This window comes from Budorcas taxicolor, chromosome 17, assembly GCF_023091745.1.
Source record: "Budorcas taxicolor isolate Tak-1 chromosome 17, Takin1.1, whole genome shotgun sequence".
Classification (NCBI taxonomy): Eukaryota; Metazoa; Chordata; class Mammalia; order Artiodactyla; family Bovidae; genus Budorcas; species Budorcas taxicolor.
In genome coordinates this window covers 14,672,429-14,960,786 of record NC_068926.1, presented here as the reverse complement: position 1 = coordinate 14,960,786, position 288,358 = coordinate 14,672,429, and the positions used below count along the sequence as shown (strand labels likewise).

At 40.4% G+C, this 288,358-nt stretch overlaps 3 protein-coding genes across 3 annotated transcripts in view; 2 read left to right on the top strand and 1 right to left on the bottom strand.

Annotated features, from left to right (window-relative positions):
* Positions 1-84,285, top strand: part of GAB1 (GRB2 associated binding protein 1) — a 127,659-nt gene extending 43,374 nt beyond the window's left edge. The window contains exons 2-12 of the mRNA XM_052654615.1: positions 47,136-47,430; positions 58,077-58,302; positions 58,657-58,737; positions 62,623-63,224; positions 64,638-64,723; positions 64,914-65,217; positions 74,117-74,206; positions 75,926-76,019; positions 77,293-77,416; positions 80,517-80,639; positions 82,339-84,285. Coding sequence (XP_052510575.1) covers positions 47,136-47,430; positions 58,077-58,302; positions 58,657-58,737; positions 62,623-63,224; positions 64,638-64,723; positions 64,914-65,217; positions 74,117-74,206; positions 75,926-76,019; positions 77,293-77,416; positions 80,517-80,639; positions 82,339-82,497 — 2,184 coding nt within the window. The 3' untranslated portion in view covers positions 82,498-84,285. The remainder of the gene's footprint in view (positions 1-47,135; positions 47,431-58,076; positions 58,303-58,656; positions 58,738-62,622; positions 63,225-64,637; positions 64,724-64,913; positions 65,218-74,116; positions 74,207-75,925; positions 76,020-77,292; positions 77,417-80,516; positions 80,640-82,338) is intronic.
* A 32,509-nt stretch (positions 84,286-116,794) lies between these two features.
* On the top strand, positions 116,795-152,321 carry SMARCA5 (SWI/SNF related, matrix associated, actin dependent regulator of chromatin, subfamily a, member 5). Its single transcript, XM_052654313.1, has 24 exons — positions 116,795-117,208; positions 121,021-121,095; positions 124,477-124,643; positions 126,678-126,778; positions 128,494-128,594; positions 129,366-129,545; positions 130,828-130,983; positions 131,082-131,213; positions 132,938-133,006; positions 135,730-135,839; positions 137,537-137,763; positions 139,318-139,439; positions 139,518-139,670; positions 140,891-141,023; positions 143,950-144,098; positions 144,290-144,409; positions 145,204-145,314; positions 145,654-145,767; positions 145,949-146,071; positions 146,822-146,954; positions 147,927-148,045; positions 148,458-148,670; positions 150,189-150,296; positions 151,063-152,321. Exons 1-24 carry the CDS (start codon positions 117,032-117,034, stop codon positions 151,126-151,128), a joined length of 3,159 nt encoding a protein of 1,052 aa, XP_052510273.1. The 5' UTR covers positions 116,795-117,031; the 3' UTR covers positions 151,129-152,321.
* A 4,101-nt stretch (positions 152,322-156,422) lies between these two features.
* On the bottom strand, positions 156,423-258,153 carry FREM3 (FRAS1 related extracellular matrix 3). The gene is made up of 8 exons (XM_052655072.1): positions 252,978-258,153; positions 251,345-251,434; positions 203,074-203,220; positions 196,038-196,268; positions 192,834-192,959; positions 175,538-175,789; positions 163,255-163,404; positions 156,423-156,664 (listed from the first exon to the last, which is right to left on the bottom strand). Exons 1-8 carry the CDS (start codon positions 258,151-258,153, stop codon positions 156,423-156,425), a joined length of 6,414 nt encoding a protein of 2,137 aa, XP_052511032.1.
* Positions 258,154-288,358: the final 30,205 nt, after the last annotated feature.

The following is a 288,358-nucleotide window of genomic DNA, read 5'->3' as shown; positions in this document are numbered from 1 at the left end:
TAGTCAAGGCTATGGTTTTTCCAGTAGTCATGTATGGATGTGAGAGTTGGACTGTGAAGAAGGCTGAGTGCTGAAGAATTGATGCTTTTGAAGTGTGGTGTTGGAGAAGACTCTTGAGAGTCCCTTGGACTGCAAGGAGACCCAACCAGTCCATTCTGAAGGGGATCAACCCTGGAATTTCTTTGGAATGAATGATGCTAAAGCTGAAACTTCAGTACTTTGGCCACCTCATGACTCACTGGAAAAGACTCTGATGCTGGGAGGGATTGGGGGCAGGAGGAGAAGGGGACGACCGAGGATGAGATGGCTGGATGGCATCACTGACTCGATGGACGTGAGTCTGAGTGAACTCTGGGAGTTGGTGATGGACTGGGAGGCCTGGCGTGCTGCGATTCATGGGGTCGCAAAGAGTCGGACACGACTGAGCGACTGAACTGAACAGATTATGAAAGTGTATCTTCTTTCAAGCAACTCATAAGAAAACATACGCTTATGGAAATAGATAAGAAAGCTGAATAAAGATTCATATCACAGAAAATTGAAAGGCTAGCACCACTCAAAAAAGAACTTAAAGTATGTATGGAATATTTTTTAGATTAAAAAACGAGTAGAGCACACCCACTAGAATATGCCTGGATTGCTGGCACAGCCCTGTGAAGCTGCATAGGATTCGTATTAGACCGTTTTAAGTGCATATATATGAAAAGAAGCAGAAGAATATTTAAAGTAATAGTAATTGGGCTTTTCCATAAAGTGAATTGCTTTTAGATCTAGATAAGCTAGACAGTGGTCTCCCCCAGGAGCTATTTCCACTGTAGGTTAAGTTGTGTTTTGTAAGGGTATTTTCTATCTTACTGAGAATTCTCACAGAAAGGCAAGAACACTGAATTAAGTGTTAACTGCTGTGGTTATTTTAAGACTCATCTCAATAACCAAGAGGGTTCAGTTCTCACACTTTGTACCTTTTGACTACAAACAGCTTTAAAGAGGTTTATGTTGTACTTCATCAAAAATTACAGAGGATCGGCCGACTGAGACGCTTGGGGACTGAAATTGGGCAATTCGGAGTTTCTCATGCGTGTAAGCTGCCTTTTGTTTCGCTCCCTATCATTCTTAGTCTGTCTTTTTCAAGATTCTGCTGGAAGGACTCTCCTGAGTGAGGGCAGAAGAGAAGTGGCAGGACCCTGGAGCATGGGTCCACACGTTCCCTCCTATCTGAGGTAGGGTGAAATACGACTGACTGACTCAACTTTTGGTTGAGAGTATCATGTTTAGATTCCACCTGGTTGCACTTTCTTGTGGTTTCAGTTTGGTTTAAGCATAATCCACATCTGAATCCACGCAGCAGAAACTTTTCTGAAAAACCGTGGATAAGTCCGTCTTTAAAGAATCAAAAGGCATCAGGAGAACCGGATAATGGAATTTATCCCAATGTTCTGGTTATCTGTGTCCTTGAATAGACCCAGTGGTCCCAACCCTATTCCGATGTATCTTTTCACATATGCTGGACTTACAAAAAATCTTCTTAAATCGGCACCTTGATTCTTCATGAGAGAACTTTCAACCATGTAATATGTTGGGTCGTTTGTTGAAAATTCAGCACTGGAAACTTACCCTTCTGCTTTTAGCATTTGAAATCCTTGGCAGGGAGACATTTTTCTCAGAACAGATCTTTTGAAGGGCTGTAAAGCAGTTCTCCTGGCAAGAAGTCCTTTCTGAACTTTTTGGATCATTATAATATTACGCTGATTTATCTAAAACGTGGATTCAGACTGTAGACTCCTGGCAGATACGCGCATGTCAGATGTCTTGGCACAGTTCTGGGGTAGAAGGGGACTTTCCCACTTCTTTATGTAATCCACACTGTCACATGTGGGAGTATTTGGTGAAATTTCTTCTGTTGTGCTGAAATTCTTAGCTTTTCATACCGGACATGATGCTCCATGAGAACAGGCTCTGTGTATGCCTGTATACATTTAAATGAAATGGAAAAGAAAAATTAAATCCAAGAAAATGCCTTTAGTTTGCAGGGGTGATTATTTTTAGGCTGTGTTCATATGCTCCAAAAGCTCTCTTTTATTTTAAGTCAGGTGACTGGAACTTGGCACAGAACTTCCCATAGAAACAATAGGTTAGTATGTGTGATGCTAAAGTTTCCAGACTAGCCCTCGAAGCTTAGTTAACCCATCATACGCTAACACCCTTTGCAGCAAAGGGATAGTGCTGTGCAGAGTATCAAAACACTGTTTAAATATAGAGCACAGACTTGTGGTTGTCAGGGAGAGGAGAGGTGGGGAAGCAAAGGATTGGGAGTTTGGGGATAACTGATGCAAACTCTTCTATATAGAATAGATAAACAGCAAAGTCCTAGTGTATAGCACAGGGAACTATATTCAGTAGTTTGTAATAAACCGTAATGGAAAGAAATATGGAAAAGTATATCGATGTATGTGTAACTCACTTTGCTTTAGAGCAGAAATTAACACAACTTTGTAGATCAGCTATACTTCAATAAGGTAAATTAAAAAAACGAATGCTGCTTAATGATTTTCAACCTCTAGCCTGTTTCAGTGCTAGACATTAGAACCGCAAAAAAAATTAATGCATAAGAATACATTTGTTTTCTCTTCAAAGGTGGATTTTGAGGAAAAGTAGTTCTAAAGAGACTTGGCAAGGTGAAAGAGCCCCAGGTGAACCTAAAGACCTTTTCCGTAGCAGTTTGAACCTCTTAGAGCAGTAAGTCAGCCTCTCGGACTTTCGGTTTATTCAATGTCGTGAAGTAGTTGTAGGGATCAGAAGCGATCAGAGTAGAAAGTGCCCAGGAAGGTGATTTGTAAACTGTAGAGTTCTGTTAACATACAGAGACACAATGTAAGTTCTGCTCTTCTTTCTTTAACTGTGAGAGTCCTGTGACCAGGCTGTTTCTTTTTCCTGACACCCTTGTATTGGTAGCAACACTCCTGATGTTTAATGACGAATGAGATCCCAGATAGCTCACAGACAGAATAAGTAGACATTCTTTTAATTTCTCTGGGAGACAATAGCATTTGCTTTCTGAGACAGTTAGTTGGAATTTCCTAAGTAGTCACTCTCTCATGCTGTCAGTTTTCCAGGCTCCAAACCGCTCCCGTTCTCTTCTTGTCTGAGTATGTCTTTCTTAATCACCTTCTCAAGTTTCAGGTTACAGAGCCGGGCTCCCACTCCAGGCTGGCCTCCCAGTGGCCCTGGCCTCTCTGTGACCCGTGCCTCTGGACTCAGACCAGCTCTGCAGTGTCGGCAGCCCCTGCAGCTGACCAGCTTGCGGGAGGGGCCCCCTTCTGCTCAAAGCTTCGCTGGACATCAAACAGGGGCGGCCTGTCCGGAGGGACCACAGCCTGGTGAATATATTTTTAATGGTACAAACCTGGTCCTAGACTCTGATGCTAGAGGTAAAACTCCAAGTGCTGTGGGCCTCATCCCCCACCCAGGAGCTTTTCTGGGGGAAGTGGTATTAGGAAAGGAAATGGGGGCTCAATGGCCCTTGCAAAGCCAGTCTTTCCTATCCCCCACCTCATTCACTGGGCCAGGTCAGGTGGGACTATTTGTAATGTGTAAAAGTCACAGTAGCCCACCAAAGAGGCACATTAAAAGGGGCTTAGTAAAATATTGTTATTCATGTCAAAGTTATAAATTTCAGACCTAAAGAGAATAACATTTAATGTTGGAAGCAGTCATAGAGATCAGGAGCAGAGAAACCTTGAGCTGGACAAGTAAACCGATGTATGAGTGTTTCATGGCTTCAGATCTTGAGCCCTTTCAAAGGATGTCCCTTCTGGGTCTCCCTGGGGAGGGAAGATCCCCTGGAGAAGGGCATGGCAACCCACTCCAGTACTCTTGCCTGGAAAATCCCATGGACCGAGGAGCCAGACAAGCTTCAGCCCATGGGGTCACAAAGAGTCGGACACAACTGACACAACTTATTAGCACACTCACACACCCTCTCTCTTCTCTGTGCAACATGTGCGCAGCTGTTCGCTGAAATCCCAGGATCTGCCTAACAGTCTATAAAGATCAGAAATGAAGTAGCAGGTAGCCTACCATACCACCTCTGATTCCCTTCTCCCACTGTAGACAGAATTACTACTATTTATTAAGCAAAACACTTTGTAGGAGCTGCAGAAACCGTGACACAGTTTCTGCCCTTTTAGAGCTTGCAATGCTATATTATCTCACATCATTAAGGGAGCCCATTCTGGACCGTGCAGCACCACTGAATTGGATATTAGTGTTTCTCCTACTGATTCTAGTGAAAATTTAGAAAAGATCATTTACTTCTTGGGCCTTAGTTTTCTTATCCATAAAGTGAGGATATCGAGATCTGAAGCCTTCATATCTGTACCTTTTGTGAGTCACAGTCTCCTGCAGCTTTTAATCATCAATCTTTTGATCCCTTTTATTCTTTTCATTTCAAGAAACTCTTAGCTAAGATATAGATCTTAATTTATATGCTGAGGTGTGATTGGCAACTTGAACTTTAGGGAACCACAGGCTGGAAAAAGTGGGGAAATGTATAATGGTCCATTTCTTCCATTTTAAGGCAGAATATAAAATAATTTGGATTGTTGTACACCTCATTAGTAAAATAGAATATGCCTGCTTTTGAATATTCAAAGATTTAGAGCAGCGGTTCCCTGCCTTTTGGGCACCAGGGACCAGTTTCGTGGAGGACATTTTTTTCCCATGGGTTGGGGGAGGGGACTGGTTTGCGGATGGTACAAGCACATTACATTTCTGGTGTACTTTATTTCTATTATTATGACATCAGCTCCACCTCAGATCATCAGGCATTAGATCCTGGAGGTTGGGAACCCCTGACTTAGAGAATGTAAAGAAGTTTTTGACTTTACAGAGGGATTTGATCACAGAATTCTTTTCCATAGCGAGTTCTTCCAGTGCGTTTAAAATGTAATATGATTGGCAGAGGTTATGTACACCAGAAATATCCAGTTCTGTACATTGATAATTCATTCTGCAGCAGTGCTGAGTATGTACACAGAAAATGTGCTTTCTGCTAATTAATTGGAATTTTCTGCAGTGTAAGAGGGTTTTATTTTTTGGTTGCTGTGTTGGACTTTTACTGCCCTTTTTTTCCCTTGGTGTTCCTCCTGATCATCCAGGCAGCATTCATTTGTGAAACAATTAGCTAAAATCAGGGAGTTCACCTGTGGCTGTTGGATGCATCCACCAGTTAAGGGATGAATCTGTGATTGAGGCAGGAGATGCCTTCTGTAGTGGTGGGAACACAGAGCAGGTAAAAACAGATTTAGGTTCAGATGCCAGCACTGCTTCTCACTAGCCTCATGCAGGATACTTAACCTCAGAATCTGATTTTCTTCTGTTCAGTGGGAATTACAATAACAATGCTGAGATCATAGGATATGTGTGTGCATGTGTGTGTGTGTGCTTAGTCGCTCAGTCCTGTCCAACTCTCTGCAACCCCACAGTCTGTAGCCCGCCAGGCTCCTCGGTCCATGGGATTCTCCAGGCAAGAATACTGGAGTGGGTTGCTGTTGCTTTCTCCTGGGGATCTTCCCAGCCCAGGGATCGAACCCTGGTCTCCTGAATTGCAGGCAGATCCTTTACCATCTGAGCCACTCATAGGATAGAAGAGAGCTTTCCTCTTTTCTGAAGGGGCTGACATAAAGTAGGGCCCTCTGTGGAAGGTAGCTCTCTGCCTTTCCCTTCCAGCCCCTGGAGCAGCCAGAAAGCAGCCGCACAATTGCAGCCTGTGGAGTAGCAGTGTCTTGAGAGCTCAGCGATCCCCAGTCTTTTTTGGCACCAGGGACTGGTTTCGTGGAAGACACAATTTTTCCACAGACCAGGGAGGGGGTGGATAGTTTCGGGATGACTCAAGCACTGTATGTTTATTGTGAACATTATTATTATTACATTAACTCCACCTCAGATCATCAGCCATTATTAGATCCCAGAGGCTGGGGATCCCTGGGTTAAGGTCCAGAGGGCTGGAGGCACCAGCAGGATTTAGCACAGGGTAGCCTGGTGTCATGGGTAAGTCATTGGCCAACCAGAGCCTAAGGGCCTGGGTTCAACCGTACTAGCACTGTGATCTTCGGGAACGTCACTCATCATTTCAGTGCCTCAGTTCGCAGATCTGTAAACTAAGGCTAGTAGCACTTCCGTCAGAGAAATCTCATGTGCTAATTTGTGTCCAGTGCACACAACAGTTTCTGGTACGTAACAAGTCCATGCAGTCTATTACATGAAAATCTTTTGTTGTTGTTCTTAGAGCGTCATGCAAACTTTAAAACCGTTGCATGAAATGACTGTAGGCTTTACAAAGAGACCAGATTGTTTTCCACCAAGGAGGATCAGGGCTTGGCCAACAATTAGCACAGCAGATAGATTCGCTCTTAGAAGTCTGCTCTGGTCTTTCATCTCTCTCCCCGCCTGTCCACTCTGTACAGCTTTTGTTATTAATGTGGAGCAGTTGAAGTCACTGACTTGGGTGCCAGCCAGGCCAGTGTTTCTGAGGGCGTATATTACTTTCCCGGGCTGGTCCTGAATAGGATAATGGATATAGAGGTACGGCGAAGCGGTCCTTCTAGGCACGAAAGGTGTGTTTGCCATCTTCTTCGTAACTGATGCTGATGGACCAGAATCTTATGTAGTATCTTAGTAATTTTTTTTTTTTTTCTCTTACCCTACAAACCTCTTATCTCTTCTTTTAGCGGTCATTTTACTTGTTTTCGATTTAGACAGACTAACGCTGATTTGCTGTTCATCTTTCTCCATTGTTGTTTTATGGTTGGAAATCTTCTCTTCAGTTTATTGAAGGCAGGTAAAATTTACCCATGAAGCTGTATATGTCTGGAGTGTGTATATATATAAATAGATGTGACCTTTGGGGACTGCTCACTCTATATTGTCTTTTTCTTTCTCTGTAAGTAATGTTGCCCTGTGGGGAAAATATTTGTTGAAATAGTGAGTGAAAGTGTGTTTTTCTCACATATCATGTTGCTTGAGAACACGCTTTTATTTTCTGTTCTGCTTTTGTGTTAGGGGCTTGGGAAACGATGTTTTTGTTGTTTTGGAAAGGCAATGGAATTTTATCAGACATTTTCCTGAGCCTCCCTACCTTCACTTTTCCTGAAATATTTCTCTCAAAGTCCTGTTTTCCTCTGTTAAGAGATTCCGTCATTTAAAAAGTACTGGAGCTTGTCAGCCTAGGCCTTTCTGGTGTTTCGTTGACTTTACGAAAGAAGAGACTGTTTGTCTGAGAAACAGCACTTGAGGGGTCATATGACCATTAGTGTGAAACTTGGGGCAATGGTTTGTTAGCTGGAGCCTTGACAGTCCTTTTTTTTTCTTTTCATATCTACAAACAAATGTGTGTCTCTGGGCCCTGATGGGCGTTGCAGCTAGGGGTGGGAGACAACATCCTCCAGGGTTAAACTTGATTCTGACTTTTGTTCCCTAATTGTGGGGGTTTTCTGTGGTTTCAGTAACTCCCATTGTGAAATAGAAACTGATCTCTAGTTGGTCTTAGCAGTGGCTAAGTTGTGACAGGCATGTCTTTCTTTTCAGTTTCACAGTTGTGTTTCTGCTGTTTGCTCAATCTGTAAAGCAGTACTAGGGAATTTGAATTCCTGGAGATATTTTTCTTCCATAATGATATGTCACAGGTGTCTGAGTGCTACGCACTGCCTACTGCATTTTTAATGTCAATTTAGTGGAGATAAAACGTGGATAATAGCTGTGGGTGTAACGAATCTGGTCCCTCTCCCCAGTGGCTTCCTGTCTCCATATGTTATGGTGCCCCTCTGATGTTTCTGAAATGTTTACTGTTACAGCACTGAGGTTTGGTCTTTCATATGGGAGTTTCTGAGATTTCTCTATATGGTTTGGGCATAAAATAGCTTGCATAAGCCATATTCTGCATCTTTTTACAGAATGCAGTGAAAGGAGAGAGCTTTGCTTTTAATGTCATGCTATTTATATAGTCCAACTCTTTTAAAAATATATTTTATGATATGTTGGAAAATCTTGAAAATGCTCAGATGACAATAAAAATTACTTACAATTTTACCACTCAGAGAAAAACTGCTATGAAAATATTGAGGTATTACTTCCAGACTAATTTTCTGTGCTTATTTATATGGATAGGTAGTTATTCTGCAAAATTGTCTGTAAACATTTTTGAAACCTGCTTTTTTTAAAAAAAAAAAAAAAAAGAACCTTAACAATATATGTAAGAACTTTTTTCACATCCCAAAAATATTCTTTGAAAATATGGTGTTAAATAGCTGCACAGTTTGTCTTCCATTGTAGTTTGGTTCTGAAAATACTTATTAAATAATGTGCCAAAGAAAAAAGTGCATTAAAAAAGTAATTGAGAACATGTTAATTTTGTGCTTTACTCAAGATAAACATTTCTGTAACAAAACATTTTCTTTATGTAGTTCTTGGTATAGTAACAACTAATTATAGTACTTAACTTTTGATTAGCCATCCATAGCTGATTAAACAAGTGAAGTTTTCTAAAAATGAACTTATTTTATTAAAAAAAAAAATCAGACTAGGGTCATCCCTAGCAGTCCAGTAGTTAAGACTCTACACTTCCATTGCAAGGGGCACAGGTTCGATCCCTGGTCAGGGAACTAAGATCTCACGTGTCACATGGCAAGACCAAAAAGAATAAAAAAAAAAAATTTTTGAAATAGTTCTTCCTTTTAAACTTGAAATAAGATTAAAATCTTTTTCACCTGAATTTCGGGTTCACCTAGTGTTGACTAGGCTGTAATTTGGGGGTGAACTTGACTTTCCCTGAGCCTCCTGGCTGCACAGAACCGGAAAGGCTGTGCAGGCAGGGAAACAGAGCCAGATGGTCCCCACGATGGATGCCAAGCCCCCAGCAGAGACAGCTGCTCCACCTAACCGCTCAGGGTCAACAGCAAACGTCGGCAGCCTTGCTCACCCTTTCCTGGAGAAAAGAGAAGCTCTTCCCCTCCTCTGGCATATTCTGAAAGGGCTTCATAGGCTCCCTTCAGCCTGGGGTAGCAGGTGTCGAGACAGTTAACTTCTAATGGGCAGTGAAGGAGGAGGTGGTGGCAGAGCTGAAGCCAAGTTTGGCAGCCCCTGTGGCTGTCTCATGAAATCCGCACTCTGACGTTCTCAAACTGTATTGGCGGAATCTGGGTAAGTCATGTAACCTTGTGTCCTTCTGGCATACTTGGGTTTTGGAGGGGAGTAGTGATGAAACCAAATGGAGCCATCAGTTACCAGATCTTCATGGCACTTTTCAGTTTGAGTACTGAAGCCTGTAGTCACAGAGCCATCTCTAAATATCACCCTGGACTTGACTACTATGACTTGTCCTGGACACGAGGGAGCTGCTGGTGGGAGCAAAAGAATGTGCCGGAGAATCATGTATCCCTGTTTATATATCTGTGCGGCTACTTAGGAGTAGTGTGGCTACAAGCATGTGTTGTAATCTCTTTGAGCCTCGTCTGTAAAGACTGATGAGAAGAATTGCTTTCAAGATAAGTGAGCATTGTATTTTGTAAGTGCATGGCCCAGAGTAAGCTTTTGCTCAGTATTGGTTCCCATGATGATGATAGATGCGTGCTTCGATGACTGATAGACTTGTTCCGAGTCATCCAACCACCGTGTGGGTTCTTGATTGATGATTGATCATTCAGTAGCCAAGCCTTGCTGAATACAGTCTCTTTGTGCACTGAGCTAAACTTGACTATGCAAAGCTGTATAAAGAGATGCCTCAAAATACAATGACTTCAGTTAAAAGATTGGGGGCTTTTTTCTTTCTCTATCTCGAAACAGTCCACATGGTCCTTCCTGGAGGACTGGCAGGGAACCTCAACAGACGGATTCCTTCCGTCTTGTTTCTCTGCCATTCTGTGGGAGTCCCCCTCTTCATAGTCAAGGTGACTCAGCCTGACCTCTTCAGCCCTTAGAAGGGACACGATATACATGTGGTACAGATCATTTTCACTCACACCCTAAACTGTCACGCCGCCACAGCTAACTGTAAGAGAGGCTGGAAAATGTCATCTTTAGCAAGCCAGACACCCTGTGGAAACTTCTGGTACTGTAGAACTGGCCAACAATGGCCTGAGCATCAAATCAGCCAGTTACCAGTAATTGTAAATAAAATTGTGTAGGCTTATGGGTACCGAAGGGGATGGTGGAGGGTACAGAGGAAAATTAGAAGTTTAGAATATACACTTATTGTTGTATATAGAATAGGTAAACAGCAAGGTCCTACTGGATAGGACAGAGAATTATATTCAATATCCTATTGTAACCTTTAATGGAAAAGAGTTTGAAAAAGAATATGTATACATATATGTATGTATGTATATATGTAAAAATTAATCACTTTATTGTATACTTGAAACTAATATAACATTGTATATACCTCAGTCTACCTAACTATACCTCAGTAAAAATCAATAAAAATTTGAAAACAAATTGTACAGGAACACAGCCACACCCATTCATTTATGAATTGTCAGCAACTGCTTTCATATTACCACGGAAGAGGTGAGGAGTTGTGAGAGAGATCTTAATTGCTTGCAAAGCCTGCTCCTGCTGCTACTGCTGCTAAGTCACTTCAGTCGTATCCGACTCTGTGCGACCCCAGAGACTGCAGCCCACCAGGCTCCGCCGTCCTTGGGATTCTCCAGACAAGAACACTGGAGTGGGTTACCATTTCCTTCTCCAGTGCATGAAAGTGAAAAGTGAAAAGTGAAAGTGGAGATGCTCCGTTGTATCCGACTCTTAGTGACCCCACGGACTGCAGCCCACCAGGCTCCTCCGTCCGTGGGATTTTCCAGGCGAGAGTACTGGAGTGGGGTGCCATTGCCTTCTCCAGCCTGTAAAGCCTAAAATATTTAAAAAATAATTTTGATCGTTTATTTTTGACCGTGCTGGGTCTTTGTTGATGTGCGGGCTTTTCTCTAGTTCTGGTGTGTGAGCTTCTCATTGCAGTGGCTTCTCTTGCTGCAGAGCTGGGCTCTAGGGCACTTGGCCTCAGTAGTAGTTGTGCATGGGTTAGTTGCTCTGCAGAAGGTGGGATCTTCCCAGACCAGGGATGGAACCTGCATTGGCAGGCAAATCCTTTACCACTTAGCCACTGAGGAAGCCCCAAGGCTAAAGTATTGACTACCTGGTGCTTTCCAGAGGTTTGCTGACCTCTCCTATAGCAAAGGGGGAGATGACTATTAGGGGAGCAATCTGCAGGCTCTGGTAAGCAGGTAAGTCACTGCCTTGGAGATGCAGAGTTAGGAGTTGAATCTTATGAAGACTGATGACCCTTGGGACAGTGGGTGGGTATGCAGGTAGTAGTTGAAGAAGCACTATTGGGAAAGCTATAAGGAGCCCGGTGAGAAGGAGCCTGGTGGAGGTGAAGGGGGTGAAGACAAGAGATGGCTTCCTGAAGTCAGCTTCCATCTTTAAAGCAGAGCCTCGTATCTCAAGTACCCCCTCTCCCTTCCCGCAGCCCACTCCTCTTTTTTTTTTTTCACTGCACCGTGCAGCATGTGGGATCTTAGTTCCTTGACCAGTGATTGACCCTGTGCCCCCTGCATTGGAAGGCAGAGTCTTAACCGCTCCTCTGTCTGCACTTGATGCTTGCTGCCTTCCCACTGCTGCCACCAGTGGCTCTTTTCCCAGTCTCTTCACTGGTTCCCCTGCACAGAACCTCAGCCTCCAAACTTCCAAGGGAACTCCTTTCAATGTGGTTTTCATGTTCCTCCCCTTGAAAGGACTTTGAGGGGGTATCACTAGCTACTCAGTACTGACCCAGCTCCTTGATTGGTCACTCCAGATCATTCCACTCTTTGGCCCTAGACCTGATTTCCTATCCTGTTTTCCTTACAGCCTTACACACACTCTAGTCTCCAGCCTCACAGAAATACCTTGTGCCCAGTCTGCACTTGGCCATCTCCATGAATTTGCTCCCGTTGTCGTCATCTTTTAAAAAATATTTAAATGTTTATTCATTTATTTGAGTCAGTTCTTAGTCGCAGCACTTGGGATCTTTGCTTTCAGCGTGTGGGATCCAGTGCCTCGACCAGGGATCCAGCCTGGGTCCCCTGCGTTGGGAGTGCAGTCTTAGCCACTGGGCCACCAGGGAAGTCCTGCTCCTGTTGTTTCCTCGGCCTCACGCTGTTGAAAGGCTGGCTTTGGGGATTGAGGCCATGGTACCGGGTAGGCATGTTCACAGCTGGGCAGATATAGGGGCTGTCTTCCTTTTGATGCTTTTCACACTTAAATTTCCTTTCCAGCTGGGCGCTGTCTCCCACCCTGAGGAGAAGCTCTCCCTCCTCTAATGCTTCTAGTGCTTCCATGATCTCTCCCAGCTCGGCGTTTGCTCCTTCCGTGCAGGATTAAGAGTCATCCTGTCTGTGTGTCTGGTCTCGCAGAAGCTGTCGGGTCTCTGAGCCAGTCAGTGGTCCAGTGATGCTCTTTACAAGTGAATGCCTCACACGAAAGAGAGCGCTGACTGACCTGGAGGAATTTAGGTGCAAATGAAAACAGGGCTGTAATAATTCCGTGGAACGTAAGTGCCACTTAAGATCTAACTCAGAGCAGTTTTTAAGCGAGTTCTTAGAGAAAGATCACTACACTGTGGAAGTGTTTTCTTCAGACCTGAAGTAGTATTTGAATGCATTTTGTTTGTTTTTTAAGCTGAGCCATGTGGCTTGAGGGATCTTAGTTCCCTGACCAGGAATCAAACCCTGGCCCTTGACAGTGAAAGCCGGAGTCCTAACCACTGGACCGCCAGAAACGTCCCGAGAGCTGATAACTGAAGCACATGTACAGACAGTGCTGATAGCCCCCTCTGATGGAGGCATGTTGGCAAGGATGGAAGGGAGGGGTCTTCCTTTCTTATAATCTATGCATTTTGCAATTCTTAAAGAATGAAACAACTTATTCTATAATTTTTGCTCAAGCTTAAGTTAGGATTAAAAAAACCACCTTCTATCTCCTAACTTGTCTTGTACTTACTATTCTGTGTCTAGAACCTGGCACAGTCATCAACAAACAGTAAATATTCAATACGTACATGTTGAAGGAATAGGTAAGTCGACTCTGGCACTTAATCATAAGAGCTTTCTGGAAGATGAAATGGATTCTAAAGCAAAATGATTTTTTCCAGAGGTGACATGGAAAGACAAAAGAGGCTTATCCTTCCAATACCCCTCCTTCCCTCACCCTGCCAACCTCCTCCAATACACACATCCCTGGCATGTCTCTTGGTTATAGGTTTAAAGGTTTGTTAGGAATGAAGGTGTGTGGCCTTATTATTACTGAAAGGAACACTCCAGTGTTGGGTAAGGGTTTCATGGCCCCTTTCGTAATAAGCAAGATAACTAAACATAGCCAAAGTGCATTCATTATGAATTTTTCCTTTGTAGGAGCACTGAGTGGAGGTACAGATCTGGGCTTTGTGGGTCAGATCCTAGAATTTTGGAAAGGAAGTAAAGTTTCAACTAGAAGCCTCTTTCAACTTGGCCTTCTGTCTGATTCTGTTGAAGTTTAGGGGGGGTTCAGTTCAGTTTAGTTGCTCAGTCATGTTTGACTCTTTGCAACCCCATGAACTGCAGCACGCCAGGTCTCCCTGTCCAGCACCAACTCCTGGAGTCTACCCAAACTCATGTCCATTGAGTCAGTGATGCCATCCAACCATCTCATCCTCTGTTGTCCCATTCTTCTCCTGCCCTCAATCTTACCCAGCATCAGGGTCTTTTCAAATGAGTCAGCCCTTCCCATCAGGTGGCCAAAGTATTGGAGTTTCAGCTTAAACATTAGTCCTTCCAAGCTAGCCTGGTGGCTCAGTCGGTAAAGCGTCTGTCTACAATGCGGGAGACCTGGGTTTGATCCCTGGGTGGGGAAGATTCCCTGGAGAAGGAAATGGCAACCCACTCCAGTACTCTTGCCTAGAATATCCCATGGACGGAGGAGCCTGGTGTCCATGGGGTCGCAAAGAGTCAGACATGACCGAGCAACTTCACTTTCACTTTCCAATGAACACCCAGGACTTACCTCCTTTAGGATAGACTGGTTGGATCTCCTTGCTGTCCAAGGGACTCTCAAGAGTCTTCTTCAACACCACAGTTCAAAAGCATCAATTCTTTGGCGCTCAGCTTTGGGGCGGGTGGGGGTGGGTTTCTACAAATTTTAATCTTCAACAGGCAATACATTAAGTATCAATGAGCACACCAAATATAATTGATACCCCTTCATTTTGAGATGATAATATGTCTGTTCTGGATATGTAAGAGATAACAGAGCAGAAAAATCTCAGAGTGAGATGATTTATAAAATGGTCTGTGGTGGACACTGTAGTGCAGTGGGTGGACGTTTGTGTTGAACAGACCTGTTGATCAGTGCGCCATGCTTTTGTGCTTGGAAGAAGTCACTTAGTCCTCTAAGTCTGTTTCTTCATCTGGAAACTGGGAACAGTGACTTTATTTACCTCAGAGGAAAATGTACTGCTATGTAGCAGTGTTGTGGCGATTGTGATAAAACCCATGCTGTTGGAACAGAGACCCCAAAATGCAGGGAATTAAAGAAGATACAACTTTACTTAGTGCATCCAGGCTTGCAAAGAAAGGCAGTCATGCTCCTTGCGAAATTGTTCTGCAAGACCCGGGTTCCTTCTTCCTTGTGACTCCCCCACATCATAGTGTCCATCTACATGGTCAGAGCAAGGTAATAGCACTTCTGTGTCCAAACTTGGGGGGAGGGGAAAGAGTGCGGAGGTGCCATGCCCATATCTTCAGGCCCAGCCCCAGAAAAGGTACACACCTCTGGGGTCACTCTCCCTTTGGGAGAATTAAGTCACCTGGCCACATCTGGCTGCCTGAGAGGCTGGAAGTGGAATTTCTAATGGGGTGGCATGGATCCAGACATTCATAATAGAAGGATGGGAAAACATACCTGGGGGAGCAGGGCTTAATCAATGCAACCATTATTTATTTATTGAAAAATAATTGGGTTGGCCAAAAATTTGTTCGGGTTTTCCTATACGATGTTAAAACCTGAAGGAACTTTATAACTTCTCAAAGAAGGGTTTCAATATCCTTGCTCTAGGGGAAGAGGAATGAAAAAGCTGTTGCAGCACTTAATTTGTGTGTCCCCTGAGAGGTCAGCCCTAATGGGATTCCCTGGTGGCCCAGTCGGTAAAGAATCCACCTGCAATGCAGGAATCAATCCCTGGGTGAGGAAGACGCCCTGGAGAAGGAAATGTCAACCCCTTCCAGTATTCTTGCTTGGGAAATCCCATGGACTGAGGAGCCTGACTGGTTTCAGTCCATGGGGTTGCCAAAGTTGGACACAACTTAGCAACTAAACCACCACCAAGAGGTTAGCTGCTTTTTGAAGGAAGGGATCCTTTAAACCACAAATCTAGGTGAGCCTAGAGGAAGAGTAGCAAGGGTGGGAAGAAAGATGCAGAAGGGGTAGAGATATGCTGAAAGGGAGGGAAGGCTTATTAGCTGTGCTCTTCTTGAAAGGCCCGCTCTGTAAATTAAACTTAACCCCTTAGCTTACTAGGCAAGGACAAAGGACAGTAGCTTCTAGAGAAACTTTTTCTAGGAGCAAGAAGTTATTTTAAAGCACAGAAAAGACAGAGAGAAGAGTTGCACAGAGAAGCCTTATTCATCTTGAGTTTTCTCTTTCAACGATATACTTTGTGTTCCTGTGTCCATGGGATTCTCCAGGCAAGAACAATGGAGTGGGTAGCCGTGCCCTTTTCCAGGGGATGTTCCCAATCCAGACCCGGGGATCAAACCCAGGTCTCCTCCACTACAGGCAGATTCTTTACCATCTGAGCCACCAGGGAAGGCCTTGTGCTATGTAAAGGAAAAAAATTACATAAATATTCTCTAAGGTTCTCTCTGACTTGTCACTATTGCCAAAGAAAAGACAAAGTTGAAATACAGGAGTTTCTGCATTTTAAAGAAAGTAATTCAAACAGATTCATCCGTACCATTTTCTAGATTCTACATGTATGCATTAATATGCGATATTCGTTTTTCTCTTTCTGACTTCACTCTGTATGACAGCCTCTCAGTCCACCCACATCTCTACATTGTAAAGCAACTATTTTGTTATTGTTTAGTCACTAAGTTGTATCTGACCCTTTTGCGATCCCAGGGACTATAGCCCATCAGGGTCCTCTGTCCATGGCATTTCCCAGGCAAGAATACTGGAACGGGTTGCCATTCCCTTCTCCATGGGGTCTTCCCGACCCAGGGACTGAACCTGTGTCTCAGATTCTTTGCCACTGAGCCACCTGGGATGCCTACTACGCTCCAATTTAAAAAAAAAAAAGAAAAAGGTTCTTAAGGGAAAAGAAATCAACTATTAAGTAAGCAACTTTTCTCAACAGAAGAAATGCATAGATTCTTGAAGACAGCCAAGTCAAGTTGGGAGTAAAGATCTCGTATTAGAGCAAATGTTTTTAAATGCTTAGAAAAATGATCTCCACGTTCTTTTATTCTTGTGCATTTAGCAGTTGTTAAGAAGCAGAAGGAATGAAATAATGGCACATGTCTCTCCATAATATTTTTAAAAACCTACAATTTTAGACTTGACAAATAACTTACTCTAGACTCTTTTGTACTCAAGTAATGCTCATATGTGAGTTGGCATTGGTTTTTGTTTTTATAAGTAACCCTTTGCCTAACCACTGAAAATAGCTGTGTTTATTTTAAGCTGATGGTCCAAAGTTGATAGCAAAGAAAGTAGAAGTGAGACTGTTTCTCAGTTTTTATTTTTCCCCCACCAACATGACAAAAACAAATAGACTTATAAAAACAAATAACAGCTTATATCCGGAACCAAATTTCATGTGTTTACTTCTAAGGAAGTAACTTTTCTGTGAGGTAGGATTTTGTAGATTGACCTGTTTGACCTGACTTGGAGAGTCAAAAAAAGGGCTTAAATTCTTAGTTTCTGATTTCATTTAGCAAAATGATTACTGACTGTTGAAATAGAGCTTTTGTTTTTTAATTAATTTATTTATTTCAATTGGAGGATAATTCCTTTACATTATTGTGGTGTTTTTTTGCCATACATCGACATGAATCAGTGCCCATGTGAACAAAAAAAAAAAAATAGAGCTTTTGTTTTTTAAAGGAAAATTAAGTTGTAGTGAAATATATGGAGCCTATAAATCTTATTACAAGAATTCTGAAATCTTAATTTCAGAATTAAGGGTGGTAGGTGGTGATGACATGTTAATATTTTATGTGAGTAGGATCTTGCCGGAGGCCCAGGAAGAATTCCGATAGATGAAGTTCAGATTCTCAACAATTTCCAAATTCCTCAGGGGTCTTGAGCTAGGAGTTAATTAGCTGCCCTTCTTTAGTCTCTGACATTGAAAATAATGAATATTTTGATAATTCAACAATGAACTAGGATGAAAGACTGTGAAAAAGAAGGCATTTCTTTAATATGCAGATGCCGGGGACTTCTTTGGAGGTCCAGTGGTTAAGACTCCACACTTACAACTCTGGGGGTGGGGGTTCAATCCCTGGTCAGGGAACGAAGAACTCAACATGCCATGTGCTATGGCCAAAAATAAACGCAGATGCTAATTGTTGGGTGTCAGGAAGCAGATTACAATAGTAGTTTTGTCCAACAGATAATGACAGGGATATCCAGAGTTTTCTACTTGTGAAATACTAGGTTGCTGAGGCTCACTTTAGATTTTTTTTTTTTTAGTGAGTTCCCATCAGTGATAACTGTACATTCATGTCCATAAGCTCTATGTCCTTCCATGTGTTCATAAACCCCCTACAATTCTTTGATTCTGATGTTTTTTACATTTTCTTTTTTTTCAAGTTGAACTATAGTTATACCATATTATGTAAGTTGTAAGTGTACAGTATAGTGACTCATAAGTTTTAAAGGGTATGCTCCATTTATAGTTATTATAAAATATTGGATATATTCCTTGCTTTGTACAGTATATTTTTGTAGCTTATTTTATACTCATAATTTGTGCTTCTTAATCCTATCCCATATATTGTCACTCCCCCTTCCCTCTCCCTACTGGTAACCACTAGTTTCTTCTCTGTGAATCTGCTTCTTTTTTCATATATTCACTAGTTCATTGTGTATAAGTGATATCATACAGTATTTTCCTTTCTCTGTCTGACTTATTTCTGTTAGCATGATACCCTCCAAATCCACCCGTGGTGCTGCACATGGCAAAATTCTATTCTTTTTTTAATGGATGAGTAGTATTTCATTGTATATACCACATCTGCTGTATCTATTCATCTGTTGATGGACAGTTTGCATTTTTATTTTTTCCTTTACTGTTTTACAGTCCATGGGGTTGAAAAGAGTTGGATATGACCGAGCGACCTAACACTTTCACTTTCGCTTACATCCCATCATCAGTAGCTACTGGACATTCATGGACTAAAGATTATGAACTACCTGTCTCAAACCTTTCACCTTTGCTTCTATCTAAATGTGTCTAAATGAAAAGTAGTGACTCATCTGAATTAATAAAGTCATATCCCGGGGGCCAGCAAACTCTAGCCTGTAGGTCTGATTGGCTTCTTAACATCTGTGTGTGTTAGACACTCCTTTGTGTCTGACTCTGTGCGACCTAATAGACTGGAGCCCGCCAATCTATTCCTCTCTTCATGGAATTCTCCAGGCAAGAATACTGGGGTGAGTTGCCACGTGCTTCTCCAGGGGATCTTCCCAACCCAGGGATGGAACCTGGGTCTCCTGCATTGCAGGTGGTTTCTCTCCTGTCTCAGCCACCAAAGAAGACTTTGACATTTTTTAAAAAATTATAAAGAAATAGTGAAAAGAAGTAGAATATGAGACAAAACCATGTGTAGCCTTCAGTGCCTAAAATATCTGCTATCTGACCCGTTACAGAAAAAGTTTGCTGCCTCCTGTATCATGTTAAGTGGTTAAGGTACAGACTCTGGGGTCAGGGGGACATTGGTTCAAACCCTGGCTTTACCATTTACAGCAAGTTAATTTCTCTGTGATGTGTTTTCTCTTCTATAAATGGGAATCATTACACTGCCAACCTTACAGGGTTGTGGTGAGAACTGTGTTGATGTTTAGTATTTAGTACAGTGCCTGGGGCTTCCCAAGTAGCTTGGCCATAAAGAAACTGCCTGCAACGCAGGAGACCTGGGTTCGATCCCTGGGTCAGGAAGATCCCCTGGGGAAGGGAATGGTAACCCACTGCAGGATACTTGCCTGGAGAATTGCATGGACAGAGGAGCTTGGAGGGCTACAGTTTATGGGGTCACTAAGAATTGAAAACATGACTGAGCAACTAACACATAGACACACACAGCCTAGTACTTTGTACCCAATAAATGTCAATGATTGTTATCACTGTTGTGGTGGGAACAGTCTTTGAGAGCTCACCTAGACTAGCCTTTGCTTTCACCTGGTGAACGAGCAAATTATCCTAGACCATTTTCAGCTTAAGACCCATTTTATTTGTAATAGTGCCGACCTAACTGAAAAAAGACATCAAGACAGACCCATGCTCAGATGTGAAAAAAAAAAAAGCTTAAAAGCATAAAAGGAAATAATAAAGATACCTTCTTTTTAGGTTCAGAAAAGAACATTAAACGTGACACTTTAAAACAAGGCAAACAGACTTTCTTCGACGTTACTTACGACAAGCACAAGAAGAGCTAAAGTGGAAATGCGAGCAATCAGAGAGAGTACGATGGTTAGAGAGAGAAAAAAGAGGGAGCAAGAACACACAAGGCTGTCAGCAGCAGAAGAGAAAGATTCTGTCAGAAGGAAGGCTGGCGGGCTTTCTTCTGGATGAGCAGTGTTCCTATGTCTTCTTCCCTTGGGAGCCCACCTTCCTTATTCTGTGCGTCCAGTTTAATTGCTCCCATTTGAAGGAAAGCCTGTTGCCTTGTGTTTGATCATCTTCCTCTGCAGAAATAAATTTTCAGCCTCAAGTCAAGGACTGTTTACAGAACACACATTGTATGTAAGGTACGCTCCCTCAGAAAACTTGTCACATATATATGCAAAATCATCATATTTTGTATATTTATTTATGAAGCCAAGTAGCTTTACTGCCTTTAGCCACTTGCCTTCATCACCGTCATTCTTATTCTTAACATTTGCTGGATTTCTGAATACTTTTCTTCATCCTCTAGTGCCCCTTGATTCACTCCCAAGTTGGGGAAGAACGAACTTAGTTACTTACAGAAAGTAGAAAGTGTTAAAAGAAACACAGAAAAAAAATGATTGAACTAAAACTCATTCTTTTTCCTTCCATTTTACTCAAGTTGTTTATTCTGTTTGTGGATACTGCAGCAGAGAGGTGAGTGGTCCAGGATTGCTATTTGATGATGTCAGGGGACTAGAGTAATGGCCTCGCACGGAGATAACCCAGTGAAGCCTTGCATTGATTATTACCTCATCTTATTAGCTGATGGAGAACTTTGAAAAGACAAGATAGCAGAGCTTTTCAAGAGTGCAGCTTCCAGGATCTGATCCTGAGAGCTTGATCATCATCACTGCCCGGTGGGACTGTATTAGGAATAGTGGTGGCTTCCTGTACTAAGCTACGTTTTATGGGAGAGCTATAATCACCTCCCGCCTCTCCTTCAGATTGTTCAGATAACGTTATCACTTTCAGATTGACTTTGCTTTTCCTTCCTAGCAGTTACAGAATAAAATCGGTCCTGCTCATTTACTTGGGTTTGTCTTCCTCTGCTAGAATTTACATTTGCTGAGGTAGGTGAAAATTTGTTTTTTTTTTTTTTTGTTGCTTTGGTTTTTTTGGCCAAGCCGCATGGCATGCATATGAAGGATCCTAGTTCCCTGATCAGGGATGAAACCTGTGCCTCCTGCCGTGGAAGTTCAGAGTCTTAACCCCTGCCCCACCAGGGAAGTCCCAGTTTTTGTTTTGTAAACTACTAAACATTTCTCCAGGAGCCAAAATAGTGGCACCTGAAGTTCAGTTCAGTTCAGTTCAGTCGCTCAGTCGTGTCCGACTCTTTGCAACCCCATGAATCGCAGGCCTCCCTGTTCATCACCATCTCACGGAGTTCACTCAGACTCCCGTCCATCGAGTCCGTGATGCCATCCAGCCATCTCATCTTCGGTCGTCCCCTTCTCCTCCTGCCCCCAATCCCTCCCAGCGTCAGAGTTTTTTCCAGTGAGTCAATTCTTCGCATGAGGTGGCCAAAGTACTGAAGTTTCAGCTTTAGCATCATTCCTTCCAAAGAAATCCCAGGGTTGATCTCCTTCAGAATGGACTGGTTGGATCTCCTTGCAGTCCAAGGGACTCTCAAGAGTCTTCTCCAACACCACAGTTCAAAAGCATCAATTCTTCGGGGCTCAGCTTTCCTCACAGTCCAACTCTCACATCCATACATGACCACAGGAAAAACCATAGCCTTGACTAGACAGACCTTAGTCGGCAAAGTAATGTCTCTGCTTTTGAATATGGTATCTAGGTTGGTCATAACTTTTCTTCCAAGGAGTAAGCGTCTTTTAATTTCATGGCTGCAGTCACCATCTGCAGTGATTCTGGAGCCCAAAAAAATAAAGTCTGACACTGTTTCCACTGTTTCCCCATCTATTTCCCATGAAGTGATGGGACCGGATGCCATGATCTTCGTTTTCTGAATGTTGAGCTTTAGGCCAACTTTTTCGCTCTCCTCTTTCACTTTCATCAAGAGGCTTTTTAGCTCCTCTTCACTTTCTGCCATAAGGGTGGTGTCATCTGCATATCTGAGGTTATTGATATTTCTTCCGGCAATCTTGATTCCAGCTTGTGTTTCTTCCAGTTCAGCATTTCTCATGATGTACTCTGCATAGAAGTTAAATAAGGAGGGTGACAATATGCAGCCTTGACGTACTCCTTTTCCTATTTGGAACCAGTTTGTTGTCCCATGTCCACTTCTAACTGTTGCTTCCTGACCTGCATATAGGTTTCTCAAGAGGCAGGTCAGGTGGTCTGGTATTCCCATCTCTTTCAGAATTTTCCACAGTTTATTGTGATCCACACCGTCAAAAGCTTTAGCATAGTCAATAAAGCAGAAATAGATGTTTTTCTGGAACTCTCTTGCTTTTTCCATGATCCAGCAGATGTTGGCAATTTGATCTCTGGTTCCTCTGCCTTTTCTAAAACCAGCTTGAACATCAGGGAATACACAGTTCACGTATTGCTGAAGCCTGGCTTGGAGGATTTTGAGCATTACTTTACTAGCATGTGAGATGAGTGCAATTGTGCAGTAGTTTGAGCATTCTTTGGCATTACCTTTCTTTGGGATTGGAATGAAAACTGACCTTTTCCAGTCCTGTGGCCACTGCTGAGTTTTCCAAATTTGCTGGCATATTGAGTGCAGCACTTTCACAGCATCATCTTTTAGGATTTGAAACAGCTCAGTTGGAATTCCATCACCTCCACTAGTTTTGTTCGTAGTGATGCTTTCTAAGGCCCACTTGACTTCACATTCCAAGATGTCTGGTTCTAGATTAGTGATCACATCATCATGACTATCTGGGTCGTGAAGATCTTTTTTGTGCAGTTCTTCTGTGTATTCTTGCCACCTCTTCTTAATATCTTCTGTTTCTGTTAGGTCCATACCATTTCTGTCCTTTATGGAGCCCATCTTTGCATGAAATGATCGCTTGGTATCTCTAATTTTCTTGAAGAGATCTCTAGTCTTTCCCAATCTGTTGTTTTCCCCTATTTCTTTGCATTGATCGCAGAAGAAGGCTTTTTTATCTCTTCTTGCTATTCTTGGGAACTCTGCATTCAGATGCTTATATCTTTCCTTTTCTCCTTTGCTTTTCGTATCTCTTCTCTTCACAGCTATTTGTAAGGCCTCCCCAGACAGCCATTTTGCTTTTCTGCATTTCTTTTCCATGGGGATGGTCTTGATCCCTGTCTCCTGCACAATGTCATGAACCTCCATCCATAGTTCATCAGGCACTCTATCTATCAGATCTAGGCCCTTAAATCTATTTCTCACTTCCTCTGTATAATCATAAGGGATTTGATTTAGGTCATCCCTGAATGGTCTAGCACCTGAAGTTGCTCAGTAAATATTTTTGGATGAGCGAATGAATGGATAGATTAAATAGTTATTTGTCATTTCCACTGAACTATCCTCCCCAGACACATGTAGGTTGTCAGCTAGTGTCATTCTAGCCGTTTTTGTGCTGAGAAGGATATTTTAAGAATACTTTAAATTTTGAATGAATTCTGTTTTAAACCCGTGAACAGTTGAGCACATAAAAGAAACAACATGAAATCCATGCTTTCATGGGTTAATAATATTGTAACAGCTTCAGTCTCTCAGTCATGTCCGGCTTTTGTGACCCCATGAACTGTAGCCCACCAGGCCCCTCTGTCCATGGGATTCTCCAGGCAAGAATACTGGAGTGGGTTGCCATTGCCTTCTCCAGGGGATCGTCCTGACCCAGGGATCAAACCCGGGTCTCCTGCATTGCAGGCAGTTTCTTTACTGTCTGAGCCGCCAGGGAAGCCCAAATAATATTGTAAATGGTAAAGTGTAAGATTGCTAGATACCCATGACTCAGGCAGTTAAAGCCTTTGCTGCTGCTAAGTCGCTTCAGTCGTGTCCAACTCTGTGTGACCCCATAGACGGCAGCCCACCAGGCTCCCCCGTCCCTGGGATTTTCCAGGCAAGAATACTGGAGTGGGCCGCCATTGCCTTTAGTTGTCACTAAAAATGTTTGAGAGGGGTTTTGAAATGCAGTTGTCCCTTGGTATCTGAGGGGAGGGGTTCGGGACCCACCTCGAATACCACAACCCATGGATGCTCCAGTTCTTTATATAAAATGGCTTATTGCACATCCTCCTATAGATATTTCTTGAACATTTATTTAGGTTTTGCCTGTGCTGTGTCCTCGTGGCTTTCCCCTGGGCTTGCTCTCGTTGCAGCAAGCAGCAGCTGCTCTTGTTTCGGAGCTTGGGCTTCTCGTTGCAGTGGCTTCTCTTACTGTGGAGCACAGGCTTCAGCAGTTGCAGCTCCAGGGCCCTGGAGTGCAGGCTCAGTAGTCGTGGCACACAGACTTAGCTGCCCCACACCGAGTGGAATCCCATCCAGGCATGGAACCCGTGTCCCCTGCATTGGCAGGCAGGTTCTTACCATGGCGCCACCAGGGAAGTCGCCTCCTATAGACTTTTAAATCATCTCTAGATTATCTGTGATACCTATTAGGATGTAGATGTTGTGTAAATAGTTGGAACTTTCTGGAGTTTCTTTTTTCCAAATATTTTTGATCCGAGATCAGTTGAGACTATGAATGAGCAACATACAGATATGGAGAGCAGACTTCATTGTTCCCTTTATCCGAAGAGAATAGCATAATAAGTACCAATATTTAAAACAGTGTTCTTTCCGATAGCAATTGATTATAGTGTTATTAACCACTATGCTCTGCTGCCATTTTTAAAAATCAATTAATTTAAACATTGTTTTTATTGAAATATAGCTGATTTACAGTGTTGTGTTCATTTCAGGTGTACAGCAAAGTGATCCAGTTGTACAAATGTGTGCATCTGTGTTCATTTTCAGATTTTTTTCCGTTATAGGTTATTATGAGATACCAAATATAGTTCCTTGTGCTATATACAGTAGGTCCTTTTTTAATCTGTTTTATACATAGTAGCATGTATCTGTTGGAGCAGGCAGTGGCACCCTACTCCAGCACTCTTGCCTGGAAAATCCCATGGATGGCGGAGCCTGGTGGGCTGCAGTCCATGGGGTCACTAAGAGTCGGACACGACTGAGCGACTTCCCTTTCACTTTTCACTTTTATGCATTGGAGAAGGAAATGGCAACCCACTCCAGTGTTCTTGCCTGGAGAATCCCAGGGACGGGGGAGCCTCATGGGCTGCCGTCTATGGGGTCGCACAGAGTCGGACACGACTGAAGCGACTTAGCAGCAGCAGCAGCAGCAGCAGCAGCATGTATCTGTTAATCTTAAACTTCCAAGCTACTCCTCCCCCGTGCTCATCCCCTCTTGGCCACCACCAGTCTGTTCTTAATGTCTGTAAATCTATTTCTGTTTTGTAGATAAGTTCATTTGTACCATATTTTAGATTTCACATACACGTGCTATCGTACCGTATTTGTCTTTCTTTTTCTGACTTCACTTAGTATGATGATTTCTAGGTTTACCCATGTTGCTGCAAATAACATTGGTTTTTGTGGCTAAGTAGTATTCCACTGGGAGAAGGCAGTGGCACCCCACTCCAGTGTTCTTGCCTGGAGAATCCCAGGGATGGGGGAGCCTGGTGGGCTACCGTCTGTGGTGTCGCACAGAGTCGGACACGACTGAAGAGACTCAGCAGCAGCAGCAGTATTTCATTGTGTATATGTGTGTGTACATATATATGCCACACCTTCTTTGTCCATTCATCTGTCAATGAACATTTCAGTTGCTTCCATGTCTTGGGTATTATAGAGTGTGCCACTGGGAACAATGGGATGCGTGCATCTTTTTTGCTGTCATCTTTTAAAGCATACCTTCCAGATACCCTTTCTTAGGGTTTGGCTGTAACAAAATGAGGAGTAAACCAAGAAGGAGGAAAGCATGGCCTGCAGGGCTTGGTGGACCCACCCTGGGAAAATACAGCGGGAAATCACAGAAGGAACCCCTGTTGAAGCAGAAGATCAGGGCAAGGGAGGACTCAAGTAGAGTGGACCTAGGAAAGGAGAGGGTTGATAAAGCAGGCATTACAGTGGGAGGCTTGGGAAAGGTTGATGATTGATTAAGGGAATTGATGAAGTAGAAAACAGAGACTCCATTAAACCTTAACCTGAGGAGCATTCTCCGTTGTATGGCCTGGGGCTAGTGACGCTGACCCTGCACAGGCCAAGAAGCCAGTGCAGTCCTAGTCCCAAGGGGCCGTGGGAAACAACATGTCCATGGTCATGAGAGTATAAATGCCCTTTATTGACTTTAAACTCTTAGAGTTAATCTTTATAGAGTTAAAAAAAAAAAAAACACCAGAAAATTAGATGGTTATAGGACAGAATGTGTGAGAGTTATGTGGATAGCAGATGAAAATTAGGCAGTGGGAGGTCATTGAGGAAAGATGGAGGAGGTGAATGAAAACAAATTGTTCCTAGAAAATTACACTCTGTGCCTGATAAACCACAACAGTGGCTTAGTATGTAGAGCAGAAACCATCTGGTGCTGTGGGTTGGGCATACATGAGGGTCCTGATACCCTTAGGGCTGGAGAGACAGGGGAGGAAATAATAAACACTCATTTAAAAAGCTGTGTATACCAGACCCCTGAGCCCTGAAACAATGAGGAGTAACCACCCAGGGGCTCTGTGCTCAGGAATTAGGTAAAGCTGGGAGAGAGGGGGATAAATACACTCGCTTCTTCCCCAGACACAGAGACAGGTAGAGAATGGGTCTGTGGTGAGGGGTTAAACCAGGAATAACCAACCCAGGGTAACCACCAAGAGAAGCCCAAACCAGGACTAGCTTCTCTTTAGAGTCTAGCTCAGGGTGAGGATGCCTGCAGTGGGATTTTAGTATTGTGTGTGATAAGCTCTTCTGTACAACTTGATGTTTGACCTTCTGCAGATATGAATTTACTAGAACATTTTAATATACATACCTTTATTCAGCGCCTGTCGTATCATCCGATGTGCTCGAAGCTTGGTGGACTGGAGAGACTCAGTCTCCTCTTAATTCCTTATTGTCTCCTTGGAGAGAGAAGATGCTAAACCAACCATCAAACAAAATAATCAGTATGATTACGAATTGTGATGAATGCTGTAAGTTTAATTTCATAGCACGCAGAAAGTTAGCGCTACTTGTATAGACTTAAGTCTTTAATAGAGATACTGCACTGATTTTTAAAATATAATTATTTGAGAATAGGAACATTTCTTTTCTTGAGTAGCTTGTTGAGCTCAAACGGCACGGTGCACATCAGATCTACAAACACAACAGCTGTCTCATTTTTTCCCTTGTTACTCATTTTAATGAATCACTTGAACAGACTTCAGAATGTTAAATTAGATATATAAGCATGCTTGAAGAATTATATCATAATATCATATTTCAAATTTAGTAGTGATATCATTGTCTAAATATAGTAAGTTTTAAGAAAGTCGGTTTTTTAGCTACTTTGCCCTCTATAAATAACGTGGTAGTAAAACAGCAGATAAAAATTAACCGAAGAATCCGCAACATCCAAGTATAGAGAGCTGGGGAAGTTCCCCCACATCCCTTCTCCCTGACATAGGAACCGTGATGCTTGGAGTAAATCTTTCTAGGGTCCTCAAAGGTGGAAATTGGCCGTTCCTTGCCTTTGTAGTAGAGATCTGAACAACAAGAAAGTCGGGAAGGCATTACGAGCACAGAGTTTTCCTCTGTGTTCTTGATACTTCCTGTTGCCGAGGGTTTGTCCAAAGGGAAAAGAGAAATGAACAGAGGAAGATGTGTGTCAGCTGTCTTCTCATTCCTCTCGCCCTTCATGGCATTCACAGCACAGCAGTCTGAGAACAGAAAAAAAAAATGTTACGTCTTGTGTTCCTCTGCCCTGAGCATTTGCTTATTAAAATAAACCTTGACTGCTCCGTCTCGCCTGATTTGGGCCTCTCTGTTTCCTCCATGAAAAAGCTGGTGAGGGTGTTTAAAGCTGATAACTGTGTCACATATAAGATACAGTCATAAATCACTGGAAATGAACTGTTTTTAGAACCTGCCAGAACCGTCATACTAATGCACTTCTACAAAGGGCGGTAAATATGATAATTAAGGGAACTGTTTATTTTAGTCCGTTTGTTCATCTCTGAATGTTTTTTGGTATGGGTCCTCTTATTTGATTGTTTCATACAACTCTGGGAGACAGATCTTACCAGTGCAGGAGTTTTTAATGTGCAAGTACTTACATACGGGAGAAAATCTAGTATCACATCTCTGGAGATCATTTTATTTAAAATAATCATAAGTTATTTAGCATTTTGATTCTTTCAGAAGTTAAGAAGTGGAACCACTGGGTCACTGAAGCCCCAAAATGCTTAAGACTTGTATCTCCCTTCAGGAGTGATTTTTGGATGTTTTGTTCGGTTAGTGAAGTTTGTATAACCCTGGCCGGTTGGCTTGCAGAGGTGTGTCGCCAGTCATAAGGAGTGGAGAGGTCACGTGACTCGTTGTTTATGTAAGTCAGTAGCAGTGTCTGTCATCTTACATATTTAAAGAACTGTACATGTTAGTGCGAAACTCGGGTATAAAATGGGCCGCCGGTTTGGAGGCGAGTCGGCTGCTGCAGCAGATGAGATCATAGACAAAACCCACACCCCTCTCCAGACAGAAAGATCCCCATGGAGATAAGCCTGCTTTCTGGGAGGAGTCACTCAGCCACGTCTGCCATCGCTGTTCAGCGCTTCTGTTTCACTTTACCTGTCCCTCGATTTGAAGTGCAGTGAAATGAATACAGAGCTTGCCAGAGGCATCTTTGTGGAAGTGATTCTGCTTTAGCCACTCGTGTCAAAGACACCTGAAAAACACCTGAGATTAAAGCAGGCTGACCACGTGAACCTAGAAACTAGCAGTTAGTAAATTGTCTTCTTAAAGATCCAGAAACCCATATGCCACCTGGATGCAATCTAGAGGTGCCAACTTTTCCTTAAAAGGTAGTGATGAAAGGTCCAAAGGTGCATAAGGAAATAGTGAACCTACCGAAGTTGATACAAGAGTTTTGTCTTTGGAGAAGTTAGCTTTCTGTCCTTGAGTAACTGATTCGTAGAAGTCCAAAGTAAGCTTGTTGTGCCTTGCACTTTGTTCTGTTCTGTTTTGGGTTTTGCTGATTTCTGTAGTGCCTGCCTTTCTTACGTTTTCTCTGCTCACGAGGACTCCACTAGGGGGCAGACAACAGAATGGAATACAAAGGAAACCTATTCAGGGCATTGCCTGTGCTACAATGTTATGGCCTGTGTTTGCTACACTTTCTGGATACCTTAGGGGAAGGTCTTTGTATTTTGTGTATTTCACGTAATAGCATCTATGTCATGCTTATAACTATATATTTAAAGTGTAAATGCTTATTCAGGCTTAATGACAGTTTCTCAGTTAATTCATTATCACAGTATATTTCTTTGGCTTTTCTCGCATGTTTCTGGCATCGAACCTCAAACCACTGATTATTATTTATGGATGACCATAAGGATGGTCCCTGTGAGGTTCACCTTATCCATGAATAGTCTTCTTCATTCATTCACTCAATGACCACTCGTTGGGTTCCTACTTTTGTCAAGCATTGTGTGGGTTAGGTTTTGAGACTAGAGCAGTGAAGAGTGAGTTCTTGGGAGGCTGCACATAACAAATCTTTATGTCCAATTGCTCCCTAAGCCATCTGGTGAAAGGACTAAGCTGAGAGGACAAAGAAGGGATTCTTCTTTTTTTTTCCTTTCAATTCTAATTTTTTAATAAAATTTTTAAAGGTGATACTTCACTTTCAGTTATTATAAAGTATTGATTATATTCCCCATGTTGTGCAGTACATCCTGGTAGCCTATTTTACAGCCAGTAGTTTGTACCTCCCACCCCTGTCCCCCCCCCCCCCCCCCCACCTCTGCAAGGAATTGTCCTCCTCCCCGCAAAGAATATGTGATGACTACAATGCTGGGTAGTTTTTATTTCTGATTACTCTTTCCCAACTGCTCCTAAAGATTAGAAAGCCATATGTGGTTGGTGTGGGGACCTCAGTGACAGGTCTAGCAGACTAGCTAAAGGTCTTGTTTTGGTTTTTTTTTTCTTTCTTTGTCTTTGCTCCACCAAGAATTAGATGTAGTTACCTGAAACTCATTAACCTCTGCCAGCCTAGGGTTACAGAATATTAATCTTTAAATGAAAACCTCGTTAATTTGTCTTTGCATGGTCAGTTATTGAACAAGATATAAAACCGGTGCTTTTGATTTTATTTTCTTTTTTTAAAGCTAGTCAGATTTTAACTAGAGATAACTTTTGTTGTTGTTGTTTAGTGGCTGTCGTGTCAGACGCTTTGCGACCCCATAGACTCTAGGCCACCAAGCTCCTCTGTCCATGGGATTCTCCAGGCAAGAATACTGCAGTAGGTCACCATCTCCCTCTCCAGGAGACCTCTCTACCCAGGGCTCAAACCCCGGGTCCCCTGCATTGGCGGGTGGATTCTTTACCACTGAGCCACCAGGGAAGCCCAGAGATAATTGGTTTCTCCTCGGTTTTGGACCAAACTATCCTCTGTTCATTGTAGATAATGTATAACTGGATCACCTAATCTTTTAATCTTAAGGTATTAACATTTATTCTGAGAATATCTTCAGTTTACAATGCCTAACGTTAAGTTGAAATACCAAAAAATCTTTTTTTCTGGAATAAATTCTTTTTCTGTTAGATTTAACAAATCATTCTATACAGAATGAGATTGCCATTATTGGTAAACAGATGCTGCCATTTCTTTCGAGAAGATAATACATGTTTGCTTTCACCATTATGTGCTTAGAGCATTAACTGCATACTGTACAAAATTGGACAAAGCCCAGTAGGACATCCTTTGAGTAATTAAATATCTTAATTGCTAGAGTCTATCTGGGATTCTGTGCTAAGGAAGCCCATGGTTAATAAATGTCCTGTGTTTTTATAGTCCTTAAGTGTGTTTTCTTTATCGGGTTTCAGAAAGCATTTCAGTGAGGACTTTACCTTTATTTCTGTAAATTCTAGCCTGATAAGCAATACCTGGAAAAATTAATGACTATTAGTGAATATTAGTGAAATATTATTGAATTAAAATTTAAACCCAAGAATTTTAAGCTTCTGAAAGTTAGAAGTGTGGCTCAGGAAACCAAAAACACATCATCTGTATTGTAAAAGTTAGCTGCTTAGCATTGACACGTATACACTACCGTGTATAAAATACATGGCTATTGAGAAGCTACTGTGTAGCACAGGGACCTCAGCTTGGTGCTCTGTGATGACCTAGAGGGGTACGGTGGTGGGGGGGAGGCACAAGAGGGAGGGGATATATGCATGCTTACAGCGCATTCACGCTTTTGTACAGCAGAAACCAATACAACATTGTAAAGCAATTATCCTCCCAATTTTTTTAAAAAAAAGTTAGCTACTTTGAAAGTATGTATATACATGGATAAAAATTAGATGAACATATGGAAAAATGTATTTTTGATGGTGGTAGGATTGTATATAATTTCCTCCAGTTTTTCAGTTGAATTTGTTGTTGATTGTAGTTTATCTTGTTAAAAAAATGCCTTGTACAACTTACACAGTTTTGTTCTGAAGAACACTTCTTTTGGATCTTGGATAGCCTCCAGAAATACGGATTCCTCATTTGAAGTTTATAGTATACTAGTATAGGGCTAAGTCTGCTGCTATAGGTTTTTCTTTTTCTTATTTCTTTAAGAGCTGATTTTTTAGAATTAAATGCAGAGGATAAAATCTAAACAAATTCTATCCAGCAATTAATAACAAAAAATAATTTTGCATAACTTAGACTGAATATTTTTTTTCTACACTAATAACATACTCCTTTGAATGTTTTATCGTCTTAGCGCACCCTTTCCCTCCTACCAGCAATCCCAGTTGATAAAGCATTGAGGGTTTTAGCTAGAAATGTCCCACTGTGTTTGAGCCAGAATGATTTCACTTTTTACGAACAGGACAAGAGTTAGAACTATTGCCTGTGGGAATTTCCTGGCGGTCCAGTGGTTAGGACTCTCCTTCCACTGCCAAGGACACAAGTTCGATCCCTGGTCTGGGAACTATTAATGAGATCCCACAAGCCATGTAGCGCAGCCAAAGAATTGTTGCCTTAATATGCCTACACTACGCATGGACCAAGTTGGGTGCAGGGGCTTTTACACATATGTACATATTCCATCTGACTTCCTGTCTACATGTATCTACTTCAGTAGCACCTACAGTCTTAGGTACAGGGCAGGGACTAGATCGGAGAGTGGATATACTGGGTGGAAAAATATAGACAGGATATCCTCTTGCAGAATTTCATGACAGGCTGATCCCACCACAAGGAGTTGGGGGTTTGTGGTCTTCTGAAGACCTCTAATTAAATGGAGGAAGCGATACTATTTTTTTTTTTTCCCTGCTTGTCCTCTCCCTTCCAGATCTACTCCACCTTCACTCTAGTTAAATACCACCAATTATATATTTAAAGTAAAAGCCTGAAATGTGGATTTCTGTGGCAGAGTGTGGGATGTCCCAGTGACGTCTCTGAAAACCCAGAGCCAATCCCTGTGCTTCGAACTCAAGGTTTATATTTAGAAAACAGTGTGGATCCTGTATTTTCACAATGTTGTAAACATGTTTGTGTGGCTATTTTTAGCTTCTGCAGACTTTAGTGAACTTCCAAGTTGGCAAGTCAGACTCAGTCAGTTGTCATCTGTTACCTCAGATGCCAGCACTTTGTGAATGACTGATTGTCTTGGGTTTCTAACATATTTAAAGCAGAGAAGTGTATAACTTATCTTGTGTCAACTGCATGTGATATGTCTATATGTATGATTATACACCTGCTCTTTTTTTTAAGCTTTTATGAACTGTATAGCTTCGGTAACAGTTTTTCTTGGAGTTTAGGATGAGTTGGATCCTGCCAAATGGGACCAGCAGAAATAGCTGATCTTTTTCTCTTTCCCCCAGCCCTTCTCTCCCAGTCCTCAGCACAAAATCATGTACATGTAAATCCTTCCCGTCGCTTTTCTCAGTCGTTCAGTCGTGTCCGAGTCTGCGACCCCAAGGACTGCAGGCACGACAAGCCTCCCTGTCCATCACCAATTCCTGGAGTTTACTCAAACTCATGTCCATTGAGTCAGTAATGCCATCCAACCATCTCATCCGCTGTCATCCCCTTCTCCTCCCACCCTCAGTCTTTCCCAGCATCAGGGTCTTTTCCAATGAGTCAGTTCTTTGCATCAGCTGGACAAAGTATTAGAGTTTCAGCTTCAGCATCAGTGCTAGCAATGAACACCCAGGACTGGACTGGTTGGATCTCCTTGCAGTCATTGGGACTCTCAAGAGTCTTCCCCAACACGACAGTTCAAAAGCATCAATTCTTCGGCACTCAGCTTTCTTTATAGTCCAACTCTCATATCCATACATGACTACTGGAAAAACCATAGCTTTGACTAGATGGACCTTTGTTGGCAAAGTAATGTCTCTGCTTTTTAATATGCTATCTAGGTTGGTCATAACTTTTCTTCCAAGGAGCCAGACCGTTTTAATTTCATGGCTGCAGTCACCATCTGCAGTGATTTTGGAGCCCCAAAAAATAAAGTCTGACACTGTTTCCACTGTTTCCCCATCTATTTACCATGAAGTGTTGGGACCAGATGCCATGATCTTCGTTTTCTGAATGTTGAGTTTTAAGCCAACTTTTTCCCTCTCCTCTTTCACTTTCATCAAGAGGCTCTTTAGTTCTTCTTCACTTTCTGCCATTAGGGTGGTGTCATCTGCATATCTCTGGTTATTGATATTTCTCCCGGCAATCTTGATTCCAGCTTGTGCTTCACCCCGTCCAGCGTTTCTCATGATGTACTCTGCATATGAGTTAAATAAGCAGGGTGACAGTATACAGCCTTGGCATACTCCTTTCCTGATTTGGAACCAGTCTGTTGTTCCATATCCAGTTCTAACTTTGTTCTTGACCTGCATACAGATTTCTCAGGAGGCAGGTCAGGTGGTCTGGTATTCCCTTCTCTTTCAGAATTTTCCACAGTTTGTTGTGATCAATAAAGGCTTTGGCATAGTCAATAAAGCAGAAGTAGATGTTTTTTCTGGAACTGTTTTGCTTTTTCAATGATCCAGTGGATGGTGGCAATTTGATCTCTGGTTCCTCTGCCTTTTTAAAATCCATCTTGAACATTTGGAAGTTCTCAGTTCAAGTACTGTTGAAGCCTAGCTTGGAGAGTTTTGAGCATTACTTGCTAGCATGTGAGATGAGTACAATTATACGGTAGTTTGAGCATTCTTTGGCATTGCCTTTCTTTTGGATTGGAATGAAAACTGACGTTTTCCAGTCCTGTGGCCACTGCTGAGTTTTCCAAATTTGCTGTCATATTGAGTGCAGCACTTTCACAGCATCATCTTTCAGAATTTGAAACAGCTCAACTGAAATTCCATCACCTCCACTAGCTTTGTTCGTGGTGATGCTTCCTAAGGCCCACTTGACTTCACATTCCAGGATGTCTGGCTCTAGGTGAGTGATCACACCATTGTGATTATCTGGGTCATGAAGATCTTTTTTGTATAGTTCTTCTGTGTATTCTTGCCACCTCTTCTTAATATCTTCTGCTTCTGTTAGGTCCATACCATTTCTGTCCTTTATCGAGCCCATCTTTGCATGAAATGTTCCCTTGGTATCTCTAATTTTCTTGAAGAGATCTCTAGTCTTTCCCTTTTTACTTCCTTTTTGTCAAAGGTTTTAAGACTTGGGTGGTATAGAGGGAGATGGAAAGTTGACAGAAAGAAAGCTGGGCTCTTTCGAGGGTCAAGACATCATAGAATGGACAAGATGGTGCTGATTAGTTGAAAAAGAGAGCTAAATGATCAACAGCTTTTCTTACAGGGTGAGATGACTATCTGGATGTCATGTGAATGAAATAGTGTTTTCCCCCCAAAGAGTCATGTCTTGCCGAAGGATAGTGCTCCCCTCTATCACGGCAGGGAGGCAGGGGGAGAGCATCACTGTCAGCCCTCGAGCTCAGTCCTCTACAGTCCCATCCAAGATCCTCTTCATTCATTATCTGTGGAGTAATTTTTGCCTCCTGTTTGGCCTTGTGCTTACTTCTCTTTGGGTGAGGTTCTTCTCCCTTGCCTCTTAAACTTAATGTGCTTTATAGTCAATGACTCCAGAATGCATAATTCATCTCTTTGGAAGTATGTCTTTCCAAGGAAGCCTTTCATTGCCACATATCTTTTGTTCCAGAAGCTTTAGATTGAGTTTCATGTTAAGAAGAAAATTATACAAAGCATTATTCTGGCTCATTCAAGATAAATGTAATTATGGAAATTGGAATTTTGTTTTGTACCACTTTATGCTTCTCCTCTATTTCTTAATGTGAAAGTGTTGTTTCTGAACTGTCATCCAAATAGCAGTGTTTTACTTTATCGTGAATTGTGAATGTTCAGTACAAAGCAGGGGAGAAAAGGAGAATGTTTTTGTATGTTTTGCTGGAAACTAAAAATGCTAGCTTTTTTCCAGAATTAATTATTAATTTTGAATTGAATAGCTAAACAAGAAAGAGTTTAGACACTTGTTGGGTCTATGGAAGATAATTTTTTTTTTAATTTCAAAGTGTTATTAATGTTATATATATTTTTTAAGTCACTATTTAAGCAAGCATGTTCTTTTCCCAAGAATAATATTAACAAAAACAACGCAGGGGACATGCATTTGTGGGGCCCAGGAAAATCAGGAAACATATTCACATAATTGTTAGCATCTCAGGCACAGCAGCCTACAGTAACATTTCACAATTTTAAACATTCATTGTGGGTTTTCTTATTTAGAACTGCAGCCTCTTTAGCAATTGGTATTGCCTCTTGCTCAAGTCGAAGAAATAGACTTTAAAGCAGCACTGTCCCATGATAGCAACTACACTCGTGTGGCTAAATTAAATGAACTGGAAAATCCACTCCTGAGTTGCACCAGACTCGTTTTAAGTTCTCTGTAGCTGCATGTGACCAGTAGCTGCTGTGATGGTCAACATAGCCATTTTCTTCACGGCAGAAAGTTCTGTTGGACAGCATTGCTCTAAAACTGCAGTTAGAATTTGTATCTGTGCTAGAAAATATGGTGACTTTCAGATGTGACATCAATTTCCTACCACTGAAACAACAAAATTTAAAGTTCTCACATCTTATTCTTCACTTAAACATGTCCATTTTTACTGTACTTCTTCATGGTACATGGCTTGTTGCCTTTATTCTTCTAATGATACTACATCCTGCCCTCAGAGACAGGGATGTCATTACGCACACACACCCCAAAGTTGAACATATAGGAGAATTAGTTGTATATATAATTGAATACACTAACATAAATGTTTTATAACTAAAATACGTAGACGTCTCAGTACTGTAGGGACTTGTCAGAAGTTGTGGTTCCTGGACTGTAGCACACTGGCATGGTTCCATATGGTTTCACATTGACTTAATCTTGATTAAGTAGTTTCACTTTTTGTTGACTGAACCTTGCAGAGGAGGAGATTTGACAGGATTTGTGGCTGAACTCTTACAGCAATAAGAAGACCCACTGTTGGTTTGGCGTAGGATTAATTTTCACAGAGACTGGGTTCGTAAAGAGCAGAGACAGCATTTTCACGGTGACCAGGAGACACTGATTCATTCATTCATTTGTTCAGGTAACCCTTGTCACACTTGTCTTTTAAGGCACCACATCCTTGCCTACTGTGCACTCTGCCAAGCACTTAGATGGAAGAGAAATGAAACAAGATCTTGGGTAGGAAACAGCTGTTCAAAGGACTTCACGGCAGTCAGGAGAAGCATACTCAAATAGAAATTTGCACAGGTGCTCTGGATAACCCTGGAGCAGTCAGCTTTACCTGGAGCAGGTGACAGAGCCAGAGACGGTATTGATAGACAGAAAGGAGTTGCAGTTTCCCTTCACAGCAGATTCCAGCTACTCCAAAATGGAAGAGATTAGTTCCTGGCCAAGCCCTCTCAGTGTCTGGAAATTTTTCAAACCATGGGGGAGGGGGATCTTTAAAATGCCATTCAAAGGCATCATTTTAATGACTGTGTCAGACTCCATAGAAACGTGTCTTAATTTATTTCCTCAATTTCCTACTGTCCCCAGTTTGCTTCCTGGTTTGCTTAGGACTGAGGAGTTTCCCGGGATATGGAATTTTGACTTGTAAAAATAGGGATGGTCCTGGGGAAACTGGGATGGTTGGTTACCCTACCTATTGTTGCGTATTTAGATTGTTTCAAATATTTGCTGATATAACCAACATTGTACTGAGTGCTTGGATGCCCTATGTATTTACCTGTCTTTTGCGTTATTGCCTTTAGTGAGATGCCTAGAGATGAAATGAATGGTTTGATGACTCTGGACATGTTTGAAACTCACAGCCCTTTATGGTACTTCTGCTGTTTTCAGCTAAATTGGGAGGAATCTGTCTGGACATTTATGCTACCTCTGCTTCCATGGGTTCTTAGGGAGATACACAAAAGACACACTTGCTCTGTGAGTAAGTAACTACAGCTGCCGTTCTAAATCTCCAGCCAACCTGGTGGCATAGGACTCCCAAATACCTTTCGTCTAGGCCAAAGGCAGGCTGAAGGCTGACTCCTGAAGTCGAGGTGGACTCCCTGACCCCACCGTCCTGTGATCCCACACTGATGTGAGCACACTCTTAGAGTGCTTGGTCACAGGAAGAGGGTGAGATGAATGAAACCCAAGGCAGGTGGTCTTTCTTTCCAGTACAGGTTCAAGCCTCCATCCAGCCACACAGGACGTTGCAAGCTTACCTTGTATCCGCTGTTAGCCAGTCTCTTGCCTCTTAGCCTCCTGCTCATCAGGATGAGGAAGCCTCGGAAACCCAGAGTTAGTGTGTCCCATAGCCCATACACTTGGAAATATGAGAGATGGACTAGTATTCACAAGTAAACATATATATTCAACCTGCCCCACCATGCTGTATTGAGAGGTAACCTACCTTCCTGTGGAATTTTACAAATGAATGTGCCTAGTTGGGGTCCAAAGTCTCATATCAAACTCCTCTTTGTAGTAAGAAGTATTAAAGGAAAGTCCTATTTCAAGCATTCTTATCATGTGGCCCAGGGGTCCTGTGAACCCCTGACACTGTGCGATATTATTTATGTGCCTTTTTTAAAGAAAAGGTTCTATTGCTTTTATAAGATTCACAGAGCGGTCTAACGATCCCAAAAGGTGTAAGAACTAGATTGTGTTTATAAAATATCAGGGAGTTTTGGTCATTGCTGTTTTGTTTATTCCTTTGATGGAGGGCTTCCACCAGAGTTTTGAGGTAGGCATCAGTTTAGCAATGATGTCAACGAGTAAGTGAGATGCACTTTCACTAATCATTTAAAATTCCCTGAAATTTCTTTCCAGCTACCATAGTGTTTGAGTTCTATATGATTTTTATTATTTTTGTTAGGTTTGCTATTATGAAACTGCTTTACGTCTAGCTGATTTGTTTTTGTCCAGACACTGTATATAAACCCCTATTTAAGAAGTTTGTGGCACAGTTGTTAGCTTACCTCTAGGCATTGTCTTGCATTATTTTTGGTGTATTCTTTTGTTTATATTACTAAGCTAAAGTTAGCACAGATAACACTAGGCTAGAAGATGGTGACAATAGTTTGAAAACAGGAAATTTTAGGCTTGTGTGTGTTTGGAACAGATGATCTTAATGACAGAGCCAATGGAGTGGAAACTTCCACCGAGCCTGTTTTTTCCTTATTTTGCTCTGTGAGAAAAGATGGTGCTTCCTGGAAAACAACTCAAGTATTTTAAAGCAAATGGTTTTCTTTTGTCCCTGCTTCTTGGCTAATTTGTTTTTCTTTATTTTATTTAGCCTAGTTGTATTATTATTATGGAAAGTTAATGTTTTTAATAGGAAAAGTAATTCCCAAAGTGCTTATTTTAGATATTTAAATATCTAAGTATATGACCATTTACAGACATGGTTTTTCAAATAAATTAAAATTGTAAGAATATTAAGACCACCAGACTTAGGGAGAAGAAATTTGTTTCTCTATTTTAAATGCTTCCAGCTTTCCTTTTTTTTTTTTTTAATTTAACCCTCTAAATTCCAGTTTTTAAAACAAAGTAGTTTTACTTTGTCTAAGCTGTTTCCTGACTAGGACTCAGTCTCTCCAGATGTATCCTGGAATTCTATATTTAAAAGAAAGGCTAAATTTATTCACTAGCTGCAGAATATGAAGAGGAATATGCATTTCCATACAGATGTAAGCTCTTTTGTCTCACATACATCATTCTTAGACTTTAAAATATTAATTAATAGGCATCCTTTTTTAGAGCATTTTGAAGCATAAGCTTTTAAAACATGTAATATTTTAAAAATTATAACAGTATTGAGTGGAAAGTCCTTGAAAAAAAATCAGACACAAAATCATATAAAAATATGAAACTGGTCTGACCCTCCCAACCCTATTCCTGGAATGACCGCAGTTAACACTTCCAGTGTGTCTCCTTCCAGACCTGCTCTCTAAACATAGTTTATACATATACACAATCATTTCAGACAAAGTGGAATCATACAATTCTGTAGCTTATTTTTTTTTTAAGTTTAACAATTATCTTGTGAGTATTTTTCATATATGTGCTTCGCAGGTGGCTCAGTGATAAAGAATTCGCCTGCAAGAGACGTAGGTTTGATCCCTGGGTTGGAAAGATCCTCTAGAAAAGGAAATGGCAGCCCATTCCAGTATTCTTGCCTGAAAAATCCCATGGACAGAGGAGCCTGAAAGGCTACATCCGTGGGGTCATGAGAGTTGGACAAAACTTAGCAACTGAGCATGCATGCATTTTTCAAATATACAGATTTGTCTCACTTTTAAAATGTTTTGCATCAATTTATTATTGTATCTGTATCTCGAAATTTATTTAACCATTATCCTGCTGGTGAAGTTTAGATTAAAACCTCCCTTATTACAAAATAGCATTTTCATTTAGTGAAACACCTATCTTTGTTAACATTTTACAGATGTCTAAGATTATACATAAGTTTTGAATTCACAGTTGTGACCTTCTTTCCTTAAATTTCAGTCATGAAATACCTTTTAAGAGATTTCAGAATAAGAAAGTTCCACTCTTTTTTTCCACCAATTTCCTAGGATAATAGCGGGTTAGTAAAATTACAGTGGTGATGTTTCGTGATGGAAGGGCGGTTGACTCAAGAATATAGAAAGTGCTATTCTTCAGCTTGTCCGGTCAAGGTCAAGTTGAGGATTCAGCAGCTATGACCTGTAGACCTGGATGGAGTCATTAGAGGTCTTTCTGAACCACCCAAAGGGAACACACTACCTAGGACCTGTGTGCTGGGAGCTCAGAGAAGTGGGAGCAGATCGGTTAGGTGCCTTAACTCAGAGTAAGCTGAGGAAAGCTGCAAAGAAGAGGTCTTAAGCTAACTCTTAAAGGCAGAGTAGGGTCGTTGGGTGAGAGAAAGAGGATGTGTTAGACTGAAAAGAGCAAAATGTGTGTGTTGGCTGGAGAGGCAGGGAGGGTAAATATTGTTTTGATCTATAATAAATATGGTTTGGTACACTGACCTGTGGAAGGGAGGTTGGGCTACCCTGATAACAACAGTGGCCTTCTTTTTTTCTCTCGCTGAGGTCTTTTGATTTAAGTTCACTGGCTCTCCGCAGCAGACACAAAAGAATTTAAGGAATGGTCTCAGCTTTCAAAGAAATGGATGTCAGGTTGGGAAAATAATTCATGAGTATTTGGAACATTTGGAAATGTACATAGAAAGATAACTGTAGCCCACCAGGCTCCTGTGTCCACGGGACTCTCCAGGCAAGCATACTGAAATGGGTTGCCATTTCCTCCTTTGGAGGATCTTTCTGACCCAGAGATCAAACTCAGGTCTCCTGCATTGCAGGCAGATTCTTTATCATCTGAGCCACCAGTGAAAATGACAAAGTAACAGATGGTTCTAAGCTGTCCATAGCCATGCAGAAGACTTTGGCCAAGACTCCTGAGAGCAGGTGTGGCAAGATAAGGGAAAGATTTGAACAGAACTTTGAAGAATGGTTAGGTTTCCAATAGTAGAAAGGAGTTCAAATATACTCTCCAGTGGGGTAAATACTGTGGACAAAAATGAGGAGAGAACGGATAAAGTGCTTTGGTAGCAGTAGAAGGCTTGAGAAGAGAAGGAATTAGATAAAATCGTAAAAGAACCTCTATACTTGTTTGTTTGCTTAATTCTCTTTTGAAAACCAGCCTAATTCTGTCTGAGCACATTTGAATCACCTGGTGAGCATTTTAAATGCCCTATGCTGAGACTTCACTTTTGGTGCAGTGGTTAAGACTTTACACTTCCAATGCAGAAGCTGTTAGTTCGATCCCTGGTCAGGGAACTAAGATCCCACATGCTGCATGGTGTGGCAAAAAAAAAAGAAAAGAAAAAAAGAAAACCTCTCATAGCTGTAGAGTTTTGAAACAGATGAATTTATGGTTTATGCACCTCTGTCTTTCCTGAATAATTCTTCTCAGCCCAGTTGCAAATGGGCTGGGAAGATTGCAGGCTGCCGTCTATGGGGTCCCACAGAGTCAGACACGACTGAAGCAACTTAGCAGCAGCAGCAGCAGTATCCCTATAATGCATAGAGAGTGTGAGAACTTCCATATTTTTACCCGTGTCTCCTTTGACATATTCAGCATTGCCTGAGCACCTCACTGGGACGTGGCTCCAGTCCTCAAGAAGCTCACTTGTAGGGATGTCAAACTCAGTAACTGGAAATGAGGGGGAAATGGAGAGCTTGGAAGGGGCCGTTCAGGGGTGGTTTCCCAAAGTCTGAGTTAAATCTGGGAATGGATTATGTGCTAAGGGCCAGAATGTATCAGGGCCAGAGGCAGTGCAGAAGTAGAGTGTTAAGGGACCTGCATGTATTTCCAGTGCAGTTGAAAGGCAGAGCCGCAAAAAGTGGAGCTGGAGAGATAGCAAAAGCTAGGAGAGCCCCGTAGGTACTTGCCAGAGAGAGTTTGGCTTATCCCGCAGGCAGTTACCGAATATAGGGGATAGGTAAAAGCAATGCAAATATTCTAAGCATTGTAGATACTTAGTTTCACCGTCTGATGTAAATATATGTCCATTGGGATCTGTGCACTCTCTGTGCTGTTCTCTTTTGATTTTCATATAGTAGCCAAATTTAATCTTGAAACCCTGAGATGGGACACTGTCATCAGACGATTATGCTTCAAAATGCAGACCTGCTGATGCAATCTTATTTTAACACATCATTTATTCAACTTCAGGTTGAACTGACTGTTGCAGGTAGGAAATGATAACAAAATAAATGTTTGCATAGCTCCCTCAACCACATCTGCTTGTTAGCCAGTGGGTGAAATGATGTTTCACATATATTTTGTTTAAAATGGCTTCGAGTGTTTCCTAAAAAAAAGTGTCCTTTTTTGTCCGTTACTGCAGTGTAGAATTGGTAAGGCAATGTACAGCTTTCTCCGGGGCTACCAAGGCAGCAAGGATAAAAATAGGGCAAACTTTAAGAATCCCAGATATTTTCAGATAACAAAGACTGATTTATGTGGACCCATTTTGTGCTCAGACAAAACATAGAGAAGCTTTTGTGCTGTGATTAGCAAGGGTGCTGATGTCAGTTCTCTTGTTGAGCGTCAAGCTTTATTCTGTGGCTAAATTGTGCTTTGTACCCTAATCCAGAGAACCTTTGTATCTGCCTTATTAAAGTGTGTAGTTTATGTAATTGCTTTTGTTTTCCAGTTTAATCTGTGCCAGATTCAATGAGAGTGACTCATTTTGTGACTGAGACAAACATTCACATTTGGACCGTGTTAAAAATAAATAAATAAGTGGCAGGTGCTGCTTGGCTAAATTCTGTGTTTTCATGTTGTAATTTCCTGCTGCAAGGGCTCATCTCTTAGATAATGTCTTCTCAGCCTCTGTAATCGCTAGCCCAGTCTGCCCGGTGCCTCGCGATTCACTGCTGCTCATTTCTTGGCTGTTTATTTTAGTTTCCAAGGGCCTTTTACATGTTAACAGTATCATTTCAAGAGGGAAACATAGAACTGGATGGGGCAGCTACAGTCAACCGGATGACCAAGAGTGCCACGTGAACTGTAGCAAAGGGGCGTATTGCATTGTTCTCTCTTTTTGCCATTTTCCCGGGGTGTTTTGTGCCTGTGTTTCGGCAAAGCTCAGGTGTGTCTACTTTATTATGTATGCATGCGGCGTTGCAGCTCCTTCTTTCAGGTGGAAGAGGTTTCAAAAGCATGCCTTTCCATTCAGGGTGGCCCATATATCTAATCTAATAGTCTGAAAATTGTGACGACTTCACCGTCTTACGGGAGTTCTGTTTATTGTATAAATATTTCTAAGTACTTGGCCCTGGGCTATGCATTGAGTATGTAATGGCGGATTAAATAGCCATGGTCACAGTCTACTCAGACTTTGCAGTCTGCTTGGGGAGTTAGATACTAAATAAAGAAATACAAAGAAAAATTGGATCACAGAATTATAAAAATCACTACACAGGTAAGTGATGAGGTCCGTAAAATTATGCCCTACTCCACACTGGGGAGTGATGGGTTGAGGGTGGCCAAGAAAGAGAAACCTAAAGGTCAAAGTCTGCACATTCAGGACTTAGGAAGCAGCATGTGCAAAGTCCCCGAGACAGGAGACAGTTTGACATCCTATAAATCATATGATTAGCAGGAGAAGAGACAGCTGAGTAAACTAAAGAGAAAAGAAAATGACTGTATTTAAGAATTTAGAGATGAACTATGCAAGCACAACAATATGGTAGCATTTAGTAGAGGGGCAGATAACCTTGCATACTGGCCTCCCTGGTGACTGGGATGGTAAAGAATCTGCTTGCAATGCGGGAGACCCAGGTTCGATCTTTGGATCGGGAAGATCTGGAGAAGAGAATGGCAACCCACTCCAGTGTTCTTGCCTGGAGAATTCCATGGACAGAGGAGTCCGTCGGGCTGCAGTCCATGAGTCGCAAAGATCTGGACACGACTGAGCAAATAAGACACAACCCTGCATACATCTTACAGCCTGAGAGCTGTGCTGAAGTATAGTATAGAAATTGATGCCTGTAATGTTTAGTTTGAGTCACTGGGGGATGCATGAATTATGTTCAATGAATTATGTAGTAAGGCATTTTAGAAAGATTTCCTTGCACCAACCACATTAAAGTTTTAAAAAGTCATTTCTGTATTTAAAGACAGAGCTTTCACCATCTGGAGAAATCACTTACAAAAAGATATGATTTCTTGATGGCCCTGGATAAGTGACATAGTGCTGTGTTTTCCTTTTTCTTTACTTGTCTCTTCCTTTTTAAAGCTTACTGCTTGATAAGGAGGTATCCATGAGGGCATGAGTTTTAGTAAGAGATGATATTTATTTATTTTGAAATAAATAGATTTATGAATGGATTTTTATAATTCAGAATCCAGTGCTAAATTCATGTGAATTTAACACTTTATTACTTTTCAGTATTATCTAAAGCATCTGTAGAACTCCAACACTGCCTTCTTCTGGACACTAATTGTTTGGTTTTAACTGGGCTGCAGTCAGACTGAGAAATTAATTCAAAATCTTGATGATAGGCTCTTCCCTGGTGGTTCAGTGGTTAAGAATCCAGCTTGCAATTCAGGGGACACAGGTTCAATTCCTGGGCAGAGAACTAATATCCCACATGCAACTCACCCTGTGCGCCACCCTAGAGAGTCTGTGCTCCGCAACTAAAGATCCTGCATGCCGCAGCTCAGACCCAGTGCAGCCAAATAAATACTTTTTAAAAATCTTGATTATATTAAAGAAGTACAGATATAATATTTTAGGTCTTTGTGATTTTTCTACTTGATCTGCTTACTAAAGGATTGCATAAGTTTTTCCATGAAGGAATGCCTGTCCATTGACAATTTGTTGCTATTGAGTCGCTAAGTCATGGGGTCCAACTCTTTTGCAACCACTTGAACTGTAGCCTGCCAGGCTCCTCTGTCTGTAGTTTTGCATATATTTTACTAGAGTTGCTGTATTCTCAAATATTTGCTTGTGTGACGAGTGTTTTCTTCATAGGCAGTAGATTCTTGGAGAGAAGAAATCATGAATTTATCATTTCTTCACACAAGTACCTAGCATGTCATTTATAGTATAATCAATAACTTATGGACTGATTATTTCATTGACTTAGTCCTTAATATATCTAAATTTTGGGGGGTGAATTCAATGTAAAGCATCTTTTAAAATGTTAAAACCTGAAGTTATCACCCTAGTTAATTCAGTTATCGGTACAGTTGTCCAAATGATTATACACCAAATGAACTGGTTTTTGCACCACTCCAGTCCCTTAATTTTCATTTTCTCTGCCTCAGAGAATTGTCACAGCTGTGACTCCATCAATGAACTACAAGTCAAAAGTAACTCGTGTCAGAATTTATTTAAAAAGGTGGTCATTATGGAGGCTGAGACTAAACATCTATTGGAGAAGTTTAAGTGGAATTTAGTTAGTCCTCCTCTCGGTTTACGTGTATTTTTCAGGATAAAACAAAGCAGTTTTTAGTGGATACTGTCATGCCTTTTGTGTTACAGATGCCAAGTTCTGCAAAAGAAAAAAAATAGAGAGACCCTATCATGTCACTACTAGTATTCCTTTCAGTGATTATAACTTTTGTTGATTTTTTTAAATAAAGGGATCTATATGTTAATGAAGAAACAGAAATAATATTTGGGGAAGGGGGATTGGCCTACGTTATAGTACCAACGTCATGAACATTCTTTGTCTGATTAGACTATTTGTGTGTGTGTGTGTGTGTGTGTGTGTGTGTGCGCGCATGTGTACTTGTGTGTACGCACTCAGTCGCTCAGTCCTGTCTGACTCTTTGCGACCCCATTTGGACTGCAGCTCACCAGGCTCCTCTGTCCATGGAATTTTCCAGGCAAGACTACTGTAGTGGGTGGCCATTTCCTTCTCCAAGGGATCTTCCTGACCCAGGGATCGAATCCGTGTCTCCTGTACTCTCAGGCATAGTCTTTGCTACTGCACCACCTGGGACGCCTGAGTAGACTGTCGGTAGAGCACCAGACTCGTATACTGCCCTGAAGAACATTTCTGAACACGCCCTAAGCATAAAGCTGTCAGTACCCGCACGTTATCACTGGAGGAGACATACTCGGTCTTGTTACACTTTTCCAGAACTAGGGGACTGAGATGCGACTGGTGCCCCATCACGCTCTCCAGATGGACAAAAGTGGACAATGTCCATGGAAGATTTGATTCCCTTGGGGTTCATAACTTGCCGTTTCTCAGTTCTTCTACTTCCTGGTGGTCTGACCCTATATGTTCAGTCTCGAGCAGAGAATGACTCTTAGTAGGTAACTTGAATCTCGCTAAAACAGGCCTCTTTTTGGTCTGACTGCCCACTCAGGAAGACCCTCACAGAAGAGTAAGGCTTCATTTCGTCTCTGGGCAGAGATGTTGAGTTTAAAAACTGATGAAGTCAACTCTTTCAGACAATTGATTCTGTTTTTTTTTTTAATTTGATCAATGTTGAGGTTAAAGAGGTTAATAGTGAAAGAATTTCTAGGCTTCTTTAGGTATAATATGAAAGTCCTTTGCCCTTTCTTTAACTGAGTTGTATATTTCTGCTGTTACCGCTGAGTTGTAGGAGTTCTGTGTATATTCTGGACATTAATGTCTTATCAGATATATGATTTGCAAGTATTTTCTCCCATCCTGTGAGTTGCATTTTCACCCTTTGATCATATCCTTCAAAATATAAAAGTTTTAAATTTCAATCCAGTTTATCTGTTTTTCTTTTTTTTTCTTATACACTTAGTGTCTATATTCAAGTAATCATTGTCAAATCTAACATTATGAAGCTTTCCCCTATGTGCTTTTCCAAGAGTTTTATAGTTTTAGCTCTTACATTTAGGTTTTTGATCTATTTTGAGTTCATCTCTGTATAATATAAGGTGAGGGTCTAATTTAATTCTTTTGCCAGGTGGATATCTGGCTTTTCCAGCACCATTTACTTTTTTATATTTAATGAAAACTAAATCTTCCTTGATTTGTTGACTTGATAGTACGTCAGTGTAAATGTCTTCTCATATCAATCAATGTCTTCTTATACTTTATCAGATGATAGAGAATAATAAGTGTGACTACACACACATTATTGAGTTAATTGAAGAGACACCCAGTAGACTTGGCAGGAATGGTAGATTATTCTATGAAAACAAAACAGCGTATGTGACTTTCTCTAGTCAGTGATCTTGTAAATTTGATTTGACAGATGTGCCTCTGAAAAACTTCTCTCAGCTTAACACTGGGTGAATATTTTTGTTTTGTTCCTAGGCATGGAAGAGGAGATGGTTTGTGTTACGCAGTGGCCGTTTAACTGGAGACCCAGATGTCTTGGAATATTACAAAAATGATCACGCCAAGAAGCCGATCCGTATTATTGATTTAAATTTATGTCAGCAAGTCGATGCTGGATTGACATTTAACAAAAAAGAGTTTGAAAACAGCTACATTTTTGATATCAACACCATTGACCGGATTTTCTACTTGGTAGCCGACAGCGAGGAGGAGATGAATAAGTGGGTTCGTTGTATTTGTGACATCTGTGGGTTTAATCCTACAGAAGAAGGTAAGTTCAGGATTTTGTGATGCACCCCGAGTTCTCCTTTATTACTGCATTTTAAAAGCCATTATAAAATTCATTGTTATTTCAGTTACACAATATATATTTTTTAATAGTAACAACATGTAGAAAAAGCACACCTGTCAATATCTAGAGAGAAACTTTATGTAAATTTTAGAAGGAAAGACTATCATTATGGGGCAACGTCTAAATAATGTCTTGAAGATGACAGGAAGGCATACTTACTTAGAAGTGTTTCCTGAGTTCCAGTATAAATACTAAGTTAAACCTTAACACTGCTGATACTTGATATCTCAGCCTATTAAAATAACATTTTCATGCAACTTAATTCTTTAGAAGTTTTTTAAATTGAAGTATAGTTGCTGTACAGTATTATATGTTACAGCTGTACAATATAATGATTCACAGTTTTTAAAGGATATACTCTGTATAAATAAAATATTAGCTATATACCATGTGTTGTACAGTATATCCTTATAGCTTTTTTTATACATAATAGTTTGAATCTCTTAACACCCTTTTCTTGAGGTTCCTTACCCACTAATTTCATCTCTGTGTCTGAGTCTGCTTCTTTCTTGTTATATTCACTAGTCTGTAACATTTTTTAAATGCCACATCTAAGTGATATCATAAAGTGTATTTTTTTGTCTGACTTATTTCATTTAACATAACACCCTCCAGGTCTATTTATGTTGTTGCAAGTGGCAACATGACTTTTTCATGACCGAGTAGTATTCCATTATAGATATTATACTGATGGTATATATTACAGTGTATCATATCATGTCATGATATAATACATACATTGTATTCCATTATATGTATATATACAAACACCATATCCTCTTTATCCATTCGTCTAATAATGGACACAGGACTTATTTTTAAACTATATTGGATTGTGGAGTTATGAAATAGCCAAGGTGATTATCAATACCTATGAAAAGAAAATTCAGAATCAGTCACAAAACATGATGAAAAAGAAAAAACATCTTAAGACAGATGCCCTATAAAGCATGTGGAGGAAGAAGGGACCTGAGTTTGGAAACAGAGGTAGTGAAGAAAAGCTTCTTAGAGAAGCCCAACTGTGAACTGTAGGCTTCTGAAGGAAGTAGTATTCTGTCTACGTGAATGAAAGGAGGGATGCAGAACCTGCAGGCTTAGGGGCTAGGGAAGGACACAGAGGTGGAATAGACTCCTCCATGGTTGGAGAAGAGGGCTGTGAATGATAGAGGCAAGGGAAGACTTTCTTAAGGATCTAATATTTGGGTGCCTGTCCTGGAAGAAACCATGGTTTTTCCAGAAGTCATGTACAGATATGACAATTGGACCATAAAGAAGGCTGAGTGCCAAAGAATTGTTGCTTTCAAACTGCGGTGTTGGAAAAGACTCTTGAGAGTCCCTTCAACAGCAGGGAGATCAAACCAGTCCATCCTAAAGGAAGTCAGCCTTGAATATTCATTGGAAGGACTGATGCTGAAGCTGAAACTCCAATACCTTGGTCACCGAATGTAAAGAGTCAAATCTTCGGAAAAGACCCTGATTCTGGGAACAACTGAGGGCAAGAGGAGAAGGGGGAGACAGAGGATGAGATGGTTGGATGGTATCACCAACTCAGTGGATGTGAGTTTGGGCAAACCCAGGAGACGGTGAAGGACAGGGAAGCCTGGAGTGCTGCAGTCCATGGGGTTGCAAAGAGTTGGGTGCGACTGAGCAACTGAACGACAACCTGGAAGGACTGAGTGATTAAAGACCTCAAGAAGTTTACAAGTGGAATTCCTCTTTGGGTGCTTTTATGTATTTTCCTTGTCTGCTTCTCTACTTCTCTTCTTTTTAAAACAAACACTAAGAACCCATGTAGGGGACTCCAGTACTAATTTAGGTTTGCAGAGTCAAAAAGTAGAAATAAAGGTGGCCCAAGGTCTTTGACCCTATTGTCTTCATGGTTATACTCACACTGACAAGTGTGCATTTCCAAATACATGTATTTCGGAGCACTGGAGATTTGGCGAGGGGTGGAAAAATTGTATTAACAATCAACATCAAGATTTGGACTGCAGTGAAACAGTCATCATCTCTAATTAGCTCAGGTCAGCACACTGGTTTCCTCTCTGGCCAGGCAGCCCCCAGGAGAAGGAGGCTTCTAGGACTGGGATTGGCCCAGTGGGGAGCGGGGGGGGACCCCTGCTGAGAGACTCCAGAATGCTCAAGGGATAACAGCACTGCACTGCGAAAGGGAAGGAGGTGACTGATTTAGACAGGAGGCTAATGACACAGAGCACTTCAACAGAGTTCTGCTGATTAAAAGCCTCAAGAAATGGTTCCGCATATGGAATTAAAGCTTTGGTTGTTTTTGTAAAGTTACTAAATATTGTTCCCAGTTCAAGTGGACCTGTGGGTATTATTTCTTAATCCAGTTAAGCTCCTTTCTTGCTTGCAGACGTGATCTATCGTTGAGTACAGTGGAGGATTTTGAAGTTGAAGTCACAAATGAGATGGCTCTTTTTTTTTAATTCAATGTATCTTTTATTCTTTAATTTTATTAAAAAATTTTTTTAAATTTTATATTGGAATACAGTTGATTAACAATGCTGCATTAGTTTGAGGCATGCAACAAAGTGATTCTGTTATATATATACATGTATCTATTCTTTTTCAAATTACTTTTTTGTATATATATCTTTAAAAAAATTTTATTTGAAGGATAATTGCTCTACAATATTGTGTTGGTTTCTGCCATACATCAGCATGAATCAGCCATGTGCTGTGCTGTGCTTAGTCACCCAGTCATGTCTGACTCTCTGCGCCCACCAGGCTCCTCTGTCCATGGGGATTCTCCAGGCAAGAGTGAGTTCTCCAGGCAACCCATGGAGTGGGTTGCCACGCCCTCCTCCAGGGGGGTCTTCCCAACCCAGGGATCGAACCCACGTCACCCACATTGCAGGCGGATTCTTTACCGTCTGAGCTACCAGGGAAGCATAAATCAGCCATAGGTATATATACATTTTTCCCCTCCCTCTAATCTCCCTCCCACCTCCCATCCCATCCCACCCCTCTTAAGTTGTCATGGAGCACTGGTTTGAGCTCCCTGAGTCATCCAGCACATTCCCACTGGCTATCTGTTTTACATACTGTAATGTGTATGTTTCCATGCTGTTCTCTCCATTCATCCCACCCTCTCCTTCCCTGCACTGTGACCACAAGAATATTCCATTGGTATATATGTACCACACTTCTTTATCCACTCATCTGTCAGTGGACAAGATGGCTCTCTTTTTAATGGTCAGTAATGATAATGATTTATTTAGACACCACATTTGTTGCACTGTATAATGGATTGTCAGCTAAAACAATTTAAGTATTTGTTATAGTCTTTGCCCCGATGTTGTTCTTTTACCTGCTTCCTTTTCAATTTAGAATTTGCTTGGGGGGGATATGAAGTCAGACTCCTGTTTCCATTGGTACAGATTCAGCTGATCTGAAGACTCCAGTCCATGTTCTTCTGTCTCTCTGTTTGCTTTCTTTATAATTCTCCTAGTTAACAAAGGATATTAGGTGCCCTCTTAGTACATTCTTCAGTCAAGGAACATGAGTGTGTAATTTTTTAGAAGCATTTTCATAGGGTGGTTAGAGTTGATCACCTCCCAGATGAGAATGTCTAATGCTCAGGTATCCCACATTAGTTTTACAAGTGTTAAGGCATAGAGTCTGGTTCATTTGTCCACCTTAGAATGGTTCTTATCATCTGGGAACTTGATGAACACCCACCCTGTCAGCTCTAGGAAGTAGGTAAATTTTGCCTGCTTGAGAAAACTGATTCATTAATCTACCCACTTATTTGAGTTTGCCAGGGATCTGCTAGGCTTTGGGCATTCATTCAACCAGTATGTGTTAGGTGACTAGTTAGGGAGACAGACAGATGAAGTATTACAGGCAGAGAACTGAGCATCTTATGAGAGAATATTCATACCCAGAATAATTCATTACAGTTGATAAATATTCTTGCCTAGAGAATCCCATAGACAGAGGAGCCTAGTGGGCTACAGTCCATAGGGTCACAGAGTTGGACACAACTGAAATGACTTAGCATGGCATGGCACAAGTTATACACGTGTGTGTGTGTATACATATGTTTATATTTACTTATATGTCATACCTCAGTATATATTAAAATATTAATATATAATCTATATTAGTATAGTTGGTATAATTAATATAATATATAATATAAAAGTATATGTGTATATTAAAGTGTGATACCATGAGTGTGTGTAAATACACTTCTTACCTTCACAGAGTTTACAGTAGTGCATGAATGCTAAATCAGTTCAGTTGTGTCCAACTCTTTGTGACTGCAAGGACTGTAGCCCACCAGGCTCCTCTGTCCATGGGATTTCCTAGGCAAGAATCTGGAGTGGGTTGCCATTCCCTACTGCAGGGGATCTTCCCAACCAGGGGATCAAACCCACATCTCTTAAGTCTCCTGCATTGGCAAGCAGGTTCTTTACCACTTGCACCATCTCAGAAGCCCAGTCTAGTAGTAGAGGGGCAAACACTAGGAAATAAAATGCAGGTTGATAGGTGCTCTGCTAAACGGGAAAAAAAGCATAGAGAGCAACTGATTTTGTCTCAGGAGGGCCAGGAAAACCCTAGGTAGTTTTAAATGGCTCTGTGACTATAACTGATACTGTACTGAGAGTTTAATTTTTGTCCTTAATGGAACAGTTTCAGTGGCATTAGTAGTCAAAATCAGTTACAGTGCCTGTTTTCACTTCGTAAACTTCCTAGTATAGGGAGGGGGAAATTTCAAAACTTGAAAGCCAGCTTTTCAGGTAGCAAAATTCAAATCCTTATAAAACAGATTAGAAGTATATCTGTCTTGAGTGAAGCTCTCAATTTGTGAACTTGTAATCTTCACAGTATCCGTGAAGTGAGAGGTCATAAGAAAAGGTCATAATCAAATTCAGTATGATTAATCAAATTTGATATATATATGCTGAGTTGGTTACCAAGAATAGCTATGCTAATCACAAATGATTTTTCTGTTCATTAAAGCAAGTCCCTAAGAGTTTCAATTTGCCAATACTTTTCGATTTTAGATCCTGAGCTATATCTGAATTCAGCTGTTTATTTTTTCAATTCTACAGTTTAGATATTTTACAAATTCATCTTGGCCAATCTCCCAAATAACCATAGTTAGAAATGTCTTCCTAGGCTGTGTCGGAGACTTGAGTTTCTTGGAATACATCAGTGAAAGACGAGGAGGCTTCATTGTATCCTATCAAGGATCCACACAATTAGTTTACTTTGCACCATAATTTTGGTTTTTGATGCACAGTAGCAAAACTGCAAAAAGGCTTTAAAGCCACCACTGTATTCCCCTGTTCATTTGTACTAGCTGACTTTACTAGATGCCTTTTTAAAAATTCTTCATCTTTAAAGATTCGTATCAGATTCTAAACTACAGAGAGCTGCTGTTGTCCTTTGTGATCACATTTATACAGTTGAGTATGACAAGGCAAATATCAAAATGTCTTTGTTCTTCCATTAAGTGTACTGCCTGCTTTATACTCTCATGCTTCCAGGTAGATCTCACCCCACTCACGAAATAAGAGGTGCTTTTGTCTTTACCTAGACCTGTCTCCTGAGCCCCGGGCTCTTCCCTTTCCAGACAGCCAAACTTGCTCCCACTCTTGGCTTAAAATTAATAACACAAAATGATTTTTCACTGTAACTAGTTTCAGTAGACGTGAAAAGAAATAGACTATGCTTGGCATTACAGTCTGAGAACATACCTGTCCCCGATCCCTAGGAGAATAACTAATTTTCCCCTGAAAACAAAAGGAAAGGGGAAAAATCTGACCTGTGTTTTGATTCCAGGAACCTCTCAAAATATCGTTACCATGTTATTTCCGCCGCCCCAGGTGACCACTGCTATTATTGAATACTCAGAATGCTGGCAGGCTGAATCTGTTTTTCAATTCTAGCTCATTGCACTGTGTGTGGTTCTTATGAATGCTTTTATTTAGTAGTCTGGAGACTTAGAAACTAATTTCTTTTGTTTTTCTTGGAAATGTGCAGTTTTATTTTTGTTTCTACACTGAGGTGGAAGCTATAAAATCTGCTAAACAAGTGCCAGGAAACTCAACCTTAGGGCTGAACACAGCTTGGCGCAAAGGCTCCTGGTGTCTCATTTCAGGTGCACATTTTAAAAATTGCCTCTTCATCAGTTGAGTTGCTTTTCTCAAATGCCTGGATAATACTGGCTTTAAAAAAAATAATGTGATTCTCTGATATTCCTCCTTTTAGAAAAGTAGATAAACTAATGTGTGAGGATATGCACCTACTCCCGTTTCTGCAAAGCACTGCTTCTTAATTGGGGAACTTAAATTTCCTTTTATTTACTCTTTTACTCAGCCATAACTTAATTATTGTGAAAAGTACAGTTCTAAAGTGTACAGTTCAATATAGTTTTATTTATCCATTCTGTATCTATATGTAGAAAGAGAAATCTGTGAAACCAGCCACTCAAACCAAGAAATGGAAAAAATCTAATCCCCCACAAGGTTTTCTCATGTGTCTTCCTTGTAAAAACACAGAAAAAAGTTCAAATGTAACCATTATTTTGCTTCTCTCACTATAGTTTTGCTTATGCTTGAAGTTTATACAAATAAAACCATTGAGCCTGACATTTTTCCAATAGTAAGTCTGTGAGATCCATCCATGTTCCATGTGGAGTTCTGCATCCTATGTAGCCCTCCACTGTGTGAATATATTGTGAATTATTTTATTACCACATGCTTGGGCCTCCCAGGTGGTGCTCGTAGGACCTGTCTGCGAATGCAGGAGACGGAAGAGACACGGATTTGATCCCTGGGTCGGGAAGATCTCCTGGAGGAGGGCATGGCAACCCACTCCAGTATTCTTGCCTGGAGAATCCCATGGATCCCATGTAGCCTGGCGGGGCTAGGGTCCACAGGGTTGCCAAGAGTCAGACACGAGTGAAGTGACTTAGCACGTATGCACCACTTGCTCAGGTAGGGTATGTCAGTAGTTACAAAATCAGAGGATCTTGTCGTGTCAGTTCTGTAACATTCTCCCTTACCAATAAGAAAGAGTGTCATTGCTTCCCTGGGCTTAAGCACATGTTCCATTTGGTTAAAAAATATATTTTGACTATTTCGAGGCATTATCTGGGCACCCCATCCCATCTTGTGTGAGGAACACTTACTTTAGAGCATTATGCTTTAAGAAACCATAATGTGCATAAAGGTAAAAAATCTGTGCATTAAGGTAGGGATCCTGTGACCCAATCTATTATTTGTGGTTCTCCTCAAGAACAATCTACTCCTGTTCACTGAAAACTTAACACTTAGCAGTCCTTATGAGCTTTCTAAGTAAAATTCAACTAAGAGGTTGCTACAGTAGCTTATTAGGCCTTTACTACATGCTAATGATTCTCTTCATGCCTTCTGAATTAAGAGACAGGAAATAATTTTACACACAAAAGCACACCCCATGCTGATGTTTGATTCCCAGAAACACGATACTGGTATTACTTAGAAAGATCAGTAAGTCAGAAACCCAAGTGAGGCAGAAAGTGATAAACACAGTCTGCTCAACTACTCATAGGGTCGAGTGGGGGGCCAATCCCATGTCTTCATAAGGTCAGAGAGAAGGTTCTTCTTTCAAACCAGTTGGTTAACTTTGGCTAGAAATCTTCTGTCATAGAATATCTAGACGCCACGCCATACTGGCATTGAAATATGCAGAGTTGAGTATATAGTCAAAATTACCATGAGTAAAATCATCCCAAACAGTAAACATTGAAGATGGTCCATTATCTGAGTCCCCAGTCATTAATGCTTTTTGGAATGATTGGGATTGCTGTTCACGGCTATTTGAAGGTCTTTTCTTCTGTGAGCTTGCTGGTGAACATGATGGAAGTTTCTGTCTAGTTCTTGCCACTTAGAAGTATACCCAAGTCTTTCCATATTGTGAACAATCCCCATCCCATTTTTTTCCTCCTTCCAGAAAATTGAGAGACTCTTGCATCATTCACAGGTGGCAGAAATGGAAGGCTAACAATGAAATAGTCCCATTGTGCTAATAAAAACAAGGCGAGACAAAACTGATTGCTTAGCCTGGTGACTGTTTTCCCACTTCAGATGAATCACTCAGTTCATTTAGTATGTAGCCATCCAGTGTAGTCTCTGCTATAGGAAAAGTGTGTCTACGAAAACAACCACCTGGAAAAGTTATCTTAGGAATTACAGTGGAAAACTAGAATTCATACTGTTTGATACAGTAATGTTTTGGCTGTTCGGTTTGATTTTGTTTGGTCAGAAGTAAACACTGAACTGGATTGTACAATTTCACCAAATCTCTGGCAGAAGAAAGAAGTATGTGAAATAGACTTGTAAACACACCCTTGAGGGTACATGGGATGCTGCAACTACTCTGTGATCTCTCTGCTTCTTTTCTGGCCTCAATGTTGTATGTATTTTTCTTAAGCTCTCTAAAGGGTAAATATTTTTCACAGTTCTCTGAAGTTGAACACTCCACGAGGATTTACTCTGAGTCACTGATAAATCTATGGCATTTTAAATCCCCTTGAATACATCTCTTTATATTTGTAACAGAATCAAAGCAGTAAAAATTTCATGAGGTTTGTTATAAACACTATTTATAACCAACATCAGACAAGATGAGGTTCGTATGAGTTCTCACGAAATTGTGGCATTATCTCATATAAATGTTGGAAAGTTTTATTTTTCCACCATCTTCTGTTCTGGCCTTTCATAAATAAGAAAGAATGAATGAATGAATTCCTACCATAAGTGAAAGTGAAAATCACTCAGTCATGTCTGACTCTGCGACCCCATGGACTGTAGCCCGCCAGGTTCCTCTATCCATGAGATTTCCTCTCAGGCAAGAATACTGAAGTGGGTTGCCATTTCCTTCTCCAGGAGATCTTCCCAACCCAGGGCTTAAACCCACATCTCCCGCATTGGCAGGTGGATTCTTTACCACTGAGCCACCTGGGAAGCCCAAAGATGGCAATGAGGTGAAGTAAAAGTCACTCAGTCACATCTGACTTTTTGTGACTCCATGGACTGTACAGTCCATGGAATTCTCCAGGCCAGAATACTGGAGTGGGTAGCCTTTCCCTTCTCCAGGGGATCTTCCCAACCCAGGGATCAAACCCAGGTCTCCCACATTGCAAGTGGATTCTTTACCAGCTGAGCCACAAGGAAAGCCCAAGAATACTGGGGTGGGTAGTCTATCCCTTCTCCAGCAGATCTTCCCAACCCAACAATTGAACAGGGTGTCCTGCATTGCAGGCGGATTCTTTACCAACTGAGCTATACGGGGTGAAAGATGCAATACTCGCATGTTATTATTCAGGCTTTACCATTAGGATATGAGCTTCTCTGCCTAGGAAGAAGAGTTTTGAAATGAGTTACTTAATCTTGGCTGTAGTGCATATGTGGATGTTAATGTTGAATACGTAAAGACCTCATCAAAAGCATGTGGACTTATTCTGTAGAATTCAGAGGAGAGCGAATGTGTAGCCCTTCCCTAGGGAATTGATAGACCAATGACCTGCCTGTTATTCTATTCTGTCGAACATTTTAAGTCTTCTTACCATGTTTTAGCATCTGTTCTAATATAAACAGATTTGTTTATTTGAATATGAGCATTTATCCTTTTTCCCTGGATATATAGCCTCGCATTGCTAACCAGACTAACAGAGTTTTTCTCCTGGGTCCTCAATAATTTCCACAGTTGTCAGTGAATACAGTAAGATTTTTTTTTCTAGGCTTTCCAGTTGTTTTCAAATTACTTATTACACAGTTTAGCTATTTTCATATGTCTTCTCAGAATGCAGTTAAGTGGTTAATAAATTACTACTTTCTCTGCTGACTGCTTTTGCATGAAAATACTACAGAAATCCAGTAAATGGAAAATAAGGCTATGAGCTGAGGGAAAAGCTGTTTCCTTAAATGTGAATCCTGGAACTAGACATATTTCTTCCTAGTCAGTTGAGAGGTACAAAGAAAAGAATGAACAGCAAAATAAACATGGGGAGAAGAGCTGGCCCTGGTATATACAGCATCACGTGCCTGTAGATCCCATATAATAAAGTGGGTCTCCTTAGAAGGCTGGCTTGACTTAGAAAGGTTGGCTTTGCCACTTGATTATCATGGGGAAAAAAATCTGCTGCTACTTGTGCTAACATCTCCGTTCCCAATAGCCTCAAAATCAAAAAGTCTTCAAAGCAATGTTAACTGTGGCTTTTTTTTTTTGGTGGCATATGGAATCTTAGCTTCCTGACCAGGCACCAGCAGTGAAAGCAAAGGGAATTCCCAACCATGGCTCTTCTTTTTGTTTTTTTTTTTTTTTAAGAGCATCTGGAAGAAAGAGCCCTATCTTCAGATCTCTTTTAATGAGAACCAATAGTTTTCTGTATCAGCATTACCACTTACATGGTACAAAGTTTAACTGACCTTGTCCTGGTTTATCCAGCTCCTCTGTGTTTAAACGATTTATCCCCAGACTTTCAATTAGCTGTGTTAAAGAACCCTTAAGATGGGATGGACAGTAATGGCCACACTTGGGTTTTGCAGATCCTGTGAAAGCACCTGGCAGCTCCTTACAGGCACCAGCCGATTTACCATTGGCGATAAGCACCGCACCACCGTCCTCCCAGGTGGGCGCCTCTGCTGCTGCTGCACCGCCTCCCTATCAGCTCATCAGCCTTCCACCACACCTGGAAACCCTTGGCATCCAGGAGGATCCTCAAGACTACCTCTTGCTAATCAACTGTCAAAGCAAGAAGCCTGAACCCACCAGGTAAACCACATGTGGCGCATGTGTGTGCATACACTCAGGCCTCTCACCTTGAAACTTTTTTAACCCTGATTTGAAGGCTTAAAAGAAACCATCTATAGAAGGTCATCTCTTAGGCTTACACTTCAGGGTGATGTTCCTCGGCTAATGATTTCTGATATTCAGGAGATTTTATTGAAGAAACACATTGTTGATCATTTTTTGGCAAAGAACACTCATGCCTTCATGGCTTTTTTTTTGGAAATCTGTCTCCTGGGTCTTAGTCTTTGTTACGGACTCACAGTGTTACTTGCTTAACAGATGTCACTGATTTATAAATGGTGATCTTGCTCCATTTCTTATGTGATTGTAAACCAGCCAAGGGTCATCTTTTGTTTCTGAAGAAGGAGAGGAATACCTACTGCTAGAAGATTTTGAAAGCAAAACGATTCCATTGCAGTGAGTGTGTTGTGGTTGCTTTGAATCTGTGTGAGAAATTAATCACACAGGTAAAATCCCAATACAGCAAATTCTATGGATTAAACAAATCAGATGTTACTGAAATTTGGCAAAATCAAATATATTGCTAAAAACGTTGAAACTTTCAAATCTTCACACCTGGCAATGAAGCAGAGCTTACCACATGCTTTGACTTAACAGATTTTTAAATAGAATGAAGTATATGGGTTTCAGTCCTTGACCCAAAGTATAAAACCTTTCCCCAAGCTCTTGGTTTCCCTGTCACCTTTTTTTTTTTTAATGCACCCCATTTTTTAAAGTCTTTATTGAATTTGTTACACTACTGTTTCTGTTTTGGTTTTTTGGCCGCTAGGCATGTGGGATCTTAGTTCCCTAACTAGGAATCGAACCTGCACTCCCTGAATTGGAAGGTAAAGTCCACCACTGGACCACCTTCCTTGGTCCCTCCCTATCATCTTTATCTCTGCTCCCAGACCCCTCTCTTCTTCTAAGCTAATTATATTTTAATTTGATTATTCTTCTCATTTGATGTTGATAACTGGACGGCTGGAAGTAATAATGAGAGTTGAGCCAGAAACAGATGAGCACGATGCCTGTGATACCATTAACAGCTGTATGACACCTAGTGATATTGTTGTTTTTCAGTCGCTAAGTCATGTCCAACTCTTTGCAACCCTATGAATGCATCATGCCAGGCTTCCCTGTCCTTCACTATCTCCCTGAGTTTGCTCAAACTCATAACCATTTGAATCAGTGACACCATCCAGCCATCTCATTCTCTGTCATGCCTTTCTCCTTTTGCCCTCAGTCTTTCCCAGAACTAGTAATATTGGGTATAGTTCTTGTCTTAATTTGCATTATTTAAGGAGGCTGCGAATTGCATTGAAATGTGATTTTTTTAAACATATTAGATTCCAGAATTATTTTTGTAACAAAAAAGATTTTTTTTTCATGTAGGAAATGACTCTTATTAGACCCTAGGATCATACAAACTCCTTGTTCAAAAATTTTTATATAGAATTTGTTAAGATCCATAGATTAGTTTCTGAGAACTGGGATAGCGGAAGAAGCCCACAGACCTTCCAAAGATACGTTTCTATATATTTGTTATAATGGGATTTTACCTGTAAAAGTTAAAAAAAAATTATAAATCATCACAAGTTAATAATATAAAATTCTAACTTGATTTTGCTTGTTTGCTGTGAGAATTTAAAATTATACACTCGCAACTTTGTTGCATATGCTACTAACTAAGATTTTATTTTAGGGAACTCCACAATTATTTTTCTGTATCTGCCTTTTTAAAAGCCAACAGCTAAGTGACAGTGTTCAGTACATTCTCTTTTATGTAGTGTCTTTCATCAATCTCACTGGTATCACGGCTTTCCTATTGTCACAGAAACTATGCTCAAAATCGTTACTCAGATAAATTTTGTATCTGTATTTTGCAAAAGTGACAGTCCAATAGCAAATATTTGTGAAGTATCCACTATGGGCTCACCGTTTTGTAGGTTCTATGAAGGTACAAACTAATGACATAAGATACAACCCCCTCAGGTGCAGTCACCTTCAGAGTTTCAAAGTAAAGCATGAAGGATCTTACAGATGAAGGCAAGATATGAGCATTGCCTTGAGAACTATGTTTGTCCTGCAAGACTGAGCTCAGACTTCTACTCCTCTAGGAGACCTTCCCCCAAACACCCAGGCAGGATGAAGTGTCTCTGGGTTTTCACAGCATCCCAGGCGTGCCTCCGTGTCTCCCAGAATCAGAAGTAACTTGCTAGTTGCATTTATTCTCCATTAAAGTCTAAACCAGTCAAGGACAGGGAACTTAGTACTCATTGCACTTCTAGCTTCCTCTTCACGTTTGAATTAAATGAAGTGCATATTTTAGACTATGGGTTAGAAATTCCTAGAAAGGACAGTGCATGCGTTTTCGAGATGGAGGGTGAGGCGCTTCATAGGAGGAGTAGGCTTTGGACCATACCTGGTTGCTGGCAGGAGACCGTCATTAGAAATTTATGTAAAAGTAGCCTAAGGGCAAGGGAAAGTGAAGATGAGAGCCAGCAGAGGAAGACAGTAAGGAAGAGCGCCTGCTTGGAGTACGGGGTCCATTGAGGAACCAGTAGGTCGTAAGATTGGACATACAAGGTGGAACCAGGCTATTGGTAATAGTAGCCTCAGTGCCAAGTAGAGTAGTTTATAGGCTTTTTGTAGTTCCCGTAGACTATAGGAACTCTTAACAGGATTTTCTCTGAATTAGATGAGTGACATGAAAACCAGTTTTGAAAATATTGATCTTCTAACAGTCTTGGTCCTGTGGATGGTACCATGGATATATTGGAAGAGGGAGAAACTAGAGGAAAGATGTTTACTGAGGAGGGTCCAGTGTTGGAGATTTCAGCAGAGACCCAGACGTGAGCTTGGGTGGTGTCAGTGGGAACAGAGAAGGGGAATAGATAACTTGGGTAGAAAGAAGGACTTTGTGCCCAAGCGATGGTGGTGATCAGAGGGAATGAATCAAAGCTGATGGGGTTCCGAGTTTAGACAATTCAGACAAAGACATTTCTTGTCAAAGCAAGTCAGAAGGGGCCACCGATTTGAGAAGTAAGTTGAGTTTGATTTGGTACACATGAGCAAGGGAACTCTGGGATAAGCAAGTGGAAATAAACTTGAACCGTTTGCAGACATGGGACTGAGAGTTTGGTGAGAAGATGGGAGTCGTTAGCGTTCAGCAGAGATGAAGTTACAGGAAAGGAGGATTTCTTAATGGTGTGTGCAGTAAAGACTTAGAGGATTATTTCCCGATAGCCACTTCTAGGTGAACAGATAGGAAGAAAGGGTTGATGAGTGAAACAAGGGCAAAATCAGTGAGGAAGAAGGAAAGTCAGGATACTGCAGTCAAGTTTCTGTGATACTGGGCAGGAGGGGAGAGTTTCAGTGAATAAATGCAATACCCAGTGCCAGATGTTACCAAGATGTCAGGAAGATATGCCCTTGAAAAGAACTATCACAAGTTACTCTTTTTTAAATACTGAGTTTAAGTTCCTCCAGGACTTTGAACGACACACATAGGTAGTTAAGGTATCTAGTTTAGCGTTAAGGAAGGACAAGCACTGTGGTATTGGTAGCTGCGTTTTGACTTACTCCCAAGTTTTGTGATACCACAAAATACAGAGACTGAAAATGCACCCAAAGTATAAAAGACACTCTAATGAAATTTCTCAAGGTGACTTATTGTTTGGAGTTGGCTAACCCCATGGCTTGTATTTTGATCCTTTGATCCCATGACATTGGCTAAATATCTGTTAGAGAAAATTAGTAGAAAGGAAGATATGCAGAGCCTATTGAGTTGACACCTTGTAGATCACACTGAATTCATTCAATACCAGGTCATCGTTAGATTTGACAACAGAGTGCCACAGGTGAGCTAAAGAGCTAAGGATCACCTTGATAAACTATTGGTATGAAGTTTTTGCATGCTCTTCAGAGGAAATGCTTTTCCCAGTGTCCTGTGCCTTAATCATTTACCTTCCTCCGAGTTTTGTACCTTTCTAATTCCATTGCTTCAGGAATTGTGGTTTCATGTGTGGAATTCATAGGTGGAGTTGAGGGTGTGGGCAGGTACAGAACAGGAATTAGGGAGAATGCTTTTGGTTTTGCGGTGGCAGTATTGTTATCTGGTGCATAATCGTTAAAAACTCAGGAACATTCGTGCTTCCAATCGGATGGATCACACACACCAAAAAATCGAATGAGAAAAAGCCATGGATTTTGATTGCTAAGCTAGAAGTATATTTACTAAAATGTAAGTCCTAGGTTTTCACCGTGTCTTCTTTTCTGTCATTAACCATTTTTATTTAGAACGCACGCTGATTCTGCAAAATCCACCTCTTCGGAAACCGACTGCAATGATAACGTCCCTTCTCATAAAAACCCCGCTTCCTCCCAGAGCAAACATGGAGTGAACGGCTTTTTCCAGCAGCACGTGATGTACGACTCTCCACCGTCTCGCGCTGCATCCCTCTCCGTAGACTCCAGCCTGTATAACCTGCCCCGCAGTTACTCCCACGACGTTTTACCAAAGGTGTCTCCATCAAGTACCGAAGCAGACGGAGAACTGTATGTTTTTAACACCCCATCTGGGACCTCGAGCGTGGAGCCTCAAATGAGGCATGTATCTATTAGTTATGACATTCCTCCAACACCTGGTAATACTTACCAGATACCACGAACATTTCCAGAAGGCGCCTTGGGGCAGACGTCAAAGCTAGACACTATTCCAGATATTCCTCCGCCTCGGCCACCGAAACCGCATCCGGCTCATGACCGATCTCCTGTGGACACGTGTACCATCACACGCACGGCCTCGGACACTGACAGCAGTTACTGTATCCCAACAGCAGGGCTGCCGCCCTCACGTAGCAATACCATTTCCACTGTGGATCTGAACAAATTGCGAAAAGGTCAGCACCGATTGGCTTCTCCCGGGTTAGAGATTAATGATGGAAAATCTCTCTCTCTCTTTTTTAAACATTTTCTCCTGCAGTACCCCCCACCCAAGATGTTTTATTTGTTTTACTTATTTATTTTTTAATTTTTTTGCTGCACTTTGCGGCAGGTGGGATCTTAGTTCCTCCACCAGGGGGTCGAACCTGTGGCCCATGCACTGGAATCCAGGAGCCTTAATCACTAGACCACCACAGTGGTCCCCAAAACCTCTTTTTGTTCTTGGAAGCAAAGTGTGATGTTAAAAGAGAGTCCCTTTTTCCTTCAGCGCTGCAGGTATCCACTGAGATACCAAAGGTGTCAGAGTCTCAGTAAATCCTGGGAAGTATGTGTGTTCGCCATGTGCCTCTATGCCTGATTTGCTGAAAGGGAAGAAGAGGAGTTTTACATCCCTGAAGAAGTATGGCCTTAGTAATACTTCAGGCTTCAGGAAGCCTGCAGCCCTCTTTCTCCCTTTCTCTGTATCCTGGGTGAGCAGACCCGTGGGGCAGAGGAACAGGAAATGGACCAGCCACAAAGCCTTGCCGGGTCATGCCCTTTCCTGTATTTGTGTCCTGGTACAGCCACTGCTGTGTTACATCTGTTTGGCTCTGTTTCCTTCCTTCCCAGATCAACAGTTTTTACACTGTGTCTGCCAGGTGGTACTCAGGGCTCTGTTCGTTTCCTTCCCAGATAACAGTTTTTACACTGTGTCTGCCAGGTGGTACTCAGTTCCAATCAAGTCATTCTGCTTTTTGTTTATTTGGTTTAATTTGTTTTTAAAGCTGTGACTCTTCTCTCCCCTTACCCCTAGTCATTTTACCAATTTCTGTACCGTTGAATCTGGGTTAGATTCTGAGGTTCTTAGAGATCTGAAAATTAAAAAAAAAAAAAGTTTAAAAGGCACAGACCCTAAAAACTATGTGCTGACACTTTTGGAGTTCGTGATAGAGTTATCCAGCTGTTTTAAAGAAGATGAAGATCTGATGTGTTGTGAATGGTGCTTGTACCAATACTTGTCTAGCCATTCAGTACCAATTTCTAACTTAGTCCTTGAAGTGGCTGTAATGTATCTTGAGGTAGTTATAAGTTAGTGAGATGTAACTTGGACCCAAGGGTGCAAAAGATGAGGAAGTAGAAGTATTTCTTTTTCCATCTTTAGATAACCTGTCTCAGTGTCATAATCAAATACCAGTACTGGTTAGCCTATAAGTGTCTGCATTTTCTAGTTATTTAATGTTTCAATTCAAGATACTTTTCTTTGAGCATCCTTTTTAAACTTTATGTGTGTGAAGCATGAATACATGAAAAGAGAGAGAGGAGGTCATGCCTGATTACCCTGAGAACTGGCAGAGATGGGGAGAAAATTGATAGTTTGTTCTCTGTTTTAGATGCTAGTTCTCAAGACTGCTATGATATTCCACGAACATTTCCAAGTGATAGATCTAGTTCACTCGAAGGCTTCCACAACCATTTTGTAAGTATAATTGACCTTGGCATCATCAAATGTATTTCATTGGCAAAATCTCTACACTTAGGCCCTGAGACTAAATGAGATCCTGAAATAAAAGTCCCTTCAGATCCACATGAATAGGCGTGACTTACAAATATGTTTTCCTGTTTGACAACAGTTCTTGCTTATTAAAAGAAATGTATGTGTGTTTTAGAAAATCAAAAACGTATTGACAGCGGGAAGTGTATCAAGTGAAGAACTGGATGAAAATTACGTGCCCATGAATCCCAACTCTCCACCACGACAACATTCCAGCAGTTTCACAGAACCAATTCAGGAAGCAAATTATGTTCCAATGACTCCAGGGACGTTTGACTTTTCTTCATTTGGAATGCAAGTGCCTCCTCCCGCTCACATGGGCTTCAGGTCCAGCCCCAAGACCCCTCCCAGAAGGCCAGTTCCTGTTGCAGACTGTGAACCACCCCCTGTGGATCGGAACCTCAAACCAGACAGAAAAGGTAAAGAGAGCATGGCATGGCAAAAGGACCAGGGGTCGCCAGTTTAGATCCACATTTAACTGTCATAAAATCCAAAACAGAATTTGGACTAGTAATTCAGAAGTATTTCACGTTACCTTAGTCATCCACTTGCTTTAGTGGTATTCCTTTTTAGAGATTAAGAATTGTTATGTACTATGTTGATGCTGTATGTTTTTAAGTCCCCTATCTCTAGAGAAGAGGTTACAAACGAAAACATTCACCAGGATTGGCACGCAGCGGTAGATAATTAGGAAAAACTGAAATGCCCTTGCCCCATCCAAATGGAATAATTAACCATTGCCTGGCGGCAGCCCTTTGTAAACTTGTGAAATTAATGTAGCTCCTAGAGGAAAATATTCTGATTATCAAAAGAAGTCCAAATTTGTGGGTTCTACTTATATTATCTTTTGATTTCTAAGCTGTACTAGCTAATTTAATTATTTGAAACAACAGAACAGTGCAGAAGATACCACACACTTTTACAAGCTAGATATGGTCTTTTCTTCCCTTTGGTAACCTCTTCTCCAGAGTATTTGATATCAAAGCAGACTTGAGATTATTAGTGCCCTTGACATCATTCTTTAAGAACAGCAAGGTTGCTTATACACTCTTTGTATTCTGTTCATATAACAACTTCTGAAAAATGATTCTGCCTTGGCTGGGGTGTAAGCAAATGCTTCTGGTCTATTCTTTTGTCCTGGGCTTCGTAAATAACATTAAATTCTAAGGTGGCATGGTTTGTCAAGAACTCGATGTAAAAGAAACTTCTCAGCCAAATTGGTCATATATACCCACGTTTTTAAATTTTGGATTCGAGTGGTTAAAACCGGCATGCTGCTGGTATGATTTCATCTTGGCAACCAAATAAGTTAGTATGTTGGCGGTGGGATGCAGGGCACCATCTCTGGGGCATCCAGCACATTTGAAAAGTCTCATGTGCTGTATGTAGATTTTTTAAAAGCATGTTAATGTTTGTGTAAACTTCTCATTAACCTGGCCTTGGATCTTCAATAGTTGTTCTAGTTAAGTTCCCGGTGTGGGGAACAGAGACCGAGAGTGGGATATGTCTTCAAGAGAATGAGCTTTATTTTGTTCGGCTGTTTAGTAAATGAACGGAGAAAGTGAGGGGAAGCTGCGACAGCGCTCGGCGGCTGTCGCTTTGTCCTGCCTTCCCTGCCTTTCTGTCCTCTGGAAGGTCTTTGATCCTCCTTGCTTCTCCCTCACATTCTTCCCTTCTTCCCTGTTTCCTTTGATGCTGCCCCGTGGCTGCTTTTTATGGGCCCTCACAGCTTCCACGTCCCCTGCAAATTGCCTTGTTCGTTATTGATTTACCAGCTCGCTCAGCCGCCGTCAGATGGGTCTCATTTGTCTGTCCACACTATGGATTGGAGGCCAGCCCACGTGCGGGCCGCCTTTGGGTCAAGTGCCCATCTTCGGTCAGACAGCTGGTCAGTCCGTCGGTCGTGTGCCACACCGCTGGCCATCCACACGGCCCTGGCAGCAGGGCCGTGATCCGGGCTGGCTGGTTTAGAAAGGGCATGAGCATCCCAGGCATTTTATGCGATGACTTCTTGTTTCTCTTGGTCTTCATTTGCTTTAAAATCTATTTAGACATCACTAGTCATTTTATTCTTTGCCTACAACAAACAAACATATGTTTGGGCATGGATAGATTTATAATTGCGCTCACAGATGGTGGAAGGATTAAGATGGAAGTGTTATGAACTCTGTGAAAGAGATCTTCATTTTAACGCTCAACTAATTCTTTTCTTGTTTTCCTCTAAGTTATTGCACATGAGCAGCAGATCGCTAGCTTTTGACACCAAGTGGAGCAGTTTTATATCCTGAGGTCCCTGCATAATTGTGGAGGCGGAGTGGTTTGGGTGAGGGCCAGAGCCGTGAGTCCTTTGGGTTTTGCTCCCCTCTGGCTCAGCAGAGCACAGCTTGAAAATTCCCAGTGTATTTCATGGTTCATGGTTCCATGTGATTAGCACAACGCAGAATCTGAAAAGATTCCTATTGATACGGAAAAGTTGCAGGATCATAGTGAAACATACGTAAAAACATACATTTTTAGTATCTAGGTCTAACAGAGTTCATGGACCCTGCATTATGGTGTATTTTATGTACAGAGCATAATAATATGGTATGTGTACTACACATCATATGTATTGTATGTATGCATAATTATACCTCCCTATGTAGGTAGTGAAAGTACTATATGTTCTAGTACATGAGAGATTATCCTAGTCCTCTGAACCAACCTGTGGTGACTCTACTATAGAACAGAACAAAGTAGATTCCTTAGTTACTTTTAAAGATTCTGTTTCGTCTTTAAAAAATGAGCTGAGGGACTTCCCTTGTGGCCCTGTGGTTAGTACACTGTGCTTTGACCGTTGAAGGCCTGAGTTCAATCTCTGGTAGGGGGACTAAGATCCCACAAGTTACATGGGACAGCAGGGAAAAAAAAAAAAGCTGAATTATTGAAAGACAATCCTGAGCTCATGGGTCAGATGACTGATTTGGCATCATTGCTTAGATACGAAATGAACTTAAAAAGCCCCCAGAATAAAATTTCCACATAGTTTTTGGCAAAGAAAATAAAAAAGAACAGGTTTAGCAAAACAGTAAAGAGGTTACTAAAGTCATAGTAATTTAAAAAAATAAGAAGTGTATTTTGGGTACCAGTTCCATCAGTCCCCAGCTGTGAGCCTTGGTCAAGTCCCTTGTCTCTTGGCCCTCGGGGACTTGGTTTCCTCATCTGTGAAATGGGGATAACAAATCTACCTTGCTTACCTCAAAAAGTTTCCATGATAATTAGCAAATGTGCATATGGTGTGCTAAGTTGCTTTGGTCATCTCTGACTCTGAGACCCCATGGACTGTAGTCTGCCAGGCTCCTCTGTCCATGGGATTCTCCAGGCAAGAATACTGGAGTGGATTGCCATGCCCTCCTCCAGGGGATCTCCCCATCCAGGAAAACTGTCCTGCATTGGCAGGAGGGTTCTTTACCACTAGTACCACCTGGAAATACTGCATGCAAATAGAAAAAAAAAAAATGTGTTTTGCTGTTCTTTAGCACTGGTCTACTTTTGAAAATTAATATGATATGAGAGGAAGCATGGGAAAGTATTTAATACTGCAGGGCACATGTTATCAACTCACTTTTTAGAAAGTTATAGCTATTTGAGAAAAACGTTTTAATATTCAAATCTTAGAGAAAAGTTTATCCTTAAAATCTTAAACTATAGAGATTTCCTTGGTGGTCCAGTGGTTAAGACTTGACTTTCCAACGCAGGAGTGTGGGTTCAATCCCTGGTTGGGAAACTAAGATTTCATCTGCCTCAGGACTAAAAAAGAAAATCAAAACAGAAGCAATATTGTAACAAATTCAATAAAGACTTTAAAATACTTTTTTTTAAAGTTAATTGGCATACATTTAAAAACAAAAAACTTAACCTATAAAACTGTCCTGAAATTTTTCTCACTGAGCATAGTATCTCATGAGTCTTTTAATTTCAGATTTTGTGACATCAGATATATGACTCAGTGTGTTATTCTAGTATCTCTTATTAACTAAACCTCGTAATAAGCAAACCTAGCTCTATAAAATATGGCTTCCTTAGTTTCGAAACTCAATATAACCAATTCAACACCCAGTATAACCAGTTTCTGTGATTGTGTTTTTGGGAAGGGTCTATAGTAGATGAGTGACATTCTAGTCTTGTTTATACCCCCAATTATAGATGTCAGCTGCTGTAATTAGTCATTAGCAGATGAGTTTTTCAAATACTTCCGAGTAATTGAAGCTGCAGAAATACATATGTTTTAAACACTTACATTTAATGTATTTTCATGGATCCTTTATCCATCACCCAACTGTAGTAGCTATATTTTCACCCATACTATTTCTGTCACGAGAATATTTGTTCTGAGCCATGCCTTATGTATATTAATAGAGGAGAAAAATCATCATTTACATGTATTGTATTAAATATCAGGAAAGCAGAGGAGTCATTGGAAATGCAAGACAAATTCTGTTTGGATTGCTTCAATTAAAACTTTCATATTTTAATGGAAAAGCAATTTTGTAAAGTTGGGGAAATTTCTGTGAAATATTGTGATTTCTCTGAAAGTAAGTCCTTACATAAACCTACCAGCTTTCACCCTTGCACTTCACTAGGCTCATTCAGTCTCTTTCTAACATGATATACTAATAGCAGCTGTTCAAGCCTCAGATATGCTGTCTTTTTATTTTGTTTCATTTGGCTTTGCCCATTTGTGGCTTTCTACAGCAGTTCCGACCACTAGTTGTTATCCTGGTTTTTCACAAAAGCGGTGTGAGGTTACTTCTGGTGATTCTGTACATAAGTTTGGTTAAAGTATCTTCTTGTCTGGCTGGATCTTCACTTTGGTGTAGGAAGCACCCAGAAGATGTATCATGTAGCTTCCCTAGGTAGATCCTTTTGGCACACTGGTATCTTAGATAAGAATATTTTTTCAAGGGAGCTTCTAAAACAGTTTTTTGAATGTTGTTAAAAATTAACATGCTTTTTAAAGGATGGTGTTTGTACTATAATACATATTTGAAAGATGGATAAATGAATGACACCAGTAAATATAAGCAAGTATTAAAGTTTGACTCAAGTCAGATTTGTGGATTGATGGTTCAGTTTAAAGGACATGAGTATAGAGGGCATATTTACAGCACAGCCTCTGCCTGTGGGCTTTTTTTCCTTTTCCTGACCTTCCATTATGGTCCCTCAGCAGGTAAACGCATCTCCATCTGCAATGCAGGAGACCCAAGTTCGATCCCTGGGTTGGGAAGATCCTCTGGAGGAGGAAATGGCAACCCACTCCAGTATTCTTGCCTGGGAAATCCCATGGACAGAGGAGCCTGGCAGGCTACAGTTCATGGGGTCCTGAAAGAGTCGGACACAACTGAGCAACTGATGCTCTCCAATATAATTACCACAATTACAGTCCCCTTTGTATAAGACCATTCAAACAAGCATAAAAGTTTTTCATTGTGCTACCTTGATTGCTTCTTGGAATTAACGGAGACTAATAATATTATGAATTAATTTTCTTCTTTCTTGGTATTTGAGATGCCTACTGGAAATAGTAGCATCATCTTTGAAACTTCAGATGGATGAGTAAACAGGCTAAGTTAAACCTATAATGATAGAGAAAATAAATTTTCCACTTTGAGTTGAATCTATGTAAGTAAGAAGAATACTTGAGTTTTCTCTGGAGTCCAGTGGTGAAGACTCTTTGCTCCCAATGCAAGGGACACAGGTTTGATCCTTGGTTGGGGAAACTAATAGCCTGCATACCCCACAGTACAATGAAAAAAAATTAATAAAAAGCAATTTAAAATAAAATAATGCTTAACCATGTGTGGACTTTTCAAAAACTATTGCATCTGCTTCTTTGAAGCTTGGCATCTTGTACAACTGACTGCCTTGATCATATTTGGAATGATGCACTTTTGAAACAGCATTCAGTTGCTTTTTGTTTTTTCCTCTTCCGAGACACACACAAAATTATAACACTGATCAGATTAAACACCACTATCAGATTAAGCTTTAAGAGATCAACAGTTCATCAAAACAGATTGAAGGGTCTCCCAGTGATAGAATATACCTTCGGATAGGTCTAAGGTCTTGAAGCGGAAGGAAGAAAAGGTAATTTAGAAGCTCCCAGTTTACTGGAGGAGGTAGAAAAGTAGACACATTATCGTAATTAGCACAGAAAGGCACTGTGGTTGAGGTAAGCTCTTGGCACTGTTAGCTCCCTCCTCTGAGGAAAGTCTGAGAGGATGAATGGCAATTAAACGATGATAGACGATCTTCTAGTTAGAATCAACAGCGTACCAGGGGGAACCCAGGACTGGCTTGGGTGGGAGGGAGGAAGTTAAGAATGCAGGAAGGAATGCCAAAGGCCTGGCAGGTGCTGGCTCCTGGTGGCTCTAACAGTCCATGCTAATGAGTTTGGGTTTTATTCTGAGAACGCAACTGAAAGGTTTTATGGAGGCAAGTAACATACTCAGATTAGCCTCTAGAAAGTTCATCTAAGATTTAAGGCTATGATAGGGGGAAATGGCATTTTTTTTTTTAATGTACAGTGTTATACAATCATACTGCTGCTTCAGCATCTTCTTTGAAGAGTGCTTTGCCAGGTTTTCAAAACCCAGGGTTCTAAAAGCCTTACTTTAGAGGTGATCAGACAGAAAGGCATTAACAAAAGTCCCTTTTGTGGTCCTCATTGCTGCCTCCAGTCAGGGACCTAGAGTGATTTTTTTAAAAGCTTGAAGGACACTTGAAGTATAGATGGAGGTCATTTAGCCATATGATCTGAGTTCATCATTTTCTGAAAAACAAACCAGGTAAGTAAATAAAGTGCACATTAAAAATGGAAGGAAGAGCTTCACACTTCAGATTTTGTCATTTTCTTGGCTGAATGAAAACCAACTATTGTCATTATAAATAGAAATTAAAATTGATATAGGGAGATAAGAGAGGAAGTGAAATCTGTAGTAACTCCTAAGAGATCTGCCTCAGCAAGTGAAGAGAGAGGAAGCAAAGCAGATGCATGGTGGGTTGGAGAAGCTAAATTCCATTTTTGAACATGTAATGTGAAAGCCTACAGAACCTCCATGTGGGGGTGGCTTTGTCAATATGCAAATAAGGAGGATCCTGGAGTAGATCTGAATCAGAGGTTAAGATTTATTTACCAAACTGTATTACCAGTGAGGGAGCCTGTCACATGATCCAGAGATTCACAGTCCTGGAGGAGATTGTTCTAATCTGTAAGGGTTACAGTGCAATGGGGATTTCACCAGTAGTCAGTACTGTTTGCTAAACAAAATGTGTCATGTCACTTTCTTTGTTCAAAACTAATCTAGCTGAAGCCCACTTCTAATTGCCTTGGATTTAAAGGCTGAGGCTCAGATGAGTTATTATTAACCCTCAGAATTTGAGAATAGTGTATCCTCAAAGTTGGTTCATTCTTTTGCCTTTACTTTAGTATTCTTATTTCTTACTCTTTATTTTTACTTTTCTTAAGTAATCAGAGAAACGTTCAAATAAATGTTTGCCTCCAGGCTGTAGAGGAGAGTACATATACTTTGGATTTTTCTCCTTTCTCTCCTCATAAATATTGGGTTGACCAAAAGGTTCATAACCTAAATGAACCTTTTGGCCAACCCAATCATATTGAGCCATCACTTGAGTATCACTTTCATTTTCATTTCAGTCTGCCTGCCAATGCAGGAGATGAGGGTTTAATCCCTGGGTCAGGAAGATCCCCTGGAGAAGGGAATGGCAACCCACTCCAGTATTCTTGCCTGGAAAATCCCATGGACAGAGGAGCCTGGTGGGCCAGAGTCTATGAGGTCACAAAGAGTGGAAGATGACTGAGAGACTAACACTTTAATTTCTGTCTGGAATGGAAATGTCTAATTGAGCCAGGCAATAAAAATACAAAGAAATGAAGCTACCAAAATGCCTAAGTGACTAGGTTAAATTCAGGACATTTTCACCTTTAGACATTTATCCTAAAATCAACCTGAATTGTTGCATGGAGTAGAAAATACACGTAAATTCTATAAATGCTCTGTAAAAAAAAAATTCACTTAATAAAGTATTCTTCTATGAAGACAACTAAAGAGTACCTTTGAGAGTACCTGTGAATTAGGGAATTTTCCTGTTTTATAAGCTAGAAAATCATATTTTCAAAAATTTGTAGATTTCGGTCAGTGAGGTGCTAGCTATCAGTGTTGAATCAGCAAACTAATTTTGCCATCTAATATAATAGGTGTCAGCTCAGTTTTGTAAATGCCAAGAAAAAAAGAGAATTTGGTGTCATTGAGAATAAAGTAGTTTAAATTCCTGATTGAAATGACATTGCTATCCCAGCATCTCCAGGCTTTCAGTGGGAAGAAGTATGAGCCCACTTGCTGGATGGTAAACCTGTACTTTTCACGAGGCTTTTCAGCAGTACTTGTACATGGCGGAGATTATGAGGGGGGAGGCAGGCCGGGGGTCAGGGAGATAGCGACTGAATTTATGCTCGCCAATTCTTACATTAAAACTTGGGAATTCGCTGGTGATCCAGTGGTTAGGCCTCTGTGTCCTCGCCACCAAGGGCATAGATCCAGTCCCTGGTTGGGGAACTGCAGGCTGCATGGTGCATGACCAAAAAACAAAACAAAATTCTCACATTAAATCAGGTAATCAGCGGTTCCGGAATCTAGACATCTAATCCTTATATAAGACGGCATCGCAGGGAGCCACTGAGTATCCAGGGGAAATGAACACTGGTCTTGGCTTTGACTTTGGATTTGCAGACATTGTAGCGTTGCTTTTCTAGAAGAGTGCTTTCAGGAGATGAAGGAGTAGTCAGCTTAAGGTTTTTAGAACACCTCCATCAAATTAAGAAAGTAGGCCTTGGTACTTTCATATGAGACACCAGACTTCAAAGAAAAGATGTACCTGCTGCCTCACTGTAGGGTTTTATCATTTTTTTTCTTCAATCCAGTTTTCTAAGACATGTTAGAAGAAAAACTAACATGGCACATATTTTTCCTCCATTCCTCCAAATAAAGATAACAACTAACCAGGTGGTTATGTCACTAAAACCCTACCGTCTTTTCCAGTTTGCTTATGACATTGTTGCATGCAGCTTTCTGGTTCCTGTGGTTTAAAGCATGAATGATATGCAGTAGGACTGAAATAGTCTGCACAAACAAGCTATGTTGATGCTTTTGAGATGTAATGTTTCTGCTCAGGGCTCTGTTGGTTTTTAACAGAATCCATTTTTTTTTTCCAATTAAAAAAATAACATTATATTAAGAGAGTCTTCTTTTTACCAATTAGGTCAAAGTCCTAAAATTTTAAGACCCAAACCCCATGGTTTAGAGCGAACTGATTCACAAACCATAGGTGACTTTGCTACAAGAAGAAAGGGTATGTACTTTAGCACCGCATGCTGGATGGGGTGTTGGGATTATTCTGTGATTTTTTTTTTTTTCCTTTAAAAGTAAAGAAGAGTCTTAAATTCTATTGCTGTTGGAAATAAAACTTACCAGCATATACTTTCTAAAGTGAATGCTTCCCATAATATACAATGAGTCTATTTGTTATGCCATTAACAGCAGCATGTTAAATATTTGATCATGTATGATGTTCAGTCTTGTCCTTTCACATTATTCTTTTAACCTTTTAGACATCAATACAGTGGTTTCTTTAAGCTTGTGAACTGCTTGTGAGTTCCAACCATCTCCTGTATTTATGTATAATGTATACATTCTGTTCTGAGACATTATAATCATTTCCATTGATTCACTATTTTATGCCATTACTTAGAATTTGACAGCTAAACTGCTATTTGTCTTTGGGCTTTAAAAAAGTGACACATCAGAGTTAAATGCTTTCAGTAAGCACAATATTCTGTACATGTCCATCTTAAGAGTATAGGTGAACAAAATTATTTTAACTCGAACTGAAATCAGTGTAGCCTTCAGAAAAACACATGGAATTTTTTTTGTGTTTGAGTTGACAAGAATACTTTGGCATAAGCCTCATTGAATCTACATAATCCTTTACAATGGCTACCTATTTTATAGTTTGAAGGTAATTATAACTTGGTGTTTCAAAGTACATACATATGGACAAAGACTGGAAGAGGGATACCAAGGAAAAAATGAAAATTTTTCTCTTTAGAGTGGTAGGATGAAATGTAACTATAAAATGTTTACCTAACATGTTTAAATAGTCTCCTAAATTATAGTGAATATTAACAGCTAATATTGTTGTAGTTCTTTTGCACATTTTCTGTATTCCTGGAATCTGAGTCTTACTTTGAGGGCAAAGAGCTCTGTGGTATATACTAGCAGAGTAGTTAATTCTTGCAGTAATTGATTGCAATAATGGGGTAAGTTAGTGAAGACCTCTTACAAATAAAGCTAATAAGAATATTAGCATTTATTTTTACTTAATTTAATAGAGGACATTGTTGGTTAAAAGAAGCTAAACATTTGAGGTAGTTAATTTTATGACCTTTCTCAGATCTGAGTTTGAGTATAAAGATGTAATTATTGTTTTGTTCTATTTGGTTCCAGACTGGACCCGAATTAATTTCAAAACTTTAATCATTGATTCCTTTTAAGTTTTTGGTTTTAGCAAAGTGTTAGGTTTATTGCTTTCGAAACATCATTTTGTATGTAAAGTTGCACAGCTCATGCTTCAGTGTGGATAATGAGGAACATTTTTACGTAGAAAATTAAACCTCTGTGTTTGACGATATAACATTAGTAGAAAAAATAAAATAAGGAAATAATGAAAATTATAAATCAAATAACTCTGAAGGAATTGTGCCACATTACTCTTTCTTCTTCTCATTAAGTTTATAGTCATAAAATATGTACTTCAATTAAGAAGCAACATGTAATAATAGAGCTTTATTTAGACTTTCAGTAAACAGTCAGGAAATTATCTAATTTAGCCTTTGTCGCTAATTTTTTTAGCTATGTAACCTTGGAGAAATCACATAATATCTGTGAACTTCTTTTCATGTGAAAACTAGCCAGTCCTAGGTGTACTCTGGCTATAGTAGAGGTGTAGAAAGAAGGTCATGTTTTCCAAATTTCTATGTACTAAAATCTCTTTTTCTCTCTCTTGTTTCAGTCAAGCCAGCACCTTTAGAAATAAAACCTTTGCCAGAATGGGAAGAATTACAAGCCCCAGTTAGATCTCCCATCACTAGGAGTTTTGCTCGAGAGTAAGTCTTTGTATAAAATACATAGCTCAATTGTTCTTTGTAATGGAAAGTACCTAAAACAGTGGTTCCCAGAGGATGGTCTGGGGAACCCCTCCCCTTTTGGGTTTCTGTGAAGTCAAAACTAGATGTCATTTGCTTCTCCACTCTCCTCTCATGCTTGTACACTGAAGTTTTCCAGAGGTGGCTAATACTGGCTGATACCATTGTGGCAGCTAAGAGAGCATGCCTTTGTGTATGCTTGTGTTTAATTTTTTTTCCATTATTTGTAATATGGTGAATGTCAATAGATATCACCCTATGAACAAAAGTTCCTTGGGGCTCTCAATAATTTTTTAAGAATGTGAAAGGTTCATGAGGCTAGAAATTTCTGAGAACTACTGATCTGGAAACTATGGTAGTTTCTTGTGAGAATTATTTAATAAAGATTCATTTAAATATATATGTGGAAATAAAAAGAATGTACACAGTTACAAACCTGTGTTGATGTGTTCATATTTTATACATATGAACAAGTTTTTTTTACAAATAAGAATTCTTAAATCTTCCTTTTTAAAGCTGTGACTTTCTATTTATCCCCCATATCACTAGCAATACTTTTTTTTCTTTCTTTTTTTTTTTTTTTCCCGCTCTGCACAAGGCTATTAAATGCCCAGAAACATCCCTTTATGGGGAGATGTGAGTTCAATCCCTGAGTTGGGAAGATCCCTTGAAGGAGGGCATGGCAACCCACTCCAGTATTCTTGCCCTAGAGAATCCCATGGACAGAGAAGCCTGGTGGGCCACAGTCCAGAGGGTCGCAAAGAGTGGGACATGGCTGAACCAACCTAGCAAGCACAGCATCCCTTGACAGAAGCAGACTTGCAGATGTAGAGAATAAACCAGTGGTTACCACACAGGGTGGGGGATTGCAGTAGGGAAAGGCAAGTAGGAGGTTCAAACTACTGGGTGTAACATAGGCTCAAGAATGTGTTGTACAACATGCAGAATATAGCCAATATTTTGTAATAACTATAAATGGAAAGTAACCTTTCAAAGTTTTTTTTTTAATATCTGTATAAGTTTCTCTTTAAATATCTGTTTACAAATAGCTATAAATACTAGATATGTGTTTGAATGTCTGCAATAAAGTGTACTATAGTAAATATGTATAGTAAATGATTACAAGCTTCAGTACTTCTGGGAAGAATATGCCCTCTCTCTTATTCTTGCTGTGGAAGCGAGCTGAGAAACTTGGGTCAGGCTGTGTGTTTGTGACTACCCTCTCTGCCCTCAGCTCCTCCAGGTTCCCCCTGTCTCCCCGGCCGGATTCTGTGCACAGCACAACTTCAAGCAGCGACTCACACGACAGTGAAGAGAATTATGTTCCCATGAACCCCAACCTATCCAGTGAAGACTCCGTAAGTAGCATCTTCTCTTAACATATCTCTTCCTCAGCAGCCCTTCTGAGTCGTTCGCGCTCAACCTTTCTTCCAGTTCATACACGTTACCCATCCACCTTTCTTTATTTACTCCAGGAAAAAGGACTTTTTTTTTTCTTTTGCTCTGTATGTATTTTAATTAATTCCATACTGGAGAGTGAGGAGTTTGAATAAGAAGTTAAGGAGAGTTTTTAAAATGCTTTTGAAAAACAGATCATAAAGTCTAAAACCAGTATCGGGTCAGAGGGTAATACTATATCTATAAAGTAGATATAAGTTAGATAAAGATGATAAAAAATTTTCCAGTTATATTTCTTTTCATATGTACTTGATGTTTGAAACCATTCAAGAAAATGCGTTATACTGGAAGCATTTTATAATGCATTTCTCCAGACTCAAATCAGGGTGCTCAGGATGCTTTGTGTATTCACAAAGATCTAAAATCGAGCATTCATGAAATGAACCCTTCATGTTCCTTAAGGGTTGAAAATTAAGTTACGAAATTCACTTAATTAAGCACCTGAAATTCAAGTTATGGTACCTCATTACTAATGACATATATATTATTTGTAACAGTAACAAGAATATGTTTAATACTTGTATGTATTTTTTTCAAGAATTTTAGAAAAACAAAGCACTACTATTTTTTCTCTTTTTTTGGCCGTGACACATGGCATGCGGGATCTTAGTTCCCTGACTAAGGAACCAAACGCTTGCTCCCTGCGGTGGAAGTGCAAAGTCTTAGCCACTGGATCACCAGGGAAGTCCCAACTATTTTTTTTTTCTTTTAATTCACAGAACACCTCATAATAACTCCTAGAATCTTAGGGTTTTTCTAACTCTTTTGGGAAAACACTGTGTTAAAAACTAGAAGGCAGACACAGGCTGTTCCCAGTTGAGATTAGATAGGGAGCAAACAGACTTTTTTGTCGAGACATAGATTTTAACAGTACTTCAGGATGAAAAAAATGCCAGTTCTATTAATCATTAGACAGAGCACAATTGAACTAGCAATCCTAAGAAATTCACTTTAGGAACAACTTACTTAGATTAAACGTGTACATCACATGAACTCAAGGGTTCTGTTCATAGCCTGCAGTGCTGTGAATAATTCTGTATATTTTCAGTTAGGGAAATTCCAGGTATGAGCTCTCATTGCATTTGAATACAAAATTTCACATACTCCCACACGCAGTCCAGCTTGGTTTTTTATATGAGCGTGAGATACGGAGTCATTTAGTGAAAAAGATTTCAGTCTTTCATGAATCAGATAAAGGCAGGGTTGGGGGGAAGAATAGCTATTTATACTAATGGAGCAGTAATATTTGCTTGTATTTTTTATGCCTTGTGTGTTACTGTCTGCTTTTTTAATGTTTTATTGGCAGTAGTTGATCAATTTGGTTTAAAAACCTACTCCTACAAATAGGTCCATCACATTCAGTAATGCAGATTGCCTACTGCATACACCTGCCGTGCGCAGTATGTGGTGTATACAGCAAACCGCACACACGCTGCACTTGAGTACATGCAGCCCAGACCATGTCCTGCTCCCTAGGCTGCGGGTCCTGGGGCAGAACTTTGTTGCCCCAGAAAGGAGCACCTTTTCCTGATTCATAAAAATGTTTCACACAGGCTGTCAGCAGCTCCATTTACAAGTGAGTGAATAAACTCCGTGTTTTCCTAGCAATCATCCTTTGCCTAAATCACGTTTTACTCTGTTTAACCCAAAAGAAATGGAGTAGCCGTATGAAAGAAGCAACAGAAGCAGATTTATGCAGCTTTCCAGTTGTGTTGTTCATTCAAACAAGTATAAAATTGTCAAGTCGATTACATCATTATGGTTTTCTTCAAAAGTATGAGCTAATGTGTGAACAATAGTGTCTGTGGTGGTAGAGGGTACAAGGTGAAAGCCCCTAGTAAGCATATCGCGTCACCTAGGAGAAGTCAGGAACCTTCTTAGTTAAGGTTAAAAGCAGCAAGGCCTGGGAACGAATCATTTATTGGAGCATGTTTGAAGACTGTCATAATCAGAGTAGAGGGTGTATGCAGGGATATTAATTCACATCATCCTTTCCTTTTTATTTAGCATTGATCGTCATGTTCCTAATAACCTATTTCTTTTCACTTTTCTGCCTCAGGCTTTTTTGTTTTTGTTCTTTACTGCTTCCTCTCTCTTCCTTTTTTCTTTTTCTTTTCTTAGACAGTAGTCCTTCTAGTACAGCCCCTGTTAGGGACAGAAAGATGTGGCCAAGAGAAGACAGAAACAAGTGGTAAAAACTCCAGATGGCTGGAAAACAGTCTTTGCCGATAGAGTCAGTATTCATAGCCTTTAGTTACCATAGTTTAGCCTGAAAGCCTTTAAATGTAGAACTTTAAGTGTGAGCTCAGGTCCTTCCCGCCATCTTGGTCAATCCCTAAAAACAAACAAAAAAAATTAATCAGAAAACGTGGATGGTAAGGATCCTATAGTTAAAGAGTGTAATTGAGTTCAGATAGCACTGAGATAGATATTCCAACTAACTATAGCTTGACGGCCCAGTCTTGGTCGGAACCAAGTTTTACTCTTCAGACTATTTTTAGCTCGCTTACCTAAGCTTTTTTAAATTTTATTTTGGGTTGCTGTTTTTACAGTTTATTTATGTTTGGCTGCACTGGGCCCTCGCTCTGCATGTGGGCTCTCCAGTTGCAGTGCATGGGCCTTCTCATCGTGGTGGCTTCTCTTGTGCAGCATGGGCTTCAGTAGCTGAGGTATGCAGGGCTCAGTAGTTGCAACACCCCGGCTTAATTGCCCCAGGGCATTTGGAATCCTCCCAGACCAGGGATTGAACCCACGTCCCCTGCATTGGCAGGCAGACTCCCAACCACCGGACCACCAGGGACGTCCCCAAGCTATGTTTTAATCAGTTTTTAAAATATTACTTATCTTTCCCCATCCTAAAATACTATTTTCTATGGAGATATTCCTTCAAGCTATATTCTCCTAAAATTAATATTTAGGCTTATAAAGATGGCAGAGAAGGTAAAGAACAGTATGTCTCATGAATGTTTGACCGTTCATTTTACCGTGTTGTACTTTCAGAATCTTTTTGGCAGTAATAGTCTTGATGGAGGAAACAGCCCAATGATCAAGCCCAAGGGAGACAAACAAGTGGAATACCTAGATCTAGATTTAGATTCTGGGAAATCCACACCACCACGTAAGGTAAGTAAAACCTCTTTCTATAAATGTACTTATCACAAATGAAACCTGAAGATCTGTCACGAGGGAACTCTGTTAGTATGTTTAATAAGTTTAGAAAAGTCTATTACTTAATGCCTTTTGATAAATCACAAACAACAGTTATGCAGATTAATTTATTTTTTCATGTCTAATGGCATGGAAGTTATATATTTTATACTGTTTTAGGGATTATCATTAAAATGTTTGCTTAGAAAATTCTGAAGTTCCACAGTTAATCATGGTCTTCACTCTATTTCCAGTGTTCAGTTCAGTTTAGTTCAGTTCAGTTCAGTCGCTCAGTCGTGTCCAACTCTTTGCGAGCCCATGAATCGCAGCACGCCAGGCCTCCCTGTCTATCACCAACTCCCGGAGTTCACTCAGACTCGCGTCCATCGAGTCCGTGATGCCATCCAGCCATCTCATCCTCTGTCATCCCCTTCTCCTCCTGCCCCCAATCCTTCCCAGCATCAGAGTCTTTTCAGATAAGTCAGTTCTTTGCATCAGGTGGCCAAAGTACTGGAATTTCAGCTTTAGCATCATTCCTTCCAAAGAAATCCCAGGGCTGATCTCCTTCAGAAAGGACTGGTTGGATCTCCTTGCAGTCCAAGGGACTCTCAGGAGTCTTCTCCAACACAACAGGTCAAAAGCATCAATTCTTTGGTGCTCTGCCTTCTTCACAGTCCAACTCTCACATCCATACATGACCACAGGAAAAACCATAGCCTTGACTAGATGGACCTCAGTCGGCAAAGTAATGTCTCTGCTTTTGAATATGCTATGTTGGTCATAACGTTTCTTCCAAGGAGTAAGCATCTTTTAATTTCATGGCTGCAATCACCATCTGCAGTGATTTTGGAGCCCAAAAAATAAAGTCTGACACTGTTCCCACTGTTCCCCCATCTATTTCCCACGGAGTGATGGGACTGGATGCCATGATCTTCGTTTTCTGAATGTTGAGCTTTAAGCCAACTTTTTCACTCTCCTCTTTTACTTTCATCAAGAGGCTTTTTAGTTCCTCTTCACTTTCTGCCATAAGGGTGGTATCATCTGCATATCTGAGGTGATTGATATTTCTTCCGGCAATCTTGATTCCAGCTTGTGTTTCTTCCAGTCCAGCATTTCTCATGATGTACTCTGAAGTTTACTTAAATTACTCCCTTACTGACTTTGTCCAAAAGTTTTAAGTTTTTTGTTGGTGTTGTTCTACTCACAAATTAGATGTTATTATTAGTTGTATTCTTATGATATCATGGAGGAGGAAATGGCAACCCACTCCAGTATCCTTACCCGGAGAATTCCAGGAACAGGGGACCCTCGGGGGCTACAGTCCATGGGGTCTCAGAGTCGGACATAGCGACTAACACACACACACATTCTTATTATACAGACACTGTTTATTTACACTTTCCTGCATTAGGAGCACAGAGTCTTAGCCACTGGATCACAAGGGAAGTGCCTAATTCTTAAATATAAGAATTCTAAAATTAGTGGAAAAGCAGAATACAGTTAGGATAGTGACAGTATCATTAAATTGCAGTCGTTTGTGTTATTTTTTGGTGAACCAGTAGAATTTTAGAAGTTACTCACAGTGTGTATGTGCTCATGTTTTAAGACTGGAGTTCACACAGAAGCACTCCTTCTTCTGCAGGAACTTATGGGATTTTTTTCCTTTGGTTTTTAGCAAAAGAGCAGCGGCTCAGGCAGCAGTGTAGCCGATGAAAGAGTGGACTATGTGGTGGTTGACCAACAGAAGACCCTCGCTCTAAAAAGCACCCGGGAAGCCTGGACCGATGGGAGGCAATCCACAGAGTCCGAAACACCAGCCAAGAATGTGAAATGAAAAGACTGCTTTAATGTGTCTGAACGAAAGAGGACTGAACTGTAAAGAGGAATCCTGCTTGACCCGAGATAACTTGACCATTCTACTCTAGGTAGATGCTCAACTAAGTAGAGTCAGAGTCGGAGGACCTTTTAGGCTTCATCAAGCTGTCAAGACTGTAAATGGTGCTTTGTGGTATCGGAACAATTCATCACATGTAAATAATGCGGGAAAATACTATTGTTTGGTTCCCAGAGAAACATTTGTTCTGTAGGTAACACACTAGTAGTATTACTGTATTTATGCACTTTTTCATTGGAAGCGTTGGTTTGGGTATTCCCAAATGGACCTTAACACGATTCTGTTGGAAATTCTTGTTTTTGCTCAAGAACGATGCTGAGTAAACTAAGCTACTTTCCCATTGAGAAATTGCCCTTTCACCTGCAGGATAACCACATGGCATGAGAAGTACATTCGCGGTCTGCCATTCTACCTGAAACTTCATGGGGTAATCGTTAGCTTAAAATACAAAGTAGAGTTGGACTCATCAATCAATGCCTTTCAAAGCGCTGAACATCGTGTCCATCCTGGTATCAGGACTTAGTTCTCTGGTTCGTGGACATTTTCAATGGTGGAACCTTGTTATATTTTGTTAATTACAGTGTTTTTGGTTCATTGAGTGAAGATTCTGCCGGGTGGGATCTTACACCTTGGAGAGAGTAAATAATGACACTATCGAGTAAGCATATAAATCACTGATGGCATGCAGTGAGGATGTGCTCTCCCACTTGTTACCATGTATGAAGATTTACATTATTTGCAAAGTGTAGGTTATACAGCTAATCAGGTACGTACCAGGCACTGATGTGCTAATACACTGATCAGGTTTATGCAACGAGCTTACGGTGTGTTCTTGTTAATCCTCTAACGTTGTTGGTTTCCAGTTTGGAATTAATGACACAGTTGATATTCACTGTTAGTTATAGCAACATACTGTGACTTTTAATTAGACAGTCCTGCAGATTTATTGCTCTAAGAATGAAATTCTGTCTTTTGACACCATAGTGCCCTTTCTATGGTTTTTTAAAAAACTTTACTTAATATTCTTCTTGGCCTTATCCTATTTAAATCCCTATGCAATTAATGTTTTATATCTGCGTTGTTTTTTTAAAATAGATGTTATATAAGTGATTCTCATATGTAGCACCTATTGCTTTTCCAGTAAAAAAAAAAAAATTAACAATTTTGTACTGTGATTTATATTCACTGCCCCAATTCAAGAAATAGTGGAGCCTTGCTATAATGTGAACTCTTATAGCCATGGACTTCTTCCAGCTAGATTTCTGAAACCACCAGAGGTATCATATAATTCTGTCTCACCCATAACATGGTCCTGTGACATGGATATCAAGACCACACAATATATATAGTGAGGCTATAATTTATCTGTCTTGGCTTTGCAATGTAATTTAGAAAGCAGATATAGTTGTTGGTTTGATTGGATTTTAAGTACGTTACATACAATCTCTTCTGTACTGATTTGAGACTTACTAACAGTTTTTGGAGGGGCATAGAGATCGGAGAGCCTACAGCCGAGTCACGTTCCCCTATCCCACTTCGGACCTCTAACTGTTGCCTGAGAACACAAATGTGCCCTGATTTCTGGCCTTTTAGCCACTGTATTGTGCCTGACTTATGTAGTGGGTTTACGTCCCCTCCAGGAACTAAAAAAACGTTCATAACAAGATGAATTGTAGACGAATAACATTTGATGCTTTTAAATGTTTGCTTACTTTTAAACAGAAACTAAACCCAGAACTGAATTTTGAGGTGGGTTTTTAAATAAAAAAGATTGTTTGAGTTTGGTGTGTGCAAGTTGTTTTATAATGAAACCACAAAATATAGTAAAAAAAATCATTGAAATGCTGCTGATCAAAACACACAACACAGTTTTTAGCGTGAGGATACTTGTGTTGGCGTGGAGGATAAACGTATTTTGAGACTTAGAACATAACAATAGAGATGTGACTAATTCAAAGTTAGAAATATTGTTTTAAATGTGACCTATCAGAAAAGCCTAAGGCAGTTATGAATTTTTTAGTGGAATTTCTCAATATCTTACAAGTTATCAGTTTTGAAGTCCCACAACACTAATTTGTAGAAATTTTCCCATTTGGCTGAGTAATTTAAGAATTGAAATGTACTAGGCAGTTTGTTAAAGTAATTCACATTGAACACTGGATTAACAAATTAAATGGAAAGAGAGTCTCTTATAGAGCAGTATCTCCCAAACATTTTTTAGTGCTAGAATCTTTTTTAAGTAAACTTTGTATAAGCCCAATACATAAAGCCTGAAAAGTCCATTTAATCAGTGTAACCATATTTGAATCCACATTTGTCTGCTTGTCTTAGTCCATTACTAAGAATCTAACATTGATTTCTAAGTAACACAAATGTGAAGTTGAGATTATAGTTGGTGAAGCCTCAGCTGCCAGTCAGTTTCTTTGCCTTGTTATTTGAGTACTATCAAGAGAATTTTGATTCATGCAAATATAAGTAAGTAAAATAATAGGGTTTAAACACACATTACAGGAGATTCTTTAACTAGAGATAGTTATAGTCGTAGGCCCAGTTTATACATAAAGTAAATTATCCTGGTAGTAGAAATTTATACATAAGCGTGGTACTACTACTCCAGTGTGGTATGTGGTAGAATTTTTAGTAGGTTTTTAAACTAGGCACTTTTATAAATACAAAATTTGAATCAAACATTTTTAATACCTATGTGTGTATACACATATATATGTAAATACACATATGTGAGCATGTGCAAGTTGTGTCTGACTCTTTGCAACCCCATGGACTGTAACCCCACCAGACTTCTCTGTCCATGGAATTTTCCAGGCAAGAATACTGGAGTGGGTTGCCATTTCCTTCTCCAGGGGATCTACCTGACCCAGGGATCAAACCCATGTCTCTTGTGCCTCCTGCATTGAAGGCAGATTCTTTACCGTTAAGCCATTGGGAAAACAGACGCCTTAAAACCCGTAATCACCTACAAGAAGCTGAGTTTTGGCCAGACATGTGTTGAACACCGCTTGTTAACCACGTAGCAGTTGAATTATAAATCAGAAGTCTTTTTCTACCATGTTTATGCTCTCTCCCTTCTAGTCTGTCTTTTGAAAAACTGTACAATTTTATGAAAGTTTGAATACCAGTGTGCAATGCCACTTTAAAAAATCAAAATTTGAACTTGAACAATTTAAGCTACTTAACCCACAGGAGCTATCAGTCAGTAAGCTATAAAAATGGTTTTTATCTACATGCTATTTTGATCTTTATTTTTCATCAATACTGTGAGCATCTTAGAGACTTCTATAAAGGTACTATGAGTGTGTGTATGTATATATAGCATTGTATTTAATCATAGACTAATTTGATACAGAAATACTGCCATGCTTATACATTAATGTCATAAGTCATAATTCCCCCTGAACTCTTTATATTTAATTCATGGGAGCTTATAATCTTCATATTCATAAATTGAGTCAAACTGGAAATTGAACCCCAGTGTTTGTTTTTCTACTAGTGGGAAGTTGCCTGCATTCCCCCTCTAGCAAAAACAGTATTTTTTATGTTTTGTTTAGCTATTAACTATTTTATGCCTATACACTATACCTTAGGCATAATGCTTAGAGATACTCGCAAACACTCTTAGTGCCTCTTTATTTGACCCATCAAAAGTATCAGTGTTAGTATTTCAAGTGAATTATCTTTTTTAAAATGCATTAGCCTTAAAAATTTTAGAAGCAACAATGTGGGCCAATCCTTTTTATTCCTATCTTTGGGTCATTGCAGTTGGTCTTAACCCTCCATTGTTAGCTAACAGTCAGCTTTTTATCAGGATTGACATAGCATGACCAAACCAACTGGATCAAGAGAGAGGGGGTCATACTCCAGAAAAACAATAACATCTGCTTTATGTAAATCTGTACATAATTTAAAATACAAACAACTGTGAGATGAAAAGCCATGGTGCAAATGAATATTTTAGACATCATGGACTTGCGATGATGAAAAATCACTTGTCAGGTTTTGAGATGACTGGTTTTAATCTGATAAATATGTTTATATATTACTGCAACTTGAAATAATTCATCCTCCATAGATTTATCTTTCTTTAGGTTCAGTATAATGTATATTATGAGTTTCAATAGTCTGTTTCATCAAGGGATTAACCTAGCTTTTTGCTTCCTTTACTAAAAAGACATGGCTTTGTGTGAGTTCTTGTAACCTAAATCGATTGTTGATAACCATCCCAAATTTCCACAGCAGAATCTTATGTATAAATTTATTTCTCCCTTCTTGCACATCTTCTTTTGTAAAGACCCAGTTGTAGATAATTTCTGCTACCAAATAAAACTTTTCAAACAATTTGGTTTCAAGACCTTAAATAGTTAATTTGGATACTGAGACTGTGAACCAATAAGGATGTGTAAATTTCTATTTTCAACCCTTCCTTAGAATCTTTATCTAAATCAGAAACACGATTCTCCTGTTAACTATGCTTCCCAGTTCTGCTTTTAGAGGGTCACTCATTTTCTACAATAAAGATCCCACTGACTGAATGAGTGTTAGTCACTAAGTCGTGTCCAACTCTTTGCAACCCCATGGACTGTAGCCCACCAGGCTCCTCTGTCCATGGAATTCTCCAGGCAAGAATACTGGAATGGGTTGCCATTTCCTTCTCCAGGGATCTTCTTTCCAACCCAGGGATCAAACTCAGGTCTCCTGCATTGCAGGAAATGTGGATTCTTTACCATCTGAGCCACCAGGGAAACCCCAAATATCCCACTAACCATGCCAAAATGTTACAGTCATGCTCTAAATAAATACAAAACCCCCCTGAGACTGTTGCCCATGCATATACCCTTTATTTCTTCATCTACTCTGTGCTAGCAGCACTTTTTTGAATAAAAAACTAGTAAGTAAGAACCTTTGGGTCAGGAAACACATTTCCAACATGCCTTGGAAAATTGTAACAGGATAGACTTTTCCATTTCTAGGAACATTTTCAGACACCTCCAGTGCTTTATTAGACCCCAAGAATTACCATAAGTTGTGGCATTTTGCAACTCTGACTATCATTAGATCATTTGGGAAGTTTGAGAGGATGAAATCATTTCTGAAATCATTCTTCCCCATCTGTCTGTCACCCTGTACATGGTGAAATCTCTGGATATTTGCATATACCTTCTTTGAGGGGAAAAGCTACTTCTCTGATACCAGTACATGTTTTGAATTAGAGTTTTGTTGGGAGAGTTTGCTGGAGAATAATTTGGCCATTCTGTGAATGCATGTTATTGCATATTTAAAAACTGAGTCAGTAGCAGAAGGCATTTTATTATCTCTAGTAGTGAGTCACATTCCCCTCTTAGATTCTGTTTCAATATTATACAAAGCTACTTATTAATAAACACCTATAGAAAATTAAGTTTCTGAAGTTTGTTCCTATAATTCATTAGACAGGATTTATTCCTACTAATCATGGTTGTGTTGGTGATTCACTCATGGCTCAGTGTGTCTCTGATTTTGTGTGTGATTTCCAGAGTATTTGGAGGACTCCATATGTGGTGGTACAGAAAACGAAGAAGTCAAATAAATGTTTTAAAAGCCTACTTTCTCAAGTAGGCTATCAAATGATTAATGTGTCAACTTGACTAAGCTGTGGTGCCCATGTGTTTGTTCAAACACTGGTATAGATGTTGCTGCAAAAATGCTGTGTAGATGTGTTTAATGTTACAATCAATTTAGGCAAAGCCCATCACCCTCCAGAGGGTGGGTGGGCCTCATCCAATTCGTTGAAGGCCTTCAAAGCAAAAACTGAAGTTTCCTACCAAAGAAGGAATTTTTGCCTCAAGACTGTAACGTAGAAATCCTGTGTGAATTTGCAGCCTGCTGATTTACTACCCTACGAATTTCAAACTTGCCACCTCACAATTGTTCCTTAGAATCTCTTGAGATGGACAGAGAGATAGACAAATCGATTATATTGGTTCTATCTCAGTAGTTAAATAGATACACGGATGGACAGATAGATAGATTCTTTCTCTGGAGACCCCTGTTAATTCATTATTCTGAGATATCTACATATTTATAGAGAGTGCAAGCAATGATTTTAAGGTTTAATTTGAAATGCAAGTTACAAACACAATTTGGATATGTTGACAATCTACTCCAAAAATGTTTTCTGAAATTAAAGTGTTGATGATTTTTGGATCGCAGCCATTCTGACTGGTGTGAAGTGGTACCTCATTGTGGTTTTGATTTGCATTTCTCTGATAATGAGTGATGTTGAGCATCTTTTCATGTGTTTGTTAGCCATCCGTATGTCTTCTTTGGAGATGTGTCTATTTAGTTCTTTGGCCCATTTTTTGATTGGGTCATTTATTTTTCTGGAATTGAGCTGCATAAGTTGCTTGTATATTTTTGAGATTAGTTGTTTGTCAGTTGCTTCATTTGCTATTATTTTCTCCCATTCAGAAGGCTGTCTTTTCACCTTGCTGATATTTTCCTTTGTTGTGCAGAAGCTTTTAATTTTAATTAGATCCCATTTGTTTATTTTTGCTTTTATTTCCAGAATTCTGGGGGGTGGATCATAGAGGATCCTGCTGTGATTTATGTCTGAGAGTGTTTTGCCTATGTTCTCCTCTAGGAGTTTTATAGTTTCTGGTCTTACATTTAGATCTTTAATCCATTTTGAGTTTATTTTTGTGTGTGGTGTTAGAAAGTGATCTAGTTTCATTCTTTTACAAGTGGTTGACCAGTTTTCCCAGCACCACTTGTTAAAGAGATTGTCTTTACTCCATTGTATATTCTTGCCTCCTTTGTCAAAGATAAGGTGTCCATATGTGTGTGGATTTATCTCTGGGCTTTCTATTTTGTTCCATTGATCTATATGTCTGTCTTTGTGCCAGTACCATACTGTTTTGATGACTGTGGCTTTGTAGTAGAGCCTGAAGTCAGGCAAGTTGATTCCTCCAGTTCCATTCTTCTTTCTCAAGATTGCTTTGGCAATTCGAGGTTTTTTGTATTTCCATACAAATCTTGAAATTATTTGTTCTAGTTCTGTGAAAAATATGGCTGGTAGCTTGATAGGGATTGCATTGAATTTGTAAATTGCTTTGGGTAGTATACTCATTTTCACTATATTGATTCTTCCGATCCATGAACATGGTATATTTCTCCATCTATTAGTGTCCTCTTTGATTTCTTTCATCAGTGTTTTATAGTTTTCTGTATATAGGTCTTTAGTTTCTTTGGGTAGATATATTCCTAAGTATTTTATTCTTTTCGTTGCAATGGTGAATGGAATTGTTTCCTTAATTGCTTTTTCTACTTTCTCATTATTGGTGTATAGGAATGCAAGGGATTTCTGTGTGTTGATTTTATATCCTGCAACTTTACTATATTCATTGATGAGCTCTAGTAATTTTCTGGTGGAGTCTTTAGGGTTTTCTATGTAGAGGATCATGTCATCTGCAAACAGTGAGAGTTTTACTTCTTCTTTTCCAATTTGGATTCCTTTTATTTCTTTTTCTGCTCTGATTGCTGTGGCCAAAACTTCCAGAACTATGTTGAATAGTAGCGGTGAAAGTGGACACCCTTGTCTTGTTCCTGACTTTAGGGGAAATGCTTTCAATTTTTCACCATTGAGGATAATGTTTGCTGTGGGTTTGTCATATATAGCTTTTATTATGTTGAGGTATGTTCCTTCTATTCCTGCTTTCTGGAGAGTTTTAATCATAAATGGATGTTGAATTTTGTCAAAGGCCTTCTCTGCATCTATTGAGATAATCATATGGTTTTTATTTTTCAGTTTGTTAATGTGGTGAATTACATTGATTGATTTGCGGATATTGAAGAATCCTTGCATCCCTGGGATAAAGCCCACTTGGTCATGGTGTATGATCTTTTTAATGTGTTGTTGGATTCTGATTGCTAGAATTTTGTTGAGGATTTTTGCATCTATGTTCATCAGTGATATTGGCCTGTAGTTTTCTTTTTTTGTGACATCTTTGTCAGGTTTTGGTATTAGAGTGATGGTGGCCTCATAGAATGAGTTTGGAAGTTTACCTTCCTCTGCAATTTTCTGGAAGAGTTTGAGTAGGATAGGTGTTAGCTCTTCTCGAAATTTTTGGTAGAATTCAGCTGTGAAGCCGTCTGGACCTGGGCTTTTGTTTCCTGGAAGATTTCTGATTACAGTTTCAATTTCCGTGCTTGTGATGGGTCTGTTAAGATTTTCTATTTCTTCCTGGTTCAGTTTTGGAAAATTGTACTTTTCTAAGAATTTGTCCATTTCTTCCATGTTGTCCATTTTATTGGCATACAACTGCTGATAGTAGTCTCTTATGATCCTTTGTATTTCTGTGTTGTCTGTTGTGATCTCTCCACTGCTGGGCATACACACCGAGGAAACCAGAATTGAAAGAGACACATGTACCCCAATGTTCATCGCAGCACTGTTTATAATAGCCAGGACATGGAAACAACCTAGATGTCCATCAGCAGATGAATGGATAAGAAAGCTGTGGTACATATACACAATGGAGTATTACTCAGCCGTTAAAAAGAATTCATTTGAATCAGTTCTGATGAGATGGACGAAACTGGAGCCGATTATACAGAGTGAAGTAAGCCAGAAAGAAAAACACCAATACAGTATACTAACACATATATACGGAATTTAGAAAGATGGCAATGACGACCCTGGATGCAAGACAGGAAAAAGACGCAGCTGTCTATAACGGACTTTTGGACTCAGAGGGAGAGGGAGAGGGTGGGATGATATGGGAGAATGGCATTCTATCATGTATACTATCATGTAAGAATTGAATCGCTAGTCTATGTCTGACGCAGGATACAGCATGCTTGGGGCTGGTGCATGGGGATGACCCACAGAGATGTTATGGGGAGGGAGGTGGGAGGGGGGTTCATGTTTGGGAACACATGTAAGAATTAAAGATTTTAAAATTAAAAAAAAATAATAATTAAAAAAAAAAAAAAAATAAAGTGTTGATGAATTTCTGAAGCCATTTACTTACAGTAAAACATATTTCCACTTCTGTGGACCATAATTTTTTTTTCTTTCAGGAATCATTATATCAGCATCCCCAGGGAGAGAGAACAGAATGCTAAGAGGAACAGAAAGATTACTGGACTCTTGTTGGGTGGTATACAGGATCCTATAATGAACACAAGTTCATTTGCTGCACTTTTTTGTAGTCTTGGCCCTTGTCACATGCTATGACTTTAATATGCTTGTTTAATTATTCTTGCTTTGAATTTCCCTTTTATATGTAGAACATAAACCCTATACACCTAAAAACCGTCTGAAAATTGCTTATTTCAATCTTTAAATCAATAACTTTGGAATTCAGACTAAGAAGTACTGTTTTTCCAGATTTTGATTCGACTGGATGAGGGCCTATTAAAAATTAAATCACTTCACCAGAGTAGCTGCTACTTGTGTAGCATTATGCTAGGTGCTGTGGGAGACACAGAAGAAATCTGCATCAGTCTTATCTGTACAAAGATATGTGTAAAATAAATGATATGGGATGGTAAATAGTTACTTCTGAAGTACCAACAGTGAGCTACTGAGGCAAAGACAGGTAAAATATAGTAGGTCAAAAGCTGCATAGAAGTGGAGATTGAGCCAAACTTTGGATGACTGGCAAGAAGGGAAAAGAAGGCATTCTCTACAAAGAAGAACAATATGGACAATTCACTTATCAGTTTAAAAAGAGAAGAAAAGAAGTAGAATGCGAAGAACTGTGTTGTGTATTAGATGTGTGTGTTCAGTCATGTCTGACTCTTTACGTCCCCATGGACTGTAGCCCATCAGGCTCCTCTGTCCGTGGGATTTTCCAGGCAAGAATACTGGAGCGGGTTGCCATGCCCTCCTCCAGGGCATCTTCTCTACCCAGGGATTGAACCCACCTCTCCAGTGTCTTTTGCACTGCAGGCAGATTCTTATACCACTGAGCCACCTGGGAAGCCCCTGTGTATTAGATACTGCTACTGCTAAGCCACTTCAGTCGTGTCCTACTCTTTGTGACCCCATAGACAGCAGCCCACCAGGCTCCCCCGTCCCTGGGATTCTCCAGGCAAGAACACTGGAGTGGGTTGCCATTTCCTTCTCCAATGCATGAAAGTGAAAAGTGAAAGTGAAGTCGTTCAGTCGTGTCGGACTCTTCATGACCCCATGGACTGCAGCCCACCAGGCTCCTCTGTCCATGGGATTTTCCAGGCAAGAGTACTGGAGTGGGGTGCCATTGCCTTCTCCAGTGTATTAGATGGAAGGTTATAAATATTGTGTTAATCATCTAATGCTATGTAATAAGCCAAAATTTAGTGGTTTAAAAAATCATCATCTTCATCCATTCTCACAGTTTTCCACGGTCAGAAGTTAAAGAGTATCTTGGCTTGGCAATTCTGTCTCAGTCTCCAGTAAAATGAAGTAGAATCAGTTGAGACTGCAGTACTCTTGAGATGAGGGATATGTTCCCAAGGAAGTTAAACCACATGGCTGGGAAGTGGCAGGAGGCCTGTGTCCTTCACATGGACTTCTTCCAGAGGTGCTTGAGTATCCTCATGGCATGGCTGCTGGCTCCACCCAAGCTAGTGATCCCGGAGACCCAGCAGAAGCTTCCATGCCTTTTGTGACCTAGCTTTGGAAGCCTCACACTGTCATGCGCTCTACTGGGCCATCTGGTCCACTCCCTACTCGTTGTGGGAGGAGACATATAAGGATGTGAATACCAGGAACGAGGGTTACTGGCAGAATCTTAGAGGCTAATTTTCACAGAGTTGAGTGTTAAGAGATGACGCCAAAAGGACCTTAAAGACCAAGGAACCCAAGTTTATCGAGAGTTAAGAACTTTAAGATGTTAGAACATCTTACTACTCTACTGGAAAGAGTAGGCCACAGGAAGTCAAGAAATAGCCCTGAACCTGCATCTGTGAGTTTAGCTGTGGGTCCTTGTAAATTACAAAGCTATTCAACAGATATTGAGACACTGTTTATTTTTTTACTATTTATTATTTATTTGTTTACTTGCACTGGGTCTTAGTTGCAGCATGTTGAATTCTTAGTTGCTGCATATGAACTCTTTAGTTACAGGATATGGGATCTAGTTCCCTGACCAGGAATCAAACCTGGGCCCCCGGCATTGGGAGCACAGAGTCTTAGCCACTGGACCAACAGGGAAGTCTTGAGACACTGTGTTTTATATTTACTCTTACTTAATCCCCATGACTCTGCCAAGTAGTCACATTATTCTCGCCAACCTTCAAGTTCCAGCATAAACAATTCCACAAGGCCTTCCCTCAACTCCCCCACCCAGAGATGCTCGCTCCTCCCTTTGAAAGGCTCAATACTGGTACGTCTCTTCCTTTTTTCATATTTGGCTTTTATGATGGGATATTAATTTGCTAGGGCTACAATCTCAAAGTACCACAGACGGGGGAGCTTGAATAATGGATTTATTTTTTCACAGTTCTGGAGGCTGGAAGTTCAAGGTCAAGGTGTAGGCAGATTTAGTTTCTTCTGAAGCTTCTTTCATTGGTTTGTAGATGGCTGCCATCTCACTTGGCCTTTTCCCTGGACACGGGAACCCTGGTGTCACATTCTATCATTACAAGGACACCAGCCATATTGAATGAGACCCCCATCTTTATGACTCATTTAACATTAACTTTTTCTTTAAAAGCCCCATCTCCAAAAACATATTCTTAGGTATGGGGGTTGAGTTTCAATATGAATTTGGGGACACAGTTCAGTTCAGTTCAGTTCAGTTCAGCCACTCAGTCGTGTCCGACTCTTTGCGACCCCATGAATCGCAGCATGCCAGGCCTCCCTGTCCATCACCAACTCCCGGAGTTCACTCAGACTCACGTCCATCGAGTCCGTGATGCCATCCAGCCATCTCATCCTCTGTTGTCCCCTTCTCCTCCTGCCCCCAATCCCTCCCAGCATCAAAGTCTTTTCCAATGAGTCAACTCTTCGCATGCGGTGGCCAAAGTACTGGAGTTTCAGCTTTAGCATCATTCCTTCCAAAGAAATCCCAGGGTTGATCTCCTTCAGAATAATTAGCTATGTTTAGCTCATCAACCTAGCTGCATGCACCTTAGAATAAAAACTATGTTTTATCAAATATCTGTCTCATCCATCACATCCCCAGCAAGAAAAGATGGTACACTCTGAGGAGTAACTGAAGAGAAGTGAATGAAGAAACGATTGCAAACCTGTGCATTGGGTGAAGGGAACCAACAAGGGGTGGTTAAAAACCCTTAGTGACAGTAAGACGCCATCACTGCTTTTAGATCAAAGGGGCAGATGGAAGGTGCTGCTGCTGACAATCCAGCAAGAGCTGTCCACCAGCAGACACTTGAGTCTTAGGTAGAAGGACACAACCACTCCCAAAAGCAGACCAGCAGTGAGGGAGTGAGGTTACCTCTCCTGTGACTTGCCAGTGGCTAAAAGCAACCAGCAGCCCCAGGAGATGTACAATGCACGGAGGTCATCTTCTCAGGGCAGATAGCAAGGCAGAGAAGGCTAAGAGCCAACAGAGGAAATCCTTCACAGTCTTCATATTTTCATGGTTTCATATTCACATATCAAACCATCAAAGAAATAAAGGGTCTGCGGAAGATTGGCTTGCTTAAGTGAAGTGAGTGGAGTCGCTCAGTCATGTCCGACTCTTCGCGACCCCGTGGACTGTAGCCTGCCAGGCTCCTCTGTCCATGGGATTCTCCAGGCAAGAATACTGGAGTGGGTTGCCATTTCCTTCCCCAGGGGATCTTCCCAACCCAGGGATCGAACCCAGGTCTCCTGCATTAGCAGGCAGATGCTTTATCCTCTGAGCCACCAGGGAAGGCCACTGGTTTCATATTCACATATCAAACCATCAAAGAAATAAAGGGTCTGCAGAAGATTGGCTTGCTTAAACACCTGATCAAAACTCTTTCTAGACAAAGGTCTGTATAGTCAGAGCTATAGCTTTTCCAGTAGTCATGTACATGTGACAGTTGGACCATTAAGGTCGAGCACCAAAGAATTGATACTTTCAAATTGTGGTGCTGGAGAAGACTCTTGGGTGTCCCTTGGACAGCATCTTAAAAGAAATCACCCCTGAATATTCATTGGAAGGACTGATGCTGAAGATGAAGCTCCAATACTTTGACCACCTGATGTGAAGGGCCAACTAATTGGAAAAGACCCTGATGCTGGGAAAGGTTGAGGGCAGGAGAAGGGGACGACAGAGGATGAGAGGGTTGGACGGCATCACTGACTCAACAGACATGAGTTTGAGCAAACTCCAGGAGACAGACAGTGAAGGGCAGGGAAGCCTGGCGTGCTGCAGTCCATGGAGTCGCAAAGAGTCAGACATGACTTAGGGACTGAACAACAACAACCTGTACTTCAGAAGGAGTAAAAATGAAAACTACATTTCCCAGACTTCCTTGCAGCTAGCGCTCTGCCCATCATCCACTTTCCACCAGTCACATTCCCTTGAATTCAGAAACAGTTGAACGGAGAGGGAGGCAGAACTCTGCAAAGCATCATTACTGTTAAATCTAGCCACTGATGTTTAGAAGATGAAGCAGTGTTCCTGATCCTGAGTTGACAGCTAAGATGGTGAATTCTGGGAGCCATCATCTGTGCAGCCATCCCTGCACCCTCATGGAACCATGGGCAAGTGATCCTGGAATCAGCCACTAGGGACATGGTTTCCTGAATCCAGATTTCTGATTGTTTCCAAGTCTGGCCCTTTGGTGGCATTGTCCTGAGAATCATTACTAAAGGTCATACACACCTACCAGTGATTGTAAATTCTTTATTTTCTATATTAAATCTTAACCATTTTGTTTAAAATTGCTAGAGTGGCTTACCTCTGTTGAAAATTACATTGGGGTCATCATCTGCCCCTTGCATTCTGGAATATTTTTCCTCGTCTCATATTGCAAAACTGTGTAATTAAAGAAAATTGAGGGGAAGGGGTAGGTGTAAGAGGAAAACACTCTCAAACTGTTACTTCCCTTTCTTTGCCTGCAAATGTGCAGCTGGATTCTGCTTTCTGCACTGACTGCTGTTATAAATATCTTCCCAGGTGTGAAACATGTATCTGATCTGTCATCTTTAAAGACTGCATAATATTGTTTTAAGTATTTTAAAATACTCCATGATAAGATCCAATTTGGATACAGGCGTGGGAAGTGAAACACTAGCCTATACTACTACTGGGAGCATAAATCGGTACAACTTTTTTGAAAGAGCAGTTTATTATTACAATTTTAATGTCTTGAAACTGCATTTAACCGTATAGCAACCATATAGTAACTGAATATCAAGGAATTAACCCTGAAGATTGGTAGCTCAGTGGTAAAGAATCTGCCTGCAATTCAAAAGACCGCCAGCAAAACCCAGGAGACATGGACTCAATCCTCGGGTCAGAAAGAACCCCTGGAGAAGGGAATGGCAACCCACTTCATTATTCTTGCCTGGGAAATCCCATGGACAGAGGAGCCTGGCGGGATACAGTTCATGGGGTCACAAGAGGTGGAGATGACTTGGTGACTAAACCACCAACAACAACCCTGAAGAATTAAACGTGCACAATAATTTATTTCCAAGGAGTTGGAAGTGTATCCAACAGTGGAAGGTTGGTTAAATTGTGCATACATATGTATGTAGTCATTTACAATATACAACAATAATCTTCAAGTGTGTTCCTCGATAAGAGAAACCTCTGAAATAAAAAGGAGTCCAAGTTTGTGAGATCCAGTGCCTTTTCACCTTGCTTTAATTAGGGTGCTTCTGTTTCCATGTTGGAAGATAAGTGTAAGATTCTGTTTGAAAAATAGTTTCTGCTACTGGAAAACATTCTAACCATTGTAATAAAAGAATATTTGATGTCATCAATGGTTTTTCAATATATACTGCTATGTAAAAATTGTCTACATAACTAAGCATAATATAAGCCTATGTTTGTATGTAACTAATAGGATTAAAACAGTCAGATATCCCTACAGATATTACAGAGATTGAAATAATAATTAAAAAGATATTATGGGCAACCTTAGGCAAATAAATCTGAAATTTTTATAAAATGAGCAAACTGCTATTCAAAAAAAACACTACAGCTGAGAAAAAAATTTTTGAATAGTCCTATATCAACTGAAATGAATTATCAACTAAAATGAATTTTATAGTTAAAAACCTTTTTTACAAAGAGAATTCTGGGCTCAGATAAAATCTCTAATAGATATTACCAAATATTTAAGAAAGAATGGCAATCCTACATGAGTTAAAGAATACAAGGTAATACACCACATTAGTAAACTAAAGGGGAAAATACACAGTCATTTTAACTAATGCAGAAAACCTGTTGATAATTTCAATATCTATGTTTAGTTTCATATATACTGAAAACAAAACTCCTAGTGACATGAAGTAAAAAAAAAAGTATTACCAAGAAAAGAATATCTATTTTCAAAATCCATCAGCAAACATGACACTTCATAAGGTGAAATATTGACAACTTTCTCCTTGAGACCTAAAACAAGATCAGTAAGTCCACTATTAGCATTTTCATTCATTACTGAACTAAGGGACCCTACCAGTGAGAAGTAGAGGATTTGAACAAAATAAAGAAAACTGTTATTATTCACAATGATATGATTGTGTGTGTAGAAAATTCAAGCAAATCTATAGATAAAAGATTGCTAGAGACAAAGTTAACAGGCAAAAATAAATCATATTTTTATGAACCCATGGCATATAATTTAAATACAAATTTTTAAAAGATGAAGATTATGACATATCAAAAACATCAAATACTTAGGAATATGTTTAAAATAGAATGTGCCAAACATTCTATTAAAACATATATTCTATATAAAACATTAATATATACTGTTGAATTCAGTTTTCCAAATATTTTGTTGAGGATTTTTGGATCTATGTTCACTGGTGATATTAGCCTCTATGTTTTGTTAGTCCCCAAACAAAGATGAAGACCTTTGTTGATGTATTCCTGGCACTCACAAGGCAGATTATTCATGCAATCATCTTGACTAGGAATGCACTGATCCTATGCCCTCAGTTCAGTTCAGTTCATTTCAGTTGCTCCTGGAGCTTACTCAAACTCATGTTCATTGAGCTGGTGATGCCATCCAACCATCTCATCCTCTGTCGTCCCCTTCTCCTGCCTTCAACCTTCAATCTTTCCCAGCATCAGGGTCTTTTCCAATGAGTCAGCTCTTTGCATCAGGTGGCAAAAGTATTGGAGATTCAGCTTCAGCATCAGTCTTTCCAATGAATATTCAGGTCTGATTTCCTTTAGGATGGACTGGTTGGATCTCCTTGCAGTCCAGGGGACTCTCAAGAGTCTTCTCCAACACCACAGTACAGAAGCATCAATTCTTCGGCGCTCAGCTTTCTTCACAGTCCAACTCTCACATCCATACATGACTACTGGAAAAACCATAGCTTTGACTAGATGGACCTTTTTGGTCTCTGCTTTTTAACATGCTGTCTAGGTTTGTCATAGCTTTTCTTCCAAGGAGGAAGGGTCTTTTAATTTCATGGCTGCAATCACCATCTGCAGTGATTTTGGAGCCCAAGAAAATAAAATCTGTCACTGTTTCCACTGTTTCCCCATCTATTCGCCATGAAGTGATGGGACCAGATGCCATGATCTTAGTTTTTTGAATGTTGAGTTTTAAACCAGCTTTTTCACTCTCCTCTATTGCTCTAGGTTAATTATAAAATTGTCACAATGGCCCTTTGGCAGTATGGAGTGCAGCTATGAATGCTTTGGGATCATTGTCCACCCAGTCCCAACCGGAAAGTAAGTTACCCTAGAATACACTGATCCATTGATTATATGGAACTGCCTGTCTCATTTTTTCAGTCTCAGGAGGTCTTCTCAGTTCAGTGGGCACTTTTCATTCCCTCTGTCTTCCAATGCATAACAACCACCACACCATATATAAACCTTGAATGGGGGGAAAAGGCTATATAAAACATTTTAGGCACAAATAGAAAACTAAGTGGGCTAGGAGCTAAGCAATATTGAAGAATTAGTCAATATTCTCAGGTGTAGTAATAGTATTATGGTACTGTAGTTGAAGTTGGATAACCTTCATCAAATATATGCATGTTGAAATACTTAAAGTGAGAGCATCTAAAAAAAAAATCCTGAAACAACTGAAAAAATTGCTCACAATATATACATTTTTAGAGAAACAGATTTAAATAAAGCAAAATATTAATAATTGTTGTCAAGAGAGTGAGTACTTTTTGCAATATTTTTTAACCTTTCTGTTGAAGACTTTGGTTGTAGAAAATTGAAAAATAATTGAAAAGATAATAGATATTTCCTGTAGAAAAAGAGATAGAGAGAAAGAAGAAAGGGAGAAAGAAAGAAAGGAAGGAAGGAAAGAAGGCAAGAAGGAAGAGAGAGATAACCGGATGGTAAGAATAAAACCTTAAGTTCACTGGAATATGTTTTTAAGTTATTAGTATGAATTAGCAATCTCTGAAAATACTTTTAAAATAATGTCTACAATTTGAATATATTCTTTACATCTCTTTTTAAAAATTAATATTTTAATCTGAATAAGAGCATAAAACAATCTTTCTTATGAATTATTTTTCTATATAATATTTTGAACAAAGAACACGATGACATAGTTCAAAACACAAAAAGCATACAATATTATGCACCAAAAAGTATTCCTTTCACCTTATTGTTTACCCAGATGTATACTCATAAGCAAATTCATCTATATTAATGGAACCAATAAATTTCAGTTGTTCTTAATGATACTCTGTTTTTCCCCTAAAAGATTATATTTGCATATTTCCAGCCGCTTGAGCATTTGTTATTTGGTGGACATCGCCCCCTTGTGCATAAAACTGAATCTGCAAGGCAAATCTAGACAGAGGAATAAATTTATAACTATTCTTCCACAGAATTACAATCATAAAAGTTCCTTGAAGTCATACAGTCTCTCATCACACTTTCAATTACTCGGTTATGACAAGCCCCCAAACACTAGCCCTTTTCTTGATGCTCTCAAGGAAGGTATCCCCACACTTGCCTTAGCAATCTCCTATGTACTTTGTACTTTTTGTCTCTAAAGAATTCTTACATCCATATTTTGTTTGATTAGAACAGGAGTTATTGCCCTCCTTTTCTACTGAGATATGATTCACATACCATTCACCTCACTCACTCATTTAAAGTGTACAACTCGATGGTTTTTAGTACATTCAGAATTGTCCAACTGTCATCACAATTTATTTTAGAACACTTTCATCACTCGAAAGAGAAACTTCTTACCTGTTAGCAGTCACTACCCATTTCCCCAACCCTACCCATAAACCCTAGGCAAGCACTGATCTATTTTGTCTCTGTAGAGACCCCTTTTCTAGGCATTTTAATATACATAGGACCATATAGTATGACGGGTGGTCGTCTGTGACCTTCTTTTTTCACTAGGCTTAGCATGTACAAGGTCCACCCAGGTTGTAGCATGTATCAGCATTTTCTTCCCTTTTACAGCTGAGTAATATTCTACTCAGCTACATTTAATTATCTATTCATCAGTTGATGGGCATTTGGATCATTTCCACTGTTGGACTGTTATGCATTATGTTGCTACAAACATTCCATTGTCCTCCTTTTACAGTTGCAAAAGTGGAAAATTTCTGAGCTGAGATGATCTCTCAAAGGCTTACAATAGGAGAAAAGGATTGTCCTGCTCTGGCCTTCTTTTTGTCCATCACCAACACTACTCCAACCATAGTACCAGCCATCGCATTTGAGAGCCTCTCTCACTCTCAATCTCCCCAACCTTCCCTGAATTCCTGTTACTAGCATCTCCAACCCCCAAATGATCGTTCCATCAGCTACCATCTCCCACCTCTTTCCTTTTGCCAAGCTTTTCCTCTGGTTCTGTAAAAAACTTTATCTCCACTTCATGCCCAATTTGCCTTGATGGGATGTGGGCTACCTTGAGAATATCATGTTCCCAGCTCTTTCAAATGGAACTATTTCCTGTCAGAGCCCCAGCCCTGGGAGCAGGAAGTAAGTTCCCTTCCTGGCCACCAGTGCTTCAGACAAGACTCCCTCCTCCTCCCAAATCTCTAGCAATTTAGTTTAAGAAACCAGTGTACTTGTTGCTACAATCTAGTGACTCCTGGTCACCCGTCTCATTCAGTGGTCATGCCATCTTGCCCTGCACCCTCACCCCGTAGATCACTATCTTCCCTTCTCTATTTTTTCAGGTCTCTGTGTGACTTTAATAGCCTTTGGAGCAGTACGTACAGAACACTAGCTTCTCTCAGCTCCTTGAACTCTAATGACCTTTTCCCTCCACCTCCTTCAGCCATCCAGTGCCAAGTTTCCACCCGAGGGCTTACGGAATCAGACCAATTTACCAAATGAACAATTGGCAGAATTGACTTAATTCTCGCTGCTATTAATAAAGTTTACAATCATGTGCCATATTGGATGGGGCAGATTGAATAGCCTTTAATGATTTCCTGTGACATTTTAGTTTTACTCAGCTTTAAGTCTGTTCTAACTCCCTGCTTTTGTAGCTGCAGGAAGACAGAGCAGAGAAAATATTGAGAAAAGTTGGAGAAGGGACTGGGCAGCCCATGAAGACTAAATGGCAGGGAGGTAGGGGGGCTGGGAAACAGACTCAGGAAGAGAAAGGTGCTGCTGACACGTTGTTTTATCAATGCACGTTCTGTGATATGTTTTGACTGTGAGGAATTCTTCTCAAACATTTTAAAACCCCTCAGTCTTTTCTCTCTACTCAATATACTAAATTCTCCTCTTTCGTTAGTCCATTGTCTTCTCTTCTGCTCCTGCGTTTTTTTCTCACCTGGCTCCTCTTAACTCTAGTTAGAACTCTATTCGGCCTATCTGTCTGGTGCCTTATTTTTGTTTGTTTGTTTTTGTACTGAAGTATAGTTTCTGTGGGCCTCCCAGATGACACTAGTGGTAAAGAACCCAACTGCCAATGCAGGAAACATAAGAGGCTCAGGTTCAATCCCTGGGTTGGGAAGATCTCCTGGAAGAAGGCATGGCAACCCATTCCAGTATTCTTGCCTGGAGAATCCCATGGACAGAGGAGCCTGGCGGGCTACAGTCCATAGAGTTACAAAGAATCGGAAATGACTGCAGCAATTTAGCAAGCACGCATAGTTTCTGTACAATATGGTGTACAGCATAGTGATTCATAATGTTTTAAGCTTATATTGTATTTATAGTTATCCTAAAATATTGGCTATATTCCCTGTGCAATACAGTATATCCTTGAAGCTGATTTATTTTATACATAATTGTGTCTCTTAATCCCTTCCCCCTATGTTGCATCTTTCTGCTTCTTTCACTTGTAACCACTGGTTTGTTCTCTATATCTGGGAATCTATTTCTTTTTCATTGCATTTGCTAGTTTATTGTATCTTTCTGATTCCACATATAAATGACATCATACAGAGTGTGTCTTATTCTGTCTGGCTTATTCCACTTAGCATAATACTCTATGGGTCTATCCATGTTGTTCCAAATGGCAAAATTTCATTCTTTTTTATAGCTGAGAAGTATTCCATTGTATATAGACATATATCAATCACATCTTCTTTATCCATTCATCTGTCGATGGACACCTAGGTTGCTTCCATATCTTGGCAACTGTGAATAACGCTACCATAAACATTGGGGGGCATGTATAATTTCAAATTGGTGTTTTTTTATGTCTTTCAGATATATACCCAGGAGTGGAATTACTGGGTCATATGGTAATTCTAATTTTAGTTTTTTGAGAAGCCTCCATACTGCTTTCTGCTGTGTTTGCACCAATTTACATTCCTAGCAACAGTGTACGAGGGTTTCCTTTTCTCCGCATCCTTACCAACATTTGGTATTTGTAGTCTTTTTGATGATGGCCATTCTGATGCGAGGTGCATCTCATTGTGATGGACAGTCTACTGAATGTGATAAAATCTGAGGGAGTGGATGAAAGATATATATAGGCTTCCCAGGTGGCTCAGTGGTAAAGAATCCGCCTGCCAATGTCGGAGACACAAAAGACTCAGGTTGGATACCTGGATTGGGAAGATGGACTGCAAAAGGAAGTGGTAACCCATGCCAGTATTCTCGCCTGGGAAATCCCATGGACAGAGGAGCCCGGCAGGCTACAGTACGTGGTCTCACAAAGAGTTGGACACGACGGCGCACACACACACACACATAAAGATGTATGGTAGGGAGGCCTCACAGTATAGATGTATACAGAATCCTGGAAATGGACGAATACCTGGGGAGAATGTGCAGTTAGAAAAGAGTTGATTGCATGACTAAGTCCAACAAGTAGAAATCAAGCGGAGGATAAGGAGTCAGCAAAGGAGACTGAGAAAGAATGGATAGGAAAGCGGGAAGGACACGGGGAGTTGGTAGTCTTATGAACACAGAATATTTCAGGGAAAAGGGAGGGATCACAAATGTGAACTCCTACTGAGAGGTATAAGAACAGAGAAACAGGCATTTGATTTGGTGCCATGAAAATCCTTGATAGACACAAGCACTTTCAGTACAGTGCTGGAGAGAGAGTGTGATTAGGGCAGTCCAGATGGTGCCGAAGTACAGACTTCAATCAGTATAACAGCCCTTTCAAGGAATGTTTCTATGAAAAGATTAAAAAAAATATGGAGGAGGGGTGTAATACCAAAGATATCAGAGAGGATAGTTGTGTGTGTGTGTGTGTTTTTAGAGTATCAGGCACTAACCCATGTTTACATGCTGGTGGCAAAGATCTAATAGAGTAGGAAAAAAAATTCTATGATACAGAGAAGAGAAGCTTTAACTGGGGACTTCCCTGGTGGTCCTGGAGGAGTAGCTAACACTCTTCCCAATGCAGGGGGCACAGGTTCAATCCCTGGTCAGGGAATTAGGTTCCACATGCCACAACCAAGAGTTTACAGGCTGCAACTAAAGATGCTTCGTGCTGCAGTGAAGATCAAGGATTCCAAGTGCCAAAACTAAGGCTCGGTGCAACCAAATAAATACATACTTTTTAAAAAAGGACTAACTGTAGGAGTAAACTCCTTGAAATGGATACAGATGGAATTCGGAGCCCAAGAAGACTTTAATAGGAACAGGAATACTTCACACAAACAGAAAACTATTCAAAATTTCTATCTGTCCTTTTGTCAGTTTGAGATTTCATATTTTTCTAGAAATTTGTCCTTTTCAAAAAAATTCAAATTCTTAGAAAAATGTGCATAATAGGGTTTTATTGTCTTTTAAATGCCAGGTGACTCTGTAGTAATGCTGTTTTTCATTCTCGTTATTTTACTGGGCTTTCCTTTTCTTGCTCGGCCTTTCCAGGGATTTGTCAATTTTATTAGTCTTTCCAAAGAGGCAGTTTTTGGCAATGCTGATACTTATTGTACATCTCTTTTCTCTTTCATTAATGTCTAATATTACTTTCAGTATATTCTTCCTTTCAGTATGAATTTAATTTGTTGAGTTTTTTTGTAATTTACAGAGATGAATACTTGGTGGATCATTGATTCTGGCTTTAGCTATTATTCTATAATTTTGGAATGTTGTATTTTTATTACCATTTAGTTCAAAATATTTTGTAATTTCCATTTTTACTTTTTCAGAGTTACACTGACTAGTTACTGAACATGAGAGACTGATAGTAATTTTTAAATTACTGATTTCTAGCTCAATTCCTGTATGATCAGAGAAAATGCTCTTGATTTCAAGTATTTGAAATTTATTAACACTTGCTTTATGACTCAGCATAGCCTCAAATTTGGCAAATGTGCTCCTGAAAAGAATGAGTACCTATCGTGGCAGGTGCAATTTTATACTTTTATTAATTAGATCAAGCTAGATATCAGTTTTACATCTATCCATACTGACATTTTTTGCTGCTTGTTGTATCAGTTTCTCAGAAAAGAATGTGGAATTTCCCACTTGATGATAGATTTCTCTAATTATTTTGCTTTGTGTATTTTGAGGCTTTGTCAATAGATGCATACAAAGAGAATTTTTATGTTTTCCTGCTAAATTGCTTCTTTCATCTCTATGAAGTATCCCTTTTTATTTCTAGTAATGCTTCTTGTTATTATAATGATAACAGTTTTCTCTGGGTAAGTATTTGCAAGGACTATCTTTTTCTATCTCTATTTTCAATCTTATAAGAATCCTTATTTTAACATGTGTCTCTAATAGTGGCATTTAGGCTAGTTATGTTGCATTATCCAATCTGACAATCTTTTCTTTCAGTTGGGCTATTAAGTCCCTTTCTTGATATCTCCCTTGGAGCTGAGTTGACATGCCCCCGGGGATATGCTTAGCTTTGAGTATTGCTCTTCTGAAACTGTATTTTCCATCTCCTCATTCCTGTGTTTGAATTTTTCCCTCACCAGAGAGCTGGGCACACAGGTTCCCTTTGTGTGTGTGTGTGTGTGTGTGTGTGTGTGTGTGTGTGTGGTGCTATGTAGCAGGCAGGACTCCGCCTAGAGCAAGTGATGGCTGTGAACTTCCGTGGTATAGTCAGCTCTGAACAAATAACTTGTTTGTTCTCATTTGTGTAGTCTTCCCTGCTTTCCACACTCATAATAAGCTACCAGCCTTGAACGATAGAGCTGCCTTTTACTCTGACGTAATTTGGTCTAACTTATCTGCCGTATCACACATTGGCTACACAATGTATAAACCACTTTACCTTCTATGTCTGTTTCTCTCTCTGCAGAATGGGAACAAGTATTACCCTTTCTCAAGGGCTAATGTGATCCCATGGACAGAGGAGGAGCCTGATGGGCTACAGTCTATAACTCAGCAACTAAACAACAACAATAACAGTGTGAGGGCCAAATAAGTAAACACTGTATTAATTAAACACTTGGACCAGCACTTGGCACAACACATGTAGCTAACAGATAAGCATTAGGTATCATCTTCATCAAAGTACAAACCTCCTTTCATCTAAATTTTACCCTCCTTTGAGTACCTGGGATCACTGTAAGTCCAAACTAAAGGTTCGAGAATAAGTTGATGTTTTATTTTTCTACACTGAAGATTGTGTGTTTGTGTGTACGTCTGTGCTCTGAGGAAAGATTACAGGCATGCTAAGTTGCTTTAGTTGTGTCCGACTTTGCGACCCTATGAACTGTAGCTCACCAGGCCCCTCTGTCCAAGGGATTCTCTGGGCAAGAATACTGGAGTGGGTTGCCATGCCCTCCTCCAGGGAATCTTCCCAACCCAGGGATTGAAACCCCATGTTTTTTGGGTCTCCTGCATTGGCAGGTGAATTTTTTACCACTAGCGCCAGCTGGGAAGCCCCACGTATGTGTATATTTGTGTGTATAAATTCATTTGAAATTAAGTAAAATTGGAAGATATATTTATTAAAAGTGTATCTTTCTCTTTCTAAAACATGTCATATATGTTCGTGGCCAATGCTAGGGAAGAAAAAGATGTTCTTTCTACCATCCGAAGTTCTCTGCCTGGGGCCCTACAATATTAGACTGACAAAAGCTTAACAAGAGAAAAATCAAACAGCTTATTAATGTGTTGTGTACATAATGCAGGAGAAACCTCAATGAAGAGTAATTCAAAGGGAGTGCTTAGAACTTGAGCTTCTGCAGTATCTTAACAAAAGAACAATACATTTCCTGAGAAGTGACAAGACAACGGACTAGCTTTTAGGCTTTCAGGGGCTGCAAAATGTAGGAAAGTAAATATATGCAGGGAAAGAATGGACTAGGATTTGTGTAGGTTCATTTTGGTGCTGACTTTCTGTTTTATTTTTTAAATTTTTACTGGAGCGTAGTTACTTTACAATGTTGTATTAGTACAGGAAAGTGAATCATCATGCGTATACATATTTCTCCTCTTTTTTGGATTTCCTTCCCATTTAGGTCACCACAGAGCCTTCCCTGTGCTACAGTAAGTTCTTGTTAGTTATATATTTTGTCAATATACGTAGTATCAATAGTGTGTATATGTTGCCTTTCTGTCTTCCTCCTAGCTATAAAACTTCCCAGGGAGGGGGAAGTCATGGCTTTCTTCATTTTCAGAAGTTTCTGCTTTTAGCTCTAGGAAGGCTTCTTTCTGTATCTGTTGGTTCTGATTCTCATTTGCCTCCAGCTCACAATAATAATCATGCCAAACCAGAATATTTTGGAGTGACAGCTACTGGTTCAACATCACGAAACTACCATGTGCTTCAAAGGTAGCCTCAGTGACTGCCCATCTAGGTCCACCTCCCTGACCCCCCGCTTATCACCCTCACCCCTCAAAACACCTCCAAACTACTCACCCCTGTGCTGCTGTGTACTCTTGCAGTCTGTCCAAGCAGGCATTGGTATTAGAATAGGAGCATTAGCATGCAGCATGCACTTATCTAACAGGAGACCGTGGCTTAAAAACTCCCCATCAGCCTGGCCGCCATCTTTCTTGGAGCTCTGCTGAAAACTGAGGGTCTTCCTTCCCAGTCCTCCATTCACAAGTGTTCACAAGTGTTCCCCCTTTCGTTCACAAGTGTTCCCGCTGCATCTCTGAAGGTACTCCCTGCCTGCTCCTGCTTTCCCCCTTTATCCTTAACAGGTGTTTCCACCCAGTAAACCTTTTGTACGTGTCTGCTGCTATAAGGACAGTACGTCAAGGCTGTATATTGTCACCCTGCTTATTTAACTTATATGCAGAGTACATCGTGAGAAATGCTGGACTGGAAGAAACACAAGCTGGAATCAAGATTGCTGGGAGAAATATCAATCACCTCAGATATGCAGATAATACCACTCTTATGGCAGAAAGTGAAGAAGGAACTAAAAAGCCTCTTGATGAAAGTGAAAGAAGAGAGTGAAAAAGTTGGCTTAAAGCTCAACATTCAGAAAACGAAGATCATGGCATCTGGTCCCATCACTTCATGGGAAACAGTGGAAACAGTGTCAGACTATTTTGGGGGGCTCCAAAATCACTGCAGATGGTGACTGCAGCCATGAAATTAAAAGACGCTTACTCCTTGGAAGGAAAGCTATGATCAACCTAGATAGCGTACTCAAAAGCAGAGACATTACTTTGACAACAAAGGTCCGTCTAGTCAAGGCTATGGTTTTTCCTGTGGTCATGTATGGATGTGAGAGTTGGACTGTGAAGAAGGCTGAGTGCCGAAGAATTGATGCTTTTGAACTGTGGTGTTGGAGAAGACTCTTGAGAGTCCCTTGCACTGCAAGGAGATCCAACCAGTCCATTCTGCAGGAGATCAACCCTGGGATTTCTTTGGAAGGAATGATGCTAAAGCTGAAACTCCAGTACTTTGGCCACCTCATGCGAAGAGTTGACTCATTGGAAAAGGCTCTGATGCTGGGAGGGATTGGGGGCAGGAGGAGAAGGGGACGACAGAGGATGAGATGGCTGGATGGCATCACTGACTGGATGGACGTGAATCTGAGTGAACTCCAGGAGTTGGTGATGGAGAGGGAGGCCTGGCGTGCTGTGATTCATGGGGTCGCAAAGAGTCGGACACAACTGAGCGGCTGAACTGAACTGACTGAACTTATGTAAATAAAATGCCAACCAGCTGGAAGATACAATTGCAATCACTGTTTCCACCTTAAGGTTCTGGGTTGGAATTGAAGTTGCATAAGATTTACCAGTTTCATAAAGGAAATAACAGCATCGTGAAAAAAAGCACATCATTGAGAGTTTAATCCAGAATTAAAATTTGGACTATTAATTAGCTGGGAGAGTAGCATTGACTTATACACAATACCATGTGTAAAATAAATAGTTAGTGGGAAACTGCTGTATAGCACAAGGAGCTCAATTCTATGCTCTGTGATGATCTAGAGGGGTGGGGTGGGGAGGTGGGGTGAGAGGGAGGCTCAGGAGGGAGAAGATATATGTATACATATAACTGTTACCTGTTTCTGTACATCAGAAATTAACACGACATTGTAAAGCAATTATCGTCCAATAATAAAAATTTTAAAATATATGCAAAAACATTCAGGCTATTTCCAAATATCAGTGGTTCATCAATTCAAAGTGCTGAAAGGACTATAGAAGAAAATTCCATGGTAAAAGAGTTCAGATTTTAAGTGTGCACCAAAAAGAGTGATGAAAATGACAAGCAGGAATGGCCTGCAAAGGTTAGAGAGTCTTACAAACTTCTTGTAAAGTCAAGGTCCCTGCTCCATAATTCCTGCTTCTCTTACAAAATAGTGAATGGATGCCCTCTTTGACTTCCCGCCTTCTCTCTAACGTCTGAATGTGAGACTTACATCATCTCCACTTCCTTCCTCTAGCTAGGCTCTGAAGTAGTCCATCTTCCCAGGACAGAACAAAAAGTGATGCTATTTTAAGAATGCAACTCAGTGGTCTCCTGACTGGTAACCAAGTGACAGGAATTCCCCCTCCCAAGCCCTCTGGGGCATTTACTGTGCACAGAAGATTACCTTCAACACTTGTGAAGAGCATCTATTTTGAGAGAGGTAGAAAGCTGATGAAGGAAGTTTTAGAATTGACAAGATACTAAGTTTATATCTGTTTTTATGAAGATCTCCTGGAGAAGCAAATTGCAACCTACTCCAGTATTCTTGCCTGGAAAATTCCATGGACAGAGGAGCCTGGCGTACTACAGTCCATGGGGTCACAAAGAGTCGGACATGACTGGGCACACGCACACACATACGCATACACATACCTAAAGAGCTCAGATATGAAATTAAAGCTCTCACAAAACATATTTCGAATACAATTTAGCTGAATGTACTTCAAATGCAATTGAGCTTAGAACTGATACCTTTGATGGAATTTAAACCGTGAATGAAAATTTAAAGAATCATAGTGCTTGAATGGGAACACGAGTAGATTTTTTTTTTAAATAAAAATCCTAATCTTCTGTGACGCATATAGACTGCAAACATATGCTGGAGATGCCAGTCAATGGTTTGCATCTCCAACCCTTCTTCTTAAGAGAACCTGCCTCTCATCCTGGCTCCTGCTCAAGAGGCAGACCTGGGTAACTATATTTGTATCTAGCAGCTGGACCCCTTTTCACACCTAATAGATCTGGAATGAGCATCTGATCTGAGCTGGGTTAGTCCATTTCCCAACACTAGGAATTTGAAATTGAAACACTAATAGTAAATCTATGAAGTACCACAATGCACAACCAACTGGAAACTGGGACAAACCAAATACATTGTACTTAGTCAAGAGCAGAGGAACCAAGAGAAAGTGGAGAAAGCCATTCTAGAGAGACATGCAGGAAAATGAATAAAAACATATCCCACAGTGGTTACCAGCAGGGACTTGAGTTGAATTCCAGCCAAAATGAATTATTATTCTGATTTTCAATAGAAGCTACTACATTTTACAGTATGTTAGCTTAAGGATAATTTACTTAGATAACTTAGTATCTTAGACTTGTAACAAACTGATTCCCAGATATTCCTTGGATACCTAAATCATTTCTAAGATATGACACTGAAACATTGATCACTAAGCATGATTTTCTGTGTATACCATTTCACTTTGTATTTTAAACGCTATAAAGAGATTATTTGTGTCTGTTAAATGAATATGCTTACTTTTGCCACTTTGCGAAGCCTTATAAAGGATGTGTGTGGCTGCAGAAAGTTGTGTTCTGTGTATTCATAAGCTCTGATAGTTTGCTAAAATGTAGATCATACAGTTCACAATGACTTACCCTTTAGTTTTCTGGAAAATAAAATTTCTTTGGTTAAAAGTTACGATTAAAGCAAATGCTTGGGATCACATACTTAGGAGCAATAGTTTCAGAGAAATACAACTGTGCACATGCTTTTGTTTTTTGAGGAAAATAGTTTTTTCCTAAAGCACCCATTCTCAGGGTTTTGGGTCTACGAGCTCCTTAGCACCACATTTCCACCAGCAACGTATGACTGATTCATTTTCTTGGTATGCTCACTGGCATTTGGTGTTGTCATTGTTTTCAATTTTAGCCATTCTGTTAGGTGTGAAGTAATACCTCATTGTGGTTTTAATTTGCACTTTTCTATGACTAATGCTTTTGAACAGCTTTAATGTGCTAATTTGCCGTCTGTATGCCTTCTTCAGAGAAATGTCTCTTCATTTATTTTTCCCATGTTTTCCACAGACTGCTTGCTTTTCTTCCTGTTGAACTTTGAGAGTTCTTTATGTATTCGATACTCATCGTTTGTTTGACATGTTTGTAAATATTTTTCTCCCACTCTGCAACTTGCCATCTCCTTGACAGTCTCTTACAGAGCAAAAGCTTTCAATTTTTTATTCAATTTATTAATTTTTCCTTCTACTGATCATGCGTTCGGTGTCAAAGATAAAGAACTCTATGCCCAACCCTAGATCCCTAGCATTTTCCCCTAAAATTTTTTAGTTTTCTGTTTTACATTAAGTCTACTATCTATTTTGAGTTAATTTTTGCACAAAGTGTGAGACTTAGGTCAAGGTTGCTTCTCCCCCCACCCCATGAAGATTTCTCCAGGACCATTTGTTGAAAAACCTCTGCACTGAGTCCACATGTTCATTGTTAATTTGTAGAAATAGTTGATTTTTGAATGCTTATTCTTTACCTTGAAAACTTTCAGAATCCACTTATTAGGCCTTTGGATTTTTCTGGCAGATTTCTTGCAATTTTCTACGTAGATAATCGTGTCACTGGCAAATGGAGAGTTTTATTTTTCCTTTCCAGCACTCACACAGGGGTGTGAGCAGGATCTTTGCCTGTTTCTGATCTTAGAGGAAAAACATTCAGTCTCACGAAGTATCATGTTGGGTTGTAGGTATTTCAGATGTTCTTTATCAAGTGGAGGAAGTCTCCCTATATACTTTTTTTTGTGTGTGTGAGTTTTTATTATGAAAAGATGTTGAAACTTTCTCAAATGCTTTTTCTGCATTGCTTGATATAATCAAGTGAGTTTTCTTCTCTACCCTGTTAATATGTCAGATAACATCAATTTTCAAATATTGAACTATTTTTTCATCTCTGGAATAAATTATATTTGCACAGTTCTTTTTACACATTGCATAATTGTATTCGTTAATATTTTGTTAAGGATATTTACATCTATATTCATTAAGATATTGGTCTTTCATTTTCTTTTATACAGTATCCTTGGTTTGGTACGAGGGTTACAGTAGCTTCGTAAAATGATTTGGGAAGTGCATCCTTTTCTATATTTTGGGAGGAGATTGTATAAAATTTCTGTAGAATTGTGTAGAAATATATGATAGAAATCACCAATGAAACCATCTGGGTTTGGATATTTCTTTTGGGGAGCTTTTAGGTTATGAATTTAATTTCCTAAATAGTTGTAACACTATTCAAATTATCTACTTCATATTGTCTGTTATTTTTCAAAAAAGTGGTATTTAATTTGTCAAATTTATGCTTGTAGCATTCCCTTTATCTTTTTGATGTTTTCAATGTAACCATGGGTTCTGTTTAATTCCTAATATTGATGATTTGTTTTCTTTGTTAGTTTTCCAAACATTTTGTCAATTTTATCCTGTCAAGAACCAGTTCCTTGTCTTATTTTGTCTAAGTTTTTCTGATTTTAATTTCAGTGATTTCTGTTCTTGCCTTTATTTTTTCCTTTCTTCTGCTTACTTTGAATTTATTTTGCTCTTCTTTTTCTAGGCTTCTGAAATGGAAGCTTAGATTTGAGACTATTCCCCTTTTATGAAAGTAAGCATTCAAGTAAGAAGGAAAAAAAATTTTTTTTTTACAAGGGAGGAAATGCACAGAGAACTTGAATTTTTAACTTGTTAATAGCAGGGGCGGAGGGGTGGGGGAAAGGCAATTTTAAATGATGGCATAAATACATGTACAAACACCAAGCAGACACAGAGTCACCCACTGATATGACCTGGTGACCAAACATGAGGGAGATGCATTGGAACTTTACTTAATACTTTTCTTTAATTGAAATCCCCTCATGTGGCAAATGACCTAAGTAAGAGAATTCTGAAAAAGATGTATATGTGATCATCGGTATCTAGTGTTGGAAACGCCCATTCTTAAGATACTCACAAACTCTATTGTTGTCATGTAGTAACCAGACTTACTTTCCTAGGCTTTCACAAAATAAAATGAGCATGGGATAAAGACAGGCTCAGCATATTCCTCCTGTGTTCTTGATAAACCTAATAAAATCCTTTTTGTTACCATTCAAGGCCAAAATGTTGAAAGAGTCCTAGCTCTTTGGCATCGTTTGTCCTCTGGCAAGTATCTGTTTGCTCCACTCTGTTCAGCACAGCACATACCGTTCTAGCACACTAAATCCAGTGGAGAGAATTTTCGGTGTAGACAACAGGTATTTGCATATTTGAGATAAACTATCATGACGTTACATTATAGTATTTATTTCTGGGAACATGTTTAAAGAAGTATTTCCTTCTAGTGTTTTCATGACACTATTTCCTTTACCCTCCTCCTTATTAAAAAAAAACACACAGTGGATGATCCTTCTCTGACCCTTAGGCTTATGATCCTTCAGTATCAGAATACCTAACACTTGAACCCAGAGCTCAGTATCTACCAGGCACTGTATTAAACACCCTGCATACTCGATCTCATTTAATTCTTATGACGTTATTATGTTATAATTAGGTTAATATAACTATTATCTTATGATTATTATAATTATTATAGTTCTTTCAACATTATTATAAGAATGTTATCCAAATATAAAATTTGAATAATATAATAAAAAGATGAGGAAAAGACTGACTTCAAAGAAGTTAAGTAATTTGCCTGAATTCACACAAATATTAAGTTCTCGTACCTACATGAAATTCCAGACTTGCCTGACTCTCCAACCTACTCTAACTACACTAATCTTATATAATGCTATCAATTTCAGAACCAGCTGGAAGTTTTAGCCCGTCAGCATTTGAAGAACAATAGACCTTTGTCCTTTGGCCACTAAATGGGCACTACTGTCTGCCACTCAGTTAATGTCCCTATAACCTCAGTTTTCAAACATTGTCTTTTCTGTAGTTCCTTGCTTCCTTCCTCCCTGCTCCTAGACCTTGCTCAAAATGTTTTTCTGTCCCTGTGGTTAGATTACTGGGTTCAAAAATTCTGTTTCCTCTTCCTCCTTTCTTTTAAGTATCTTTCCTCCGTAATTACCTCCACAGGATTCTCATACAGCTTTCATATGCTCACATGAGAAACTCACTCATAGTATAAATGTCTATGTTAAGAAAGACAGGTGTCCTTTTAGAGGTAATTTTATTGTTTGTCTTGCTACTTGTTTTTCTTAAATTATTGTCAGCCTTCAAGATTCATCTATTTACATATTCAGTATATTTTTAGGGTTTCTAAACCAAGATCCAAGATATTTACCTGTAGAGTGAAGAAATACTCTGAATATTAAATAAATGTTATATGCTTTCTTCTTAATGTCAATATTAAATATCTGTTCATAAGTATTTGTTCAGTGTCTGTATGTCAGTGTCTGTTACCCTAGACATTAACTTTTTACTTCCACATCATCTTTTTCTGGTAAAAGTGTTTTTTAAATATAAAAAATAAGTTTCTTGATATAGTAATACCCAGATTCACTTTAGAAAAAAATAAAAATACAAACTAAAAAGAATTAGGAAATATATACCAACAACAATCACTTTCAATACTTTTATGATTATCCTTCCAATGTTTCATTCATGTTTTTCAACTTAAGTTTTTTCAGTTAACACTATATAATAAACACTCTTCTGCATTAATGGTTGTTGAAGATAAATAATAGTTCACTGTGTGGGTGTACAACAGCTTTAAAATCACACTTTCTATGTTGGACTCACTACTGCTGGCTTTTTGTAGTAACAGGTGAAGACCACAACAAACATCATTTGTGTATTTTTCTGTTCATATATCCTTAGATGGTTCCTTATAGTCTCACAAACAGTATTTCTAATGGGCTGGGGGGCATTTTTCCAGATCTCAACTTAAAAATTATCATTTGATCAGTTAAAAGTTTACAGGCTATAGATTCAAAGGAGAGCTCTTGTTTGAAATTCAACATAATCAACAGTTTGCTCAAATCTTAACTCTTGAAAAGTGTGTCTCCGCCATTCAATACATACTGATAGAATACTGGATATGGGGATACAAAGATGAATAAGAGCCTGTGCAGGGCAGATAACAATTCACAGCAGTACGATTTTCTATTGAGTAGAACAGGATGTTCTTGATAATCTGCAGCAGATCCGTGCGCAAGACCCACAGGCTATGTTGAGGACAGTGGAAGGCGTAACCACTGGAGATTATTCGAAGTATTTCTTAAGGAGAAAGAAATGCACAGCAGTCTGTACATTTTAATATTTAGTGGTTGAGCAAAAGATACAGCCCATGGCCTCTCTTATCTACCTATTATCTATGACTCTTATCTATGACTCTCATTCACATGGTGATGGGCGGTTTGCTTATGTTTAGCATGTAAATTCAGAGAAAATATCGTTTAACTCTGTAAGAGAAGTAGAAGGAATTTAGAAATGATTCTTATAGCTAACGTGTAGACAAAAATATATTACACTAACGGGCCCTTTTGTTTAGACAACAAAACCTAAGAGACGTCAACTGGGATAACTAAACCATCTTCAAGACATTGGCGTCACACCTATGAGCGGCGGCAGCGAAAGTGTTAAGGCCTGCACAGGCCTCTATACTGCAGTAGGCGGCGCAAAACCTGGGCAAGCTTTCTGGGAGTGCCGCAGATCCCTGCCAAGCAGAGCAGACCAGGCGCCGGTGGACCGTGAGCCGTTAAGAACGCCTGGAAGACAGCGCTCGCGTCATGCCGGGAAGACGACGCACAAACCTACGTCTCCAATCTCTCCCTCGAGGCCCCGCCCATTCCTTACCCAAGAGCTCTCTGGGGCCTCGAAGGAGGCGTGGCCCAGGGCAAAGGGGAGAATGCGCATGCGCACTCGGAGCCCAGTCATGTAGCCAACTATCAATCTCGCGAGTGTTGATAGTCGGTGGCGTAGGTAGCAGACCTGAGTGCTGGCGAGATAGATGATATCTACCAGAGGAAGAAGGGGAGGCAGCTAAGCCAGTTCCCAGTCTCTGTCCCTCCTTTGCTTTCCTTTTTTTTCCCCTCAACCCTCCGCCCTCCTGTGAATCAGCCCTCCTTCCCTGACCTCAGTGACCCGAGTGGCCCCGCCCACTCTCGTCGACGTGATTCCCGCCGTGGGGTAAAGCGCCGGTCGAACCCGGAGCCCCGCGGAAGAGGAGGGCGACCAGAGGGGGAGGTTGCTGGGCCTGGTTTGGGCTCGTCGCCGAGCCGCGGCGCAGGGGGCTTTTGGGTAGTCCTCTCGCTTCTCCATCTGCTCGTTGCGACGCAGCCACCCAGGCCTAGGCCTCCTCCTCCTCCTCCCTGCCGGACCCGGCCTCTGGCAGCAGCGGGTGACGCAGACGGAACATCATGTCGTCCGCGGCCGACCCTCCGCCACCCCCGCCTCCCGAGAGCGCGCCTTCCAAGCCCGCAGCCTCGGCCGCCGGCAGCGGGAGCAACAGCAGCAACAAAGGCGGCCCCGAGGGCGTCGCAGCCCAGGCGGCTCCCTCCGTGGCCAGCGCCGGCCCCGCGGACTCGGAGATGGAGGTGAGGGCGGCTCGTGGTGTGGAAAGAGGGCAGGATGGGGAGGAGGAACTGGTTCCCTCGCCTCTGTACTAGTGATGAGACGCAGAGCCAAACTTCACCCCTTCGCACTCCAACTCGGCCTCAGACCGTTTGGGTCGGAAATGATGCTCTCACCCTTGCGCTTAAGCTATCCAGGCAACCTCAAGTGGATTTCTGGCACTTCACGTTTAAATTATTTGTCTCTTTGGCGAACCTTGCCAAATCCTCGAACGCTCTTATTAGACACATGTTCTTGATTACTGAGGCCGAGTGAGGATCTACCCTTTTTTTTTTTTTTTTTTTAAAGCTGGACTCCCATAATTCCCTCGCTCATCTCTGAATCTCGATTTTACTTTCCGCTAAACTTGGGGAGAGGGCGAGGGACATTTCCCTCTAGGTACGGGGGTAGACAGGCGGGGTGGGGAAGGCATTTAAAAGCAGCGCATCCGAGGACTTGGGCCTCCTTTTCTTCATCCCGTTCTTTGCGGGGGCGGTATCTGTTTCGCAGAAACAATGGCGAGGGCTGGATGGCCGAGGGCGCAGTGGGGATAAGCGGGGCACAGCTGCTCCCTCGGAGGGAGAGGAGGCTCCTCCCAGGCACTGTTCCGTGGGGAAGGGAAGCGACCAAGGCTGCAGCAGCTGTCTTGAACCCCCATTTCATTTTGTGGGGGGAGTGATGGATGGATGGATGAATGAATTAGTGAGGGGCGGTTAGTTGGCTTACAGACCAGCGCATCTCCTCTTTGGGGGCCTTGGCCTTATTTTGAAAATTGGTACCGTTCTCTATGGCTCCCTACCTTCTGGGCTGGGGCTAGTGGGTCAGGGAATGGTAACAGTACTGCGAGGGTGGAGAGATTGGGGAACTGCCAGGCGGGTCTTTTGGGTGTGCTCCAAGGTTTTGCGATGTCTGGGAACAAAGTGTTGCTTGCTCCTTCCAATTTTATTCTTGGCCTTCGATCTGTTTTGAGATATTTTATAGTCGCAACCCAGAGATTTCTGGAATTTTTCCATCCTTGGATAGATTGAGCAAAGGTAATACTCTGAAAGGGAATGTTGCTGCAGAATTAACACGATAAGGAAATGGTAGGGCAGTTTACCATAGAGCATTTGGCTCAGTAGTTTTATTTGGGTGCTGTACTAGGTCATAAGTCAGTTCAGTGGAGTCCTACTCTGTGTAACCAGCGGCCTTATCTAGGGTGAGGTAACGTGTTACTAGTTTTTGAAAGAACTTTAAAGGTAAGGGTGGGTTTTGGTGGAATAGGACCTCTGGTATTCTATAGCTTTCAGCGACTTGAAATTTGTTTTCAGTTCATGTCAGTGTTGCGTGTTTTCTTTTTCTTTAGGTTTTAAATGATTGTTTTGAATTGCTAGGGTTAACTTGGATTCCCGCTTCCTTGTTTAAGGGGGTTTGAAAGTTTGACACTGAAAGCAGTTGTGTTAAATACGCAGTTCTCAGGGCTTCCCAGGTGGCGCTAGCGGTAAAGAACCCGCCTGCCAGTGCAAGAGACAAAAGAGACGCGGGTTCGATCCCTGGGTTGGGAAGATCCCCTGGAGGGGAGGCATGGCAACCCACTCCAGTGTTCTTGCCTGAAGAATCCCATGGACGGAAGAGCCTGGCGCGCTACAAAGAGCCTGGCTAGGTGGCAGAGTCAGACAAAGCTGAAGCGACTGAGCACGCACCGCACTTCTTTGCAAATTGCTGTCCACTGTTGTCAGCCTCTCAAAAGAGGCTATCATTCGAATTTTGGAGTAGCAACCAAAGTCTCAGTCTCACTAGAAGTGTTAAGGAAATATCAGAAAGCGGAATAATTTAAAGCCTAAACTAAATGTTTTGCCTTTCAGTTGCTGTTTTTAAGGTAAAGTGGAATTAGAGTTTAACTATGAATAGTAATGTTGTAACAAGTACCGGCTGTCAGTAGTATTTTTGCCAGATGGGGAAATTGAGTCTTCTTCTAAGTAGAATCTGTGATAGAACCCACATCTGGCTCTGAAGCTGACCCTTCCCCGAATATCTTTCCCTGTCATATTTTTACCAAAAATGTGTTGTTTAGCAATTTCATTTATTGAAAAATGGCTTCATTATTTTTCCTCTTCTCAGGATAGTAACATCAGTGATTTTATCTTTTACCAGTCTTTTCACTGACTAGTTTTTGTTTTTTTTTTCTTCATATTATAGTATGGTTTTTTTTGTTTGTTTTTAAGCTGCATTTTTCCAAAATCATTTATTTTCTGACAAAGCCCACTTTCCTAGGAACATTAGTTAGCTTTCCTATGTATTAGGTTATTTTTTTTTTTGCTTGGTATTGGTAGGTCATGGGAGCAGTCACATTTTTTAATTAGTATGATCTTTTTGGCAACCTGAATGGGGCCTGTCTTGGTTCATTCTCATTTCTCGTACCTACCTGGACTGATAGGTAGGTACACTGTATACCAATAGCCATATGGCATTAAGAGTCCTAAACCCAAATCTTTTGCCTGTTTTAGTTAAGACTGTGAAAGAAATAATGACTGCTATTGGAAAGCACATCTTGACTCTGTTTAGGATATATTCGACTTTTCATGGTATCCCAGTACCATTTTGTGAATTATTCTAGGTAGGTGGCTTTGTCTCTTTTACTCTGGAGACCAGAGATTGTGATGAGCTTAAGGTTACACAAGTTCGTAAAGGCCTTAGCACTGAAGATAGACTTGAATTTGGGTCATTTGATCTCTTATATTAGTGCTGTTCCAGGCCCATCCCCTCAGCTTTTTAATCATAGGTAAGAGATCCAACCAGTCCATTCTGAAGGAGATCAGCAGTGGGATTTCTTTGGAAGGAATGATGCTAAAGCTGAAACTCCAGTACCTTGGCCACCTCATGGCGAAAAGTTGACTCACTGGAAAAGACTCTGATTCTGGGAGGGATTGGGGGCAGGAGGAGAAGGGGACGACAGAGGATAAGATGGCTGGATGGCATCACTGACTCGATGGACGTGAGTCTGAGTGAACTCCGGGAATTGGTGATGGATAGGGAGGCCTGGTGTGCTGCAATTCGTGGGTCGCAAAGAGTTGGACATGACTGAGCGACTGAACTGAACTTTGTTACAGTATGTAGCACCACACACAGATCACTACATCTTTAATGAAAATTGTACTTTTCACCAGCTGTTCTTGTGTTCTTTTAATGGATGAGCGAACTTTGCAGTGAAGTTGGTGGTGTTTTTTTGGTTTTTGTGACTTTCTGAATGTCAGGGTGAATAAATTTGTAAAAATAACACATTTATTATCAGTTGATTATCAATTGATTACCTTGATTATCAAGGAATCAAACTGCAGTTAAAGTATTCACTTTAGAGTGCATGATGAATTTTTTTAATGTTTTAGAAGATGGAAATCAGGGTGACTGTGTGACTTCCCAGGTGTACATTTGGGTAGTACTACAGCAGATACTGCAGTTTTATTAAAACAGAACATTTCCTTCACAGTTTATATTGTTCCATTTGGCTTTATAATTTTTGATTAGAAAACAAAACAAATTTGCTTTAAGTATTTTTGTTCTAGGATGTTGGAGATAATAACCTTGTGCTTTAATCTTGGCAGTGGGCATGAGGTTTATGTATTTGGGTTAAGTGAATTGTTATTATTGTCGTTTTTTGCATCAAGGTTTCCTATCAGATAGGACGGCAGCCATTTAGGTATCTAGGAAGTTCAGGACAGGAGTGTATTACTTTGAATGTGTTTTGGGCTGAAATCAGTGTAATAATGATATGTTGAGTATTCTTGAAGAACAAACCGTGGTTTTTCCCTCTTACCAGGAAGTATTTGACAATGCATCTCCTGGAAAGCAAAAAGAAATCCAAGAACCAGATCCCACCTATGAAGAAAAAATGGTATGTTCTAGGTATATGAATAGAGTCATAATAGCTTTTTATTAGGTGATTAAATTTACTAAAGTTGAGGCACAGATATCTAATTTAAATATGTGTACCATGGAGTACTGTAACTTTATCTTACTCTACTTACTTGATTAAAGCAAATGCAGATGTATTTCATGAATTCACGTAATATGTAAATCTGTGGATTATATTAATACTCCTTTTTAGATTTAGCATTGGGAGTGAGATGAGTCAAAGACCAGAGAAGTAACTATTCAAAATGTGTTTATTCTGCATCTGTCTAGCATTGTACTCTACTGTTTATAAAGCGAGTAATGCATGTATAATTTATAATAACATATACAATATATAATGAGCTTCCCAGGTGGTTCAGTGGGTAAAGAATCTATCTGCAATGCAGGAGACACAGATTCGATTGCTGGTTAGGGAACATCCTCTGGAAGAGAGCATGGCAACCCACTCCAGTGATCTTGCCTGGAGAATCTCATGGACAGAGGAGCCGACAGACCATAGGGTTGCGGAGTCTGACATGACTGAAGCAACTGAGCACGCTCTCATGCACATATGCATACAATATATAATACAAAAATATATAGTAATAGTATTTCTTGCCCAACAAAAGAGAATATGACTATTATACTTGCAAAAGATCCAGCTCACATTTCACATCCTCTTGGGAATCTTTATTTTACCATGAGTTAACCAGTACCTACAAAGAGCTTTGAATTTAAGTTTAGATTAAATAATAATGACTAACAGTGAATGAATAGTATGTACTGGCCCTTGTTCTGTGTGCTTTATATAGATTAAACTTAGGTAATTTTTTTTAAATCTTAAAAAGTTAAAGTGTAAGAATATCATCACTGCACAATGCAGTATCCTCCTTAAGAGTGGAAACAGTGTCTTAGTCTCTCTGTCTTCAGCATCCAGAATAGTATCTGGCACATAGAATACTGATTTTAACAAGTATTACGTTCCCCTTGTTCTTTGACTTTCTCATCAATATCAGCAAATATTTTTGAAATTTCTAAAATGGCTTCAAAGTCCTGAAAGTTTGCATATATGTATCTGTATACACATATATAATGTGCATAATGTATATTGTAATATGTAAAGTATAAGTGATGTATTACTCTATATGATTTCTATTATGCTTTGTATGTATAAATTTTGTGTACATCTGTAACTATCCTGTCACCTTTCTTTTCTGTCCCTCTTATTTGAAGAAAAGATGTTTTTCCATTTTTACTTTTCCCATTCATTCTTCTAAACCTTCACAACTTAGATTCTGTCATTAACACTATATTAGTGATTCTCTACTTGATCTTAGCCAAAAGGCTGAGAAGTGATGTACTAGTAACTTTAATGGACAATTCTTTGGCTTAGTTTTAGTTTCATTCTCCTTATTCATACTTGTATTTGACCCCATTGGCCACTCCACAAATTTTTTTCTTGCCTTGAGAGACCTTTTTGCTTTGATGATACCTTATTTATTTGATTATTCATTTGTCCTTCATTACATTTTGAATATTTGTTCTTGGACAGTTAGCCTTGTCACTGGTTTTCATCTGCCACTTTTAAATGAGTACTTCTGAATATTTATCTCTAGCTCAGATGCCTCCAATCATTGTATTTTCATTTGCTTGTTGAACATTTAAATCCCTTTGGTAAGTCTTATTTAGGAGTGTCCGAAGTTGAATTCATTATCTGTTTCCCACACAGTTATTTAGTGTTCTCTCAATGAATGAAAATTTTTCTTAATAAATACCCAAGCTGTTTATAACAGTGTGTCATAGTCTTGGCAGATTTAACTTCATAAATATTTTTTTTATCTTTTACCCGCCACTCTAGTTCATTATTCTTCTGTTGCATGAATTATTTCATTGGCATCTTCATTTGGCTCGTTTCTCATGATCTAGCTTCTTTCTGATCTGTGTTTTTGTAAAGTCTGTGTCACTGATCTGATTATATAATGGAGGTTTTCAGTGGTTCTTTACAATGCTTCTCATCTCCACAGCTCCCTTTATTGCAATTTTTTTCTCACTTCCTACAAATTTTTCAGTCTCCTGCTTTAATTTCCTTTTTCAAAATCATGACCTTGACAAGCAGTTTTCTTCTGAGCAGACTCCTTATTATCTGTTAGATCCTATTCATAGGTAAGTCTTAGAATACCTATGATCCTATTCATAGGTAAGTCAGTGAGAGAATCAGTGAGAGAATTTTGGAAATTATGAAATCTTCTGTAGAGCTTTGGTGAAGTTTATACTTCGTTCTTTAAGGTAGTAGTCTCAGACTTGACCTTGTAGAAGATAACAAAGATTTTGGATATTTCTGATCTAATGGATCGTGAACCACAGTTTGACATCTAGAACCATTAAAGGATCTTGAGCACTAGAGAGGTGTGGTCACCGTGTGCCTTCAGTGTCAAATTGGGCTTCAGTTTTACACTGATGTGATGTTTAGAAATTATGTTTTCATTTAAAAAGCACATTAGACTACCTCTGGTGTTTGCTAGGTAAAATGTTTTGTGATTCATTGTAAAGTTGACATTTTAAACATTTATGGGTAGAGATACTGAGTAACAGGCTTCTCTGTTTATTGAACTCTTGTCTTCTTGTTTCTGCTTATTTAAAATCAAAGTATTGATGTGTCTGTAAAAAATCTGTGGTCTAAAGGCTGTAGATTTCTATTGTTCATTTTTATAAGAACTTGGTTTCAAGGTCTTAAGTTTTTTTGGTCTGCTGTTCTTTTTGTGTGATAATAGGAAACACTCAAAGCCGCAGATGTTAGATATAAAAATAAGAAATGGTATTAAGAACTACATAGGGTTAATGAATATTTCATGAACTTAATAGATGTTTTTCAAGCCTGATGGCTTTTTAAAATTTGTCACAACATTTTTCCCTCTTCTGAATAAGTATACCTGTATTGCAGTGTCTTTATTTTTTTATTTGATATTTTTTCTTCAACTACATTCAAGTATCACTGACACACAGTAGTTTTATGTTTTTAATTCAGTGAGTTTTGGCAAATAGTTGAGGCCGTTTAGACACCGTACAGTCACAATGTAGAACAGTTCTGTCATCCCCCATACATTTGCTCCTGCTCTCATCCCTGACACTTCAGCTCCCCTTTCTGAGAAATCACTACTTAGAATTTCATATAGAAAATCACTGTTTGGAATTTGGATCGTATAGTGTGTAGTTGCATGCTTGCTTGCTTTCACATAGTATCATACTTTTGAATCTCATCTATGTTGTTGCATGTAGCAGGAGTTCCTTTTTATTGCTGAGATTGTTGTATGGAGATGTTGAAATTTTGATTTCTGAATTTGTATTGATACTTTGATAAAATGTGTTTTCATATTTCTTCCAGCAAACTGACCGGGCAAATAGGTTTGAGTATTTATTAAAGCAGACAGAACTGTTTGCACATTTCATTCAGCCTGCTGCTCAGAAGACTCCAACCTCACCTTTGAAGATGAAACCAGGGCGCCCACGAATAAAAAAGGATGAGAAACAGAACTTGCTATCAGTTGGCGAGTGAGTAATAGCTGATACTTAACAGCTGAACCAGACTTATTTTAGATAGTCTTCATTAGAAGCACAAAATCATTTTATTAAAAAAATAGTTATAGTGCTCTTACTTATTTGGCCCAGTTGGCTTGGCAGGATATAGCCATACATGTATAAATAAATAAAAATAGGCATAATGCTTTATTTTTATATAGATTGAGTAGGGAATTCAAATGTTACCTTCTCCTTGGAGTGGAAACAAACGCAAAGGTTAAGTGGCCTACTTAATATCATCTAGAAGGAATTAGAATAATCTGACTTTGAACTTAGATCTGACTTGGGGCATTCTCTAGTCTCCTAAACCACGTACGTGGATTGAGAGTACTGCTGTTATCTGAAGTCTGTGCTTGTTGATAGATAGTATGATGATTTATGTCATGGTAGTCTACTTAAAATTTTTGTTATAAACTTAGTTTCTTTATATAAAAGGAAATGTCAAGTTGTATGATGCCATTGTTAGGTGGTGGTGCAAAATTTGTAAAGTAATTCTTACATGTTGAATTCATAGATTCTTTCTTAGAATTTGTGCTGGTTGGATAACTTAAGATGTTTGGTGGTGGTTTAGTTGCTAAGTTGTGTCCTACTCTTGGGACCATATGAACTGTAGCCTGCCAGGCTCCTTTCTGCCCATGGGGTTTTCCAGGCAAGAATGCTGGAGTGGGTTGCCATTTCCTTCTCCAGGGGATCTTCCCAACCTAGGACTCGAACCTGGGTCTCCTGCATTGCAGGCGTATTCTTTACCAACTGAGCCATGAGGGAAGCCCTAACTAAGATGTTTGGTTAGTAATAATGAATTTAGGGCAACCTCGTTGCTTGAAAGTAACCATTAATTGAAGTAACAAAGCATATACCAACTTTTTCTTTAGTTTAACAACCATAATAATCAGTCATCTTGATAGTATATTATGAAGGAGATTTTATTTAAAAAAAAAAAGAGCAAAGTTAAGTTTCTCTCTTGGTTTATGGAGAGTAACTTGGGGTTGAGGGGTAGATTTTTGAATTAAGTTTTCGTAAGATTGGAATGCAGAGAAACACAAGAAGTAAACACATATGACCAGCAAGAAGGGACTTCCCGGGTAGTCCAGTGGCCAAGACTCCACACCCCTGGTGCAGAGGGCCTGGGGTCCACTCCTGGTCAGGAAACTAGATCCCATATGCCGCACTAAGAGTTTGCGTGCCACAGCAAAGATCAGAGATCCTACGTGCCACAGCCAAGATCCGGTTCGGCCAGATAAATATGAAAAAAAAAAACTACTAAAAAAAAAAGATCCTTGGATTTTTATTGCCTTCACTTTCATTTCTGAGGAATGTTTCTCTATCTGGGAAGGGTGATTATCTTTCCCACAAAGCATGTTGTTTTAATAGAAATCAAGCAATAATTTAGATACAGAGATCACAAGAGTGGAATATAATCTACTGTTTTCTAATTTAAATGAAAGTATTTGTTGAAAGTATACAGGTATAAGTGGAAACTTGAAAACTAGGGAGTAAGTAGTTTTACTAACCTGAGTCCTTTAGAGATTAAGAAATCTGGCAATATTATACCTACAAAAAATTAGTTTTTAAGAGACTGTATCTGACTCTGTTGGGATGTAAAATCTGGGCATGTATATTTAAAAAGCTTCAAGTAATTCTGATGAATCTCTAGTTAAAGAGTCATTGCCTTAAGCCCTAAGTCTCTGTTCTGCAAATTCTGCAGCTTTTGGTGAAAGTTGTAGTTTTTAAAATGTGATTTCTGGGGGAACTATTTTTGGGGTGGGAGCAAAACACTTCACATTAAAATATAAACTATGAGGTTTTTCTTACTGCATATTTCATTGAAATTAGATTATCACATTTATGTTTATCAGGTTCTGGTTAACCTAAGGTATTACTCTATAGTCTTAATTTACATGCCTCTTAAGATACTGTGAAATATTGGTCAGCCTCTTGACTACTATGTTGAAAGCTGGTAATTAAAGCCAAGACTCAAATCGCTTGATTTTATTTTACACTTGGCAGCTATCGACACCGAAGAACAGAGCAAGAAGAAGATGAAGAATTATTAACAGAAAGCTCCAAAGCAACCAATGTTTGCACTCGGTTTGAAGACTCTCCATCATGTATGTTATATATATTTAATTACTTAATCTTTAAAACATCCACTTATAGCCTTTGGTTAATGTTGGGGTTTTTCTTGGCTATAATTTATAAAGGGAATTTTAAGTAATCTTTGAAATTTATTGATTGTGAAATGAACTTCAGATACTTTTTTGGCTAGAAGTGATAGTATATCATTATGATAGTGATGCTGTATTTCAAAAGGGCATAAATCACCATTGTGCTTGATGTTTCCTGAATATATATGTAAAAATGGGAATGGAATTTGCCATATATTTGCCCTAGAGAAGAAAGATGTGTAGGAAAAGGTAGTTATTAAAGACTTTTTGTTACTCATCTCCTGATTTTGTCTTTGTTTTAAAGTTTATATATGGTTTTCCAAAAGAAAACATGGTTAACCAGGTTTAGGTTTTACTTATATATAATCTTGGGTTTCCCAAGTGGCATTAGTGGTAAAGAGTCTGCCTGCCAGTGCAAGAGACTGACCCATGGGTTCGATCCCTGGGTCAGGAGATCCCCTGGAGGAGGGCATGGCAACCACTCTGGTATTCTTGCCTGGAGAGTCCCATGGACAGAGGACAGTCCATGTAGCCGTGTCAGGCTACAGTCCGTGAAGTTGCAGAGTCAGATACAACTGAAGCGACGTAGCATGCTTGCATGTATAATCTTGATTGTCTGGTGGCACAGTTTTTTTTACTGAGCCCAGTAATTTTTTTTTCCCTGATCTTTCTCTTTCTCACTTGATGACAAGTTTGTATGATCATAGTGGTTGTGAGCAAAAGAAAAATTTATAGTAGTACAGGATTTATAATTTGGATTGGATGTTTTAATAATTAACTGTCATCTTGAACTCTTAGCAGACTAAACTTCAAGGAGGATAGGATCTGGTTAGAAATGCATTAGTCTGGTTAAAGTGTGTATCTCCAGATTTTTTTTTTCTTTTGTCTACAGAGTACCCAGTTTTCACTTCTTATTATGAAGCTAGAGGCCAGAGCCAGATTTGTGGTGCAGAGAGAAAGGAAATTTGAAGTATTTGAGTTGACTCTTTCTCACATTATTACAGTGTAACCAGTTTTCCTAGTGTTGACTAACATTTTGTCTCAGAGCAGTGTTTTCAAAAGGGATGGAATATAGAATATACATGTATTTTTTTTTAAGTTGGGTTATTTGTGATCCATATACTTAGTAATTATTCTGGGATGGGAAATGTAAACCCTGAAAGATACCATTTCTCTTTGCCAAAGTAAGGAAGGGTAAAGGAAAAACAATCTTTTATTAATAATTTTTATTTATTTCCCCTTTGTTAAGAGAAAAACACAGGCCCCAGCAAACCTCTGTTTTGGTCATCAGGGAAGGTGAAAACTCTTGGTTAGAAACACTTGCGCTGACATTGAGAAAGGAAATAGGCCGGAGAGTCTCTAGAACCGATACATGATAACATACGGACTGAGCGGCTGGAGGCCTCAGATGCCTTCCGCCATCCGTCGTGTTTCTTGTCTTCCATATCCGTCTGCTCCTTCTCCGCTCCACACCACAGCAGCTACCTTTCCTGACTTGGAACTTGCCACATTCCCGTTCTTAAAATCTAATGAAGAAGGCACAGTCAAAATAAACGTGTGTAGGCCCAAGTTAAATCTCTGAGTGTCAAATGAAGGAGGGGCTGCCCACCTGTATTCTTGTCTTTAAAATGTGCACGTCATTTTTCTTTTGTTCTTAGATGTCAAGTGGGGTAAACTGAGAGATTATCAAGTCCGAGGATTAAATTGGCTCATTTCTTTGTATGAGAATGGCATCAATGGTATCCTTGCAGATGAAATGGTATGTGTTTGATAGCTTTTGTAGAAGTCCATGTTTTATAATTTAAAACCTTGTATACCATTTAGATTTATAAAAGTTAAGACTTGTAAGATATAGTTTATTGATTATACTGTAGACTGTTAGCAAGCTAATCCTGTGTCAGACTAATAATTAGCTCACTTTAGTTGCCTAAGTGGAATCTATATCTATACTTCAATTGTGAGGAATTATTATCTATGAAGGTGTAATAAATTTAAAAATACTACGTTTTGAGAAGCATGTGTTTGGTTGACTTTTCTAATATGATTTGGCCATTTCCCCTCGCTCCCCCCACTTCTCTGAGACACAGGGGGGATTAGTTGGACATCATCAGTAAATATTTTCTCTGTGATGGCACCTTGTAGCGTTCTATCTTGTAAAACATTGTATCTTGTTTACTATTTACTAGTTATATAGTGAATGTTTTAAGTGTCTCTATAGCTACAGTGCTAAGACAATTGCTTGGAGAAAGTAATGGAGTCAGAAGAAATTGGTTCTGGTTCTAGCTCTGCTGGATGACCCTGGGAAAGCTTATATCTGAGCTTTGGGAGGTTGGTAATGGTACATCCTTCACAGACTGGTGAAGGTTAAATGCCGTAACACTTGTCCACTTGACACAGGTCAAGTTTCTGCTATTTGTTAGGTGTATATACAGCTTTTCTTTTAAATGTTTCTGTACCAGTCAGGAAATAATAAATACGGGAGTCTGTTTTGTTCCGTGTTTCATAGCGTTGTGGTTATTGTCTCTTTCAGGGCCTGGGAAAGACGCTTCAAACAATTTCTCTTCTTGGGTACATGAAACACTATCGAAACATTCCTGGTCCTCACATGGTTTTGGTGCCTAAGTCTACGTTACACAACTGGATGAGTGAATTCAAGAGATGGGTGCCAACACTTAGGTCTGTTTGTTTAATAGGCGATAAAGAACAGAGGGTAAGTTTCTCATATTTTGTTACATTGTTGATATTAAAAGAATTTGAATTTAGGTTTGGGGAAAGGGGATAACTAGAGGAGGGATAAAAGAAGAGAAAGGGTCCCAATAATAAGCCTGGTCTTCATAAATATTAGTAATTTGTAAGTGGAATATTATCTTGATGGCTAAGATTCATACTGGGGAGAAAGGAATTGTAGACTGTAGAAAGCTATAAGAATATAGTTTGTTCCGCCTGCTTTTAGGGGGTGGTTATAAAATTGAAGGCTTTATTCCCATTCTAGAGCAATTTCTTCATAATAATGTAAGTAGTAGAAATGTAAATAGTAACTTGACAAGTTGGTATCATATCTATCAAAATAAGTTAAAATATTGATCAGTTGACACATCCTTTTGGCGAGAGGAAATGGAAATAATGAGGGCTTCCCTAGTGGCACAGTGGTAAAGAATCTGCCTGTCTATGCAGGAGACATGGGTTGATCCTTGAGTCAGGAAGATGCCCTGGAGAAGGAAATGGCAACCCACTCCATATTCTTGCCTTGGAGATCCTGTGGACAGAGGAGCCTTGTGGGTTACAGTCCATGGAGTCACAAAATCAGGCAACTTAGCGACTAAAGTAGCACCACCAACAATGGAAATAATTGACACTATTAAGAATATAAAATTTGGATTAAAAAATGGACTCATACTGTATTGAAGGACTGTGTATTAAGTTTTGTTTTCCCTTCATTCCGCTATCAGTATGACTCTAGATTTCTTTTCTCCCTTTTTAGCTACTTCGGGTATTTTAAGTTTCAGAATCCTTACTATGCTTTGAAACCCAGTGGTTTAACCAGGCTTTGCTTTAGTTTCTTCACCTGTAAAATGAGAAAATTCATAGCAATGTCTTAAAAGATGTGTAAACTTAAAATGAATGAAAATGCTTACTGCAAACTAGTCCTTAGTCCTTATCTATGTTTATGTCAGAAAACTCTTTATCCTTTTCTAAACCTGTGTCCAAAAAATTTCAACACTTAGTGGAATTGTGGAAAGAAGACATTTTAAGAATTCGTCTATCAACTTTTGCACCAAATAATTTTGTCAGTTATTTATTACATGGCTGTGACATAGGATTAATGAAGTTACTTTGAGCTAGTTGTAGCTGCTTGTGTACTATAGGAAACTCTTAATTCTTTTTTAGTATTCCGCCCCCCCTCCCGCCCCCTGCCTATGCTCTTGTTATCAATAAATTTAATGTATAGTTTATTTCTGCATGATAGAATTTTTTTTTCTTTTGTTAAACAGGCTGCTTTTGTCAGAGACGTTTTGTTACCAGGAGAATGGGATGTATGTGTAACTTCTTATGAAATGCTTATTAAAGAGAAGTCTGTTTTCAAAAAATTTAACTGGAGGTACTTAGTTATTGATGAAGCTCACAGGATCAAAAATGAAAAATCCAAGGTAATTTGATATTTAGATTTGAAAATCATTTGTGCCTTCATTTAGAATTTGATCCATATGCAGACTATTCATTCTAATGATGAATTTGGTTCTTTCAGTTGTCAGAAATAGTGAGGGAATTCAAGACTACAAATCGACTATTATTAACTGGAACACCTCTTCAAAACAACTTGCATGAACTTTGGTCACTTCTTAATTTTTTGTTACCAGATGTCTTTAATTCAGCTGATGTAAGTACTTCTTACTATTTTCTGGTTGGAGTAGTTTTTTGATAATTAATATTTTTGTAATAGAACTGGCCTGCTTCAAGAAACATACGAACTTATATAGAAAGAGATGAGAATTTCGGTTACCAGAGGTGGGAACCAGGGGAGAAGCAGAACTGGATGAAGGCAGTTAAAGGGTGCAGAGTTTATTGTACTTTTTTACCTTCTACTTACAAGATTATTAAGTATTTAAGATGTGCAGCATGATAAATGTAACACTGCTGCATGTTGGATATGAAGATTGTTAAGAGTAAATAATGACTAAAAGTAAATAACAGTAAATCCTGAAGTTCTCTTAATATTTTTTCTGTTTATCAAAAATGGTATATCTGTATTAAATGATGGATGTTCTTTAAACATTGTCATTGCGCTGTACACTTCAAACCTCATCCAGAGCTGTCAGTTTATCTCGGTAAAACCAAAAAAATTAAAGGATTTGGCCTACCTTTTCGTACTGCTTGAGATAATCGTCACTTTTCACACTTTTAGGTAGTTAGCTGCCTGTAACCTACCAAGTTTCGTTTGCATCCTGAGAATTTACTTTTGTGCCTTTGATTTCAGTCTCATTTTTGAAGTCATGGCTTGTTTTCTCTGGAATGTCATAAATTCACATTCTTATTGGGTGGTCACGTTGGCGTGACACTGCTCTAGGTGGACTGCTTAAGTTCTTAAGGTGGTGCTCAGGTATTCCCCAAGGGAATCTGGGGACTTCTGTTGCCTGAGTTTTAAGTCCCCAGGATGGCCTCTTCCCAGGATGGCCTTCAAATTTGGTGAAGTCTGTCTAGCCATATTTTCTATGGTCTAACAAGCATAGAGACTAATCCTTACCTTTGATAGGTTATTTGTGGTGATAGAAATGGTTAATTAATTGAACTCTTGGTTGTATTTAGCAAAATGTACATTATGTCGACAGTCTATTCAATTAGTAATTTTGGTTTTCTGTCAGGCTCGACTTCATTTTTGAACCTTTGCTCCCATTTCTGGAGTGTGTGTGTGTGTGTGTGTGTGTGTGTGTGTGTGTGTGTGGCTTTGAAGAGCTTATTCAAATAAGTTCCCAAAAGGTGTTAATTTTGATTGGGTGTGTTGTGTAAGGATCATTTTAAGAGTAGATTTTATTATTTTTACATTTTAAAGTTTTTTTGAGAAGATTGTATTATTGAAAGGCAATTTAATCAGTGTCAGCTAGCTACTTTAGTTCTGTTTTTAATGCTTGAACAATAGAAGTGGGTGGGTCCACATGCACGGTGGTCTTAGCAAACCGTAAAGTGGTTTTAACTTAAGATTTTCTGAAACTGAAGCATATTTTTTTTTCAGGAATATTGATTTTCATATCTACAAAACTGTCTCCAATTATTTTCTGTTCACTTTGAAACTTGTCATCTTGGTGTTTAGGAAATACATGATTCTAAAATGAATTGCTAACAATAACACACATTAAAAGGAACTGAATGATTTTTGCAGTTCACAGTTCAAATATTAAAGTAATTTAGAAGTTGTTATATGCTATATAACCTAGCATAATAAGGTATTTGCAGTTACTATTATGGCTGTGAATTTGAGCGAACCGGGAGGTAGTGAAGGCCAGGAGGCTTGTGCTGCCAACCATGGGATCAAAAAGAGTTGGACATGCCTTAGCGACTGAACACACATAAAGGTAATCTTAATGTATTTTTTGTTTGTTAATCTAGGACTTCGATTCCTGGTTTGATACAAATAATTGCCTTGGGGATCAAAAGCTAGTTGAGAGGCTTCATATGGTAAGTGTTTTGGAGTAGGGTTAAAAAAGCATGTTTCTAATGGGAAAAATGATACAGATTAGTAGATTATTTTTCTGTTAACAAAAAGCACAGTGGCTTTAGAGTCATATCTGTTTGAATCTGCCCACTTTAGTACTTATTCTTATGATGCGAGGAGGTGGTAATGTATAGCAGTTTTAGTCTTAGAGCCTAGGGTGAAATTCTAACTTAGTGAATTAATTAATTAATCCCTTAGGGTTAACATACAGTGGGGGGAAGAAGAGTTGCCTAAGAACTTAAATATGAATAAGTTTTGGAAGCTTTAGTTCTGTTTACCTGCCCTAGGAGAATCTAACAGATTTGCTTCCGAACGGCTAAAGGTCCATCTGTTGTTCTTAAATCAATTGATTGTGTACAAGCAACTGCTAATAGTGCAGTGTGAGCAGAGTTGATGTTTTTGCTGTGAAATACAGCTTTGTTCCTTGCTGTGAAGATTCACAAGTGAAAGTTGGTAGGAAGATAGAAATTTCTCTAACAGACCCCAGGTTATAATACCCTGACCAGCCGGATAGAGCATGTAAGCATGACATACAAGGCCTTTCATGACCTAACTCAGGGTTTCTCAACTTGTGTTGACATGTTGGTGCAGTTTTTGGAGGATGGGGAAGGTGGTTCTCTTGTTCAGTAGCAGCATCCTGGACACTTCTGCTCACTCTGTGCCAGTAGTATGCCCTCATTTGTGACAGTCAGAAATGTTTCAAGGCCCTAGAAACATGTCCTGTGGGACAGAATCTCTCCTCCAAAGAGTTAATGTTTCTGTTAATAGTGTTCTCCAACTTCTGTCTCACTTCTTAGTCAAGCTTTACTTTGCTAAAATTGCTGACGCCACTGTCAGTTTTCTGTAACCACTGTGCTCATTTCAGTGTCTTTGCTTATCTTTTCTTCCACATCTAGTATTCTCTTTCTTGCCTTTATGAATAGTACTTCAGCCAAGACTCGGTGGCAATGTCACCTTCTCCATGAGTACCCAGGCCGAGGCCAGCCTAGAGACTCCTCTCTAGCCTGTCTTTAATAATCCAACATTCTAACATTGTGGGACTTTGCACAGGCTACTGAAATGACCCCCTTACGAACGCTTTCCCTCTGGATTGTAAGCACAAAGGCAGGATGTGTCTTACATTTACCTTTGTATCCCTAGCGTCATGCCTGGCTCAAAGTGCATATTCAATTAAGGGGAAAATTTTAAAAACTTTGGAGTGTTCAGATATTTGTATGTAAATTAATTTTAAGGTTCTCGAAAATTCTGTGTACTGAGATTGTATTTTGTACATATTTGAAGATAATGGTCTCCTAGACACCTTGTTTCATTTTAGATGGCGTTTAAGCATGTAAGCACTCAATTTAGATGTATTTGTTCAGAGGGTTGTGGGGTATGTATGTGGAGACTTTGCTTAATAAATAGATAGGTACATGTAGGTAAAGCATACTAAAGCACAACAGAATACCGGTTTTGGCATTTGTTTATTTTACTTAGCTAGCAGCATGAAGATGCTTCTCAAATCAGGGGGTACAGGTCCGGTAGCTGCCTCGCCACGCTGTCCTGAGATTCCCACCATAGCTCCTGTGTCTTGTAATGAAAGAGTGTGTTCACAATCATATGGTGTATTTGGGCATGAGAGAATTCTTTAAATGAGTTTTCTTTAGTTGCAAAAAATCCCACACCAAAGCCTAACTTGTGTATATTTTTAATACCCCCAAAATTTATGAGTTGGCTGAGTGAGTTCTTTGCTGGATTTACCCAGCTGCATGTACATGGATAGTTCTGGAAGAGGGCCAGGGGGGCTGAAGGTCCTCGCTCACATGGCTGGCAGTTGGTGCCAGCTTTTGGTTGGGCTCCACTAGCTTCCTTATGTGATGATATTCGAGTGTTGCTTATTGTTTTTCTCATCAACTTTTGTTGTTTGATCACATTTTTATAAGCTAGTGGTAAATAGAACAAAGGAAGGTAAAAATAAAAGGATATCTTTTGCTTTATAGCTGTCTTACAATTATTTTATGAAAATTAATTACCTATATACAATAGGGGTATGCCTCACAAATATAATATTGTGTAAAAAAAACAGATGTAAATTGGGCATATACTATGAGTCTTTGTATATAAATAAAGTTAAAAACCATCAAAACTGATGTATGATGTTAAAAACTGAATATTGCTTACCTTTGGAAAGGAAGGTGGGGGGATAGTGACTGGGAAGGTTACAGAAGGATTTATGGGATGTTATGTTTATCTAGAAGATGGTTACATGGCTATGTTTACTTGATTAAAATGTATTGAGCTATGTATTTACAGTGTGTATACTTTATATTTGTCTACTTCCATAAGAAAAAGATAAATTAGGGAACCGTAACCACGATGACATCATAATGTGGACATAGCCTTTTCTTAAGTAGTTTTAAATTTGAAAGGCAGTGAATGTTGAAAATATCATCTTTAAAATTTACTGTTGTTTTTTACACTTTATGACAAGTGTATCAAGTGTTTACTTATTATATTGAACAGTCATCTTAACATACTCTTTAGGAAGTCTGTAATAATAAATTATGTATTTGGAAGGGAGAAGTCCTAAGAATCTTTTGATATTCAAGAAGGCACATTTCTGTGTATTTAATGGACGCTTTTGAGATCCTGAAATATTACTTATGTTACCAATAAGGTCATCTCCATTTCTTTCTGCTCTTTTAAGGTTTTGCGTCCATTCCTCCTTCGTCGAATTAAGGCTGATGTTGAAAAGAGTTTACCTCCAAAGAAGGAAGTAAAAATCTATGTGGGTCTTAGCAAAATGCAAAGGGAATGGTATGTGTTTTGAGATGTTTTTGAAATAATTCTTAATTCTTCACTAACTTTCATTTGTATTTTGCTTTTGTACTTGTATTGTCAAGGAATTCAGTTTGCTGGTTTGCACTCAGCCTGAACAGTTTCCCAGATGTAGAACCTAGGACTTCCTAATCAAATTTATGATACAAAGTATTTGTTAAAGATGAAAGAATCAGCTTGGGAAGTTTAAGAATTCAAAAGTTGGCATTTAACAGAGATGGATATAAAGTCCTCTACATGGGTTTTTAAAAAAGAAACTGGTGGCTCAGACGTGAGACATGTGGTTAACCTGCTGGGTCATAAATACTGGCCCATGGGCTCATGCTAGTCCCTGATAAAGTCGGAGATGGTAGAGGTCTGAGAAAACTTAAGTGCGCTCTCCTATCTCAGAACGCTGTATTTATTTAGTTTATAAGTCCATTTTGAGCTGATGTTTTATTTTAGGCAAGATTAAAATGTCCTTTTGTGAAATTGCAGTAATGACACATGATAGCTATTTTAAAAGCCCCTAAATAGAACATACTAAGAAAGGTGAAAACCTTGTAAATTTCTGTTATTTTTGTTTTTTCTGTTTTCCTTTTTTAAAAGTTTTATGGGTGTATGAATCTTAGAAACTGCTGGCTTAAGTGTTCAGAGGAGGGAAATAATTAGCCACTCTGTTCTTACTGCATCTCAAGTATGTTCAGTTCAGTGCTCAGCATTGATAAGTATTATTTCAAGGGGCTGGAGTTGTTGGTAAAAGGACAGAAAAGATAAAAGTCAAAGAAATGGGCAAAAGGTAGCCCTTTCTAAATGTCCTCAAAAATTTTGAAAGGTCTTAATAGAGTAGCAAAGAGTTCGGCTTGTCTTATATGGCTCTAAAATACAGAATTAAGACATGAATCAGTGCTGAGGTAAAGCAAATTTTTTTTTAGTTTATAACCACATTGGTGAATTTTACATTAGAATTGTGCTGGAAAGGTCTGCCTTGAATATTTTGTGCCTACTAATTGGAGTTGTTAAGCATAGATGGCTTTGGTTATTTAAGTTGTTCCTCAGAGGATTCAGGGTCCTGAAACTTCGGTATTTGGAAAGATTACTCTTTCCTTTAGGATAATGTCTTAACTTTTTAGTGTATACAGTCAAGGCTTTTCATAATCCAACCTTAGCTTAACTACCCGCTTCTCTCCCCTCAGCCCATGTACTTTAACTTACATTTAAAGCTGTTGTATTAATTGTGTTTTCATCATCATGCCTATGCTCTCATAATTCTTGTTTCCTACCCAAATGCTGCCCTGGCCACATTGAATAGTAATGGAATAGTAGCATTTTTCTTTTGGGAAAATTATGTTTAAAACTGACTTTTAAAGTTTGGCTTTATTACTTAAAAATGTTGTATCAGTATAGTTTTGTTTCAGTTCATCCAAAGAAGGTGAATTTACTCTTTTGGGACTCTAAACCCAAGTGTTATAGGTGCACATTAGAACACTGAGGGTGGGGAAGGGGAAGGCAGTAAAGAGAAACAAGAAAAAAGAAGTTCGGGTGATACGCTTCTAAGCGCACATTAGAAGTTGATGGGTTGTTTCGTATGGGTATTCTGGGGTTGAGATGCGATTAAGTATATAAAATGGCAGGGACCCATCCAGGAACATTTGAGCCATCAACGTTTTTCTTTAAAATGTTTTTCTTTTCACTAGGTATACTCGGATATTAATGAAGGATATAGATATACTGAACTCTGCAGGGAAGATGGACAAAATGCGGCTGCTGAACATTCTGATGCAGTTGCGGAAATGCTGTAACCACCCCTATCTCTTTGATGGGGCTGAACCGGGTCCACCTTACACAACGGACATGCATCTGGTTACCAACAGTGGCAAAATGGTGGTGTTAGACAAACTGCTCCCTAAATTAAAAGAACAAGGTACCTCTGTTACTGGTATCAAACGGAGAAGTAGTGGAAACTTTTAAGATTCTGATGTTAAAGTGAGGGAGCTCCCCTGCATTGGCACTTTGTAAAGTTGAAGTTTGGGACATTGAAACACTCCTATCCATTAATCTGAGCCTCACACCCCACCCTGCCAACCTCCCAATTTTAAGCCTCAAATTTTTTAGAAAGCAAGCTGTAGTTAGGGCAGTCAAACTCACTGGATTTTGAGGGAAAATTCTCATTTTCTGTACACTCCTAGAAATACCATTTTTTTGGTTATAATATGCTAAGAGTGCCCTTCCCACTCATAGACAGTTCACAGAGCCTTTAATAGACAGTGGTGGTGTGTTCAGGCTGGTGGTCTTCAGTTATTTATGTGTATTTTTAATTTAATTAAACATTATATACATGGACCCAAAACAATTTTATTCATAATATGCTGACTTTTTGTATGAAAATGTGTGTGTGTACAGGTTTGTTTAAAGTACATGAGTGTAGAGCGAGTTTAGCATAAAGCCAGCTTCAGCAACTGTCAGCTAGTGGCAAAGCTTGTCTTCATCTGTACTGTTCCTATTTCCTCCTTTCAGACTCCTGAACCATATCCCAGATATCAAGGCATTTCATGAACAAATTATGCATTCTATAAAATGAAGTACACAGGCTTCAAATTTCTCCATTTGTGTTTCTCTGTATATTTTGATAAGAATGATAATAGTACCAGTAGATGACTCTGTTTTAGGATATTGACTGTTGAAAACATTGTTAGAGTTGTCAGTGAATTTGTTTTCTTTTTATACCTTTCTTGGGAAATGTATTTTCTAAAATGCTTTCCTTGAAAGTTGAATAATTGAAGAAACTTAAGTGTGCCGGGAAGGGTGGCAAGAACTTGCTAGGAGACTCCTGAGCATCCTTGCGCATTTAGGGCATGAGAACGTGGAACACGAGCAGAGTATCAGCTTCAGATTCTGAGACAAGGCAGTTTCATAATTATTTTCCAAAGTGATCCACTAGTCATCTTATATCCTACTGAAGGCATTGTGCAGCTGGCTAAAGAAATGGAAGAATTGGAAATTTGCATTGTGGCCTAAATGAAGGATGATGGTGCAGGTGTTAGGCACACCTGGATGGTCCTTCCATCTGGAGTGGGTCTTCAGAACTTGCGTAAAGTCAGGGTACTTGGTGTGTGTCAAGGGATGCCTGGGCCTTGTACAGGGAAGGGTGGTTGTAGTGGAGGGTTATTTTTAAGTATGTGGGATATAAAGATGTCTTTGGGATGGCAAGATTTCCCAGGCCAGAGGCAGATAGCCTTTCTTGTTTACCTTAGTGTGTTTTATAAATACTACCCTTTTAACTGTTTGTGCCTTGATGGGAAAAATGTGGGGAGTGACTGACTTAAATAATAAACAATGTGTAGTTTTATCCTTGTTAACTACATTACCTGGAATTAAGGGGTAATTGGTTAGTCTTGGTTTTGGTTAGTTGTAAATTTAAATAAATTTTTTTTTACTTCTGAAGCTTCTGACAATGGTCTGTTACATTTGCCAACAGGTTCACGAGTACTGATCTTCAGTCAGATGACCAGGGTATTGGATATTTTGGAAGATTATTGCATGTGGAGGAATTATGAGTACTGTAGGTTGGATGGACAGACACCCCATGATGAGAGACAAGTGAGTAAAAATCTGGGGAGGGGAGATTACAAAATTATCAGATAAAATACTTTTCTAACTTTTATTTTATGTCATTAGGAGTCCATCAATGCGTACAATGAACCAAACAGCACAAAGTTTGTTTTTATGTTAAGCACACGAGCTGGTGGTCTTGGCATCAATCTTGCTACTGCTGATGTTGTGATTTTGTATGACTCAGATTGGAATCCCCAAGTAGATCTTCAGGCTATGGTAAGAGATAACAGATACACTCTGTGCTTAATAGATGTTTCAGTTAAAGTGAGCTAATGGGCAGTCTACAAATGTCAGTGACTGAATCCAATAGAATTGTATTTTTTCTGACCTAATAGTTCACTGAGGGTGTTTTGCAGGTGATCATCCATCTAAATCAGGGTATTTCCATCTTATATCTGCCATGTCTTAGGACCTTAGAGTCCTGTTACATCCTTTCCATCAGGAGAGAAAACTGGGGATTGCCCAGGGAATTTTTCATGGGTCAGAACTGACAGTGTCCCCACTGTGATTGGCCGGCACTCAGTCACATAGTGTGACTTACTGCATAGGAGTGGGCAACTGATAGTGCAGTATTGTGTCCTGGGAGGCACGGTGAGCAGGTTTGGGGAGCTGCTAATGCCTGCCACACGTGATGTTTTAAAGTCTTAGGCCCATGCATCTTGAGTATCTTGGCCAGATCAAGAGAATCGTTCTTATGTTGAGAAAACTTACGGATCTATAGAGTAATAGAAAAACATAAAAGTTTGTACGTTGGTACTGCTAATAACTTAGCCTGTGGTGTTTATATCTCTTCTTGTTGGCAACTTTCATCCTGCGACTCTTTGTAAAGGTGGCTGGGAAAATTGATCAATTAGAAATAGGGATGCTTTATAAGAATGTGTTTTCTGAACTTAACAGAAGTGAAACAGAAAATGGAATTCAGATTAGTTTGACTTCTTATATGTAGTCGATTGGGTACTGTTTAGACTAGGATTTTTATATTGTTTGTGGAGTTTGTTTATATCACTTTTTCTCCCTAAATATAGTGAAAATTTAGATTTGATTTAGTAGAAAAACATTTTGAATTTAAACTTAAAAAAATATTTTAAAAATAGTTTCATTTTTATACTTAAAGATTATAATTTTGTCTGTGTGGTCTGAAGACATTATGTGTATTTTATTTCCATTAACCTAGTAAAATTAACATGGTAAGTTTCTCGCAGATTCAACATGTTCTATGCTTCTAGAAGGATTTCTTGTGAGATAACTGATTAATTTGATTGAAACTGAGACTTTAGGAACTGTTAATGAAATGTTAATGAATATGAATTCATCAGTGTTTTGTTTTATATTTTTAAAACCATCTTGTACTTGAGAATATTTTCGTTTCGTTTCTCAAGATACACATTCAAATGTCATTTATGTGAATTTTCAAAGTAACCTAGTTGTTTTCCTAGGACCGAGCACATAGAATTGGACAGACCAAGACAGTCAGAGTGTTCCGCTTCATAACCGATAACACTGTAGAAGAAAGAATAGTGGAGCGTGCCGAGATGAAGCTCAGACTGGATTCCATCGTCATCCAGCAGGGTGAGCCTTAGGACTTTAAACATTTACCAAGTTGAATTTATAACACTTTCCCCCTGGATATTCGAGTTTAAAATTATTTATTGAATAGCCAGAGATGCCAGGCATTGTTCTCAGTGCTGAGAATACAAAGGTGACTGAAACCAACCGGTGTTCTTGCTTTCAAGACGTTTATAACTGAGTGAGAGTGAGACACAGAATAAACGTTTATGTAAGGAGGACTAGAAGGTGAGAGTGAGATTTTATTTTGGATGAATGGAAGGGAACTTCAGGTTCTTGTGCCAGATAAGCTTTCAAGGAAGACATTTGTGTTTTCATGAAGCTTAAGATAGATCTTTCAGTGATGGGATATGTAAAATGAAAAAGTGAAAAAACAAACCCTCAACCTTTCACCCACGTTGGTGTCTTTCCCTCGCAAATTGTGTTGTGACCAAATCCATTTTCTCTGTCCCTGAAGCTACGAGGTTACTGTCGCGTTCTTGTGTTAGTCGCTCAGTCTTGTCCAGCTCTTTGCGACCCCATGGACTGTAACCCGCCAGGCCCTCTGCCCTTGCAGTCTCCAGGCGAGAATACTGGAGTGGGCAGCCTTCTCCAGGGGCTCTTCCCAACCTAGGGATCCGACCTGACTCTGCTGCGCTTTAGGCAGACTCTTTACTGTCTGAGCTACCAGGGAAGTCCAGATGGACTTTGTTGAAATTAGAAAATTCTGTACATCAGAACTTTTTTTTCTTTGGCCACGTAGTTTGTGGAGTCTCAGTTCCCTGACCAGGGACTGAGCCCAGGCCACAGAAGAGAAAGCCCAGAACCCTAACTCTGGGCCACCGGGGGGCTGTGTGTTCTCTACTGGTAGCTCTGTTTGTGTGTTTGGTTTCGTCAGCCAGGGTCTTAGGTGCTTTGTAAGGAAGGGAGTGTTACATTTCTTTGATATCCCTTAATGCGCCATCACTTCATGGCAGATAGGTGTGGAAACAGTGACAGACTTTATTTTCTTGGGCTCCAAAATTACTGCAGATGGTGACTACAGCCATGAATTTAAAAGACGCTTACTCCTTGGAAGAAAAGCAATGACAAACCTAGACAGCATGTTAAAAAGCAGAGACATTACTTTGCCAACAAAGGTCTGTCTAGTCAAAGCTATGGTTTTTCCAGTGGTCATGCGTGGATGTGCGAGTGAGAGTTGGACTATGTAAAGAAGGCTGAGCACCGAAGAATCGATGCTTTTGAACTGTGGTGTTGGAGAAGACTCTTGAGAGTCCCTTGGACTGCAAGGAGATCCAACCAGTCCGTTCCAAAGGAAATCAGTCCTGGATGTTCACTGGAAGGACTGATGGTAAAGCTGAAACTCCAGTACTTTGGCCACCTCATGTGAAGAGCTGACTCATTGGAAAAGCCCCCGATGCTGAGAAAGATGGAAGGCAGGAGGAGAAGGGGACAACAGAGGATGAGATGGTTGGATGGCATCAGCAACTCAATGGACATGAATTTGAGTAAACTCTGGGAATTAGTGATGGACAGAGAGGCCTGGCGTGCTGCAGTTGTTGGGGTCGCAAGAGTCGTACATGACTGAACTGAACTGAATTGAATGCCATCCATAGAGTTACCCATGTGTTGTATACATAAAGACAAAACATGATTGAATACTGTTAGTTATTTTTGTTAATAGTTGCTTAACAGGCTTATTTTGTACCAGGCGATGTGCTCAGTATTTAAATACAGAGTATGATCTTTAGTCTTCATGCCAGCTGGAGGTTGGCATCAGAGATAGAAGTGAGTTGCTTGTCTATCATGTATACAGCTAGGAAGTGACTCACCTAGGGTATCAAAAGCTGTATAAATTATTACAGTGAATGTTTAATTAGGAAAGTCTCTGGGGACTTCTGGGGCCTGCCAAACAGTGAAATTTCTCATGAGTGATGTAGTGGTCCTCACATTCATCCATGGTTTTAGAAAGACATCTGCCTTGTGGTTCTTGTTGGCAGTTATTTTCATCTCTGAAACACCTTTTTTTTTTTCTTTTTTTAAAGGTTAAAAAACTAATTCTTTTACAATAAGCTGAGAAAAACAGTCTTTTGACTTTGGGTTTTTCTAGGGCAAATTTTGGAACAAATTTGTGCTAGTAGCTTTGTTAATCCCATTTATAGACATACTAGTCAAACAGCAAGCCTTCGGTGTATGCCTCTGGGTTACGTTTGGTGTACTAAGGGGTATAATAAAAAATATGGGAATATATAGAAGTACTTACATCTGAAAAGTTCCTTTCCACCAACAGGAAAGTAATTCCTGTAAGCCTAAGAACATTTTTGTAGCATTGAGATAGCTTTAAAGAATCGTATTCTTTGTATTGAAGATGTGTCTTAACTTTGAAAGTCACGGGTATTTGATGGTGTATTCTGTGAGGGACCTAAAACCATGATACAAGGATTTAAGGTCCCAGAAAACAACTTGTATCTTTAATCCACTCGTTACAAGTTGGTTGAAGTAGAAAAATTGAAACACAAGTATATGTGAATAACTCTTGAAGTTTGGCAGTGTAAAAGTTTTTGTACTTCATTTTCTAAGTAGAAAAGGCTGATTTGGGATTATTAGTAATAATACTAATTAGTTTCTGCTTATCAGAAACTTCCTGTGTTTATAATACTCTCATCTAAGTTTTGGTAGTTTGATTTTCAAATATCCGAAATTACTGTTATTCTCACACGAGAATATATTTTATTGAGATGGTATTCAGTAGACTTTATTACGTAACATGTAAACTTTAAGAAATATGTTAAATATTAACTTAAAATTTGGCATTTTATGTAAAAGTGAAAATTATCAAATGTGAATAAACAGAAATGATTATTGTTTGAGGTAAAATTATGTGGGCTTATATCTAACATTTAAAATTCCAGAAGTTTAATTAATATTACATATCAACATCTTTTTTCAGGAAGACTTGTGGATCAGAATCTGAACAAAATTGGGAAAGATGAAATGCTTCAAATGATAAGGCATGGGGCAACACATGTATTTGCTTCAAAGGAGAGTGAGATTACTGATGAGGATATTGATGGTATTTTGGAAAGAGGTGCAAAGAAGGTGAGATGCAGATTAAATGATTATTTCTAGTATATAAAATACTTTAAACCAGAACTGAGGAAATAGCTATCTAAGTTACACTTTTACTTCCGAAGAAGTTATGTACTATAAAGTCCAGTTCGTTTTGACTATAGTTGTCGTGCTTTTATAGAATTCTCAAATCTAAAAAGATGTTTCTTTTGTTTCCTTAGACTGCAGAGATGAATGAAAAGCTCTCCAAGATGGGTGAAAGCTCACTTAGAAATTTTACAATGGATACAGAGTCGAGCGTTTATAACTTTGAAGGAGAAGATTATAGAGAAAAACAAAAGGTAATTTAGAAAGAGATTTTGGTTATTTTAAGACTTAATATTTTACTTGAAAATTGGAATTTAAGTCTTAGGTGTGATGCCTTATCTCAAACAGCAGTCATTTCTGTTTACTCACGTCTGAATTATTTTCATTTTTGTGTTAAATTTAATGCCAAATTTTCAGTTGGTAAATGCTGAAATGTTTTAAAATTTTATGTATACTGTTACAGTAAAGTATATTGTGTGCGGTGATTATAGTAATTAGGGATATTTGGAAATTAAAACTATTGCCAAAAGTAAAATTTGTCACAACATTATTAGATTTTTTTTTTTCCCTAAGCAGAATTGGCTATTAATAATTCAAGGGATGAACTTGCTAATTTCTAGATTGCTATTTCCTTCCTAATTAGTATTATATAGTGAAATTAGAAAATACCTGCAGGGCAGAAGGAAAATAATTCTACCTAATGATTTCCATTTTAACATTTAGACATTTATATCCTCTGAATTTTTTTTAGTCTAAATATTTATCTACATTTCTCTCCTAATTTTAGTTCTAGCATACCATCTGTAGCATTTCTTTTTTCACCCAATTATCATTAATTTGGTCAGGAAATAATTACTGAATGTTTTATGCTATTCACTAGACATCCTCTTGTGTGTTAATTGCATTAGTCCCTAGCCTCATATAGTCTATGGTGTTATGAATATCTGCATTTATAAATAAGTCATATTTATGTAACAGTAGGAGCCGCATTCATGTAAGATTTGTGGTTAATAAAAGTTGGTGATTTGAACTGTTTCCCATGGGCTAGATTGCATTCACAGAGTGGATTGAGCCTCCTAAACGAGAAAGAAAAGCCAACTATGCTGTCGATGCCTATTTCAGGGAAGCTCTTCGCGTCAGTGAACCTAAAGCACCCAAGGTGAGTTGACAGAGCACAAATATCTAAAAATATTGGAAATGCAAATCATTTTTCTTCTTATATTCTTGCAGTAAAATCAGATTGAGAATTAAATTTTGTGTGGTTTCTTCCAGTGTACCTCCTTCAGCTTTTGTTGAAAGTTTCTAAAAGTTAATTTTAAATATAAGCATTTAAAATTTGCTTGATGTTTGTTAAATTTTATGGAAGATGCATTCAGTTGCTTGGAGAATTGACTGTCATGGTTTTATCGAGTGCAAAAAGATTTCAGATAGATTTAAAGCAAAATAGGGTTTTTTTTTGGTTTGTTTGTTTTTACAAACAATGCTTTTTTTTTTTTAGGCTCCTCGACCTCCAAAACAACCCAATGTTCAGGATTTCCAGTTCTTTCCTCCACGTCTATTTGAATTATTGGAAAAAGAAATCCTGTATTACAGGAAAACAATTGGTTATAAGGTAACAGAAGTAAAACTTTGTAACTAATCTCATTTGTTTTAACTTACTAAATGCATGATATCAGTATATTTTCTTGGATTAAAACTTGTAAAATTTCATGTAGTTGGTTAAGAGTTTAGTTCATCACATATTTCCTGAAATATATTGGCTGATGACATAGAAAAAATATGTATATTTTTAGGTCCCTCGAAATCCTGACCTACCAAATGCAGCACAGGCACAGAAGGAAGAACAGCTTAAAATTGATGAAGCTGAACCCCTTAATGATGAAGAGTTAGAGGAAAAAGAGAAGCTTCTGACGCAGGTATAGCTTTCGATCAAAACCAGGTTTAGTAATGGTTATTTTGTCAGGTACCCTGTTAGGTTCTGTGGGGATAAACAAAAGAAGTAAAGTTTTTGCTTTCAGAAGTGGAATAATTGGAGATGATGAGGCATGGGCATATGGGTGTACGCTGTGTTGTGATTGTCATTAGTTGTGGAGGTAGAAGAGAAGAGGATAGATTTGCACCAGATCTATTGTTGTAGAGTCAGTATCTTTGATCACCTTTCTTCCAGTGCTCCCACCTTCCCTTTCCTGTGGATCTTCTCATTTTTACTATGAAGTCATTCTCAATTACAACTATCTGCTTGGTACTTTTTTAAAACATCCTTTAGGATTCAGTCAAGGCCTTTGAGAATCTAGCTTTAACCTACCTTTAAAGCTTTATTATTACTTTGTTTTGCCGCTTGGTTTATATGTTTGCTCTTTACGTTCATTCTGGCTCTTTATGTTCATTCCTCCTCACAATTTTTCCTTGAAAGCGCAGTGAAAATGTCACTTTGTTGTGCAGCATTTCTCACTCTCCCACTCAGACTTAGTTGCTTGGCTGTCTAAGTAATGTATATGATGTATTGCCAGAGTGCACATCTATGTATATGAATAGTTACCACTTTAAAATAACTTACGACTCAGAGCAACTGACATTTTTCTATAATACTTAGCAAGATTGGTAAAGTTTTAATAGCTTTTCCCCCAAGCTCAGTGATTATATGCTTTGTTTCCTTTGCTTTGAAGGGATTTACCAATTGGAATAAGAGAGATTTTAACCAGTTTATCAAAGCTAATGAGAAGTGGGGTCGTGATGATATTGAAAATATAGCAAGAGAAGTAGAGGGAAAAACTCCAGAAGAAGTCATTGAATACTCAGGTACTTCTGTTATTTTAGTAGGTGTAAGAATGTTCTCAGGCTTCTGGAGGGCTGTTGGAAAGTTGAGATTTTCTTACTCTGAATGATGTATTTGTTTTCTTAATTAAAAAAAATTTTTTTGGCCATACATGTGGCATGTGGGCTTCCCTGGTGGCTCAGATGGTAAAGAATCTGCCTGCAGTGCGGAAGACCTAGGTTCGATCCCTGGGTTGGGAAGATCTACTGGAGGAGGGCATGGCAGCCCACTCTAGTATTCTTGCCTGGAGAATCACCATGGGCAGAGGAGCCTGCGGGCTACAGTCCACGGGTCACACAGAGGCAGACACAACGGAGAGACTAAGCACAGCACACACGTGGCATATGGAGTCTTAGCTCCCTGGCCAGGGATTGAACCCACACCTCCTGAGCCGGAAGCATAGAGTCTTAACCTCTCACCGGGAAAGTCCGTGAACGATGTTTTGATAAACTAAAATTTGCCACAACTTAGTATCTTGTTTTGTTTTTTAAAAATTGAGTTGGAAAAGCTCCCCTTCTTTAAAATGGCATCATTAATTTTTCTTTTTTTACCCTTGTTAACTGTAACCAAGAAAACAAGAATAGGTCACTGAATAATTGTGCTTTCTTTTTACTTCATTTCACTTGATAACTTTTCAAATACTATATAATTCTGTGTTTCTTGAAGTCTGTTGGGTTGACAAGTGGATATGTGTAGTTGTGCTTTGGTGATTGCTGAAAATTTCAAAAGAGCAGAGAATTAGGTGTTGGGAGATGCTTAAATCATGCCGTTCACCTTTTTTCTTTTACAGTTAAGGAAACAGATAATTGTGTGACTTACTAGTATTAGATGTGGGAAGAAGGGAAACATTTCTTAATCCTTAGCAAATGAAATAGATCAGAGCATTTACAGAAACAAGTTACTTACATTTCTTCCCTTTCTGTCCCTCTCCCGTTTGCCCAATCTTACTCCCACAGCCGTGTTCTGGGAAAGATGCAATGAGCTGCAGGACATAGAAAAGATTATGGCTCAGATCGAGAGAGGAGAGGCAAGGATTCAGAGGAGAATCAGCATCAAAAAAGCACTTGACACGAAGGTACTTTGAATATTAATAAGTATTGTAATTATTAAAATAACTCCTGTAAGTATAAGAGTTAAAGTAAGTTTTTAAAAGGAAAAGAAATGAGTTAAAATTAAAAATTTCTTCAGAGAACAACACTGAAACTTCATGGGCATTTTCAACAGAATTTACCTCAGTATTTCAGTTGGTATATGTGAGTCAGAGTCTCTGTGATTTAGCTCTTTGCTACATAGTACTAGAAAGTCTGAGTCTGTATTTATTTTTATAATAATAAAGACCAGTTGTTTCAGAACAAAGGTGATACAATGGAAGTGCGTTGGATAAAAAATGGATATGAAATACAACATTTATAGCCAACTTTACTGAGTTTGAAATATAGGGTATATAGGATTTGTATTTTGTATAATGTGAAATCCGGTTTTCATAGATTGGACGGTACAAAGCACCTTTTCATCAGCTGAGAATATCTTATGGTACTAACAAAGGGAAAAACTACACTGAAGAGGAAGACCGCTTCCTGATCTGTATGCTTCACAAGCTTGGATTCGACAAGGAAAATGTGTATGATGAGCTGCGGCAGTGTATTCGCAACTCTCCTCAGTTCAGATTCGACTGGTTTCTAAAGTCCAGAACCGCAATGGTGAGTACTGGGGCCTTTTTGTGGACTGAAGCAAACAACTCAAACGAAGTAGATAATGTAGTATTGTTTAAGGTACCTTTTAAATTTTTATTAAGAGAAAATTTGTGTATCTTTGAAGTAAATTTTTGTTAGATTGCTGTTTGTATCAAAGGTTAAAGTAGTTCCTTAAGAAACAGTTCACCTCCACAGTTATAAACCTAATGTCATGAGTCACTTACAAAGTTTATTTTTTCCATCATTTGATAGCACTTCTGTTAACATCACTATATACAATAGGATTAGTTTTTTGTGTGAATTTTAATCAAGCTTTAAGTAGAAGAAAAAGTCGCATCAGTTTTAACTTGTGAATAAGATGATCACAATTTAAAATTTGACTTTTGCTTTTGTAAATATATACATTTTTATAAAGAAGGGACTTCTGCTCATGCATCTGCCCATCAGAATACTGAATTTTCAGTTAATTAAAAAGAGCTTAGTGTGGTAAAATACTGTACTGTTTTAATGCTAGGTTCTGATCAGCAAGTTCCATTTTTATGATGTAAAATCAGAATTCAGAAAAATTTAGCTTTGATGAATTGTTCTTCCCTTATGTATTTTGCCACCTTTGAATTTTTAGCTTCATCTTGCGTTCTTCAGGATGATATTAATGCCAAAAACAGTTCTGTAGTCTTAATTTTGAGATATACTGGGGTAGCAAAGTTTAAATAATATTATAATAATAAACTTTCTCTCAGTATATTTAAAATACATTGTTGCTCTTCAAGATGGGGGATAGTTTACAGTCTTGTAAGTGTTTGACCACTGAAGGTATTTTTTCCCATTAAATGTCATTGGAGGCTGGTGTTTTATGAAACTCTAGGTTGGGAAATGTTGCACTATAAATGCATTATAAACATACAATGAGAGGAGACAGATTCAGGTGCCATAAGCTCTGTATTATATCTTTTAAAGTAGGAACAGCTACTTCATAGTTAGTAAGGGAAACAAGATGCAGTGCCACCTTAGTTTACTGGTACAATACCAGGATCTAAAACTGTGTTACTTCCTAATGTGGTTCATGTTAAGGCACACATACAAAATGATAATATGTGTATTGCCCCTTCCCCTTGTGCTGGAGCAGTTGAGGCGTGATCTTTGTCTGTAAGCCAGGCAGATTCATACCGTAGCACATCTGTAAAACGTTCTGGTGTGTGTATCTCAGCAAATTCAGAACTTGGAGGTAGCGTACTACCTTCTCTCTGTATGTACTGTTGCAGAGATTTCCTGGCTGTGTCCTGTATGGTAGTATGGCCTTAAATAATGAAGTGAAAGGTGCACACATACCTTTTTTTAATCCCCCTGGCATGGATTGTGTATGAAAATTAGTAGGTTTTTGCTTTAAAAAACTTTAATATATTGAGGGGGGGGTGTAAGTGATGATATGCTATTAAAACGTACCTTTGGTTTTGAAATTGTATTCATGAAACCTTATAGACAGAGAATACAGATTGATCATGTAAAGTTGTGTTTATAACTTAGGAACTCCAGAGGAGGTGTAACACCTTAATTACCTTGATTGAAAGAGAAAATATGGAACTAGAAGAAAAGGAGAAGGCAGAGAAGAAGAAAAGAGGACCCAAACCTTCAGTGAGTACTGATGAAAGTGTAGACACTCTTGGGGGGTTTAACTGTTTTCAAGAATTTGAACATTACTTGGCTTATCACTGATGCATTAGTCTTTTCTTTTTGGTAGATCGTATAAGATTAAATTGCTTAAGAAGTAAACAAACCTGATTGCATTGTGTGGGGAAGATCATGTTATGATGGTAGTTCACAATGTGAGGATTGGTAAAAATTTGGTAAGCTCTGTCTTGTGAGTGCCAAGAGCCTACACTTGACTTTGAGAATACAGGTTAAAATATTAGAATATTTAAATAAATATTAGGAAAGCATTGACTTTTACAACCTTTACTGTTCACTTCTAAACTTTGGTTTCTTTCCCCAGTGATCTCTTAGCATTGTGAAGGCAAAAATTATGAGAGAGAAAAAGTCATTTTGTTATTTAGTAATAACTTACAGGGTCATGAGTAAATAAACGTCTGCAGAAAGTCTGGTGTTTATGTAACCTCACCAAGTATTTCTCATTACTGCTCTTTTAAATACAAAGCATGTGTTTGGTGTGTTGACTTACTGTTAGTTGTGAATTACTCATTACTTCATTAATAGCAGTAAATTCTTTGTGTTATTAAAATACGTAGATAAGATTACTTAGAGAATTAAGGTTCTTTGGGTTAAGAGAATTAATACCTGTTACCAGGTGGCAGTTATTAGTAAAGTGCTATCATGTATCTTCCAGTATATTTCATGTTAATATTACTCTTGTGATGAAGGAAACCCTTCTGTTTGTTTCTAGACACAGAAACGTAAAATGGATGGAGCACCTGATGGCCGAGGAAGAAAAAAGAAGCTGAAACTATGAATACATATTTGTTTAATAATCACTAACGTTAAACCGGTAGTTCTTTAATTTACGGGTCTTCATAAGATGTACTGTACAATGCTCAGTTGTTATGTCATTCAACGACATCAGGTTCATCTGTTTACCGAGCTAGAGACATAGTATGTAGTTTCACTTTTTTAAATGCAACAGCTGTGCTGAAATTTTTTTATCATTAACACTTGAAGTAATAAAATAGGCTTCATTTATTAATAAATGTTTCATTTGATTTATTTTTCTATTATAGTTCCATTTGTGAGGATCGTGACTTTGTTTATGAGCTATAATTTCTATACCTGTGACGCTTAAAAGGAAGCAAACAAGTTAAAGAAAATTGCAGATAACACTTGTCCCTTCAGTCTTCACTTAGTTGTGTAATTGTTTTAATTCACTTTGCCTTTGCAGAAGTTTGGGTATCTTTGTAGTGCTATTGAGTTTCATCCAGGAAGATTATGTACATTGCATTCTCCTTGCTTATTATATGGGTAGAATGGGAAAAAAAGGCAAGACAAATTCTCATTAAGTTCTATGCATATTTCTGTTGCGCTGTTTCTATAGTTCTGAGGTGATGAATATGCCCTATTCTGTTTGGAAGAATGGCCTTTTAGTTGTATAGCCAAAGACATTTAGTATTTTCTGGTTCCTTAAGGTGTTATTGTACCATTTTGTAAAAGGATATTATTATTATTATTTTTAATTGTTTGGTAAATATTTTTGACAAATTACTTCTGAACCAGCCACAACTTGGAAAGATAATGTCAAAACTTAAGATGATTTTTTTCTTTTTTTCAAAAGACCCAGCCAAAATAAGGTGTCAATTTGTCATACTGTTGAATTGAAATTGGTAACAAAATGTATCCCCTTCGGGTTTAACCTTTTTTGGGTTTTAGAGTAATTGAAAATTTTATTTTATTATATTTAAAATAATTTCTAAGTGTGAACAGCAAGAATGACTTAATTCCAGTTTTTATTTTCTATGGACAGACTTGATAAACTGGAGACCCTGAAGCAGGATTACCCAAATTGTAGTGTCAGGATTTTAGCTGTACCAGAGGCCTTTATGTGCTACACATAATTTGTATAAAGTTTTATATGTGCAAATTGGGTACATAAATAGTTCTCCATTTTTCTAAGGGAATGCAATAAATGTAGCATCGTGAATAAATATAACTTTTATAATCCTTAAGTGGTCTTTTCTTTCCATTTCTTTAATTTTCTTTTCTCATTTGATTTTTATTCACTTTTTTCCCTTAGGATACTATCTTTTTTCCTTAGATTTCCTCCCCATATCAGTTGCTTTTATCAGCCCACACATAATTGAGATTTCTATGTATAATGCTGGTTTCTATAATATTACTAATACTGCTTACTTCTAAAAAGTGGGATTGTTGCCATCGGTGTCAAGCAAAATGCAGTGCTTATTATAGCAGTTTGTGGAGTGATTTGAATGTGTTTTGTGACCCCGCCCCCCATTGACTTGTCACCTTGGGTTCAATTACGGATCTAATGTATGCAAAATTGAGGAATGGTTACTCTTCCATGTAAAAGCTATTAAGAGTGGTGGCCTTATTTTGAAAGAAATGGGAAAATACAAGGTTGAAGAAGACTTTACAGAGATCACATAAGTGTTTTCAAGTCAAAAACAGCCTAATAGTCCTTCAGAACTCAGGGACACTGGGACATACATGTGTAAATTGACACTTGAAAAAGGCATGAAAAGAAACAATTTATCAAAATTTAGCATTGTGGATCACAGGTCAGTTAGGTTATCACTGTTGCACGTTCATCTAGAATAAAGCCAAGTTTTTATTTATACTGCTCGTTCAGGAAAAATGATGACTTAAGCCCAACCAACTATTTTAAAACAGGAATTGGTGGTAGAGTAGACTCAAAATTGGAACCCATTTGATTTCCTCAATTTACAGTTGAGGAATAGAAAGTTTAAGTGGGTGGAATGAATGGTCCTAAAGCCAGCTTAGAAGAGGCTGGGTGTTTACCTAGGTGACCACAGGGTCTCAGTCAGTTGTTAGATTATTTCATTTAATAGATAATTATGTATTACTCTGTTGGGAAGATTATATTTTATTGGGAAGGTGTCCAGTAAAACTAATGCTATCATTTCAACTTCAGTATTTTAAATATTAATGTAACCTTGGAGAAAAAATGGAAAATTTTCCAATAGCAAATTTTTCAAATTTCAAATTCATATAGTAGACTTAAAGTGTGTGCTTTAATTTTATTGCAGGGCTTACATATACTCATTATAATGTGTTAATCTGAACTCAGTACCCTAATTTAGGGTAGTGGCATTTATGGATAGATATCTAAATGTTGGTCTTCGTGGAACATTCAGTGTCAAATGTGACAGGTACATGATAGACAATAAAAAGGGTCACTATGTTAATATTAAACCAGCTAATACCAATTTGTTGGTTTTAAGTAATTATTTCAAATGTGATTATGCTTTATAATATTTGACTGGGTACATGTGTTTTTAAAAAATTGTTAAAGATTCACGTGTCCTTAGTGTTGTGGATAAATTCAGTTGTAGTAACATTTTAAGGAACATACATAAATCCCATTTCTGAGAAACCACCAGTCCTTAACACTGGTGGACACTGTTCTGTCACTTTCCCTGGGGGAATTAACTCAGTGGACAGGCAGGTTCAAATTGGGAAAAGTATGAAGAGACAATGAAGTCCAAAATAATGCACTTGTTTCAGGCATAGAACACAGTTATCCTGGTTCCTGTAACCATTTTAAAGGCAGGTGCAGCAGCTGGTAAAGAATCTGCCTGCAATGTGGGAGACCTGGGTTCGATCCCTGGGTTGGGAAGACCTCTTGGAGAAGGGAAAGGCTACCCACTCCAGTATTCTGGCCTGGAGAATTCCATGGACTGTAAAGTTCATGGGGTCACAAAGAGTCGGACACGAGTGAGCGACTTTCACAGCTCTTTGTAAAAATAATAGCATAATATGCGTGCTGCAATTCATGGGGTTGCAAAGAGTCAGACGCGACTGAACTGAACTGAACCTATCTCAGTCTGTCTGAAGCCAGAATACAGCATGGCCCTCACACATGGATTTGTGTAAGTTTAAAGTACTGCGTATGTTTAGGCAGTCACTCTGAACATTGGTGAACCTTGACAGCAGAAGCAATCAGGTTAGCTTTCTGCTATCCTCACCACGAATACCTCTCTCTGAAGCCACTCTTCTGCTTGTGTCTCAGGTATCAGTACTGCAAGCTTCACTTGGAAAAATGTATCAGCCTGAATGTATTTTGAAAACGAAGAACATAGTCATCTTTGTATTTTCAGTGATAGACTAAAACCTTCACATGGGAGCTTGTTAGAAATGCAGAATCGAAGGCCTCATGTCAGATCTGCTGCTCTAGAATCTGCATTTTAATAAGATGCTCAAAGGTATCTCATGCACAGGACAATTTGAAAAGGACTGCTTTAAATGCATTTTACCAAAGCAAAATAATGAAACCTCAATAGTATCTTCATATTAACATGAAGATTAACAGCAACAGGGTAACATTTTTTAGTTTAGGTGAGGAAGATCAATATTATTTCAGAGTGTGCTAAGTCGCTTCAGTCGTGCCTGACTGCAACCCTCTGAACTGTAGCTTGCCAGGTTCCTCTGTCTGGGATTCTCTAGGCATGAATACTGGAGTGAGTTGCCATGCCCTTCAGGGGATCTTCCTGACCCAGGGATCGAACCCACATCTTCATGTCTCCTGCAGTGGCAGGTGGGTTCCTCAGCACCCCCTGGGAAACCCGAAAATGCTTTTATGTTGAATTTTGGATCTGCAGATAATTTTAGATTTTTCTGGTGAGTTGTCATGTACTAGCATCAAAATCATTGCCTCTTACTTTGGGACCGTTGTGTGGTTGGAGGAACAGCAGCAGTGGCACCACCTGGGAGCTTGTTAAAATTACAGATGATCAGATCGTCCTCCATTTTACTGAACTGAAATCTGGTGGGGAGGCTTTGCATTTCTGTCTCAAGCCCTCCCGGTGATACTTAACGAAGTTTGAGATGCACCGGCTTAGTACCTTTCCCTATACTTGCTGGTTTCCCTTTCCTTTACATGGAACAAATGTTACGTAACTTTGGATTGTGACTTGCTTTTTTCTACTCAATTTTATAAATCCAGTTATGAAACTATAAAAGGCGGCATGCTGAGTGTATGGGTCATTAAATGAATGATGGCTGAGTCTTCTCATTTTTATAGTGAAGATGAGATGTTCATTGGTAGAGCAATAAACACCTCTCCTTATAGGGATGATGTGATGGATTGACAGTGGTCAGCTGGACTTGGTGACAGGATGATTTTGGTTGATTGTGTCATCTTTCACAGAAGGGACCATTTTTTTTTTTACATGGAAAATTATTCACAGCACATTTTTCTGGTGTATTTTCACTTTGGAGACATGATTGATCTGGTTTGAAGTCAGAAACGTCCCCATGTTGATGCATAGACAACAGTATGTCCTTCTAGGGATGGTCAAGGTAAACTTGGAGAGAAGACCTTTCACATTGCAACACAGTGTGCACTGACTTCTGAGAGCTGCCGAAGCTACCAAGTGGAGTTCCTGTCTGGTTGCTGTTAGAGCAGCTTACAGATAAGTCATTTTCTGTGGCTTACGTCTGAGTAGAAGGGAGGCCAGTAACACGAGGCAGCTCAAGAGCAGGAGCCCAGATGCACCCCACAAATGGACATGGTGCTGCCTGAAGGATCCAAACCTCCAGTTTCCATTCCTGTTTGCTAATGAGCTGCACCACCTGGGAAGCAGTCTGGAAGTCTGGCTTTTTTAGAATGGTTCAGGGTGATATGCTGAGTATGAGTGCCCTTATTTTTATCAGCTCCTGTATCTGGAGAGAGAGTCAGGAACGAGTGCTAAGGGGCACTATAACCTGAAAAACGGGAAGAGGATGAAGGCATCACTGTAGTTGGAATCTGCTTGTCCAGCATCAGTGGACAAAGAAAGGTTGAGCCTTTTGTTCTTGACTGTTGACTTAATTGACGACTGGGTTTCATAGGCCTTGGTGACAAAGTAAAAGGAAAAAGCAGAGCACAGTCTAACAATCCTTTCTAGGCTTATTCTTCCTCTTTATATTTTCATACAGTTGCATAAACTACACTTGCACATATCACCAGAATGTATGTAACACCAATGACAATACAATACCATTGATATACCAGGGTTGCAGCGATCCGGAAACTTGTTAGGAGAACTGTTTTGGCTGCTTCCTCTCCTTTAAAGTCTTTCAACCAAAAGGAGGACAAGCACTCTGCTTACAGTCAGTGACGGTGTCATTGATGAAAATGGTGGTTTTATTGGGTTCTCCAAGTGCTGCACCCAGCGGCATCTGAAGAAGTAATTCAAACCGCTCTGAACCCTCAAAGATGGGCTGTCCCAGGTCAGCAAGGATTGTCACTCGGAACATCTGAACAGGTACTCCTGGAGCAAAGTTCAGTTTTTGGCTGACGCCAATGTAATCTAATCCAGCTAGTGGGAAAGAAAAGGCCAAGAGTAAGAGGCAGGAGTCACTACCTGCAGTTTCCCTTCAGAGAAAGACGGCTGGTCCTTAGCATTTCCCTGTGTATATGCCACCTTCAAACTCATACTTTGGCTCGATCCTCAGAAAGGGGTAATTTCCACGTTCCACAAAATGCCACAACCACCACACATCCGTCACCACGTGCGATCCCCACCAATGCTTCCAAGCACTTCCACAAAAATCCCACCGATACACTGAAGGCTCTCAAGGCAACTTCAGTTTTAATGAAGGCATTTCCCTTTTCTATTTGGAACTGTTAAGACCACGATCGTTTTGACCAGGTTTCAATCATTCACGTTTCCCGGACATCTAGTTTAATCTTAGAATATTCTGCTCAGTTTTACTGAGCCATGAAGTTCCTGCCATTTTCTCAATTATTAATAATTTTGTAAGCTGGCTCACCTCATTGTATCACTTCTTTGCTATTTATTTAAAAAGTCATCCAATGTCATGACAAATTATAATCAAAGAGAACAGAACAAGAAACCCTGAGTAATGTATGTAAATAAGTGGAAGAATAGAATATTTATGTTGTCTCATTATCTCCCCATAAAAGACTTCTTGGGGGCTACCTCAGATGGTAAAAAATCTGCCTGCAATGTGGGAGACCTGGGTTTGATCCCTGGGTTGGGAAGATCCCCTGGAGAAGGGAATGGCAACCCACTCCAGAATTCTTGCCCAGAGAATCGCATGTACAGAAGAGCCTGGCAGGTCCATGCGGCTGCAAAGAATTGGATGCAACTGAGCAACTAACACAAAAAGACTTCTTAATTACAAAGGAAGAAAAGTAACTTCATAGTAAAGAAACCTGGCACATAGCAGCTTAACCAAGTGAACAAAGTTAATATCACCAACAGCGAGATAAGTTGCAGTTGTGTCCCATTGGCTAGAAGGCAGTGAAAAGGCAGTACCATTTCTGTGATATTCGTTCTGAAGATGCAGAGCCTGAATCTAATTATGAGGAAAATCAGACAAGCCCAACCTGGTGGGTATTTTACAAAACTAATTTGTAATATTTCTTTAACATTTTTATTTTATATTGGAGTATAGTATAGTTGTGTCTGACTCTGTGACCCCATGGACAGAGGAGCTGGGTGGGTTACAGCAGCCCACCTGACTCTTCTGTCCATGGGATTCTCCAGGCAAGACTACTGGAGTGGTTGCCATTCCTTTCTCCAGGGGATCTTCCTGACCCAAGGATCGAACCCAGGTCTCCTGCAATGCAGGTAGACTCCTTACCGTCTGAGCTCCCAGGGAAGCCCCCTAGTTGATTGACAGTGCTGTGTTCATTTCAGGTGTACAGCAGGACATTTCAGTTACACATATATGCATATCTATTCGCTCTCAAAGTCTTCTCCCATTTAGGTTATTTCAAGACTATTAAGTACAATTCTTTGTGCTATACGGTAGGTCCTTGTTGATAACCTATTTTTATATATAGTAGTGTCCATCTGTTAATCCCAAACTCCTAATTTATCCCTCCCCCTGGTTTATAATCTTGAAAAATATAAGTCATGAAATTCAAAGAAAGCCCAGAAACTGTCCAGATGGTATACAAAACCAAATGACACGGTACTACATAGAATGCGATTTTGAACTGAGCTTTTTCGCTTTAAGAGTGATCTGGGGGACAGCTGGTAGAATTTGAATGAGGTCTGAAGATGAGAGTATAGTCATGTATCAGTACCCTGATTTCAAGCTTGTATTGTGGGTACACAGGAGAATGTCTCTATAGGAGTTGGCCTCCACATTTTTGAAGAGATGGTTCCAGATTTATGGGCAACCTGCTCTCAATGGTTCCATAAAAACTAAGTGTTTTTCTTTTCTTTTTTTTTTTTTTTTCTGTAGGTTTGAGATAATTACATTATGAAAAAAATAAGCTGATGTTGGAAAAGCACCAAGGCAGGAGAGTAAAGGAAAGGGGATTTGGGATCTTATGAGTCTGGGTTCACATGTTAATTCTGCTGTTTACTTGTATAAACTATTTCGTTGTTTGAGTCTCAATTTCTTTAACATCAAAATGGAGAAGATTATTGCTGTTTTCCAAAGTTGTTGTGAAGATAAGAGATAATACAGCAAGGATGCTAGCACAGAGTCTGTCAAATAGCAAGCATTCAGTACATAGAAATTATAATTTTTATGTCATAAATAATGATGTACACATGGGTACATCATTATTATTGTTAATTCACCAACCTGAGCAGATGGCAAGTGTTTTCTAGACTCTAGAGATTATCAAGTCTAAACTGTTACCTCTGCATAGCTCCTGTTCAAACCCATGAGTCATGACCTCAAGCATAGATCACTTCTATCTGTCCATCCCTCCCTGAGGGCTAGCAGAGGGTCATTATTGGTATGAAAAGGAGTTCACCTAAATAAAAAATTTTTTTGAGGTGCTAAATACTCTTTATTTGATGCTATACATAAACCACACTAAAATGCCTTTCATTAGGTAAAAGGCTAAATTTTAGACAGAGAATTTTAATTAAATTAGCATAAAGTGGACTTTGTCAGTGATTTTCAGTCCTTGCCTTAACAGGCTAATGAACACAACTTGAAGCACACGTGAATCCTCCTCTGTTCTATGAGACAGTGAAGGGACCTTTTCAGTATTTAAATATATTAATATAACCAGTTCAGTTCAGTCACTCAGTCGTGTCCGACTCTCTGCAACCCCATGAATTGCAGCACGCCAGGCCTCCCTGTTCATCACCAACTCCTGGAGTTCACCCAGACTCGTGTCCATCAAGTCAGTGATGCCATCCAGCCATCTCATCCTCTGTCGTCCCCTTTTCCTCCGGCCCCCAATCCCTCCCAGCATCAGAGTCTTTTCCAATGAGTAAACTCTTTGCATGAGGTGGCCAAAGTACTGGAGTTTCAGCTTTAGTATCATTCCTTCCAAAGAAATCCCAGGGTTGATCTCCTTCAGAATGGACTGGTTGGATCTTCTTGCAGTCCAAGGGACTCTCAAGAGTCATCTCCAACACCACAGTTCAAAAGCATCAATTCTTTGGCGCTCAGCCTCTTCACAGTCCAACTTTCACATCCATACATGACCACAGGAAAAACCATAGCCTTGACTAGACGGACCTTAGTTGTCAAAGTAATGTCTCTGCTTTTGAATATGCTATCTAGGTTGGTCATAACTTTCCTTCCAAGGAGTAAGCATCTTTTAATTTCATGGCTGCAATCACCATCTGCAGTGATTTTGGAGCCCAAAAAACTAAAGTCTGACACTGTTCCCACTGTTCCCCCATCTATTTCCCACGGAGTGATGGGACTGGATGCCATGATCTTTGTTTTCTGAATGTTGAGCTTTAAGCCAACTTTGTCACTCTCCTCTTTCACTTTCATCAAGAGGCTTTTTAGCTCCTCTTCACTTTCTGCCATAAGGGTGGTGTCATCTGCATATCTGAGGTGATGGATATTTCTCCCGGCAATCTTGATTCCAGCTTGTGTTTCTTCCAGCCCAGTGTTTCTCATGATGTACTCTGCGTATAAGTTAAATAAGCAGGGTGACACTATACAGCCTTGACGCACTCCTTTTCCTATTTGGACCCAGTCTGTTGTTCCATATAACCAGTTATAGAAATCTAAATATAAAGCCAGTCTCTCATAGGTTTTGAGAAGGAATGCACCATCTCCCTGAAAAGTTTAATATTCCTTATTCAAGTTCAATCATCTCTCTAGAAAGGGAAAAGTGATAGTACTTGTTGAACCGTAATTACTATCAAAATTAAAAAAGCTGACTGTATTCGTTTAGCCACAAACCAATCTTATTTAAATCAGGACTGTCCAACAGAATTATTCCATCAGCTGTTCATGATCTGAATTCTAGTGTATGAGATCAATTTAAATATGGTACTGTAGGGAACAAGGTATAAAGAAGGTTGAGAAGTGCTTGCAAACGAGACTCTCAACCACGGCTGAACGTTCTTGCAAACGAGATGTTCAGCTAAGAATCCTGTTTGTTCCCATGGGAAAAGAACATTTCTTGCACACAAGGATGTTTCTCTGATTCCTCAAAAGGAACAGACCCTGGGACAAAACGGATTCTAAGTTGATAAGGAAGTTCCCCAAAACAAAGTCTTAGCTGCAGTAAATAAGTCAAGGTAAAGGTTATCTCGCCCTGCGCCTGCGCACTGCATAGTCTCTGAATCATAGTGCTTGGCAGCTTGCCCTGTAGGTTGTTGTGCAAGGGATATAAAATAAAGCAGCTGTAAGAAGCAAGTGTTAAAATATAAAGATCTAAACCACTCTGCAGTGTTGGTGTTTCATTCCGTTGCCAGCAGGTACACATAAAAAGTCATGAGACACTTCTGTTTCATAATAAATAAGGCAGTGGCCAACTATTACTCATTGGTAGATTTTTGGGATAAGCTATCAAGTCCTCCCTCTCTCCCTTCTTAATGCCAGCAAAGATCATCTTGGTTCCAGGGATGTACTTCTTGGGATTCTCCAAGTACTCCATCAGCGCCTCCTCTCCCCAGGTGAAACCTTTGTTCTTATTGGCATCTGTGTAAGAGAATCCAGCAGCCTGACCCGTCTTTCATCCAAACAGACCATGGAGGTTTGGCCCAGCCTTGTGCTCACCTCCCTTTTCCACAGTATGGCACTGGGCACACTTCTGAACAAAAATCTTCTTGCCCTTCTCAACATCACCCATTTTTAAAGCATTCTTTCTCTGTGCGCGACCGAGAAGTTCCCACTCACAAGCCGAACGTCCCGCTTTCTCCACCTAAATAAATTTTAATTCTTTTCCCCAACCATAAAAAGAGTCCAAGGAGCCAACTGGTCTATACACTTTTGGCTTCACAAATATATAGAGAGTGAGAAAGAGCCTGGCCTGAAAATTAAGCAAAAAAGGAGGGAAGAAAGAAAAGCCAAAAAGAAAAAAAAGCAAGACAACAAAAGAACTCAGAAGGAGTACCACTGGTGTCATGTACAGTATGATGGGACATATTCACTGACGTGTTATAATATGGTAATTCTCCCAAGAGCAAGCTGTCTTCAGTTTCCTTAACTGTTTCTTGGGTACATGTTGAATCCGGGTGCACATTTTCATAAATACATTTTCTCTTCATGTCCTGTCAGTTCCTGTAGGTTTTCAGATTGCTGAGTTTTATTCGCAAGATTTGTGCTTTTACTTGGTTTCTACCTTAGCATATCCTCATGTGTCTTGGACTGTACGATACTAATCCTGAATTACGCTGCCTGTCACATCCCAGGAGATTAAGGTCCCTGTTTAGCAATGAAACAAATGTGGGTTTCAATGCAGATGGAAATTTCCCTTTCTCTTCCTGAATCCTACTGTGTGTGTGTGTTTTTCTTTATTTGTTTTGGTTTTACCAGCAGCTGACAGCTTCAACACAGAGAAAGTGATGTTCAGAACCATTTAACTAAACTGCCAGCCAGGTTTTGCTTGTCCACATCAAGAAAGGCAAAGGGGAGTGGGATGTGAGACCATGCTGATTGAAGCCAAGGAAAATGCTGGAGAGTCAGAAGTGAGAGCCTCCTACCCTCCCAGGGGGCCAGTAGGTGCCTGGATTCTCCCAGGAGCTGGAATACCTGCTCAGTCATCTCAGGTACACTTTGGTATGACATAGTATTTATGAGCAGCTTCAAGTCTCTACAAATATTCTTTTTTAAATTAGTTAATTATTTTGGCCCTTGTCACTCTGCGCGAGCTTTCTCTAGTTGCAGGGAACGGGCTGCTCGCTGTGTGGGTCCTCTCGCTGGGGAGCGCGGGCTCCAGGGCACGTGGGCTTGGTAGACATGGCGCACGGGCTTAGCTGCGCCGCAGCGTATGCAGTCTCCCCGGCCCAGAGATGGAACCCATGTCCCCTGCCCTGGCAGGTGGGTTCTTATCTGCTGGGTCACCAGGGAAGTCCTACAAATATTCCTTTTTAAAAAAATGTATTTATTTTTAATTGGCATGTAATTTCTTCACAATATTGTGTTGGTATATGCCAGTACATCAACATGGATATCCTTCTGTCCCCTCCCTCTTGAGTCCCCCTCCACTTCCCACCCCATTCTACCTTCCCCCCTAGGTTGTCACAGTGAATATTCTTAACTTCAGAAGGTTAATTTGGACCCAAGCAAGCAGTTAATGGGACTTCCTTGGTGGCTCAGACGGTAAAGCATCTGCCTACAATGCAAGAGACCCGAGTTCAATCCGTGGGTAGGGAAGATCTCCTGGAGAAGGAAATGGCAACCCGCTCTAGTATGCTTGCCTGGAAAATCCCATAGACGGAGGAGCCTGGTAGGCTATAGTCCATAGAGTCGCAAAGAGTTGGACACAACTGAGCGACTTCACGTTCCTAAGCAGTTAATGAACGAATCAACAAATCATAAGGCCGCTACTCGAATATTCCGTCTTTTCCGTAAACAGCAGAAGTCACTCTATACAGCCAGGGAGGAGAAAATTTAAATCAGAGCCTCTCCACAAAGACTTGGCAAGCTACACTTGAACAGACTAGACCTCACCCTATATGAATGTCAGGATGGTGACACATTTTAAAAATGGGCTGCTCACCTTCTGCTGAGGCCGGCTCTGTTCTCTTGGAGCGCACGGTGACAGAGGATGCTTGGGAAAGATCCGTGCCTGTCCTCCGGACGCAAACCTCCACGGAGCCAGCACTTTCCTCAACGTGATATTCAGCATCTCCAAAGTGCAGGGCAGGCTCTGGGGAGACAGGAAGGGACAGATTAAGAATGCTGCTGCCTCCCAGGACCCTCATTTCCTCTGGCCCCACAGGAGCCTGGGCGTTTGTCTCCGTCACCAGACTTGGCAGGTCCCATGGGCTCGAGAGGAAACAGGCAAAACACACAAATGACCACATCAAGGAGGAGTCTTATGCCATGATGGCTTAGATTCCAGGAAGGGCAAGTGAGAGAAAATCAGAATTCTATTCATTTTCCTCCTTTAAGAGAGATCTGTTGTGCAAAGAATTTTCCCAATTGGGGAAAACTGGTCAGCTAGCTGTAACTCCGGCAAGCCAGCTATCGTTTGGGAAAAGATGGTGGGGAACTAGGGAGGCTTTTTTTCTCAAGGGAGAAGGGCCCTTCATGTTGAGGCACAGTCCAGCCAGGGGTCTGAACTCAACATCTGCTGCTGCACCTTTGTTTGTCACAAAGACAGAAATTCTATTCCTGAACTGCTTCCCCCAGAGGCAAAAAAAGGGGTCCCCTAGAATAGAAGGCTGAGGGCAGCCAGGGTGGGGATCAGACTCTGAGAGCAGGTGAAAGTGACTGTGTTAGTTGCCGAGTCATGGCCGGCTCTGTGTGACCCCATGGGCTGTGGCCCACCAGGCTCCTCTGTCTGTGGGAATTCTCCAGGCAAGAGTACTGGAGTGGGTAGCCATTTCTCTCTCCAGGGGATCTTTCCCACCCAGGGATCAAACCCAGGTCTCCTGAATTGCAGGCAGATTCTTTACCATCTGAGCCGCCAGGGAAGCCTGAAAGCAGGGGGAAGAGAGGAATGCATCTAATTGGGGGGAAATCTGACAAGTCAAGACTTGTCCAAGCAGACATGCTCGTCCACTTCCAGTTCTCTCAGTTCTAAAAAGCAGCCTATGACTCTTCAAAGCTTATCCAAGTTTCAGCTGTTACACTTGACATGATAAAAGTCAGAAACGAATGCTTTTCCTCAGACTGTGACATTCAGAGGCAAAAAGATATCCATACCAGGCAGCAGCTTCACCACAGAGGCATGGCCACTGAGCTGGTAAATGGAAAACGGTAAATCAGCACCACAGAGATGAAACCTTGGCAAGTACAATACAACACAGAAGCATATCAGAATGGAATTTGGATTTTGGAAGGTAGAAATCCACTGTAATAAACAGTATGTGCCCAGGATGTATTTTGGCAGATCTCTTCATGCTGCAGAGAGTTTTACCAAACGTTTCACGGTAGTGTGCCAGAGCTCTCATAATCTGACTAGCGTCTGTTCTTTCTGGAGTCTTCACGTACCATTCCTGACCCTGTGCCATGTGTGCCTGTTACACAGAACAGCTCTCCAGGCAGCCAGCACAGCACGTGGTCAGGGCCTCCATCTTCACTGGTGATGTCCTCGGAGCTGAAACTCCCTCCTCAACATGTTAACTTCACACACTCCTTTCGTAAGACTTTGACTGAGTAACCTGCTCTGGGAGGTCATGTGCGTGCCTGCAGGCTAAGTCGCTCAGTCGTGCCCGACTCTTTGCAGTCCTATGGACTGTGTAGCCTGCAGGCTCCTCGATCCAAGGGATTCTCCAGGCAAGAATACTGGATTGGGTTGCCATGCTCTCTTCCTGACCCAGGGATCGAACCCGTGTCTCTTATGTCTCCTGCGCTGGCCGTCAGGTTCTTTAACCCTAGCATCACCTGGGAAGCCCCGGGAGGCCATATATATGCCCTTAAGGGGGAAGCTGTTCCTCATCCTGTGCTCCCCTGACACTTTGCACAGCTCACTAGTTGCAGTGATGGGTCATTCTTGCTATTTGCTGTCCTCAGATGCATCACAGGTGGGGGTCTGCACTCAGAAAAGGGTGTGGGGAGGTCATTCTCTCTTAAACATTTTTATTTCTGTTTTTGGCTGCACCGGGTCTTGGTTGTGGCAAGCAGGATCTTCAGTTGCTGCAGGTGGGATCTAGTTCCCTGACCAGGGGTGGAGACCAGACCCCCAGCGTTGGAAACACGCCAAGTCTTAGCCACTTAGACCAGTGAAGTCCCCATCCTCTCTTTTTGACTCAGAAGTTTCACTCCACCTCCCCATTGTTGCTGGCGGATGTTTTGAATACCTCTAAGCTTGGACAGGAAACAGGGTGGACAAGAGAAGCAGACAAGATCTTGATGGGTTTTATGGTGACTGCACTCTTGGGTCGTAGAAGCTTGGAAGAGAGCAGATTCTGTTTCTCACGGGGACTTTGGTGTGTTCTTTGGAGATCTCTCATTCCCATGGCTGGGTACTTCTCATCTGCAATCCCTTTGATAAGGATATGTGCGTGCTAAGGCCTTTCAGAATGCACCCCTATCCTGGCTGATCATCAATCCTTCCTCATGTATCAGCATTTGGCGGTGCTTCTGTGGGGATTGTTCCTCCGTCTAGATGGCGCTATTGGACAAGGCCTAAGACGGGTCCATTCTGAATCTCTTCTGCGAGGGTGGCTCGCATCTGGTCCAGGACAAGCCTCCCGCATCCTTTGCTTGATACACCCTAGGGATACTGCCTCATCCTAATGCACTCCCTCTTGTTTGCTCATTTTTCAGAGCAGCTAATCAGCATATCTCCTACACTGAGGTTTTCCAGATAGAGCCAGTTTCCTCCACACCATAGGTGACACACTTTACCCTTATCGTGGTCTCGAGGTTTAGCACCTCTTTAAAGAGTTAAAATGTTAAAGCTGCCACGCTTATACATTGTTCTGTGTTATCAGAGCCTTACCAATACCTCAAGACCAGCGACCACATTCCACATCCCCTTAGAAACAGTTTGGTTGGTGTGTTATATTCAAGAATGTGTCGAGTGGCTAATTTTAATTTCCTTCTGATATACTTTGAACTTACTACAAATAATATTTTTTTAAAGTTGAGACTAATGGATCTGCTTATTTAGCAGAGAATTTCCTCTGTGTGGTATTAGGGAAGGGAGAAAGGTAAGATTAAAAAAAAAATTGAGTTATGTCACTGTTCAGGAAAAAAAAAAAAGTAAGAATCAAGCTTCTCTGAATACCTTAAGATACAGGATGTAAGAGGACAGAGTCACTTAGAAGAAAAAGCACTGAATTCTTCTGAGATGCTCTGTATACTGAGCATAAGGAGATTTGTTCAAATAGAGGAAAGAGATGCTCTGTGCAGCCCAGTGGTATCTCTAAGTAGTTGTCACTCAAGATCTGTTTAAAAAATTGAGATGCTGGCAATGATTCTTATGCATGGGCAGTTATGAGAGTAGAATGTTTTGACCACTTACGTTAAATGGATTCTACAACCATAGCTGTGTTTTTCTTTCCTTTAAAAGAAAATGACCTTTAAATGGAAATAAGAGAAAGAAATATGACAAAGTAGAAAGGGAGACTTTCGAGAGAGGTATGACCATCATTTAAAAATGAGTTCAATGTGCAGATTCAGAGAAATTTCATACCAAGGTCCAAAGAGGACTTACAGGGAAAGGCACAGACACTCTGTTGTTAAACTTTGCCAAACCACCCTGAACAGGAGAGAGGCCGAGAGGTGGAAGACTGGGAGATGTTTTCTCAGTTATCTCGGAAGACAAAATAGATTCTGGAGACAAGAGGGAAAGCTTAATCACTAGAAAAACTCTGGAACCGTGTATTTCAACAGTTTCTGGATCTTTAGAAAAGGAAGAAGCAATGCCGATGAGTCAGTATCAGGTTTTTAACATCTGGTTTCATGAAGTTAAGTTTAATGTTTTTCAGTTCAGCTAAACAGACATCTTTTGAGCATCCTCTATGTATTCTAACTATGGGGCAGCCACTCTGATGCCCATCAGCTGACCCTGAGTGCGCTGACAAAAGAAGGGACCACCTCAAGGCTCAGAAGGAGGAGTTTTGGAAGAAAATAACTGTGCTAGACTCAAAGAATGAATGAGAATTGATCCACGAGAACAGTGGAAGAATGTCCCTAACAAAGTGGCTCATATGAAAAAGAAAGGCCCAGAAGCATGACAAAGCCTCGGGTTTGGGAAGGAATAAAAAAGGGCATTTCTTGGAAACGTTTAAGGTGAGAGTACATGAACGAGGGGATGAGTTTTGAGAGGAAAGGAGAAATCAGAGCCTACAGAAACTTGGATCCACTTTAACTAGATAGGACTTCACTTTCTAGACTCTCCTTAGAATATAGGGGCCAATTTTTAAAATTTTTTAAAAAATTTTATTTATTTTAATTGGAGGCTAATTACTTTACAATATTGTAGTGGTTTTGCCATACATTGACATGGATCTGCATGGGTGTACATGTGTTCCCCTTCCTGAACCCCCTCCCACCTCCCTCCCCATACCATCCCTCTGGGTCATCCCAGTGCACCAGCCCCGAGCATCCTGTATCATGCATCAAACCTGGACCGGTGATTCATTTCACATATGATAATATACATGTTTCAATGCCATTCTCCCATATCATCCCACCCTCACCCTCTCCCACAGAGTCCAAAAAAGACTGTTCTATACATCTGTGTTTCTTTTGCTGTCTCGCATACAGGGTCATCATTATCATCTTTTTAAATTATACATATATGTGTTAGTATACTGTACTGGTGTTTTCTTTTTGGCTTACTTCACTCTGTAAGTGGAAATCCAGTTTCATCCATCTCATTAGAACTGATTCAAATGTATTCTTTTTAATTGCTGAGTTATACTCCATTGTGTATTTGTACCACAGCTTTCTCATCCATTCATCTGCTGATGGACATCTAGGTTGCTTCCATGTCCTGGCTATTATAAACAGTGCTGTGATCAACATTGGGGTACACGTGTCCCTTCCTTTCTTTTTTTGCTCAACTTTTTTTTTTGTCTCTTTTGATTCTGGTTTCCTTGGTGTGAGAATGGTTTGAAATGTTCACTGGTGTATATACTAGTAATGGAGTGGGAGATGATGACGGTGTGGGAGAGATGGATGTAGTTAGTGTCCTGAGCAGCATCCAGGGATTGGACGTAGGTGGCTTCTAGGATGCCCTGCCGGTGTGGGGATGGGATCATCATAAACTCAGTTGGGAAGATACGAGGGGAAACAGTCTTGGCTAGGGGTGGAAAGGCGTTAATGTGTGAATCTGGAGTTCGAGAATCAAGTCAGGGCTGGAGATTTAGGAGTCGCTAGTGTACAAGTTTGGAGAAGGCAGTGGCACCCCACTCCAGTACTCTTGCCTGGAAAATCCCATGGGCGGAGGAGCCTGGTGGGCTGCAGTCCATGGGGTCGCTAAGAGTCGGACACGACTGAGCGACTTCCCTTTCACTTTTCACTTTCATGCATTGGAGAAGGAAACGGCAACCCACTCCAGTGGTCTTGCCTGGAGAATCCCAGGGATGGGGGAGCCTGGTGGGCTGCCGTCTATGGGGTCGCACAGAGTCGCACACGACTGAAGCGACTTAGCAGCAGCAGTGTACAAGTTGTGGACAATCCTGTATTATTTTAGAGGGTATGATCATCCAATGTGAATGAGTAAAGAGAATGGTTGTTGAGGTGTCAACCACCAGGGAGACTGGTAGAGGGGAAGAAACGCAAAAAAACAGAGACAGAGAAAGAGTGATGGAGAGAAGAGTGGATCCAGGAAAATCGAGAGAGTAGAAAAAATTGAGAAATATAAGTGACCACGATGCAGCAAGTATACGCGGAAAGATGTGTGCAAGCCAACAGTGCTAATCAGTGGCACAACAACCAAAATACACTTATTAAACTTCAAACTGTGTCAAGTGAGCTATGATGCCTAAAATAAGAACCGAAATAAAACTTTTTATGCATTTAAAACCGTTAATAACTGTATTATAATATGACTAACCTTCTAAAGCATAGTGTTACTCTTCCTTCCGAACAGTTTTCTGGTTTTTACAGTACAGCAATGTGTCTTTCAAGTTTTAAAAACATTTTGTGTTGAAGTTTATCTTGGCCCATAGCAATAGTATTAAGCATACTGAAAAAAAATTGGATGTAATTTCACCAAAATAACACTTTGTTCTGGTGCAAGTTTTCCTTACAGAGTTTTCTTAAATCTGTCATTATTCTGTTAAATGCCCATTACTGACGAAGACCCTCATCTAGCTGGCAATCTTTACAGGCAAATTTAAACTGTTTTTTTGGATTGGGGGCAGGAGGAAAAGGGGACAACAAAGGATGAGATGGCTGGATGGCATCACCGACTCGATGGGCATGAGTCTGAGTGGACTCCGGGAGATGGTGATGGACAGGGAGGCCTGGCGTGCTGCGATTCATGGGACTGCAAAGAGTCGGACACGACTGAGGGACTGAACTGAACTCAGTTGACTGATAGCCAATTAACAATGCTGTGATAGTTTCAGGTGAAGAGCAAAGGAACTCAGCCATATATATAAATGTATCTATTCTTCACCAAACTCCCCTCCCATACAGGCAAATTTTATGCATGTTATACAAATCTTATTACCTCAGGACAAAACTAAGAACCATCTGAAATTGGACAGCAATTCTTTTTTGTGGCAGATACAAGAATTTTCAAATGGCATGTTAGAAGTGCAGTGTCCAGCAGATAGGTGGAGACCTGCTATAACGTATTAACAAACAGAACAGACACATTGTGCTGATTAACCAGGGTCTTTAGTTTCATCTTGGCCTTGTTAAGTGCAAGTAGCAGCTAAGGTCTTTAGTAGGTGAATGCACAGGAAGCGCACTGTGCATCAGTTCAGTGAACATTTACTGGCCATATTCTGTGGCCTCTGTCTGCATGGAGCTGGCGTACCGGGATTTTCCTGTCAGTGCGGGGCCAGGGGCTTGAGTTGTTAGACTGTCTCTGCTCCTGTGCAATTTCTTTGCTTAGCATCACCCCACAGTAGTTGCCTTTACAAATACATTCCTGCAGGTGACCCATCTGATGAGGGGATAGTTGATCTCTATTTAAGGAAGATAAACATTTCCCAGAGTCTAGCTGGTGAGTCACTTCAGTCTTGCCCGACTCTGTGTGACCCCATAGACGGCAGCCCACCAGGCTCCCCCGTCCCTGGGATTCTCCAGGCAAGAACACTGGAGTGGGTTGCCATTTCCTTCTCCAATGTATGAAAGTGAAAAGTGAAAATTGAAAGTGAAGCCGCTCGGTCGTGTCCAACTCGCAGAGACCCCAGGGACTGCAACCTACGAGGCTCCACTGTCCATAGGATTTTCCAGGCAAGAGTACTGGAGCGGGTTGCCATTGCATTTCATCCCAGTTCTAACTCTTGAGCTGCTTGGCTACATCTTTATGTTGCTATATATCGTGTCATCACTTGGCCTAAAGGAAAACAAGCTTTGCTATAAGATGATGGACTTGATACTTCTGAAGAAAGGAAGCATTACTGGTATTTAACATGCGCTCAGACTGGCCTACTAGACACAAACGCTAACCCTGGAAAATGAGTATGGACTTTTCCCAATTTCTTTCAAGTAGTCAGTTTTGTAGGACACATGTTTTCATTCCTGGCTGAAAGAGCAATGGAACTACTTCCTGAGATGTGATAGAATTTGATCAATGTTTTTGCTTAAACGCTGAATTAGGAGACTTGTCATTTCGCAAAAGTAGTCCAAAAGATTAGCATCATGTAGTAGGTGTGCTAATAACCACTGTGGTTGTTTCCCCAAGGCCAGAATATGATGGCACCATTCAAAGGAACCATTGGTATCATGAATGGCAAAATTGGTTCTTGGTAGACAGTCCCTAATATCTCTTTGGTTTCACAGGGAATATAATAGAAATTCTAAATTTCTGTTCAGCATACTGAAAATTGAGTATACTGAGCAATATTCCATCGTATGTATATACACACCACATCTTTATCCACTCATCTGCTGACGGACGTTTAGGTTGCTTCCATGTCTTGGCTACTGTTAACAGTGCTGCAGTCAACTGGGAAGCATGTATCTTTTCAAATTACAATTTTCTCTGGATACATAGTCAGAAGTAGGAATGCAGGATCGTATGACAACTGTGCTTTTGAATTCTTAAGGGACCTCCATACTGTTCTCCAAAGTGGCTACACCAATTTACATTCCCACCAACGGTATAGGAGGGCTTCTTTTTCTCCACACCCTCTTCAGCATTTATTAGTTGTAGGCCTTTTGATGATGGTCGTTCTGACTGGAGTGAGGTGCTGTCTCATTGCAGTTTTGACTTGCCATTTCTAATAGTGATGTTGAGCATTTTTTCATGTCTTTATTGGCCATTGGTATGTCTTCTTTGGAGAAATGTCTATTTAGATCTTCTGCTTATTTTTTGATTGAGTTGTTAGCATTTTTTATATTGAACTGTCATATGCATTATTTTAAGAAAAACAATAGTTATCTTTATTCTAAGGGGGCACTTTTTTAAAAGAAATTATACAATGAAGAATGCATAGACATCAGAAGTGAAGTGAAGTCACTTAGTCGTGTGCGACTCTTTGTGACCCCATGGACTGTAGCCCACCAGGCTCCTCGGTCCATGGGATTTCTCCAGGCATGAATACTGGAGTGGGTTGCCATTTCCTTCTCCAGGGGATCTTCCTGACCCAGGGATTGAACCCAGGTCTCCTGCATTGTAGGCAGACACTTTACCATCTGAGCTACCTGGGAAGCCCTGGTATAGACACCAGACACTTATTCTTCTCTCTTGAGACTTGTGAAAATATATTTGGGAACTGAACTTAGTCCCTGGCAACTTTTTTTTGTTTTTGAGTAGAGCAAAATTGGCCTTTCACAGCATTCTGAGATTTTGTCCACAGGATATAGTATCAACAAACAAAATTTAGGAGACAAAACAAACAAAAACCAAACCAACTTTAATCTCACTCATATTTTCCTTTGTCCTAGAACAATAGGACCCCTTGGACTGTAGCCCTTCAGGCTCCACTGTTTGTGGGATTTCCCAGGCTAAAATACTGCAGTGGGCTGTCATTTCGTCTTTCAGGGGATCTTCCTGACTCAGGGATCAAACCTGGGTCTCCTGCTTTGCAGGCAGATTCTTTACCATCTGAGCCATCAGGGAAGCCCCAGAATGATATGTTCAGTTGCTCAGTCATGTCCGACTCTTTGCGACCCCATGAATCACAGCACGCCAGGCCTCCCTGTCCATCACCATCTCCCGGAGTTCACTCAGAGTCACGTCCATCAAGTCTGTGATGCCATCCAGCCATCTCATCCTCGGTCATGCCCTTCTCCTCCTGCTCCCAATCTCTCCCAGCATCAGAGTCTTTTCCAATGAGTCAACTCTTCGCATGAGGTGGCCAAAGTACTGGAGTTTCAGCTTTAGCATCATTCCTTCCAAAGAAATCCCAGAGTTGATCTCCTTCAGAATGGACTGGTTGGATCTCCTTGCAGTCCAAGGGACTCTCAAGAGTCTTCTCCAACACCACAGTTCAAAAGCATCAATTCTCCGGCGCTCAGCCTTCTTCACAGTCCAACTCTCACATCCATACATGACCACAGGAAAAACCACAGCCTGGACTAGATGGACCTTGGTGGGCAAAGTAATGTCTCTGCTTTTGAATATGCTATCTAGGTTGGTCATAACTTTTCTTCCAAGGAGTAAGCATCTTTTAATTTCATGGCTGCAGTCACCATCTGCAGTGATTCTGGAGCCCCAAACAATGAAGTCTGATACTGTTTCCACTGTTTCCCCATCTATTTCCCATGAAGTGATGGGACTGGATGCCATGATCTTCGTTTTCTGAATGTTGAGCTTTAAGCCAACTTTTTCACTCTCCTCTTTCACTTTCATCAAGAGGCTTTTTAGCTCCTCTTCACTTTCTGCCATAAGGGTGGTGTCATCTGCATATCTGAGGTGATTGATATTTCTCCCGGCAATCTTGATTCCAGCTTGTGTTTCTTCCAGCCCAGAGTTTCTCATGATGTACTCTGCATAGAAGTTAAATAATCAGGGTGACAATATACAGCCTTGACGTACTCCTTTTCCTATTTGGAACCAGTCTGTTGTTCCATGTCCAGTGCTAACTGTTGCTTCCTGACCTGCATACAGATTTCTCAAGAGGCAGGTCAGGTGGTCTGGTATTCCCGTCTCTCTCAGAATTTTCCACAGTTTATTGTGATCCACACAGTCAAAGGCTTTGGCATAGTCAATCAAGCAGACATAGGTGTTTTTCTGGAACTCTCTTGCTTTTTCAATGATCCAGCAGATGTTGGCAGTTTGATCTCTGGTTCCTCTGCCTCTTCTAAAACCAGCTTGAACATCAGGAAGTTCACGGTTCACATATTGTTGAAGCCTGGCTTGGAGAATTTTGGGCATTACTTTACTAGCATGTGAGATGAGTGCAATTGTGAGGTAGTTTGAGCATTCTTTGGCATTACCTTTCTTTGGGATTGGAATGAAAACTGACCTTTTCCAGTCCTGTGGCCACTGCTGAGTTTTCCAAATTTGCTGGCATATTGAGAGCAGCACTTTCACAGCATCATCTTTCAGGATTTGAAATAGCTCCACTGGAATTCCATCACCTCCCCTAGCTTTGTTTGTAGTGATGCTTTCGAAGGCCCACTTGACTTCACATTCCAAGATGTCTGGCTCTAGGTGAGTGATCACACCATCGTGATTATCCGGGTCATGAAGATCTTTTTTGTACAGTTCTTCTGTGTATTCTTGCCACCTCTTCTTAATATCTTCTGCTTCTGTTAGGTCCAGACCATTTCTGTCCTTTATCGAGCCCGTCTTTGCATGAAATGTTCCCTTGGTATCTCTAATTTTCTTGAAGAGATCTCTAGTCTTTCCCATTCTGTTGTTTTCCTCTATTTCTTTGCATTGATCGCTGAAGAAGGCTTTCTTATCTCTTCTTGCTATTCTTTGGAACTCTGCATTCAGATATTTATATCTTTCCTTTTCTCCTTTGCTTTTCGCCTCTCTTCTTTTCACAGCTATTTGTAAGGCCTCCCCAGACAGCCATTTTGCTTTTTTGCATTTCTTTTCCATGGGGATGGTCTTCATTCCTGTCTCCTGTACAATGTCACGAACCTCATTCCATAGTTCATCAGGCACTTTATCTATCAGATCTAGACCCTTAAATCCATCTCTCACTTCCACTGTATAATCATAAGGGATTTGATTTAGGTCATACCTGAATGGTCTAGCAGTTTTCCCTACTTTCTTCAATTTAAGTCTGAATTTGGCAATAAGGAGTTCATGATCTGAGCCACAGTCAGCTCCTGGTCTTGTTTTTATTGACTGTATAGAGCTTCTCCATCTTTGGCTGCAAAGAATATAATCAATCTGATTTTGGTGTTGACCATCTGGTGATGTCCATGTGTAGAGTCTTCTCTTGTGTCTGGTTTATCTCTTGACATGGCTCTCAGTTTCACGGAAGCCCTGCACTGTATCTATGCATTCACACAAATTTTGAGTCTGTGATAGCTGCCCAGTCTGATCCTATTTAGATCTGAACACAGCAACTCACAGCCACTCAAATCCTGACAGAGGTATATTTGAGAGATGAAGTGGTCAATCAAATTTGAGACTCATAATAAAATAGTCAGATGCTGGCCTTGTCTTTATCAATATTTTCTCTTAAAAGTGCCTCTTGTAGAAAGAGCAATTACTAAGAAAGTAATACTGGGCTTGGTATTGGGAGTCGGGGGTTGGGAGGGGTTGGTTTTGAGGAGTGAAGAGCATCCTATTCTTTCCTGTCTCTATGGTTCAGCTGCGACTAGAGCCAAACTCCCAGGCGGGTAGGGCTGGGAAAAGAGATCTGGATGGCTACACATGGGAGCTTCATGGCACCCTTGTACCACTTGTAGACCTCATGTTCCTACTGTTGGGAGGGAGGCTCCTTGGACTGCTAAGTTGAGGGTCCGGTGGGGCAGTCCTGGTGGAGTGATCAGACATTTAACCTAGGTCCTCTTCTTGGCTTCCTTAAAGTCTTAGGTCACTTCCTTGGGATGTGCTTTTTAAAAATAATTTAACACACTCACACACAAATGTTTAATCTTTCTGCATCACTGCCTTGTTCTTGGTATTGGTGATAATTATGTATCTGAAAAGCCACTCAGAGGTGTTAGAGAAGGAGCAACATCAACAATTCCTTTCATAGGTCACTTAAGCTTGATTTATCTTTCAACTGTTGAGGGAAAGGATGAGAAGAAAGCAGCTATAACCAAGAGTGGAAAACAGGAAATAGACTTACCATCATCACGATCAGCCAGGATAATCACCTTGGCGGTGGGGAATTTGGCCCCCAGATGTCCTCCCTTTGGCAGGCTCAGTGAAATGCTGAAGGATTCTTCCTCTTCATAAAGAGAGTCATTGATGATCAGGACCCGGCAGGTGCTCTCAGCCTCATCCTTGTCAAAGTGGAGGATGCTGGTGTGGTCTTTTGGACGTGAGATGTAGTCAGAGAAAGATAACTCTGCAGAAGAAATGGTGCCTATGGCAGAACCTATGTAAACAGGAGATAGAACAGAGAAAGTAAGAAGAAACTATTCTAAACAGGGAACCTGTTCCCCATGGGGTCTTTTTTTTTTTTAGATAATAGAGAATGAGAATAGTTGCTGTCGTGTTTGACTGGTGTTCGACGGTAGCCCGCCAGACTCCTTCGTCCATGGAATTCTCTAGGCCAGAATACTGGGTATTCTTGGGGTAACCATTCCCTTCTCCAGGGGATCTTCCTGACCCATGGATTGAATCCAGGACTCCTGCATTGCACGCAGATTATTTATTGTCTGAGCCACCAGGAAATGGCATTTTAAAAATAACAGCTCTCTGAATTATAAGGCACACTTGGCTCTTACTTGTCTCTCATGAGTAGCCATCATGGTCAACAAAAGAGTCCGAAATGTAGTACTTAGATGCAATCTCAAAAATGACAGAATGATCTCTGTTGGTTTCCAAGGCAAACCATTCAATATTACCGTAATCCAAGTCTATGCCCCAAGCAGTAATGCTGAAGAAGCTGAAGTTGAATGGTTCTATGAAGACCTATAAGACCTTTTAGAACTAACACCCAAAAAAGATGTCCTTTTCATTATACGGGACTGGAATGCAAAAGTAGGAAGTCAAGAAACACCTGCAGTAACAGCCAAATTTGGCTTTGGAATGCAGAATAAAGCAGGGCAAAAACTAACAGAGTTTTGCCAAGAAAATGCACTGGTCATAGCAAACACTCTTCCAACAAGACAAGAGAAGACTCTACACATGGACATCACCAGATGGTCAACACCAAAATCAGATTGATTATATTCTTTGCAGCCAAAGATGGAGAAGCTCTATACAGTCAGCAAAAACAAGACCGGGAGCTGACTTTGGCTCAGATCATGAACTCCTTATTGCCAAATTCAGACTTAAATTGAAGAAAGTAGGGAAAACTGCTAGACCATTCAGGTATGACCTAAATCAAATCCCTTATGATTATACAGTGGAAGTGAGAAATAGATTTAAGGGTCTAGATCTGATAGATAGAGTGCCTGATGAACTATGGAATGAGGCTCATGACATTGTACAGGAGTCAGGGATGAAGACCATCCCCATGGAAAAGAAATGCAAAAAAGCAAAATGGCTGTCTGGGGAGGCCTTACAAATAGCTGTGAAAAGAAGAGAGGCGAAAAGCAAAGGAGAAAAGGAAAGATATAAATATCTGAATGCAGAGTTCCAAAGAATAGCAAGAAGAGATAAGAAAGCCTTCTTCAGCGATCAATGCAAAGAAATAGAGGAAAACAACAGAATGGGAAAGACTAGAGATCTCTTCAAGAAAATTAGAGATACCAAGGGAACATTTCATGCAAAGACGGGCTCGATAAAGGACAGAAATGGTCTGGACCTAACAGAAGCAGAAGATATTAAGAAGAGGTGGCAAGAATACACGGAAGAACTGTACAAAAAAGATCTTCACAACCCAGATAATCACAATGGTGTGATCACTCATCTAGAGCCAGACATCTTGGAATGTGAAGTCAAGTGGGCCTTCGAAAGCATCACTACGAACAAAGCTAGGGGAGGGGATGGAATTCCAGTGGAGCTATTTCAAATCCTGAAAGATGATGCTGTGAAAGTGCTGCTCTCAATATGCCAGCAAATTTGGAAAACTCAGCAGTGGCCACAGGACTGGGAAAGGTCAGTTTTCATTCCAATCCCAAAGAAAGGCAATGCCAAAGAATGCTCAAACTACCTCACAATTGCACTCATCTCACATGCTAGTAAAGTAATGCTCAAAATTCTCCAAGCCAGGCTTCAACAATATGTGAACCGTGAACTTCCTGATGTTCAAGCTGGTTTTAGAAGAGGCAGAGGAACCAGAGATCAAACTGCCAACATCTGCTGGATCATTGAAAAAGCAAGAGAGTTCCAGAAAAACATCAATGTCTGCTTGATTGACTATGCCAAAGCCTTTGATTGTGTGGATCACAACAAACTATGGAAAATTCTGAAAGAGATGGGAATACCAGACCACCTGACCTGCCTCTTGAGAAATCTGTATGCAGGTCAGGAAGCAACAGTTAGCACTGGACATGGAACAACAGACTGGTTCCAAATAGGAAAAGGAGTACGTCAAGGCTGTATATTGTCACCCTGATTATTTAAATTCTATGCAGAGTACATCATGAGAAACTCTGGGCTGGAAGAAACACAAGCTGGAATCAAGTTTGCTGAGAGAAATATCAATAACCTCAGATATGCAGATGATACCACCCTTATGGCAGAAGGTGAAGAGGAACTCAAAAGCCTCTTGATGAAAGTGAAAGAGGAGAGTGAAAAAGTTGGCTTAAAGCTCAACATTTAGAAAATGAAGTCATGGCATCTGGTCCCATCACTTCATGGGAAATAGATGGGGAAACAGTGGAAATAGTATCAGACTTTATTTTTGGGGGCTCCAAAATCACTGCAGATGGTGACTGCAGCCATGAAATTAAAAGACACTTGCTCCTTGGAAGAAAAGTTATGACCAACCTAGATAGCATATTCAAAAGCAGAAACACTACTTTGCTGACTAAGGTCCATCTAGTCAAGGCTATGGTTTTACCTGTGGTCGTGTATGGATGTGAGAGTTGGACTGTGAAGAAGGCTGAGTGCCAAAGAATTGATGCTTTTGAACTGTGGTGTTGGAGAAGACTGTTGAAAGTCCCTTGGACTGCAAGGAGATCCAACCAGTCCATTCTGAAGGAGATCGGCCCAGGGGTTTCTTTGGAAGGAATGATGCTAAAGCTGAAACTCCAGTACTTTGGCCACCTCATGCGAAGTTTTGACTCATTGGAAAAGACTCTGATGCTGGGAGGGATTGGGGGCAGGAGGAGAAGGGGACGACAGAGGATGAGATGGCTGGATGGCATCACAGACTCGATGGACGTGAGTCTGAGTGAACTCTGAGAGTTGGTGATGGACAGGGAGGCCTGGCGTGCTGCGATTCATGGGGTCGCAAAGAGTCGGACACGACTGAGCAACTGAACTGAACTGAACTGTCTCTTACAGTCTCGACTATTAATATGGTAATTAGAAGACTTTTAAAACAGCCCAGGGTATTTTGGCGCGATTCACAGTTAGTGGTCTTTGAACTGTTGTTGCTGTTCAGTTGCTCAGTCGTGTCCGACTCTTTGCGACCACATGGACTGCAGCATGCCAGGCTTCCCTGTCCTTCACCATCTCCCAGAGTCTTGCTGAAACTCAGGTCCATTGAGTCGGTAATCCCATCCAACCGTCTCATCCTTAGTCGCTCCTTTCTCTTCCTGCCCTCAGTCTTTCCCAGCATCAGGATCTTTGAAAAGGGTATATACTGAATAAGTTTTGTTTAGATTAGGGACTAAATAAACTGAGGGATCATAGGGTGGTTTAGCTTCATTTGTTCATATTATAGACTGGACGGCTGAAGAACAGATAAATTACGACCAGAGAATCTATGCCATGATAATGCACGGATTTGCTCCTGCCCCTACCCTTCCCGTGGCGGCTGTAAGCTGCCACTCACGTTCAGTCTCTAAGCTGTGTCTCACTTTGCGACCCCATGAACTGCAGCATGCCAGGCTTCCCTGTCCTTCGCTCTCTCCCTGAGTTTGCTCAGACTCTTATTCATTGAGTCCGTGCTGCCATCCAACCATCTCGTACTCTGTTGCCTCCCTCTTCTCTTGCCCTCATTTTTTCCCAGCATCAGGGTCTTTTCCAATGAGTCACATCTCAGTACTCTGACCCTCACGCCCTAGGTAGAGTTCTTTGTGTGATACTAAAATATAGCCATGGAATTACTTGTTATTTTATAAAGAATACAAGGTTGACTGAATTTCAGGTTAGAGACAGTGCATTTAAACTTTTAATTATAGTAATTTATACATGTTAAGATTCCCTAATTTAAATGCACTATTTGATGAGTTTTAACAAATACATATAATCATGCAACCATTACCACAAGCATAGTATAGAACATTTTTCATCCACCAACACATGTACCTCTGGTAATCCATCTTCTTCCTTGTCTCCAAGCCCTGGAAACCACTCATCCATTTTCTTGTCACTACAGATTTACTTGCTTTATGAGAATTCCGTGTAAGTAAAATCACGCAGTTATTAGTCTTTTGCATCTGATTTGTTTCATTTAGCATAATGCATTTAAGATTCATCAGTGTGTCAGGATTTTATTCCTTCTTACTCTGGAATAGGGTTCTCTATTGTGTGGTTACATCACAATTTGTTTTTCCATTTACCAGTTGATAATTTAGGTTGTTCCCAGTTTTTTAGCTATTCTGAATAATGCTGCCACGGATACTCAAATTCAGGTCTTTGAGTCAGTATGCCATGTTTATTTCCCTTGAGTAAATACTTAGGAGTGGGGTTTCTGGGATCGAGTGCATTATTTTCCTTGTGATAAAATAAATATAACCTAAATGTACCGTCTTAACTATTTTTAAGTGTATCTGTTCATGTTACTGAACAGATCTTCATACCTTTTTTCATCTTACAAAAAAACTGAAAGTATGTGCCCATTAAATACTTCGCCACTCCTTCCTGCCCCGTCTCTGGCAGCCACCTTTCTGCATTTTGTCTCTATGAATTTGTCTACTCTGGGTACTTCAGTTAAGTGGAATCTTACAGTACTTGTCTTTTTGTTACTGGCTTATTTCACTTAGCATAATTGTCCTCCAGTTTCATCTATATTGCAAGAATCTTCCTTCTTTCTTAAGGTTGAACAAAGTTTCATCACATGGATATACCACATTTTGTTTATCCATTCATCCAGTCAGGGATACTTGGGTGGTTTAACCTCTTGGTTATTATGAATAATGTTGCTACAAACACAGGTGCAAATATATTGTGACCTTGCTTTTAATTTTTCTGGATATATACCTGGTTGTATAGGTATATGTATTGGGTTTCCCTGGTGGCTCAGCTGGTAAAGAATCCACCTGAAGCATGGGAGACCTGGGTTTGATCCTTGGTTTGGGAAGATCCCCTGGAGAAGGGAATATATATTCACTCCAGTATTCTGGCCTGGAGAACTCCATGGACTGTATGGTGTAGGCCATGGGGTTGCAAAGAGTCAGACATGACTGAGCAATTTTCACTCCCCTGGATGTAGGATTGTTGGACCATGAAAATGAAAGTCATTCAATCGTGTCCGACTTTTGGGACCCCATGGATTATACAGTCCATGGATTCTCCAGGCCAGAATACTGGAGTGGGTAGCCTTTCCCTTCTCCAGGGGATTTTCCCAACCCACGGATCAAACCCTGGTCTCCCACATTGCAGGTGGATTTCTTTACCAGCTGAGCCACAAGGGAAGCCCAGGAATACTGGAGTGGGTAGCCTAACCCTTCTCCAGCAGATCTTCCTGACCCAGGAATTGAACTGGGGTCTCCTGCATTGAAGGCAGATTCTTTACCAACTGAGCTATCAGGGAAGCCATATGGTAGGTCTATTTTTAATTTTTTGAGGCCCCTTTGTATTGTTTTCCATAGCAATTAGATATCATGTCAGAATCCCACCAACAGCGAAATTTAATGCATTTTTTTTTTTTTGGTGTTAAAAGCATAGTAACACACAAGTATAGAGCTAAAAGAGTAAAGAGTAGTCACAGTAATTGAAATGATTTAGACAGAACAGTTTTAGGAGACAAAGACTGTTTAAAATAACTCTATAGGGACTTCCTTGGTGGTCCAGTGGTTAAGACTCCATGCTTCTACTGCAGGGGGCACAGTTTTGAATTTTGGCTGGGAAATTAAGATCCCACATGCTGTGTGTGGGGAGAGGGAGTGAGTGGGGAGACTCTGACACCAGAATATACAGTGAACTCTTACAATCCAATATCAAAACTGGAAACACCCATTTAAGAAAAAAAAAAAAACTCAATATATCAAATGAGCGATTTTTGTAAAGCACAGTTATTTCCCATCACACTTCTTAACAAGAAGCAATGGGGATATGACAGTGAGCTTCTAGATGGGACATTCGAGGTCCTGCAAGGGTCTGTCTTGCTTATAGCTAAGGTAAATGCATATATGCATGCTGACGCCAATGTCCACCTTCTTCTTGCTAATATGAGTCAATGCACATACAAGCTGATGTCTATGAGCGTGCACTACCCATATAAATATAGCTTGTTAAAAAATAAGAATTGTTTCCAAATTGACTTCAGGGGACTTGCCCAGAAGAGCATTGACTTACAAAGTGTCTCAGGATGATTTTTCAATGGAACAAATTTTAGAATTAATAGGAAACAACAAATTAACTGGTTTGTCATTCCAGGAACCTAGAAAAGATTGGAGCTGGAAAAATCAATGAGCATAAAACATATTGGCTAGGGCAGAGAGAGAAACTGTCAGAAATGGACGGCTTACAAGGGGGATTATCACTTGGTGAGGACTTCCAGGGCCAGCCTGTGCTTTGGCCGCTGTCCATGGGGTCGCTGAGAGTCGGACACGACTGGGCGACTTCCCTTTCACTTTTTACTTTCATGCATTGGAGAAGGAAATGGCAACCCACTCCAGTGTTCTTGCCTAGAGAATCCCAGGGACGGGGGAGCCTGGTGGGCTGCAGTCCATGGGGTCGCTGAGGGTTGGACACGACTAAGCGACTGAACTTTCACTTTTGACTTTCATGCATTGGAGAAGGAAATGGCAACCCACTCCAGTGCTCTTGCCTAGAGAATCCCAGGGACAGGGGAGCCTGGTGGGCTGCCGTCTATGGAGTCGCACAGAGTCGGACACGACTGAAGCGACTTAGCAGCAGTAGCAGCATGACATTTCCACCCTGCTCAGTCCTGGGAAATCTACTCATGAAAGAGCTCTTGAAGCTCAAGTAAGGAAGGAGAAGTTGGTTCTTAGGATGTCAGAGGCAAGAGCTATCAAGTAGTAGAGACAGGCAGTCCCCAAGTAAAGAAGAAAGTAAGTGGCTGGCATCCTAGAAAGGCCATTGGAAGCAATGAGAAACTCTGTCAAGGAGACTTTTTATGTTCCAAGGTATACATACAAAAAGGAAAAAAGTCATAAATTCTTATAACAATCTGATTAAGTAACAAGCAATGGTTGATATGTTTTTTAAGAGCCTGAAATTTAATATACACTGGAGAATATACTTTTTTATTTTCCCCTAGTCATCTAGAATGCAGAATGTTGGTAAGAAAGGCTGTGTAAAAAAAAAAAAAAAATCCCTGTCAGAAGCTACACATTTAGCCATTCTGAATAAATATTAAAAGCAGATACATACCAGACTTGCAGAGTAAGTACCCAATATTATCTTTATGAATCTTTATTAAATATATTTCTCAATATATTTCACCTAATGAATAGTCAAATATTGATTTATCACAATTCATGAAACAAAAGTGACTGGTATTTTTCCCCTTCCTGTTTAATTTTTTTCAGCTGACAGCTCCATTGGTTGAAATACAAATGAATTTAAGTAGGTAGATTTCTGGGTTAAATAATAAGACTGAAATATAACTCATATTGAAAATCATTTGACTTGTGGAATTCTGCTAAAACAAAAAGCAAAACAATCCATACAAGCTTTTAACAATGAGAGCTGATGGGGGAAAAGAGATAGTTTAATTATGTCTCAAGTAATCAAAATATTCAGTTTGCCTAAATGGCCCCTTCTTCCTAGGATTCTGGAAATTTTACTTTGGGGAACCATTTGATCAGTTATATTCATGCATTGGAGAAGGCAATGGCACCCCACTCCAGTACTCTTGCCTGGAGAATCCCATGGATGGAGGAGCCTGGAAGGCTGCAGTCCATGGGGTCACTAAGAGTCAGACACGACTGAGCGACTTCCCTTTCACTTTTCACTTTCATGCATTGGAGAAGGAAATGGCAACCCACTCCAGTGTTCTTGCCTGGAGAATCCCAGAGATGGGGGATCCTGGTGGGCTGCCGTCTGTGGAGTCGCACAGAGTTGGACACGACTGAAGCAACTTTGCAGCAGCAGCATGGAACAGTGAAGAACATGGAATACTGGTATTTATTTTAGTTATAAAAAAGGCTCTATTTTATTGATAGCAAGTTAAGAATCCCCAAGAGTTAGAGGAGAAAGTTTTGTTTCCAAAACATCAAATGTGACTTGAGATATACACTGAGGTCTCTCACTATGATCTGGACAAATCCCTTATTTAATAGAGTCTCCAAGGAGTACTGAGGTGTCATTTCCAGGTTGCTTTCATAAAGACACTTTAGCAGCTGGCTCTCAAGCTGTAAGGGAAGCTTCCCAGGTGGTGCTGGTGGCAAAGAATCCACCTGCCAATGCAGGACATGCAGGAGAAATGGGTTCGGTCCCTGGGTCAGGAAGATCCCCTGGAGGAGGAAATGGCAACCCACTCCAGCATTCTTGGCTGGAGAATCCCATGGATGGGGAAGTCTGGTGGCCTACAGTCTGAAGGGTCCTAAAGAGTTGGACATGACTGAGTGACTAAGCATGCAGGGCATTTTATCAATGAAGAAACTGAGGCAGAGAACACCCCAGTGTCTTGTCCAGGAGTCAAAGATTCATCTTCCGATTACAACATTTTTCAACTTCCCCACTTTGTCTTATTATATTACTTGGTTATATCTTCTTGATTATACATGATACATTCTTTTAAGCATACAAATTTCCTTTAATATGTATTTTTAATAGGGCAGTGAGACAAGAAATCACCTTTCTTTAAAAGCACAGCATCTAATTCCTGATTAAATCAGACAGTGTCAGAAGCCCCCAGCACAGTTCATTTCATACCTAGAAAGGTCCATGACTTGGGGGAGGGGGACAGGTTTGGAGCAGCGTGGGACTGTCTATCTAGAGGAGTCTTTGAGACTTCTGTTCCCAGCAATTTGGTTGGCTAGGTATTCTGAGACGCTCTCCCACTACAAAATATCTAGAAGAACTAATTACTCCATCTTTTCTGGGCTCATAGGAAGTAAGAGAAATCATCAAAGGGCAAAATAAAACAAAAATAATACCCTAAAACCACCGAGCCCTAACCCCTCGATAGCTAGAGAAGCAAATCCCACTGTAGCTGGAAGTCAGAGTCGGCACTGAAGGGAGACTGGGCTGTGGCCCATCAGGGAGCTGAGCCTGAGACTCTGGGATCTGGTTCGGGATGCAGGGGAGCAGGAGTGTTTCTGGGTCAACATTGTTCTCAGATGCCAGAAGAGGCAATGCAAATCCTCCTTGGAGAAAAACTTCTTCAAGGAAAGTCCCCAGATCTTCCACAGATTCAGATCAAATCATGTGAGAAATAACTTAAATGCACAGAAAAGATAGTTCATTACAAAGATGACTTTCAGACTAAGAGCAGACTTCTTGACAAGACAATGGAAGCTGGAAGACAATGGAATAATAACTTCAAAGTGCTTTGAGATAGTAACTGTCAATCTAGAGTTTCAAGACTGAGGTTGAAATAAAGACATGTTTTGATATGCAAGAGCATTTACCCTCAGTAGACCTAGAGTCAAGGAGCTTTTAAATCATCCAAAGAACTCCTCTGAGGTGCAAGGTAAAACTTCTCTAACTTAACATACACAACTATGACCAAATAAACAGATTTTTTTTTAAAGGAAAGAAAAAAGAAAGTCTTTTGCTGAATGTGCTTGGAAACTGCTTTTCATCTCCTCCTTAACTTTACCCAGAGAAACAGCCAATCAGAGAAGTGGGGTGACACATGACTGTGGCTGACCACACCATCCCTTTCAACTGGATAAAGTTGATTATTTAAAAGCCTCAGCATGTTTGACTTGGGGTTGACCAAAACCACAGGATGATTCAATACTGTTCCTGTTCTCTTGGTTTTACATCCTGTGGTTTGCTCTTCACTGGCTGTCTTTCCAATAAAGAACAATTTCCTAATAAGAAAGTGACTAATGAGAAGAAAAAGACAGATGACATTTTTCTTGAGAATAAGACAGGGCTAGGAAGTGTCTAATTTGCATGTCCTTTTCCAACACAGCCAATGAGGGACAATTTATTCCTCTAGCCCTTTTCCTCTCCCAACCGTTTTTTTTTTTTTTTTTAAATATAATACCTCTACATCATTGTCTGAGGACACTGATGACATTTTGGGACCTTGTGGTCCCTGTGAAATCAGAGCATAAAACTAGTTACTTCTTTCACCTGCTTGTAAGTAGAATACATGTTTAGCATCTGTAAATTATTATTAATGTACAAAGAATGAGTCTGCTTTCCACTCAACTGTTTACACGTCAGCTTATACTTATTTTATTCATGAGAATAAGTAATTGGTAAGCATTTATTTTAGCAAAACTTTCAGAAAGGATTAAATAACCAAATTAAACTTTTATGTACTGAGATATTTAAGCATCTATGGAGAGTAGGTGATGAGGAATACCACAATGCTGCTTGAATGCGCATGCAAATTGTACAAGTTTTTGCTGTCTTATAATCTCACAGAGGTGTAGAAGAATCAGGATGCGACTGTGCACGTCCTGGTTTCATACTGTAGGTAAGGACCCTGACTCTGTCATACTGTCTCTCTTTAAACTTTTTGCTGCAAGCATGAGAACGAGAACAGTCCTTAGTGTGAGGAATCGAAGGGTAAAGCTCAGGGGCCAAGCAGTCTGAGCTGCGTGTGTCAGCTATGCAGGGAGTTTTCTGGAACACCAGCTCTTTTGAACCTAATGCCCTTGCTGGGAGGTGAGTTTGAGTGTAACTTTTCCCACTTGAGGTGGAGACATCTCCATATCACACTGTCAGACCTTCTGAGCTCTCTATTTCCTCTGCTTGTCATTCCACAGGGTAGCTCTTTCCAGAGGCAGAGGGGTGGCCTCTCCCATTTTAGCAATTGTATACAATCTTCCAAATTGGATTGTTTATCACTTTATTTCTCCCATGCGTAGAATCATTGTCCTCCAGACACTCTGCTTGGGGACAGAAAATATGCCACCGGTACCGGAAGTAGCCCAGCAGGAATCCTGAGCAGAGGATGAGGGCACTTCCTCCATCAGTGGCTCCGCCCACCTGTGGCCACGGCCCCAAAGATCCAGGCCCTTGTTCCTCTGCAAAGACTCCAACTAAAGCTCTGTGTGGACGTGGGAGAGAGGGCTGGCACATTCTTCTGGGGATCAACTAGCTAAGAAGTCCTCAAGGACTACCTCACCTCTTGCTGCTTTTCCCACATGGGGTAATACCAGGAAGAAGTTGAGTCATCCTGGAGTGTGAAGTCAAGTGGGCCTTAGGAAGCATTACTACAAACAAAGCTAGTGGAAGTAATGGAATTCCAGCTGAGCTATTTAAAATCCAAACAAATGATGCTGTTAAAATGCTGCATTCAATACACCAGCAAATTTGGAAAACTCAGCAGTAGCTACAGGACTAGAAAAGGTTAGTTTTCATTCCAGTCTCAAAGGAATGCCAAGGAACATGCCAAGGAATGTTCAAACTACCGGGCAATTGCATTCATTTCACATGATAGCATGATTAAGCTCAAAATTCTTCAGGATAGGCTTTAACAGTGCATAACTGAGAAATTCCAGGTGTACAAGCTGGGTTTCAAAGAGGCGGAGAAACCAGAGATGAAATTGCCAGCATTTGTTGGATCATGGGGAAAGCAAGGGAGTTGCAGAAAAACACCTACTTTTGCTTCATTGATTACACTAAATCTTTGACTGTGTGAGTCACAAAAAACTGCGGAAAATTCTTAAAGAGATGGGAATACCAGACCACCTTACTTGTCTCCTGAGAAACCTATATGGAGACCAAGAAAGAACAGTTAGAACAGGACATGGAACAATTGAGTGGTTCCAAATTGGGAAAGTAGTATGACAAGGCTGTATATTGTCACCCTGCTTAGTTAACTTCTATGCAGAGTACGTCCTGTGAAATGCCAGGGTGCATGATTCACAAGCTGGAATCAAGACTGCTGGGAGATTTATCAACAATCTCAGATATGCAGATGATAACACTTTAATGACAGAAAGTAAGGACGAACTAAAGAGTCTCTTGATGAGGGTAAAAGAGAAGAATGAAAGAGCTGGCTAAAAACTCAGCTTCAAAAAACCAAGATCATGGCATCCAATCCCATCAATTCATGGGGGCAAATAGATGGGGAAACAATGGTAACAGTGACAGATTTCATTTTCTTGGGCTCCGAAATCACTGTGGCTTGTGATTGTAGCCATAAAATTAAAAGACACTTGCTTTTTGCAAGGAAAGCTATGACAAGCCTAAACAGCATATTAAAAATTAGAGACATTACTTTGCCAATAAAGATCCATATAGTCAAGCTATGGGTTTTCCAGTAGTCATGTATGGATGTGAGAGTTGAACCATAAAGAAAGCTGAGCACCAAAGAATTGATGCTTTTGAACTGTGGTGCTGGAGAAGACTCTTGAGAGTCCCTTGGATAGCAAGGAGATCAAACCAGTCAATCCTAAAATAAAGCAACCCTGAATATTCATTGGAAGGACTGATGCTAAAGTTCCAATACGTTAGCCACCTGATGTGAAACGCCAACTCATTGGAAAAGACTGGATGCGGGGAGAGATTGAGGGCAAGAGGAAAAGTGGTGGCAGAGGATGAGATGGTTGGATGGCATCACTGACTCAATGGACATGAATTTGGGCAAACTCTGGGAGATAGTGAAGGATGGGGAAGCCTGGCACGCTGCAGTCCATGGGGTTGCAGAGAATTGGACACAACTTAGCAGCTGAACAACAGCAACAAAACTTGAGTTGCTGAAGGTACAGGTAGCTGGCATATCTGGTGCCTTTGCGAGGGGAGCAGACTACAGGACTTCCCAGCTCTGAACATAGCCGAACACGAACATTGTGCTACAAGGCCTTGTCCTTGTATTTGGTTATGTCCTATGCAATAATGTAATAGTCATGAAACAGTGCAGGACCCTATGGTCCTTACGTCCCCACCATGTCCTTTACCTGCCTTTTATCTGTGGAAAACTTTAGTCAAAAAAAATAAACGTAATCGGAGAAGTGAGAAATGCAGAAACAAAGGAAAACAGTCAAAGGAGACAGAATATCAAGGATGAGGTCATGAAGCATAGTCAGGGGCCTTTGGTTCTTTCTCAAGGGCATAGACAATAGTTTGAGCCATAGCTTATCAATGGTCTTACATATTAGAACACCAGGGTGAAGAAGCTGACCACATGATGACCAGACTGTACTCATGACATAAGCTGCCACAATTCTGAGAACTGGCCTCAAGAAATGGGAACAAACAGATCCTGGAACTGAAGATTAACTGTGCCTTAAACAGTCAAGATGATGCTGGTCAGACCACCAACAACCAGTCTGAAGATGACTGTCAGAGCTGACTGGCTATTTCTGCAGGTAGGCCCCTCTGTCCGTCTATAAAAGCTCTTGTCACTCTGGACGCCAGTTGGGGCAGAGCAGGCCTTTGGACAGATGTCTGCCATCCACCCACCCCAGTTGCCAGCATCTGAAATAAAGCAAACTTTCTTTTCCACCGACCTGACTTGTCTTGCGGCTTTTGAGTGGCAAGCAGCCGGACCCCACCTCACTCTTTCAGTAACAGCTGGTATTTCAAAATGAATTCCTGACTTACTGCCCAATCCTCTGTCCCCTGGGGCAGAGGAGAATGCATTCCGATTTCTCTTCTCAACGTTGGCACCACTGATATTTTAGACACAAGCAGTGTTAGTTTCTCAGTTATGTGCAACTTTTTGTGACCCCATGGACTGTAGCCTATTAGGCTCCTCTGTCCATGGGATTCTCCAGGCCAGAATACTGTATTGGGTTGCCTTTCCCTTCTTCAGGGGATCTTCCCAACCCAGGGATTGAAGCTGGGTCTCCTGCATTGCAGGCAAATTCTTTACTGTATGAGCCAAAGGGAAGTCCCTGTATTTTAGATAGATAATTGTTTATTGTTGTGGTTATGCTGTGTGTTGTCAAGTGTTTAGCGAGTGTAAGCATAGATTCTGACAGCCTGGACATATGGAAGGTCAGATCCTGTATAAAAATAGAACTCTGATACACAACCTGCAGCAACTAGCTGCTGCTAAGTCACTTCAGTGTCAAACCGCAACAGCTATTAATCATCTATCCCAAACTGTCAGAACTTAATCAATAACCCCCAGCTTTTCTGATTCATGCCGGGCTTCCAATTTGGGAGCAACCAGAGAAAGCCAACTATGCTCCCCTGTCCATCCACAGGCTGCCTCCAGTTTATCCAAGATGACAGCGTCTAATCAGGGCACACCCTTTCTTCACTATAAAGCTTCCCACTCCTCTGCCTGCCTTTGTCATTACGGCTGTTCAACTCCTAAGGCTCCTCTGTCCTTCACCATCTCCTGGAACTTGCTCAAACTCATATGTCCATTGAGTCGGTGATTCCATCCCACCATCTCATCCTGTCACCCGCTTCTCCTCCTGCCCTCAGGCTTTCCCAGCATCAGGGTCTTTTCCAATGAGTCAGCTTTTTGCAACAGGTGGTCAAAGTATTTGAGCTTCAGCTTCAGCATCAGTCCTTCCAACGAATATTCAGAGTTGATTTCCTTTAGGAGTCTCTGGCTCTGATCTCCTTGCTGTCCAGGAGATTATCAAGAGTCTTCTCTAGAACCACAATTTGAAAGCATCAGTTCTTCAGCACTCAGTCTTCTTTATGGCCCAACTCACACCTGTATATGACTACTGGAAAAACTGTAGCTTTCACTGTATGGACTTTGTTGGCAAAGTGATGTCTCTGCTTTTTAATACGTTGTCTAATTTGTCATACCTTTTCTTGCAAGGAACAAGTGTGTTTTAATTTGATGGCTGCGGTCACCGTCCGCATTGATTTTGAAATTCAAGAAAATGAAATCTGTCACTGTTTCTACTTTTCCCGGTCTATTTGCATGAAGTGATGCCTGCCTTTGAGTCTCTGCCAAATGCAGTGATGGTGGTTGACCCTCTTGCTGTGGTGAACTCTGAATAAATTAGCTTGTGATGTAATAAAGTTTTGGATTTTGTCCCCATTTCCCAACACGCAGCTCCTAAGTCTTTGAAGCCAGGTACCTTCTCTATGCTAATGGGCTTACCTTGTGGCTCAGGAGTAAAGAATCTGCCTGGCAATGCAGGAGACATTGGTTCAATCCCTGGGTCAGGAAGATCCCTTGGAGAAGGAAATGGCAACCCACTCCAGCGTATTCTGGCCTAGGAAATCCTGTGGACAGAGGAGCCTAGCAGGCTACAATCCATGGGGTGGCAAAAGAATCATGACTTAGGGACTGAAAACAAACAGTGACTGGTAGCTGGTGCTCTCAGGGAGCCATCGGATGGGGACTGGTTGCCAGGGAAACCAACCAGGCGACAGTTGTAACTTTCAGTCCCATTCCCTGACCTCCAGGGAGAGGAAGGGCTGGAGGCTGAGTTAATCACCAATCATGCCTAAGTAATGAAGTCTCCATAAAATAGTCCTAGTCAAGGAGTCCAGAGAGCTTCTAGATTGCTGGGAGGGTGACTTACTCAGAGGGTGTGAAAGTTCTGTGTCCCTTCCACCCTCCTTAGCTTATGTGTCTCTTCCTTCTCCCAGTACCGAGGCTGCTCTGTCCATGGGATTCTCCAGGCAAGAATGCTGGAGTGGGTAGCCATTCCCTTCTCCAGAGGATCTTCCTGACCCAGGAAACAAACCCAGGTCTCCTGCACTGTAGGCAGATTTTTTACCGTCTGAGCCACCAGGGAAGCTCATCCTTTCTGATAAACCTGTAATCTAATAAGTGATCTGTTTTCCCGGGTTATGTTAGCTGTTCTAGAAAATCACTGGACCCAAAGAAGAGGTGGTGGGAACCTCCACTTTATACCCCATCAATTAGAAGCACAGGTGACAACTTGGACTTGCTTTTGGCATCTGAAGTGGGAGCAGTCTTGTGGGACCGAGTTCTTAAACTGTGGGTTCTCTGTTGTCTCTGGGCAGATAGTGTCAGAATTGAATAGAATTTTAGAACACCCACTCGGAGTCTGCATGAACCGGAGAATTACTTGGTGTGGGAAGAACCTGCACACATCTGGTGTCAGCAGTGACATGCGTACAGAAAAGTGTAGCTAACTTTTACAGAATTCGCATGTGGTTCCGTCATTTTTGCCCATCACATAATTCTAATGAGCTAGAAAACATGACCTTTAGGGAGTGGACACAGCTACATTCTGACTGTATAGCAGTGGTGAGGTCAGAAAGAATAGGGCATTGTGGCCTATTATAATTGGGGGGCATTTTTAGTTGTTGGCGGGGCTGGAGGGAGGAGAAGAAAGAGATTGAGTATATAGAGACTATTTCACACTGTCTCCAAGATGCAAACATGATTATTAAAAATAAGAATCCTTACTATATTTTTCACCAGCATATATAAACTAGTTTACATCAAATGTCTCATTTGACCCTCACAAAATTTTGTGGGTAGTCACAACAGAAGTTTTGTATTACTGTTATCATCACTGGCTGCACTGGGTCTTTGCTGTGATAAGCAGGCTTCTATACTTGTGGCCCATGGGCTTAGTAGCTCTACAGCACATGGGATCTTATTAATAGTTCCCTGACCAGGAATCGACCCTGCATCCCTGGCATTAGAAGCTCAGAGTCTTAACAACTAGACCACCGTGGAAATCTCACAACAGAGGGGCTTATTTTTAAAATTATTTTGCTTTGCAATATTGTGATGGTTTTTGCCATACACCAGTATGCATTGACCATAGGCACACATGTGTCCCCCACATCCTGGACCCCCACCCCCACCCCCCACCTCCCTCCTCACCCAATCTCTCCAGGTTGTCACAGAGCAGCTGCTTTGGGTGTCCAGCACCCTACATCACACTTCCACTGGCTATCTATTTTACATATGGTAATATAATGTAATTCTGATTTTGAATACAATTTTATCCCTGATCTAGGAGACCAGGGCAGAGGAGTTAGGATACCTTCACGGGGTTGCACGGGAGTCACCGTGAATGGTCCAGGCTTCCCTGTCCTCCTCAGAATTTGACTCACCACCCAGCCACTCCCAGCATCACCGCAGTCCTGTACTAAGGGCCCTATTCCTGGATATCAGTGCCAGCAAAGTCTCATACCTTGATGTGTCGAGCAAATGACCGTGAGTTCCTGGCTTATGTCTCCAGACCGTCTTACAGGAATCAAAAGCTCCCCAGCAACCTCCTCTATTTTGTATTCTGCCTCTGGAATATAAACTGTTGATTCTAGAAAAGAGGATAGATAACTTTTTAGCAAGACTTAAGTTTGATTGGTGGTACTGGTGATATTTCAACCCGAGTGGAAATGTACATAACCTTGATCTCTATATATTCCAGCTCTACGGAATATAGTAAGAATAGGAAATATCTGTCATTAAGTGGAGCTGGAGAGGTAGTGAAATTAAGTTTAGGAGGTTCCTTTTGAAATGTTAAAAGGGTTATCCAGCACTGAAATGGGAAGGAATATCAGCAATTTGGTTTCTTTTTTGGAGGTCACATTTTAGGTTTTCTAAATAAAGATCACAGATTTCCGTGTTTTACTTTTAATTTTTTTTTTAATGCTTTTAACAATCAGGTCATCTATTCATGAGTGTAAAGAAATGTTTTTGCTTTATTCAGCAAACATTTGATTCAACACTTATCAAGCAGACACCATGGGTAAGACACAGGGCTGAGAAAAAGAAGCTACTCATATTGCTCTTAATTCTTAAAATAATATTCCCATTGAAATTTTCTGAGCTGGATGTGTGTGTGTGCACATCTGTTATATTACCGTTCTCTGTCATGCAGTTGGGATGTAAAAACACACACATAGGCATCATCAGAACAGTGGCTGCAATATGAGTATGAATGCTGGTCATTTCTTGATGTGTACTATTTTTCTTGGGGTTGTTCAATGTTTTCCAAGGCTTCTCATTAAGAATGCAATGTATAGTTGAAATACATGTGTTTGTTTTAAAAAAATAAAAATTTGAAGTGGATTGTTACCACTCATAGAGTCAAGTGGCGAACTGAAGTGACTTTCTGAATCAAACCGCATTTAATAGACTGAAATCTCTCCTCTGTACGCTATATACATATATATTTATATTATATATATATATATTTATATATACACAAACAGTGCTCAGTCCGCTCAGTCATCTCCGACTCTTAGAGACCCCATGGACTGTAGCCCACAAGGCACTTCTTCCATAGGATTCTCCAGGCCAGAGTACTGGAGAGGGTTGCCATGCCCTCCTCCAGGGGATCTTCCTGACTCAGGGATCGATCCTGCATCTCTTGGCAGGCGGATTCTTTACCACTGCGCCATACGCGCATAAACAAATTCTTCCTCTTGACAATGGATGCATGAGGAAAAATACTGTAGTTCACCATCCATTCTTCTTTTGAAAATACTACTAAGAGTTTGGGCTTCCCTTGTGGCTCAGGTAAAGAATCTGCCTGCAATGCGGGAGATCTGAGTTCAGTCCCTGGGTTGGGAAGATCCCCCACCCACTCGAGTATTCTGGCCTGGAGAATTCCACGGATTGAATAGTCCACGGGGTCCCAAAGAGTCGGACATGTCTGGGTGACGTTCACTTCACTTCACTACAAGTTTACCCAGAATTCAATGCTGAATTATCTAGTTATCATATGTTAATTTTTTTCTCCTTTATTTTCCTGCTTAAAATGATCTCAGCAGATACTGGTGTCAGTCTTTAGAAAACACTGGTCCCAATTACAGAGGGAAAAGACCGGTGATCGTTTTCATTCTGCCATTTTAACCCCCTGTGGTATTCTACTGTCTGGACGTCTCTTGATTCAAAAGACTGTTATCATGGAAGACGCTAAAAGTAATGTTATTAATGTTAAGTGAAAAAAACTGATACTCTGGGACTCAGTTATCTAGTCATGTTCTCTATTTTCCCATTCTGAAAAGCCTGCTCCTATCCATCTATGAATCCAAATCCCATTTTATTCTTCAAGCCTCAGCTGGAATCCTGCCTACTACAAAAAGCTTAATAGTTGCAAATGGTGGTGATCTTTCTACTTTCTTAGCTCAGAACATTGGTTTTGGCATGTACCCTCACATGCAGCTTTGTTAATTGATTAACGTGTTTAAGCGTTTTTATCACAAAACTAATGAAATACCTCTTCATTGGGTGGTGAGGGCAGCGTTTTCTACTTTTGTCTACTGGAGTGCCAAGCATGTGAAAAACAGTATTTCTCAAATTGTGTTTCAAGAAAATTAGAACTTAAAGATTTCAAAAGATATTTCTTGGGTACAACAAATTAAAAAAAAATCTATATTCTAATTTGAGAAAACTGGTTAAACAAAGTTAAACAGATTTCTTTTTTTTTTTAATTGAGATATAATTGATTTGCAATGTTGCCTTAGTTTAAACAGATTTCTTTGTAGAAGAGTTTTCTCAGGAACCTAATAAGCTAGTGTGAATTATGATGCTTCAAAGGAGATATCTGAAAAGCTTCCTAGACTTCTTTGGTCCATGGAAAGTTTACTGACCATATTGTATAAATTGTATTATATTTTCTGCTCTGCAGCTTGGGACATGCTGATATGGGGGATTCTTCAGTGATTCTTATGGCATTTAACTAAGACTTCCTTCCTGATAGTTAAGTCACCCACTTCTAGGGGATATGCAAATTCTTTCAGTTCTCATGATAATTGATATGTCTAATTAACATTCAGATGTGAACACTAAAATCCTCTTTTAGGGCCTATTTTTCTACTTTCACAAAAAGGAGCAGGAAAAACGTGACAATCATTGGCTAATTACTTTTCTTTTTTAATTTCTCTGGGGAGATATTTGCTGAATGAATGAACCAATAATGAACTGACGAATTCAAGACTGTTATGCAGAGCTATAACAGAACTTTGTGGAATGCACGCTAAAGTGAACCAGCTGGTTGATTCCCAGCAGCCGCATCTAGAGTGAGGGATATATGAGGTCCCCACCTGATCTGGTGGGGAGCTCCCAGAAAATTGTGAGAAGATGGAGCAAGCCCTGAGGATTAGCCATTTGGGGTCCAAGCTGCACCATACTGAGTATGCAGAGTACTGAGAGTGAGGACTTGGGCATTTGTTAAAGTAAGCTTGGCAAAGTCCTATCTGTTTCACTCTCCTATATCCCTAAATATACAAAGATCCTAAACACAAAGAAAAATTCCAGCATTGAGGTGGTTTACTGAATTTGAAATCCAAAGTGATATGAACGTGTTCAGTGGCTTATGGAGCTTGGTGGAGGTATAAAATACCTGAAATGAACCCATGAATAGATTGTACAAATAGGAATCACATACCGTCTTCAGGGTCCACAATTTCCACAGTTGCCACTTCTGGAAGCTCCAGTACAGCCCCGACAGGGTTTGTCAGAATGATCTGGAAGGTCTCTGAAGCCTCATATTCATAGTCTGATAGAATTCTCACTTTCCACGTGGCTGTAGTCTGTCCGGGACTGAATTGGACTTGTTTCTGGGCCTTTCCTTTAAAATCTTTATCTTTTTTTGCAGTTTCATCTTTGGTTACAATGCCTAAACAAAAATCAGGAAACTATGAATATAAAGCCAAGTAACTGAAGGGAGTTTTTTCACAGTGGGTTCTACTGTTGATGAAATGCTAACAGCACAGAAATTGCTGCTTTTAATGTTCCCAGCAGACACTTATAAGCTAAATATATATTTTGGCTGTGTGGCATGTGAAATCCCAGATCACTAACCAGGGACTGAACCTAGATCATAGCAGTGAAAGTCTGGAATCCTAACCACAAAGCCATCAGAAACTGCCACTTTTGTGATTTTTTTTTTTGATTGAAATATAGTGGATTTACAATATTGTGTTAGTTTCCCATGTAGAGCAAAGTGGTTCAGTTACATATATCTATAATATATATTTCAGACTATTTCTGATTATATGTTCTTATGAGGTATGGAATATAGTTTCCTGTGATACACAGTAACTCCTTGTTGCTAATCTAGTTTATGTAGAGTTGTTTGTATCTGTTAATCCCATACTCCTAACTTATTCCTCCTCATTCCCTTCCTCCTTTGGTAACTATAAAGTTACCTTCTGTATCTGTGAGCCTGCTTCTATTTTATATATAGTTTCATTATTTTTTAGATTTATTATTTATATATATATTTCATGATTTTTTAGATTCTATACATAAATGATATAATACAGTATTTGTCTTTCTCTGTCTGACTTACTCAACCAAATACAATATTCTCTAGGTTCATTCACATGGCTGAAAATGGCATTATTTCATTCTTTTTTAGTGGCTGAGTGATATTGTATATACATGTACTCACATCTATGTATGTACCACATCCTCTTAATCCAATTGTCTTTTGATAGGCACTTGGGCCGTTTCCACATCTTGGATATTGTAGATGGTGCTGCTAGGAACACTGGGGTACATGCATCCTTTCGAATTAGAGTTATAAACTACCTTTGGCCAAGAGAGTGTGTCTAAGCAGAGGCGCACACAAAAAGAGCAGTGACAGAGAAAGGGAACAGGCATTCACTTCCTTATTTTAGCAAATGTCTACTGAGAGCATCTGAAGTGCCACACTCTGCCGGCTGCCTGGGATTCAGAAATGAGTAAGAAACTGCCCCAGCTCCAGAAAGCTCAGAGTCTCTGTGAGCGAGGAGAGGAACAGGCTGAGCTGACTCCATCTGGAAAAAGAAGGAAACTCGATCTTGCACTTTCAGAGAGCTTTGGACTATGTGCCTGGTAGCCGTGGGGATAAAATACCTAGAGCCGAACTGGCCTCCCGGACTGATAAACACCAGATTCCATACCAAGATTTCCCGTTGCCAAAAAGAATGTAATAATCCCCTATGCAGTCAATCACCTTTGTAATCTTTATGGCACCGATTGGTGTAGGCTACCATGTGTAACCAGCTGACCCTTCTGATTGTGGATCATGGTTATAACCTAATTGTATCTCCCTTTAACACTTTCCAGGCTAGGTTTAAGGAATCTGGGGATGTGGGCTTGAGCAGGACACTTAAGGTATATAAGGTTTTCACAAAAGTCGGTCGGGGTCCTTGGCTAAGAGGAGACTCTGCCTTGGGCCCGCCACTGTAATAAACTGCATTCCACTGCCTGCATCGTCCTTCTGAGTGAGTTGTTTGCCGGAACGCGTGGCTATAACATCTGGACTCCAGAATGTGAACCCCATGGAGGTAGAGACCTTGGGCTGTTTGATTCACTGGAGGACTCCTGGTGACTGCAACGGTGCTGGGCATCTTTGAGTTAATATTTTGGATCTGATCATTTCTGCAGTCTCGGGGAGTATTTATTGTTTAGTCTCTAAGTCGAGTCTGGCTCTGTGACTCCATGGACCGTATCCCGCCAGACACCTCTGTCCATGGGATTTCCCAGGCAAGAATACTGGAATGGTCGCCATTGCCTTCTCTAGGGGATCTTCTGACCCAGGGATTGAATGCACATCTCCTGCATTGCAGGCAAATTCTTTACCACTGAGTCACTAGGGAAGCCCTCCTGGGAGGATCACTATAGGTTATTTTCTCAGACAGACATTCAGTCACAGTGGCTTGACTTTTCATGTGTTTACTATTTTTTTTGTCTTTCTCTACTGATGTGTTTCTTTTGTGTGTGATTAAAAAAAAAAACGTTTGTAGTCATATTTTTTTTAAGAAAAGCTTTATTTTTACTTATTTATTTATTTGGGATCTTAGTTCCCTGACCAGGGATCGAACTCATGTCCCTGCAGTGGAAGCGCAGAGCCCTATCACACTCACTAGACTGCCAAAGATTTCCCCTATGTGTGACTTTTTAACCATTTAAAAAATCGAAGCATAGTTACTTTACAGTGTTGTGTGCTTACTGATTTTTGATGATAAGAAAATTGTTAGTAATTTTCCAGACCATTAGGGCATCGTTGGTGGAGATGGAAAGCTGGGAATAGATTCCAGCAGTGTTAGGAAATAGAAATTAATAAATTACTGAAGCAAATGAACAACACCACAGTAGTGTCAAAAATGCCCACTGTGAGTGGTTAAGACTCCACCTTTCAATGCAGGGAACATGGGTTCGATCCCTGTTCAGGGAATTAAGATCCATCATGTGGCACGAGGCAGCCAAAAATAAATAAATAAATACATTAAACAAACAAACAAACAAACAAGGGGGTTCCCTGGTGGCTCGGTGGTAAAGAATCTGCGTGCCGATGTAGGAGACGTGGGTTCGATCCCTGGTCCGGGAAGATGCCACATGACGCAGAGCAGCTGGGGTGGTGTGCCACCACTGTTGAGCCTGTGCTCCAGAGCCTAGGGGCCACAAATCCTGAGCCCACGTGCTGCAACTACAGAAGCCCATGCGCGCTTGAGCCTGGGCGCCACAAAAAGAGAAGCCACCGCAATGAGATGCTGGCCTAAGGCAGCTAGACAGTAGCCCTCACTCGCCACAGCTAGAGGAAAGCCCGAGCAGCAGTGAACACCCAGCACAGCCAAAAGTAAATAATTTTTAAAAAATCAAGAAAACTTTATTGTGAGATACAAGGGTGGCAGATGGTAGCCCCTCAAGACTGAATTGCTCCTCCCCTCTCCACAGAATGTTCAAGAGGTATTCTAGTATTATTTGGCTTTGATTTGACACCCCAGTGAGTACCCAGTGGAGCGCAAACACCCATGTCTCATCACTTCAGGCCTCATTCTAAGGTTTAGACTCTGCAGTTGTTTGAATGTGTGAAATCAGATATCATGACCTGACACCAGTTATCACGAACAAGCTTTACATAAAATGAGACTCATAGCCCCTTGTGCCATTGTCTCTGTCTCATTCTCAGAGAATCTGATGTCACGTAAAAGATACCCAAAGCTCTAACGTGTGAAAATAATTTCCAGGATAGAAGAGCTGGAGTTGACGTTTCAAAAGCATTGAAGAAAGTCTGCATGAATCCTAGTTTGGTGACTGAGAATGGATGTCCAGTTTTGAAGCGCCTCCTTTGGTCCCATGTTGAGGTGAAGATATGGAAGAGGGGTGTATCTTTGGCTACACTTTATTTTTCTCATTTTTAAAAATTGGAGTATAATTGTTGTACAATATTATATAGGTTACATATGTACAATAATGTACATGTGTAAAATAGTCACAATTTTTAAAGGTTATTCTCCATTTATAGTTATTATAAAATATTGGCTATATTCCCCATGTTGTACAGTATATCCTTTTAGCTTCTTTTACATGTAATAGTTTGTGTCTCTTACTCCTCTATCCCTATACTGCTCCAACCCCTACAGATAACCTACTAATTTGTTCTCTGTATCAGAGTTATTTCTTTTCTGTTATATTCACTAACTTGTCTATATATATAGTGTCTACACACACACACACACACACACATGCACACACAATACATCTTTATCCATTCATCTTTTGATGGACACTTTGCTTGCTTCCATGTCTTGGCAATTGTAAATAATGCTGCTAAGAACACTGGGGTGTGTGTATCTTTTTGAATTAGAGTTTTTGTTTTCTAGGTACATACTCAAAAGTGGAATTGCTAGGTCATGTGGTAGCTCTATTTTTAGTTTTCCGAGAAACTTCCATGCTGTTTTTCCAGTGTTCAGCCAGAGTTTAAACAGAGCTAGTGAGCACTGCTATATACATCGTGCAGGCAGGTGGCTGCTTACTTAATTTTGGGTGGGTACTGGCTACCAGGTGCTAAGGATGTAACGCTGAATCAGGTCCGGCCACCACTACCGCTGAGGGGTCTACAAGTCTGTGGGGGAGATAAAGAGGTGATTTCAACTCTGATGTATGAAAGCCATGTGAGAATAATGGCAGGTAACATTATTGAGTATTCCATGTGTGCTAGGGACCAGGCAAGGTCAGGGACCTTCGGTTCCTTCTCAAGGGGTCTAGATAATATTCTAAGCCGTGTCCTGGGAGCTGCATTATAGACACTGTCAGATAGAGGAAGTTAACAAGCATGGCATAAGGTGCCACTAGACACTGCCAGATGGAGGAGGTTAACAACAAGCTGGCCAGACAGTAGCCATGGCATAAGGTGCCACAGTTCTGAGAAGTGGCCTCAAGAACTGGAAACAAATCCACTCTGGAACTGAAGATTGAAGTGAAGTGAAGTCGCTCAGTTGTGTCCAACTCTTTGTGACCCCATGGACAGTAGCCTACCAGGCTCCGCCGTCCATGGGATTTTCCAGGCAATAGTACTGGAGTGGGCTGCCATTTCCTTCTCCAGCGGATCTTCCCAACCCAGGGATCGAACCTGGGTCTCCTGCATTGCAGACAGACGCTTTACTGTTTGAGCCACCAGGGAAGCCCCAATTGAAGATTAACTGTACCTAAAACAATCAAGACGATGCTGGTCAGACCACTGATGACCAATTTCAAGAAGACAGTCAGAGCCGACTGGGCTGTTTCTTCCTGTCGCCCCCTCCCTCTATCTATAAAAGCTCTTGTCCCCAGATTGTCAGGGGGGTGTTGGCCTCTGGACAGGCATCAGCACCTCCTCCCACATCCACTATTGCTGGCGTCGAAAATAAAGCAAACCTTCCTTTTCACTCCCCTGGCCTCTTTATTGACTTTTGAGTGGTGAGCAGCTGGACCCTGCGTTCAGTAACAGATTTTGGCACTCTGCTAACGTTTAGACTACTAACTCCAGCATCAGATAGGGTGAGGGGATTAGGAGGGCTTCCTAGAGCCCTGAGTAAGGTATTTAATAGGTTCTCTTCTGTGGTTTGACATGTTTGTTTTTAGTATTTATTTATTTAATTTTTTGGCTGCATTGCATCTTAGTTACATGTGGACTCTAGTTACTTGACCAGGGATCAAACCCAGGTCTCCCACATTGGGAGTGTGGAGTCTAAGCCACTGGGGCACCAGGGAAGTCCCTGATATCATTTTAAGTGGCATTTTAGAGGACAAAAGAGCTGATTGTAGTTTGCATAACAACAAATATTAGGTGACTACCATATGTCCCAGGCTGTTTTGAGGATTGGCCATCACCCAAGATGTTGTTCCTGCCCTTTTGGAGCTGGAAATCTGCTGAGGGAAACAGAGGGCAGTTGGACCTGAGATGCCCGTCAGGGGTGGTTAGTGCTCTGAAGAAGCAACGAGCAGGGCACAGAGACAGTGTATAAGGAGGTGCCGAATCAGATAGGAAGACCTTTGCACCTCTCTGAGGAGTGTAGTTCCTCTACAAATATTCAAATGACTCTGGGAAGATGGACAGTGTTTTCCTCCTGAGTCATACAGGATATGAAAATACCTCTTGACATAAAAACCCAAATCTTTGCCTATAAGAAATGCCCAAGATAAAGAATTACGGAGACAGAGCCCTACAAGAGAAGGGAAGCGTGTTTCAGCTGAAGTTCTTGGCAGAAAGTTCCACTGTGTGTTGATGAAGTAACCTCTGGGTAGTAACTGAGGCCCAGGGCCGTGCAGAAATCATGGTGCTCTCTGGCTGACCTCGTCTCCTAGGAGAACTGTCCCAACTCAGACACCCCGAGCCTGGAGAACAGACCTGGGAAAAGCTTGCCTTTCCTTGATTGCCTGTTCCCAGCCATCTGCCTCCTGGCTTCTCTCCAGTGGTTTTGGCAGAACTCTAATTAGACCCCAAAGGTCTCGGAAATTCACAATGCCCACTTGTAAAATGAAGGCATTTTATTGTCTTCTATTTGTCTTCACAACAGATTATGAAAAAGATAAAATGATCTCTGAAATTTCTGACAACTAGAGATGTTATAAAAATGTAATGCATCATTAGAGCAATTACTGTTGATTATTAGTGATGATAATGGGATGTATTATGTGGGCATTATACATCCATTTATCCCAAAGAGGCCTAGGTCTTTGTAGAATGCAGAAAAATTTCACACTGTACATATCTTGGAGGAATTTATAACCTAATAGCAGGGTGGAAACAATTATACATAATCAAAAGAAACAGCTACAACTAAACCCAATAATATGTCATGTACTCATAAATAATTTTTAAAAAGAAATAGCTAGAACTGAGCATAATAATGTATTCTATGCTTAAAAACAATTGTGAAAGAAATTGAGTGATTTGGGGATTGTGGTATATGGTTACAAAATGTCTTAATTTTCCTAGAGTCCTTCAACTTAAAGAGGAAGGGGGAAAATAGAAGAAGAAAAAAATGCCATATATAAACCTATAACTCACATGGAGTGAAAACCATGGCATAATTTCGCACATTAATCTTTTAGAAGTTCCCCCAAATATGTTACTGATTCTCTTCCAATCTATTCTCTTATACTTATTTTTAAGCTTTAATTTCATGTTTTTGTTACCTTTTGCCAATAACCAAATCAAAGTTACTTACTGATAAAGGATGTTTCTCCAAGGGATCCTCTGCGTGTCAGGGTAACTTCTAAGAACGTGGAGTCTTCATCCACAATGTAATACTCTTTCTCCAATGCAATCCAAGCCCAGGAGAGGCGGAAAGGTTGATTCATTAGCTTATTTCCTCCTGTAATTGACAGGGGTCAAAGAGGTGCTACATGAACTGCTGGATGAAAAAATATGAATGACCAAAGTTTGCATTTTACTTCTGAAGTCGAGTTTTTAAAAATAAGTGCTCATTTTTATATAGAGAGGAAAAGGGCTTTGCTTTCTTTCTTTTTTTTTTTTTTTTACAGTGTGAAGAGCACCATTTAGAGCCCTGTTTCCCCTGCTTGGTGTGGGATTATTACTGTGGGTCTGTTCCTGAAAGGCCTAAGGCACCACAGAATTCTAAAGGGCTTCCCTGGTGGCTCAATTTGTAAAGAATCTGCCTGCAGTGCAGGAGACCTGGGTTTCAATCCCTGGGTTGGGAAGATTCCCTGAAGGGAATGGCAACCCACTCCAGTGCTCTTGCCTGGAAAATCTCAAGGACAGAGGATCCTGGCAGGCTACAGTCTATGCGGTCACAGGAGTCTGATATGACTTAGTGACTAAACTACTACTAAAACTAGGTAGCTTAGTTTTATTTTTTAAAAGATTTTTTTGGTATGGGCCATTTTTAAAGTCTTCATTGAATTTGTTACAATATTGCCTCTGTTTTATGTTTTGGAATTTTGGCTGCAAGGCATGTGGGATCACAGCTCCCTGACCAAGGATTGAACCTGCACCTCCTGCACTGGAAGGTAAAGTCTTAACCACTGGACCGCCAGGGAAGTCCCAAGCTTGGTAGGTTTAAATTCAATTCATTTGACACCTCCATCCTTCCCTTGTTGCCTCCCTTGTCTGCTTCCTTTCTCCATGCCTCTTTGCTTGGCTTTCTTCCTCTGCCCTCTGACCTACTACTTTGTATTATTTGTGTATCCATTTGCTTGCACACTGGTCTAGAAGTTTCTTGAAGACAGTGCCCACTTTATATTTTCTTATTTTGTCACTATAGAAACCGAGTACTGTGTCTTGAACTCGGATGTGTAAAAGTCTAACAATTGTGCAAGTAGAGGGCAGCAGACAAGGCTATAAGGTCTCTCTCTGAGGTCTCTGTTGATGGTCAGCCTTACTGGTGAAGTGGAATGTGTACATTATAGAAGATTCAACAAACTAAGATCATGGCAACTGGTCCCATCACTTCATGGCAAATAGATGGGAGAACAATGGAAACAGTTACTTTATTTTCTTGGGCTCCAAAATCACTGCAGATGGTGACTGCTGCCACAAAATAAGAAGACACTTGCCCCTTGGAAGAAAAGTTATGACAAACCTAGACAGCATTTTAAAAAGCAGAGACATCACTTTGCCAACAAACGCCCATATTTGTCAAAGTTATGGTTTTTCCAGTAGTCATGTACAGATGTGAGAGTTGGACCATAAAGAAGGCTGAGTGCCAAAAAATTAATGCTTAAAATTAATTAATTGTGGTCTTGGAGAAGACTCTTGAGAGTCCCTCAGACCTCAAGGAGATCCAACCAGTCCATCCTAAAGGAAATCAGTCCTGAATATTCATTGGAAGGACTGGTGCTGAAGCTGAAGGTTCAATACTTTGGCCACCTGATGAGAAGAACTGACTCATTTGAAAAGCCCCTGATGCTGGGAAAGATTGAAGGTGGGAGGAGAAGGGGCTGACAGAGGATGAGACTGTTGGATGGCAACACTGACTAGATGGACATGAGTTTGAGCAAGCTCCGGGAATTGGCGATGGATAGGGAAGCCTGGTGTGCTGCAGTCCATGGGGTTGCAAAGAACTGGACAAGACTGAGTAACTGAACTGAATGTTCTAAAAAGAGAATGTAAGCTCATAATAGGCGATAGGGGTAAAGAGGGAGGAACATGCACCCTCCATGTGCCAGGCACTGAGCTAGGCAGTATAGTTTGCAAACAAAAAAGAAAAAGCGGAGGTAAACAAGATGAAGGAGACAGGAGTCAGTGAACAGGCACTGACCAGACCCACTAGGACAAGGAAAGCGCCTGGGTGAACAAAAGGTGAATTTTGGAAAAGAAATGATTTAAAAAGCAATAATTAAAATAATAATGGAGAAAAACAACCAAATGTGGAATTTATAGTTTGCTGAGTTTGAAAGGCATAATACATTTATGTTTCACAATGATATCTTATTAGGTTGAAGAAAAGGAATCATACAGTAAGCATTTTATCTAAACACTGTATTCAGGAATATTTCATTTTGATATAAATGATTTACTAATTCTTTCAAAAATGCAATGATTTAAAAATTAAAATGAAGTTTTAAAACCCCAAAGAAGAGATTATACATGCCTGAAGACAACTGTGAACATGTATTTAATGGAAGCAGATGCTCAAGTAGGCAAAATCAAATCCTGAAGGATAAAGTAGCAGCCATCGTCAAATGTTAGTGGTTTATGACCCTGAACTTGGAAAAAGATTTAACTGAATAGGATATCTGATCTTAAATATTTAATAATTACCCAATGAAAATGGGTAATATTACATATACTTGTGTTTCTACTACTCCATTGCCATTTTCAAATAGCTTCATTGTCTTAAGCATTTAGCTTCTATGGCTACCTGCCTAACATAACTCGATAAAGTATTTGAACTCCATAAACACCTATTCATCATACATTTGGGAATAATACCTATAACTAACGATTGTCACAAAGTGTCAGTTAATGTCATTAGTCATTTGGAAAATGCTTCGTGGTGCCTCCTTGGGAGGAATTGTGCTCCTGTGGATTGTGACTTGATGTATGCAGCTCCGGCTGTATGTCCACAGATTGTAAATAGAATGGGTTTTTAAAATAGTTATACATTCAGGGAAAAGAGAGTAACTTGGGATAAAAGAATTAGAAAATTGGGTAAGAGAAAAAGTCAAATTGCATATCAGACAGATCACCATTTTCAACCCCTGTCTGTCTCCCTTTGACCTTGGAGCTGTAGGTGGCAATTTAAGAAATGTGCTTTGTTAGCTGAAATATGCCATGTCCCCTTCCAGCACAAGAATACTGATTACTTCACTCCTATTTCTTTCATGTAATTCACTTCTATTCGGTGATTCCTTGGCCTGCCTGGTTTTCTCCCTTTCACTTCAGTTCAGTTGCTCAGTCGTGTCTGACTCTTTGTGACCCCATGAGTCACAGCACGCCAGGCCTTCCTGTCCATCACCATCTCGCGGAGTTCACTCAGACTCACGTCCATCAAGTCAGTGATGCCATCCAGCCATCTCATCCTCTGTCGTCCCCTTCTCCTCCTGCCCACAATCACATCCATACATGACCACAGGAAAAACCATAGCCTTGACTAGACGGACCTTAGTCGGCAAAGTAATGTCTCTGCTTTTGAATATACTCTCTAGGTTGGTCATAACTTTCCTTCCAAGGAGTAAGCGTCTTTTAATTTCATGGCTGCAATCACCATCTGCAGTGATTTTGGAGCCCCAAAAAATAAAGTCTGACACTGTTTCTGCTGTTTCCCCATCTATTTCCCATGGAGTGAAGGGACCGGATGCCGTGAGCTTCGTTTTCTCCCTTTACTGCTGCTAAGTCGCTTCAGTCGTGTCCGACTCTGTGCGACCCCATAGACGGCGGCCCACCAGGCTCCCCCGTGCCTGGGATTCTCCAGGCAAGAATACCGGAGTGAGTTGCCATTTCCTTCTCCAGTGCATGAAAGTGAAAAGTGAAAGTGAAGTCGCTCAGTCGTGTCCGACTCCTAGCGACCCCATGGACTGCAGCCTTCCAGGCTCCTCCATCCATGGGATTTTCCAGGCAAGAGTGCTGGAGTGGGGTGCCATTGCCTTCTCCGTTTCTCCCTTTAGTGGGTGCAAATACTCATGTTCCGGGACTGGGAAGGATAACTGTCTCCTCTTGAAATTTCCAGCTGCAAAGGTTCATGCCCATTCTTTTTGAGAAATGATTGGCTGTTTTGTGTATGCTCACATCAGGTTTTTCAGAAAAGAGTCGGCAGGGGTAACCCAGAGCAGACAGATGAGCTATCGGCAGCCATGGCTCTCGCTGTGTTCTCCTAAGGTCAGCAAGCTTCCTTCCCATGCAATGCTTCTAAATCCCCTTCTTCAGTCTTTGGAAATTTGGGGGTAGGTGGTGGAGGAAGAGATCTTTGTGCTCACTTGCTGGGCAGTTGTGAGCCACAGAGGGTGGCAGGTTTAATGTGTTCTAAAACGAGATATTTGGTATATTCTTTTTGGAGATGTCCCCAAACTGTTTTGATGATATATTTGGCTCTCCATTTCAAAGACTATGAACCCAACATGTTACTGCTATGGATAACAATACAAGTATTCTGTGCCCTCTGCCTCCTTCTTAGAGTTTTTCCAATATAAACTCAGTGGAAGCAGTGTGAAAAAAATACAGACCACGAGCTTTTCTTAGATTCTTTTGTATGCCTCAATGGGGCCATCACTATATGCTGCTTTTGGCACAAAATAAAATTACCCCCCAAATTCTCACAGCAAGACTTTAGATAAGAATAGTAGTAAATTTTAAAAAGTTTCTGTTTGTTAATTATATGATTACACAGATCTACATACTTGATAAAAAGATACAGACCCAGTATATCAATGTCAATTTCCTATTTTCCAATTATTAATAGTAGGAAAGTAGAAATAAACTGATTGCATGACCAGCTGCAATGCTGTTTCTGTTTGGGAGTTGGGGTTCCATATGGCTTAACTGGAAGAGAAAACATTGTGCCTTTCTTCTCTAGAGTGTACAGGATTCAAGGAAGATATGAAACATACTGTTCATTCCAGAGAATGTAATGTAATATAGTATAGTGTAGTGTAATGTAATGCAATACAATGTAACGTAATATAGCAACTTCCTATTTGGTGATCAGAGTAATCATTCTCATATTTGGATACAATCTAGATAGATCCATACAAATCTAACCTCATGTATTGAACTAGAAAATCTTTTCTTCTAAATTTATCTCACGCTATTTTCTTTTCCCTCCCCATTGGAGGCAAACACTATATTTGATTACTATGCTTTATGTCAGGGGTGTTAGGGGTCTTTGTTCCCTCAACAATCTAGCAATTTAAATGAGTTGCCTTCGCCAGAGTTCTGATTTATCATTATCAAGGAGACACTTGTGACAAATTCCAGTTCCACCCACCAGACTAATGGGGGTGTGGAGGCAGCAAGAGGGATCATGGCCCTCAGTATCCTGGAGAGCCAGTAGGTGCCTGACTAGGTAGGTACCACATCCAGGCGCATTTCATTTTCATGTTTCTTTATTACTGACTGTGTGAAACAAACAATTTGTCTTGTTTCTAAAATGTTTATTTGGCATTATCTTAACACAACTTTTCTTTCAGAGATTCTTCCCTGTGTTGAGATTGTTATGAGGATCAAATGCGATAATGGATGTGGAAGCTTTGGAAAAGTTTGAATTTCGCTCAACACAGCCTGGCAGGAATCTGAGTGGGCAGAGAGCCTCCTCCATGGGCAGAGGTCACGGAGGAAGAGGAATTCAGGCAGTAAGCTGGCCAGCTGGGCAGGTGGTCCTATTAGATCAAACCACAGGAAATGCTTGTTTTCTTCAGATCAAAAATGTCAGCAATTTTGTGTAGCTCAGCTTGACACGTAGCAAGGTGTCAGGATGCAGTGAGAAGACAGCTGGGCTCAGGGGAAGGAGACGGAGGCTGCGGTCTTAGGGGCACCACTAACTAGAGGTAGTCCTGGAGGAGATGCTTCCCTCTCAAGACCCCATTTCTTCTCTCAAATGAACATGTGGAATTAGAACCTTTCCTATCCAGTTTTAACCTTTCATGATTTTTCTGCTTTACCTTATTAGCTGGTACCATCACAGCTATAGAGAAAACATATTAACTTATTATGTTCCAGTTTGGACAAGCAATAACATTACTAGTCTAAGCTGGTGTAACTTGATACATTAAATGTGAGCAGTTAGCTCTCCTGAGCCCTAAGCACAGACAAGGAGAAGGAAGCCTCTGGAAGGCACACAGACTATCTGGGCACAGAAGTGCACTGGCTTATCTAGAGGCATGATCATCACCTCACCTGCATATTATAACCCGGTCCTTTCATATCCATTACCTCACATGAAAATCCAATCAACAGCAACCTTGAAGAGGAGAGAGCACACTTGACATTATAGAAATGAATCACCTGCTTGACAAATGAAGTACTTATGATTCGGTAACTACGCCTCACTCGAGGTCACAGAGCAAGTCAATAAATTAAAAAAATAGGAAAAGTTCTCCGCAATCTGGATCCTCTCCACCTCTCTGTTCTCTCCTACTCTCTTGCTGCCTTGGAATGCATAAGCTAACTATATACTAAGCTATGTGCAGCATGCCAAACTCACGGTGCTGTTTCTGAGTTCAGCTCTGAAAACTCTTATTCATCCTTCAAAGCCCAGATTGGGCATTACTTCTTGATGAAACTTCCCTGGGCGATCTCTCATCTCTGCCCCTTCTATACATACTTCCTTGGTAGTACCTCTCCTGGTACTGCAGTTAATTGTTCCATGTCTGACTCTCTTTCTATTGTATATCTGGAGTTGACTGCTTGTGGCTTTTCATAATGCAGTCCCTACCACATAGCATGGTGGTTTGGTGGTTTAATCACTAAGTTGTGTCTGACTCTTGTGACCCCATGTACTGTAGCCTCCCAGGCTTCTCTGTCCATGGGATTCTCTAGGTGAGAATATTGGAGTGGGTTGCCATTTCCTTCTCCAAGCACATAGTATAGTTCCCAGCAATTAATTGGGACTCAATAAATATTTATTGAATGGCTAAACAACCAAACTAATCAAAAAGATCACATGGACCACAGGCTTGTCTAACTCAGTGAAACGATGAGCCATGCCTTGTAGGGCCAACCAAGATGGACAGGTCATGGTGGAGAGCTCTGACAAAACGAGGTCCACTGGAGAAGGGAATGGCAAACCACTTCAGTATTCTTGCCTTGAAAACCCCGTGAACAGCATGAAAAGGCAAAAAGATATGACACTGAAAGATGAGTTCCCCAGGTCGGGAGGTGCCCAATATGCTACTGGAGAAGACTGGAGAAATACCTCCAGAAAAAATGAAGACACGGAGCCAAACCAAGAACAATGCTCAGCTGTGAATGTGACCGGTGATGGAAATAAAGTCCGATGCTGTAAAGAACAATATTGCATGGCAACCTGGAAGGTTAGATCCAAGAGTCAAGGGGAATTGAAAGTGGCCAAACAGGAGATGGCAAGAGTAAACATCAACATTTTAAGAATCAGTGAACTAAAATGGACTGGAATGGGTAAATTTAATTCAGATGACCATTATATCTACTACTGTGGGCAGGAATCCCTTAGAAAAAATGGAGTAGCCATCATAGTCAGCAAAAGAGTCTGAAATGCAGTACTTGGGAGCAGTCTCAAAAATGACAGAATGATCTCTGTTCGTTTCCAAGGCAAACCATTCAATATCACAGTAATCCAAGTTTATGCCTTTACCAGTAATGATGAAGGAGCTGAAGCTGAACGGTTCCATGAAGACCTACAAGACCTTCTAGAACTAACCCCCCAAAAGATGTCCTTTTCATTATAGGGAACTGGAATGCAAAAGTAGGAAGTCAGGAGATACTTGGAGTAACAGGCAAATTTGGCCTTGGAGTACCAAACAAAGCAGGGCAAAGGCTAACACCCTCTTCCAACAACATAAGAGAAGACTCTACATATGGACATCACCAGATGGTCAATACTGAAATCAGATTGATTATATTCTTTGCAGCTGAAGATGGAGAAGCTCTATACAGTCAGCAAAAACAATATCAGGAGCCGACTGTACATCAGTTCATGAAGTCCTTATTGACTTACAGACTTAAATTGAAGAAAATAGGGGAAACCACTAGACCATTCAGGTATGACCTAAGTCAAATCCCTTACGATTATACAGTGGAAGTGACATATATATTCAAGAGATTAGATCTGATAGACAGAGTGCCTGAAGAACTATGGATGGAGGTTTATGACATTATACAGGAGGCAGTTATCAAGACCATCCCCCCAAAAAAAGAAATGCAAAAAGGCAAAATGGTCATCTGAGGAGATTTTACAAATAGCTAAGAGAAGAAGAGAAATGAAAGGCAAAGGAGAAAAGGAAATATATAACCACTTGAATGCAGAGTTCCAAAGAATAGCAAGGAGAGATAAGAAAGCCTTCCTGAGTGATCAATGCAAAGAGACAGAGGAAAACAATAGAATGGGAAAGACTCCATCTATGGGGTCGCACAGAGTCAGACACGAATGAAGAGATTTAGCAGCAGCAGCAGCAGCAGAGATCTTGTCAAGGAAATTGTCAAGTGATACCAAGGGAACATTTCATGTAAGGATGGGCACAATAAAGGACAGAAATGGCATGTACCTAACAGAAGCAGAAGATATTAAGAAGATGTGGCAAGGATACACAGAAGAACTATACAAAAAAGATCTTAATCACCCAGATAACCATGATGGTGTGATCACTCACCTAGAGCCAGACATCCTGGAATGCAAAGTCAAGAGGGCAATAGGAAGCATCACTCTGAACAAAGCTAGTGGAGGTGATGGAATTCCAGGTGAACTATTTCAAATCCTTAATGATGATGCTATGAAAGTGCTGCACTCAATATGCCAGCAAATTTGGAAAACTCAGCAGTGGCCACAGGATTGGAATTCCAATCCCAAAGAAAGGCAATGCTAAAGAATATTCAAACTACTGCACAATTGCACTCATCTCACACAGTAGCAAAGTAATGCTCAAAATTCTCCAAGCTAGGCTTCAACAACACATGAACTGAGAACTTCCAGATGTTCAAGATGGACTTAGAAAAGGCAGAGGAACCAGGGATCAAATTGCCAACATCTGTTGGATCATAGAAAAAGCAAGAGTTAAAAAAAATCTACTTCTGCTTTATTGACTACACCAAAGCCTTTGACTGTGTAGATCGCAAAAAACTGTTGAAAATTCTTTGAGAGATGGGAATACCAGACCACTTTACCAGCCTCTTGAGGTATCTGTATGCAGGTTAGGAAGCAACAGTTAGAACTGGACATGGAACAACAGACCAGTTCCAAATAGAAAAAGGAGTACATCAAGGTTGTATATTGTCACCCTGCTTATTTAACTTATATGCAGAGTACATCATGAGAAAGGCTGGGCTGGAAGAAGCACAAGCTTGTCCCGGAATCAAGATTGCCAGGAGAAATATTAATAACCTCAGATATGCAGATGACACCACCCTTATGGCAGAAAGTGAAGAGGAACTAAAAAGCCTCTTGATGAAAGTGAAAGAGGAGACTGAAAAAGTTGGCTTAAAGCTCAACATTCAGAAAACTAAGATCATGGCATCTGATCTCATCACTTCATGGCAAATAGATGGGGAAACAGTGGGAACAGTGTCAGACTTTATTTTTTTGAGCTCCAAAAGCACTGCAGATGGTGATTGTAGCCATGAAATTAAAAGACGCTTACTCCTTGGAAGGAAAGTTATGATCAACCTAGATAGCATATTCAAAAGCAGAGACATTACTTTGCCAACAAAGGTCTGTCTAGTCAAGGCTATGGTTTTTCCAGTAGTCATGTATGGATGTGAGAGTTGGACTGTGAAGAAAGCTGAGCACTGAAGAATTGATGCTTTTGAACTGTGGTGTTGGAGAAGACTCTTGAGAGTCCCCTGGACTGCAAGAATATCCAACCAGTCCATTCTAAAGGAGATCAGTCCTGGGTTTCATTGGAAGGACTGATGCTAAAGCTGAAACTCCAGTACTTTGGCCACCTCATGCGAAGAGTTGACTGATTGGAAAAGACTCTGATGCTGGGAGGGATTGGGGGCAGGAGGAAGAGGGGATGACAGAGGATGAGATGGCTGGATGGCATCACTGACTCAGACATGAGTTTGGATAAACTCTGGGAGTTGGTGATGGACAGGGAGGCCTGCGTGCTGCAATTCACGGGGTCGCAAAGAGTCGGACACGACTGAGTGACTGAAATGAACTGAACTGAACTGATTACTATCATAGTATAAACTGTAGTTTTATTCTGCATGCCTGCATGCCAGGCTTTTAGATTCTTAACTTTAAGCTTTTTCTTCTACAAAATACTATGCATATAGAGTATGAAACAATCTTCGAGTTTGATTGGTTTTCAAGGTTGATTGTTCTACGGAAATATTTAACATGATAAGAAAATGTTTTACATTTCCAGAGTACCTATTATTTAAACTTCTCATAGTCAGAATTCTTCTCATGTTCTAGAAACTGATCCCATGACACTGGTCACATCAATTTGTCCTTGATTGGCATTAGAAATGAGATAGCATAAGGAAAGAAGGAGGGAAAGAAGGGAGGAAGCAAGAAAAAAAAAAGGAAAAAGACCATTTTCTGAAAATCCCTAATGCACTGTACGCTGTAGGAAGATGTAATCCCTTACTAAACCAAGTCGCTCAACTCCTTATAAGTGTCCAATGACAGACACAGGCACGAGTGTGACTATGCTAAGGTCAGTGACAAGTGACTCAAATAGTGGACATAGCATCCAGAATCACCTTTTCTCCTAAGAAGAAAGAGATCATTTTCATATCCCAACCTAGCTTATGAACATTGTATGCTCAAAAGAGATACAAGACTGTTCCAAGAGCAATTTGATTCATACATATAATCACAGGGAAGGAGAAGCCACATGAAGTTTCACATGAGGAAAAAAGAGATCAAAAGGAAGCCTCATGGAGGTGTAATAATAAACTTCTACTGATCACAGACCAGACTTTAGAGCCAAGTGTATGGACATGATATTTTAAGTGAAAGTGAAGTCACTCAGTCGTGTCCGACTCTTAGCGACCCCATGGACTGCAGCCTACCAGGCTCCTCCGTCCATGGGATTTTCCAGGCAAGAATACTGGAGTGGGATGCCATTGCCTTCTCCGACATTGTAAGTGGGTTTGGTCAAAACTTGGAACCCTCCAACAAATCTTTAAATGAATGGAGGATGACCCCTGGTGGAGAGCTCTTCTTGAGGTTTGGCAAAACAATAATTAGGGAGGAAAGACTGAGAGTTAAAGTAAAAACCACAGATGCAGCTCTGTAGCAATCATCCCATTGTTAGTCAGCTCTTTACAGAAATGGTCAAGCCAGAGAGCCAACAGATGTCATTAGGCTCGTTCTTGGCAAGCGCTTATCAGGCGAAGAATACAAGCTGAACTTTTCCTTCCAAGGGAAGTCTTCCACTTGTCAGCAATTCCTTTTTGCCAGACCACCAATCAGCAATTGCTAGATAAATGAAAAGCTTCCACTCAACTTACAAACTCTTGGGTAGAATATTCATTTTCTAGAAAGTAAAAGTCTTTTTTAAAAATAGCACAAGCTATAAACAATCCCAGTGGTTTCCACTAAAGCGATCAAATGTCAAATCCATAAATCTTGTGGGCCCTTAAGGAAAATAGGAAGGAAATGACTAGCAAGAATAAAAGATAGCAGAATAGGTCATAGCTCATAGGTCTGTGACAATCCGGACTGAATCCCTGATACTTGTCTATATTAATGGTAAAGGAAAATTCAGTTAAAAAAATCATTTATAGCATATTCTGAAAGTGGAAGTGTTAACTGCTCAGTCGTGTCTGACTCCTTGCCACCCTATGGGCTGTAGCCCACCAGGCTCCTTGTGATTCTCCAGGCAAGAATACTGGAGTGGGTTGCCATTCCCTTCTCTAGGGGCTTTCCCCGACCCAGGGAAAGAGCCCAGGTCTTCCACATGGCAAGTGGATTCTTTACCATCTGAGCCACCAGGGAAAAATTATTTTGATGACTGTGGATTATACGTATTATTGTTTGAATTATGTCACTGTGTAATTGGATATGGGTACTATTATATAATGATCAGGGGACATTTAAAATGGAAAGAAATGTAACTGGGGCCAAACACACACAGAATAGTTTAGGCTTCCTGTCTTCTGTGTCTTTCTCTCTTATTCCCTTTCTGATTGTGTGTGGTTGTGACTGTGTGTGAGATGTGTTTATTTTTTTAAATTTTTTTTTTTGCCAAAGCCCCTTCTCCTGTCTCTTTTACCTTACCTTGCTCCCATGTATCTGCCTCTCCTTCTATAGTTCTATTTCTTTGTCTTTGTGTAAACATGAACTCTTGCCAGCTCTAGAACACTGGTTAGTATTTCTATACACTCTCTATTTAAAATTTAAAACATAAATGGAGTATTACTCAGCCGTTAAAAAGAATTCATTTGAATCAGTTCTGGTGAGATGGATGAAACTGGAGCCGATTATACAGAGTGAAGTAAGCCAGAAAGAAAAACACCAATACAGTATACTAACACATATATATGGAATTTAGAAAGATGGCAATGACGACCCTGTATGCAACACAGCAAAAAAGACACAGATGTGTATAACGGACTTTTCGACTCAGAGGGAGAGGGAGAGGGTGGGATTATTTGGGAGAATGGCATTGTAACATGTATACTATCATGTAAGAATCGAATCGCCAGTCTATGTCTGACGCAGGATACAGCATGCTTGGGGCTGGTGCACGGTGATGACCCAGAGAGACGTTATGGGGAGGGAGGTGGGGAGGGGGGTTCATGTTTGGGAATGCGTGTACACCCGTGGTGGATTCATGTCAAGGTATGGCAAAACCAATACAGTATTGTAAAGTAAAATAAAGTAAAAATAAAAATAAACATCTTTCAGAAAAAAAATTTAAAACATAAGAAATTATTTAATAAGCAGCATCTACAAAGAAGTCTCTTAGTTTATTCTTTGCCTTTATCCTACCACTGGAATCCAGCTTAATATTTCCCTTGAAGTTTGTGATAAGAGTTCAAGGTAAATCTCTCTTATCTTTCGTTGAACAAAGAAACAGAAATGGGTATAACCTGTGAAGTCATTTCCAGTCTTTAGGTCTATGATTCTAAGTGAACATAATAATAACAATAAGAGTTATTTCATTCTATTTTATGACTGGGTAATATTCCTGTGTGTGTGTGTGTGTGTGTATACACACATGTATATATATATCACTCAGTCATGTCTAACTCTTTGCGACCCATGAACCGTAGCCCACCAGGCTCTTCGGTCCATGGGAGAATTCTCCAGACAAGAATATTGGAGTGGGTAGCCATTTCCTTCTCCTATATATAGGTAAATGTCTATCAACAGATGAGTGATAAAGAAGATATAAGAGATATAATATATTGATAGACACTTAAGTTGCTTCCATGTCTTGGCTATTGTAAGTAGTGCTGCTATTGAGTTGACCTTAAGTGAAGCACAGTGTGGGTGGATTTCATCCAATTAGTCGATGGCCAAAAAAGGACGGACTGAGGTTTCCTCAAGAAGCAATTCTGGAAGAGTTTGAGTAGGATAGGTGTTAGCTCTTCTCTAAATTTTTGGTAGAATTCAGCTGTGAAGCTGTCTGGACCTGGGCTTTTTTTTGTTGGAAGATTTCTGATTACAGTTTCGATTTCTGTGCTTATGATGGGTCTGTTAAGATTTTCTATTTCTTCCTAGTTCAGTTTTGGAAAGTTACACTTTTCTAAGAATTTGTCCATTTCTTCCAAGTTGTCCATTTTATTGGCATATACTTGCTGATAGTAGTCCTTATGATCCTTTGTATTTCTGTGTTGTCTGTTGTGATTTCTTCATTTTCATTTCTAGTTTTGCTGATTTGATTTTTCTCCCTTTGTTTCTTGATGAGTCTGGCTAATGGTTTGTCTATTTTATTTATCTTCTCAAAGAACCTGCTTTTACCTTTGTTTCTCTATGGTCTCCTTTGTTTCTTTTGCACTGATTTCTGCCCTAATTTTTGTGATTTCTTTCCTTCTACTAACCCTGGGGCTTTTCATTTCTTCCTTTTCTAGTTGCTTTAGGTGTAGAGTTAGGTTATTTATTTGATTTTCTCTTGTTTCTTGAGGTTAGCTTGTATTGCTATGAGCCTTCTCCTTATCACTGCTTTTACTGAGTCCCATAGGTTTTGGGTTGTTGTGTTTTTATTTTCATTCATTTCTATGCATATTTTTATTTCTTTTTTGATTTCTTCTGTGATTTGTTGGTTATTCAGAAGTGTGTTGTTTAGCCTCCATATGTTTGTGTTTTTAATAGTTTTTTTTCTCCTGTAGTTGACATCTAATCTTACCACATTGTGATCAGAAAAGATGCTTGGAATGATTTTAATTTTTTTGAATTTATCCCAGGATGTGATCTATCTTGGAGACGGTTCTGTGTGCACTTGAGAAAAAGGTGAAATTCATTGTTTTGGGGTGAAATGTCCTGTAGATATCAATTAGGTCTAACTGGTCCATTGTATTATTTGTATTATTATTGTATTATTTGTGTTTCCTTGCTAATTTTCTATCCATAGGTGTGAGTGGGGTATCTGTAAGTTTAGTTGATCTATCCATAGGTGTGAGTGGGATATTAAAGTCTCCCACTATAATTGTGCTATTATTAATTTCCCCTCTCATACTTGTTAGCATTTGCCTTACATATTGCGGTGCTCCTATGTTGGGTGCATAATTGTTATATCTTTTTGGATTGATCCTTTGATCATTATAGTGTCCTTCTTTGTCTCTTTTTACAGCCTTTATTTCAAAGTCTATTTTATCTGATATGAGTATTGCTAATTCTGCTTTCTTTTGGTCTCCATTTGGGTGAAATATCTTTTTCCAGCCCTTCTCTTTCATTCTGTATGTATCCCTTGTTTTGAGGTGGGTCTCTTGTAGACAGCATATATGGGAGCCTATTATACAGAGTGAAATAAGTCAGAAAGAAAAACACCAATACAGTATACTAACGCATTTATATGGAATTTAGAAAGATGGTAATGATAACCCTGTATGCAAGACAGCAAAAGAGACTCAGATGTATAGAACAGTCTTCTGGACTCTATGGGAGAAGGCGAAGGTGGGATGATTTGAGAGAATAGCACTGAAACATGTATATTATCACATGTGAAGCAGATCGCCAGTCTAGGTTCGATGCATGAGACAGGGTGCTCGGGGCTGGTGCACTGGGATGACCCAGAGGGATGGGATGGGGATGGAGGTGGGAGGGGGAGGGTTCAGGATGGGGAACACATATACACTCATGTGATCCATGTCAATGTATGGCAAAACCACTACAATATTGTAAAGTAATTAGCCTCCAATTAAAATTAAAAAAAAAAAAAGAAGCAATTCTGCTTCAAGACTGCAACACAGAAAGCGTGCTGGAGTTTCTTACCTGCTGGAAATTTCAGATTCACCAGTTACACAGCTATGTGAGTCAATAAACCTATGTCTCTGCCACACACACACCCCACTCTTACCATTCTGTCTGTCTGGAGAACCCTGACTAATGCAGTCAACACAATATTCTCTTCCAGCTCTTTTTTTCTGATACAGTACACTTTTCTGGAACTTTTCTAGATGCAAGCACCTCCCCACATGTCCTGCCCTAGTTAATTTTCATCATATTTACACGTTCAGACCCTGTCTTCTTGTTTTATTTGCTTATTTTAATCCAGCCAGAAGTATTTAGCTTATAGGCTTTGTAGCAGAAACGTTCTGTTGGGAGAACTCTTCCCCTTCCCCAGTGAGAGAGATAAAACACTTTAATGCTACTCAGTTAGCAGTGAGCTATCAAGATGCTTTAAGCCCAGATCAATCATAAAAGAAAACATAATGGGCAGAAAGAAAAATAAATCTGTTTCTAAAACTAATGAGCATTTAGAATGGCTTGAAAATACTATGAAAGATTAAAAATATAACACAAAGGCTTAAGAGTATTTTTATATAAAATATACCTAATGTATATAAAATACATCTAATATCCCTTCAAAGATCCTACAGAGGAAATGTTGAGTTGTGAAGTGATGCATTAACAAGTTTATTTAAAGTGTTGTGTGGGGATATGTCCCAGTGTATTTTTTGCAGCTAAGGACTCATTTTTTATAAACTTAAATTCTGGGGCTTACGATTTTAATAAGGATAGTTAAATTAGGTTCCTGGCCCCAATTATAACATGTGTGTGGGAGAGCTTTCCACATAACAACAGGGTGTACAAAAGTCCAACTCAGTTCTGACACTATCTACCCAGAGATGGCACCAGATTTCACACAGCTATCAACTCCTCATGGTAACTAGATTTTCTCTAGTCACACCGTATTTCACATCCTTTGATCCTCTGCTCATCTTGTCCATCAGGCAACCTTCTGATCAGCACTTCATTTTTCTGGAAGCCTCTGCCTTTCTCCTGACACCGTACATGGCTGTATAGACTCTTGTTTCTTATTCTTTGTAAAATTAAATACAGTTGACCCTTGATATGGAGGTTAGGAGTACTGACCCTCGTTCAGCCAAAAATCCATGTATAACTTTTGAATCCCTCAAAATGTAATCATTAATAGCCTATTGTTGACTAAGAACTTCCCTGGTGGCTCAGATGGTAAAGAATCTGCAGACCCAGGTTTGATCCCTGGGTTGGGAAGATCCCCTGGAGAAGGGGATGGCTACCCACTCCAGTATTCTTGCCTTGAGAATTCCACAGAGAGAGGAGTCTGGTGGGCTACAGTCCATGGGGTTGCAAAGAGTCAGACACGGCTGATTGACTAAGCCTACACTGTTGACTGAAAGCCTTATCAATAACAGAGTCGATCAACACACATTTTGTATGTTATTTGTATTATATACTGTATTCTTACAATAAAATAAAGAAAAAATGTCACTAAGAAAATCATAAGGAAGAGAAAGTACATTTACATACTGTACTATATCAATATCATAAGTTAAAAAATTTTTTAAATTGTTTGTTTCTTTGGCTGCACCAGCTCTTAGTTGGGGCATGAGGGATCTTTAGCTGAGACATGTAAAATCTCAGGGCATGTGGGATCTAGTTCCCTGACCAGGGATCAAATACGGGCCTGATGCACTGGGAGTATGGAGTCTTAACTGCTGGACCACCAGGAAGTCTCAATATCACGTTTGTCATCCATTTACAAGATGAATCGTTTGTTGGGATCTACATCAACATTATTTCACTATAGATGTTACATGTATTTTTAACATCAGATACCAAAATGAAAAGATAATGTGAAAAAGAAGTTCACATTTATTTATAGGTATAACAATTCATGCATTGATAACAAAGAAGCAGCAAAATGATAGCTTTATGGAAGTTGAGTGGAATCAATACAAGTGGACCTGCATAATTCAAACCAATGTTGTTCAAAGGTCAGCTGTACATTCATGCCAACCCAGAAATAAGGAATGTCAGCCTGGAAATGTTAATAAGCCCTTTCACAAGATTTAAATTTCCCATTGTCTTGAGGTATCAACAATTCATGCTGATCACAATTTACTCATTTTACTTTAACCCTTCCTGGAAGAGTTACACATTTCACATTTTGAATGAGGCTTTCTTCCTTGGCTTTGAGTAGTTGAGTTAGAAAGCTGTGTACACACCATTCTCTTGCCTTGCCTGTCAAATGAAACTCACTTGCAGTACAGGAGTGACCAAGGAGCCTCCACACTCTTGCTATAATGTACTAGGCAACAGAACTGCTCCACACAATATACTGGCAAATCAAGGCTCTGCTTCCATGTTGGTTAATACCTTCTGTTGCTTCTGGATGAATGTTTCAGGACCAGTTGAGGGGAATTTGCATAAAATTAAAAATTTAAGAACAAACCAATTGGTTGTTCAAATTGAGTGAATGATCAGTGAAAAAATGTTGTCTGCCATATTAGTAAGTGAAGGCTGTTGCAGCCATCAGTCCATCACACTGCAGACACCCTCAGGGATGTACCCTGAGGAGAGTCTGGATGAGAAGGCAGAGGATACTTGCCCCATATAGCTGAGGTGCATATCAAAGGAATAATTTCAGTAAGCCCACATCTTGCATCTTCCCATACATGGAAAAACACTAAATTCTTTAAGTTGAGATGCCTGGTTTTCTTTAAGTAAAAGCACTTTTTGATGTTCTGACAATCTGGTCTTTGCTGCAAAAACTTCTTTATGTATACCCTGGCTCCTCCCTCTTGGGGTAGTCCCTTAGAGGTATCTGAAAGGCTACGTTTCAAATTTAAGTGGCCAGTTTTGTCCACTGAATAAAACATGACTCTCAACTTTTAGGCTGTGATTATTATTGTTTTTTAAGTTGACAAAACCAATCCATAACAGCTACATTCATGGTTTGGACTTGGCAAATCAGGAAGTCAATTGGGAGTATTTTATCTGGATGAATTACAAAGCTTCTATTATTGTTCCTCATTATTGCTATGGTCAGATTAGGTCAGTTCAGTTCAACTGCTCAGTCATGTTCAACTCTTTGTGACCCTATGGACTGCAGCACACCAGGCTTCCCTGTCCATCACCAACTCCTGGAGCTTGATCAGATTCATGTCTATTGAGTTGGTGATGCCATCTAACCATCTCCTCTTGCCTTCAATCTTTCCCAGCATCAGGGTCTTTTCCAATGAATTAGTTCTTCACAGCAGGTGGCCAAAGTACTGGAACTTCAGCTTCAGCATCAGTCCTTCCAATGAATATTCAGGACTGATTTCCTTTCGGATTGACTGGTTGGATCCCCTTGCAGTCCAAGGGACTCTCAAGAGTCTTCTCTAACACCACAGTTCAGAAGCATCAATTCTTCAGTGCTCAGCCTTTTTTGTTGACCAACTCTCACATCTATACATGACTACTGGAAGAACCATAGCTTTGACTAGATGGACCTTTGTGGGCCAAGTAATGTCTCTGCTTTTTAATATGCTGTCTAGATTTGTCATAACTTTCCTTCCAAGAAGCAAGCGTCTTTTAATTTCATGGCTGCAGTCACCATCTGCAGTGATTTTGGAGACCAAGAAAATAAAGTCTGTCACTGTTTCCATTGTTTCCCCATCTATTTTCCATGAAGCGGTGGGACCAGATGCCATGATCTTATTTTTTGAATGTTGAATATTAAGCCAGCTTTTCACTTCCCTCTTTCACTTTCAAGAGGCTCTTTAGTTCTTTTTCACTTTCTGTTGCAAGGGTGGTATCATTTGCATATCTGAGGTTATTGATATTTCTCCCAGCAGTCTTGATCCCAACTTGTGCTTCATCCAGCCTGACATTTTGCATAATATACTCTGCATTATATGTTAAATAAGCAGGGTGACAATATACAGCCTTGATGTACTCCTTTCCCAATTTGGAACTAGTCCATTCATGGTTTGGACTTGTTCCATGTCCAGCTCTAACTGTTGCTTCTTGATCTGCATACAGATTTCTCAGGAGGCTAGTAAGGTGGTCTGGTATTCCCATCTCTTGAAGAATTTTCCACAGTTTGTTGTGATCCACACAGTCTTCCCCACCAGGACTTCCCTGGTAGTTCAGACGGTAAAGAATCTGCCTACAATGTGGGAGACCTGGGTTCAATCCCTGGGATCTTCTGGAGAAGGAAATGGCAACCCACTCCAGTACTCTTGCCTGGAAAATCCCATGGACTGAGGAGCCTGGTGGGCTATAGTCCATGGGGTTGCAAAGAGTTGGACACGACTGAGTAACTAAACTTTCACACAGTCAAAGGTTTTGGTGTAGTTAATAAAGCAGAAATAGATGTTTTTCTGGAATTCTCTTGCTTTTTCAATGAACCAACAGATGTTAGCAATTTGATCTCTGGTTCCTTGGCCTTTTCTAAATCCATCTTGAACATTTGGAAGTTCTCAGTTCACGTACTGTTGAAGCCTAGCTTGGAGTATTTTGAGCATTACTTTGCTAGTATCTAAGATGAGTGCAATTGTGCAGGACTTTGAGCATTCTTTGGCATTGCCTTTCTTTGGGGTTGGAATGAAAACTCACATTTTCCAGTCCTGTGGCCATTGCTAAATTTTCCAAATTTGCTGGCATATTGAGTGCAGCACTTTCATAGCATTGCCTTTTAGGATTTGAAATAGTTCAGCTGGAATTCCATCACTTCCACTAGCTTTGTTCATAGTGAAGCTTCCTAAGGAGCACTTGCCTTCACTTTCTAGGATGTCTGACTCTAGGTGAGTGATCACACCATTGTGGTTATCTAGGTCATTGAGATCGTTTTTTGTATAGTTCTTCTGTGTATTCTTACCACCTCTTCTTAATATCTTCTGTTCTGTTGTTAGTTCCACACCATTTCTGTCCTTTATTGTGCTCATCTTTGCATGAAATGTTCCCTTGTTATCACTAATTTCCTTGATTAGATCTCTAGTCTTTCCCATTGTATTGTTTTCCTCTATCTCTTTGCAATGATCAGTGAGGAAGGCTTTCTTATCTCTCCTTGGTATTCTTTGGAACTCTGTATTCAAATGGTTATATCTTTTCTTTTCTCCTTTGCCTTTCACTTCTCTTCTTCTCTCAGCTATTTGTAAGGCCTCCTCCAACAGTCATTTTGCCTTTTTGCATTTATTTTTCTTGGGGATGGTCTTGATCACTGCCTCCTGTATGATGTCATAAACCCCCATACATAGTTCTTCAGGCACTCTATCAGACCTAATCTCTTGAATCTTTATGTCACTTCCACTGTATAATCATAAGGGATTTGGTTTAAGTCATACCTGAATGGTCGAGTGGTTTTCCCTACTTTCTTCAATTTAGGTCTGAATGATCTGAGCCACAGTCAGCTCCTGGTCTTGTTTTTGCTGACTGTATAGAGCTTCTTCATCTTTAGCTGCAAAGAATATAATCAATCTGATTTCAGTATTGACCGTCAGGTGATGTCCATGTGTAGAGTCTTCTCTCGTGTTGTTGGAAGAGGGTGTTTGCTATGATCAGTGCATTCTCTTGGCAAAACTCTGTTAGCCTTCGCCCTGTTTCATTCTGTACTCCAAGGCCAAATTTGCCTGTTACTCCAGGTATCTCTTGACTTCCTACTTTTGCATTCCAGTTCCCTATAATGAAAAGGACATCTTTTTGGGGTGTTAGTTCTAGAAGGTCTTGTAGGTCTTCATAGAACCGTTTAACTTCAGCTTCTTCGGCATTAATGATTGGGGCATAGACTTGGATTACTGTGATATTGAACGGTTTGCCTTGGAGATGAACAGAGACCATTCTGTCGTTTTTGAGGTTGCACCCAAGCAGTGCATTTCAAACTCTTTTGCTGACTATGATGGCTACTCCATTTCTTCTAAGGGATTCTTGCCCATAGTAGTAGATATAATGGTCATCTGAATTAAGTTTGCCCATTCCAGTCCATTTTAGTTTGCTGATTCTTAAATTGTTGATGTTTACTCTTGCCATTTCCTGTTTGGCCACTTCCAATTTGCCTTGATTCATGGACCTAACATTCCAGGTTCCTATGCAATATTGTTCTTTAAGCATGGACTTTACTTCCATCACCAGTTACATCCACAACTGGGTGTTGTTTTTGCTTTGGCTCTGTCTCTTCATTCTTTCTGGAGGTATTTCTCCACTCTTCTCCAGTAGCATATTGGGCACCTACTGACCTGGGGAGTTCATCTTTCAGTATCATATATTTTTGCCTTTTTATACTGTTCATGGGATTCTCAAGGCAAGAATACTGAAGTGGTTTGCCACTGCCTTCTCCAGTGGACTATGTTTTGTCAGAACTTTCCACGATGACCCATCCATCTTGGGTGGTCCTACATGGTGTGGCTCATAGTTTCATTTGCTAATAAATGAATCAGGTCAATTGCTAATACTGTCACAAATGCTATAGTGCAGTCACTATTCCATCCATTCATACAGCGGATGAATCTACGATAAAGGAAATCTGGAGTTATGCCAATAAAGACAATTCTATTGCATGAATTTAGCCCCTACCCCCCATCAGAATCCTTGGAGAAGGAAATGACAGCCCACGTTAGTATTCTCGCCTGGAGAAGCCCATGGACAGAAGAGACTTGTGGGCTACAGTCTATGCAGTTGCAAGAGTCAGACACCACTTAGCAATTAAACCACCACCATCCCATCGTAATAGTGTTGTAGACTTGAAAATTTGATGATTTTCCTATCCTGTAGTCACTTGGTTTTGTCAGAGATGAAAACCAGGAGAAGGGACTGGAGAAGAATTTCCCACTTGCAGCAGCTCTTGCCTAAGAGAGATCAGAATTGGATACTGTACCACTAGCAGCTTTTTCTAACCAGCCAGAGAAAATAAATGACTATGAACTTAACCCTCCCACCAGCTGAAAACCATCGATGACTCTGATATGCTAGACCCTCACCAGACCCAGCTGAGGAGTCTTTCTGGTCACTGAACAATGGTGTTTTTTTTATCTATGACATCTGTGCTATGGAGTCATTCCACCTGCGCCTGTGCCCCATCCTTAAATAGCAGCATCACAATGAGCTGCCTCCTTCTGGGGTATGTTAGCCCCTGTCATTTCCTCTCAGTGAACCTCTTTGCATCTCTTCACTGGTATGTGTTTCCTTTCTAGGCAAGTCAGTGAACTCAGTGCTTACTGTTGTTGCTGTTGTTTTGATTCCTGCAGTGAATCAAAACAAATCAAAACTTCTTTTAATAATGTTTGTATGTTTTTCTGTTACTCACTATTAAACAGGAGATAGTGCTATCTGGCTTTTGCCAGAAGCACAAATAAGTGAGTCTGCAATGTTAAACCAGGACTTGAGAAACAACGGAGCCTTGAGGGGTTTAAAAAACACATCCCATTTCCCTGTTTTGAACTGTCACTTGTTTTCTCTAAATTGTCACAGACTCTATGACCAAATAGTTAATGCTCACCTAGTAGATGGCTTCTGTAATTATTGTTTTGCTACATCTCTTTAAGCATTGGGCTTGCTGTACATGAATCAAGCAAGACACAGACCTTTGATTTCCAATGAATTAAATAGGCATTCAGAGGATGGGTGGAAGTACACAACAAGAGACCAACATTTCAATTCTCAAATACTCAGTGACAACGAGCAAACAGTCCCATTGCCCTTGATGGGGCTGTAGAAACACACAGCAGCACAGAACAGGATGCTAGGATGCTGTAGTGGGGTGGAAAAGGGCTTAGAATTCATCTGCTGCCAGAGGGTAATCTGGCTTTCATTTCAGTGGTTACTGGTTAGTAAAGTGGTCAAATAAGATGCTATAAATCTGTCTCTTTATTAAAAAGTTGGTCAGACCCTAGAAAAGATCTAGCTTCTACATAATTAAAACTGCACACTCAAGAAGAACATCAGAAAGTATACTGACCCATAAGAAAGCAGTTTCTCTTTGTACCTCTTGGAGGATGAAGGGGACAAGGGAGGTAAGTAAAGACAGCATACGTTTGCTTTTATACAGAAGAATCAGTTGAGTGCCGAATGAAACTGTATTTTAACTTAATAGTATTAATGTTTTCATTTCAATGGGCCAGTTCTTGGAGCTACATTTTTTTCAGCCTCTGAGAAACAAACAATTTAAATTTTCTCCATGTTTTATACTTCTGTGTAAGTCTCCAGTTGTGCATAGCATCTCACCATTTTGTACTTAATGTTGACTGTTACCAATTTCTTCCTCGTTTATTCATTTTTTTCTGGTGTTACCTAAAGACTTAGTTTTAAAAATAACTAAGCGATTCATTCAAAAGTGCTTTTATCTGCCTTGAAGAGAAAATAAAACATGAGAGTTCTTAAAGCCTTGATGAACAATAGAAAATGAAGCTGGCAGATGAAATGGAATATAGAAAAAAAGCCCATTCAGCCTCTCAGTGCCTTTGGATCTTGGATCTTGTGAGTTGGGAGGACTGAGGTAAAGACCATGCCTGTTATGATTCTGACGCCAACTCCAGTGTGTGTTCTTCCCAACACCATCAAACAGTTCTTCGACCCTAGCTGGGTGTCCAGCTGTTTAACACAGCTCTGATACTGCTGTGCTGTGTGCTAAGCCGCTTCAGCCGTGTCTGACTCTTTGCAACCCTATGGACTCTAGCCCGACAGGCTCCTCTGTCCATGGGATTCTCCAGATGAGAATATGGGAGTAGGTTGCCATGCCTTCCTCCAGGGGATCTTCTTGACCTAGGAGCGAACCTGTGTCTCTTACATCTCCTGCACTGGCAGGTGGGCTCTTGACCACTAGCCCCACCTGGGAAACCCAGTTCTGACACTGTCCACCTGGAAATAGCACCAGATCGCTCAGTCCTACAACACTGCACCCCCACCCCCACCTCTGCCATCTTTAGAAGTCAATCACAAGTACATGTTGTCACCTGTGCTTCTGATCAGTGGCTATTGATTGAAGGTTCCAATGAACCCCTTCCTCGTCTTTAACTAACTTGATGGAGAGGCCCACAGAACTCAGAGAAACATTTTCCTAGATTATCAGTTTATAACAAAAGAAGGTAACTCGGGACAACCAGACAGAAGAGAGGTGAAGGGCAACGTATATGGGAAAGGGCAGGAGCTCATGATCTCTGGATGTGCCATTCTTCCCAAATCTCTATCTGGTCACCAACCTGGAAGCTCTTCAAAGCCAGTCCTCAGGGTTTCATGGAAGCTTCATTACACAGGCGCGAATGACCCAGTCACTGACCACTGGTGACGGGTTCAGCCCCTCTCCCTTCTGTGGAAGTCAGGAGGGTGGTGCTGAACGTTCCAACCCTTTAATCACGTGGTTGGCTCTCTCTGTGTGTGCTAGCCCCTCAGTCGTGTCTGACTCTGTGACCCCATGGACACGAGCTCCTCTGTCTCTGGGATTTCCCAGGCGAGAGTATTGGAATGGGTAGGCATTCCCTTCTCCAGGGAATCTTCCCAACCAGGGATCGAACCCACATATTCTGCAGTGCAGGCAGAGTCTTTACTGCCTCAGCCATCAGGGAAGCCCAGTTGGCCCTCTGAAAGTGAAAGTGAAGTCACTCAGTTGTGTCCGACTCTTTGCGACCCCATGGACTATATCCTACCAGGCTCCTCTGTCCATGGAATTTTCCAGGCAAGAGTACTGGAGTGGGTTGCCATTTCCTTCTCCAGGGGATCTTCCCAACGCAGGGATTGAACCCGGCTCTCCCGCACTGCAGGCAGACGCTTTACCCTCTGAGCCACCAGGGAAGCCACCAGGTGGCCCTCTACTGCCATGTAAAAATTGCCACAAACTAAGGAGTTGAATCAAACACATATTTATTATCTCATAGCTTCTGTGGGTCAGGAGTCCAGACAAGGCTTCGATGAGTCCTCTGCTCAGGGTCTCACAAAATAGCAATCAGAATGTCAGCAGCAGTACTGCATTCTCATCCAAATTCTTGACTAGGAAGAATCTGCTTCCAAGCTCTCTCTAGTTACTGGCAGAATTCATTTTCTTCTGGCCGTAGGACCGAGAGTCCCAGCTTCTTACTGTTTATTGGTTGGAGGCTGCTCTTAGTTCCTAGAGGCCTCCAGAAGTCCCCTGCCATATGGATCTTTCAGCAGGTAGCTTACTTGCAACATGGCAGTTTGTTTTCTCAAGGCCAATGGAGAATCTCTCTAGTGTGTGCTAGTAAGGTGGAGATTGCATATATATATATACTACTACTAAGTTGCTTCAGTCGTGTCCGACTCTGTGTGACCCCATAGATGGCAGCCCACCAGGCTCCCCCATCCCTGGGATTCTCCAGGCAAGAACACTGGAGTGGGTTACCATTTCCTTCTCATATATATATATATATATATATATATATATATATATATATATATATATATGGCTTCCCAGGTGGCTCAGTGGTAAAGAATCTGCCTGCCAATGCAGGAGATCCAGTATACATGGGGTTGATCCCTGGATCAGGAAGATCACCTGGAGGAGGAAACAGCAACCCATTTCAGTATTCTTGCCTGGAGAATTCCTTGGACAGAAGAGCCTGGCAGGCCGCAGTCCATGGGGTCACAAAGAGTTGGACACAACTGGGTGACTGAGTACATGAGTGCACACACACCCACACACACCCACAAGTCAGGAAACAAACAGATCCAACCTACACTCAAGGGAGGAAAGTTATACAGGAATTGCACACTCAGGTTATTTCAAAATTTTGCCTGCTACAGTTTTCAACTTGATTACACATCACATTTGCCTGGGGAGTTGCTAAAAAACATTGATGTGTAGGATTTACTTCAGACAAATTAAATAAGAGTATTTGGAGGGTTGGAAAAAGACTTAAGTTTTTATAAAACTTTCCAGGTAATTTAATTATACAAACAAATATTGCCACAAGGATAATGGATGCCTCTTAAGTAATTCTGGAAGTAGCTGACCCTCCTCTTCTGCTTGTAAGAATGATTGAAACATTAAAAAATTTTTAAAAAAGCTCTTTCAGTAGGTGGTACATATGGTAAGAATTTTTATACAAGCTAAATAGTGGCTAGCAGTGGGCTAATATCCTTAGCAGGACTACTGGTTTAAATATATTTAGTATGACACATTTTTGTCTACAAATTAACATTAGCAACTTGGAGTGTAATGAAAAAACAATAAAATGATTGTTGGTAGATGTCAGAGGAAGAGATAGTCAGAGTGAATTCAGTTCTTTCCAGCCTTCTAGCTCTACTGGCTTCCCATCAAGGGTGGCTTATAGATGTTGGCGTGCGATGTATATACCACGTTCTTCCTAAACAACTATGACTAATGCAGTGCCAACCGCTAATCTGGACTGGCCTCATTTTCCTTGACATTTGGAATTCCTCCGTAAAGAAAAGGAAGACTCAACCATCCTGAACTTGGCCAGCAGAAACTTGTGAAACAGTATTTCCAAACCTGTTGTTTTTTCCATTATGCCATGCTACTTTGTGATGAACTGTGCAGGGAGTACGTTGGGCCAGGTAAGGAACCGGGTTGGAATTAGAGAGAGATTACAAGGAGCAAATGGCTGGTGGGAATGGCCGTAGCAGAGCTGTTCTCTTCACTCCCACATCAGGTGGTTCTTCCAGGTCAGTGAGTCCTAGAACTGTAAGGCTGTGGCTACGACCTACGGTCTCTGTAGAAATCTGTCACAGATCCCCTCCAGATAACCCTATCATTCATGCACCAGCAATCCCCTACTTGGGACTCTTTTTCCTAACAAATGAATTCATGGGAGAGAAAAATCAAAGCTACAAAGGAAAATCAATTTAAAGCATGAAAGATGAAATTATGTAGAAAAATATCACCCCTTCATCTTAATGAAACAAAGAAAATGTGTTTGCCAGCATGAAGCAATTTTATCAGAAAACAGCCCAGGTGAATGAGTTAAAGGAAAGGGCATTACCAAGTCCAACTCTGTCCCACATGACAAATTGACAGAAGAGACACGTTGCGGACAACTAAACTGTCTTCAGAGGTTCGTGAAACTGGAGGGTTTTACATATAGAGAGTACTTTTCATGAATCTCTTCTCAGTGCACCAAAACTAACATTTGGATGATTTCTAAGTAACTGGTCCAGTCAATTTAATTTTTGAAATGAAGAGCAAAGGTGTAAACTCAGAAAACAACCCCATTTACAATGACAAAGAAGAAAGAAGAAAATACCTAGGAATAAATTTAACCAAAAAGGTAGAAGACCTGTACACTGAAAACTGCAAGACACTGTTGAAAGAAACTGGAGATGACACAAAGAAATGGGAAGATATTCTGTGCTTGTAAAATGGAAGAACTAACATTGTTAAAATGTCTGTATTACCTAGAGAAGTCTACAGATCCAACATAAGCTCCATCAACATCTCAATGACATTATTCACAGAAATAGAACCAAAAAAAAGAGAAAAAAACCCAAATTTACATGGAACTACAAAAGACCCTGAGCCAGAACAATCCTGAGAAAAAAGAACAAAGTTAGAGGTTTCACAATGTTATGTATTCACATTATATTAGAAAGCTAATCAAAGCAGTGTGGTATTTGGCCAAAAAACAGACACATAGACAAATGGACCAGAACTGACAGCCCTCAAATAAATCCAGAAGTACGTGGACAGTTAATTTACAACAAAAGGGAAAAGAACACGCAATGGGAAAGGATAGTCTCTTCAATAAATGGTGTTGGGAAAATTGGACAACCACATGCAAAAAAGTGAAACCAGACCACTATCTCGTACCATACACAGAATTCAACTCAAAAAGATTAAAGACGCGAATGGAAGACCTGAAAGCATAAAACTCTGAAAGAAAACACAGGCAGTATGCTTGTTTATATCTTCCTGGATGTCTCCTCAGGCAGGGGAACAAAAGCAAAAATAAATGGAACTACATCAAACTAAAAAGCTTCTGTACAGCAAAGAAATTATCAATAAATTAAAAAAACAACTTAAAAAAATAAAATAAAATAAAAAAACAACTTAAGGGAGAAGAGATTTGCAAATCATATATCTGATAAGGCATTAATATCCAAAATATATTAAAAACTCATATAACTTAACAAGAGTAAAAGAAAGAATCTAATTTTAAAAAACTGGGCAAAGGAGCTGTAATCTGGTCCCATCACTTCATGGCAAATAGATGGGGGAAATAATGGAAACAGTGACAGACTTTCTTTTTGTATGCTCCAAAATCACTGCAGATGGTGACTGCAGCCATGAAATAAAAGATGCTTGCTCCTTGGAAGAAAAGTTATGACAAATCTAGACAGTGTATTAAAAAGCAGAGACAATACTTTGCCCACAAAGGTCCATCTAGTCAAAGCTATGGTTTTTCCAGTAGTCATATATGGATGTGAGTTGGACAACAAAAAAGGCTGAGTGCTGAAGAATTGATGCTTTTGAACTGTGGTGTTGAAGAAGACTCTTAGAGTCCCTTGGACAGCAAGGGGACAAAACCAGTCAACCTAAAGGAAATCAGTCCTGAATATTCATTGAAAGGGCGGATGCTGAAGCTGAAGCTCCAATACTCTGGCCACCTGATGTGATGAGCTGACTCATTGGAAAACACCCTGATGCTGGGGAAGATTGAGGGCAGGAGGAGAAGGGGACAACAGGGGATGAGACAGTTAGATGGCATCACTGACTCAATGAACATGAATTTGAGCAAGCTCTAGGAGATAGTGAAAGACAGGGAAGCCTGGTGTGCTGCAGTCCACAGGGTTGCAGAGTCAGACACGACTCAGTGACTGAACAACAACAAGGACTTTCCTGGTGGTCCAATGGTTAATCCTCAGTGCTTCTACTACAAGGGGTATGGGGTATGATCCCTGGTCAGGAACTAAATCCCACATGCCACACAGTGCAACCAAAAAAAAACAAAAGAAAAAGAGATTACAAACACTATATGACTTCACTCATATGTGAAATATAAGAAAATAAATTCTTTAAAAAATGAACAAACCAAACCAAACAAAAGCAAAGATATAAACACAGAGAACAGAGTAGTAATTACCAGAGGAGTGAGTGGAGTGGGGTGGTAGGTGAGCGTGAAACAGGTAAAGGGGATCAGCTCTATGATGATGGATGGAAAATAAGCTTTTAGTGTTGAGCGCCCTGTAGTGTATACAGAAGCAGAAATATAATATTGCACACACAAAACTTATATAATGTTAATCCTCACTCCCCCAAAAGGCAAAGTGGTAATTTTGGCAAAATGTCTACAGGTTTGTGGGCCACTGACAGTGGTCACCGTTTAAAGATTGTACAGGTGGTTCTAGTCTTTCATTTTGAGCAAGAACTAAGAGAACTCTCTCCGCCATCTGAGAAGTTTTAAATTAAACAAAACAAAACACCTGTACATTTGATAAACCCATTATTTCTTAAATATACTTAAACACAGGATTTTTTTTTTTCCTTTAATGCAGACTCCTTTTAACAACTAGTTCTACAGGACTCCATTCAGGAAATAACATTGAAATTATTTTGAAGTCTTGTTAAAACTACCTGAAGAAAATAGATTCATTCCATCAGGGTTTTTCAAAACCAGAATAACCCTCAGGGCATATGAAAGTGAACCAGTCCTGAGGAGGGGAAGGGAGCAGGACCTGGGGCATAGCTACAGGCTGTGAGCTTGGAAGTCTCAGAGATACTTTTAAAAATTCCCTATGAATTTTGTACTCTGCTTCGTAACATGTGAAAGTGAAAGTCCCTCAGTCATGTCTGACTCTTTGCGAACTCCTGGACTATACAGTCCATGGAATTCTCCAGACCAGAATACTGGAGTGGGTAGCCTTTCCCTTCTCCAGAGGGTCTTCCCAACCCAGGGATTGAACCCAGGTTTCCTGCATTGCAGGCAGATTCTTTACCAGCTGAGACATAAGGTAAGCCCAATAATCCTGGAGTGGGTAGTCTATCCCTTCTCCAGCAGATCTTCCTGACCCAGGAATCGAACAGGGTCTCCTGCATTGCAGGCGGCTTCTTTACCAACTGAGCTATCAGGAAATATAAGCACTTGTATTCAAAGGAAAGTAAAACTCTGCTTGCTGGATTTGTGCCAGATTTACTGAGTCTTCCCACACCCTCTTGCTCTTGGACACAACTCTTTTATTAAAGAACAATAAAGGGCTTCCCTTGTGGCTCATCCTCTGTCATCCCCATTTCTCCAGCTTTCAGTCTTTCCCAGCATCAGGGTCTTTTCTAATGAGTCAGTTCTTCGCATCAGGTGGCCAGAGTATTGGAGTTTCAGCTTCAACATTAGTCCCTCCAATGAACACTCAGGACTGATCTCCTTTAGGATGGACTCGTTGGATCTCCTTGCAGTCCAAGGGACTCTCAAGAGGCTCCTCCAATACCACAGTTCAAAAGCATCAATTCTTTGGTCCTCAACTTTCTTTATAGTCCAACTCTCAGATCCACACATGACTACTGGAAAAACCATAGCTTTAACTAGATGGACCTTTCTGGGCAAAGTAATGTCTCTGCTTTTCAATATGCTTTCTAGGTTGGTCATAGCTTTTCTTCCAAGGAGAAGGATGAGATGGTTGGATGGCATCACCAACTTGATGGACGTGAGTTTCAGCAAGCTCCGGGAGTTGGTGACGGACAGGAAAGCCTGGAGTGCTGCAGTCCATGGGGTTGCAAAGAGTCAGACATGACTTAGTAACTAAACAAACAACAACAATCACTTGCAACAAGTATTATCGAAGCTTTGAACTCTCTTAAGAAAAAAGATCACTGCTGCTGCTGCTGCTGAGTCGCTTCAGTAGTGTCTGACTCTGTGTGACCCCATAGACGGCAGCCCACCAGGCTCCCCCGTCCCTGGGATTCTCCAGGCAAGAACACTGGAATGGGTTGCCATTTCCTTCTCCAATGCATGAAAGTGAAAAGGAAGTCGCTCAGTCGTGTCCGACTTTTAGCGACCCCATGGACTGCAGCCCACCAGGCTCCTCCATCCATGGGATTTGCCAGGCAAGAGTACTGGAGTGGGGTGCCATTGCCTTCTCCAGTGTTTATGTACAATGAGTAATATTCCTATAGAAACACACTCTCATACACACACATATCACATCTTATTAAACCAATCATCTGTTGAGGGCATGTGGGTTTTTTTCCATGTCTAGGTTATTATAAATAGTCCAAGCTCACTCTTATTCAATAATGTAGCATTTACACAGCCATTTTACTTATTCCCAGTTAAACTGCAAGTTCCTTGAAAGCAGAGACTATGTCTTTTTTTTTTTCCTGTCATATCCCATGTGTCTGGAGTAGGGCAGGTACTCAATAAATATTTGTTAACTGGATAAACAATGCTACAGTCAAGTCATAACAGGACCATGCCTATTCTAAAATTCTAGCCATGTGTCTCTGTCCATACTTGATGACAATCATATTCTGAATCCTCAATAGTGAAATTAAGTGGTTAAAGAAGTTTTCTCATTTAAAACAGAAGTTAGAGGAAGCCTATAGAGATGGCAGAGTAAGATACTCTGTAAGATACTCCGTTATCTGTAAGATAACAGTAAGATACCATGTAATGGTTACAGGGTGTTGCTTGCACATTGTGAATGCATGTGTTTCACAATGTTTTACACTGACTACAGCTCTACACAAGAGATGCAAACTGTTGAAACACTGTATATCTCGCTCTTTTTTTTTCCCCATTCACTAAGTTGTGTCCAGCTCTCTGTGACCCATGGACTGCAGTACGCCAGTCTTCCCTGTCCTCCACTATCTCCCAGAGTTTGCTCAAACTCATGTCCATTGAGTCATGATCCCATCCAATCATTTCATCCTTTCTTTTTAAAACTCCAATAGAATCGATGATTAGATCAACCACATTTTAGGAACTGTCTCTCTTTTCAAAGTGTATTCACCTAACTGGCCCTTCAGTTCAGTTCAGTTCAGTTGCTCAGTCGTGTCCAACACTTTTTGACCCCATGAATCACAGCACGCCAGGCCTCCCTGTCCATCACCAACTCCCGGAGTTCACTCAGACTCGCATCCATCGAGTCAGTGATGCCATCCAGCCATCTCATCCTCTGTCGTGCCCTTCTCCTCCTGCCCTCAATCCCTCCCAGCATCAAAGTCTTTTCCAATGAGTCAACTTGCCCTTAGGCTCTGGTATACTTAAAAGCCTTAACTTATACTTACTCACTGAATTGCATGTTTTGTTTTCTCAGAATATGTTTGTTGGTAAAGATGCTTATTATGTTACCAATCAGGAAAACTTGGCTCTGAAAGCATTTTTAAAATGTTATTAGTATAGCCCACTTGTACTGTACTTCTAAGATAATGCAAAATCACTATTTTTTTGTAATGACCATACATTTTAGTTCCTGACACCAAACACCTGACAGGATTTTACAGATTTAAATTATTTTGCCTTAGATGAAAGAGAAGGTGATGTGCAGAGTCTGGACATTTTTGGGCCATGGAAGCCCTTTGGCAGTCTACGTTCTTAGAACAACGTCTCTAAACGCACAGGATCATGTAAATGCGTAGATTACAGAAAATGCATTGGATTATGTAAAAACCAATTATGTTGTAACACAATTATGAGAACATTAAAAGATAAATTTCTAAAGCTGCTGTGGAAAGCAGTTTGACAGCTGTTAAAAATAAGGAAACATAAAATATGCGTGTGACCCAGCAATTCCACTTTTAGGTATATACCCAAAGGGACAGAAAGCAGGGACTTGAATAGACATTTGTACATCAGTGTTCATTACAGCATTATTCACAACAGCTAAAAGGTGGAAACAACCCAAGTATCCATCAACAGGATGGATAAAGAAAACACAGCACATGCAGGTACAATGGAATACCAATGGCAATGTATTGCAAGTCTTTCCCCAAACAGTCATTCAACTCCAGTAGTTATATCCAGTCACTTACACACACACACACACACACAAAACTAGACCGCCACTGTCTCAAGAAACCCATTTTCTTTTCTCCTAATTCCTTGCCAACTAGTGCATATTTCACATTTCTTTCATCACAGGAAGCAGAGATCAAAGGCCATTTTCAATCTACATAAACTTTTTCAGTTGAGTCACTGCCAGCCAGAGATGCTTCCAGATGTAACACAGCCAGTCTCCAGAGGCTCTGCCCTAAGGATGGCTTGGTGCCTTCTTGGATTGCTAAACAGAAGATGGGAGCTCCTTGAAGCTCAGTGAACGAGTGAAAGATTTTACGTACCAATCTCAAAGGGAATTCAGCTTCTCTCTCTTCCCTAGGACTTTATTTTTCTAGTAGAGTTTCCTAATGTTCTTGGCTTTTTTAAAACATCATGACAACACATTCTGTTTCAGAGAATGTTTACTTCTAGAGATAGTAAATTAGGGACTTCCTTGGTGATCTGGTGGTTAAGAATCCACCTTGATTTGTAGGGGACTTGAGTTCAGTCCCTGGTCCGGGAACTAAGATTCCACATGCCCCGAGGAAATTAAGCCCATGCTCTGCAACTAGAGTCTGTGTGCCACAGGAAAGATCCCACAAGATGCAAAGAAGATCTTGCATGCTTCATCTAACACCTGGTACAGCCAAATAAATGAATATTAAAAAAATATATATATCCTGCACACCTTCCTCAGCATATTTATTAGATATGACTCAGGTCAGATAGTTGTTATGTCAGGATTATTTGAATAGCAGAATTGTAAGCTTCCTGCAAACACTCTTTAATAAATTAATCAAAGGATGCTATAGTTCCTGAAAACTATTTTGCCAAATGAAAAATTGGGTATAAGTAGGATTGAGTAATGTGAACAAAACCACAGGTGAAGCATAGGCAGGGCTGGAAAGTGAACCGAAAACTGCGGAACAGGATAAACACGATGTACATCCAGAGCTCACTCCATACACTGGGCTGAAGAAATACAAAATGAGGGAGAAAATGAGCATAGAGATTAGAAGGAGAGTTAGGAAAAACGCGACAGTAAGAGCCAGGAACTGGAACACTGATGATGTCACTGACTATGATCTGGAGCCCTAATGCTCCCTCTGCTATGCCACACTGTGTGACAATAACTTCTGTACTCACCGTCTCAAACGACTGGCAAGAAACATTAGCAAAAACAGAACATTCTGCTTCCATGTCAATGATGAAATAGTGTGATGCCTGATCACCTTACCTCTAATGTTGGCTTGAGATTTTATCAAGGGGCTGATATCATATTGCTACTGACTTTCTAGTTTTGTGCTATTGCTGGGAAATTCAACCAGGTTAAAATATCAGCTCTATTTTACATGTTTTACTATATGTATAGGGTTTGATATCCATTCTGCACTTCTTACATATATTTTGTTTCTCTCCCAGTGTCTCATCAATTTAGGCTGAGAGAAGCTGTATAGATTGGATATATACATATATTTGTTCCTTTTTTTTTTTTTATAAATCACTTTAGAAGAGCCTCAGTCATTGTCATACAGGGAAACAACCCAGTGTGTCTGGGTCCTGATGAAGAAAGACAAGCAAAATGCCCAGCAGCTTGATTAATTTTAAGGTTAGTCTGAATACAATCTGAGGATAATTTTTCTTTGAAAAATATTGTCTTCAATGGCTCCAGTCATTCAAAACTATGGATGAGTCATCCAACCCGCTGTGATTTCTGCTTCCTGATAGTGGAAATGGCATCATTCAGGCATTCATGCCCCTTGTCATCCCCTTACCAAAGGATCTGTTTTATGTCTGTGTTATATATAAACATCAGCCTCCAGATGTTAGCCTATAATTTTTCTTATAAATTAAATGTCTTCTGCCTTCCAGAGAAACATGTAATTTTTGAACAAAAACCAGATCAATGCATTAAGGATAAGTTTTATAGTGACTTAGTTTTAGAAGGATTAGGATTTTGTGATTTTCTTATCTTTCCACATGACTCCCTCAGAATGTTTAAGTGCTAATAACTTTAGTAATAATAATCATTTTACTCAATGCCATCAGGGTTTACCTTCTTTATGCATAAAATGGGGGAATAATATCTATCTCATGATTTTGGAGATTAAATGAGAAGGCTTCCCTGGTGGCTTAGATGGTAAAGAATCCTCCTGCAATGCAGGTGACTTGCCCAGGTTCGATCCCTGGGTTGGGAAGATTCCCTGGAGAAGGGAATGGAAACCCACTCCAGTATTCTTGCCTGGGAAATCCTATGGATAGAGGAGCCTGGCAGGCTACAGTCCATGGGGTTGCAAACAGTCGGACGCGACTGAGCAACTAACCCTTCCTTACTAAGGTATTTAAATGTCTAGCATGATACCTGGGACAAGAGTTGTTGCTGCTGTTTAGTTGCTAAGTCATGTTCCACACTTTGTGACCCCCCTGGACTATAGCCCTCCAGGCTCCTCTGTCCATGGGATTCTCCAGTCAAGAATATTGGAGTGGGTTGCCATTTCCTCATTTCCTTCTCTAGCGAGTCTTCCTGACCCAGGGACTGGGCCAGTGTCTCTTGCTTCTCCTGTATTGGCTGGTGGATTCTTTACCAGTAGTGCCACCTGGGAAGCTATATATGCATGCAGGTGGAATTTAAGACTTAATCTTGAGGTTGTAAACTTTTCTTTTAAATTTATCCCTGAAGTGACTATTTAAGGGCTCACATAAGGCAAGACAAGATCAGCCTTGATTCTTTCAAGGCCATCAATTCTCTTTTCAAGCAATAAAATGTTTCTTAAATCAATTTGAGTGCAAATCAGGATATTTAGCAACTGGAAAATGAAAAGCAAGAGGTACGCAACAATGTGATCAAAATTACACACTATATATACCTGACTATAGCATGTATTGATTTACTAGTAGAGAATATTAAAAGACTCATCATTCATAGCATTTTTTTTCCTTCAAAAATGGTTTCTCCTTTCATTAATCATCTTTGAAAAGTGTGATTATTTTCTTATGCTGAAACTTTCTTAGGTTATTGCATGCTCAAACTGGCTTTCTATTTTTGTGTGTGAAATTCCATCATTAAAAAAAAATAAACTGATGAAAAATAAACTGTGTTTTATATTACAGGGAAAAACATGCCTTCATGCAATACTCAAAGAGATCAAAGCTATTTTTCTTTGATGCTCCTTATTGTTGATCAGACAATACATGTTTATTTACTTATAAAAAGTCTCCTTACAAATAATCCACAATTATGATCAATGTTATTTAATTTTTTAATTTTTTAAAATTAAAAATATTAAACTGAGGTATGGTTGAGGTGTATGACACAGCGATTCACAATTTTTAAGAGAGCACTATTCTGTTTTAAATCACAGCTATAATTAAACATTCAACCTCTGTCAGTCATGAAATGAATTTATCTTTGGAACTTTTTTCATGAATTTGTGTTTGTTTGTCTATCAACCAACATGTTTGCACAACAATTATATGTCAAGTACTGTCAGGGAGGCATTTCAGTTCTAACACAGATCATGATCAGTATTAAATTATTTCACTGTTTGAGTCAATTTAACTGGCCTGATTATCTTCTCTTCCTCTTTGCTAGTATACATAGGCCAAGGTGCGATTCTAAACAGCTTCCTTTTACAGGAAGATTAAAACTTCACCAATAAGAAAAGTCTAAGTTTATCTACTATCTTCCAGGCTTCCAGGACTTTAAAAATTAATGGAAGACTTAATTACAGCTAGAGCTATGTATGTGTGCTTGCACGTGTGCACACACACACACAGCTATACACAGAGAGAGTTTTTGGCTTCCTGTGAAATAGGACCATAAATGGGAACAGGAAAGAAAACTTACATTTCATCTTATGCTCTTCCATATTATTTGAATTTGTTTTATTTAAGCACATATTTTTATTTTTTTGAAATACCGCAAAACCCAGAGAAAGCACTAGCAGAATCAGATAGAGAACTGAGAAAGTTCTCTGGAAACCCCTTCACATTTGCCTCAATGAACAAAGAACATTTATCTCAAATCCCCACTTAATTTTCTATGTGGAAACTAAGTCTAAAGAACTCTAATTGTTATAAGGATATGGGAAAAGTGGCTATATTTTTTTCAAGTGCTGGCAAGCTATATCATATAAAATAAAGCATGGGCATTGATTTCAAATTAGAAGGCTTAAGAGCCATTTGTTTTTACATTATGAACAAGGTGCAAGAGTGAAGCACCCAGGATGGATGTGTAATATTTTACAGAGGGTGGTGATTACACCCAACTCTGCTCTGTGACATGTAAATGGACTTGGTTCTCCTGTCTCTTTCATTGTTATTGCACATTTGTGCCCACGGCCCCTCTGACTAATGAGCTAGAAATTAATTACTAAAACTTGTTTTGATCTGTACTCAGACAAGAGGTCTGTCTTGGGGGACACTGTAACTGCAGACTTAATTCTAAATTGCAGACTCAAATCTTTGCATGTTCAACATGACATACCTTGAAAACACTGGAGGTAGAGACTCTTCCGGGGCCAGCCCTGGCAGAGCCAGATAAGCGAGAACTACCACCTGTCTACAATTCCAGAGGTTTCTTGGTGCCTCTAACAGCAAAAATGCCTTTATCTTTTTCGCCCTTGCTCATACTTTTTTTTTAACTTCTAAAGATTAGAAGTAAATTTAACTATTAAATTTGCAATAAGCTGCTCTCGTATTTTCTGCCCCAGTTTCACGTCTGTCTGGGCATGTGTGTATGAAAAAGCCTTCTAATGTCTGAAGCAAGAATGACATTTAAGAAAATGTGAGAATGTTTCAGATGTTCAAATAGCTAGATTAAATCATCATTTTCACTCTTAAGTAAAAATATACATTTGTATTTGAATGTAAGTTAAGATAAAGTTCATAGTAGAATTAAAACCGAAAAAGAAAAAAATGCCTTTTACTCGATAACCAGTTAATTAAGCAAAATACAGCCATAAAATGAAATATTATATAACTGTTTAAAAAGAATAAGGCTGTTAAGGTAGATCTATTTGTTCTAGTTTGTAATTGATAAGTACATATATCATATATAATATACATATATTTTAAGTTAAGCAGGCCAGGCTTAGAACTGAGAATAGAAAACAATCTCTTCTGTGTAAATAAAAAGGATATTCTGCTATGAATAATTTTCTTTTTGTAAGGAAATATAGTGAACAGTTCCTCTTTGGAGAAAGGGACCAGGTATCAATACAGTTTAATTATTATTCTTCTTTTTCTAAAATTTTATTAAAATATAAAGACATTTTTGGCTTGTGGGGAATCTTAGTTCTGTGAGTGGGGATTGAACTCACGCCCTTGGCAGTGAAAGCTTGGAGTCCTAACCATTGGACTACCAGGGAATTCCCTATTAATTATTATTCTTTAACCATGTACATGCATTTATTTTTTTTTAAATATTGATAAGACATCTGAGGAATTATAAGCACTTACATGTTTTTAGATTAGGTATGCTACAAATGCTTATGTGTTCATGTATTTTAATGCAAAATTTTAGACTGAAAGCTTCAGTTGTATGTATAATTAACAATGCTAAAAACAAGGCTGTGGTAGTGTGCCATTAAGGTTGTTAACAACATGTTCTTTATCATTCTCCCATTCATTGAATGGGTTCCCCAATATGACTCAATCCTGGGTATTGTAAAAAGGTATTGCCACTTCTAAAATGATTAATTTGTAGTAGAAACAAACCAAAAAATTACCAGCAGCAACAGTCAGACTCCAGCCCCGGCCTCCATAACAGAAAAAGGAAGTGAGGCTGAGGGGGGACTCTGAAGAGCTTTTGAGGTGATCTAAAGATAAATAAGTAACGCTCAAAATTCTCCAAGCCAGGCTTCAGCAATACATGAACTGTGAACTTCCAGATGTTCAAGCTGGTTTTAGAAAAGGCAGAGGAACCAGAGATCAAATTGCCAACATCTGCTGGATCATCGAAAAAGAAAGAGAGTTCCAGAAAAACATCTATTTCTGCTTTATTGACTATGCCAAAGCATTTGACTGTGTGGATCACAATAAACTGTGGAAAATTCTGAAAGAGATGGGAATACCAGACCACCTGACCTGCCTCTTGAGAAACCTATGCAGGTCAGGAAGCAACAGTTAGAAATGGACATGGAACAACAGACTGGTCCCAAATAGGAAAAGGAGTACGTCAAGGCTGTATATTGTCACCCTGCTTATTTAACTTCTATGCAGAGTACATCATGAGAAACACTGGGCTGGAAGAAGCACAAGCTGGAATCAAGATTGCAGGGAGAAATATCAATAACCTCAGATATGCAGATGACACAACCCTTATGGCAGAAAGTGAAGAGGAACTAAAAAGCCTCTTGATGAAAATGAAAGAGCAGAGTGAAAAAGTTGGCTTAAAGCTCAACATTCAGGAAACGAAGATCATGGCATCTGGTCCCATCACTTCATGGCAAATAGATGAAGAAACAGTGGAAACACTGACAGACTTTATTTTGGGGGGCTCCAAAATCACTGCAGATGGTGATTGCAGCCATGAAATTAAAAGATGCTTACGCCTTGGAAGGAAAGTTATGACTAACCTAGATAGCATATTCAAAAGCAGAGGCATTACTTTGCCAGCTAAGGTCCGTCTAGTCAAGGCTACGGTTTTTCCAGCGGTCATGTATGGATGTGAGAGTTGGACTGTGAAGAAAGCTGAGCGCTGAAGAATTGATGCTTTTGAACTGTGGTGTTGGAGAAGACTCTTGAGAATCCCTTGGACTACAAGGAGATCTAACCAGTCCATTCTAAAGGAGATCAGTCCTGGGTGTTCTTTGGAAGGAATGATGCTGAAGCTGAAACTCCAGAACTGTGGCCACTTCATGCGAAGAGTTGACTCATTGGAAAAGACTCTGATGCTGGGAGGGATTGGGGGCAGGAGGAGAAGGGGACGACAGAGGATGAGATGGCTGGATGGCATCACTGACTTGATGGACATGAGTCTGAGTGAACTCCGGGAGTTGGTGGTGGACAGGGAGGCCTGGTGTGCTGCGATTCACGGGGTCACAAAGAGTCAGACATGACTGGGTGACTGAACGGAACTGAGCTGAAAGATAAATAGGAAGTAACTTTTCTATCTTTCTATAGGGAATCAATGGTTTCTAACCTATAAGGTAAAAGAATCTAAAACATATACATATATATGTAAGTAAGTAAGTAAGCAATTGTTAGTCACTCAGTTGTGCCTGACCCTTTGTGACCCCATGAAATGCAGCCCACCAGGCTCCTCCATCCATGAGATTTTTCCCAGTAAGGATACTGGAGTGGGTTGCCAGTTCCTTCTCCAGGGGATCTTTCCAAGCCAGGGATCGAACCAGGGTTTCCTGCACTGCAGGAAGATTCTTTACTGACTGAGCTACAAGAGAAGCCATATATAAATATATATATGTATTTTTAATATATTTTTTATGTATAAAAATATATAAATGAATTATTTTCCTGTACACCTAAAACTAATACATTGTAAATCAACTACAATTAAAAAAAAAATCAATGGTTTCAGTATAAAACAAAAATGAACAAAATCTAATTGAATCACGAATGACACAAAGGGAAGTTATCTAGCGTATAGATCATGTGATAGCTGATACAAAATTATATTTACACCAAATCAGCAAACTTGGCCCTGTGTGTCTGTATATTTCACAGCTCTGAACAGATTCTTCCAGAGACTGGCTCTGCTGAATGTGGAAACACTGGTAGTGAGCTCCCTCTGCCCCTCTAGCTGTCTTCTCTGTTCCTCTGCTCCTGCCTGGCTTGTTGATCACCCAAGGGCTGGCAACTCATTTTTGGCCACCTTTTGCAAAAGAATTAAAGAAACAGCCAAGAAGGACTCATGAAGGAAAGAGTCAGCAAGCCTAACCGTTGATTACTTTCTGCCTGAGAAGCATCTGCCCTGATTCTCTTTTGTTTGAATTTTTGAATTCTTTGCATTATTAACTGGCACATTTTTGAATCATTTATAAGCCAGTATCACATGGTTAGCCACTTAAATCTATATTATTGAACCAGATGGTTCTGATGTATTCAAGAGTGCACTTTGTTAAGCGGAAATTGAGTTTTTCAGATAATAATCATGGTCATTGCAAAAGCATTTACCCAAGAAAATGTAAGGGAAATAAAAATGACTTACAATCCATCATTGTCGTTGTAAACCATTTTGACATCTTTCTATCTATGTTTTAGACGTTTTCATGGTTATGTAGTATATAAATGTGTTTTATATGAAAATGTAACATCTTTTATGACTTAACACTATTTTCCACTGGGGTTTCTTCATTTAATGATAAATATAGATTTATTATGACATCATCTTGAACGCCTGCAAAATGTCTTTTAGTCTTACTGCAGTTCTGATTTCTGCTATGTGTATTATAAGTAGCTGTAGACATACATTGGGCTTCCCTGGTAGCTCAGACGGTAAAGCATCTGCCTACAATGCGGGAAACCCAGGTTCGATCGCTGGGTCATATCCCGTTGTTACATTGCCTTTTGAATTCTCATGGATTTGAGTTCCTTATCTGCTTATTTTAACCTATGTCTTCTGCATTCTGTAACTTTTTCTGCTTTTAAATCCTACTCACTTTTTCCTGCTACTTTTATTTAAAATACAATTACACTTGTTTGGGAAATAAGAGTAAACAGACTCTAAGAAAAGTCTCTTTTGAATCAGGTGTGAAAATTTCAGGCCAAAGACTTTGATAATTTGACTACTCAGTGACATTTCTGCCTTGCTTTTGAATGTTTCAGTGGATTTTAGAGAGGTTAAAGTTGTAAATAAATGTGATATTACCTTAATTGCATGTTCGACAGATATACTGGATTTATGATTAGTTGTATTATTATTCCTCAAAGCCCTTTTTATCTGTTATTATGCATTTTATTTTCACACTTGCTTGAAAAAGTCAGCTCATTGAAACAGAAAATTAGTACTCACATGAACCATGAAACAAGTATCAGGTCAAATTCAAATATTAAAATGCATAGTGTTGATCAAATTGGCTTTAAATACTGAATAATTTAAATTAAGAGAAAAATGAAATAATCTGTTTTTGGCCTTATGAACACAATTAAATATTCACAGTACATCCTCAAACTGAAATTGCCTCACTGCCATATAGCTATTCAGTTTGACTTATTAGGAAGAATTGACTTGGTTCCTCTGATGCTTTCTCTGAATCCTTTAACTCCTCAAGCTCATTTCCTCATCTTAAAATTTGAAATAACAATTCCCATCTCACAGGTTGTGGTGAGGATCAAATGGAATAACATTTGTGAAACACTCTGTAGAAATATTATTGTTGTGGTTTAGTAACTAAGTCGTGTCCAGCTCTTTTGTGACCCCATGGTCTGTAGCCCACCAGGCTCCTCTGTATGGGGTTTTCCATGCAAGAATACTGGAGTGGGTTGCCATTTCCTTCTCCAGGGGATCTTCTTGACCCATGGATCGAACCTGCATCTCCTGCTTGGAAGACAAATTCTTTACCACTGAGCCGCCTGGGAAGTGTAGAAATATTAAGTCATATATAAATTTAGGGTAATATTATTCTACGGTAAGTGGAAAAGACCATTCATCATTATGTATAGCAGAGTTACGCAAAACTTCAACATAAATCTGTGAATATAATAACTTTGGGAGAGGATGATAAATGAACATGACACTTGGCTTAACTGGCACAGTTCAGAGCTTTAGAAATCTAAAATGTATTTCCCATTTACCAGTGGCTTTCACGACAACCTTGAATATAATGAAATTTCCCATCGATGTTACAAAGTAGATGGTGATTTTATACTGAAATAATCTTAGGCTGGAGAATTCAAAACTTCAGAAATTGATGGAATCTACAAATTAGGTACATTGTAAAAAATTTCTGTTTGATTTCCCAGTTTATCTGTGTACACAAGTATAGTTATGTCCATAAATACGTGAAAGGAAAGAAAAAAAAGAAAATTCAAATTTATTAGGGAATAATAATGCTAGGCCTTATATTTCTGATATATGTTACTTCATTTGATTATAGCAGAGCAGAAGGGAAAAGGCATAACTGAGAGGGAAAACACGGTGAGAACAGGCATGATATTCCCGTGTAAAGCCACCTAGTGTGTAGTGGAAAAGACAAGAACGGTGGGTTTAAGTTACTTCCTCTTTTTCCTTGGCCCCTTAGTGAACTTCCAAATATGAAGTCAGTTTAGAAGTGGGCAGAGAAAAAGAGATAAAAAACCAAGGTTTCCAGGCAGCACCCCAATAAAGAAATTTACCCTAATAGTATAAAATTTGACCTTCTATAATCAAGTGATCTAAATATAGATTTCTAGGAATAAATGATTAAAATTCTCTTTATGTAGAAGAGAAATACAAACTTTGTATTTCTAAAGATAATTCTAAAGATATTAATATTTATTGAGTGCTTGCTATGTGCCAGGGGTTCTTAAGTGCCTGATGTGTGTTGATTCCCAGAATGCTTGTGGTAGGCAGAATAATGGTCCTCTAAAGATGCCTGGGCTTCCCAGGAGGTGCTAGTGGCAAAGAACCCACCTGCCAGTGTAGGAGACACGAGATGTGGATTCCATCCCTGGGTTGGGAAAACACCCTGGAGGAGGGCATGGCAACCCACTCCACTATTCTTGCCTGGAGAATCGCATGGACAGAGGAGCCTGGCGGGCTACAGTCCATCAGTTCAGTTCAGTTCAGTCGCTCAGTCGTGTCCGACTCTTTGCGACCCCATGAATCACAGCACGCCAAGCCTCCCTGTCCATCACCAACTTCCGGAGTTCACTCAGACTCGCATTCATCGAGTCAGTGATGCCATCCAGCAATCTCATCCTCGGTCGTCCCCTTCTCCTCCTGCCCCCAATCCCTCCCAGCATCAGAGTCTTTTCCAATGAGTCAACTCTTCGCATGAGGTGGCCAAAGTACTGGAGTTTCAGCTTTAGCATCATTCCACAGTCCATAGGGTCAAAAAATGTCAGACACGACTGAAGCGACTTAGCACAAAAATGTCCATATCTTAATCTCTGGACTCTGTGAATAAGTTATACTACATGGTAACAAGAACTTTGAGGATATGATTAAATTCAGAATTTTGAGATGAGGGAAATTTGGCTGAATTACACAAGTGAAACGAATGTAAATCACACGCATTCTTGTAAGTGAAAGAGTGAGGCAGAAAATCACTGTGAAGCACCTTGAGAAAGACCCAGCTGCTTCCCGCTTCAAAGTTGGAGGAAGAGAACAGCCTTTAGAAGCTAGAAAGGGCAAGGAAATGGATTCTCCCCTAGAAGCTCCGTAAAGAAATACATCTTTATCCAAACCTTGATTTTAGCTCAGTAAAAGTCATGTTGGATTTCTGGCCTGCTAATCTATAAGATGATAAATTTGCATTGCTGAAAGCCACTAATTTTGTGATAATTTGTTATAGGAGCAATAGGAAACAAATAATATCCTCATAGTTATCCTATGAGGCAATTGCTATAATTACCTCTGATTCACAGATGAGGAAACCAAAGCAGAGTTTCTCAAAGATACACAACCATTAAGCAGTGAAGCCGGGATTTGAATCCAGGTAGTCTACGGGGTCACACAGAGTCGGACACGACTGAAGCAACTTAGCAGCAGCAGCAGCCTGGTTTCAGAGCCTATGAGCTAGAAGCCTTCCTGTTTTCCTGCCTTCAGTCTTGGGGTTTCAATAAATTGCAACGCTAGGGTCATCTTGCCAGTACTTCCACCTGTAAGACTCTGGTGCAAGGTCTTACATGGACAGGCATACCGCATAGTTCTGGAGGCAAGGCGCAATCTTCTAATGGCTCCAACATTGGTGCCGCAAATAACAACAAAGTCTGTTTCCAACCCAGTAGTGAAAAATACATCCCTGGAAGAGTGTCCACCCCAAATTCCTTAAATAACCGGAAGCAGTACTTTATGCCAGTGCTATATGTCGTTAGGAAAGACGATTATCAATAGGTCACATTGTGTTCACTGTAGCACTGTTTATAATAGCCAAGAAAGCAACCTAAATGTCCATCAACGTAGGAATGGGTAGAGAAGATACAGTGCATATATACAATGGAGTACTACTCAGCTATAAAAATGAATTAAATAATGCCATTTGCAGCAACATGGATGGATCTAGAGTTTGTCATACTAAGTGAAGTAAGTCATAAAGAGAAAGACAAATACCATACGATGTCAGCTGTAGGTGGAATCTAAGATATGACACAAAGGAACCTATCCACAAGGCAGAAACAGACTCACAGACACAGAAAGCAAACGCATGGTTACCAAAGGGGAAGCAGGGGAGGGATAAAAGAGGAGCTGTGGATTGACAGGTATACAGCACACATATGAAAAAGGTAAGCAGCAAGAACCTTCTGTATAGCACAGAGAACTACACTCAATATCCTGGGATAAACCATAATGGAAAAGAATAAAAAAGGATATATGTATATATTTATATAACTGGATCACTTTGCCATACAGTAGAAATTAATACAGCCTTATAAATCAATTATACTTCAATAAAATAGAACAAACAAACAAAAAATAGACCACAGCGCAAGTTTCATTAAACATTCCATTTGGGAAATACCTTAAAAAGTGGGGAAATTTTAAAAAGAAAAAACGATTAAGTTGGCTATTATAAAGATAGACAGTCATGAACTTTTAAAATAGCAAATACAAAAAAGTTTAGAGTGAGTCTTTCGTCAGAATTTGTAAGCTATTCCAAGAATGTTCCACACAGATAGACATGGATTTTAGCTCCATGTATAGTACTTAGAAAACAATTAAAAGCATCCACTGAATTAAATGACTGTTAAACAAATAAATATTAAAAAATATTTAATTAGCTTATGGACATGCATACGCTTCAAGATCCGACTATAAGCAAGCATGTCCTCAAATGTTCTGGAATTTGTTTGGCCATTCTGACCACTTGAATTTATAAGGTGCTTCTTTGCCAGGTTAGGCAGTGCTGTGTGCCCTGTTCTCTGACTTCTGCTCATGATTTCAGTTTCCCAAAACAACGGCAGCATAGCATTAGTGGTTAAAAGCCCTGGCTTCGGAATCTGTGAGATCTGGGTTTAATTCCAGTTCACCTTCAGATGACTTCAGGCAAGTTATTCAGCCTCAGTGTCTTCATGTAAAAATGGGCCTACTAACTAACATTTGCTTTTTATTTTGCAGTGACTGGCCCACAAAAGCACTCAACAATGGTAGCTGTATAAAATTCACATTATTACCATCACTGATTGACTCTTGTCTCTGATGTTGCCCAGAAAGCACAGTGTCCAAGTTAGATGTACATCTTTTCATGTCATCCTCAAAAACAGAAAAAAAAATCATTATAAAGCATCTGAATCTTATAAGTGTTTACTTTAGTGAATCAGTTGAGAAGGCTTAAATTCATCCTCATGTTTGTAGTAATTTTGATTTTTGAGAACTTAGGGAAAGAAGGAAAGGTCTGTTAAATTCTAAGTGAAAAGATGGAGAGGAGGGATCAGTGGTTGCCACTGTGGTCAGTCTCATCAGAAACAGAGAATGTAACTAACTCTTATTATGCATCTGCTGTGAGCCAAGTATGGCCTTTCCAGGTGGCTCAGTGCTAAAGAATCCGCCTGACAAGAAGGAGATATAAGTTCAATCCCTGGGTTGAGAAGATCCCTTGGAGAAGGAAATGGCAACCCACTCCATTGTCTTTGCCTGGGAAATCCTATGGACAGAGGAGTCTGGTGGGCTATAGTCCATAGGGTTGCAAAGAGTTGGACATGGCTTAGCGACTGAACAACAACAACGTGAGTCAAGTGCTTTACGTACATTATCTCGTGACCCTTTGGAAGAGGTAAGAAGACCATCATTTTAGAGATGAGGGAAATGAATCACAGAAAGGACAAGGTAACCTGTTCAAGGTCACAGGGGGCCAATTGGGATTCAAACTCGGTATACCATATTGTCTCTCATTGAAGACTGTTTTTCAGTAAATACAGTCCTGACTGATTGCACATGATTCAGGCAGAAAATTCATGTTATTTACTGAGAATGAGTAATGATTTATACAGAAAAAGGTTATAGAGTGGCAAGTGGTACATGGACATAATTTCTGCAATTATCCTGTCTTACTGCAAAATGATTGCTCTTGACCACATAATCAGTACATCCCTGGCTGAGTAAAGAAAGTGCCTTCTGTTAACTAGCTGCTGCCCAGTATGCTACTTTGAAGACAGAGTACCTTCACAGAGGCACAGCATAGATAGGCATGTTTTTAAATGAAAGCTATCCTGTGGGCCAGTCATTCACCCCGTCTAGGACTATTACACTTCTAAGATCAAGGAGTCACTAAGACTCAGTACTGGGGCTAAAATGCCTAACAACATCTAATGATCGATTTTTAGGTTTATTTATTTTCATTTTTTTCTTTTCTTTTATTTAGTGGAGTATAGTTGCTTTACAATATTGTGTTAGTTTCTGCTGTGCAGCAAAGTGAATCAGCTGGTCATATACATATATCTGCCCCCTCTTTAACCTCCTTCTCACCCCCACCCCCATCCTACTCATCTGGGTCATCATAGAGCACGTAGCTGAGCTCCCCGAGCTATTCAGCAGCTTCCTACCAGCTCTCTGTTTTGGGCATGGTAGTGTATATATGTCAATGCTAGTCTTTCAATTCATCCCAACCTCCCCTTCTGTAGATTTGTTTTAGTTTTAGAGTAAGACAAACTACCAGCTACATTCTCAGATCCTCTTGAAGAGGAAATTTACTTGCCTATAGGATGTCACACATAACCTTGGTCAGGTAAAATACTTCATATTAATTACTGAAACTTTTCATTGCTTTCCCTTCCTAAAAAGTGATTTGTCAAGGATGCTTTGGCAGAAGACTACAAATAAAACCAAAAGAATTCATTTGGCGATATTATGACATTACTGATTGTGATTACTATGTACATGGTTTAATTCTTTTCCCTCTCATACTGACTTGACTTAACCAAGACTGCCAGGTATGGTCTCAATACTGACTTACCCTTGTCTTCGGCAGAGAAGTAGAAGATGTCTTTAGTTGCCTTGCTGCCTTCATTCAAGATGTAGTAGATCCTCATCTCATCAATGTCAGCTAGTAAAAGAGCAAGCATCGTACACACGCCGTGTTGGCACACAGAAAATGAGTATGATGAGAACTTCAGTGTTTTTTATAGGGCATGAAAATACTACAATTAGTAAATTTAAAAATGATTGAACACACATCTAACTTTTTTAAAAATAATAAGGTTACTAAGAATTTAAAGTTGCAATAGCAAAAAAATGGAACCTTATAATTTAAAATTCTGTAGCTGTGCTACTCTGTGTATGATCTCTGGGATGACGAGATGGGCATCCAAGAAGGATGCCCAGGTTCTACCTACGCACACGTCACAATACCATGGTCCTCTACAGACAGCTTAATCCAGCTGGTGTTAGGCCTTCTATCCAAGGTTGAAATACTCGGATACTCATGAACTATTTGTTGAAATGAATTTAAACAAGAATAAATATTGCATCCTCAGTAAAAAGGAAATAAGAATAAAATCATGACGTTTTTCTATTGCCCATTCTCTTGGATATCTGAGAATGTGTCAGTTGGGTCTATACTTGTGTTTTTGTATTGCTAATACTAGTATTTTCAAGACAATTTGCATTTTGGGGTATTTGTTTGCAAGAACAATTTTTATAGAACCTGATATGATTTCACTTGGTTTAGAAGCAATTCTGAAAATGTAAAGAAACTGCTTTTTAAACAACCTTCTTTAGTTTTACTCTAAAATTGCATCCAGCTTTATGTGTATTGGATGTGTAAAATTCCATGTATCTCTTCACATCTCATGCATAGAGCTACATGGAAAAGTTGCATGACCATGTGAAGAGCAGTCAAAGGTACCACTGTCTTATGGCCTGGGAAGCCAGAGGGACCTGCCTTTAGCTCACCATTAGTAGTAACAACAAATATAAAAGAAAAATGATCATTAAAACATATACTCCCATAGTTAGGCAAACTTCTGTGCATGCGTTTGTGTTCAGTTGCTCAGTCCTGTCAGACTATTTGCTATGGACTACAGCCTGCCAAGCCTCTCTGCCCATGGGATTTCCCAGGCAGAATACTGGGTTGCCATTTCCAAGTGGCCCTAGGCAAACTTAGTTATATGCATTTTCTAGATACAGAAATTGAATTTGAATAGTACAATAAAATGTGCAGTGTAATTTTTATATCTGAAATCAAGACACCAAACCACTATCTTCAGAAATCCAGACTTACTGGTAAACTATGCAAGTGATTCCTAGGTATGTTATTCTTTACTTAAAATTCAAACTTAAACTGATCTTTTCAAAATCATTGTAATCTTATAATATTTCAGAAGCAGAAGCTGTCCACCTATATTTGGCAGTTTTAATGTGTAACTACAAACCTGATTGAATGAGAGAACCAGTTTAAAGAGCATGCCGATGAAACAGCTGATAATGGATTTGTTGCCTTTGTTTGTTAATTTCTCATTCCACTGTATTTCATTAGAATTAGAATCTTTCTGCTAAAGGACTGAGGTCAGGACAATTTCATGCAGAGCTGGGAGATCTTATCTACTTAAGGAGCAGGAGAAAGGCATCAGGGGACACTGTGTACTAACCTTGCGTAAAAACTCGCGTGCTCTCATTTCCAAGGCCAGTGTTGATAATGAAGCCATGCACCGGTCCTCTGGTTACTTTATACTTATGGAGCCTGTGGGAACTGTCCCAATCCTCTGTCTTCAGAGACCTGCTGGTAATCAGCAAGCCCACATGTCCAGGGTGAAGCTGCTTCAAGGCCAGGGCATCTCTGTTAAAGGCAGTCTGGGAGAACCTGCTGTCTAGGGAGTTTCTTATGTGGATCCACATTACCTGAGGTCTGTGTGTCTCCACAGCAGTGTTTGGGAAGACATAGAAATCAGCATGAGTGCCATCTGTCACAGTCAAGGAGAAACTATCTTCAGTTGTCTCACTGCCATCGTGCCAGTAGCAAACCCAGTTCTCGTTCAGGTCCCGTTGGGTGAAGGTGGTCACAGGACGACTGCCATTATACACAATCCTGCCATGGATGGGGACCTGGGTGACGGTAAAGAGGAGGAGGTCATCCGGGGTATCCTTGTCTTCCGCTGTCAACTCAAAGGGAGTGATGCATTTTCTTTCCCCTTCTTGCAGTATCAGTTTACGGATGGTCATGATAGGTTTCTTATTATTCACATCCGTGATGAAGATCCTGAAGGTCTGAAACACGGGATTATGCTCACCAGTCTCTTGAAACTCAAAGCTGTCCACCTTTATCTCATCATTTGAAGTGCGAACATAGACTATCCTGTTGCCAGCCAACTGCCGCTGAGTGAAAGAGGTAATGGGCTCCCCAGGGTGGTCAGAGATTTCCAAGTGCCCCAGGCGAGGAGCCTGTGTGATGCTAAAGTGCAGCTGTTCATCAAAGCTGCTGATGTCACTGGTGTTTAGCAGATCGGTGGTGAGGGTCACTCTGCCACCTTCTGTCAAGGTGACCCCTTTGCTAACCACCTCAGGGAAGAAGACCCTGTCTAAGCTGCCAATGGTGATGTTGAAATAGCAGTCTAGCAAAGTGTTAATCCCATCAGTCACATCAAACTTGATAAGGTCATGAAGTCCTTGGCTTGTGTGGGTGTAACAGATGAGGCCTCGGTCAATCTCACCCTGGGTGAAGTTCATTCCCAGGGTGAGGTTGTTCCTCACCTCCCCGCTGGGTTTTCCCAGTCGCTGTAGAAGCCCTTGTTGAGGCCCAGAGCGGAGGATAAAGCTGAGGCTCTTATCATCTGAGTCAAGATCTGTGGCTTTGAGGACCCGATTGGTGATGAGCTCAGTGTGTCCAGTCTCTACTTCCAGCCCATTGTTGATGGTCAGCCGAGGGGTTTCATCGTCCACCAGGATCACCACAATGGGTACCGTCCTGTGGGTGGTGTGCTTGCCGTCACTCAGCCAGACCTCAAAACTGTCCTCTGTGGTCTCAGAGTCATCGTGCTCATATACAACGGTGGAGGCCTCCTGAATCTCCTGTAAGGTGAAGCTACGGATGGGCTGGCTCTCTGTGGCCAGCTGCTGTATAATTCGCCCATGCCGAGGGAGGGCTGTGAGCTGAAAGTGAAGCTCGTTTGGTGGCAGGTCAGCATCAGCTCCATTGAGCAGTGGGGTGTCTATGACGATGCTCATTCCCTCTAGTACCACAAACTCACGGGCAAAAAGTTCAGGCTGCTCATCATTGGTGGGTAAGATCATTATAGGAAAGAAGACATTTGGGGAGAAGTTGATGCCATCAGAGCAATAAAAGGTGAATTGATCTTTTTGTGGTTCTACCCCCTTGTGGATACTCTGTACATAGTTGATATGTCTTAGCTGGACATCTCTGATGGAGAAAGCGCTGATGGGATAACCAGCCCGGGTCTCTTCTGATCCAGGAGCTGGTGTCATATTTTCCAGGTAGCCAGAGACTGGCTGACCAGTCACTGTGCAGAGAATTTCATCTTGGGGAGTGTCCGCATCTTCAATGCTGAGATGTTGTAAGGTCAAGGCACTCTTCCCACCTTCATGGACAACGTAAGGCTCCCTGACCAAGGCCCTGGGGGCCACATTGTTGACAGGCAGCACAACCACCTGAACCTGCACCTCTTCCACTGTGCTATCTCCCGTCATCCACTGATGAGAATCCTTGGAGAGGGCAAGCCTGAAGGCATCATGCTGCTTCTGGAATCCAACTTCACCTCCTGTGTGGACATAGACTACTGTCCCACTGGTGAGGTCCTCTTGGGTGAACCGTTCTGTGAGTAAACCATTCACCAGAATAGTACCCAATTTGGGGCTGTCTTTCACAGTGAAAGAGAGCATCAAGTCGCCCATGCCCTTTAGACCATGGATGATGTCCATGGTGATCTCAGTGGCTGTATTTTCTAGTACATCTATGGACACATCTAATAATGCACTACCTATAATAGAGGTCCTGGGACTTTTGTCAGCTGCTGCGGGAGGCACAGAAATCTGGACAGTGATGGGTATGTGATGCACCTTGTCACTTACCTCCAGATGGAAAGTATCACTGCTGGCCTGGTTTCTGTGGTTCTGATAAGAGATACTCCCATTAACAATATCAGCTTGCGTGAAATATTCCCCTGGGACCATACATTTTTTTAAGTACTGCAAATGTCCATGTTGGGGACCCCAAACTAATATGAAGACAATCTGGTCGATGTCTGTATCAGGGTCTGAAACATGGAGCTCATTACTGCTGAGGCTGAAACTCTCTCCTTCTAAGACGGTAAAGCCTCTGTTGGTGACTTGAGGAGGCTGGTTGTCCACAGGCTTCAGGAATAATGTGAATGTGCCAGGTACACTGTTGCTTGCAGCATCCTCTACCTGGTAGGTGAACTGCACAATCCGTGGTACAATACCCAGCTTCTTCCGGGGGGGCTGGTAGGCAACTTCATGGTGATTTACCTGGGCCTGGGTGAAGTGCACAATGGGTGTGTCTGGTGAATCAGTGAGCACAATTTCTCCAGCCCGGACTTGGTGGTTGCCATCTGTGTCAGTAGGGGGCATCAGCAGGGTGTACCACAGGTGCTGGTCATCTGAGTCCCGGTCAATATATTGGAGGAATTTCTTCTGGAAGTGAGTGAGCTGGTATTGCTGCACGGTCATTTCTAGGGTAGTTCCTGGAAACAGCTCTGGACTCTGCAGATCCACTGGTTGGACTCTGATGGTGAAGAAATGTTGCTTGGATAGATTGGGTGGGTCATGGTCATCCTGCACATGGAAAGTTATCTGGGCCATTATGGATTGAGAGCCAAGGGGTCCAAGATGGCGGTAGAAGAGTCTCCCTTCCACTATGTCTTGTTGAAGCCACTCAGTCACCACCTTCTCATAAAGTCCTTCCTTTCCCACGTAATACCAGCCCTCATCTTCAGGAGCCCGAGGTGGTTCCGATTGCCGCAGCAGTATCTCCCCCAGATGCTGCCTTGAGCTGGAGGAACTGGGAGCCAGATCCCCCCCTCTTTCTTCCTCTTCTTCCAGAGGCTGGTCCTCCAGCACAAAGTGGATGGTCGAGTCCTCAGAGTCAATATCCATTGCACTCAGGACAAAGGGGGAGACCTGGACCGCCTGCCCTTCTGTCACAGAGAGCCCGGCGTTGGCAGTGACCATTGGTGGTTCATCATCAACAGGGATGATGGTGAGAGGGAAGAGGAATTCCACCTGGTGGTGCCCATCCTCCATCCGGAAGACGATGTTGTCGCTGTAGGTGTTGCTGCCATCATGCTGGTACACCACTCGCCCTGCTGCCAGGTCCGTCGGCGTGAAATGCTTGCACCCTGCTGGCGCCCCAAGCACGACCAGCTGCCCATGTCTCAAGCCCCTGATGGCAGATACTTTCACCTCTCCCAGGTGATCACTATCACTGATCTGAAGGCTGTTGGCGCTGGAGAGGGGCCTTGACTGACCTTCAAAAAGTAGTAGTCCCCGCTCATAGCTAGCCACCGGGGCCAGGGTGTTCAGGGGTTTCACAACCACCGTAAAGGCAAAGGGGTCTGAGGTGGCACCATCTGTGTCCACCACCTCCATCTCCAGTTGGAAGAGGTGCTCTGCATCCAATTTCTCCGTTGGGGGCTGATAAGCAATTTTCAGTTCCTGCAGCTCCCGCTGGCTGAAGAAGGACACTGGAAGGCCCAGGGGGTCGTCAGTGCTGACCACGTAGCCCTGGTGCCCCGGCGTGGTGATGGGAGCACTGAGAATGTTGAAGACCAGGTCATCGGCATTAGACTCCTTGTCCTCCGCAGCCAGGGCGTCGGGCGTTAGGGCCGTCAGCATGAACTGATTGACCTCCAGCGTCATCGGAGCTGCGAGGCTGGGCCTGGGCGCCGTGTTCTCGGATCCCTCGAGGATCCTCACCAGCAGCTGGAAATGTTCTCGGAGCAGCAACTCCGATTCAGCTCCTGGGTCCCCTGGCCCTAGCAGCTCCGCCACCATGGGCACATAGTCCCGGTTGGGCGAGGGGGTGGGGGAGGTGTGCTGGTAGCGCACCCCAGCCCGGATAAAAGCCTCACAGTCTATGGCCTTGGCCCTGGGGAGAGGGGCCCCCGCGGCATCCACCAAACGCCCATACTTGGGCAGTGGGCCACCCTCGGGGGGAACAAGGGTGAGCCGGCACCTGCGCGTGGCCGCGGTCCCGGGCTCCGGGGAAGCAAAGGCCAGCACTCGCCTGTCGATGGCGTGGCTCCAGCCGCGCAGCTCCTCCACCGCCAAAGGCCGGTTGCGCGTCACCAGCTTCAGTCGGTGGAAGACCACGTCCACCGCGAGCACCAAGGGCAGCGCGAGCGTGGAAGTCCCGGCGTCGTAGCGCAGCTGCAGCCTCACCCGCGCGCGTCCGGGGCTGCGGGCGCCCCAGTGAGTGTACCGGACCTGGCGGGGCCCGAAGGCGCAGGGGAAGCGGCGCGGGGAGAGCGCGCCCTGGCGCGGCGGCAGGGCGTCCAACACCGTCACCTCGCACCGGTCCCCCGGCTGCACTCGAATCACCAGATCCCGGAGCGGGTCGAGCCAAAGCGAGCGGCCCACGGGTACCCGGAGCCCGGGGTTGGCGAGCAGGATGTTGGGGCCGTCGGGGCTGCTGCGGCCGAGGGCGCCCCAGGTGGGCAGGTAGGGCGCCCGAGGGGGCTTAGCCTCAGGCGAGGGTGTCTGTCCCTGTAGGGCAGGGCAGCTCAGGAGCAGGTAGGCGAGCGCGGCGGCAAGCTGCCGGGGCATCCCAGCAGGGCGCGGAGAAATGCCAGCCATGGGGCCCTGGCGCTGGGCTGCCTGGAGGGTATCCTGTCTTCCGAGTGGCCCGTTCAGCAGCAGGAGCAGGCGGTGGAGACGGTAGCTGCTATCCACTCTGGAGCGGGCGAGCGGACTCAACAAGAGTCAGGGGGCAGCGCTTCAGCTGCGGCAGGTGAAAGCAGCGGGGGGTGGATAGGGGCGTGCTGGGGGGAAGGTGGGGGGAAGGGGCGCAGCCACCGCTGCCCCTCCCCCTCTCCAGTCTGTCCACCGCAGGCGCCAGTTGTCCAGATGTGCCCCAGCGCTCGGAGACCTAGGAGCGTGCAGGAGCACTCCCCTCTGCCCCTTGGTACCTTTACCCAGGGTATCTTACCTACCTTGGAGCCTGGAGGGGTGGCCGGCCACCGTGCAACCCTGGGCTGCCTGCCTCGGACCAGTCGGTCTGGATACTCTCCTTCCCGGCGGGCTGAACGGGATTGTCCTCCAGGGCCCGAGACGGTGACCATCGGGTCAATTCTGCTCGTGTGAGACACTGCGCTCCAGCGGTCCGTTCATCCAGGCAACGGTCTTTCTGAGAGTGGGAAGAAACCCCATTCCTCTTCCTTACCGCTGACAGGAGTGCATTTTCCAGCCAACATTGAGTCTCACTTCGGACATAAAAGATGCTAGTGGGAGCCCTTTTGCAAATAGGATTTTCTAGCTGTCTGCCTGATAAAGCAGCTTATTCCAAATCCTGTGATTCCTTGCTTACAGAATAACCCCGACATTTCTCCTTCTCAGTTTTGGGGGGAAGAGCACTAGCATCCAGACTGGTGAACTTGAACAGCTTCTGTTTCTAGTCAGTGGGTCTCACATACCACACAAATGGATGGACTGGATGGCTTTTATTTTCTTAGAGCGTGATTTCCATATCTGATCAACAGTGACTGCCTGTGAGTTTATTAGTTATGCTATTTCCTAATTACTTTCTTTGTGGAAAAATATATGGTAGCCAGAGGCGAGGATGTCAAGAGAAACAGTAACAGAAAATACTCAGCACAGTTACTTGGATCAATTTCTGTGAATTAACCTATTTAACATCTGTAATGGAATTTGGCTTTCAGATGAGGGATGGCTGCCCTCCCCGGTGTGGGGTTAGGTTCTTAGCCTCATACTCATGTTTTAAGTATCAGTGTCCATTTAGCCACAGTGTGGAGTAATTTCTTCCTATAAATAAAATGGTAGTTAATGTGATTTTTAGAAAGCAATTAATGTAAATGTGAGAGAGACCTATTGATGATGGAGAAATAGATGCATCTAAAACTGTACCGTTGATGCATTTTTACTGTACTAAAAATGGCTTTAAGGGGAATATAAATCTGTAGAATGTTATTCTAAGTTATTCTTTTGATTTTTTTTTTTTACAGATTTTTTTAACAGCCTGTTTTATTCACTTGAGCAGCAGCAGCAACAATTGACTGACTCCCAGAGCAGGAATAAACTGCTAGTGGATTGAAATAGTTAATTTCCTCCCTAAATATTTAATTTAACCCACCAAAGTAGAATGCTACTTAACAGACAGATTTGTCCATATAACAGAACATTAAGAGATTGTAAATTTGAAACAATATATATTAGCCTAGTTATGCAGAGCTACTCTGGTGTGTCTGGAAACTATTACTAAGAATATTTTAAATTGAAACATGGGTCAAATTTCACTGTAAATGAAAGAGGCATTATATTTTATAAAACGCCTACCTTGTCCAAATTTTTTCAAAATAATAAAACTGTCATTTGTCTCCATATATTAAATTTTACCAAGTGAATATTCTTGTGTGAGTATAATTTTGGTTCCCATTCAAGCATCACTCAGTCTGGGCAACTAACTTGTACACGCAGAGATGGGATGGGCTGTTGAGCTGACAGTTAAACTATGCTGATGTTTTTGTTCTTGGATCTGCCCCTTCTAGCTAACATTCCTTTTCTTCTTCTTCACTATGAAGCTTCTTGAAGGTGGTACTTTTTCTTCTTGTGTTTTGTTTGTTTTTGCTTACTATCTCCATTTCATAACCTCCTACCAACTCCCTCTTAGCATGCTTTCATTTCAACAAAACTGCTAAGGTCACTAGTAATTGAGATGGAAAAATCCAATAGCCATGCTTGGTATTGTCCATTTCATACCCTTCTGGTTTTCCTCTTTCCCTTCCTCACTCAAATCCTAATTTTTCAAAAAGTCGTTTTTCTATGCTCCCCAAGCCACATTAAATCTCTGCAATTATACATTTACAGACCATTTGATTAAGATCTGTCTTCTTCACTAGACTTTAAGCTCCACGAGAGTGGGGAGTGTACTCTGTTCACACCTGATACCGAATGCTTATGCCCCCCACCCTGTAGAAGGTACATGATAACTGTTTGTTGACTGACTGAATGAATAAAAGAATGAAAGTCTTTGAATTAGTAACTACATGCTATAAAGCCAAGGTGTTAGGTAGAAAAAGCCCAGTGCAAATGTAGGATCACTTCTTTCTTTCTGCTTCATACTATGGCAGTTTATTAGAGGCTGGTGATGGTTCTGTTCAGAGGACACAAATTTGATTTCCGACCAACTATTTATTAGAGTTTTCTTTGCACAGGGCAATTTCAGTTATCCATATTGCATTTCTTTTATCTCTTGCCTTCCCAAATTTCTCTTTTAAACCTGAGCTGCATTTCAAGTCTATGTTAAGTGGGAAAGAAAAGAACTACAGTATATATATGTGCATATATATAGAATCTAGAAAAATGGTACTGATGAACCTATTTGCAGGGCAGGAATACAGACGCTGACCTAGAGAATGGACTTGTAGACGTGGGGCAGGGTTGGAGGGTAAGGAGAGATTGGGACAAATTGAGAGAGCAGCACTGACCTATATACCCTGCAGTATGTGCCATAGCTAGTGGGGAACTGCTGTGTAGCACAGGGATCTCAGCTCAGTGCTCAGGGATGACCTGAGAAGGGGGAGTGGCAGGGAGGTGCGAAAGGGAGGGGATAGACTTATTCATATAGCTGATTCATTTTGTTGTACCGCAGAAACTAGCACAACACAACATTGTAAAGCACTTATAAAGAAAAAGAAGAAAGAACCACAGACTGTGTGCTATGCTGGTGGTTTTCATACGCTCTATGGACATGAGTCTGAGTGAGCTCCGGGAGTTGGTGCTGGACAGGGAGATTCATGGGGTCGCAAAGAGTCGGACACGACTGAGCGACTAAACTGAACTGAACTGATGTCACTGGATTCTTTTGGAACCCTGCAAGGTGGCTGTGTGTCTTATTTTTAAATTATATGTAATGATAGACCCCATCTCATACAGCTATTATAAACATTAAATAGATTACTGCACACAAGAAGCTTTGAATAGTACCTGGCACACAGTGTTCAGTAATGAAGTTACAATTACAGATGAGAAATGGAGATTTACAGGAGTTAAGTAGAAACATTTTACCTTGTGAACGAATTCAACTAGCACTAAAAGTGTGTCCTACAGAGAGGAGTCCTCACTTGCCCCTGTCACCCCAGGGGACTTTCTGTCATGCCCACTCCGTAAATACTTGGCTCTGCCTGAAGTTCGTAAATGGTATTTAATAGGTCACTGAAAAGAGACTATATGTGCAAACGTTGTGCTTGTGCTTTGGCAGGGAGACGGTCCATTTTCAGTAAAGTCACATCCAACTTCAGGAGAAATGACTGAGAACAGGTGGAAGGCTGTGCCTCAAGAACTAGGAAGCTCCACACCAGTATCTCTGTTCCCCATCCAAGGCTAATGGAGACCAGTTATTCAATCTGATCTTTCCTGAAGCTGCTTTTTCTCTACTAACTGGAGAAATAAAAGGGCCTACACCCTACATTATGCAAGATGAATGCCTCACCACAGTAAAACCTACCCAGAGGCTCCCCTCTAGTCGACCTTGGGGCCAACAAAGGATTCTTGAACATTAAAGAACATGTTCCAGTAAGGCAACGGTTTTAAAAAAAAATAACCCTCTCCTCCCCAAAACTTTAAAATGACTTCCATTGGCTGTGTAGGTCCTATGTCATCTGCCAAGACAGCAGCTTCAGGAGGGGTTAAGCACACAGTCTGGCATCAGCCAAGCCAACTTTGCCCCCATTACACAGGGGTTAATTGGCATCTATGTTCCTATTGGTCCCTCCCAGCCTGAAGAATGCAGGGGCCACAGCTCCACCTCAATGGCTGTATCCCAGGATCACATCTTCCTTTGCATAATCGACAATGGTCTCCCTGCCCTGTAGGCGGGGCACCACTGTCTTCTGTGCCTCCACATACTACAGGGTGTTGTTAGAGGCAGGCTCCACCCAGCTGGCTACTCAACGGTGAGTAGCCACACAGCTTGTATCAGAGATATGATGAGTGCTGCATTAACTTGAACTCACCCAATAAATACTGCCGCTGTTGTAGTTTAGTCACCCAGTCATGTCCCACTCTTTGTGACCCCATGGACTGCAGCGTGCCAGGCTTCCCTGTCCATCACCATCTCCCTGGAGCTTGTTCAAACTCATGTCCATTGAGTCAGTGATGCCATCCAACCATCTCATCCTCTGTCGTCCCCTTCTCCTCCTGCCTTCAATCTTTCCCAGCACCAGGGTCTTTTCAAATGAGTCAGCTCTTTGCATCAGGTGGCCAAAGTATTGGAGCTTCAGCTTCAGCCTCAGTCCTTCCAATGAATATTCAGGACTGATTTCCTTTAGGATTGACTGGTTGGATCTTTTGCAGTCTAAGGGACTCTCAAGAGTCTTCTCCAACACCACAGTTCTTTGGTGCTCAGCCTTCTTTATGTTTCCAGCTCTCACATCCATACATGACTACTGGAAAAACCATAGCTTTGACTAAATTTATGGAGCTTTGTTGGCCAAGTAATGTCGCTGCTTTTCAATATGCTGTCTAGTGTTGGTCATAGCTTTTCTTCCAAGGAGCAATCTTCTTCCAATTTTGCGGCTGTAGTCACCATCTGCAGTGATTTTGGAGCCCAAGAAAATAAAGTCTGTCACTGTTTCCATTGTTTCCTCATCTATGTGCCATGAAGTGATGGGACTGGATGCCGTGATCTTGGTTTTTTGAATGTTGAGTTTTAAGCCAGCGTTTTCACTCTCCTCTTTCACCAACATCAAGAGACTCTTTAGTTCCTCTTTGCTTTCTGCCATAAGGGTGATGTCATCTGCATATCTGAGGTTATTGATATTTCTCCCAGTTATTGATATTGATACTGCTGGTTATGCTATTAATGTGAAATCAGCACATTTGGGAACTGGATGGTATGGGGAAGGAGAGAGAAGAGGGGATTCAGAATGTATTTTCCTGCTCTTCTGAGATTCCAGCTAATGTCTGGAAGAGAGCAGATGGTTCAGGCTCTCTCATGCCAGAGAAAGCGGCCCTTCAGGCTGTTGGGTTCATGATCCCCCAAGAAAGGGCTCCTATGCAGACTGTCGGAGAAGGCAGTGGCAACCCACTCCAGTACTCTTGCCTGGAAAATCCCATGGAGAGAGGAGCCTGGTAGGCTGCAGTCCATGCGGTCGCTAAGAGTTGGGCACGACTGAGCGACTTCCCTTTCACTTTTCACTTTCATGTATTGGAGAAGGAAATGGCAACCCACTCCAGTATTCTTGCCTGGAGAATCCCAGGGACAGAGGAGCCTAGTGGGCTGCCGTCTATGGAGTCACACAGAGTCGGACACGACTGAAGTGACTTTGCAGCAGCAGCAGCAGCAGCAGCAGCAGATTGTAGCTGCTCAGGGAAAATGCTTGAAGGCTAAGGGTTAAGGGCAGGGGAGCTTATGGAGGTGAGTGAGGAAAGGACTCTTCTATTTTGCATCAGGACAAAGAACTGATTCAAACGCTTTCATTCCTGATTGAAAATAAGATCCTGGAAGACCAGAAGGGATTCTTCTAACCTGCCACATGATATTTGATTATCTTACTTTAAATCATACAACACTTAAGGAAGTAACTATATTTCACTTCAAAGGAAGGCGTTAAGAACATATGTTACAAAAAGAACCAGAGTTAAAAGATTGACTGATTTTTTAATCTAACTGATATTCTTTGCTCCCTGATTGTATATTTTGATATCATGTCCATTTAGCAGTGATTTCCTTTAAAGTAGTTTCAGAGATTTAGGAGCCAAAGCTCACATGATGAGGAAGAGTGATACTATTTAATTAGCAGTGTTTTTCTTTCTTTTTTTTTTTTTTTTGAGAAATCTTAGTTGAATCTGATGTCACAATAATATAAAGAGGGCAATATTTTGTTCTTTATCCTGGCGTTCCATTAATAGAATTTGAATGATTTAATAGGAAGTCTGGCTTTTAAGCAGTTCTGTTTATTTGTCTTCAAGTTTTATGTGACAGGGAATTATTTATTTTTAGTGTTAGCATTTCTCTCTCTTAAGAATTGATCTGTTGCATGTTATAATCATGGTTTCTACTCCAAAATTTACAGCTCAGCCAAATTCTAAAAATGATTCATTACTGTATTTATCAATTACATATAGTTACTATTGTTGCTGTGGTTCAGTTGCTAAGCCACAGTACCTCTCAGCTTTTTTTTCTTTTGCTTATGCTTTCAGAGTATTATATTTTGACTTTTTTCCTTTCAATCAATAAGATAAGTATGGAATATGCATAGAAATACAGAACTAGTAAGGTATGATTCTACCTTTATTAAATATATTTTATAAGGAGATTAAAACTAGCACTAACTTACTGCAAGAAATTATCGATTGTTGTTAAACACGTTCAACTGTCACATAAATTCTATGATTTTAATATCAATATGTTTTCTATGTTGAATTGTTATAATTAAATGGTGTTGCGTGTGTTTTATGGGCTGTTGTAATACAGTGCCACAGACTGGGTGATTTAAACAATACAGCTGATAGTCTCATAACTCTGGAGGTGCGTGGTTAGAAATCAAGGTTGATTCCTTCCAAGGGCTGTGAGGGAAGGCTCTGTTGCAGGCCTCTCTCTGTGACTTGTAGATGGCCATCCCATCCCTGTGTATGTTTTTTTTTAAAAATTTATTTGGCTGTGCCAGGTGTTTGTTGAGGCACGCAGGAGCTTCAGTTGTGGCAGGCAGGTCTAGTTCCCTGACCAGGGATCAAACTCAAGACCCCGGCATTGGGAACATGGAGTCTCAACCACTGGACCACCTGGGCAGTCCCTTTCCTGAGCATCTTTGTATCATCTTCCCTCTGTGCATGTCTCTGTGCCCAGATTCCACTTTTCTTGGGACACCAGTCATATTGGATTAAGTGTCCCTCTAATGACCTCACTTTAACTTGATTACCTGGGTAAAAATCTTATCTCTAAAGAAGATCGCATTCTGAGGCACTAGCGTTAGAACGTCAACATATGAATTCTGGCACAATTTAACCCAGAACACTCATGCTGCGGTCCCTCTAAATTCATGCCCTTTTCATATGCACAATACAGTCACCCCATTTCACCATCTCTGAAAGTCTTTAATCCAATCCATCATCAGCTCTAAGTCCAACATAGCCAAATGTCATCTAAATCAGTTATGGGTGAGGCTTGGGGTCTGATCTGGGCAAAATTCCTCTCCATCTGTGAACTTGTAGCTGAAACTGAGCAGAATCCTGACTTTCCAGGGAACGGACATCTCTTGTTTGTAGAAAAACTCTGGCCTCCTAAATTTCCCCCAAGTTCCAAAGAGCAAATTTAATCAAAGAAGTGAGAAACTGTAGAAACAAAGGGAAAAACACAAAGGAAGACAAAATAACAGTTTAGCCAGAAAACAAAGTCAAGAACCTTCAGTTCTTTCTCAATGTCTGTAGATAATATCCTGAGCTATATGCTCGAGTAGTTTTGCAGATATTAAAATCTCTGACAGGTGGAGGAAGTCAACTGTGGGCTGTGCATCAGCACATTGACTGGTTGGAACTAGAAAGCTGATGAATAAGATTCTTGAAACATAGCCTGTTACCTCACCATCAACCAAGAGTTGAACACCAATCGATCTTGCACCCTGTGACCCTCTCTCTCATACTGTCTTTAAAACACTTTCCTGAAAGCCATTGAAGAATTTGGGTCTTTTGACCCTGAGCTGCCCATTCTCCAGGTTTCGTTCCTTCCAATAAACACAGTACTTTCTATCACTAAAATCTGGTGTTAGTGGATTGGCTTTGAAGTATTGGACAATGTTATATAAGTTTTAGGTGTACAACATACTGATTTCAATATGAGTTTTAAAAGTTGAATTATTCCAAAATTTATGTTCAGCTGTCATGGGTCACATGATTATACAATATTTTATAAGTGGATTTTTCCAGGCTTGGCCTTATTCTCTGTGTAATACACAGAAGAATAAATATGGTTTATGTTTTGAAGGGTGTTTCTATTTTTCTCTTTTCCTCCTCAGAACATTTTGAAACAGAAATCTTATAAACAGATGAAATATATAGTACACAAATTGCATTAAGTTTCAACCACATCCATTTAATATATTTGAACATGTAGACACTGCAATATGAACACTGCAATAGAACAATGAAAATTTATGTTTTCAAGTTTAAAAAGTTACGTTTTTGAGTCCTAAGGGAAAATTGTTAAAGTAGTGCAAATGAATATCACATTTTGAAGTCTAGATTGCTCTGGTGTCAGTTGCAAACTGTAAAATTTTAATAATATAAAGCAGCTGCAGTGGAAGAGGAGCACACTGTGCCAGCTGCTTTCTTTTGCTATTGTTGTGGAATGGGTTTATTTTTAGTAATATGACATGTTGATTATTCTTTTAAAGTGATTGTAAAAGCAAATGTTGAATAGATGCTCTAAGCATATGCATAAATTCGCTACGAGTTTTCTTACTGAACACATTATCTTGAATAATGTTTTTTTTTGTTTACTTGCTCTCAAAACATTTATGGTGTTAGATACCGTTACTTTCACTTGTGTGCCTTATAATGTCAGATGCGCTAAATTAAAGATGTGGTTGGTAATTACATAGCTATTTGAATTTGTGAGCTAAGTTTGCAAGCTGTGGGCTTTATGAGAAAGAGTTGGATAACATTTTCGGACTTGGTAGAATTAGAGAATTTCCTTTTATATAAAAAGGCCCACAAGGGCATCAATAGAAAATGATGAACTGAGAGAATGCTTCCAACTAAACAATCTGTTTTCTGGAATAAAAAATCTTGTTTTGGTTTTACAATAGCTAAATTCATGGGTAGGACTCGTTGAGCAACAGTTTAACTATTTCTCTGTATCAGTGATGCAGTCCAAGACATGATAGATACGTTTCATGTTTGGCATAATTACAGGTCCTTGAAATCCGAGGTCTGTAAAGCCGTTGCCAGGGTTATCTTTTATTTCCAATGTTTAGCATAGCCAAATGGCACTCCCACCTATCGGGCCTTTTTGGGTGCTGTAGTTTTAGGCAAAGCATGATCAATACATTTTTCCCTTTCTCTCCTTAATTTCTTCATACAGTCACAGAAGTTTTTAAAGGGTGTTAGGAAATTAGGAAAGAAGACATTGATCACGAAGAAAGCAGTGACTCATATTATTGCAGAAATGATAGCAGGACCCAAGAATACTTTCGTAGTTCAATTACAGATCATGTGTGTTTAAGAGGAACGTGTGCTAAGTCACTTCAGCTGTGTCTGACTCTTTGCGATCCCCTGCGCTGCAGCCCGCCAGGCTCCTCTGTCCATGGGATTTTCCAGGCAAGAATACTGGAGAGGGTTGCCATTTCCTTCTCCAGGAGATAACACACATCTCTTATGTCAACTGCCTTGGCAGGCAGGTTCTTTACTACTAGCACCACCTGGGAAGCCCATTAAAGGGGATAGGACAGCAGAAGTATTCCAAGATTACGTCGTTATGGAATTTCATCATAGTTTTTTAAAGTGGTGAATTCTCTCACCACTGTTTTTTCCTATTTTAATGAATAGTGACATTGTTCTTCTAAGTGGCTCACATTCAAAAGTGAGTAAAATCTTTCCCCTCCCTTGCCTTCTGTACATACTGAAGAATTCCATGGACAGAGGAGCCTGGTGGGTTACAGTCCGTAGTGTCAAAGAGTTGGACACGATTGAAGCAACTAAGCATGCATGCATGCGTCTGTCCTGGAGGGGGCATAGAGTCTACTCAGATTTTTGGCTAGTTATTACTTCATTTTCTCATATCGTTGCCTGCCTTTCCCTTTCCCTTGTAACTACCCTCTTTCAAATATTGTCACTTCATGCCTGGAGTACGATATTATTTTCCAAGTCTCTAATCATCTTGCATGACTACTGCTCTGATCATGCTTCTCTCTTATTTGCCATAAAGTGGTATAGACTTAGCATAATACCTTGTTTTCCAAATACTTGATTCTGATTTTGTATTTGTGTGTGTATGTAGCTTGGGCTTCCCAGGTGACCCAGTGGTAAAGAATCCACCTGCCAATGCAGAAGACGCAGGAGACATGGGTTTGATCCCTGGGTCTGAAAGATTCCTTGAATAGGAAAATGGCAACCCACTCCAATATTCCTGCCTGGAGAATCCCATGGGTAGAGGAGCCTGGCTGGCCACAGACCATAAGGTCACAACGAGTCGGATATGACTAAAAGACTGAGTACTCACACACACATCAGTTCTGTTCATACATGTCTCTGTATGCATCTCTATATGTGCATATACATGTGTGTATGTATGTACATACAGACACTAACCGTGTTACAAAAGCAACAGGTACATTAAATTCTGTACCTTTACTATTGGAGACAATCAAGAATACAGCATGTGCAGTTAGCTGATCTCAATTTTGTGCAGTTGTTGGAAAAATGCTTTTCCTGCAATGTTTGTTTATTGGAATTTTCCTGAAATTGCAAAGGGAGCTCTTCAAAACCTGTTATTTACGACTGTGTATCTGTTTGAAACAGATTTCCTTCCACGCATAAAAAGAAACAAACAGGATCCCCAGCCCATGAAACATCTAAAATTTTCATGGTGAGTAGGCAAAGCTGTGGTAGTTACCAACAGTAAAGTGAGGTGCCTCGGGTTATGACAGTCGGGTCCAAATCTGAGCTACTGGAGAGAGCCCCAGACTTGTGGTGGGAGGATCTGGACCCTGCTTATTAGTGATGTTTCCTGCAGGCAAGTGCCACAGATCACTGTCTCCTTCTGGGTCTCTATCCTGCTGATGGCCATTTGTAGCTAATAATGTCCAAAAGTGAAAGTGTCAGTCGCTCAGTTGTGTCTAACTCTTTGTAGCCCTGTTGACTGTAGCCCGCCAGGCTCCTCCGTCCACGGGATTCTCCGGGCAAGAATACTGGTGTGGGTTGCCATTTCCTCCTCTAGGGAATCTTCCTGACCCAGGGATTGAACCTGGGTGTCCTACACTGTAGGTGGATTGTTTACCATCTGAGCCACCAGGGAAGCTCTTAACAATGCCTGCCTTGACCCAATGAAGTCTGGATAAAGTCATCTATGCAAACGCTCTTCTGTGACGTAAAGGACAACCAGGTCCAGAGCCCCGCTTTCTGTATTCTTTCCCATGTTCTCCATAGCACAGCGACCTCTGTCCTCTGGGACTGTCCCCTGACCTCTGACCTGACCTGGCTGTTGGGAATTGCCCCATTACCCTTGGTGCTCTCGGCTTCCCTCTACAAAGTGACTCCTCCCTAAGCCTCCCCTTCCCTGACAGATAGACAACATCTGTGGTGGGTTTTTAAATGGTGAATGTTGAACTTGAGGATTTGAGGCATGAGATATGTTGTATTCCTGAGATGAGACATTTGGTAAAGGGCTATGAAATGCTGCCCTTACCATATTTCATTTTTAACCTTTCAGTGATAACAAAAGATACAGCTTTCACTTTACCATTAGATGATGAATTATAGGGAGAACTTGTCTCTGGGTCTCATGTCTGGCACTGAAATTTTACCCAGATTTAGAAAGTCTGCTAGTGATAGTCCAAGCTGTATGATTTTTAAATTCAGAAATACATTTTTGAAGAATGATTAAAAATTTCTGAGTCTCTGGTGGAGATAAAATTTTCAGTTTCTCCAAAGGAGAAACTATTATAATGACAATGCTAATAGTTAAGAATTGATGCTTTCAAGATGAGGTGCTGGAGAAGACTCTTGAGCGTCCCTTGGACTGCAAGGAGATCTAACCAGTCAATCCTAAAGGAAATCAACTCTGAGTATTCATTTGAAGGACTGATGCTGAAGCCGAAGCTCCAATATTTTGGCTGCCTGATGGGAAGAGCCAACTCTTTGGAAAAGACCCTGATGCTGGGAAGGATTGAAGGCAAATGGAGAAGAGGTTGGCAAAAGGAGAAGAGATGGTTAGTTAACATCACTGACTCAATAGACATGAATTTGAGCAGACTCCAGGAGAGAGAGAAGGACAGGGAAGCCTGGTGTGCTGCAGTCATGGAATTACAAAGAGTCAGACATGACTTAGTGACTGACTAATCACAATAACAGCAATAGTTAAGAAGGTAATGGGATCTTTGTCTCAGTTTCTATATTTGAAAAGGTAGAAATGAGTTAGAATTTTCACTGTATGTTGGGAGAGAGAACGACAACTAAGCTTTCTAGAATCTGGAGCAAGTAAGAGAGATTATATATCAAGTGTGTGCTAAAGGAGAAATTATTTCATAGTTATATCCTCAGTGTGCTATGGAAAAATAATTTAAATCTTTGGGAACAGATAGAAAGAGCATGTTTAATCTTTCTGCAAGAAGAGTAGGAACTATAGAATAAAATGAAATATTTGTAGTTGGGAGTAGACCTTTTATGAAGTACTTGATAATTTGTGTTACATTTGTGAGTAATGTAATCTTCAATGAATTTGTGAAGCATGATTTCATATGATGTCAGTTTATTGATAAAAACGGAATAATTTCACTGGGATAGCACCCATTAATTAGGCAAAAACATCACAAATAAAATGTGCTGGAGAAAATATTTTTAAAATCTATAAACAGTAAATGCTGGAGAGGATGTGGAGAAAAGGAACCCTCTTGTAGTGTTGGTGGGAATGTAAATTGATACAGCTGCTATGAAGAGCAGTATGGAGATTTCTTTAAAAACAGGAATAAAGTTATCATATGACCTAGCAATCCCACTACTGGGCATGTACCCTGAGAAAACCAGACCACAATTCTAAAAGACACATATACCTCAATGTTCATTGCAGTATATTGACAATAGCCAGGGCGTGGGAGCACTCCAGATGTCCATCAACAGAAGAACAGATAAAGAAGTTGTGGTACATATACACAATGGGATACTACTCAGCTATCAAAAGGAAAGAATGTGAGTCCGTTCTAGTGAGGTGGATGAACCTAGAACCTGTTATACAGAGTGAAGTGAGAAAAACAAATATTGAATATTAACATGTGTATGGAATCTAGAAAGATGATACTGATGAATCTATTTGTAGGGCAGCAGTAGAGATGCAGACAGAGAGAACGGACTGTGGGCACAGTCGGGGGAAGGGGAGGGTGGGATGATTGAGAGGGGAGCATTAAAGTATGTACATTTTCACATGTAAAGTGAATAGCAGCAGGAATTTGCTATATGATGCAGGAAGCTGAACCTGGTGCTGTGTGACAATCTGGAGGGATGGGATGGGGAGTGGGAGGGAGGTTCCAGAGGGATGGGACGTATGTATACCTATGACTGATTCATGTTGCTGTGTGGCAGAAACCAACACAACACTGTAAAACAATTATACTCCAATTAAAAATAAAAATGAAAATCAAATCAAAACAAAGCAAAATATCTACCTTTTACTATCTGTTGCATGCCATGTTAGCTGAATTTCCATTCGGCTACTGGTAGAAAGGGTTTTACGGTTTCTTTATCCTTTAAAGCATTTCCCCTCGGCTTTATTTTTTTTTAAATTTTCTCTCTTTCTTTCTTTCTTTATGTTTTTTTACATTTTAATTGGAGGCTAATTACTTTACAATATTGTGCCCATACTCAAAGGAAGGGGAATGTGGCTTTCCCTTTGGAAGAGAAAATGGTCAATAAATGTATAAGCATATTTTTAAAACTACTATAGTCTGCTCTTTGGCTGTGTTTGTGTGTGTGTGTTTATTGTAGTAAAATAAAACATAATAAAATTTACCATTTTAAGTATTTTTGAGTGTCCAATTCAGTGACATTAAGTACATTCACATTTTTGCATGGTCATATATATTACACCTTCTGCCCACATTCAAACTACACTCACTTCCTCCTACATCCCATTAAGATCTCACCACATAGCTGTCAGCTCTGGGGTTTGGTTTGACCCTCCTGAAAACACTTCAGTCAGCCTGGTTGCTGTTTCATGGAAGCTGGATGTGAAATAAAGAATTTTATAACTCACCTAACAGCAGGAGCAGGAGCAGCAAGTTTACATCAGTTCCCTGGCTCTCTAAGTCCCAGAGAGTGACTCAGAAGGGTCCAGGCGGGCCCCAGGGTGGCAGAAGGCAAATGCAATGGGTTTCTGTCACAGTTGTGGAACCCTGAGTTTGGCGAATCCACCCTTTTTACATCCAGCCGCTCCTCCTCTGGAGGGAGAGTACTTCATCCCTTCAGGTTGCTTGCTGAAAATACAACCCCAGGAAATGGTCTGGGAACGACTGGTCAGGACTAGGCTTTCCTGGTATATCTGGCAGAATAGGACAGGCGCCTTGGGTTTTCCCCCAGCATCCTTCTTTCCCCATTTAGAGAAAAACTATGGTAAAAAACAACCATTTAGAAAAGCAAGAAGAGAAAACACATAGCAGTTAACAATCCACAGTAAGAGGAAATCATGATGAAGAGGGCTTGACCTGGCTGTGGAGTAAATTCTCAGGTTAGATTGACTGGTTCTTCTCTCTGGATGGACACCAATATCTATTTCCCCCATTCCCCAGCTCTCCACTCTGTGTGTTTCTTCATTTTCTATCGTCCTCCGCACACATCTCTGATGAAGATGCTGGAGAATACGCCCTATAAAAGGGGTACAGAACTTCTGTAGCCTGTTTATTTCTTTTCCTGGTGCAGATTTAGGGATGTGTGCAGCTTTACTATTTGAAGGCCAAATAGTTTCAGGTTTTTCTTTAGCCAAGCTTGCTGTTTTCTTGACAATACAATTGCAGTATGATTTAATAATCTTATGGGCTATTTGCTTCCAGTCATTTCCATGTCAAAGGAACATCATTTAAAGTTCCCTTCTATTCATGGATTTTACATATTCTAAATCTCATCTTTTTAAAAAATTTACTGGCTTCTCTTCAGATCGTTTCAGCTTCCCCCAAATAAATGGAGACCACCTTGAGGGTGGGCTTTCCTGGTGGCTTAGATGGTAAAGAATCTTCCTGCATTGCAGAAGAACCGGGTTCAGCCTTTGGGTCGGGGGGGATCCCCTGGAGAAGGGAATGGCTACCCACTCCAGTGTTTTTGTCTGGAGAATTCCATGGACAGAGGAGCCTGGAGGGCTATAGTCCCAAAGAGTCAAACACTACTGAGCGACTAACACACACACACACACGCACACACACATGCACACACACACACACCTTTTGAGGGCATCTGAATCGATCAGCTTGGGGCAAAGAAAATAATCTCGTCTTTCTTTTTCTTTTCTAAATATTTTGGCTGCACTGGACCTTCACTGTGGCGCTTGGGCTTCTCTTGTTTCAGAGCTCGGGCTCTGGATTGCCCTGTCTCAGTAGCTGTGGTGTGCAGGCTTCTCTAGTTGTGCCCTGTGGGTTTAGTTGCCCAGCAGCATGTGGGATCTTAGTTCCCTGAGCAGGGGCTGAACCTGAATCCTTTGCACTGGAAGGCAGATTCTTAACCACTGGACCACCAGGGAAGTCCTACAATAATCGATTTTTATAGCAGGATCAGCTCCCCTTGACCATAAGGTGATCTTATCTCCTGTTATTTGGGGACTAGTACAGATGGATTTCCCAACCCTGCAAGACACTAAACTGACTATACTACCAGGCCACCTATCAAGAGCAGTCCTTAGAATAGCTGCGTTTCCTTCTACATCTGCTCATAAACTGGTTAGTTCTTGCCAGAGCTCTTCTCCCTTTCATAATCTCTTTCTAAGAGCAACAAACCACACACTGGCCTGCTGGCTTTTCCTAACCTCTTAAAGAACACACAGTTTGCATGGGTATGAGTGGCATGCTGCTTAAAACACTGTAGGTGACAGTTTCACCAGTTGCTTGCACAGAATAACAAGTGTCACCAACTTTGCAGCCTGCGATGTTTTTTAACCTGACCAACTGTGGTCTGATATTAATGGCTCTGAAATTCTGTTTCCTCTTTTGTAAAATGGGAATAATAACTTAGTACCTATCTCATTAGTGTTTTTATAAGAACTAAACTAGTTAATACACTATATAAAAATCTCTAAGTGTGTAGTAGGTACACCATAGACATTGATTTGTTTTTTCTTCTTAGTAGGGTAATGTTTGGGTATTTTATTATTGGTGGTGTTGGAGTAACTTTTAAAATATAAATATAGCAATATAAATAAATAGATAGATAAAAGTTACTCCAGCACCACCAGTAATAAAATATCCAGACATTACCCTACTAGGAGGGAAACCCAAGTTAATGCCTGCTATGGACCTACTATACACTTGGAGGTTTTTAGATATTATACTATCTCTTTTAATTCTTATAAAAACACTAATGAGACAGGTACTAAATTATTATTCCCATTTTACAAAAAAAGGAAACAGAATCTCAGTATGTGGGGTTCCCTGGTGGCTCAGTCAGTAAAGAGTCTGCCTGCAGCATGGGAGACCTGCATGCGATCCCTGGGTGGGGAAGATCCCCTGGAGAAGGAAATGGCAACCCACTCCAGTATTCTGGCCTGGGAAATCCCATGCACAGAGGAGCCTGGCAGGCTACAGTCCATGGGGTCGCAAGAATCAGACTTGACTTAGCGACTAAACCACCATATTAAAATAGTATGTAGTGTATTCATCTATTTTTAAATTGATTTTTATTGGAGCATAGTTGCTTTGCTCTGTTAGTTTCTACTGTAGAGCAAAGTGAAACAGCTGTACATATACACATATCTCCTCTTCTTTGGATTTCCTTCCTATTTGGGTTACCACAGAGCCCTGAGTTTGGTTCCCTGAGCTGTACAGTAGGTTCTCATTGATTATTATTGGGTAGCTTTTAAAACTACTTGCTCTCAAATTCTCTCATATTTTTTATGAAAAATAAATTCAATAAATGTATAGAGGTCAACTTTGATGACCTCTTTGATTCTATAGAGCTGTCATTACCAACTTTAACCTTTGTTTTCAGCTTTCCAATCCCTGTTCCTCCTACCCTCAACAGAGAAAACTAAGGCCATCAAGCTAGAACTCTCCCAGTCAACTTTTCTCCCTATTATAAGTCAGAAACTCTCACCTAAAACTCCCTTACCCCTCTCATCTCCTTTCCTCTTATCTCAGAGGATGTGATGATTCCCCTGTATATGGTTTAAAATCTAAACTTTCTCTTCTCTGAAACTTTCCTCCCCAAACCATCACCTTTCTCTTCTATTGCCTGCATCACTGAAGCTCCATCAGCAATGTTCCCTCCTTCCTCCTAGCAGGGATTCTGCAGTCTCTTTTATATTAAAAATGTACATCAATCCTGCATCTCTCTTGAGCTCAGCTCCACCTGTAGCTTTCTTTTCCTTCCCAAGTTTTTAAAAAGAATGAGTGCCTTTCTTTTCTCCTCCCTGATTCTTTCCTTAATCCACTGAAATCTTAGCCTTCACTCTTCCTCTCTCTGGCAGTTTGACGGTTTTAGTGACTTTGACAATGTTGATCTTACTTATGTGATGCTATGAATCATTCTGGAAATGCTCCTTTGTTCTCTAGAATATCACTTTTTAACCTATTCTCCCCTTACCCCGTGACTGTCCACTACTGGTTCTTTTTCACAGTTTCACCTTTATTTGCATGCCATTAAAATTTGGTGTTTTCTGTGTCTATTCTTGGTCTTCTTTATATGATTATATTTAAATCATTTATAATTTACATAAAAGTGCTATTAGGGTAACTTTAGAGCAGTGGTTCTCAAGCAGGGGCATTTTTCCTCCAACGGAACACTTGGTAGTGTCTCGAGACATTTTTGGTTATCACACGGATGGGGAGGAACAGATGAGTGAGGATAGTGCTGGCATCTACTGTAAAGTCCCAGGATGTAAGATGTTATGAAACATCTTATGATGTACAGAACAACCCCTACAACAAAGGATTACTGAACTCAAAATGACAGTGTTGCTGAGGTTGAGAAACCCTGGTTTAGAGGATAAACATTTAGTTGACATAAAAAGGAATTTTCTATTTATTTTTCACAATCTTCCCCCACCCCCTTTTACCTTTTATTTCTACCACCCTGGAGAAGGGAATGTCTACCCACTCCAGCATTCTGGCTGGAGAATTCCATGGACTGTACAGTCCACGGGGTCACAGAGTTGAACACGACTGAGTGACTTTCAGTCACTTTCTTCACTCACAGAAGAGAAGGTGCAGATAACTTTATGTACTGACTTTCAGTCCCTAGTTCCAGTTCTTTTTGAGATTTGACTGTTGAAATTCGCCATTGAATTTTACAAGACATTCTTTTTCTAAAACTTTTATGTATTTATTTTGTTATTTAGTTTTTGGCTGTGGTGGGTCTTTGTCGCTATGAGGGCTTTTTCTTTAGTTGTGGCGAGTGGGGGCTACTCTCTAGGTGCAGTGCACAGGCTTCTCATTGTGGTGGCTTCTCTTGTTGCAGAGCAGGGCTCCAGGGCGTGTAGCTTTCGGTAGCTGCCGCGCTTGGGCTCAGTGGGTATGGTTCACAGCCTCGAGAGCACAGGCTCAATAGTTGTGGTTCAGGGCCTAGTTGCTCCTTGGTGCGTGGGATCTTCCTGGACCAGGGATTGAATCTGTGTCTCCTACATATGCAGGCAGATTCTTTTTTTTAATTATTTTGGCAGCCAGATTCTTTATAAATGAGCCACTGGGGAAGCCCAAGAGACATTCTTACATTTCTTCTTTTGCTTAAACTTTATTCACTGAGTTTTGTTGATAGTAACCAAACAGTCCCTAAGTTAGAAAAAGAAGTAATGTTAACACCAAAGAATTTGAAAGCAGAGAAATAAAATGCAATTTGTATATATATATATATGTATACTTACAAATAGCATATTAAAATTTGTCCTACATTCTATGGTACACTTTGAAATATGTTTATTCATGGTCAGAATTGAAATATGTGATAATGTAGGCTCAATTAAAATAATGAATATTATATATTCATAAAACTATGAGACTAAAAAGACAACTGAGATCATCAGGTCATCTTATGTTCCCAACCTATTTCTTGTTGAGGGGGCATTATAGACATTGTAGTGGAGAAGAAATATTATTAAATATTAAACATTTAAATTTTAATACAAGATTTGATTTCTTCTTGGCTTTTAAGAGGTTCCTTTTAAAACAAGTTATTTCTCAAGGGTTAGAATCTCAGGTGTTATTTCTCAAGCAGTTATTTGTCAAGTGTTAGAATTTCCATTGCAATAAGAAGTTGGAACTTCCAAGATCATTTGTTGAATAGGCTCTATTCTACAAACATTTACTAAATGCCTCTGAGCATAGTCCTAAGCCCATTTGGTGTTTAATAGCGTAGGCCCCAGGAAATTGTTTTTAGGTAAATGGAAAACTCAGGAGAAAGCAAAGTCGGGGGAACAAACATAAACTGCCAGCCTGTGAGGATCAAATTCAGGTCAGATTCTATCTGGGTCAATCTATCTCCTCACTTTCTGTTCGGTTTAGCCAGGGGGGTAAATCTCTGACCTTTAAGTCCAAGGCTCCCAGAAGAGCTAAGACTCCCATGATGAGCTCTAGAAAAGAACAGCAATTTGCAGGATGAGAAAATGGAAAAAAATGGTTCTGAAAACTCCAAAGGATAGCTGTGTTTCCTCTCAATAAGAAATCAACTGGAAATGTGCCTAACCTAAATAGGGCCAAAATCCAGAGTAGAAAGTACAACGTCATGATCAGAAAAATAGGAGCATGTGACGTGTGTGGGTAAGACAGATGTAGAGGTGCTATTAAGAATACAAAGGTCAACTATGAAGTGCAGTTTACTAAGCTCTGTAGTGTAGGATATCTTACCTCTTGGAGAATAGAATTCTATTTCCTGCTTTGTTGTAACTGTATAGAAGTGGGAATTGGGAATAGATATCATAGGCCTCTTAAAGCATGCTTTAAAATCTCGAAAGAAGAAAAAATATTGTCAATATTTCTGAGAGGTGGTGTCTGATTACATCTCTGCAATAAACAATTGCAGTCTGGACCCAGCAACCTTATCTCTATCAGTTTTTCTTGCCTCTCCATTCCTTTTAAAACTCAAGCCTAGTTAGTGATGGATTATTGTTTATATGTGAATAATTGTTCATATGTGAAATGATGTGAATATGAATATAATAACCACCCAATAATAAGGCTTGGGGCTTGATAACAGTTTCTTCAATGTAAAATTGATACCACTTTATGCAGAAACAGGACATTTTTGCTGACTTTTGTAAATTAACCTTGTATCTTGTGCTGTGTTAGGACATTAATTCTAGTAGTTATTTTCTATATTCTTTATAACTTTTTAGGCAAGCAATAAACAATCTAAAAGTAAAGACAGTTTTATTTCTTCTTTCCTCACTTTCTTGAATTTATGTCTTTTTCTTGCCTTACTGGAAGGGTTATGTCAACCAGCATAATGTTGAGTGGAGGAAGAAAGAGTTAACATTCTTGGCATGTTTCTATCTTAGGGAAAAATTACTCAGTATTTCACTGTTAAGTATGGATGGCATCACTGACTCGATGGATGTGAGTCTGAGTGAACTCCGGGAGTTGGTGATGGACAGGGAGGCCTGGCGTGCTGCGATTCATGGGGCTGCAAAGAGTTGGACACAACTGAGCGACTGAACTGAACTGAACTGATGATACTAACTTCAGGTTTTCTATATGTAAAGCTTTCACATAAAGAAAAATTCTGTTCAGAAAAATCTAATTTAGATGTTATTAATTTCAGTTTTCAAGTATTTAAGTAATGAAAAACAAGTAATTTCTGTTTTAATAACACTTTTATAGACTGAGCTTCAAAGACAGGAAAAATTAATTTAAAATAATGTGTATTTATTTCCCTGTCCAAAGATATCAAAACCAAGAAACAACACTATAATCACAGAAGTGGTATGCAACAGAAAAGAAAAAGAAAAAAATCTTTCAATGTAATGACTGTCTTCTTTAAAAAAAAAAAAACAAAAAACAGTAACAACAAAACATATCGTCTTCTGTTATGCCTCTAGCCAAAGGATATCCTAAAATCTAATGGGCTAAAGAAGAAAAATCAGAGCAGATCTATTTGGAAATAAAGATAAAGCTGCTTTACCAAATATTTTTAATTCTTGTTTTCTCTGCACAAAATAATTACTAGCACTTGCCTCCTTTTTTGTACAGTGATACAAGTGGTGTAATACCCAGAAGCTAGCCACAATATGGACGGAGGGAAAGGGAACTGGAGAGAGTATGTGTATGGAGTGAGCTGCTTCTCTGCTGACAAGGCTGTGGGTAGAGGAGCGCAGAAAACCCGCTAACCCTGGGAATCCAAAGAGCAGAGTCTCAGTAGAAAATATCCCACTTTTACTCTTTTCCCAGATCCTGATTATTCCCCTGCCTGCGCCTGCCATTGGCCAGATCTAACTGAAAGCCAAAGCAAAAGGAATCTTCTGATGCAATCTAAACAGCCCAGCCTCTCATTATATAAGGCAGGCTGGAGAGAAAGGGGCAATCTCTTGTGGGTGAAATGAGAATATCTAGCATATTTGTCTTTCTGCAAATTTTTACGATTTTTTTTTTGCCCAAAATTTATTTTTGGTATTTCAGATTAATTCCTCTTGGATATATTTCCAATAGTGATATTACTGGCCCAAAGAGAATGAAAATTTTGAAGGCTGCTGATGGACTTGTAAATGCCACATAGGTAATATTTAAAGTTTTGCCTATCATGGTTCTAAAAGCCTACGATTTCTCTGTTTCACCATCACTGTTGACATATATATATATATATATATATATATATATAGCTTCCCTGGTGACTTAGTTGATAAAAAGTCTGTATGCAATGAAGGAGACCACCTGCAATGCAGGAGACCCAGCTTCTGTTTCTGGGTCAAGAAGATTCCGTAGAGAAGGAGATGGCAACTCATTCCAGTATAGTTGCCTTGAAAAATCCCATGGACAGAGGGGCCTGGAAGGCTACAATCCATGGGGTCTTAAGAGTTGGACATGACTTAGCAACTAAACCACCACTATGCATATATATATATATACAAAATATATAACTCCAACACAATTAATTTTATATATTTCCATAAATATCATCATGTTTTTCTTTCATCAGTGGTTAATATTATTGGCACATGGAAATTTTAATTTAAATTGGGGACAAAACTGTATATAACGGGGGTCCCCAACCTCTGAGATCTAATGCCTGATGATCTGAGGTGGATCTGATGTAATAATAATAGAAATCAAGTGCACAATAAATGTGATGCACTTGGATCATTCCCAAACCATCCCCTCACTCCCTGCTTTATGGAAAAACTGTCTTCCATGAAATCCATTCCTGATGGCACAAAGGTTGGGGACTGCTCTTATATGACACAAGGGGCCAGGGACACATTAGAAACAAGCATTAGTAAATTTTTTTCTTTTAAAGAAGGAGTAAGTTAAACATATCTATCTATGTATCTACTGGTACAAATAGAGGTTATTTTTTTAAAAAAAGATAGTGGATAAAATGTTTTCATAAACATATGTTAATTTGTCTCACTTTCAAGAAATGACTATGGCTTTAAATGTGTGTTCAAATTGCTTATCTGTGTCTTTAACACTTGCTGGTTATGATAAGTGCATTGCTCATGAAAACTAAGTTGATAGACTGTTTTTGTGTCTATTCATTTCAGATTTTTTCCAGTAATGGTGATTTCCCTGGTATTGCCATGGGCTTCCTGCTCCTCTTGCCTTTCTTGACCATCTTTACTCCAACTGGAGAATATGAAGAGCTCCGGTGGTTACTGAAGGAAGTCAATGAAGAAGCCGCATGATTTTTAAAAATCCTTTGTTGTTTCTCATTTCACAGAAATAGGCATCTTTTCATGCCACTGAAAGTGTTCTTGCCAAGGTCACCGATGACTCATCTTTTGCTAAATCCAGTGAACACTTTTGAGTTTTTATTTAATTATTTGACCTTTCAGAAGCATTTGGCACTACTGATGATAACCCTTTTCTGGAAGCAGTGTCATCCCTTGGCACTGAAGACACTGTGTTGCTGTGTGTTCAGGTCTCTGAAGACAGACTGTATGGTCTCAGTTCTGACACTGATTAGCTGCATGACCTTGGGAAGCCACTCACCATCTCTGGGATTCAGTTTCCTCATAACTCTTAGTTGCTCAGTCATGTCCAACTCCTTCCCACCCCATGGACTGCAACCCGCCAGGCTCCTATGTCCATGGAATTCTCCAGGCAAGAATACTAGTGTGGGTAGCCATTCCCTTCTCCAGGGAATCTTTCCAACCCAGGGATCAAACCCATGGGAGATCTTTACTGTCTGAGCCGCCCAGAAAGCCCCAGTTTTCTCATAGTTTAGAATAATAACAGGACCTACCTCTTAGGGCAGGTGTGAGGACTCATGTAAAAGCGTATGTAAAATGATTTGAAATTATACTTGGTACTTCAGCACCCTTAAGTAACAGCATATGGTGTGCTGATAAACCGACTTTTTGAAAAAGAAAGCCCTGACTTGTAGTGTTAACAGTTTCTTTGGTGTAAATACTTCCATCATGGCCTTAAATATGCCTATCTTTCTTTACTGTTTAGCAGTTGGTTTTCCCAGGAGTGGCTCACATGGTAAAGAATCTGCCTGACATGTGGGAGACCCAGATTCGATCCCTGGGTTGGAAAGATCGCCTGGAGAAGGGAATGGCAGCCCACTTCAGTATTCTTGCCTGGAAAATTCCACAGACAGAGGAGCCTGGTGGGCTACAGTCCATGGGGTCACAAAGGGCACAGCATGACTGAGTGACTATCACACTCCCAGGAGTTGATTTCAGCACGCTCCTGACAGCAACCTTTCCTCTTGACTTTTCAATGTCCTCTGCTTGGTTTCCACTGTGGCCTTCTCTTCTTTCATTTCTGAAACATCTTTGTTCTTCAGTGGTCTGTCTGTCTGCTGCTGCTAAGTTGCTTCAGTCGTGTCCGACTCTGTGCGACCCCATAGATGACTGCCCACCAGGCTCCCCTGTCCCTGGGATTCTCCAGGCAAGAACACTGGAGTGGGCTGCCGTTTCCTTCTCCAATGCATGAAAGTGAAAAGTGAAAGTGAAGTCGCTCAGTTGTGCCCGACTCTTGGCGACCCCATGGACTGCAGCCCACCAGGCTCCTCTATCCATGGGATTTTCCAGGCAAGAGTACTGGAGTGGGGTGCCATCGCCTTCTCTGGTGGTCTGTCTAGACTTTCCTATTGTTTTACTTCGTACATTTTTCTAGGATCAATCTCATCCACTGAAAAAATTGATATATAATTCACAGATTATACAATTCATCCACTGAAAATGTAGAGCTCAGTGGCTTTTAGTATATTCATAGCATGGTGTAGCCATCACCATCTTTAATTTCAAAACATTTTTATCATTTTCCAAAGAAACTCAGTACCCATAAACAGTTGGTCACTCCTCATTTCCCCTACTCCTCCCCATATCCAACTATTAGGCTACTTTCTGTTTTTAAAAATTTGCAAATTCTGGACATTTCATGTAAATAGAATCATATAGTATATGGTCCTTTGTATCTCCTTTCACTCAGCACAGTGTTTTCAACATTCAACTGTGTTCTGGCATGTGTCAGTATTTTATTCCTTTTTTATTACTGAATAATATTTCATTGTGTTGCCATGCCACTTCTTATTTATTCATCAGTTGATGGATGTTAGGTTTTTTTCTACTTTTTGGCTGTTACTAATACTGCTGCTATGAACCCTTGTGAGTAAGTTTTTGTGTGGACATATATTTTTTTCCTCTTAGATATATATCTAGGAGTGGAATCACTAGGTCATACAGTAAATCTGTTTGACTTTTTGAGAAACTGCCAACCGTTTTCCAAAGAGGTTACATGACTTCACCTGCAGTGTACAAGAGATTCGATACCTCCATATTCTTGCCAACACTTGTTATCTATTTTTTTTTTTTTTTACTATAACCATGCCGTGTTATGTCTTCAGCTACTCAGTTGTGTCCATGGGGTCACAAAGAGTCGGACACAACTGAGCGACTTTCACTTTCAGGCCAGATGAAGTTTGTTTGATGTTTATGCCACCGTGACAGTCAAGAAAATAGAAAATACATGAAGAGGAGAAATCAGTTTTAGATTTCGTGAGGTAAAATTGAGAGATTTTTGAGAAGTAGAGCAGTTTTTGAGGAAAAACATTTAAAAATGAATACCTGAACAGAAATGTGTTCTAAAGGGTCAAAATCTTGATTATCATAGAATCAGAAAGATCACTGGGCTTAAGAAAGAGGGATCCATGTGTGTGGAACATTTCCTAAGATGTTAATGTTTCTTTGTACTGTGGATAAATATGTGAAGCTATTTTGCCCTGATTCATCAAAAGTTTAGGAGGAATCAACTTTCATGTATGTGAGAAGGAGAACAGCAAGGTATGTGTGAAATACATGTGAAGTGAGTGAAGTTGCTCAGTCGTGTCCGACTTTTTGCGACCCCATGGACTGTACCCCGCCAGGCTCCTCTGTCCATGGGATTCTCCAGGCAAGAATACTGGAGTGGGCTGCCCTTTCTTTCTCTAGGCGATCTTACCAACCCAGGGATCGAACCCGGGTCTCCCACATTGCGGGCAGATGTTTTATCCTCTGAGCCACCAGGGAATCCCTGGTGAAATACGTGGGAAGTATGTTAAAGTTGAATGCAGAATGGCCAGTAGAAATTCTGGGCTCAAGATTTTGTATCCGTAAGAGATTGTTGGGTGGTGCCTAGAAAGTTATACAAGTTTATTGACACTTAATTCATTTTTAACTCTAAGTAGCTGATATTATTTTCCTTAACTTCATACTCAATAGATTGATTCCTCTGGCATGTTTGTACAGAATGCCATGTCCTAGAGTCTAAGCTTTGTAAAAAATCTGGAGACATTTTTCTTCTTGGTGGAAAGGTCAGGAAATTGGCATCAACCCCAAAACTTGCAAGCTGTTGCAAGCTTGCTGACAGCTGGCTACATTTCAAATGATCACCTCATTTAAAAGAACAGAGGAATCAACAAATACTATATATTCTGCAACAGTCGAACCATAGTAGGCTAAAATTTTATCTGGCTCACAAAAATCCGTGCATTCTGTACTATGGCTCACCTATTCTGTGTGTTTTCTGTAATCTCTCTCTTCATCCTCATATCATTTTCAGCCTAGTATCACTCTGGAATAGTAATCATTATGATATTGTTGGATGACCTGATGTCTTCTAACCTTTTGTGTTCTGTGAACCAGCAAAACCAGCATCATCTGGGATGGTGTGAAAAATACAGGATCTCAGATTGCTTCATAGATCACCTAAATCAGAATCTTTGTATTAAAAAGATGCCTAGTTTGAGAAGTACTGTTCAAGGCAGTGTTGGTTCTTAGGCAATCCCCCTGGTAATCATAGTAAGAAGACCCTGGCCACCTATTAATTTTTTTAAAAATATGGTCTCAGAGGTGAAATAGAATGAAGGAATCGATCATTTATTCAAACAACCAACATTACTAGTCACTTATTAGAGTAAGTCCCCTATATATACAAACCAGTTCCATTTGGAACCAGTCCAATTTGTTTGTAAGACCAAAAGGTAGCCTAGGTACCTAATTAACACCACCAGTTCCATTTGGAACCAGTCCAATTTGTTTGTAAGATCAAAAGGTAGCCTAGGTACCTAACTAACACAATCAGCTATATAGTACTGTTCTGTAATAGGATTTGATGCTTTCCACCAAAAAAATACATAGATAAAAAACAAACACAAGAAATAAAGAGACCATTTAAAATCTTACAGTACAGTACCTTGAAAAGTACAATAGTGCAGGACAAACAGCTGGCATACAGGGGCTGGCACGCATGCTCACATCTTTGCAAACTTTGGAAAGTTTGCAGCTTAAAGGTTCGCACATAGGGGACTTACTGTATATGATAAACACTGTGTCAGAAATACAGAGATAGGGACTCTTGCCTGGAAAAATCCCATGGACAAAGAAGCCTGGAGGGTTAAAGTTTATGGGGTCACAAAAAGGTGGACATGGCTTAGGAAACAAGACATTTAAACAGTGTTAGAAATATAGAGAAAGGGATACAAGTCTATGTAATAGATAATATCTATATCTATCTATACCTATAATATCTAATTATATATCTATAATATCTATAAATATCTATATGATAAGCACTATGGAAGTATAAAGATAGGGATAGAATTCTTGCCCAAGAAGCCCATACCTCATGGAGAACCAAAGGACTGGAGGTTGCTCCACACATCTCCCACCCTTTTGAAGTCCTTATTTCCTTTAGAGGTCAAAGTAAATCATGCGGCTTCCGCCTATGCTACCATACAGAAACCAAAGCCTTCCTTAGTATTTCAGAGGGTTGCTGGGCATACTACGTCATCTTCTTCCAAAAGACCTTGAGGACCACTCCCCAGGAATCTCATTTATTTAGAGCTTCTGTCAGCTACTGTTCAATGTCCACCCACTTGGCCCTACATGCATTTCATGGGCAGGACCTCTTCTGTGGAATATGGGGGTGTAAGGTTGGACAGAGAGGAGGAGTTAGAAAGGTGGGAACTGGGCAGAGCTCAGAAGCCTTGCTCTAGTTAAGCCAAAATTCACAGGTGAACACGGCAGGTTCTGTGGGTGGTGCAATTGGTGTTGAAAGCAACTGCATAAATATTTAATTATATTGTAAGCATTGGTTTCAGGAAGAGGCTGGAACTTGAAGGGAACGGAGGGCTCATGTCCAGTTCAGTAAACATTGCAGATTTTCTCCCAGCACCTCTAACTTTGTCTTTCTGCTTCCGTTTCCTATTGTTTCTCTTAAATTGCAGACTTCCTTTAAAACTATTACTGTGTTCCGTTGCCGACCTCTGCTCTCAGGCTGATAGCTGAAGCAGCTGTGTAGAGAAACCACAGGCAGGTTTTATGTGCAAATCTGAAGCTGAGATGAATTTCTAGATCTACAGGTTTGCATGTGGTGGATAAGCAGGAAGTGCTTCCTATCTGGGGACAAATGGCATAGTTTTGGACGGTTTTGCGGAATTGTGTGGCAAGGGCAACTGTTTATAAAACAACATGCTGACCCGATTGCACTATGTTTATTTATCCCTCAAATAGAGGCCCCCTTTCTCTCTGAAAGCTGAGGACTTAGAGAATACACACAGACTCGGTCTTCCTAGATACAGTCAATGAATGGTGATCGGGCTATAAAATGGAAGTGACAACCCTTTAGGCCAGGTATTTCAAGGCTGAATGTTTTTCCCAAGGCTGAGTGCTTGACCGAAAACAAGAAAATAGGCTGGCAGTTGCAGACAGTACTTGAGACATTTTTATAAATGATGAAGTGCATTGCAGTCCTGTGGTTCATCTCCTTGAGGCATCTGAGAAGCAGTGAGGTGTCTGGGTCACGTGAACCAACCAGCAGCTGGTGGAAACGCAACATTTACCTTCTTGTCATCAGCCGCAGTTTCCGAATAAAATCAAGTGAGCCCCAAACTACCTCTTAATGAGACAAAGTGCCACTTCATCAATTCCAAGTCACTCTACTGGGATACACTTAATTTCCTATTTTCTCAGGAGAAAGATGAGAAAAACAAAGAATTATTGCTCAATACATGAGGTTGACTTTTGCACTAAGCATAAAAGCAAAATCTAATTCCTTCTCTGAACCCCGGGAGATCAAATCTGGGTTTATGCTCTCACCACAAATTGGAAGACACATTTATTTCAGAATTCAACAGAAGATAAAGGAAGATTAATGGGGAAAAACAAATACACGCACAAGGAAAACTAGTACCCTACAGTGGAGGGAGAGATAGATGTCTTTTCACATTGTACATAAGGTTGTTTCATAAACATTTATGAAAGATTAAAAACTCTTGAGCACATCAAGGCATATCTCTGCATTTATAAGGCTTTATCAAGTTATGACTTGGAACTCTGGGCCCTAATCAGGTAAGTGATATTGACAGTAGATGTGAAACTTCTGGAAAATTTTCACTTTGAATAAACAGGCTCTATCTATCTGCCTGTGTATGGATGTGTACGTGTGTGTCTGTGAGCCCCCCAAATAATTATAATCGTTTACCATATAGTCAGATTCTTATTCATTTAAAATTACACAAACCAGCAGGCTTTCACATACGTGGCCTGATTAAGCCTCCCAGAAAGCCTGTTCTCAGTAGCTTCAGTTGTGTCTGACTCTCTGTGACCCTGTGGACTGTAGCCCACCAGGCTCCTCTATCCACAGAATTCTTTAGGCTGGAATACTGGAGTGGGTTGTCATTTCTTCCTCCAGGGGATCTCCCCAACCCAGGGATCGAACCTCTGTCTCGTTTGTCTCCTGCATTGCAGATTCTTTACCCACTGAGCCACCTGGGAAGTCCCACAGTAAGCCCATGAGATGGGTGTTAAGATTATTTCTCTTTTGGAGATAGAGGAAGTTGAGTTTCCCTCCTGAGTGGTTGAGGGTCACGTGAGTACTAGGGCAGGACTGGGGTACCTGGATGCAATGACCTGTCACTGTCCTGGGAGCTAGCATCCATTCATTCACCTACCATTAATTCAATACTTCATCCATGTCGTGAGGCTTTGTATGTTGTTTCATGTAATTATTACAACAGCCCCACAAGGTGTGTGTTTTGTCACCATTCCCACTTTACAGAGGAGGAAATCAAGATAGGAGTCTTCAGGGGAGCTTGTCTTTAGGAAGTGGCAATGCCATATTGTCATGGAGGATTTCTGATGCCAAAGTAGCTGCTCTTCCTACTACAGCATACTGCCTGAACACGTTTCATAAAAGAACTCTGTCCTTTAAAAGTGAAAGTGTTAGCTGCTCAGTCATGTCTGACTCTTTGTGACCCCACGGACTGTAGCCTGCCTGGCTCTTCTGTC

Excerpts from the sequence above, each read along its gene's own strand:
- SMARCA5 (XM_052654313.1), top strand. The coding sequence starts at position 117,032 with ATGTCGTCCGCGGCCGACCCTCCGCCACCCCCGCCTCCCGAGAGCGCG. Across the intron at positions 126,779-128,493 it reads GTTTGAAGACTCTCCATCAT|ATGTCAAGTGGGGTAAACTG; the intron begins GTATGTTATATA and ends TTTTGTTCTTAG. Across the intron at positions 139,671-140,890 it reads AAGTAGATCTTCAGGCTATG|GACCGAGCACATAGAATTGG; the intron begins GTAAGAGATAAC and ends TTGTTTTCCTAG.
- FREM3 (XM_052655072.1), bottom strand. The coding sequence starts at position 258,153 with ATGGCTGGCATTTCTCCGCGCCCTGCTGGGATGCCCCGGCAGCTTGCC. Across the intron at positions 251,435-252,977 it reads CACGCGAGTTTTTACGCAAG|CTGACATTGATGAGATGAGG; the intron begins GTTAGTACACAG and ends CTCTTTTACTAG. Across the intron at positions 156,665-163,254 it reads AGAGCCGGCCTCAGCAGAAG|CTGGATTAGATTACATTGGC; the intron begins GTGAGCAGCCCA and ends CTTTCCCACTAG.